This window comes from Schistocerca nitens, chromosome 2 (assembly GCF_023898315.1).
Source record: "Schistocerca nitens isolate TAMUIC-IGC-003100 chromosome 2, iqSchNite1.1, whole genome shotgun sequence".
Classification (NCBI taxonomy): domain Eukaryota; kingdom Metazoa; phylum Arthropoda; class Insecta; order Orthoptera; family Acrididae; genus Schistocerca; species Schistocerca nitens.
In genome coordinates this window covers 414975903-415264260 of record NC_064615.1, presented here as the reverse complement: position 1 = coordinate 415264260, position 288358 = coordinate 414975903, and the positions used below count along the sequence as shown (strand labels likewise).

At 39.6% G+C, this 288358-nt stretch overlaps 3 protein-coding genes across 7 annotated transcripts in view; 2 read left to right on the top strand and 1 right to left on the bottom strand.

Moving 5' to 3' along the window:
• Positions 1 to 85160, top strand: part of LOC126236286 (heparan sulfate glucosamine 3-O-sulfotransferase 3A1) — a 169273-nt gene extending 84113 nt beyond the window's left edge. The window contains exons 7-9 of one of the 2 annotated variants that reach the window (XR_007544889.1): positions 76495 to 76752; positions 76891 to 77000; positions 83672 to 85160. Coding sequence is in view for 1 of the 2 variants with exons in the window: in XM_049945471.1 (XP_049801428.1) it covers positions 83672 to 83683 (12 nt within the window). In the remaining variant the exon portion in view is untranslated. The remainder of the gene's footprint in view (positions 1 to 76494; positions 76753 to 76890; positions 77001 to 83671) is intronic. The other variant, XM_049945471.1, reaches the window with a different exon arrangement.
• Positions 85161 to 131482: 46322 nt separating this feature from the next.
• LOC126236280 (NADPH:adrenodoxin oxidoreductase, mitochondrial) lies at positions 131483 to 198787 on the bottom strand. 4 transcript variants are annotated; one of them, XM_049945441.1, is made up of 8 exons: positions 198480 to 198787; positions 197892 to 198033; positions 197586 to 197804; positions 181857 to 182072; positions 171337 to 171529; positions 155944 to 156288; positions 154805 to 154969; positions 131483 to 131801 (listed from the first exon to the last, which is right to left on the bottom strand). In XM_049945441.1, the coding sequence occupies exons 1-8, from the start codon at positions 198488 to 198490 to the stop codon at positions 131662 to 131664; spliced, it is 1431 nt and encodes a 476-aa protein (XP_049801398.1). In that variant the 5' UTR covers positions 198491 to 198787; the 3' UTR covers positions 131483 to 131661. The 4 variants fall into 4 exon arrangements, with proteins under 4 accessions (XP_049801398.1, XP_049801399.1, XP_049801397.1 ...); XM_049945442.1 differs by having other exon boundaries at positions 198541 to 198787; XM_049945440.1 differs by lacking the exon at positions 198480 to 198787 and adding an exon at positions 198141 to 198396.
• On the top strand, positions 198777 to 286077 carry LOC126236281 (origin recognition complex subunit 4). The gene is made up of 8 exons (XM_049945445.1): positions 198777 to 198901; positions 199050 to 199260; positions 204769 to 204943; positions 215147 to 215295; positions 215831 to 216148; positions 235332 to 235466; positions 271358 to 271510; positions 284320 to 286077. The coding sequence occupies exons 2-8, from the start codon at positions 199051 to 199053 to the stop codon at positions 284512 to 284514; spliced, it is 1335 nt and encodes a 444-aa protein (XP_049801402.1). The 5' UTR covers positions 198777 to 198901; position 199050; the 3' UTR covers positions 284515 to 286077.
• Positions 286078 to 288358: the final 2281 nt, after the last annotated feature.

Sequence of the window (288358 nt, the reverse complement as noted above, 5' to 3'; positions counted from 1 at the left end):
ATCAGTGTATATTCTTCAGTATTATCTTCAGCCAATGCTGCAAATAGTCTACATGACAAAACAACATAGATTGTATACACAGAGTGATTTTTTCAGTGGAAACATCATTTATGTTAAAACATTTTAAATTTTCTGCAATAAATTTGTAACAGCTCTCAGCTTTATTATATATCTTAAAAAATAAAAAATATCTGATTACATTTACATGTGCTTTCAATCCTATAAATTGTCACTAATAAATGACATGAGAACTCAGATTTCACATCAAAGTAGAACTTTTTACCTACATCGCTTCAGAAAAATGTGAAATTTCAAGGGACATTTTTTCTGGAATAAAGTTGCTACTCTGTTGTAACATGTTAACGAATACTCGATGCATTGAGAACCCAAAACTGCACATAAAAATTGGTGAATCAATCTGGAGAGGTACTTTGGACAAAAAGTTCCAGTCTTCATATCAGTAGCATGAACATAGAGAGATATTCTGTAGGGGACTGATGACCTCAGATGTTAAGTCCCATAGTGCTCAGAGCCAGATATTCCCTGTAAAGATAGATGGTGTGTTGAGAATGTTGTAGAGGAATTATACTCATGCTTATAAATTAAGGATAATGCTGATACATGGTGAAACAACGCTCTGGTGGGCAGTTTGCGGGTTTAAATCACCTCGGAGTATGACCATGCGGTGCATTTGACCTGCAGTCGTCGCACGGTGGCGCTGGCAGCAGTCCACATATGCAGAGGTGTGTTGGTGCATGTCAGAGTACGGTGCAGCGAGTAAGTGTGCAGACGTTTTCAGACGTGCTAATGGTGACTGTGAGATGAAAATGGCTCAAAAAACACATATTGATGACGTTATGATGGGTAGAATACTAGGGTGACTGGAGGCTGGTCAAACACAGCAGGTCGTAGCACAGGCCCTCTGTGTGCCACAAAGTGTGATCTCAAGATTATGGTAACGATTCCAGCAGACAGGATACGTGTCCAGGTGCTACAGTATGGGACATCCACAGTGTACAACACCACAAGAAGACCGATGTCTCACCATCAGTGCCTGCCAGATGGCCACGGAGTACTGCAGGTAGCCTTGTTCAAGACCTTACTGCAGCCACTGGAACAGTTGTCTCCAGTCACACAGTCTACAGATGACTGAACAGACATGGTTTATTCACCCGGAGACCTGCAAGATGCATTCCACTGACCCCTGGTTACGGGAGAGCCCGTAAAGCCTGGTGTCAAGAACACAGTAAAAGGTCATTGGAGCAGTGGTCCCAGGTTATGTTCACGGATGAGTCCAGGTATAGTCTGAACAGTGATTCTCGCCGGCTTTTCATTTGGTATGAACCAGGAACCAGATACCAACCCCTTAATGTCCTTGAAAGGGACCTGCATGGAGATGGTAGTTTGATGGTATGGGGTGGGATTATGATTGGTGCACGTACACTCCTGCATGTCCTTTGACAGAGGAACTGTAACAGGTCAGTTGCATTGGGACATCATTTTGCACCAGTATGTCTGCCTTTTCAGGGGTGCAGTGGATTCCACCTTCCTCCTGATGGGTGATAATGCACAGCCCCACCGAGCTGCACATTGTGGAGGAGTACCTTGAAACAGAAGATATCAGGAGAATGGAGTGCCCTGCCTGTTCTCCAGACCTGAACCACATCGATCACGTCTGGGATGCTCTCGGTTGACGTATCGCTGCATGTCTTCAAACCCCTACGACACTTCAGGAGCTCCGACAGGCACTGGTGCAAGAATGGCAGGCTTTACCCCAGCAGCTGCTCAGCCATCTGATCCAGAGTATGCCAACCTGTTGTGCGGCCTGTGTACGTGTGCATGGTGATCATATCCCATATGGATGTCGGGGTACATGCACAGGAAACAGTGGTGTTTTGTAGCACATGTGTTTCGGGACAGTTTTCTCAACTTATCACCAATACCGTGGACTTACAGATCTGTGTCATGTGTGTTTCCTATGTGCCTATGCTGTTAGCACCAGTTTTGTGTAGTACCACATTGTGTGGCACCACATTCTGCAATTATCCTTAATTTATGAGCATGAGTGTAGATGTTGCATATTGCCAAGTTGCAAGCCCATGTCACATGGCAAGGAGGAATAGAAAATTTTACCAATTTTCCTCTAGTTTGTTTAATTCCTCTAGTTTGTTTATTAATGATAGTCTTTTTTTATCAGAAACAAGGTTAGTGCTATTCAGGTTATAAGAAAAACAAGCTACAGTAGTTGGTGAAAAATGTAAAAATGTTTTATCAAACACCCGAAAAGAGCAGCAACAATCTGAAGGAAAAAATCAAAGCATTAGAAATTTTCAGTGATTAAGATCAGAAAAGGAAATTATTATTATTAGAGAACTTCATATAAGTGAGTGATACCTCATGAAGTTAGAGATACAGGATAACCAGGAGGGTGAACAGGTAGAGATGATGACTACAGATAAGGTACAGAAGGTGGCTGCACATATGGAAATTGGGAAATCACCAGGGCCTGGAAATACATAAAAAAGGAAGCAAGAAAGTCTGTAGCAATTACCACAGCATAACTGTCACAAGTGCAATTAGCAGGTTGTATGGGAGGATTTTAAAATAAAAAATGGAGAAGTTTGTAAACGAAGTGGAAGAACAAACTGGCTTTAGAAGAGTTAGGTCATGTGTAGATAACATCTTTACCCTTAGACACATCATGGAGAAGAGATTGCAAAGGAATCCAAGCATTCATTTGGTTTTCAAAGATCTTAAGAAAGCATGTGAAAAAGCCACAAAAGCTGTTGTTCGAGATGCTGTGGTCAGGGGAACTGGCAAAAATTATGAAAAAAGTATCATAAACTTCTACAAGTCAGCAGAATGTGTCATTGAAGTAGAGAAAGAAATTTCTAGAGAGGGCTTCGGAATAACTAAAGGACTGGAAGCAAGGATGCTGTCTGTCTCCCACTCTCTTTAAGATGTATGTGCAGAAGGCACTGAATCTGTCATGTGGAAAGTGCATGGGTGTGGTGATTCAAGTTGGGAACCAGTGTATGTACACTCTTTTCTGTGCTGATGATCAAGATGATGATGCAAATAATGAAGAAGATATATCTTACATGCTTAGGAAATTGTTAGGGGAGTATAAAAATGGGGTTTGAAAATTAATTTTCAGAACATGGAATATCTGTGTTGCAGAGAAGGGGGAAGTAACCTGGATATTGATGGACGTCTTATTAAAATGTGTAAACGGCTTAAGTACATGGGTAGTAGCCTATCATGTGATGGAAGATGTGACAGAGATAGCCAACAACGTATCAGGCAGGGAAGAGCAGCTATCCAGAAATTAAATCTTGTACTTTGGTCCTCAAAAATGAGTTTAAAGGTTTAAAATTCATTTAAACAAATCCATTGTTGAACCAGTAACAAACTAGGGGAGTGAGTGCTGGGAACTCACAGAAAGAAATAAAAAGGAACTTTGAGCTTTAGAAATGAGCCATTTGAGAAGAGCCTGTAGTATGTTGTGATTTGACCGTGTAATAAATGAGGAAGTAAGAGAAAGCACACAGAATCATTACAGTATTATGGATAAAATAGAAGAAAGACAGCTAGGATGGCTTTGGTGTGTCAAAGAAATGGCTCAAGAGAGTTCTTTCATGGCAACCACTTGGGAAGAATTAGAAGGGGAAGACCATGAGAAATGTGGCCAAGTGGTATCCAAGAAGCGATGGAGAGAAGAGGAATGAAAGAGGATGAGGAATAATGGCAAGACTGACGCATTTGGCAACAGATGCAGGATGTAGCAACAACTGTAGAACTGCCCCCCCCCCCCCAAACAAGGAAGGAAGACCCTCACATATGAAAGTAGAAAGAAAACAGGCCAATGATGCAACTGCATATTGTGTAACTCCATGGAAGCAGAAAAGTGGGAAACAATGACACAAAAACAGTTTGTATTAAAATACACTCCTGGAAATGGAAAAAAGAACACATTGACACCGGTGTGTCAGACCCACCATACTTGCTCCGGACACTGCGAGAGGGCTGTACAAGCAATGATCACACGCACGGCACAGCGGACACACCAGGAACCGCGGTGTTGGCCGTCGAATGGCGCTAGCTGCGCAGCATTTGTGCACCGCCGCCATCAGTGTCAGCCAGTTTGCCGTGGCATATGGAGCTCCATCACAGTCTTTAACACTGGTAGCATGCCGCGACAGCGTGGACGTGAACCATATGTGCAGTTGACGGACTTTGAGCGAGGGCGTATAGTGGGCATGCGGGAGGCCGGGTGGACGTACCGCCGAATTGCTCAACACGTGGGGCGTGAGGTCTCCACAGTACATCGATGTTGTCGCCAGTGGTCGGCGGAAGGTGCACGTGCCCGTCGACCTGGGACCGGACCACAGCGACGCACGGATGCACGCCAAGACCGTAGGATCCTACGCAGTGCCGTAGGGGACCGCACCGCCACTTCCCAGCAAATTAGGGACACTGTTGCTCCTGGGGTATCGGCGAGGACCATTCGCAACTGTCTCCATGAAGCTGGGCTACGGTCCCGCACACCGTTAGGCCTTCTTCCGCTCACGCCCCAACATCGTGCAGCCCGCCTCCAGTGGTGTCGCGACAGGCGTGAATGGAGGGACGAATGGAGACGTGTCGTCTTCAGCGATGAGAGTCGCTTCTGCCTTGGTGCCAATGATGGTCGTATGCGTGTTTGGCGCCGTGCAGGTGAGCGCCACAATCAGGACTGCATACGACCGAGGCACACAGGGCCAACACCCGGCATCATGGTGTGGGGAGCGATCTCCTACACTGGCCGTACACCACTGGTGATCGTCGAGGGTACACTGAATAGTGCATGGTACATCCAAACCGTCATCGAACCCATCGTTCTACCATTCCTAGACCGGCAAGGGAACTTGCTGTTCCAACAGGACAATGCACGTCCGCATGTATCCCGTGCCACCCAACGTGCTCTAGAAGGTGTAAGTCAACTACCCTGGCCAGCAAGATCTCCGGATCTGTCCCCCATTGAGCATGTTTGGGACTGGATGAAGCATTGTCTCACGCGGTATGCACATCCAGCACGAACGCTGGTCCAACTGAGGCGCCAGGTGGAAATGGCATGGCAAGCTGTTCCACAGGACTACATCCAGCATCTCTACGATCGTCTCCATGGGAGAATAGCAGCCTGCATTGCTGCGAAAGGTGGATATACACTGTACTAGTGCCGACATTGTGCATGCTCTGTTGCCTGTGTCTATGTGCCTGTGGTTCTGTCAGTGTGATCGTGTGATGTATCTGACCCCAGGAATGTGTCAATAAAGTTTCCCCTTCCTGGGACAATGAATTCACGGTGTTCTTATTTCAATTTCCAGGAGTGTAGTTAAGATTTATTTACTCCTGTACAGAGTTCTCCTAGAGTAATGTTTCTTTTATGCTGGATGGCACAAATAATAATAGATTTTGTGATTGAAATGACTCAGTTTTGCAGCTAATTCTTTATTCATGAGGGTAACACTTTCAGTATTTAACATTTTTCAGTTATTTAGACTGAATTAATTCAGCATAGTTTGCTTTCTGGTCACAATGAAATTTACTGGAACACAATGTTCAGCATAATCAAAATAGAAGCCTATAGCAGATTGTAAGCAACATTGTGAACTAGGGTCCAAAAGGGAAATCTCACTAGAGTGTGTTTATAATGCCAAGTGTATAGTATTCAGAAGAGTTGCAGAATGTAAGTGCAGTCCAGCCAGTTTAACGATCTAAGCAAGGTAAGGATCACAGTGACTAAGAGTTGCCTAGTGCTGGTGTATACCTCACTTGATATGAAGCACTCTGCTCTGGACATCAGGCACTCCAGAGGCCATGGTGGTGATATCACATAGATCATAGAAGAATCTTCAGCACCCCCAGCATTATGATGGTTCATGGCCCGAACTATGGTCATGTTTGTCAGGCAGCTGCAGGGCATTGTTGTGGCTGTTGTTGTTGACATCCTTGTCAGAGTCAAATCTTGTTGGAACTAATGGTTTGTTTACGTCTTCTTGATGTCAGCAGTTTGTCCAGCGGTGAGCACAAAAACCACTCCTGATTCTGTTCCCAGCCAGGATACAAAGAGTTTTTGTGTGTCCACAGTTTTGACACTGTCAAAATTTTATTTACTTAGGATGCTTTTGATTACTTCACAATATTATTATTATTATTATTTATTACTTGATCACAGAAAATATTTAAGAACTAAGTTAATTATAATTGTGTTTTCATTTCATGTAATGTACACAAAGTTTGATTTTCTCAAAATATAAGTTTCTGTTCATGATTACATAATTTGTAGAGCTGTAAATACTGTGAAATTGTATCTGTTCTTCTTTATTGACTTTGGTTAAGTTTTAACATGCCCTAAACAGTAAATTATATACTTAACTCAGATTTTATATTAAAACATTTTAAAAACTGTGCAATAAATTCATAACAATGTCTATAACTTATTCCTTGAGCAATTGAGGAATCAATTGCAGAGACAGCCCTTACCAAAAATATTTTTCAAGAGAGGAAAGAAAATAAATTTGTAATTATTTGAAACTGGATTATTTTCAATTACATTAATGTATGTTGCAACCTAGCAACAAGAAAAATTAACATAAAAATCAGTCTCAATGACAAACTTTTAATATTAAAATCAGCATGGAAATAGGATGAACTACATTAATAATTTCATTAATTGTACTTTATGGACCTAAAAGGTAAGCTTATATTGACAGAAAAAGAAATAAATTGCAGAAGTATTAGAGAATTGTACTAATCAAACCTTCATGTTTCCTCTCCACTACTTGGCCCCGGCATCTTAATTGTACAGAATGTGGTAATTGTAACCATGTTCCAGGAAAAGGCCATAACTTGTAACGGTAAACAACTTCTTAAGTTAGGGATCTTAATTGCACTATACAAAGAGTTTTTCCAAACTGAAATTTACATTTCTAACAATTTCAGTACATTTTTGTCTATTGATTCTATCCACAGTCATGTGACAAAAGGAGAACAGAATTAACTAGAAAGACAAAACTCAAAATAGAAAATACAATTGATGAATACAGTTATTTATAAACCTCTAAAACTGACTGATGTTATGTTTGATAATTCTTGAAGAATTCCGTACTCCTGTCATGAATTGTATTACATATTAAAAATTTAATAAATTAATAATAAATGCTCATTTAAAAAAAATACCTTCTATACTTAAAAATGTATATTCAGTATTTATAATGAATAATTCAAATTCTGAAGGTGGCAGGGGTAAAATACAGGGAGCGAAAGGCTATTTACAATTTGTACAGAAACCAGATGGCAGTTATAAGAGTCGAGGGGCATGAAAGGGAAGCAGTGGTTGGGAAAGGAGTGAGACAGGGTTGCAGCCTCTCCCCGATGCTATTCAATCTGTATATTGAGCAAGCAGTAAAGGAAACAAAAGAAAAATTCGGAGTAGGTATTAAAATCCATGGAGAAGAAATAAAAACTTTGAGGTTCGCCGATGACATTGTAATTCTGTCAGAAACAGCAAAGGACTTGGAAGAGCAGTTGAGCGGAATGGAGAGTGTCTCGAAAGGAGGATATAAGATGAACATCAATAAAAGCAAAACGAGGATAATGGAATGTAGTCAAATTAAGTCGGGTGATGCTGAGGGAATTAGATTAGGAATTGAGACACTTAAAGTAGTAAAGGAGTTTTGCTATTTGGGGAGAAAAATAACTGATGATGGTCGAAGTAGAGAGGATATAAAATGTAGACTGGCAATGGCAAGGAAATCGTTTCTGAAGAAGAGAAAATTGTTAGCATCGAGTATAGATTTAAGTGTCAGGAAGTCGTTTCTGAAAGTATTTGTATGGAGTGTAGCCATGTATGGAAGTGAAACATGGACGATAACAAGTTTGGACAAGAAGAGAATAGAAGGTTTCGAAATGTGGTGCTACAGAAGAATGCTGAAGATAAGGTGGGTAGATCACGTAACTAATGAGAAGGTATTGAATAGGATTGGGGGGAATAGAAGTTTGTGGCACAACTTGGCTAGAAGAAGGGATCGGTTGGTAGGACATGTTCTGAGGCATCAAGGGATCACCAGTTTAGTATTGGAGGGCAGCATGGAGGGTAAAAATCGTAGAGGGAGACCAAGAGATGAATACACTAAGCAGATTCAGAAGGATGTAGGTTGCAGTAGGTACTGGGAGATGAAGAAGCTTGCACAGGATAGAGTAGCATGGAGAGCTGCATCAAACCAGTCTCAGGACTGAAGACCACAACAACAACAACAATGAATAATTAATCTGTCTTCATTTCCGTAAGCTAATCATCTCATTCTCTGTGAAGAGCTGCTGATTCATCATTTCTGATAGATAACACAGAAAACGAAGAATTTTTTTAAAAACTTTTTTTTTACTTTGATATCTGATCTTTATAGACTTATATGAGCTGGATCCAAATCTAGCCTTAGTTTTTTTTGTATCACTCATAGTTTTCGAGCAATATGCTTTTTATTATGTAGTAAAAAAATCCTGTGCTATACAATAAAGAGGGAAATTAATGAAATGCTTTGTTACAACATAAGCATGGTTTGTATTTACAGTAAGCTACTTAAAACAATGATATGTGTTAATAGAGGTTTGACTTGTCAGCTGGAATTGGTTTGTATTTTCTTTTTCTTTTTTCCTTTGAAGCTTCTTGTGTAGTTTTTTCTATGATGAGTCACTTGCTGAACTTCTTGGTGAAGTGACCAACAGTAGTCCTCAATTATGTTGGTGTTCCAGCAGCCTTAGTAGTGTTTTTCCATCACTTTAATGTCCTGGTGAAAATGCTCTCCTTGCTCCTCACTAACATCTCCCATATTGTCCGGGAAGTAATCAAGGTGACTGTTCAAAAGAAGAACTTTCAGGCTTATTAAACATCCGCTGTACAGGGTAGTATCTTCCCAAGGTTCGCGTGGCTCCCCACGTCAGAGTTAGTTTAAGTTAGATTAAGCAGTATGGTCCCATAGGAACTTACCACAAATTTCCAATTAAACATCCTAAAGTTTTAAACTTCTTTAACAATGTAGCTATAATGGAAGCATATCCTGGCTCTTTTTCATGTCCTGAGAACTTTGTAATGACTTGCTTGAATGATACCCATGCTTCTCTCTCATTTAAGGTCATTGTGGATTCAAAGTTAACATCAGACATCAATTTTCTAATGTCAGGTCCGACAAAGATGCCTTCTTTTAGTTTGGCTTCTGAAGGGTGTGGGAACTTTAGGCAGAGATACTTAAAACATGGTCCATCTTTAGGCAAAGCCTTTACAAACTGTTTCATTAGGTCTAACTTTATATGTAGAGGTGGTATGCGTGTTTTTTCGATCTACAAGGTTTTTGCGTAGAATGTTGTTCTCACCAGTTTTAAAGACTCCCTCACAGGCCAGTTATTTCTGCACCAGTGTTGATCCCTAGCCCTACTGTCCCATTCACACAAGAAACGTGGAAATTTGGTAAAGCCACCTTGCTGACCAAGGAGCATGCATATCACATATCATCCAACCATGAGCAGAATAGCCTATTTTATTTAGCACTATTTGTAGGTTTTCATAGCTTTCTTTCATATTTACAGAATGTCCAACAGGTATAGATGCATACGTGTTAACATTGTCTAATAAAACAGCCTTTAAACTAGTTTTGGATGAATCAGTAAACAGCCTCCAGTCTTCCTTTTTGTATTCAATACCAAACTCATTCATCAGACCAGGGATGTCTGGGCAGTACAGTAAATCACCTTCTTCTTGAAAAAACGGAAAATTGTTGCTCTCTCTTTCTATACATGTATATGCTGGTTCCAACTGACAATAAGTTATTTTCTTTTAATCTAGAGCCAAGCAATTCACCTTTTTCTTTCATTAAGCCCAGATCCCTAACCAAATCATTAAGCTCAGTCTGAGTAAACAATTTGGGCTCTAGACTTTCTGTATTACAATGGAATTCATCATCATCTGGTTCATCTAAATCACATTGTACATCAGAAAATACTTCTGTTGGAATAGAATTTAAATCATCTGGTGGTTCAGGAACCGGCAAATCTACCCCATGCCCTGCTGGTCGAATGGCGGATGGAATGTTAGGATAGCTTATTCCTTTCTTCTTTTTCAAATTATGACCAGTAATATCAACACTGCAAAAGTAGCAATCATCGGAAAGATTTCTTGACTCCCTTCATATTATAGGAACAGCACATCTAAAGGTTTTTTTCTCCTTTTTGGACCATTTTCTCTGGTCTTCAACACACACATGACATACCCTATGGGTCACCCGAGATTTATCTTGATCACTACGTTTAGATCCAAAGTATCATAGATAAACCTTTTTCACAAAGTCTGTAATGCTTCTTTGGTGTTTTTTAAACACAGATTCACCCCAAATATAACAAACCTGTCAGCAGAGTTTTTACAACCACGATTAGATATTGTACTGAGCACATGTACAGGAAACGGGAAAGTTAGGTTAGGTTGACAGTAAACAAAACACCATCTGTTAACACAAAAATAGAATAGACCTTTTTTTGCCAGCAAATGTTTTTCAGCAGTGCTACCAATGTCATCTACATTCATTAACCTCCTTTTTAAATTCTTTTAACTATAAAAAACCGTTAAATTCTTTAAAAAATCATGTAATTTAATAAATTTAACTGTGAAATGTGAAGAAATGATGGGTGATACAGTTTTTTAAGTATCATATTTGGATTTCCCACCTTAAAAAACATAAGAATAAGGTATTTTCGGCAAAAAAGTTTTTCCATCTTTGGCCTGTGTAATGGGGAAGGATTGGAAGGCATCCTAAAATCATTACATTACTGACATTATATGAATTTAATTATTATTTGACTGTGCATGTGTATAGACTTGTGTATAGTTTCACATATACTGTAATTTTGTGTCGTACATCTTAGACTGTATTTTGATCAATCCTGTGCCATGTAACTGGTATAATGGATATCCAATAAAAAGCCTGAGATGGTTTTACTGTCACAATAGGAAAGTTTGAAATATAATCCTGAATTGCCTGACTCTTAAACCATGCCCTTCTGTTTGTTACATAAATACTGAATGGATGGAGTTGCATAATTCTGGTTAGAGGTAATAATGGTTCAGAGGTTGAAAATTTGTTGCATAGCATTACAGCACTTTTCTCCATGCAACTGTGCCTAATTACAAGCATTTGTACTGGTACTCAGAAGTAAAATATTGAGAAAATTTTTCACTTGTATTAAATTCACTTTCTGGAAGTTTTGCAGGTTTTCTGTAATGAAACTTTCATTATTGCAATGCAATCTGCTGCAGAGAGAGAAATTTTTCTTTCATTTGGTTGAATGCTTTACTATAAAATAATTGTTCTAGTCATAATTCTATTAGCCTTATCCATGAAAATGTTCCCAGCTCATTGTGTGCAAGGCAAACTTAATAAATACCCATGCAAAAGCCATATCTTCATTCCTTGCTCACGAAATCCACAATCACATTTTCCCTCTTAATGTCATTTTCCATTTATGGAAATGATTTTCACTCAAATGAAACATCACACAACACTCAGTATCATCATCGTCATCAGTAGATCATTGTGACAGCAAGTAGGGTTAGATTGTTACATAGGTATCTTCCGATATGTATTGACCAACTAACCTAACCTAACTTTATCTGCCAGTTTCTTTACACCGTATTTGACCAATATCTTTTCTATGTGTTCCCCATAGTAGCTTCCCCATAACTTCCAACCCATGCCTGGAAACAGTTGCTACCTGGCCCACATCTGGTCCAGACTCTGTTGTCACTTTCTTCCCCTCGTATTAGTATTGCAACAGGGTATGCTTTGTACCACCATCTTTGAAGGGAATGCAAATGGTTTTCTCTCATGGTATTAGACAAAGTACCGAGCGAGGTGGCGCAGTGGTTAGCACACTGGACTCGCATTCGGGAGGACGACGGTTCAATCCCGTCTCCGGCCATCCTGATTTAGGTTTTCCGTGATTTCCCTAAATCGTTTCAGGCAAATGCCGGGATGGTTCCTTTGAAAGGGCACGGCCGATTTCCTTCCCAATCCTTCCCTAAAACCGAGCTTGCGCTCCGTCTCTAATGACCTCGTTGTCGACGGGACGTTAAACACTAACCACCACCACCACCACTAGACAAAGTGCTTTTCATGGAACCTACTTCTGTTCCCTTTCAAATTCCTGTCTCCATGCTATTGTCCAGAAAAGAAAATTCTTTTTCCCTTAGGTGAAATTTCCTCCCATTGTATGGTTCTATTTTCTCTATGATAGATTTCAGTTTCCCAAAAGCTGAAACCCTTCTTTAGGTGCAAAATAAACTGCAGTTCAGATTGTTGGAGGGTGGTAAAGTTCAAGTACAGTGGCAGCTTCTTGATAATTATGATAATTACAATAGTTCTAAATGCCCTGGAAGAATCTGAATGATATGAATGCTGATGCGACTAGAGAAAGCTTCCGTGGTAGGCATAGCTGGATAGTAAAGAATGAAGTCATATTTTCAGGACAAAAATGAATTGGTACAAAGCATGAACAAGAATAACTGTAGCTGTCCACTAACTTCCCAAATTATTTCTGGAGTAATTTACAAGATCAAAATACATCCTTGTTAGCGTCAAGTGGCAAATGTTGTAGGAAACTGGTGTAGCAGTGTTTTCGTTTGGTGAACCTGGTCTTTGGGCTTACGGCTAATCATTGCCATCAGTGTTTTGTTATTGTGAGACTGGGATATGGTTCTGTGTCTGTGGCTCATGGAATTAGCTGTGAAGTCCAATTCATAACACAAGAACAAGCTACTTAAATTTGCAAATCCTTGTGTAAGGCTGCAAGAAAACCCACAATGAAGCCTTTGAAACAAATGAACACTATGTAGAGCCTGTCACTCAGTTATGACCAGATAAGGGATAAACATAGATAGTATATAACGTATCTTTACTTGGCCTACAACAGGTGGGGACAGTAGCTTGTGAAGTTATAAGGAAAGTAAGGTAATAGTCAAACTGTCAGCTCAGTAAACTCCAGCAACCTGTAAGGAAGGTACTGACTGAGGAGCACATTGTACTACTCCATTATCTGGGAGCACAGGATTCAAATATTTGTCTGACTATCCTGAAGCATCTAAGGTAAATGCTAGAATAGATTCTTCAAAAAACTCATGGCTGATTGTGTTGTTCTATCCCTGTGCTGTTGAATTAATGCTCCACCTCTAATCGTATGCATGGCAATGTGACACTAAGGTCTTTCTTTCTTTCAATGCAGATGGCAGTTATTTGAAGGTCCATGTTCTGTTAAAACTTAGCACGCGTCTGATGTAATGTATTACGGCTCTTGCAGGAAATGAGAATGTGCGGGGGACGTAATATTACGTCACACCATTTACGTTGATATTCCACAGCATAGAATATATCTTTATGGCTCCCACAAGTGTTTGTCAGTCTGCAGTCTCCGTAGCTTCCGCTATGATTGTGATGGTAGTAGCAGCAAAAATTAGTTGTTTTTTAAACGTTTGTTGTGTCTCATTTCATAGGCACTAGCTGATGTTTGAGTTTTCTTAGTTTCATGCATTTTGCATGCTTTTGTGTTGATTTTCTGTTGAAAATGTGCAGTGAAGAGGAGAAACATTTGAGAAAATAATTTACAAAGTGCTTGATGAATCTACAGATGATGAAAATAAAACATTTGATGATGGTTCAGAATACACATTATTTGTAAATAGTAGTAATTCTATGCTTTTTTGAAGATAAGTTGCTGCATATTTTTATCATATTATTTTCACAGACTGTTTTGTTATAACTGATTCTCCTGCAGGTAAATCAAGACATGAATCAGAGCAATGTCTCCAGTGAGTGTTGTGTCAATTCGTGTCACACAGTTTCCCATTATGAACATTAAATTTTGCTTTGATCTTGTGTTTTACGTGTTTCTTTAGATTTGAACTGGCTGTGAGAGAAATTTTAACCAAGCACTCAGTTGTTTCTTTATGTATTTGAATACTAGAGCTGTTTTTCAATTTTTCTGTGGTAACTACCATTAAATTGAAGTTTCATCTGTGTATTCAGATTTAACACTACCAGTTCCAAAATACATGTATATAAATCAGAAAATCCAGTAAACCTAAAAATATTTTGTAATTCCAGCCAAATACTTGTACACATGAGTTCTAACTTAAAAAAAACATATTTTAGCCAGTCTACAGCTAATGGCAGCTACCTATGTCACAAGAGAATCATTTAGTCACATTACTGCCCAAGCCATGCCTAGAAGCAACTGCTGACTAGTCCAGATGCTATTGTCACATTCGATACATATATCGGAATTGCAACAAATATGGTTGTTTTAGATTGTACTGCACATCTGAACCATTTCAGGCACCTGTGCAAACCAACTAAAATTCTTAATACTACTCCTTATGTATTGCTTTTAATTCCTGTTGCAATAAGGATCTGTTCCATTGTGTCTTACAGTTGGAGTAATGATAAGCTGCACATATTTACCTCCGTATTAGTGTTCCAAAGTCATAAGCTATCTTAAAAACTGCCTTCTGTTTCTCCATCTTCAAGACGATAATACTCGTATACCATGGGAGTCCAATACTAGCTTCCAGTGTTGAGTCCTTGATAGTCTCATTTTATCAGAGTAACATAGTGTCTTATTACTGACAAATTGACATTCATATCAACACACATTTCATAGACATTTTCATAGACCTCAATATGCTGTCGAACCTTCACAGAACTGTCTTTTTGGGTAGTGGTTAGCGACACTTAATTGACTGCTATTTGATGTGAATGCATTGGGTATGCCGTATAGTAATGATTAACATGAGCATGATTGTTACAGATGAATGAAAGAGGAACTTCATGTTGGAAGTGATTTTAACGTTGTAAATTGTTTTTGTTGTTGCCGCCATTGTTGTTGTGGTCCTCCATCTGAAAAGTGGTTTGGTCCAGCTGGCCACACTAGTCAATTCTGTACAAACTTCTTCATCTCCTATTGCAATCTACATCCACTTGCATCAATTTTTAATCCCCCCCACACACACACATACTCTGAGTTGCTCCTTTACCAAATTAACTATCCCTTGATGCCTCAGGATGTGTCCTATCAACCAGTACCTTCTTTTAGTAGCAACAAAATTTATTTATTTATTTTATTTCAGTGGCCCTTCATTAGTTACCTGATGTGTCGCTCTAATTATCAGCATCCAAACCAAAGCTTGAAAACTTCTATTCTCTTTTTGCGTGTACTGTTTATTATCCACATTTTGTTTGTGTATACAGTATAGAAAATACTTCCCTTGTATTAAATGTTAAAATATTCTTCTTTTTCAGAAATGCTTTTCTTTTTATTGACAGTCAATGTCAACCATCATCTGTCATTTTCATTGCACCATAAGGGGCCTCCCAGCCAATGACGCCAAACGCTCATTTCCATTTTGTTATTTTCATCCCCAAACTTGTCTCCTACTTTTAATGTCTCATTTCTGAATCTAATTTCCTCAATAATTTGAGATCTAATTCAAACACATTCCTTTACCATTGTTGTCCTTTTTTTGATTTTAATATTAATACCTACTTTCAGAAAACCCTCCATTTTGTCCAACTGGTCATCCCACGCCTTTGCAGTGTCTCACCCAATTTGACAAAATAACTGTCATTGAGAAACCTTAAAATTTTAACTCATTTTCCTGAACTCCAGTTCCATTGCCACATTTCTTTATGGTTTCCTTTGTTGCTTGCTCAGTGTGCAGATTAACTGACTTGTGGGATAGGCTACAAACCTTCCTGTCCCCTCTGCAACTACTGCCTCCCTTTTGTGTTTGGTTTCCGTTCAAATTGTATATAGACTTTTGCTGCCTGTGTACTATGCCTGCTACCTTCATAATTTAGAAGGGTGTATTCCAGTCAATATTCCCATAAACTTTGCCTTAAGCAAGAAACGTTAAAAGTGTAGGTTTGCCTTTCTTCAATCTATCTTCTAACATCTGTCATTGGTGCAGCATTGCCATACACAATCCTATAATTCTCCAGAACCAAAGCTGATCTTTGCTGAGGTCGGCTTCTACAAGTCTTCCCATTCTTTTGTAAATAATTTGTGTTGATATTTCGCAGGTGTTACTTTTACTGATGGTTCTGGAATACTGACACCTGTCAGCACTTGCTTTGTGTGGAATTGGAATTATTGCATTGTTCTTCAGTTGTAAACATAAATCTGTTGATTCGCATATCTTGCTTAGATTACTCAAATTTTATTGGTAATATTGATTGAAATTATAAATGTAGAAGTGTGGTTAGCCGTCTGATAGTACGCTTCCTGCCTCTTTTTCTGAGTAAGTGAAATGTTGGTGAATATGCTTTGGAGAACACTCCCTCATCTATTACAGCTCCATAATATAGTTAACAGGAAACAGTTCAGATTTTTACACTACTAAGTTGTAACAAACAAATTTTTTTACCTGTTTTGATATTGATCGAAATAAGTGAAGAATTCTGTTTCACTTGATAGCTGCCAGATATGAAACTCTGAAAGGGAGTTGGGAAATAAAACCATGAAACCTGTCAACATTAATGTAAATACCATTTATAATGAAGTTTAAACAAGCTGGTTTTTAAAAGAATAGGTAGTGAAATAGAAAGATAGTAGCCTGTTGTTGTTGTTGTGGTCTTCAGTCCTGAGACTGGTTTGATGCAGCTCTCCATGCTACTCTATCCTGTGCAAGCTTCTTCATCTCCCAGTACCTACTGCAACCTACATCCTTCTGAATCTGCTTAGTGTATTCATCTCTTGGTCTCCCTCTACGATTTTTACCCTCCACGCTGCCCTCCAATGCTAAATTTGTGATCCCTTGATGCCTCAAAACATGTCCTACCAACCGATCCCTTCTTCTAGTCAAGTTGTGCCACAAACTTCTCTTCTCTCCAATCCTATTCAATACCTCCTCATTAGTTACGTGATCTACCCACCTTATCTTCAGCATTCTTCTGTAGCACCACATTTCGAAAGCTTCTATTCTCTTCTTGTCCAAACTGGTTATCGTCCATGTTTCACTTCCATACATGGCTACACTCCATACAAATACTTTCAGAAACGACTTCTTGACACTTAAATCTATACTCGATGATAACAAATTTCTCTTCTTCAGAAACGATTTCCTTGCCATTGCCAGTCTACATTTTATATCCTCTCTACTTCGACCATCATCGGTTATTTTACTCCCTAAATAGCAAAACTCCTTTACTACTTTAAGTGTCTCATTTCCTAATCTAATCCCCTCAGCGTCACCCGATTTAATTTGACTACATTCCATTATCCTCGTTTTGCTTTTGTTGATGTTCATCTTATATCCTCCTTTCAAGACACTGTCCATTCCGTTCAACTGCTCTTCCAAGTCCTTTGCTGTCTCTGACAGAATTACAATGTCATCGGCGAACCTCAAAGTTTTTACTTCTTCTCCATGAATTTTAATACCTACTCCGAATTTTTCTTTTGTTTCCTTTACTGCTTGCTCAACATACAGATTGAATAACATCTGGGAGAGGCTACAACCCTGTCTCACTCCTTTCCCAACCACTGCTTCCCTTTCATGTCCCTCGACTCTTATAACTGCCATCTGGTTTCTGTACAAATTGTAAATAGCCTTTCGCTCCCTGTATTTTACCCCTGCCACCTTCAGAATTTGAAAGAGAGTATTCCAGTCAACACTGTCAAAAGCTTTCTCTAAGTCTACAAATGCTAGAAACGTAGGTTTGCCTTTTCTTAATCTTTCTTCTAAGATAAGTCGTAAGGTTAGTATTGCCTCACGTGTTCCAACATTTCTACGGAATCCAAACTGATCTTCCCCGAGGTCCTCTTCTACCAGTTTTTCCATTCGTGTGTAAAGAATTCGCGTTAGTATTTTGCAGCTGTTACTTATTAAACTGATAGTTCGGTAATTTTCACATCTGTCAACACCTGCTTTCTTTGGTATTGGAATTATTATATTCTTCTTGAAGTCTGTGGGTATTTCGCCTGTCTCATACATCTTGCTCACCAGATGGTAGAGTTTTGTCATGCCTGGCTCTCCCAAGGCCATCAGTAATTCTAATGGAATGTTGTCTAGTCCCGGGGCCTTGTTTCGACTCAGGTCTTTCAGTGCTCTGTCAAACTCTTCACGCAGTATCTTATCTCCCATTTCATCTTCATTTACATCCTCTTCCATTTCCATAATACTGTCCTCAAGTACATCGCACTTGTATAAACCCTCTATATACTCCTTCCACCTTTCTGCCTTCCCTTCTTTGCTTAGAACTGGGTTGCCATCTGAGCTCTTGATATTCATACAAGTGGTTCTCTTCTCTCCAAAGGTCTCTTTAATTTTCCTGTAGGCAGTATCTATCTTACCCCTAGTGAGACAAGCCTCTACATTTGTCCTCTAGCCATCCCTGCTTTGCCATTTTGCACTTTCTGTCGATCTCATTCTTGAGACGTTTGTATTCCCTTTTGCCTGCTTCATTTACTGCATTTTTATATTTTCTCCTTTCATCAATTAAATTCAATATTTCTTCTGTTACCCAAGGATTTCTATTAGCCCTCGTCTTTTTACCTACTTGATCCTCTGCTGCCTTCACTATTTCATCCCTCAGAGCTACCCATTCTTCTTCTACTGTATTTCTTTCCCCCATTCCTGTCAATTGTTCCCTTATGCTCTCCCTGAAACTCTCTACTACCTCTTGTTCTTTCAGTTTATCCAGGTCCCATCTCCTTAAATTCCCACCTTTTTGCAGTTTCTTCAGTTTCAATCTGCAGTTCATAACCAATAGATTGTGGTCAGAATCCACATCTGCCCCTGGAAATGTCTTACAATTTAAAACCTGGTTCCTAAATCTCTGTCTTACCATTATATAATCTATCTGATACCTATTAGTATCTCCAGGATTCTTCCAGGTATACAACCTTCTTTTATGATTCTTGAACCAAGTGTTAGCTATGATTAAGTTATGCTCTGTGCAAAATTCTACCAGATGGCTTCCTCTTTCATTTCTTCCCCCCAATCCATATTCACCTACTATGTTTCCTTCTCTCCCTTTTCCTACTGACGAATTCCAGTCACCCATGATTATTAAATTTTCGTCTCCCTTCACTACCTGAATAATTTCTTTTATCTCATCATACATTTCATCAATTTCTTCATCATCTGCAGAGCTAGTTGGCATATAAACTTGTACTACTGTAGTAGGCATGGGCTTTGTGTCTATCTTGGCCACAATAATGCGTTCACTATGCTGTTTGTAGTAGCTAACCCGCACTCCTATTTTTTTATTCATTATTAAACCTACTCCTGCATTACCCTTATTTGATTTTGTATTTATAACCCTGTAATCACCTGACCAAAAGTCTTGTTCCTCCTGCCACCGAACTTCACTAATTTCCACTATATCTAACTTTAACCTATCCATTTCCCTTTTTAAATTTTCTAACCTACCTGCCCGATTAAGGGATCTGACATTCCACGCTCCGATCCGTAGAATGCCAGTTTTCTTTCTCCTGATAATGATGTCCTCTTGAGTAGTCCCTGCCCGGAGATCCGAATGGGGGACTATTTTACCTCCGGAATATTTTACCCAAGAGGACGCCATCATCATTTAATCATACAGTAAAGCTGCATGTCCTCGGGAAAAATTACGGCTGTAGCTTCCCCTTGCTTTCAGCCGTTCGCAGTACCAGCACAGCAAGGCCATTATGGTTAATGTTACAAGGCCAGGTCAGTCAATCATCCAGACTGTTGCCCCTGCAACTACTGAAAAGGCTGCTGCCCCTCTTCAGGAACCACATGTTTGTCTGGCCTCTCAACAGATACCCCTCCGTTGTGGTTGCACCTACGGTACGGCCATCTGTATCGCTGAGGCACGCAAGCCTCCCCACCAACGGCAAGGTCCATGGTTCATGGGTGGCCTATGTGACTTTAAATAGCTACGTCAAAAACAAAAATAAGGAATAAATAAATATGGAAAGGTGAAATAGTCCATTGATATTACAAGAGCCTTAATAATCTGTGAGTTAGATATTGTGATTTAGCAAGTATAAATCATATTAAATTTTTCCAAACCAAAAATAGAATAGAAACAAAAATGGCTGTCACATTCTCTCCAGCCCTCATTTCCTCACTCTCTCAACCCATTCTCCCCCCCGCCTTCCTCCCTACCATTTCCATCAGTAAAGATTAAATTTCAAGAAGGAGGCACAGAAAAAAATATGTATGGCTCGTTTTAATCTTCCAACATATACAATTAACTAAGGTAACTTATTTAATAGCATGTGAGTTCAAACACATCCTGAGATAATACCAATCACTGCTCTTACAAAATGCTCACAATAAATATGCAAACACACACACACAACACAAATCATAAAACTAAAAGAAGGTGGCATTTTCCACTTTTGCTGTATTAATTTTATATGTTCACAACTAGTTTCAGCCTTTATACCATTTTCAAGTGATCTTGTGATTCTCTACAAAACACAATATACTGTATTACTTCCATGAATAGAAATGTAATGATGTGATTGTAAACATGTTTTAAATACATTTACCTGCAATAGAAAACTACACCTTACGTATTGAAATGACTGTATCGTTAAATTCATGTTGTTATATTCAATATAATAGAGGGAAACATTCCACGTGGGAAAAATATATCTAAAAACAAAGATGATGTGACTTACCGAACGAAAGCGCTGGCAGGTCGATAGACACACAAACAAACACAAACATACACACAAAATTCTAGCTTTTGCAACAAACGGTTGCTTCGTCAGGAAAGAGGGAAGGAGAGGGAAAGACGAAAGGAAGTGGGTTTTAAGGGAGAGGGTAAGGAGTCATTCCAATCCCGGGAGCGGAAAGACTTACCTTAGGGGGAAAAAAGGACGGGTATACACTCGCACACACACACATATCCATCCACACATATACAGACACAAGCAGACATATTTCATGGAATAGGTCTGAACATTAAATATACAATTAACAATAACTTTACAGTAAAGTTTTTACAATTTAATTCCACTTCTTTTAGGAATATTCTTATATACTAATGTCAGTGATTATTTCAAAATATTTTAGTACCTTATAAAATGGGTGTTTGAGTAACCAGTCATAAATCTTACGTTTGAAAATATTACTGGTCAGTGACCGAGCAGATGCTGGAAGTTTATTGAAGAGTTTTAAAGTCATTATTTTTTGTGAATTTGCAGTCTTTGTGAGTCTGTGTCTTGGTATGTCGACGTCCAGTTTGCCTCTGGTGTTGTGGGGATGTATGTTCTCTCTGGTCTCGAACTCATTTAAGTTGCTTTTGACATAAAGCAGTGCTGTGTAGATGTATAGATTCACAACAGTTAATATCATGTGCTTGGTAAAGAGGGGTCAGCACTGTTCCTTAGACTTAACTTTGCTCATTATTCTGATAACATTTTATAAAAATTTTCAGAATTTCATTGACAAAACAAGAATGTCCCCATAACAATGTGCCATAGGAAATGTGTCATTGAAACAGGCCAAAATATACCCACCTTTAGATACTCAACAGTGACTACATCTGTCAGTCTCCAGATGAGATAACACACTCTTGCTATTCTCTTGCAGATATGGCTAATATGTTCCTCCCAGTTTAATTTTGAATCAATGTGGAATCCTAACAATTTTACTGATTTGCTTTCAACAGCTGTAGTTAAACCCAGAATTAGTTCTTGTGTTTTATCAGGATTACATAGGAGTTCATTACACGAAAACCAATTCATTACTAATTCTAGTTTTTCCTGTGTTGCCTGATGCAGTTCTGTTGTGTCATGGTGTGCATTGAGCAGTGTTATGTCATCTGCATAACACACAATTGAATTTGCTCCTACATGGTAAGGTAAGTAATTAATTGCAATGATGAACAGAAAAGGACCTAGGACCGAGCCCTGAGGCACTCCAGTCTGAACTTCCTTCAGTGAGGAGCATCTATTTTTAATTGATATAAACTGTCTCCTGTTACATAAGTATGATTCGATTACATCTAAAGATGGCTTGTGTATGCCATAAAATTCCAGTTTTGCAAGTATGGTTGTAAATGGTATGCAGTCGAAGGCTTTGCTAAGATCAAAGAGTACAACTGATACTAGATCCTTATTTTTGAATGCAGTTAACACCTGGTCAACAACTTCAGTGACAGCAGTAGTGGTATTTTTACCATGTTGATATGCAAATTGTCTGTTGGAGAGGAGATCATGCTTTTCAAAATAGTTATTTAGCTGGCTGTACAGTAGATATTCAAAAACTTTAGAGAAAATTGGGACAATAGAAACTGTTCAATAGTTTTGGGGCAGATGCTTATCTCCCTTTTTAAAGACCGGTATCACTTTAGCAGTTTTGAGTGCATCTGGGAAATCTCCAGATTCTAAACACACATTAAAAATGAAAGAAAGAGGTTGATAGATAAAGTGTATTATTTTTTTTTTCATTAAATAGTTAGAGAACCAATAACAGTCCATACTTTTGTAGTTGGTGAACCTTGCCACAGCTTTTACAATATCCTCTGGGGTGACAACATTCCAGTGGAAAGTATACCTCCTATAGGGCACAGCACCAAGATGATCTAGTGCACAAGTGCCATTTTGCTTGATTTTGTTTTTCAGCTCACTCACTGAGGTTAGGCAGTAATTATTCGCTTCTTCTGGGACCAGCATTGCATCTTGTGTGTGGGTTTGTGAATTATATTGTTTGATGATATCCCAGACTGCTTTACATTTGTTGGGAGCACTTTCAATGTAATGTTCACATGCATGTTTTTTGGCCAAGGACAGTTTGTCTTTGTATGTTTTTTTACATTTTAGGTAAGCTCTATAAGAAGTATTATCTAGCTCAGGTCCTTGTTTACAAGAATTTTTATATATTCTGTACAGCCTGAGCATCTCCCTAGTGAGAGCTAGCTCATCTGTATACCATTTTAGCTGTTTGTTTTTCTGTTTATGCTTAGGGCTACTTTTGATTAATGGTGAGCAGGAGTATCATAACTCCGTGAGTATTTTCAAGAAGTTGTTAAACGCCATTTCACTAGCACCCTTCACAGGTTGTGTTGTATAGAAAGTCTCAGTTAACATAAGATAATCTGCCAATAAATAAATTAATATAGTCATCTTTCTGCCCTCTTATCCATGTGGCATTAGACTTGATTCTGACTGATGTGTCTGATTTAGGCAACTGATCACAGCAGAATGTTAAAATCAATGGTTCATGATCAGGTAGGACTCCACTGGCAAGTCTGATGTCATACATATCTTTAGAAAAATTTACTATAATATTATCTACGCACGCATTATCCCGTGTTAGTGTGTAATTTGTACATTGTAAATTTAGTGATCTTAAGATATTAAAAAATGTTCCAGTAATATGTTCATCACTGTTGGCCATTTCAGTGTTGAAATCGCCACAGAGTTTTGTTTTAGAGTTTAGTATTTTCCTCATAAGCAGCTCATGTTGACATCCCTCAGAAAACACCCCAAAGAACAGAAACCCTGGCATTCACCAGTCCAGCAGTTAGGTGATTTCCAAATTTACCATGTGGCAACCTCGTACCCAGTACAGAAAGAGATCCATGACATACAGGTAGGAGCCAACATTGATTCTGACCATTACCTAACATGCATCAAAGTCAAGTTCATCCACAAGAGAATTTTCTGTAAGAAAACTCCCCTGCTGAAATTTGACACAAAAAAGTTTGCTGAATCTGGAGTGAAAGAGGCTTGGGTAAAAGAACATGCAAATGACTGGCAAAATTTCCACAAAAGAATCACAGAAAAAGCACAAGCCTTCATTCCTCTAAATAAGAATACCAAGCACCCCCCGTGGGACACTGATTGTGAGAATGCACTCACCACCAGGAAATTGGCATACTAGAGATACAACAGTAAAAAGTCCCCAGAAAATTTACAGGTGTTCAATGAAGCACGAAAGACAACAGCAAAAATTATTAGACAATCCAAGAGGAAATACTTGAAGGAACAGCTAGACTCTATAGAGGACAACTTCTGCAACTACAATGCAAGTGACTTCAACTGGACGTTTGCAGGGCACATCTGAGGATACACACCACCGAACCTCTGCTTTAGAAATAGTGATTGAAAATTGGCACTGACAGATGAAGAGAACTGTAAGGTGCTGGCACAGTACTTCTCAGAACTTCTCAATTGCCCAGAACCCACAGAAAGATTCCCAGACAAAGAACCTACAGACAGACACACAGACTCACTACCCCCGACACAAGAGGAAGTCCACAGGCACATCCTCAGCCTCAAAAACGACAGGACATCTGGTGAAGATGGCATAGTGGCTGAACTACTGAAAAACCTTGGACCAAACTCACTCAGAGAACTCACACATATTATCACAGACATACGGACGTCAGAAAAGTTACCAGACGACTGTAAATGCGCACTGACCCACCCTCTGCACAAAAAGGGTGACCCCACAGATGTTAAAAATTACAGAGGCATCTCACTAATACAAGTCACACACAAGGTACTCTCAGCATGCCTACTCCAAAGAACATGGAACCAACTGGAACATAAGATCGGTGAGTACCAGGCGGGTTTCCGCCCTGGTCACTCCTGTGCAGAACAAATCTTCAATCTGAGGATTACCCTGAAAATCAAAGCCCTCAGGAACAGTCCTGTCATATGCACCTTCGTTAACTTCAAGAAGGCATATGACTCCATTGACCACCAGTCATTGTTTGACATTCTACATGAGCAAGGTTTGGACAGGAAGACACTGCGACTGATCAGACAGACACGACATCTAAGGTGAAGTTCAAGAGGGAAATATCCGAACCCTTTGAGATCAAGACAGGCTTTCGCCAAAGTGACAGACTCTCACCACTCCTCTTCAACCTAGTGCTGAATAAGGTCATCAAGGAATGGGAGAAAGAGCTGCAAATACAAGGCCATTGGAAGCCAGTGTGACTTGGATGACCCAAGGACAAGCTGGAGGTCGGATCTCTAGCCTTTGCAAATGATCTGACACTACTCACAGATAATGAAACTACAGCAATCGGACAGATGGAAGTACTCGAAGAGTGCATAGAAAAAGTAGGGCTACAGATTTCCTTTTAGAAAACTGAGTTATTTTGCATGAAATTAAACATTCCAAATTTGAACACAAAGTATGGAAAGATCAACAGGGTCACACAATTTAAGTACCTAAGTGAAGTGCTCAAGCCGACAGGAAAGGAGAAAATTGCCCAGAACACTAGGTTATTGAAAATGAAGAGAGCCCTATACAAAACACAGGTTATTTATAACAAGAAATGGCTGTCCACCTGCACCAAAATTCATCACAACAACACTGTAATCAAACCACGCCCATGAGACACTGATGTTACACACAAAGGCCAACCTTGAGAACATTCTCACACAGGAAAGAAAAACCATTAGGCAAATTATTGGGCCAAAACTCACGGATGATGGATATAGGCTTCACTCCACGGACACCACACAGAAGTTCTCCAACATTGCAGCAGATATTAAAAAGAGGTGACTAAAATTTTATGGACACATAAGCAGACTCCCACAGACCAGACTCACCAACAGAGTCCTCAGGTACATCCAGAGACTCAAGGCCACTACACCCTGGATGACACAAGTCAAAATTGATCCGGAAAGAACTCAGATAGATTCAGCGAATATCATGGACAAAGGCGTCTATAGACACAAGGTGTACAAGTGGGAAGTGATGTCAGAGAAAACAGCACCTAAAGCCCAAAGGCCAAAGTGGATGGAAGAAAGCCTTTAGTGAATGCATGAAGGAGTACTGGAAGAACAGGAAGAACAAGTAGTCATGAATGTTCTGCGTGGTCTGATAAAAGGCCTGTAATGTGTAATAATAATAATAATAACTACAGACAGTAAACAATACTAAAACTGTGATATATATTGATGGAAAGCATATAAATAATTGTGTTAAATACATGGTTATGAAATAGAGTTGAACAGAGACGTATTAATGGGAAGCTCTCAGAAGGATATCTTACAGCAGAAGAACTTTTGGATATGTATGAAGGTGGTCCCATAAGTACCTGGGCTAACAGAGAGATGGCAGTCATTGTTTAAAAATATCTCTGGATTAGAAAGTATACGATCTATGAAGCATATGTTTCAAGTTTGAAGACACCACGTAGTTTAGTATTTGTTTGGCAGCCATCAGTAGTGAACTTGTGAAAATGGAGAAAATTGGTCATCGTTATGTGATACAATTTTTTTTTTTTTTTTAAGGCCTCAACGCAACCGATATTAAAGCTGAGCTAGATTCTACTTTGGGAGAGTCTGCTTCTTCATTGACAAAAGTAAAATATTGGGTAGCTGAGTTTAAACGAGACCATATGAGATGTCAAGGTGATCATCGCAGGGTCAACCAAATGAGGTGACGATTCCAGAAATGGTGACGAAAATCCACAAAGTGGTACTGGATGATTGTCGACTGAAAGTACACGAGCTAGCAGACATAGTAGGCATTTCAAAACATGCAGTACATTGCGTATTATCTGAAAATCTGGACATGATAAAACTGTGTGCAAGGTTTGTGCCGCATTTCCTCACACTCAACCAAAAAACAGTGTCATGAAGATGTTTCAATTGAGTGTTTAGTGAAGTTTCACAGCAACAAAGCTGATTTCTTGTGCCATTTCATAACCATGGATGAAACATGGATCCACCACTTCACTCCTGAGACAAAAGAACAATAAAAACAATGGACACAAATTTGAGAACCGACTCCAAAGAAGGAGAAGACTGTTTCATCAACAGGCAAGATCATAGCATCAGTTTTTTGGGACGCATGTGAGATAATTGTCATTGACTACCTTCAAAAAGCAAAAACTATCAACAGCAAGTAGTATGGAAACTAATTGCAACATTTGGGCAAAGAAATCAAGCGAAAATGGGCGTTTCTTCAAGACAGTGCAACAGCTCACAAATCTGTTATTGCTATGGCCAAAATTAATGAATTAAAATTTGAATTGCTACCTCAAGTATCCTATTCACCAGATTTAGCCCCCTTGGATTGTTTTCTGTTCCCAAACTTGAAAAAATGGCTGTGGTTGAAGATTTTCAACAAATGAAGACTTGATGGCAACAGTTTTAATGGCTATTTTGAGGAGTTAGACAGTTCCCATTATAAAAAGGGTATAAAGACATGATGGCGACAGTTTTAATGGCTATTTTGAGGAGTTAGATAGTTCTCATTATAAAAAGGGTATCGGACTTCTTGAACATTGCTGGTAAAAGTGTATAGAACTGATAGGAGATAGCACTATTATTTATTATTGCTTTTATAGTTGTTCCATGTAGAAAAAATTCAGCCATGTGTGTGTCTGCCTGATACAAGGCAGTTTAATTGTTTTTGTTTTCCCCATCAGGAGTCAGTGTTCAGAAACTATTTATTGAAATTTAATCATGACATAAGAATTTATTATAATTTTAAGTCCAGACTGCTGATCATACATGATGTCGGGTAAGTATAAATGCTGAGAAAATACAATTTGAATTACGAAAAACAGTTCAAAACTGCAATACCAAACTGTGTGTGTGTGACATTCTGTTTTTACAACAAACACAAAATGAAATTCAAACAATATTTAATTGCATGATATACAGCCCCCTGATGACAGCAGTGCACAATCTTCGTCACTCTGCTGTGATCATTCTCAGATGTGATCTCAAATGGACCTACTGTACATAGTTAGTTAAGAATCAACAATCAACCATTACTTAATAAGTTTTTAAACACTAATTTTAATTTTCTTTTGTGTAATGCACTAATTGAGCTGCTATTTTGACATTTAAAATGGTATGCTATCAAGCACTACAGCTCTTGATGAGTATATGTGAAGTTTTTATGTTCTGTCCCCTCAGTACACCACCTCTAAAGATGAGCAAGCAAAAATTGTGTGAGGCATCCCATTTACAAGAAGTTTCCCTTAGCTTCATAACATATCATATAGAAACCTAAAATAAACACACACACACACACACACACACACAGAGAGAGAGAGAGAGAGAGAGAGAGAGAGAGAGAGAGAGAGGTCATAAACAGCCTGAAAAGGTCATAAGAGTGTTATAGGGTAGGCTAAGTTGAGAAATAATAGTTAAGAAAAAAATGTGATGCATTGTATCATTTCCAAGTTAATTAGTATTGAAGGCTTTTGTATGTGCAAATTGAAGTTACCCAAGCAGGCCTTTGTGCTTGTAAATTCAAGTGGCCTGCCATAGAAGTAGTCACCAAATGTGTTCTTAAGTTGGTTTCCTAAAACTGAACAAGAGAGCAATAGAAAAATTGGACATAGGATGGTAGTATGGAACTAACCTGAGCCAAAGGCTGAGCAGTCTCGTGCGCTGTCACCCACTATGAGAACAACTGACACTAATTGTATCTGGCGGACCACTTGAATTTGTGTGTGTAGCACCCTGATTAGGTAACTTCAATGCTAATTAGCTCATAAATGGTGCAACATATCAAATTGTTTTCTTAACAACTATTTTTCAGTATAACTTATGCAGCAACACCCTTACAAGCCTTTCAGATTGTTTGTGACCACCCTTTATATGTATATAAACTTGTTCCTATCAACCATGTACTGGGTTATGTTCTCCATTGTGTTTTCCATCTCCTGGACTTTATCATTTCCATTCCTGCACAAAACTTTAAAAAAAATGCACCATATAAATCTCTACAAAAGTGTGTTGACTTCAAGGTTAGCGGGGAATAATAAGCCGTTTGAAACTGAGTAGAAAAATAACGTAATTGTGAAATAGAAACTTGATAATAATCAATATAAAGACAGTTTATTCAAAAGAGCTCATCTGTGAGAACAAAGTCTGCTGGCAGGTAACAGTCAGTACTAAAATGCTCTACTCCATGCATTGTAACGTGCTTGAATCCTCCTTGGCATGTTACTCATAAGCTGTTGCTGCTTGAGCCTGTCCCACCCTTTGCCGGCAGTTCTCCTGATATCATACAGTGTGTGAGGAGGCTTGCTATGATCAGACACTGCAAGTTTCACCTGATCCCAACAATGCTCAGTCATCCTCATGTCAGCAGATACTGCAATCCTATTTCTTCAAGCTAATTCCTGTGTCCTGGAGGAAGGTGTTCAAAGGTAGGTGTGGTGTGCTTTTGCATGTAGATGAACCCATCTCCAAAATGTTGCTGTAAAATTCAACAATAAATTGGAGGGTCCTGTCCCAAGACTGCAAGACATCAAATTACCCTCAGGAGCAATGAAAGGCTTCTGGCATCCATACTTGACACCAGACCAAGATGACTGGTGCACCTCTCTGCTGTACCCATGGGTCTACATGCTAGGTATCAAATGAATCCAGCTCTCATCAGTGAAGAAAACTTGAAACCTTATGTCACTGATCCAGTTTAAGTTCTAAATATTCTCTTGTTCTTCTTCTTCTTCACAGACCATGGTGCTAGACAGAACTGATCTTGTGGAAATTGTCGCATGCTGTCAGCAGAGCTCTCCCAGTTTCATCTAAAAAGGCAACATGCAGTTCTGCTGCATTTGCCTCTGGGTACCTATGAGACATAGGTTTAGGTAGCAGTCATCAGTTGGTGTTGTTGACAACAGGCAACCACTTTAAAGCAAGTCTTCAGTGACTTGTATCTCACAGCAGTGGTTTGAATGTTCTGTTTCTCTCTCTGCTGCACATCAATTTGACAGACTGACACTCAGAAGGTGGTAATGTGACAGTGACAGTCCACAACAGTCCAAACTTAAAATGGTCCTTCAAGGTATACTGACACACTGAAAAGGACACAAGCTGTGTTGTCCTGTTAACAGTCGAAGACAAAGTGCACTTTACTTAACTGCACTGTGAATACAGGTTACCCTTCCCTTCATTATACAGGTGGCTGTACAGAGCAGTTTCCAGTGGTCAAAAGTCTGCAGGGATAAAATGTGAGTCATTAGGGAGGAAGTAATTTTTTTTTTACACTTCATAAGAACCTAAGATCACCAATTTATTTCAAATCAATCAATACATTTTAACTTATTCAAATACACCCTCTACACAACAACAGCCTGTTTGATTTAATGTACGTACATATTTACAATAATGCAACACACTCAAGGACAAGGCAATTTTATTGACAAGTGAAGCATCAGGTATTTCATTATTGTAGGAGTATATGGTACCAAATTCAGACCAAATGAAATGCTCATGTCACAGTAAAATGTGTCCAAACAGTCTTTGCAATACACAATGTAACTGTTTCTGGTACCACTGCAGGTATGTAGTCTAATGTGTAAATGATCGTAAAGGTGTCAAATGGCATCCTGTGATAGTTTGTCACAAGTACTTCGCACATTTTGTTGCAGTTCAACAATGGTTCTTGTAGGCTCTGGAGAACAAGTAAGTTCCCTCTTCACCTTGTTGTATACGTGTTCAACTGGCAAGAAAGCTGGTGATGTTGCTGGCCATGGCAGTTGTTCTACACTATGAAGGGCAGGTTGCATCGCAGTAGCTTGTATGTGATATGCATTGTCCTCCTGAAAAAGCACATTACCTTCCTGTTGAAGAAATGGCAGTAGTGTGTGGCTAACAACCTGTGCAATGTAGTTGTCGTTGGTTACTTTACTCTTTTGAAACATAGCAACTCTTGCCAAGAGTTTTCTGTTCCATGAAGTGATGCAGCCAGAAAATTCCTTCTTACCACAACTACATATGGTACTTCCCAGCTAATAACTTCCCATCATGTGTGATCTGCAATACCAAGTCCATGTGACACAGTTGTTGAGCTCCCATCCTACAGACATTTTTTTGCTTGTGTGAACTTATACATAAACCAACACCAAACCCATTAAAAATATCAAAGTAGTAGACCCAGGCACAATTGCATTATATAACGAAACTATGTATGAGTCCCTGTCATTATGACAATAATGTAATACCACGGTTGTATCTTAATAATGGTTTTATGCACTGCTTCTGCCCTTCCATAATCTGGGGATAAAGTGGAGTCATAGACCACACACCACTTTTCTGAATGGTGAAAATATCCATAGTTGAATCACGAGATTGGACAAGTTCTGTATTAAAGGCAGCATGACTGCATACCTTGTAAAATGATCCATCATTGAAAACGTGTATATATATATATATATATATATATATATATATATATATATATATATAACAGAGGGAAACATTCCACGTGGAAAAATATATCTAAAAAGAAAGATGATGAGACTTACCAAACAAAAGCGCTGGCAGGTCGATAGACACACAAACAAACACAAATATACACACAAAATTCAAGCTTTCGCAACAAACTGTTGCCTCATCAGGAAAGAGGGGAAGGAGAGGGAAAGACGAAAGGATGTGGGTTTTAAGGGAGAGGGTAAGGAGTCATTCCAATCCCGGGAGCGGAAAGACTTACCTTAGGGGGATAAAAGGACAGGTATACACTCGCACACACACCCATATCCATCCACACATACAGACACAAGCAGACATATTTAAATATGTCTGCTTGTGTCTGTATGTGTGGATGGATATGGGTGTGTGTGTGAGTGTATACCTGTCCTTTTTTCCCCCTAAGGTAAGTCTTTCCGCTCCCGGGATTGGAATGACTCCTTATCCTCTCCCTTAAAACCCACATCCTTTCGTCTTTCCCTCTCCTTCCCCTCTTTCCTGATGAGGCAACAGTTTGTTGCGAAAGCTTGAATTTTGTGTGTATATTTGTGTTTGTTTGTGCGTCTATCGACCTGCCAGCGCTTTTGTTTGGTAAGTCTCATCATCTCATATATATATATATAACTTTAAATATGTCTGCTTGTGTCTGTATATGTGTGGATGGATATGTGTGTGTGTGCGAGTGTATACCCGTCCTTTTTTCCCGCTAAGGTAAGTCTTTCCGCTCCCGGGATTGGAATGACTCCTTACCCTCTCCCTTAAAACCCACATCCTTTCGTCTTTCCCTCTCCTTCCCTCTTTCCTGATGAGGCAACAGTTTGTTGCGAAAGCTTGAATTTTGTGTGTATGTTTGTGTTTGTTTGTGTGTCTGTCGACCTGCCAGCACTTTCATTTGGTAAGTCACATCATCTTTATATATATTGCTATTTTGTACACAACAGAGTGTACTTTTCGTTATACAATATATTATGCTTCCTTCTTACGCCATTCACCGATGGAACATGAAGCAAATGATTGCTTACACAGTTGTGTATTAGCCGTATAGTCAACATTTATCTATATGATCACTGTGTTATTGATATGTAGAATGCTATAAAGTAGTCTCATCCTAAAATATGGCACTGTTGTTATTTGAATCTACTCTTGTTCTCCCAGTGGTCGAGTTTGGTAAATGTCACACACTGATAAACAATATTGAATAATTGGGTGAATAAGGTTTTGTATGAGCACTCCATTGTGGGTGAACTACATTGTCAATAAATCTGTATTGTTTTTTTACACTGATCTGCTCATTTCACTTTCTATGTCTACATCTATACTCTGCAAACCACTGTCAACTGTGTGGAAGAAGATAATTTGTATTGTTCCAGTTATTAGGACTTCTTCCCATTCCATTCACTTATGAAGCATTGGAAGAATTACTATTTAAAGGCTCTTTGTGCACTGTAATTAATCAGACTGTCCTCATGAGCGCTCCGGGAGCGATGTGTAGGGGATTATAACATATTGTATGCAGGGGGTTATAACATATTGCTAGAGTCGTCATTTAAAGCTGGTTCTTGAAACTTTGCTAGTAGACGTCTCAGGACAATTGGCATCTATCTTCACGTGTCTGTCAGTTCAGTTTCTTCAGCACATCTGTGACATTCTCCAGTGGGTCAAATAAACCTGTGACTTTTTGTGCTGCCTCTCTCTTTATACATTCAGTATCCCTGGTTGGTCCTATTTGTTACAGGTCCCACACATTTAAGCAATATTCTTGGATGGGTCCAATGAGTGATTTGCAAGCAGTCTCCTTTGTAGACTGATTGTATTTTTCCAGTTTTATATCAATAAACCAAAGACTGCTACCTACTTTACCTACAACTGAACCTTTGTGATTGTTCCATATCCATACAAAGTGTTACACCCCCTGGTATTTGTATGAGTTGACCAGTCCCATCTGTGACTCATTGACACCTTAGCCTTAGTATGCTACTGGTTTTTTTTTTTTAATGGTACATTTTTGAACATTTAATAAAAGTGTTCAGTCTTTTCACCACTTTGAAATCTTATCTAGATTTGACTGAATATTTTTTTTGCATATTTTTTTTTTCCATTTTATATTGTTGTAGGCCAGTACTTTCACCTACTGTATATCACTTTATCAGTACTTTGGTATGGACAGTGCTCTACCTATTGTATCATCTGTGCATGGACTATGGACTCCCTCAAAGTTCCAGTTGGCTGACTCAGAGCTCCAATTTGTTTTCCCTCTATATCTTCAGAGGCTATTCTACTATCGTGCTGGATGCAGATCTCAGAGAGAGATAATGTATAGCTGAGAGAGTGACTAACACATTTTAAGTGAAGTCCCTGTTTTTCAAGTCTTCAGTGGAATATATTGTGGGAATAATAACTGTAACAATTTAAAACTGTATGTCAGTTTGGCACTTTCTAAAAAATATTCATTTATGGACTATAGAGTCATTATTATACAATCGAAGAATGGTCATGTTTTTATAAAAGGAAGTCATTCAAAAGTAAATGTATGGGACGGTATGTAGTCATGAAATGAATGAAACAAATCAAATCAACTCCAGTTGGACAGTAGGAGCCAAATGCTTGATGGAAGTACATTTTGCAACTCCAGAGTTTGGGAATACTGATTATGGGATCAAGTGAAATGAAAGTGGCAATAAATATCCAAGTCCTTACTATTGTGTTTCAAAGTATGTTTAGCAACAAGATATTGAATATTTCCAGTAAAAACGATTTTTTATTGAGAGCTTTGTGATTGACACCCCTCCAAAGTGTGGTACTTGTGGTGTCCAGGTCACTGTGCGCCACGTTTTATTGGATTGCGTTTTATTTTCTGACCAGTGGGCTGCAGCTTACTTGCCCACGAACCTGCCATCTCTTTTAGCAAATACTCAAATGAATGTGGTTAAAGTTTTAAAGTTCTGTGACTTGTCCAATGTTTTTAGCAAGATTTTACAGAGAGATTTGCAAAAATTTGTTCACAGATGACTGGCTCACCCATATTTTATGTAAATGGCCAACCAGTGACAATTTCCTGTGGCATCCTTGATGCTCCTTTCTCATTTTCCATACATTCTATATTCTTATGAAGCATTTTGCAACTTTTCCCACTTTCTTTGCATGTATGCTTCCATTTTACTAAATTTGTCCACATTCGTTTCTTTTAATGTGTGTCAGGGCACTGAAGATCTCGATGTTGAGCACCCATTAGTCCCAAAAAAAAAACACACACACACACACACACACACACACACACACACACACACACACATAAAGAAAGAAAGTGATGAGACTTACCAAACAAAAGCGCCGGCAGGTCGACAGACACACAAACAAACACAAACATACACACAAAATTCAAGCTTTCGCAACAAACTGTTGCCTCATCAGGAAAGAGGGAAGGAGAGGGAAAGACGAAAGGATGTGGGTTTTAAGGGAGAGGGTAAGGAGTCATTCCAATCCCGGGAGCGGAAAGACTTACCTTAGGGGGAAAAAAGGACGGGTATACACTCGCACACACACACACATATCCATCCACACATATACAGATACAAGCAGACATATTTAAAGACAGAGAGTTTGGGCAGAGATGTCAGTCGAGGCAGAAGTGCAGAGGCAAAGATGTTGAATGACAGGTGAGGTATGAGTGGCAGCAACTTGAAATTAGCGGAGATTGAGGCCTGGTGGATAACGGGAAGAGAGGATATATTGAAGAGCAAGTTCCCATCTCCGGAGTTCGGATAGGTTGGTGTTAGTGGGAAGTATCCAGATAACCCGGACGGTGTAACACTGTGCCAAGATGTGCTGGCCATGCACCAAGGCATGTTTAGCCACAGGGTGATCCTCATTACCAACAAACACTGTCTGCCTGTGTCCATTCATGCGAATGGACAGTTTGTTGCTGGTCATTCCCACATAGAATGTATCACAGTGTAGGCAGGTCAGTTGGTAGATCACGTGGGTGCTTTCACACGTGGCTCTGCCTTTGATCGTGTACACCTTCCGGGTTACAGGACTGGAGTAGGTGGTGGTGGGAGGGTGCATGGGACAGGTTTTACACCGGGGGCGGTTACAAGGGTAGGAGCCAGAGGGTAGGGAAGGTGGTTTGGGGATTTCATAGGGATGAACTAAGAGGTTACGAAGGTTAGGTGGATGGTGGAAAGACACTCTTGGTGGAGTGGGGAGGATTTCATGAAGGATGGATCTCATTTCAGGGCAGGATTTGAGGAAGTCGTATCCCTGCTGGAGAGCCACATTCAGAATCTGATCCAGTCCCGGAAAGTATCCTGTCACAAGTGGGGCACTTTTGTGGTTCTTCTGTGGGAGGTTCTGGGTTTGAGAGGATGAGGAAGTGGCTCTGGTTATTTGCTTCTGTACCAGGTCGGGAGGGTAGTTGCGGGATGCGAAAGGTGTTGTCAGGTTGTTGGTGTAATGCTTCAGGGATTCCAGACTGGAGCAGATTCGTTTGCCACGAAAACCCAGGCTGTAGGGAAGGGACCGTTTGATGTGGAATGGGTGGCAGCTGTCGTAATGGAGGTACTGTTGCTTGTTGGTGGGTTTGATGTGGACGGCCGTGTGAAGCTGGCCATTGGACAGGTGGAGGTCAACATCAAGGAAAGTGGCATGGGATTTGGAGTAGGACCAGGTGAATCTGATGGAACCAAAGGAGTTGAGGTTGGAGAGGAAATTCTGGAGTTCTTCTTCACTGTGAGTCCAGATCATGAAGATGTCATCAATAAATCTGTACCAAACTTTGGGTTGGCAGGCCTGGGTAACCAAGAAGGCTTCCTCTAAGCGACCCATGAATAGGTTGGCGTACGAAGGGGCCATCCTGGTACCCATGGCTGTTCCTTTAATTGTTGGTATGTCTGGTCTTCAAAAGTGAAGAAGTTGTGGGTCAGGATGAAGCTGGCTAAGGTAATGAGGAAAGAGGTTTTAGGTAGGGTGGCAGGTGATCGGCGAGAAAGGAAGTGCTCCATCGCAGCGAGGCCCTGGACGTGCGGGATATTTGTGTATAGGGAAGTGGCATCAATGGTTTCGAGGATGGTTTCTGGGGGTAACGGATTGGGTAAGGATTCCAGGCGTTCGAGAAAGTGGTTGGTGTCTTTGATGAAGGATGGGAGACTGCATGTAATGGGTTGAAGGTGTTGATCTACGTAGGTAGAGATACGTTCTGTGGGGGCTTGGTAACCAACTACAATGGGGCGGCCGGGATGATTGGGTTTGTGAATTTTAGGTAGAAGGTAGGGGTGCGGGGTGTCGGTGGGGTCAGGAGGTTGATGGAGTCAGGTGAAGGGTTTTGTAGGGGGCCTAATGTTCTGAGGATTCCTTGAAGCTCCGCCTGGACATCAGGAATGGGATTACCTTGGCAAACTTTTTATGTGGTGTTGTCTGAAAGCTGACGCAGTCCCTCAGCCACATACTCCCGACGATCAAGTACCACGGTCGTGGAACCCTTGTCCGCCGGAAGAATGACGATGGACCGGTCAGCCTTCAGATCACGGATAGCCTGGGCTTCAGCAGTGGTGATGTTGGGAGTAGGATTAAGGTTTTTTAAGAAGGATTGAGAGGCAAGGCTGGAAGTCAGAAATTCCTGGAAGGTTTGGAGAGGGTGATTTTGAGGAAGAGGAGGTGGGTCCCGCTGTGACGGAGGACGGAACTGTTCCAGGCAGGGTTCAATTTGGATAGTGTCTTGGGGAGTTGGATCATTAGGGGTAGGATTAGGATCATTTTTCTTCGTGGCAAAGTGATACTTCCAGCAGAGAGTACGAGTGTAGGACAGTAAATCTTTGACCAGGGCTGTTTGGTTGAATCTGGGAGTGGGGCTGAAGGTGAGGCCTTTGGATAGGACAGAGGTTTCGGATTGGGAGAGAGGTTTGGAGGAAAGGTTAACTACTGAATTAGGGTGTTATGGTACCAGATTGTGTTGATTGGAATTTTGAGGTTTTGGAGGGAGTGGAGCTGGAAGTGGGAGATTGAGTAGATGGGAGAGACTGGGTTTGTGTGCAATGAGAGGTGGTTGAGGTTTGCTGGAAAGGTTGTGAAGGGTGAGTGAGTTGCCTTTCCGGAGGTGGGAAACCAGGAGATTGGATAGTTTTTTGAGGTGAAGGGTGGCATGCTGTTCTAATTGCGGTTGGCCTGTAGGAGGATGCTCTGAATAGCTGGTGTGGATGTGGGAGAGGAAAGATTGAGGACTTTTATTAAGGATAGGAGTTGACGGGTGTGTTCATTGGCTGAGTTGATGTGTAGGTGAAGGATTAGGTGGGTGAGGGCAATGGATTGTTCAGTTTGGAACTGGTATAGGGACTGATGGAAAGAAGGGTTGCAGCCAGAGATGGGAACTTTAAGTGTGAGGTCTTTGGGGGTTATGCCAAATGTCAGACAAGCCTGAGAAAATAAAATATGCGAGCGTAATCTGGCTAGGGTGAAGGCATGTTTGCGGAGGGAATGTAAATAAAACTTAATGGGGTCGTTGTGGGGGTGTTGTGAGGGTGACATGGTATTAGAAGGTGGAAAGTCTAACATGAGGTTGAAATGAAAATGAAAGATAAAAATAGGGAGAGATAAAGGTGAACTAGAAATCAACTGGAGATCTGGTATGGAAAAAGGCGAAAAAGTGTTGGTTAAGTTGATCCTGTGGTGAACTTGGGTTGGTAGACAGCGATGTGCATAAAGGTTAGGTGGTTGTGTTGCCGCTAAAACACGTTAAAGGACGGAGAAATTCGGGAAAATTTCGAAAAAACGTGTAAATGTATTAAAAGGAGTGGTGTTGTGGTGAAAGATTACGAAAATGGGGCTAACAATTGCCTGACGAAGAAATAATGACGTTAAAACCTGTGGGGAGCGGCTAAAAATGATCAGTGATGTGCGAAAAACGGAAGTGGAAATATAGTGAAAGTGATTAGAACTAGCCGAAATGGTTGTTTTATACGTGAAAGCAGCTGTTATAGAACTAGAAACGGTGGATTTTATAGCAGCGGTAGTGTTGAAAGCGGAAAATAAATTTTTTTGGTTATGGTTTGGAAGTGGGTTACGTATTATTGAGTATATATAGGCGGGATAAAATTGTATAGTAGATTACGGTAAAAAGGGGAAGGTGAATACAAAGTGAGACTACTGGTAAAAACAGAAAGAGAAAATAAGACGACAGGAAAGATTTCGAAATGCAACAGCGACAATAACAAACGTAATTGTTGGGTTCAAATTAATGATATGGTTATAATAGAGGGAAACATTCCACGTAGGAAAAATATATCTAAAAACAAAGATGATGTGACTTACCGAATGAAAGTGCTGGCAGGTCGACAGACACACAAACATACACACAAAATTCAAGCTTTCGCAACAAACTGTTGCCTCATCAGGAAAGATGGAAGGAGAGGGAAAGACGAAAGGATGTGGGTTTTAAGGGAGAGGGTAAGGAGTCATTCCAATCCCGGGAGCGGAAAGACTTACCTTAGGGGGAAAAAAGGACGAGTATACACTCGCACACACACACATATCCATCCACACATATACAGACACAAGCAGACATATTTAAAGACAGAGAGTTTGGGCAGAGATGTCAGTCGAGGCAGAAGTTGGTTGGTTGGTTGTTTGGGGGAAGAGACCAAACAGCGAGGTTATCGGTCTCATAGGGTTAGGGAAGGATGGGGAAGGAAGTCGGCCGTGCCCTTTCAAGGGAACCATCCCGGCATTTGCCTGGAGCGATTTAGGGAAATCACGGAAAACCTAAATCAGGATGGCCGGACGCGGGATTGAATTGTCGTCCTTCCGAATGCGAGGCAGAAGTGCAGAGGCAAAGATGTTGAATGACAGGTGAGGTATGAGTGGCGGCAACTTGAAATTAGCGGAGATTGAGGCCTGGTGGATAACGGGAAGAGAGGATATATTGAAGAGCAAGTTCCCATCTCCGGAGTTCGGATAGGTTGGTGTTAGTGGGAAGTATCCAGAAACCCAGACGGTGTAACACTGTGCCAAGATGTGCTGGCCATGCACCAAGGCATGTTTAGCCACAGGGTGATCCTCATTACCAACAAACACTGTCTGCCTGTGTCCATTCATGCGAATGGACAGTTTGTTGCTGGTCATTCCCACATAGAATGCGTCACAGTGTAGGCAGGTCAGTTGGTAGATCACGTGGGTGCTTTCACACGTGGCTCTGCCTTTGATCGTGTACACCTTCCAGGTTACAGGACTGGAGTAGGTGGTGGTGGGAGGGTGCATGGGACAGGTTTTACACCGGGGGCGGTTACAAGGGTAGGAGCCAGAGGGTAGGGAAGGTGGTTTGGGGATTTCATAGGGATGAACTAAGAGGTTACGAAGGTTAGGTGGACGGCGGAAAGGCACTCTTGGTGGAGTGGGGAGGATTTCATGAAGGATGGATCTCATTTCAGGGCAGGATTTGAGGAAGTCGTATCCCTGCTGGAGAGCCACATTCAGAATCTGATCCAGTCCCGGAAAGTATCCTGTCACAAGTGGGGCACTTTTGTGGTTCTTCTGTGGGAGGTTCTGGGTTTGAGAGGATGAGGAAGTGGCTCTGGTTATTTGCTTCTGTACCAGATCGGGAGGGTAGTTGCAGGATGCGAAAGCTGTTGTCAGGTTGTTGGTGTAATGCTTCAGGGATTCCGGACTGGAGCAGATTTGTTTGCCACGAAGACCTAGGCTGTGGGGAAGGGACCGTTTGATGTGGAATGGGTGGCAGCTGTCGTAATGGAGGTACTGTTGCTTGTTGGTGGGTTTGATGTGGACGGCCGTGTGAAGCTGGCCATTGGACAGGTGGAGGTCAACATCAAGGAAAGTGGCATGGGATTTGGAGTAGGACCAGGTGAATCTGATGGAACCAAAGGAGTTGAGGTTGGAGAGGAAATTCTGGAGTTCTTCTTCACTGTGAGTCCAGATCATGAAGATGTCATCAATAAATCTGTACCAAACTTTGGGTTGGCAGGCCTGGGTAACCAAGAAGGCTTCCTCTAAGCGACCCATGAATAGGTTGGCGTACGAAGGGGCCATCCTGGTACCCATGGCTGTTCCCTTTAATTGTTGGTATGTCTGGTCTTCAAAAGTGAAGAAGTTGTGGGTCAGGATGAAGCTGGCTAAGGTAATGAGGAAAGAGGTTTTAGGTAGGGTGGCAGGTGATCGGTGTGAAAGGGAGTGCTCCATCGCAGCGAGGCCCTGGACGTGCGGGATATTTGTGTATAGGGAAGTGGCATCAATGGTTACAAGGATGGTTTCTTGGGGTAACGGATTGGGTAAGGATTCCAGGCGTTCGAGAAAGTGGTTGGTGTCTTTGATGAAGGATGGGAGACTGCATGTAATGGGTTGAAAAAAACAAAGATGATGTGACTTACTGAACGAAAGCGCTGGCAGGTCGATAGACACACAAACAAACACAAACATACAGACGAAATTCAAGCCTTCGCAACAAACTGTTGCTTCATCGGGAAAGAGGAAAGGAGAGGGAAAGATGAAAGGATGTGGGTTTTAAGAGAGGGGGTAAGGAGTCATTCCAATCCCGGGAGCGGAAAGACTTACCTTGGGGGAAAAAAAGGACAGGTATACACTCGCGCACACACACACACACACACACATATCCATCCGCACATACACAGACACAAGCAGACAATTGTAAAGGCAAACTCTTTGTGTGTGTGTGTGTGTGTGTGTGTGTGTGTGTGTGTGTGTCTGTCTGTCGAATGATTATATAATTAGTATAGATGGGGCTCCCTTTTAATGGACTTAAACAGAGCAAAGAATAGGTTTACTTATGGCGATGTGGAAGCCTTTCAGATAGTATGAGTGACCATAGACAAACATCCTATATACTAGCCATTGAAAAGGAGAAAAAGGGAGGGGGGGGGGGGGGGGGGGGAAGCAAAGAAAGAAAGGAGCGAGTGGTAATGCTTTTGTTATGTTTAGGAAGTGTACTAATTAAACTCTAAATGAGAAAAGATGACAGATTTCTAACACCTCAGATCATCCAGCTACCTTTCTGAAATTATAATACAAGACTGCTTGTGTACTTACTGATAGTGTGTGCTTCTATATTTGTATTGTGTGTGGCAGAGAGTACTTCTAGTATCACCATTCTTGCTCCTTTACAGTTCCATTCGTGAATGTCACATTGGAACAATGACACTTGGTAAAGCCGCACAACATGTAATTTCACAAATTTTCACATGATCATTTCACAAGATATGTGGGAGAAATTATAGTATGTTGCCTGACGCTCCTAGGGATATATGCTATTCAAATTTCAACAGGAAATCTCTTCATGATGCACAATGCCTCTCTTGTAGTGTCTGTACTGGAATTTGTTGAGAATCTCCATAATGCTCTCACACCAAGTAAACAAGTGTTTTGGAAGCCACTACTTTTGTAGATCAACTACATAACCTTAAAATTCACTGAATGGCTCTCAATCTGGTACCTGTTTTATGTAATCGTTCCACTTTAGGTCAGCTCAGGTGGTTACACACAGGTATTTTGCAGTAGTTATTAGGTCCTGCAATTTTTTGCCAATAGTGTTATCCAACAGTAGTGGATTTCTTAGCCTATATATGATTAATATATTACATTTATATTTGTTCAGAGTCAACTGGCAGTCGCTATGCCAGTTGTCAATCCTCTGCAATTTTTCCTGAATTTCACGCAGTCTTCTGACATTTCAGCTATATCTTGTATCACAGTTGCACAATACAATTGGTACCAATAAAATCTGTGAGCTATGATGATCTCGAGTTGATGTCCATGCTGTACGGAGGTGCAAAAAGCAACTGCATCAGAAACATGCTCTTCTGAAGCCCAGATTATAATGTTGGTTCAGACCTATTACATGGACTCGGCTATTCTATTAGCTTTACTTCTTGTTTACTATTGGAACTCTGCATCTGGATTACAATCACATGTGTATAGTGGTCACTGCTGATACAGTATGTATGCAAAGCCAACGTTTACGTTCAGCGTGTTTGCAGCTCCACTGCTCATGCCCGTGAATCCAAACGTGCATTCTAGTGTGCTACTAAAGTGTAGACAGCAGAGCATATCATGTGGGAATAGATTCATGGAGCTTCCAACATTATTCACTAGATCATTAATATAAACTGTATATAGTAGTGAACCTATAACTCTTCTTTCTGGTACTGCTGAAATTATTGTTACATTTGTGGATTTTGTCCCATTAAGAATGATGTAATGAGTTTTATCTCCTTGGAAGTCCTGTATCCAATCATAAATATGATCTGAAAAGCTTGTATTTTTCTCATGAAATAACAGACTAGATTTACACTGAATGCCTTCCGGAAGTCAAGGAACATGCCATCAAGGTGAGTGCCTTTGTATATGGCACTCTGGATCCCATGGGTGAACAGAGTGATCTGAGTTTTACAAGATCTCTGTCTGCAAAATTCATGTTGATTTTTATAGAAGTGATTTTTGTTCTCCAAAAAGTTTAATACTTGAGCATAAAACGTTTTTCATAATTCAACAACAGGGTGACATCAGCATGTTTGGCTCTAATTATGAGCATTGTTTGATGACCTTTCTTGAAAACAGGAATGCCTGCACTTCTTCCTATTGCACCCTTTGTTGACCCAGTGACCTACAATATAAACTACTGCCAGAAGGGGAGGAAGTTATTTCAAAAAATCTCTGTAGAACCTCACAAGTCTCTCATATGGTCCAGTAGCCTTTCCACTGTCAAATAGTTTTAGTTGATTTTCTGTTCTGTTATTACTTATCACAATATCTGCCATTTTGGCATTTGTTTGATGATTGAAAGGAGGAACTGTATTATGATCTTTTGCAGTGAAACAATTTTGGAACACTCTTCAGTATTTCAGTCTTCTTTGTGTCATATTTCAGTCTTCTTTTTGTCACGTGTTTTGGTGCCAACATGATCATGGAGTGACTGGGTAGACGATTTTGATATGTTTATTGACTTTATGTAACATCAATTTGCCAATTCGATCATTTGGCAAAATTTTACTTTGATACTGATTAAATGCTTCTTATATCACTCTCATCACACTCATTTTGGCTTCATTGAGCTTCCGTTTGCCTACAGGGCTTAGACTCCTCTTATATTGTAGACCAAATGTTCTTTTTTTTGCAGCAACCTTGTAACACAGATACTGGACCACAGTTAGCCATTAACATCCCACATGATGATCATTGGCACATTCTTGTGGAAATCATATTATACAATACTTTTGAGTTTTACCATTTGTGCTTCACATCTTTGTCCTCCAAGTGATATATAGACTGCTTAGATACTCTGAAATTTGTATCCTGTCATTCTTGCTAACCAAAAATATTTTCGTACTTTTTTTAACATTCCTTTTAATACCAACTGCCGTTGATGCTGCCACAGCCTTGTGATCACCTGATTCCCTCCTGGTTTGGTAAGTTTGGATCTGTTAGTTACTAGGAGATCTTAGATATTGCTCTCATACTTAGGTTCTCTAACTATCTAATCGAAGTAATTTTCAACAGTATATTTGAACAGTCTTACATACATGGATCCTTTTATCTGGCAACTGTTTTAATTGCGTAACTATAGCTCCTAATACAGGTGATCTACAATAGATACCATGTTTGTCCCATCTTTGATGCTTGCCTGTACCCAGACTATTGTACATTCAGAATCTATAATTACCTCATTAAATAGCCATCACCACTGGTGCTTTCCCTAGTCATGCAGCATGTATTGTGATCTGAATTTAATATTTTGCTGCTGTTCATTTCCAGTTTCAGCTAACTTTCTGTCCCTAACACTATGTGAACAGTATTACTTTTAATAAGCAAGACTAATTTTGGACCTTCTCATGAGTGCTCCTGCACATCGCTAATAATATATTTAAATTTTATTTTTCCAATCTTTAAGGGTGAAAGTTCTGTAGTAATATGGCTTATCAGTCTTTGATTTTGACAGGTCTTTCCCCATAATGAGGAGTACCTCTAACTCAAAAAATCCCACTGTGGATGCCACATGTACTACCCGAGTACCTGGTTCCTTTATGTAAAGCACTCCCGACATATTAAGGCGGCCCTTGCCATTCTCCCCCGACAATGGAGGTCGAGAAATTTATGTCGTAGATCATGGGATACATATCTGAATGTCTGCCTCAGACTTTCAACGTGACTTCAAACCAGAGGACTGCAATCAACTCTGGATATGATGGTGAGCTGTGCTTGCATCCCATGTGTGATGCTAGCTGCCTTCACCATTACAGCCAATTGCCAAAGAGAACTGAGTATAGCCTCAGATCCCAGGCAAGAAGCATTGTTCATGTCAAAATGAGCCAATATCCACACACAGTTGCACCCAGTGTAATTAATAGTTTCCTGAATAACATCATTCATGTCTCTAATGATGCCACCCAATAAACATATTGAGTACACACTGGCCATCTTTCCTGACCTGCCTAGTATTTCCCTGAAGGGCTCCATTACCAGCCTACTTTTAGAGCCTCCTAATGACCAACAAATCCACCCTCTGTGACTGTCGAGACTTAGCAGGAGAATCAGCCCTATCTCAAAAGATGGGATGTCCTGAGCTGGCTCAGATGTGTTATCAACATTGGACAGCACTTCATACCTGTTGCTAAGGCATAAGAGGGCAGTCATGCACCCAGTCCCCACATTCGTTTCTGCCCAGAGATAAGCAAATCCACCAGCTTTTGCCACTCACTATTGAGTCAGATCAAAGTGTTCGGATGATGTGTTTTGAAGATGCAAGGGGATTCCAGTGGTATCAGAAGTAATGCAGCTTTTTAACATGGCAGCAGGCTGAAGCCTGTCAACCATGGTCAACGCAGCTTCTAGCTGTTTCCAGAGAGTGGGTAATCCTCCTTGTATCCACAAACAACAAACACAGTTCCTATCCACTTCGTATTGTGTAATAAAATCATGAGTAACTGGACTAACTTATCAGTCGAGGACTAAGAAAGAAGAAGCAGGCAACAAAGACTGCAGAAATCAAGTAAATAAAGTAACACTTGTGCTTACAGTGACAGAAAACTACACTACAAAGTTAACTCATTCTGCATAAACAATTGAAAATTACACTGAATCTTAAAACAAAATAAATAGACCACTAAGAGCAGATAAATAAACAGTTATTGTTCACCTCTAGTCAGAAGCACAAAAGAATGCTACTAAACTAAGCAATATATACATTCTGTGTACAAACTGGAGCTGCTGTCACCTAACTCCACCCTGCTGCAGGACTGTCACAAGAAAACCATCACTTGTAAACTCAAAGTCTGTAACATTGAGTGGAATGCGTAGGAACCGCCAGGAAGATAAATTACTGTTTGTTTGTGTGCTTAATGCTAGCAACAAAGTGAGATGCTTGTCAGTCATTAAAAGTATCAGAAAAAAGAATGTGACAACAGAAGCTGAGTTAAGCTATTTCCAAACATTGTGAAAGTTTGCAAGTTAAGGGGCAGTAATTTTTACCACGTTAGTGGTGTTTGATAGAGTTGCATAGAACAGGGATGTTTGTTTACTTGCCCAGATCACAAGCATGGCACAAAAACTATTAAACACCTGCAGTTATTCATGTGAGCCATTGAATAGTAAATACATCCAGTTAACGGTGGGAGTCCAGGAGGCCAGTCCTCCTGATCAGCCATCTTCAAATGTAAAAGCAACTAACGCTATGGAGCATACCCAGTGTGTTCAATGTTTTGACAGTCACTAAAGGGCAAAAGACATATTTGAGAACCTTGAAACCATAAAATCAGTTAGAATACTAAGTATTGGATCATTGGTAGTAGAAGCAGAAACACCATAACAAGCAACTACCTAATGAGATCTAACCAGTTGGTAGAGTACCAAATTCGAGCATCGAATATGGAAAGAATGACTCCATAAATACCTCTGGCTGTGCTGTAATTACTGTAATCTTGCCATTGTGGTCCCTACAGGAGCAATTTGTAGGAGCCTGTGGCAGTTCCTAATATTGCTCAGTTAATAGTGATTCTTGAAACTTCATAAGTGGACATTGGCAGGATAGCTGACATCTGTCTTTTAAGTGCCACGTCAGGATTTTCAGCATTTCCATGTTACTCTCCCACATGTCAAAACAGCCTATAACCATTTGTGCTGCCTTTCATGGTATGTTCAACACTGTGTCGTATTGTAGACTACCAACACAAACCAACAGATGATCATAAATAGTATCTTTGCAGATATATGATTGGTTCAATGAATGGTTGTCTATTGGAGCCCAGTATGTTATATTAGATGACAAATGTTTTTCAGAAATGGAAGTTAGGTCAGTTGTTCCCCAAGGTAATGCAGTAGAGCCATTAAAATTTTTGATTTATACAAATTATTTATCAGATTGTCCATTCATGTAGCTATTGTGTACAGGAAAGTACTGTCATTGGACAATCATAAGAAATTACAGAAAGTCTTGGTCAAAATTTCCACTTAGTGTAACGCATGGCAACTCTCTTTAAAAGTGGATAAATGCAATGCAATACTTGCAACTGAGAGAAAGACCATTGTAATATCCAATTACAAGATTAACAGTATAGGAAAAGAGAGATTGCTACTTACCATAAGAAGACACGTTAAGTTACAGACAGCCTCTATTACGAGACACTTACATAAAGCTTTGGACCACAGTCCTCATCAGAAAAAGAGAAATACACATCATTCATACACACAAGCAAGCACACATCATGCACACATGACCGCCAACACCAGCGTCTTGGGTCAAGATGTTGGAGTTGGCAGTCGTGTGCATGAGTTGTGCTTGCTTGTGTGTATGAAAGGTGTGCGTTTCTCTTTTTGTGATGAAGTCTGTGGCTTTATGTAATTGTCTTTTAATTGTGCCTGTCTGGTACTTAACAAGTCTTCTTTCTACATCTGCATCTATATCTGTACTCTTCAAACCATCATGAGTTGCATAGCAGAGGGTATGTCCCTTTGTACCAGTTTCTTCCCATTCCATTCATGCATGGAGTGCGGGAAGAGTGCTTCTGTGCATGCTGTATGGTAGGTAGCAATCTACCTTTTCCCACATTGTTGATATTCCCACCTGGAGTTTACATTGTTCAATTACAAGATTAGTGGTAAATGTTCTAAGTATATCATATTGTATAAGTGTTTAAAAATAATACTAAGAAATGATACAATGTGAAATGATCATATGAAATCAGTATTAGGGAAGGCAGAAGAAAGAGTTTGACTGTTGTAAGGACACTGAGAAAGTGCAGCACATCTGTAAAGGGAATCTCATACAAGGTGCCTGTGCAGCTAGATCTAGAGTATCATTCCAGTGTTTGGAGTCATCATCAGGCAAAAATGACAAAAGAAATTTCACAAATTCAAAGACACACTGCTCAGATCATAACGGGTAGTATAGCCCATACAAATGTGCAACTGAATGTTTGGGGAACTGCAATTGAGTACCTTGTAAGAAAGACAACCTAGTTCTCAAGAAACACTGGTGGGTAAATTCAAAGAAGACTGTTTGACAATATTATGCTGCCATCATCACATGTTTAGTGTAGGGATAATGGGAATAAGACAAGAGGTTGGGGCATGTTATAGAGGCATACAGACAGCCGTTACTCGCTCAGTAGGCAAGTAAAACAGAATGCAAAATTTTATGTACCATTCACTATGCACTGTACAGTGGCTTGCAGAGTGTATATGTAGGTATAAATACATTCAATATCCTCAGTTATTTCTGTTTGGTATGGATCCCACACACTCATGCCAAATTCTTATATGGATTGCACCAGGTTTTTATAAGAGACCTCTTTTGTAGACTGATTGCATTTTCCTAGTATCCTGCCAATGAAGCAAAGTCTGCTCCCTGCTTTACCTACAGCTCAGCCTACGTGTTTGTTCGACTTCATACACTTACAAATCATTTACATCCAGGTATTAATATGGGTTGACTGACTTCAGTTGTGTGTCTAATGTTGTAGTCCTAAGATTTAACATTTTTTTTATTTTTGTGAAGTGCACAATTGTACATTACTGAAAATTTAAAACAAGTTCTGATTTTTGTGTCACTTTGAAATCATATCACTTTCTGTCTGCATATTTGAACAGGTGATGATTCCTATTTTTTGTCTGTCAGCTCATTGGTATGCAACACGAACTACAAGGGTCCCAATACATTTCTCTGGGTCTTGACTGAAGTAACATCTACACCTGTTGATGACTCTCCATCCAAGAGAACATGTTGTATCATCTCTTCTAAGAAATCCTCAATCCAGTCTGCAAATTTCATTTGATACCCCCTGTGACTGTACTTTGGTTAATAAGAATTGATGCAATACTAAGTCAGATGCTTTCCAGCAGTCAAGGTACACTGTATCTACCTGATTGCCTAGTACATTGGCCTTTGGAATATCAGATGATAAAAGCATGGGTTGGGTTTTATACGTCTAATTTTTTCAGAATCCGTAATGACTGTCTTAGTGGAGACCATTATGTTTGAATTATCTTTTTTATATTTGAGCTCAGAATATGTTCTAAGATTCTACAGTAGTTAGATAGCAGTGATATTGGACAGAAGTTTGGTGAATCACTTCTCCTACCCTTCTTGTAGGTGGTGTGAACTGTGCTTTCATCCAACTACTGGGCACAGCTTGTTGTTCAAGTTTCTGTTATTATTATTATTTCTCTTTCCTGTCTTAGACGTGATCAAGTGTGACTTCCTTTTAACTGTACGGTATATGTTACATTGCATTTAGGAACTTTCGGGTAATTGAACATGTATCAATAATTACAGATTTCTGTAGTTGTATATATACGTTTGGATGTAGCTGTATTGCGTTGATGTACTGGTGTATATTGTGTGGTATGACTCCTGTAGCTGATAGTATAATTGGTATGATGTCAACTTTATCCTGATGCCACATGTCTTTGACTTCCTCAGCCAGTTGGATGTATTTTTCAATTTTTTCTCCTGTTTTCTTCTGTATATTTGTTGTATTGGGTATGGATATTTCGATTAGTTGTGTTAATTTCTTCTTTTTATTGGTGAGTATGATGTCAGGTTTGTTATGTGGTGTTGTTTTATCTGTTATAATGGTTCTGTTCCAGTATAATTTGGATTCATCATTCTCCAGTACATTTTGTGGTGCATACTTGTATGTGGGAACGTGTTGTTTTATTAGTTTATGTTGTATGGCAAGTTGTTGATGTATTATTTTTGCTACATTGTCATGTCTTCTAGGGTATTCTGTATTTGCTGGTATTGTACATCCACTTGTGATGTGATCTACTGTTTCTGTTTGTTGTTTGCAAAGTCTGCATTTATCTGTTGTGGTATTGGGATCTTTAATAATATGCTTGCTGTAATATCTGGTGTTTATTGTTTGATCCTGTATTGCAATCATGAATCCTTCCGTCTCACTGTATATATTGCCTTTTCTTAGCCATGTGTTGGATGCGTCTTGATCGATGTGTGGCTGTGTTAGATGATACGGGTGCTTACCATGTAGTGTTTTCTTTTTCCAATTTACTTTCTTCGTATCTGTTGATGTTATGTGATCTAAAGGGTTGTAGAAGTGGTTATAAAATTGCAAGGGTGTAGCCAATGTATTTATATAAGTGATTGCTTTGTGTATTTTGCTAGTTTCTGCTCGTTCTGGAAAGAATTTTCTTAAATTGTCTACCTGTCCATAATGTAGGTTTTTTATGTCGATAAATCCCCTTTCTCCTTCCTTTCTGCTTAATGTGAATCTTTCTGTTGCTGAATGTATGTGATGTATTCTATATTTGTGGCATTGTGATCATGTAAGTGTATTGGGTGCTTCTAGGTCTGTGTTACTCCATTTCACTTCTCCAAATGAGTAGGTCAATATTGGTATAGCGTAAGTATTTATAGCTTTTGTCTTGTTTCTTGCTGTCAGTTCTGTTTTCACTATTTTTGTTAGTCTTTGTCTATATTTTTCTTATAGTTCTTCTTTAATATTTGTATTATCTATTCCTATTTTTTGTCTGTATCCTAGATATTTATAGTCATCTGTTTTTTCCATCGCTTCTATGCAGTTGCTCTGGTTATCTAATATGTAATCATCTTGTTTAGTGTGTTTTCTCTTGACTATGCTATTTTTCTAACATTTGTCTGCTCCGGAAGCCATATTTATATCATTGCTAAATATTTCTGTTATCTTTAGTAATTGGTTGAGTTGTTGATTTGTTGCTGCCAGTAGTTTTAGATCATCCATGTATAGCAAATGTGTGATTTTGTGTTGGTATGTTTCAGTAATATTGTATCCATAATTTGTATTATTTAAGTGAGTTCAGAGCAAGGCAGATACAGAAAGGACTTAATGAGTCTCCTTGGTATATTCCACGCTTAATCTGTATTGGCTGTGATGTGATATTATTTGAATTTGTTTGGATATTAAGTGTGGTTTTCCAATTTTTCATTACCATGTTTAGAAACTGTATCAATTCAGGATTGACTTCGTATATTTCCAATATTTGTAGTAACCATGAGTGGGGTACACTATCAAAAGCTTTTTGGTAATCAATGTATGCGTAGTGTAGCGACCTTTGTTTAGTTTTAGCTTGATATGTCACCTCTGCATCTATTATCAGTTGCTCTTTACATCCTCGTGCTCCTTTGCAACAGCCTTTTTGTTCTTCATTTATAATTTTGTTCTGTGTTGTATGTGTCATTAATTTCTGTGTAATGACTGAAGTTAATATTTTGTATATTGTTGGTAGGCATGTTATGGGGCGATATTTTGCTGGGTTTGCTGTGTCTGCTTGATCTTTAGGTTTCAGATAAGTTATTCCATGTGTAAGTGTATCAGGGAATGTGTATGGGTCTGCAATGTAATTGTTAAATAATTTAGTTAGATGTGAATGTGTTGAGGTGAACTTCTTTAGCCAGAAATTTGCTATTTTATCTTTTCCAGGGGCTTTCCAATTGTGTGTAGAATTAATTGCTCGGGCGACTTCATGTTGCAAAATTATCACTTCAGGCATTTGTGGTATCATCTTGTATGTGTCTGTTTCTGCTTGTATACACCGTGCATGCCTGTTATGTTGTACCGGGTTTGACCATATGTTGCTCCAGAAGTGTTCCATGTCTGTTATGTTTGGTGGGTTGTCTATTTTAATGTGTGTGTTATCTATTGTCTGGTAAAATTTCTTTTGGTTTGTGTTGAATGTTTGGTTTTGTTTCCTTCTATTTTCACTTTTCTTGTATCTTCTAAGTCGTTTGGCCAATGCTTGTAATTTCTGCTTCTTTTCATCTAATTGCTTAATCGCTTCTTGTTGTGAGATTTTACCAAACCTTTTTGGTTTTTTGTCTGATATTTCATTTCTTATAAACTGTGTTAGCTGTCCGATGTCTTTTCTCAGTTTTTCTATTCTGATCTGTAGCCTGTGTTGCCATGCTGGTTTTGTGGGTTTCTTCTGTGTGTTCTTTTGTTCTGATCTCTGCCTAGTGTGTATATTTAGTGTAGTGAGTGCTCCTATATAAACCAGTAGTTGTAACTCTTCCATAGTTGTATTTTCATTTATTTTGTTGTGTATGATTGTGTTGATAGTTGTTTCGACTTGTGAGTTATTTGGTGGTCTATGCAAGAATGGTCTAATGTCTGTATTTGTGTCTTTGTATTCTGTATATGTTAGCTGAAATTTTTCTTCTATATCTAACATGTGTGTCACTTCATGTTCTATTTGTGCTTGTTCTGGTGGCTATCTTAAGATTTCGTTTTCCTCTGATTGTTTAATTGATGCGTGATGTTCTTTGTTTGTTTGCTCTGGGATGTTTGAGTCCATTACTGTATTTTCTTCTTCTTCTGATTGCACATTATTTTGTTCCAGTATTTGTTGTACTTGTTGTTTGATGTTTTCTAATTCTGACTGGGGTATCCTGTTATTTTTGATTATTACACGGATCTGATCAGCTAGTCGTTGTTCTGTTAAGAATTTTAATTCTGGGTATCTGGTAATAAATTTTGTGTATACTTGTGATCTATATACAGTTGTGTTGGTTCCTAAGTTTGTTGCTTGGTAATAACAGAACATGAGGTGTTGGTTAACTTCATCTGACCATCTCATCCTCTGTCTTTGTTTTCCTTCTAGAGTGGTTGCAGGAAGCATATCCTGCAAAACACCTCTATTTGGATTTTAATCATTTTCCATGTGGCTAGCAGTGTTGTTACCATAGTGGACGGGCATAGGGTTCAAGCGTCATCCTCGACCATGACAGCGCTTGTCTGAGGCTTCATTAGTTCTGTCCTGAACCAACTAATCCCACTAAAAGGGGAGTTAACCCTATTAGTGGTTTGTTCTTTTCGTCGCCTTTTACGACTGGCAGAACATACCAAAGGCCTATTCTTTTCCTGGGCCTCCACGGGGCTGTATAGAACATAATACATATCTGTAGCAGGGAATATGAAATTAAATTAAGGCTGTCGTAATACAGTACAATGGGTAGAAGAAAAATTACATTAAAAAAATGTGATCATGTCTCATATTGCATAATGCAGTACAATTACTGATGTTAATCAATTAATCATATGCTCACACAGACAACACGATATTTCCTCAGGAAATTGTAGTATCACAAATCTGGGATCACTGAAGGTGGCAGCAGTTTGAATCAGAGAACAGTCAACATGAAGTGTTCCGAACAGTGCAGACTTTAATGATGAGTACTTGGGGCCAGTGGGCAATTTGTTACAACCTTACTATAAGTAGTCAGTTGGGAGCTTATAACAAAGTAATTTTTGTAGGTTAGCAGTTAATAATAAGATTGGTACATATGTGGCCCAAGGTGCCACCCCAAAATGTCAGTATTGGCTGTTCACTAAAAATATTCGACAATCATTGAGCTATAGCAATCGGTGAAGCTGTAGTTGCAACACACGTAAGACATAAACACCAAAGAAAAAGTGCCCCCACCTAAAATAAGCCATTGTAAACAGGAAGCAAATAATTAAAAAAAAGCCTTCAATGAAAAATTGCTCCTATACTTTAGTGGAATGTGATTGGTTTCAGAACATTTGTGGTTGGAATTGCAATGATTAATTCGAGAAAGTCTCATGTGCTTGTGTGTACACAAGACACATTTAAAACTAGCTGGCATCCCTGTGCCTACTTGTTAATTCTTCCACTAAAGGGGTGATCCCTTGGGATAGGGCCACTGCCTGAGTGGACATCCATTTGAATGACACATACTGCTGTACACTTTTCCTGTGACAACAGTTCAAGTAAGTGTTGTAAAATTGCATGTTCTATGTAATGCTACTTTGTGTAACCTGTATCTTCCAATCAATAGAGTTCTGGATGGAGAGACCCTCTTTAACCTCATTTCACAACTCTGTCAACTTTTTAAGACCTGTAATCTGCTATAGAAATCTTCAGTAGGATGCCTCAGAGATAAAGTTACTGACAGCGCTTACTGTGGTAGCAAACACTTTAATGCAGATAGAGCAGATTCCAAAAAGAAGCAACCACAGTGGTTGCTCAGCAGAGCAAACTGGATGCTTTATAGCCAACTGGCTATTTTCATAAGACAATGTCCAGCACCCAGTTAATGATGTCATATTGGCACCAGATTTCATCTAAATTCTGCCCAACACTACTGTGAAAATGTCACATGACAGGAAGGCCATCATACCCCATTTCACCACTTCTCTTGATGCCTCTGTGATGGAGGTAGAATAATGACACCTAGCACTGAAATCGCACAGCTTTCCTATGGGTGGCTGAGGAAAAGATTTCAGACACAGCGCTGTTCAGAATCGACACGAAAAAGCTTTGTGGGGTGGCATGAAGGGCATCAGTGAAACCAACCCCTTCCTTGGGGCATTGACTCTTGTACATTTTGTGATCGAAAATGACAGTTTACAGTGTGATGAGCAACAGGGCAACGTTCTTCACAATCTTTGATGCTGCCAACTTCCGAGGATGTTTCAACTCTTTCTAAAGACATTGTATGACTGCATCTCCATTGAACATTGATCACACCACTTTAAAGTGCAGAGGTGTCAGCAATGTCAAAGGTTGTTGAGATTTGTCCAGCTGCTCATTGTACTGAGAACTGTCATTTTTACTACAAAATGTTTGGAATTCAACCCTCCAAGGAAAGGGTTGGTTTCGTTGATGCTCTTTATGCCACTCCCTGAGGCCTTTTCATATCGATTCTGAGTGGCACTGTATCTGACATCTTTTCCACGGTCACCCAAAAGAAAACCGATTTCAATGACGGGTATACAGTTCTAACCTCCATCACAGAGGCAACAAAAGAAGGGGGGTGAAATGAAGGTAAGAATAGTGTGTGATGATCTTCCCATTGTGTGACACATCCATGGTGACGGTGTGCAGAATTGTGATGGAACTTGGTGCCACTGTAGCATCACAAATCCACCTTACAAATCACAAGGATTTCAGAGCTCTGGCCTTTTTTTTCGCACTTGTCAACCAGTTGCTGTTTGAAGCATTGTCAACCCCAATAGCGACCTTGCAGGGTGCCATGCTTTTGCACCACTATAGGGGAAGGTTGTATGCAGCTTTTAGCCAAATTTCAAACTAGTATATCATAATGGAGACAAATATGGAGTTTTGAGAAGATAATCCTTTAACTACATTGCACAGTGTATTTCAAAGTCTCGCAGCATAATAAAGCTCCCTCATGAAATATATCTCCAATAACTGCTGTACTGAAACTATCTCCAAACTACATCTGGAGACAGTATTGGAGTACTTCACTTCAGTCACCACCACTGAAAATCATGATACAGGTTTCATCCACCATGAAGCATTAACAGAGAAGGCTGGTAAGAACTTCTGTTCCAACAACATAGAGGATTCAATTGCTTCTTTTCTATGTGGGAGTATATCCTCCTATATCAGCAGCTCGGGTGACTGCAACAAGCAATAACAAACTCTAGTGCAGTGTGTTACCCAACAATAAAAAACAAGCAGAGTAAATCTTTGTAAGTGTTTTTATTCAAATGTGGTTGTCCTGACTCATAGAGGATCACAGTCCCAATCTTGTCGCAAGCAAGGGAAGGATATATTGCCCTTCAGCTAGGTTTTGTAGCTTTGGCACCATCATCGATTTTAATGTTACTCTCATTAGTATCTGATCTGAGTCCTAGGATCCAGATAATTAATTGGTCACTATAAGTACGGGATCAGGAGTCATTGGTTGACTCTCATTGCGAAAATCTACAGCTCTACTTGAAAGTATAGCATCCTCAAATAGATCAAAGAATGGGTCTACTTGTTATAGATTTTTATCAGAGTACCGTAACTACACTAACAATTACAGAGATGGCTCTACAAGGGGTATTTGATTTTCAGCCTTACGGTATTCACCAAGTGAGTTCTCAGGTGATTGAGATTGCGAATGGGTGGTCTGCAGTGTCATATAAAACACTTAAAATATATTTTTTAAATTATTTGTTATTTTAAGTATTCTGTGTGATGGTACAGCTGTATACATAGAAAGTTTTTAATGAAATTGACACCATCCAAGCAAAGCAGCTGCCACTGAGCATTGTCTTGAACATAATCGTGAAATAAAATATTATGAGATTAATATTGTGGTGCAAATGCCAAGTTTCTGGGACACAGTAGTGAAAGAGTCTATCATGGTGAAGATGTCAGAAAATGTAATGAAGAGGCATGCTGCTTTCAATTAAAATAACCCCTAGAGCATTGTGCAAAAAGTATAGAAACAAAAAAGTTTTGTGTAGAGAAACATATAGAAGCATGTGCCTGTGAGCTTAAATTAAATAAAGGCACATTTATAATTGTAACTGTATATAGGTCCCCATCAGGAAATTTTCATCTATTTCTGAAAAATTTGGACTCCTTGTTGTGCTATCTGTCAGACAGGGGGAAGCAAATTATTATTTGTGGGGACTTCAATGTAGATTCTCTGAAAGAGGGTAATAGGAAAAATGACATTGAAGTATTACTCGGTTCTTTCAATTTGACACCCGTTATTGATTTTCCTACTCGGGTGGTAAAGGATAGCAGCTCACTGATAGATAACTTCTTTATAGACCAAGATAAGTTTAACCAGATAAATGCTCAGCCTGTTGAGAATAGTCTTTCTGATCATGGTGCACAGCTAGTTACAATATATGACATAGCTCCATTCAGCAATACTAAACAGTCCTCCAAAGTAGTACGTCCAGTCAATGATTTAACAATTGCAAATTTCAGGCAAAGCCTACAGCAGTTAGACTGGGATGAGGTGTACCGTGAACCTGATGCCAATTTAAAATATAATTTATTTCATGACATTTTTGTAAATGCATTTGAAAACTGCTTCCCCAAGAAAATAGTTAAATATACTCGTAAGAAACCTTGTAACAAACCATGGCTTACTAAGGGTATAAAAATATCTTGTAACTGGAAAAGGTAAATGTATCTGACAGCAAGAAAGAGTAGTGACCCAGAAACTATCAAAAATTATAAAAACTACTGTGTTATATTAAGAAAAGTTATTAAAAAATCCAGGAGTATGTGTATCATGTCTGAAATCAGCAACTCTGATAATAAAATTAAAACAATTTGGAATATTATTAAAAGAGAAACAGGTCAACCAAGAGCAGAGGAAGACAGTATTACCATCAAATTGAATGAAAACTTTACGAACAAAAAGTCAGAAGTTGAAAATATTTTTAATAATCATTTTCTAAATGTTGTGGATATAGTAGGATCCAGGTGTTCATTAGAAGATGCTAGGCTGTTAATGGAAGAGGCCATACCTATGCAATTTGATACAATTGAAATCTCACCCACTTCTCCCTCTGAAATTAGGAAAATAATAAACTTGCTTAACAGCAAAAACTCACATGGAATTGATGGCATTTCCAGCTTGTTCTCAACAGATAAGTAAGATTCTCAGCCACCTGTGTAATAGCTCTCTGGAACAGGGCATTTTCCCTGATAGACTGAAATATGCTATTGTTATACCTATGCATAAAAAGGGGGATAGATCTGATGTCAACAATTACCGTCCAATCTCCCTTCTAACAGCTTTATCCAAAATTTTTGAGAAAGTAATGTATTCAAGAGTAGCTTCACATATCTGTAAAAATGAAGTACTAACAAAATGTCAGTTTGGTTTCCAGGAAGGTTTTTCAACAGAAAATGCCATATATGCTTTCACCAGTCAAATTTTGAATGATCTGAATAACCGAACACCACCCTTTGGGATTTTTTGTGATCTCTCAAAGGCTTTTGATTGTGTAAATCATGAAATTCTGCTAGACAAGCTCAAGTATTGTGGCATGAGTGGGACAGTGCACAAATGGTTTAATTCGTACCTAACTGGAAGAGTGCAGAAAGTTGAAATAAGTAGTTCTCGTAACATGCAAAGATCAGCACATTCCTCAAACTGGGGAACTATCAAGAATGGGGTTCCACAAGGGTCAGTCTTGGGTCCTTTGTTGTTCTTATTATATATTAATGACTTGCCATTCTATATTCATGAAGAGGCAAAGTTAGTTCTCTTTGCTGATAATACAAGTATAGTAATCACACCTGACAAACAAGAATTAACTGATGAAATTGTCAATACTGTCTTTCAGAAAATTACTAAGTGGTTCCTTGTAAATGGACTCTCACTGAATTTTGATAAGACACAGTACATACAGTTCCGTACAGTGAATGGTATGACGCCATTAATAAATATAGACCTTAATCAGAAGCATATAGCTAAGGTAGAATATTGCAAATTTTTAGGTGTGTCCATTGATGAGAGATTAAATTGGAAGAAACACATTGATGATCTGCTGAAACGTTTGAGTTCAGCTACTTATGCAATAAGGGTCATTGCAAATTTTGGTGATAAACATCTTAGTAAATTAGCTTACTACGCCTATTTTCACTCATTGCTTTCATATGGCATCATATTTTGGGGTAATTCATCACTGAGGAATAAAGTATTTATTGCACAAAAGTGTGTAATCAGAATAATAGCTGGAGTCCACCCAAGATCATCCTGCAGACATTTATTTAAGGATCTAGGGATATTCACAGTAGCTTCTCAGTATATATACTCTCTTATGAAATTTGTTATTAACAACCAAACCCAATTCAAAAGTAATAGCAGTGTGCATAACTACAATACTAGGAGAAAGGATGATCTTCACTATTCAAGATTAAATCTAACTTTGGCACAGAAAGGGGTGAATTATACTGGCACTAAAGTCTTTGGTCACTTACCAAATAGTATCAAAAGTCTGACAAATAACCAACAAGTATTTAAGAAGAAATTAAAACAATTTCTGAATGACAACTCCTTCTACTCCATAGAGGAATTTTTAGATATAAATTAAGAAAAAAAAAAACAAAAAAAAAATATTTAAAAAAAATAAAAAAATAAAAATAAAAAATAAAGAAAAACAAAAAACACAATAAAATAAAGTTGTTATATTAACTTAAGTATGTTGTTAAATTAACCTAATTATGTCATGTATTGGAAAATTCGACTCGTTCCACATCATTACGAAATATCGTATTCATGATCCATGGAACTAGTATTAATCTAATCTAATCTAATCTAATCTGAGTATATTAAAATCTCACTGGCCATCACATCCACCAGAGTTAGAAAACACTGAAATAATTTGTGTTTCATGGAACATCAGTGCCAGCTACAAGGAAGAATAGAGCATCAGAGAATATAGTGGGTCTCAGGAAACAAATTCGTCTATAAATAGCTGCATGGGACCAACAATAGTTTACACTCTGGTTGGAGTCCAGGCAGCGAGTACACATAAAAACAAAATTCATGGTACTTGATGAAGATGGCTGCCTACACTAACCAGTTCCTACAAAATTTTCCAAACACAGTACAAACTTGTACCTGGAAAGAAGTAGAAGTACATGTACGACAGAGTAGTTCTTAACTAACTGTTATTAGGGCTACTTCTTGTTCCATTGACATGTGAAGAATGGAAAGAATGATTGCTTAAATGGCTCAGTGCACATTGTAACTAGTCTAATTTAGTCTTTGTGATACCGAGGGGAGTGAAACATAGGTGGTTGTAGTAAATTCCCTGATTCCTCACTTAAATCTGGTTCTAAGAAATTTGTAAGTAGTCCTTCATGAGCGTGTTTGTGTCTATTTTCAAGCACCTGCCAATTCATGTTTTCAACATCTCCATGTAACTACCTGATGACTAATCATGCTGTCCTTGTTTGTATAATTTCAGGATACTGTGGTAGTTGTGTACCACTCACTTGAGCAGTATTGTAGGATGTAGGTATTAGTGTGTTTTCCTCTGTTAGTCCTATTTGTTATCAGTCCCATACACCTGAGCAATATTCTAGGATGGGTTGCAGAGTCTTTAGTAGGCAGTCTCATTGTACTTTGACTGCATTTTCCTAGTGTCTTGCGAATGAACCGAATTCTGCCACACACTTTACTTACAACTGAGCCTATGTGATCATTCCATTTCATATCCTACAAATTGTTACACTCAGATATTTGTGTGAATTGTCCAATTCCCATTGTGACTCATTGCTATTGTATTCATATGATAGTAGGTTTTTCATTTTATTGAAGAGCACAATAAAGCTACTTCTATATTTTTCAATGATTCCCCATCCAAGATAACATGATATGTCTTCCCTGCCAAGAAATCCTCAATCCAGTCACAAATTTCTCTTGGCACCCCATAATAAGTGGTAGGTGTGGTATGAGTCGAATGCTTTTTGGAAGTGAAGAACTGCAGCTACCTGAGTGCCTTGAACCGTGGCATTCAATGTGTCATGTGAGAAAAGGTTAAGTTGCATTTGTCATTACTGATGTTTTAGGATCCACGCTGCTTGGTAAGGAGAAGCTCGTTCTGATCAAGATACCATATTATGTTCAAGCTCAGAATATTTTCTAATGTTTTGCACAGATGAATGCCTAGAATACTGGGCAATGGTTTTATAGATCACTACTTCTACCCCTCTTGTAAACTGGTGTGACCTGTGTTATCTTCCAACTACCAGACACAGCTCTTTGCTTGGGATCTCCTTGTATATTACAGTTAAAAGAGGGGCTAATTCAATCACAAATTCAGTGTAGAATCTGATAGGGCTTCCATCAGGCCCAGGGATCTTGCTCAGTTTTAGCAACTCAAGCTGTTTTTCAGCCCTACTGATGCTAATATCTATTTCACTCATCTTTGCAATGGTGTGAGAATGAAATTGAGACGATGTAGCCATATAAATATTTTCTTCATCTCGTGTGTGTGTGTGTGTGTGTGTGTGTGTGTGTGTGTGTGTGTGTGTATGCACCAACAGCCTTGCTGCAAAGTTAAGCACTGTCAAGTTGGGTTAATACTTGGATGGGTGACTGACCGGGTATGCCGAGCCCTGTTAGCTAACGGGGTGCACTCAGCCCTTGTGTGGGGAGCTACTTGATTGAGACATAGAGGCTCTGGGCACAAAAACTGACAATGGCAGGGAGAACGGTGTGCTGACCATACATCCCTCCGTATCTTCATCCAGTGATGCTTGTCAGCTGAAGATGACATGGCAGTGTATTTTCCAAAATAATTAAATAGAGCATACAACAGAAAATATGTCTGTGTTTGTGAAATAATAATAGCTTGGCTAAGTCTACAGTCAAACGTCATAAAGATGTTATTTTTTCCATGCAAACCACTTTTGAATTAAAATTACCTGCTGAAGCCACTCTGGTTGATCTGAGTAAAACATTTGATTGTATCAACCATAAAATATTAACAAATTGAATGCTGGCTTCTGTCTTGGGTTCTGTGGCTGATGTCAGTTTGATGTTTTCTGATGTTTCTCCACCACACATAGCTGGCATTGTGAAAGCATCACCCTCTGTGTCTGGTGGCAGATTGTAGTCGAGCTTGTGGTTGCAGATTATATGTACCTGATGCATCAACATAAAATATTTCTAGATAAAATATGATGTTATAGCAGTAGGGTCTTGAAACTCTCCCTTACTGAATCTTTTGTCAACAGTTGAAAAGAAACTGTAAAACACAACAATGAAAAGTCACAGTGCCTGAATATTACTCAAGGTGTTCTTCAAGGACCAGTTGTGCCTCTACTATATATAGGATCAGTTGTGCCGCTACTGTATATTTTATCTTCTAAAGGCCACACAACAATTTCACTTCCTTCTCATTTGCTTTTTTGTGTTCTTTGACTGTTCTTTTACCTTTTCGTAATTTCCCTGACTACCTCCATAGCCGGGTTGGGTGTCGCTGTCTTCGGTGCCAAAGAATCCAGGTTTGATTCCCTCAGATTTTTTTGAGACTCGTGAGGCCAAATGAGGATCTGCTTGTATAAAGGAGCAGTGGTACCACCAGGATTCGTACGCTGACAGTAGCTGCTGGAGGGATAGGTTACATGCTCATGTCATATTCCACCATCATAGACTGCTTCTTGTACTGCCCTGTAGTCAGCAGTTGACTAGTCATGACAGGCCTAAGGCCTAATCTGCGAGTAGTGTTTACAGTTAGCATTTCTCTTTCTTTCTGTCTCCAGACCACTACCTACCTGTTCGCTTACTTGGAATCCTTGTAAATTGAACATTTTCCTTCTGAAAATATCTCTTTCTGCTTTAATGTTGTGTATGTTAAATCTTTCTTCTTGGGTCCAGCTTGTTATTCATTTATTTTCCCAGTGGTGTTAATATCTGCTGTCATTTATTCTTTCTGTTATTTTTTTCTATATTTTGGTGTATTTTATCAATGTTTCCAGGCTATTTTGCTTCTAATTGGTCCTAAAATTTTCTTAGATTAGGTTAGATTAGATTCAGTTTTCATTCTGTAGATCAAAAAGTGAGATGATTCTCTTAGGTGTGGAACATGTTCAGAGAGCATAACAAAAGAAAAATTGAATATAAAAATAATTTCCCTCATCATTTGTCAGGAGATTGTCAAAATATTGAATACATTGCAGTACACTGGAACTTGTAATATCTACAGAATTAATACACTGTCAGAATGAAACATAGTTATGCACTTTTAATAAATTTATCACACACAAAATACATAGTATTGATTGTTGTGACCAACTGATCTCAAAACTGAAATCTAACAGAGATTTTTGCTTAAGCTGGTCTGACAGTCCCTAAGTGATCTTAGGTCTTTATGTAGATTGTTCTTATTCCTATTATTGACACTATGTATTGAGCTGTTGGTTGTAAATTGAGATGTATTATTTGGAACAAATTTTATTAAGGAAAAAATATACTGAGTAGCGGTGGTTAGAATACCCAATTCCTTGAACAGGTTTCTACATGATTTTCTTGAATTTACACCATAAACGAGTCTTCTTACACACTTTTGCAATCTAAAAACTTTTTCTCATTTTGACCAATTATGCCAAAATATGAACCCAGGTGACATAATAGAATGAAAATAAACAAACTATGCAAGGTTTTTTTAAAAATATTTGTATCTCCTACATTCATATTGCAAATGCAGGCTTATTTAGACACTTCAGCAATTCTGTGGTATGCCTTTACCAACTAAATTTATTACTGAGTTGTAATCCCAGAAATTTAACATTGTCAACCTGTTCTATATGCATGTCTTCATATGTTACACACATGCTCGAGGGAAATCTCTTACAGGTTCTGAACTGCATACAGTGAGTCTTTTTGAAGTTTAATGACAGTGAATTAGCTTTAAACTGTTTATTAATGTCAGCTAAAATTCAATTAGCAGCCATTTCTGAGTGTGTACTTAACTTGCTACTTATTGCAATGTTTGTATCATCTGCAAGCAAAACAAATTTAGCATCTGGCAATGTAACAGACAAGAGATCATTAATGTGCAAAAGATAAAGCAACAGATCCAAGATGGGGCCTGGAGGAACACCACATGTAATTAATTCCCAATGAGAAGAAGACTGAATGCTTACTGCACAGATATTTTGCAACAACACCCTTTGTTTCCTTTCAGTTAGGTTATATTCAAACCATTTTGCAAGACTGCCAGTGTCACCATAATATTCTAATTTACTTACAAGAATGCTGTGATTCACACAGTCAAAGGCTTTTGAGCACTCACAGAAAATGTCACTAACCTCTAATATGTTATCTAATAAATTAAGTACATTCTCACTGTACATGTAAATAGTCTTGTCTTTGTTGGAACTCTCAAGGAATCCAAACTGAGACTTGGACAATATATTATTTGCCGTCAGTTGCTTAAGAAGACACTTGAACACAGCCTTTTCAAATATTTTTGAAAAAGTCAGCAAAAGTGACATTGGCCAATAATTTGACAGTGTCTCTTTATCCCCTTTCTTGTAAACAGACTTAACTTCAGGGTAGGATGTTTTCGCCAGTCTGGAAGTGTTCCACTTATAAGAGATTGATTACACAAATAACTCAAGTGAACGCTGTTTGATTAACTTCATTGATATGTTAGCATAACCAGTAGAATACTTGGATTTAAGGATTTTTTTATGAATGCTACTTCTTTGGGAGAAGTGAGTGTCATTTCCATTTAGTGAAGTTATTCGCAATATTCCATTGCACTGCTTACTGAACATGATAACCCCAGAATGTCAGTAACAGAAACAAAGTATTTGTTAAGAATTTGCATCCTTCATGATTCTTCCCTCTACAATATCTAGTTTCACTAATTTATAATCTAGTGCTAGGCATTTGCTTGCATAGAGGCATTACTTTTGCATTTCTTGATATCCTTGTTTATTTTAAATTTTTTTGTTATTCCATATGCTTTTATATTTTGTGTGTTCTTCCACTTATGACAATTTTTCTGAGATATTGTCTCAAATTATTTCTCATAATTATTTGAAGTTTTTTACTCTTTTTGCTCATAAGTAAACAATCTTTGTGCATATTTTCACCAATGATCCATCTGGTTTTCTCTGCAGAGATTCTTAAACCAACTGTACTGGCTATCAGTTCCAAGAGATTGATTTGTATGTCTGGATCTGTTAGATTTTTCAGATATTACACCAAAATCAGCTTACTTCAATACGTTGTTTCTTTCTTTCAGTTATTGGTGATACTGGATCTGTGTTTTTAAAGCCCTCTTGATATTCATTTAGTTGTTTTTGTTCTGGTATACAATTTTTGAAGATACTTTATAGGCAATTGGTGGAAGAGATATGACTTTGTAGTCACTGGCACCTCTTTTGTCATCTATCTTATGAAGAGCATATATTAGGACAACTTCCCATTCTTCAGGGATCTTTTTGTTTCCCATATTACTTCAAACCATCTGTAGTCTTTTACACTCTTTTTAGACAATTTCAGAAGTTAAACAGTAATTGAATGTTTCCCATTGACTTTGTAATTTGTTACAGTTTTAATGGTATCTGTGATTTCCTCAATGGTTGGTAATATAAGACTTTGTTCTGGGCAATTTAACAGTTAATCAAAACATTTTGCACATTTTTCACAATTTGCAGTCTTATGTAAAGCAGTTATACCTCTGCCATTATTGAAGCAAATATTTGATGTTTGGTAGCCCTTTAATTAATTCTTGAAGCTCCAGTGAAAATCTATGGAATTCTTTTTGTAGCATTTTCCTCCTTTTGAAGTGGTTTTTTCAAATGATCTTTTGGTTCTCAGTAGAATCGTAGATATTTTATTTCTTTGTTGTTTAAATTGTTTCCAGAATATCTCCATTGTCTCTGTTCTTCTAACCTTGCTGTCACCACTATTTCACACTCCTTATTCCTTATGTCTTACTGCTTCATGTGTTATGGTAGGCCTATACATGTTGTAGTTTATTAATACCTGTGGCCTTTTTGTGTTTCTGCACGGTAAAAATTTCACTTTAATAGTAGAGGTCTAGTGAGCAGCATAAAATTCACTATTGCTGATATCTTTTAACATGCATAATGTCCTTTGTTTTTCATTTGGAAATGGCCACATTATTCATGTGTAATTCTCCTAACATGAGAATTGGGGACATCTTTGTTTTGTATTTTCTTGCTAGTTTTCTAAAAGAGGTTGACATTAATAGCTGTAAAAGCTTTCAATTTAATTTACTCAGTGTTATACTATTTTTGATAATTCTTTCACATGCCAAATAATCTCCTATTCTTATTTTTTCTTTGTCATCAATTAAATTATATAATTTTGTTCTGGGATTTTCTATATTTTGGTTTCCAGAAAATCTCAGAATACTTTCACTTTACCTGGATTATTTTCTTCATTTATTAGTACATGACAGTTAATGAGTGTGTATTTTTTGCTTTGAGTTTAACTGAGAGAAGAGAGATTATTTCAGAGCTAGATGTAAATACTGTTACATTGTCCATTATCTTTTTGTGAATGTAATTTTAATGACATTCGTTTCGTACATTCGATTGCTGGTTTACTCTTAAACATTCTGTAATGTTGTTTCTTTATTACATTTTTGTCTAGAAATCTGGTTTCCTTTACTGTCAAAATCAGGATAGTTTTATCCAAAAGTGTCTGTAATTCTTTCTCTTTGCCAGTCTCTAGTGAGAAGTTCTCATTTAAAATACTTAAAAATATTTCTTTTTAACTTAAATTTTGGAGAGATTGCCAGCATGCTGCAACTAACGATATCTTGATTGCAGGTGTTAGGACTCCCCAGAACCCTAGGTTTCAATGCAATGGTTGATGCAATGGTAGATTCCTCTTCTGTGTTATCACCTGGAGATTTGATTTGATTTTATTTGATTTGATTTATTTCATGTTCCATAGGTCCAACTGTGTTGGATACACAAGGACGTGGAATGAGTCAGTTTTTTACAAATACAGTCTGATAATCTTATAGCATATACAGAAATTTGAGTACATAATTATATAAAAATTTATACAGTAAATTCTTTGGGCAGCAATACAGAAAAAGAAAATACATATTTTCTTAGAATCATTAAAACACTACAGAAAACAGATACGGAGCACACACAGATACAGAGCTCAGGTTAAATAAAATTCTTAGTGGCATTATGTCAACTTGTATTATATAATATTAAAATATTACAATTTATTTAGTTAAAAACTCATCTAGACTGTAAAAAGCTTTTTCTAGCAGAAGTATTTTTAGTGCTTTCTTAAACTCACTCTTGTTATGAATCTTTGTCTTTATTTCGGGAGGAAGAGCATTGAAGAGTTTTGCTCCAGTGTAGTGTGGACACCCTTTTGTGCCAAGCTCAAATTTCTGAGTGCACTGTGTATGTCATTCTTCCTCTGTGTGTTATGCTCATGATAATTACTGTTTGGTTGAAATATATCTATATTTTTACAAACAAAACACATGAGAGAAAAAATATATTTGCATGTAGTTGTGTATATTTTAAGATTACGAAAACTATTTCTACAAGAGTCTCTTGGGCGCAATCCACATATAATTCTTAAAGCTCGCTTCTGTGCAATGAACACTTTCCTTGTTAATGGCTGGTTGCCCCAAAAAATAATTCCGTACTCAATGAGAGAATGAAAATAGCCATAATATGCCACTTTTGCAGTGTTAGGTTCAACACATGTAGTGACAACCCGTAAAGCATAGGTAGCAGAGCTAAGCCTCTTACAGAGATCAATAATATGTGAAGACCAGTTCATTTTCTTGTCAATGTGCACTCCAAGAAATTTTTTTGTTTCCATTCTAACTATTGGTTGATTACCCATGTCACACTTATCTCTCTCTCTTTTTATGTTTTTGTACAGAATTGAATAAAGCTGGTCTTACTGGAATTTAATGAGAGACCATTCACCTTGAACCAATTAACCATATCTGAGAGTATGTGATTAATGAGTTCCTCAAGATTGTTGTCTGTTCTACTGCTCATAAAAATTGTGGTATCATCAGCAAATAATGTAAATTTACACTGCAGGCTTGTACATGATGGTAGATCATTTATAAAAATCAGGAATAATAGTGGCCCAAGAATTGAGCCCTGGGGAACTCCACATGTACTGGAACTCCATTCAGAATCTGAGGAAGTGTCACATACTCCACCCGAGCTATTCAACACAACATTTTGTTTTCTGTCTTGGAGGTACGACTGTAGCCAATTGCCTGCAACACCACTTATTCCTACTAATTTTGCTTTTTGCAAGAGAATCTGGTGATGAACACAGTCAAACGCTTTGGATAAATCACTGAAGACACCCAAGTACTAGCATTTTTTTCATTAAGGGTTTCTAGGACTTCATTTGCAAGTGCGTAGACTGCGTCTTCCGTTGAACGGCCCTTTTGAAAGCCAAATTGGCTCTTGCTGAGAACTCCATTCTTCATGAGATGATCAGTAATTCTTATATGTATTAGCTTTTCTAGAATTTTGGAGAAAGCTGTCAGCAAAGAGATAGGTCGATAGTTAGTTAGTTCAGCTTTATCACCCTTTTTGTACAGGGGCTTCACAATGGCATACTTAAGTCTACTGGGAACAACACCTTTCTGAAGGGAAGCATTGAAAATATGACAGAGAATGTCCCTTATCCACACACAAGAATATTTCAATAAATTACTAGATATATTATCAACCCCTGCAGAATTTGTACTTTTTAGAGACATGACGATTTCTTGAATTTCTTCTACAGTGACAGGATTAAGGTGCATTTCTGAAATTGTGTTTGAATATATGGCTTGACAAAGAGTTACAGCTTCATCAGCATCGGGCTTGCAACCAATCTGTTGAGTTACTGACAGGAAGTGTTTATTAAAAATCTCATCCACCGTTTTGGGGTTATCTACTAGGATACCTTCATATCTGATATTATTTATATCTTCTTTACTTGTTGTATCTTTTCCTGTTTCTTTTTTTACAATGCTCCAAATTGCTTTTATTTTATTATTAGAATTATCTATTTTCTTCTCATAATAAAGGGCTTTTGATTTCTGTATTAGTTTCTTCAAAATTTTACAGTATATTCTATAGTGTTCCCATTTTTCTACATCTTTACAGAATCTTATTGCAGCATAAGTTTCCCTTTTGGTTTTACATGACTGTTTTATACCTTTTGTAATCCAAGGCTTGCTTACAGAATTGGAAGCACTGTTTCTGACCCATTTCTTGGGAAATATTTCTTCAAAAAGAGCACAGAATTCATTTATAAAACAGTTAAAATTTAGTATCAACATCATCATGGCTATATACTAAAGACCAATCCATTTGCTGCAACCTGTGGTTGAAAGTTCTTTTCGCCTCTTCATTAATTACTCTTATGCGTACTTTTAGCATACTTTCCATTCTGCAATGAAAGTTGTTGATTGTAGAGGTCGGGAATTAGGTTCTAGAATAAGACTGGACTGTTAAGTCCAAAATTGATTTTATGTTTGTAGTTTAATCCACTAGGTTCTTCCATTCTCTCCACCACTGGAAAATTAAATTCCTCTTCCACTGTTGAGCTTGTTGAAAAGTTTTCACCTGTAGTCGTAGTCAGGGGCCCCTATTGGATACTACCATCCAGAGCCACAGGAACCTAGGTTTTTTTATGTGAGGCTGATACTACTACTTCCCCTCCCCCCTCCTCCTCCTCCTCCTCCTCCTCCTCCTCCTCCTCCACTTCCTAGATTGCATCTCTGGCTTGGACAACAAGTTTATACATTCTGGAAAAGCTGTAAACACACTGAAACTACAAAACAAGGAGAACTGTAAGTTACTGAATACCTGATTTAATACTAATGAATTATCTATTAATTATGAAAAGACTATGAACATTATTTTAAGCTTTCCTAGTGTTGACATTGGGTGTAAAGCTGTTGAACTACTTGGGATGTTGTACCTTGCCTAGTCTAGTTATTTGCCTTTGGTTGCACTCTACACTGCAGTACATAGTTTTCAGTTGCTCCACAATACTGAAGCACAGTTTTAATTTTATGATGATAACATTGTAACAGTCAGGAGTCACTATATTGAAGTCAGATATGTGGGCTACACTCACTAACAATCAATCTTGCATTTCATTGGTGGCAGATTAGATCACATTGACATGGGTATGATGCATACAGATACTTCTTCCACATACTAGTTCATATATACCTAATGTCCCCATAACATTCTGTTCTCACAGGCTGATTGCATGTTGCTGTCAATGGGTTACTAGTACTGCACAATTTGACTATCAGCCATTGACTGTGTACATTGCAACTCCGTACTGATTGAATATTGTTCACATAATGAATGCTAACTTCCAAATTACCATGAATGACACAGAATTGTTTATCAAATAAACTATGGGCTCAAAGAAGTTCTCAAAGATATTGACATTTTGATAATCGACAGAGACAAATGGATGCTTGCAGTTTGGCTACCAGGCCTTAAGTGGCTGAAGCATTGTCCTGCACTACTATTTACAATTTATCACAAGAATAAAACTAGAATTGATTATTATGTTTCTTGGTATTAACTTAAAAGAGAGCAAAATAGTGGACATGAAATTATGGGATGCATTCAATTTATAACATTTCCAGATTTTGTTCTCACAAACTAATCATGTGAAAATCGTGAAACTTGTGTCACTTCTTGATGTAATCTCACTGCAGCTGTTCACTTTCTTCACAATGTCAGTACTTCTTTAGAAGTTTGGTTTGGGCACTGGAAAATTGCTGATGCAGAGTGGCATGGCTAGTGAATGTGTGACCACAGAGAGTGTCGTTCATCGTTGAAAGCAGCCAAAAGTTACTAGGAGTCAGGTCAGGTGGATTGGAAAATGGCATCCATGTCTTATCCATTGTCACAATTGATGAAAGAAAGTCCCATCCATTCTTTGATCACATCTCATCATTGACTGGTATCATGCCTTATGTACAGCCTTATCATCATCCATTAACATTTGTGGCAATCACCTGGAGGACACTTTTCTTGTTTTCAGGTCTTCTTGCAGGATTGTGTGCACATATCACAGGGGAATGTGTTCCACACTCATTCAGCAATGCTCCAAAATAACTTTCCCCACTCGCTCAATCATGTCATCAGACAGGCTGGTGCAAGGCTGAGATTGTTATGCTTTATTGTCACATGACATTCTGCCTTCTTTGAACTGCTGCTCACACATACACACCAATGACACTATCACCACGTCTTACTCAACTGGTGATGAATTTCAATCAGTGTCACACCATGCAAATGACATAAACGAATCATTACACACTGCTCTTCTAATGAAAAAATCACCATTTTAGATAGGAAAAACAGTCCTCACTTTCGCTGCTGCCACAGAGTTGTGTGTGCTAATCAGTGTTGCCATTTCTGTGATGCATTCACAATAAGTGCACCTGCATTTTGAAACAAATTAAGTGTCTCTATCTGTTTCCAGTCCAGAAAAAAAAATTGCATTTGTTATACATTGAGAAAAGGAGCAAGTCTGTTTAACAGTGGGTTGCATAGTGGGAAAATTAATAAAATTATAAGCACTACATTGTAAAAACTTGTTTGCTTCAGTGGGGCCTGCCAAAAATGGCTAAAAATTGAATATTTTTTAAATTTAATAATTAGTAAACTAACAAGTTTTCCTTGCAAAGGTGGGCACATTTGTAATCAGGGCTACAAAACTATGAGACTGAATTTTGAAAATATTTACCAATTAAGAGTGCAGAACGGCCATCTATTATGGATTGTGCGTAATTGTTATTACCTTTATTACAAAGTTACAGGAAGTTCCTAAAAAATTATGGAAATAGACATATAGTTTGATGTTTTTTTTTTAAAAAAAAAATCAGAAACAGTCATGTTTACATTTCATTAATCCTTTGCTATGAAAATGAAAATGTTTTATAGATTGTAATGATTTCCTTCTGAGTACATAGTAAACTTGTTTATGAGTGGCTGTCACCGTGGCTTACTGAAATATGTTGTGCTGAGTGACAATGAAAATTTTTTGTTCTGTGCATGTCAGTTTGAAGGACAGGAATAATAATGGTTTCGAACCAAGTGAAGTCACAAGGTTCAAGGAATTTGTCTGTAAACTGTTGCAGTTTTTCTAACTGGGTGATGTCATAAGATGTGAAGTTCACCTGTGTATCCATACTTGCTGATACACACTAAGCTGATGCCATTATAGTTTTGCCAGTATCCTTTAATTGTTTAGAAAAATTTTACCGAGAGTAAATTTTTATAGACCAATGAAAGTTTTGGTAATTTAGTGATATTATTTGTGCTCTGTGTTTTTATTTGTCTTTTTAGAATTCAAAAACACTGTTTATATAGTGTTAGCTGCTTAGGATTTTTTTACATTTGTTTTGCCAGAAATGCTAGGAATTAGTTCATTTTGTAACTGTTAACAGTTTCCATAAAGGCAAACCTGACACAAGTGGTAATCAATTGTCATTTTCTTATTTGCAGTTCTGTTATTTATCTTGCAGTTACAAATTGGATGTTCGTTGTTTAAGTTTTATTAAATAGTAACCCAAGAGGAAAAAGGTTCAACATTTGCAGTGTATTTTTCACTTCAGGCTTAATATTGAGGTGAAGACAACGAAAGCAGCTTGAAACATTTGTGTCAACTGTGGTGCAAGTGCAATTGGACAAATCACAATAGAAATGGATTTTCTCGTTTCAGCAAATATTGTGTGGCGTGAAAGATTTTCAATGTTCAGGAAGTCTCATGACCATATAATCTTTGGCTTTTGCATTCAATATTGCTAGGTTCAGAAGTCAGGTGTAAGAGTAATGCACACTCTACTACAAAGCAACAAAAATCAAAGGAGTGTCTATTACTGCATTTTTGTTTGAACGCCATTAGTTCACTCATTTAGACTCGGTATGACATTGTTACTGGTGATTATCTATGATGCCTTTGTATCTAGTTCATAAGAAGAAATTAATGGCCCTAACAAAAGACTTCTTGAGCAAAGGCTGGTGTGAACAGATAATATTTTGCATCTTGTGACACAAAAAGATCGTTGTAAACTAGAGACTTCTACCCAGGGGTGTGTCCATCACAGGTGGCATTTATGGCAACAACTTTTGGTCGCATGTAAGAAAATGACCAACAAAACTCCATCAAGTATTGCTACTACATGATAACACACTCTGCCGATTTCACAAACAAAACTATTCAAAGGTTTATTTGGGAAGTCATCCCTCAAGCACTTACTCTTGTAAACTTGTGCCCTCAAAATTTTACCTTTCACACTCCTTAGTGAACAACTGTCAAGGAAAGTCCTTTCCAGGTGAAAATACACTTCAAACCAGCCTGACAACATCTTTAACTCTGAACGAGTATGTTTCCACAAGCATAGAATCAACATACTACCTCAGCATTGTTAAGACTGTTTTAGATAATGTTACAGAATATAATGTTGATGATTAATTTCTCTCTTATGTTTAATGTTGTGTTCCGTAAACTAATGAAATGCCACTGTTGAAATATGCAGTGTACTAAGACAAACAAATCATAGCTCACAATGATAAACTTATGATGAAAGTTTATTTTAATAAACATAAAGTTTCTGTAGTATGAATGTGCCTAAATCGGCATGACTTAATAAGATATTACACTCTTTGGACTTTGAAATATTCTCTGTTTATGTGTTGTCATGTGCCATATTCAGTTAGTTTGGAAATAGGCATTTGGAGTGGAACCTTAAAAAAAACCAAATTAATAAATTATTCAGTGCCACTAAAATTGTGTATTCACAAAAACCAAAAATTACGTTGGCCAAAGCACGAAAAGGTATTATCAAGTTTGCAGTACAGCCCTTACACTATAGGATACCAGAAGTAGCGAGAAGATTTAAGAGGGAGAAGTTTTCTTAAGATTCCCTTAATGATTTTTGAGCTGGCTGCATGCAGCTCTGTCACAGAATAGGTAAAAAACTGGTCTCCATCAAGACTGGATCCAAGAGCCAACAAATCCTTGACTTTACAACCAAGTCTCATTACCTTAGAGCTAGTGAAGAACTGCAGCATCCTTCTCTCCCTTATTGCCCTAGTGGTGACTAGGAAAGATAAATCACAATGTAAAATATGACATTAGTTACAATTTCAGTGTGGAACAACCTCCCTGGACTCATAAACATAAACTGATAACCTAATGTCACACCTTACATGAAAATCATCCAGGTTATTCAATGGAAATGTCAAGTAACCTGATGTCACACCTTAAGTGAAAAATCACAAAATATCAAGTGAATTTTGTAGGGTAATTCTGTGCAGTCCAGCAAGTAATTCCATGGGCACAGAGTTGCCACCCATGGGCGCAGAGTTGCCAAATATATTCTGCATTGTTGCGAAGTTTCAGTTATACTACCAGCAAATGAAATGTGATTCCACAGCTGATGTGTTCCTCGAGGGGGCTGGATAGTGATACAGCTTGTGTCTCAAAGATGCGGCTGCCAATGGCTAGAATACCTAAAGTATAAGCTAAAGAATTTTATTCCGGTATCTGTAATTATGGAGTAGGGTAAAGTTGTAAATTTACTAATAATACCCAGATGTACCAACATAAAACTAAACATAAATCAAAACTGTCCCATTTTATTGTTATTATTATTATTATTATTATTAAGCATACTGAAAACAGAACCTCATTCAGATGCAATTCATATTTTTGAAGCATTTCCAAAGGTTTAATAAAGCAGCTGTTGATAACTTCTGCAAAAAAAAACTTCTATTTTATGTATATTAAGGAGATTATCACCATACCTTAATTCTGAAACTCTAAGGGCTGGTTTTCTTTTATTATTTTTTTTATTAATGTATCCATTTCTGTCTTGTGGAATAGTACTATGGCATGGGACTTCCTCCAGAAGAGAGCCTTGAGGATCATATCACAAGCGAATCCTGGAAAATGAAGTAAATGCTTATTTACTAATTTCAATATTCTCACATTTTATGCTGTATGTGTGTGTGTGTCATATAAAATCATAAAGCATTATGTTAGTGAATGAAGACACTAATGCCAGTAATTGGAACAGGCAAATTCATAACCATGGTACAAGTCATAAAACAGATTTCTGCGTGGTTAACAAGAGATTAATGTTAACAGCAACAAACCCTTATTTCAAAATAGCTGTTTTTCACAATTTGCTACTGCATGATCTTAATATGTTTACTAGAGATACTTGTAAAAAGTAACTGAAGCAGTGGCTTATCTATAAATGGCCACATAACTTGTAACATGAATAGTAATATAAGCAACAATTGAATCCAAGTAAAAAGTGCAGTACTAAATTACACATAAAATCAACTATTCACTATGGAGAGAATTAGTATCTTACTGAGTGAATGAAATAATTGTATACTAGTGCAAAAAAAATTTTGTGTACAAATTTGTTGTGCAATTCAAGACTTTTAATTGTTGCTGAAATGCTTTGCCATGACTCATAGTTCTACCTTAACAACCCATATACAGCATCACAATAGTGCATATATCTTAACTGATTTGTAGAATTTTATAAATTATCTTCCAATTTGTAATACATCCTGAAAATGGATAACACATTGATTACAATCAGTTAGCTATATTAAGTATGGCAAAATTCAGTTCTTATACTTTTATAAATTCTTTTCCCTGCAATATTGTACACTATGTCGGCAATGGAAAACTATTACAGCCTTTGTGAGAAATGCCTGTAAATCATATTTTGAAGTTCTCAAGAGTGACCAAGACTCAAAATGGGCTTGCATGTTGCTTTTCATAATGTTGTGAGAAAATACTTTGAATTGGAGAAAAGAAATTTCCAGATCCCATGGTTTGGCAAGAACACAAGAGCCATGCATGTTACTTATTTTTGCCTTGTCAGTACAAAAAATATTGGCAGCCTATCCAGCAATCCATCTCTTAGACCATTTGCAGTATGTCCTGTCCCACAGTCTGAATCACTCTTGGATGGAGTTTTGAATGATGATGCTTCTTCAAAGTATAGTGGGAGAGACTGTGAGAGCTGTGATAAGTTGATGGTTCGATGAACTCTGTGCCAGGCACTTAATTGTAAATTGTAGAATTATCATGTAGATTTAGACATAGAAGTTGTAAGGCACAATGGGAATGCTTTTGAAGACCTTTCATCTGATGGCAATCTCTCACTGACCATCACCTTTATTGAATGGTTTGTTAGTGTGTGATCTGAGTCTCTTCAAGAAAACCTTGAGTTGGCAAAAAAAAAATTTACTTCACAGCTCTTACTTTATTTCATATTTCTGGAAGTAAGAGAAGATTCAGTGTATTAAGATTTTTTTCATAAGAAAAGTACTTTGTTTATCTCCATGGCATTCAAGGTATTCTCAACAAACTAGGAGGTGGTATCCTCCAACAACAGTCCAGTAAATGGCAACGCTTTCCAGACAGCTGCAACTGCAGTCTTAAATGCATTCTTTTACATATGTTAGCAATAAAGGCTGTCAAACAGTATTTTGAAAAATTACCACTGTGGGAAAATCTTTTAAACTGTACTGTAAACAAATGACATCTTGCAAAGAAAAATGAATTTCATACCTGGAATCAGTACACCAGAACTAGTTCAGAATATCTGATGGTACACATGCAACAAAACTTTGGTCGACTAGTACAGCATATCATAAATCTATTCCCATAACTCACTCTCTCAGTTGAACTAAAAGAACTTATTTATGCATTGGTTTCCTCTTGTTATCAGACTTATGAGTCTGTTAATCTTCTCACTTAACTACTGCAACCACGTACCTCTTTCTTCTACCTCATTCCAGAAGTATACAAATGTGATCATGTTGGCTGTCTTATTGCTACTGACTGTACCTACAAGTTACCCACTGAATACATATCTACTCTGACAGATCAGTCCTACAAGATCTACCATCCTTTAGATAAAATGCCAACTGCTTCTTTGCCCAACCAAGTTCTTTCCCCTCTCTTCCAGTCCAGCATAATATTTACCATAGCTTTGACCAGTTTCATTTGTCCACACTATATTTACAAAGATGGACAGCTCTCTCCTTAGTACAGTTCTTTGTAAATCATCAAGTAATAATTTTCCTGTATTTCTGAGTGTGGATCTGTTTGACTTAGTCCACACAAGAACAAAGAACTGGCTGTGGCAAAGTTAATTCCTGTTACTTCTAAAGGGAACTGTTTAAGAACACTGGAAATATAAGCATATTTGCCCAACTTGAACTCTTATTAGTGTAATTCTGTCATCAGTAAATTCAATTAATAAACTAGTCCAAACAGAATAATTTATCCAGTTCACCTCATTAATAAAGCTGCATTTGCCAAGACACGCATTTGCTTTGATGTATTATGTTACTGTGAAAATATGTTGTCATTCTGTGAATAAATAATACTAAAAAGTTACTCAGCAGACAAATGTTTACTGATTAGATTATAACTACCTTTTTCAGGATTTCTTGTCTTTGAAGAGAGTAGTTACAGAGAAACATTTCTATTTCAATTCAACAAAAGGTTTTCCCTGCCTCATGAAATCTGAGGGTCATTCTACCCCACATTGTCTTGGTAAAACAAAGGGACGAAATCACCCTTATATTAATCCGGCTGCTATTCAACATCTTCGGGAGTTTTACCGACCATTCAATGCTCGTTTCTATCAGCTAACTGGCATTAACTTTGGATGGCCATGATGTAGTCTACTGTTTGCAGAAGTGAGTAAGAAATGTTTTCACATTGCTCTGGAATTTTAAGTAGTTCAAAAATTATTGATAAGCTATAAAAGAATTCATCTTTTCTTACCATATATTATTTTCTCTCAGACTGCACTGTTTGTATGCTTTATTCTGCAGGAAAACTCATTCTGAGATGATCGGGTAGCTTTAAAGCAGTGCAGCAGTTGTCTGCAAGTTCAGTAACAGTCATATCTGCAGCAGTGCAAAAGAGATTCCATCAAATGCAAGTATATATTCTTTCAAAAAGTTTTTAATGTTTTGGACACTGTGTTTATGGTAGAATTTAAATGATATTTTAAAGAATTTACCTTTTTATTTTCATCAAGCTTGGAGGTCATTTTAATGTAAAACTTTCTACGTTTTTTCTTCCTCTCTAAAATGTACTTCATGTCAACAAGTTTTTCACAACTCATGAAGTTTAGTAGTATGAAAGTCATGTCTTATCTTTTCTCATTCTGTTCATCTCATGGGCAAAAACCATTTGTTTCTGTAATCACTGACATTTAAATTGATAGTAGTAGTGTCAATTACATGTTAAATAGAACAGTATTGACTTTTATTTACCAAAGAACAAATTCTATGCAGTAGGTCAGTGAATAGAGAGCATAATACGATAAGAGTAAAATAAAAATAAAATGTAGCCAATAGAGAAGGAAAGACCAAAAGTGTTTGAAATAGTAGAGTGGATGTTGTTAAGTCAGAGACAGAGAAAGTAGTACTGGCATTACAAGTATAAATGCAACATGGAGAAGTCGGAGACAGAGAAAGTAGTACTGGCATTACAAGTATAAATGCGACATGGAGAGACAATAGCAGAGAAAGGGAGTACAAAAGAGAAAAGCACTGAAAGAAGGAACAGTAAAATAAACAAAAGACAATGACAGACAGAGAAATGTAAAAGAAAAATATATGACTGTGCTGGTGGAGAAAGAGAGGAGAAGGAGTGAAAAGTAAGAAGAAAGTTAACTTGAAAGCAGATTGGTTGTAGAAACCAAGAACAAGCCATAGAACAACTTCCCACAAATGGACTAGAAAATATAACTTGCTTGATTGATGGACAGGCATCACACTACAGCTTTGTTCATATAGACAACTTAATTTTTATCTCGCCATCACAGAAAGAGTTTTTTGGGTATGGGGCATTCATATGAAACCCAGTCACTAGTGTAAAGTAATGGTAATGATTTTATTAACACAAAATTTAGTTATAAACAGTACACATACTCAAAAATAGTCGCCAGAACTGTTGGCACATTTATCCCATTTTGACACTAGCTGGTCAATTCCATCCTTGAAGAATCTAGTAGGCTGCCGTCGAATCCAGGCCTGGACCCAGTCACACACTTTGTCATCCATTGTGAATTGATGTCCACAGCAACTGGTGGATCTCGTCCACAGAGATTCTGCAGTTGTCCAATACTAAAGCATTCACTTACACATGCGATGACATGATGAGCCTGTCCAGGACGAGCATCGTCTTCCAGTGACTCGTGCCCCTCAAGGAATAGTTCGCGCCATTTCACAACACTTGAATGACTCAGACTGTACTCACCATACACAGCCTTCATACATCAATACATTTCACAGCCTCCAACTCCCTACGCCGCCAAAAATCGAACCACTCTTCTTTTTTCCTGGTTACTCACCTGCATGTTCGGTAGTGGATGGTAATTTGTGTGACTACATTCTCTTCGGCCTGAAACCACACTGGCGCTATGCAACATCAAATGGTGCATATGCATCAGTCTCTTTACCAATATATGGCGCCACCATACCCACAGTTACATGGTGCCACCTTAAGTGTAAGGCAAAGATAGACGCACTGACCAGGTTTCATTTGAATGAACCTAATAAATCCAGCCAGCACCTTATTACATAAGTGGTTCATCTGATGAATGGAATTGTGAATGACATATAGAGCACATACCAGCTGATAATACATAACAACTCATCATTGTTACCAGCATGAAATTCAATTGATTTAAATTCTGAAGGAATAAAAGGTAAAGAGTAGTACAAGTACACTAAAAACATACAATGTAGCCAATAGAGAAGGGAAAATACACTAGTTTGTTCTGAAGTGATATTTCCACATAATATTCTGGTTATACTGGATGTCCATAAAGTGCTTCAAAATGGTAACAGACCATGAGAATGTGCAGTGCCTCTCCTGAAATGCAGAACCCAAATCTGTGACAGCAGTACTCCACAATTATTGATGCCAGTATGGGAGGGCACCTGCAACAAAAACAAGCAAAAAGTGATGGTTCAGAAACTTCAAAGAGACAGAAGTGTCAAAGATCTCCCTCGAAGCGTACCTCCACCCTGTACCTCAAGCACATGTTGATAGAGTGAAAGCTCCATTTCAACACAGCCCCCAGGAGTCAATTCATCCTGCATGATGTAAAGCATCAAGCAAGATCAACTGTCCATAAAGTATTAACGTACATGGTTATGTCTTTTTGCATACAAAATGTGTATTGATGGTCCAACTATTGCAGCCAAATGATCATCCTCTATAATATGAATTTATGTGTTCCATGCTGGCTGACAATGACTCTCTGAATAAATGCCTGTTTTCAGATGAAGCAATATTACAAATTTTTGGACACTGAATTGCCACAGCATTAGGATTTGGGCCCCTGAAAGCCCACACAACATACGAGAACATGTCCGTGATATCGCAAAGCTTAATATTTGACACACACACACACACACACACACACACACACACAGAAAATTTAATGAGAAGTGTTTACCTTGATATGCTTCAACAGTACCTGCTACCACAGGTCAACGAGCTGCTGCTTCTATCATCTTCCAGCATGAAAATTGGAACTGGAATACCTCCCTCATCTTCCAGCATGAAGATTGAAGCTGGAATGTGTCGGATGTGATGAATGACACATTTCTGAGATATGGGTGGGTCATGATGGTCCCTTCACATGGCCTTCATATTCTCCGGATGTCGTGCCATTAAATTTCTTTTTGTGGGATTTCCATCAATGAAGCAATCAGAAATGTTGATGCTGGAACGCTGACCCGTACAAGGGCACAACTCAAAAATTGCCCTAATGTTCTACAAGTCACAAGTGGAGCACACACTGAATTTATGACATTACAGTAAAAAACTTTGAGAGCTTCCAAATGTTTTACAACAAATTGTGCTGCTCTGTCTCTAATAGTCTTTTGCAATGTTAGTGGGGCTTTACGGACACCCTGTACATCAGTTTCCACAATGCAATGCTTATTGACTGAGATACTGAATCATTCTGTTGTTATCAGTGCAAGTCTTTGGTTGGGTCAAGGACGGGGTGATGTCCATGATATCTCATACTGTGGTGCTGGTTCCTACAGTGCACTCCAGTTGATTGACAGTCTAGTGGATTTCACCTAATTCTTCTTCTCCTGGTGAATTTTGAAGAGTTTCTGCCAATGACTATTGCTGTGGTGTAGATGGATTGGCAGAGAGCTGTAACCATAATTTGTAGTTTTCACAGTCCAAATAGATCCCACCAACTTGATAGAATACTGGCTGGGTGGGAAGACTAATTTAATGATGTTATATCATTAAAAATTTATGTATGATTACTGAAATGTCACTTGTTGAGGCACTGCTGTGACTCAAAGAAAACTATCTAGCAGACAGTGTCCACAAATGACATGTAGGATAAGTTTTGGCATGGGAGCAGAAACAAGAATATGAATTATATAGCAATAAAAGAGGCTCTAGTTTAAAATTGGTATGTGCTTTTAAAAATCATTTTATGTGACATATCTACATTGATAGTGCCTTTCAACCACCTGTCAGAGCACACATTGGATTTGAATGTTGTATTTTCTTCCTTATTTCAGTATAACCCCTTTTGGATACCTGAAGAATACATATATCGAAAGATGGGATGTATGCATAGCATAAGAACTGCCGCAGCACTGAATTTTTGGGGGACACCACAATTTGTGTGTTACAATTCTGAGTGTAATTTTACTCCTATAGTGCAGTTTGTCAATGAGCACACCTTGTTTGTGTTAAATAGTAATAGTCTGTATGGTGGTTAAAAGTAAATTTTGGCTACTTGAGTGAGTGTAAATAGAAGACTTTAGCATATGGATACTCAACTTTATAGGAAGGATGTTCAGACTGGGTGCTGCAGGATTTGCATTGTTAGTTGTGTTATTGTCATGACTTGCTATGAGGTGCCAGTATTAGTATGGCCGTGTAGGGTTGAAACACATGCGTCAGTGTCCATTACAGTTGCAAACAGTCAAAATGGGTGTGGACAAGGTGAGCAGGACTTTACTCATAAAGATGTTTTATCAAAACAACAGCAATAGTGCTGCTGCTCTTGATGAGAATCAACATGGGGGTTGAAGAACATGATTTGGAAGTTGGAATTAACTGGCAATTTGGGAATTGTTCCTAGTAGAGGCCGAAGGCCAGTTGTGTTGCAAGGTGCAGCCTTCAAGCAGTCACAAGTTGTGTTATGCCAGCTGAACATTCCAACACCCTCCATTGAAAAAGTGCTGCAAACAGCTGTGAAATGGAATCTGTAGGTCAGATCCATGCTGTTGTGGATGCAGATGGTCATCACACTGAGCAACATTTGTAACCTGGAATGTAAACATGGTATGCCATTAATAAATGTTACCCACTCTTGTGGAAATTAAACTGTGTTTCTTTCAGTGGTTGATTTGTCAGTTCTATCCTGAATGCTCTTACAAATATTTTCACAAAATTTCATTGTCCTATGATCATTCGTTTTTGATGGGGGCCCTCTCAAGTAGTGAAAATATAATTATAACCATCCTGTGCTACATGCATACATACTGAGAATAGGCAAAATAGTGTGTACAGTGGTAGTAATGGGATGATTGTGTTTGATGCTCAACAATGCAGGTAAAGAACGTGTCACGCTGGACTGTGCTTGTTCAGTATAGACGAGGCATCAGTGCAGGTTGTTTATGAGTAGTGCACCCTTCATATTTGCATTCAGACGCCAAGATCACCATGCAATGAAACACCTAATAGAGTTCCAAAGAGGGCAGATTGTGGGCACCCAATCAGCTGGAGCAACAGGAACCAAGGCAGCCAACTTATTGAATGTTTCAAGAATAACTCTTTCAACAGTCATGACAGCCTGCACAAACATGGACAGAAATTATCACGTAAATGTATGAGAAGGCACAAATCAAAACTAAATGACAGAGATCGTCTTATGTTACCAGGAATTGTGTCAGAACAAAGCAAAACTATGGCAGCTAAAGTGACTGCAGAGCTCAACAGCCATCTTCGAGACACCATATCTATCGACACTTTCCGCCGAGAATTCCATAAAGTGAATATTTATGGACGAGCTACTGTACCAAAACCAGTAGTGATGACAACCAATGCAAAGAAGTGTAAAGCATTGTGTCAGGAGCATAACTCCTGGATGGCTGCTCAGTGGAAACACATCATATGGTCTGATGACTCAATGTTTTTGTTATTTCCAACATTGGCCAGGGTTAACATCTGGAGAATGCCAGAAGAAGCCTACAATGATGACCGCTTGATTCCAATGGTTAACCATGGAGGTGGAAGTGTTATGGTGTGGGCAAATATCACGGTATTCTGCTGGTCCCATCAATACTTTCAAAGGTTGTGTTACAGCCAACGATTACGTGAACATTTTAGATGATCAGGTGCACCCCATGATTCAAATGTTGTTACCCAACAATGATGCCATATTTCAGGACTATAATGCACCCATTCACACAGCCAGGACAGAACATTCGTGGAATGAGAAGCATGCAACTGAACTGCAGCATCTTCCCTGGGCAGCACTGTCTCTGGGCTTGGTATTGGAGCGAAGACTCTGGAGCATATTCCCAACCCCCTCATCACTATAGGAATTAGAAGAGGTTCTGATCGATGAGAGGCATAGCATTCTACTGGAGACTATACAATCATTATATGCCAATATTCCAATAAGAACCACAGCTGTACTACAGGCAAATGGGGGTCCAGCACCTTATTAATAAACCATACCCAAGTAAGTACAGGTATTCACATTATTTTGCTTATCCCCTGTACATACCACCATGAACTGCATGGCAGAGGGTGGTTAGCATCGTCTATATATTAGAGTTTCTTTGCATCCCAGTGATATATGGAGTGCAGAAAGAACGATTGCTTGAATGCTTATATGCATAGTGCTATTAATCTAATTTTTACAGTTCCAATGGGAGTGATATGCAGAGGGCTTGAAGTATATTTTTAGATTCTTCACTTAACAGCCATCAATGTAGGAGTGATTCAATTAATTCTATAATATTTTACTTTCCCAACTACAATTTTGTGACCCTTGTATTCAGATGCTTCTGGTAATGCCAAACAACTTCCAAAAGGATAAATTTTCTTGTTTTGCTGTGACTGCACTTCCTTTTTAGATACCACACAGCTTCCTCTCTGGAAGATCCTGTATGGATAGCAAACTTACAAGTAAAGAGGGCAACTATTCTGTTTTGACTACTTTGTCAAAAATTTCTGAAAAGACCTTAAAGAGGAAAGTAATTTTATATTAATGTTCCTAATAAATTTTATGTCTTTAAGCAAATATGCATGTTGATGACTAATTATGAACATAGCTGAGGGGGTACCTATGGAAGTGGCACAAGATGAATTGGGCGTATCACCCTATCATAGCATTTTACAAGGATCAAAAGTAAATACTTCTTGGAAGTTTAGCTTCCACACTTATCGTAAGGATTATGTTAGGCTATAACCGCAGGTGTTTCCTTGTAGCATTACTGTGCCTTTGTCTATTTTAATTAAGAGGTGATAAGTCAGTTAAATCTACCATTTTACTAACAAATTACAATTTATTTTAAATAAAAGTGATTCTCCTTTCTGTTTCAGATGGAAATATGAATAGCAGTAGGACTTGTGAGTAGTATGTGACAATATTCGTCAGTGAGTAGATATGTTTTGTTAACAATGTTGTAATGAAAAAGATCGTTGCCAAGATAATGTAGCTGATTAGGACTGTTAAACTGAAAAGGAATGTGATATTCATTTTTATCATTTCTGACAGCAGGGTAAGTGAAAAGGTTGATTGCAGTCTGCTGAACTACATTACATCAAGTGTTTTTGTCAGGTTGCGAATTAAAAGGAATACCCAGAAAAATAAGGGCCTCCACACTTGTAGGGTAGTTACAAAAAGCTTTTGTTAGGACAGCATAGTAAGTATTAGCTTCCCATGGTCTTTCTCATTTCCATTATCTGTATACTGAATTTAGTTTTACACTGATGTGGCTTGTTAAAAGTGCAGTCATTTCTGAAGCACTATAAGACTCCCACTTACATTCCAAAAAGTTCTTGAAATGAAATGTTATAACAAATGTTCAGTCTGCATAAAATATTAGTACAGAACAAATCTGAGTTGGAGATTGTTTCATTGTGGTACATTTCTTGTAATCTCCAAAATTCTCACAAGTGAAAAAAATTGTAAGCTGATCCAATTGACAATCAGTGTACAGTATTTTCGTACAGCAAAAAGTGATAGTAAGTAGTGATGGATTGTGAGACACGCATTAGTTGAGTTCAACTAAAAATGTGCAATACAAGTAATAGAAAAACACAGTGAATTTAAAATTACCAGATTCTTGGTTTCTAGGGTTTTAGAAACTGCTACACTGATTGATAATGTCAAAACATTTCTTAAAGCTATAAACAGATTAAGAAATAACAATGACAGTAAGAAATTTTATGTAACCTATGTCTCCTTTTGGAAATCAAGTGAGAATGTTGTATTTTGAAGGGCGCAAGAGTATCAGCAGTCTTAATAATTGCATCTCCCTGTTTGATGGATGGGGGAGAATGTATTTTCTACTAGTGTCTTGAAATTCACCATGAATTTTAAAAGTATACTACATTCCCTTACAGTTTCAGTTCACTTCTAATTGAAATTTAATACTCAATCAACTTATGTTGGACATTTGTATTGTATGATATATTTCTTATTTGCACTTTAATTTTTTCACAAGCAATTGGTGAACTTAATTTGTCCTTAAATTTTTTCATAAGAAGTTGGTGAACTTTTGTTACATTCCGTACAGCAAGAATTCTGTTAATCCTGCGGTTGATGCATTAAACCATCATTAATTGCTAGTTATATTTCTAGATTTAACAAGTTTGTGTACTTCTTTAAGTTGTATTAAAACAAATGAAGCCATTCAGTGACAAATTTTGACACCATACATAACAAATGGACCAAATAAATCACGTAATGTAACAGACACTCAGCCATAGGTGTTGTTTATACATGTGTGGAGTGGCAATCAAATTTTTTCCTTGTGTGTAACAACTGAGCTAATAAATGTATACTTGATTCTCCAAACATGATCCTTATATCTTGTTATTAAGTCTCTCAGTGGCACTGTGTCACACACTTTAAAAAATTCTTGCTGGTCTCTCAAATATCCTAATTCAGTGAATTGTTTTTATTTAGATGCTTTCTTTTGGATTCATTGTGATTTGTGATTTTATGGCTCCTGTAAATCACATTTTATGCAACTATGTACGTAAAATATATGACAAGTCAATATGCTTATAATATTTATATATATTGTTGTAATTAGGTATAAGTACAACACAACCAGTAGATTGAACACAGTTTTATTCTACAGAAGCATTAAGAACTTCAACACAGTATTTAAGTAACATTCAGAAAGAACCAATTATGCACACAAAGAGCTATAGCAATACACATAGAGAACTAAGGCCGAGCGTAGCACAACTAGCCTTAAATAGATACGAGGTGTGACAGGCTCTGACGGTAATGGAGGCGAACACACATGCGTGCGCTCTCTCTCTCTCTCTCTCTCTCTCTCTCTCTCTCTCTCTCTCTCACACACACACACACACACACACACACACACACACACACACACACACACACACAGATATATTATGCCAGGGCTGTTTCCATATCGACCTCCGTCACTGGCTCTGAAGGACAGATTCTGTCGCCCATGTGGGGGTGGAGAACCAGCAGCAGAAGGTGATGTGACACCCGACGTCGACGTAGATGGGCTCAGAGGTGGTTCAAGGCACTACAAGCTGATCTAGGTGCCTCGAGCAGAGGCCATCCTCTTTCCAATGTCACAAAGGCATCTGGCATTGATAGCTGGAATCCATTTAGGGCAACATCCAAGACCACACATCCAGACTGTCACACCTGGCCGGAAGAGGTGTGGCAGATGTATGAGTCGATGTTCAAGTGGAGGACCCAGGAGATGCAGCAGTGTACCCAGCTCGCACCCATGGAGTAGCTCTGCCGGGCCTTTCTTGCCAAATGGCTGAAATAGTACGAGTAGAGAAACTGATCTAAGACAATGTTGAAGAGTTGGCAACATACTTTTTCATCTGAGTTTTGAATATTCAGACTAGGCATCCTTCCTCAGCATTAGACTGCAGGTGGAATGGTGAATTGAGGATGTGACGGATACCAAGGGAATCAAAAAATGCCACAAACTCTTGTGATGAAAATTGTAGACCATTATTGCACACTAATGTCATGGGCAAGCCTTCGAGTATAAAAATTTTGGTCAAGGCTGCAACAGTCGCAGTTGTGGATATGAAATTCAATGAATAACATGTGGAAATGAACAAGAGGCAACCAAGCAGGTAATGTCACCATCAAAGCTGGGCCAAAACACATGTCGGCGGACCAACGGTTTTATGCATGATACACCCCAATGATCTGCATATAATAAATAGAGAATTTCTGAATGAAGCACTAAGGGGATCACTACTCGAGAGGCCACGTGATACAAGTCTAAAAGGAGAACAGCATCTACAACAGAGAATTAATGTCAAAACATGTAATAATTACAGAGGGGGTCAGACGCACAAGAAGGTGATTAATCCGGCCAACCATGTTGTCTGAATAATACGACCTTCCGCAAAATGGGATCCAAAGCTACAGCCTTCACATTCCATGTGCTAGTCACACAAAAACCATCAACTGTTTGCTGCGCAGTGACATCAGTGTGGATACAAAGCAAATCCTGAGTCCAGACTGGTCAGAAGACAGGGAAAAGCGTCAGCATTTGCATGTTGATTCATATGGCGGAAATGAATCTCATAGTTGTAACACAAAAGGAAAAGAGCCCAATGTTGGATGTGATGTGCTGCTTTATCTGGTAAGGTTGCAAAAGTACTGAATAAGGAAACCAATAGTTTTCGATCAGTAGCAAGGTACAATTTGGTACCATAGAGAAAAACATGGATTTTTTTCACAGCGTATACTGGACAGTGGGGGCCATTACTGAATGGATGTAAAAAAAAAAAAAAAAAAGCTCCGTCTTTAGGCCACAAGTGGCCCTTCCGGGACCGTCCGGCCGCCGTGTCATCTTCCGAGGAGGAGGCGGATAAGGAGGGGCGTGTGGTCAGCACACCGCACTCCCGACCGTTAGGACGGTATTCTTTGACCGAAGCCGCTACTAATCGGTCGAGTAGCTCCTCAATTGGCATCACGAGGCTGAGTGCACCCCGAAAAACGGCAACAGCACATGGCGGCAGGATGGTGACCCATCCAAGCGCCGGCCACGCCCGACAGCGCTTAACTTCGGTGATCTCACGGGAACCGGTGTAGCCACTGCGGCAAGGCCGTTGCCACTGAATGGATGTAATATTATAAAAATTTAATTTTTTATATTTCAGTTTATGTTCGCCAGTGCCTTCTGCCTGCTGGCTAGTTTCAGCTTGTAAGTCACGTTTTGTTATACCAGACAGAACTACCTCGAAACTCATGTGTTGAAACATCAGCAGCTAAATTCACGTGTTGCTGACGAGGCAACGCTACCGAACCGCGCGTCTACAATTTGGTTGTCCAATAGGGAGATTTGGAGGTGGTCAGGTGGGGGTGGAGCTGCGGCCAGCCACGGGGAGCAGACATGCCATTCGTTCTCGTCTGCTGGCGGCTTTAAACCTGGTTAGATGCTCTCCTCTTCTGCTCTCTTGGGTAGCAGCCCATTCAGTTTCGGCAGCTTCTCTAGGCCTGCCTTCAACCACTTTTTACTGAAATAAACCTTCATGTCCATCATAAAATGTTTCAATTCATCACCTCAACAGGTGCCTGCTGCTTTCCCTTCCTCACCAATCCTGACACATTAACAATAAATTGGCCAAAGCTTACTTTTGTATCTGAGAGTACCCAGTTTGAGCAGGAGTGTGCATTTTTGAGGCATGAGTAACAGGCCGCTCGGAGGCATCGGGGTAACTGTGAACCAGTACCACTTCCAAACTGTACTGTGAAGCGTCCATCGCAAGGACCCAGTGGAAGCCTGGTTGGTATGTCACTAAACAGAGTGCATACAGCAACATGGTCTTAAGGGTTAAGAACACAGTTTCACAAGCTGGCGATCAGCGAAACTGAGGACCTTTGCACAGCAACACATGTAATGGCTGCATGATTTTGCATAAATATTCCTCAATGGAGGCACTAGAAACCACAATGTCATCCAAATACTTTGCACAATGCAGCACAGACACTGTACATTGTTCAAAAAAAAGTTGAAAAATAGCAGAAGTGCTGGTGATTCCAAAAGACAACTGTAAGTATTGGTACAGTCCACAACGGGTATTGATGGCTAATATACATTGTGACTCTGTATCTAAAGGGAGTTGTAAATAGGCATCCAAAAGGTCAGTTTCTGAGAAATTTTGATCACCTAATAACGTTGCAACGAATTCGTCCAGGCATGGGTCAGTTAAGCATCTGCTATAGGTTGTGCATTCACAGAAACTTTAAAATTGCCCCAGAGGTGTAACCAGCCCAGAAAAAACGAGGCCAAACAGAAGGTTTCATGGTAATGTGCACCTGAAAATTGTAGGCATACTCCAATCCAGAAGAGGAATAAAGGGAAAACTTAGAACATAATGCATCTAACTTTGTGCACAACACTTGTTCAGACACTAAATTCACTTCATCACAAATGGAAAAACCAAACAACTTAAAAGCATCTAACCCAAAAAGATTCTCCATATATGTGGTATCTACAACAAGAAAAGTAAGTGACTGGACTATGACTTGTAGTCACTGGGGCAGAGAATTGACCGACAATAGGAATTCTCTGTTTATTGTAATTTACTGACTTTCGTGACACAATGAGAAGTGGAATTTGTGAGTTAACAAGGTCACTGCAGCTCCTGTATCCATTTGCATGTGCAGAGCTTTATGGAAACCATAACATGAATGAAAAGCATGTTGGCACAACAGAAATAACTGATACAATGTTTACATCCCTATCTGCATCAGGATCAGTGCACTGAATTTTTGCAGGACAAACAGAAGCAATGTGACTTTTTTTTTTTTTTTGGTTGAAATTAATGACAGGTAGCCCAGTATTTTCGGCAGTCTGGGTGCACATGTTTAATGAAGCAATAAGGACAAGGCAGGAGTGTGGAATTCATACATTGCTGTTTACTGTCCTGTTTACTTTGATGGTGCGACTGCTGCTGGGAGTGAGGCCAGCCACCTTGACATTGTGATCGCGTGCGGACTGCCACAACCATGTCTACCCACTGTGAACTATATGAAGCTTGGTATGGAGGAGAGGGTTGGATGGTTGATACCTCAGACCATGACGGAATTTGGTTAGCCGCAGCTTGTGACACCTCTAACAACTGTGCAACGGCTAAAATGTCAGAGAGGGATGGATTTTCACACTGGAGGGCACATTCTCTCCCCTCACGATCCAGAGATAAAAGAATGATAGCGTCTCTCACCATCTGAGCAGCATATGGCTATTTATGCACATTGGACACAAAATGATGACAATGACAACCCATGGAGTTCAACCATCCATGCTTGATAGGATTGATGTGGTTACTTCCTACAGCGGTAAAACTCAATCCAGTATCTAATACCACGGGTGTGCTTACATTAATATTTTGAAACGAGGTCACACTATTGGTCAAACATTAAGAAGATGGATCCTGCAAAGGGGCTAGTTGATGTAGAACTTGATACATTCTTAGCAATATCCATGACAGAAATGAGGCATGACGTAATCAGTAATCCCAAAAGATTGAAAGTGTTGTTGCAGTTGTTTCTCGTATGCATCCCATTCCTCAACAGACTCCTCACATGTAGAAAATGGAGGCAGATAAACTATGGGAGCTGCGGAGGGAAAAACAGCAGGTGACACAGACTGAGAAGCATGCTGACTAGACAAAACGGAAGCCAACATTTGAAGTACCTGAGTTTGATTGTCTAGCTTCTGTGATTGGTGGTGCAGTGCTGTGGTGAAAGATTTTTGCCGTTCGACTAGCTGATGCAAAATGACCTCTGTAACACTGTCAGCCATCATGAATGTAAATAGAGGACGAACCAGAGTAAAAATTTTGGCAGAGAACGGAACCACATTTGTCACCAATCATGTTGTAATTAGGTATAAGTAGAACACGACCAGTTGACTGAACACAACTTTATTCCATGGGAGCATTAACAAGTTGAACACAGTATTTAAGTAACATTTAGCAGGAACCAATTACGTACATAGAGAGCTGACGCTGAGCGTAGTTTGGCTAGCCTTAAATACACAGTGGAAGTGGGGGGGGGGGGGGGGGGGGCAGGTTCTGATGGTAATTCTCTCTCTCTCTCTCTCTCTCTCTCTCTCTCTCTCTCTCTCACACACACACACACACACACACACAAAGTCTGGGGCGCCCTCTGCAGACGATGTAGCACTGCCACACGTGTGGCCTTTTGAAAGTTTGCACCCACATCACTGCATTTATAATAGCCTACATAGGGTTTACAACATTTGATGGAGCATAACACATAATGCTATGCATATGCAGTACATAATATATACAGGTAATGGGTGTCTGGTAACAACATAACTCTGTAATTAAAATTACTTCATGATTGAGTTGAGAGGTAGGGCCCAGGCCACAGCCAACTGCAGCTCTTTCTAGTGATCTGCATTGGCACCATGTTGCTTGATTTGTAGCTGTATGCAGAACCTTCTCATGTGAGGCAAGATACATTGGGTGGAGGATACAGAGCAAAACATGGAGTGGTTATATTGATCACATGAGCATGTGCTGCTTACTAGTTAACAAAGCCATGTTAGTCATCACTGGCATTTGTAAATCACAGATTTATTTTATCAACATTATGAAATAGATGGGCAATGGCCTTGCCGCAGTGATAACACCAGTTTCTGTCAGATCACCGAAGTTAAGCATTGTCAGGCTCAGATAGCACTTGGATGGATAACCCTCCAGTCTGCCAAGTGCTGTTGGCAAGTGGAGAGCACCCAGCCTTTGTGAGGCCAGTTGAGGAGCTACTTGACTAGGAAAACTGACAATGGTTGGGAGAGAGGTGTTCTGAATACATGCTGCCATATCAGCATTCAGTGACGCCTGTGGGCTGAGGATGATGTGGCGGTACTGTTAGACCTTCAAGGCCTGTACGGACGGAGTTTAGTTTAGTTTTATGAAAGAGTTAGTTGCTACTCACCATATAGCAGAAATTCTGAGTCGCAGATAGGCACAACAAAAATAAAACTGTCAAACAAAGCTTTCGGTGAAACAGACCTGCATCAGAATCAGACAGAACACACCTGGGCACATGCATGCGCCCCCCCCCCCTTCCCCCCCCCCCCCCCCCCACACACACGGGGGCACAAATGCAACTCACACACTGTGTGTGTGTGTGTGTGTGTGTGAGAGAGAGAGAGAGAGAGAGAGAGAGAGAGAGAGAGAGAGAGAGAAGGGGGTGGGGGGTGTCTAATTCTGATGAAAGCCTGTTTGACCGAAAGCTTTGTATGGCAGTCTTTTTGTTGTGCTTATCTACGACTCAGCATCTCTGCTGTATGGATGGTCAGCAGCAACTATCCTTTACATAATATTCTCATTGTTCCATCCTGGATTTTCCATTACAAATTTATTTTATTTGCACTATAATACAGGTTTTCTAAAAATACAATGTGAAGACATTTGTTATTATTCTTAATAGCGTATGAGTGCAATGACACAAAAGTTTGTGCTAGTACTAGTTCATTTTCACTTGATGTTATGCATAAAATCCATTAATCACAGGGTGAACATGTAACTTACAATTACTGTATTTCCATATGCTCCCCCTAGAGTACAGACTTTTTTCTGTTAGTTATTTTTCTTCAGTATTGCAGGGAAAGTCTTCTTAATCCTAGCCTTTGTAGATTTTTTTTGACATTACTTCTATAGCTTTGTAGCTTGTATGAAGGGAAGGTCACTTATTTATTAGTTATGTTATACAGATTAATTGTCCCATTGGTCTCCAGTTTTGAGGGATATTACAGTGCAGTCACAATAGTCTTGAATATATCGAAAACTTGAAATGTTAAGGTCCTTAAAACAATTTCTACGTGATTATTTTTGTCTCTTTTTCGTCATAATTGACTCTCTCTCTCTCTCTCTCTCTCTCTCTCTCTCTCTCTCTCTCTCTCTCCCCCCCCCCTCTCTCTCTCTCTTATGAAAATCTTTTTCATTCCTGTGATGGTGGTATTTTCATTTACCATGTAAACAAATCTATATTTGCTTATTCTAGTCGTAAATATAACCTGAACACAAGAGGTAAAAATAAGAAATATATTTGTTGAAAAATTACTATTACAACATTATTTACAACTAAATTCAGGAAGTGTATCACAATGGTGTTTTTCAGATGAATTTCTACTTTATTCCAAGGGGCTCCGTCCCCCCCTTTTGAATTTATGAAACAGTTGTAGAAAGAAATATGCATAATGTACAAACGTACAAGTACAGCTGCTTTGCTTGTCTGCAGTATGATTTTGTCAACTTCTGTACGGCAATGCCTCTTCATAGCTCTGTAGAGCCTATTGTTTTCACATACAGGCATTTGTGCTTTACAGTTGGAAGCTGTCAAAAGCACTGCCAGATGTCAGGGGTTTCCTTAAGTTTACCCAACTGTAGAAGCGTCTTAGTCATAAAGATAAAAGTATTAAAACTTCATTCATTTTTTTCACATCCTTCTGTGTTTATGATGTCATATCTCCTGAAGTATGTGTGTTACCCACAATATAACTGTGTAAGTGCATTTAGGGTAATATGTGAACTCTGTGTGCTTATGACATCACATCTCCTGAACTGTGACGGGTAGGTGGTTGTTACCCCATAGCAATTGTTACCGTACAGTAAGGGATACATGTACCAAGTTTGGTCCAGTGGTTTAGGAGGAGATGTCAAACATACACACTTACATACATTCATTTTATAACATGTATGGATTGTTACCTGTCGTGCAACTTTTCAAAGCCATACAGCTAACTTTTCTGTCCATAAATCCAATTATTAAGACAATTTGTAAGAAGAGATATGTTATTGATTTTCTTTTGAATTGGGGTTTCCGGTATCTTGTACCATCTGAGAGAGAAGCTTGATGAATATCTCTTTTTCTATCACAGTGGATAATTCCCTTCTTAACCATAGACAAGGAGGCAAATTATACGTGAAAGTTATTTTTGTGTCCCGTATAGTGATTGTGCAAATCTGCTGAAGCTGATTTTTGTCAGCAGTAGAAACTACTAAGGAGTAAACGTGTAGGGAAGTGAGTGTAACAATTCCAAGATGCTTAAAAAGGCTTCAGCAAGATGTATGGTTAAAACTGCCTTTTTCTTGCAAGTATTTTCTTTGTTTGACACGCATTTTGTCTTTACTTTAAGGCATCTTTAGTGGAATCTAGAGTGATATAGTTTTGTTTTGATAAATGATAATCAAACTTGTTACCCTGAACCAAACTTCTTGATTAGTTTTGTGTCAAATCCATTTTAACTTGTCATTGGACTGGACCCCAAGGAATTTTACACAGTGTGTTTCATTTATGGTACAACCATTAATGTCAGCGTCTGCTGATGAAGGTCATTACAGGTTGTTTGAAACTGCATAATGGGTGCTTTTGAGATTAAGAGTGAAATTGTTGGCTGTAAACCATTTGGAAGCTTGTTCAGCTGTCATATGAGCTATGTATGCTAAATATGAGTTTGGACCCTTGATTAGTATGCTTACGGAACAGCACACATTACAGTTTTTTAACTGCCCTTCACAGCCATTGGAAGATCACATATGTAATGTTATGAAAAGGATAGATTAGTACTCATCATATAGTGGAGGTGCTGAGTCGCACATAGGCACAACAAAGAGACTGCCAAACAAGTAAGCTTCTGGTCAAAAAGGCCTTCATCGGAATCAGGCAACATAAACGACACACTCACGCAAACACAACTCACACACACACACACACACACACACGACCAGTCTCAGGCTGCCAAGACCAGAGTTGAATATTGGCACATTGGGGGGGGGGGGGGGTCGACAATAATATCAACAGACCTTCAATATTCAATACAAATATTCAGCATTTAACTTTATGTACTTCCTTTTCTTGTTACCGGTGTTGTGCATAGAGCTTGCCTTGGTATGACAATAATAGTTCCAGATTGCCCCTCCTCTGCTCACGCAAATTCTTCTTGTCTGCTTCAGTCCTCTTGATGGAGGATTCTTGGTGCTGGTGAAATGGTGAACAGATGTTTTGTTAATAAACATCATCTCCCAAATAACGTTTATAACACTCCTTTAATGTCCGATTAGAAAACACATTTTTAAACAATATTAATGTGGTGGAACTCTTCATACATCCACTTGCTACCATTTATAGAGACAATCAGATTTTTTAACAACATTAACTCAGCGGAAATCATAATACGTCTGCCCACTATCACTTATAGAGACAAACAGATTTTTTAACAACATTAACTCAGCAGAGCTTGTAATACATCCACCTGCTATCACTTATAGAGACAAACAGATGAACACAAAGAAATTAAAAAATTGAAGAGCATATCACAACTTGTTTTGTTTCTATGCCATTGTTATATATGGTACAAAATTATGATTATTTTATATATGGATAAAAAGAAAAGAACAAGGGAGAAAAGAAAAGAAAAAACAAAAAATAATAGTAATATGATACATTACAGAGTCTAGCCTTGGCAGCCAGAGACTGTGGTTATGTGTGTGTGAGTTGCTTTTGCATGAGTGTGCATGGGATGTCATAGCATGGAATAACAGACCATCCAGCAAGTGTGCGAGCTAATGGAGATGCACAGCATCCATCACAGTTAATATACATACACAAACGATACAACTCCCAACAGTTTACTATTGTAAACAAATTAACTAATAACAAATACTTTCACTGAGGTGATCATCATTTGTCGACCAGATAGACGCTGGATAACACATCACTTTACCAAAAGTGATAACATTACACTTTTACATGAATGATGATGTTTGAATGCTATTACATAACTAAATAAGGAATATTCATAGTTCTGAACATGCTTTAACACTAAACATTTAAAATAATGACAATTTGTCCCTTTACTTTCTCCACTATACGGTATATGAACTGTAAGTCATTCAGGCACAGCCTTTGTACTGAGTTCTAATGGATATATAACCTCTGACAATAAAGTTCAGTGAATGAAGTCAGAACAGTCGATCGGGCAACATTGGCGACTCACAATGCTGCACCTGCATAGTGGCCAGTGTTGACAACCTGTTCAGTTGAGCATCGTGTGTGTTCCATTTTTTAGACCTGTTGGATGAAGTGCTTGTTTAGTGTGTTGGTTCTGAACTAAGAACAGAATAATGAACGAGCAAAGGATAAATTTACAGTTTTGTTTTAATCTTGGCAAGACACCAAAAGAAATGCATGCTATGCTGGTACGTGTTTATGGGGATCAAGCACTGTCCATGAAGTGCATGTACGAGTGGTTCACCCATTTTAGCGGAGGCTGGGAAAGTGTTTCTGACAATCCCTTTAGTGGACAATCTATGACTGCCATCAGTGACAAAAACATTGAGAAAGTGAGGATATTAATCATGAACGACCATTGGTTAACTGTGCGCATGATAGCAGATGAACTGCAGATCAACCGTGAATCCATGTGGCAAATCCTTACCCAGGAGTTAGGGAAGAGAAAAACGTGTTGTTGTCTTTTGCCACATCACTTGACACATTTAGAGGCTTCTCAAGATTTTGTTGAAATGGTAGATGCAACACCCAATTTCTTGAACTGTATTATCACTGAGGATGGAACCTGGTGTCTCCGGTATGACGCTGAAGCAGATGGCAAAGCATGTAATGGCGCTCTCTGACATCACCACATCGGAAAAAGGTCAGAGCCGAAAAATCATACATCAAAACAATGCTCATCACCTTTTTCAATCGTCAAGTCATTATCCACAAGGAATTTCTACTTGAGGGTACATTGAAATTTTGACCCATTTCATGCAACATCTATGACCCCAGTATGCACAACCTGGTTCCTGGTTTTTTGTTCATGACAATGCTTGCCCACATACAGTCAATATTGTCAAACAGTTCCTGGCAAAAACGGTGGTCGTGCGACGTGAACATCCACCATACTCGCCGGATCTCAATCCGCCAGACTTGTTCCTATTCCCTCAACTCAAACTCGATTTGAAAGGAAAGAGATTTGACAATATTCCTGACATCCAACAAAAAGGGATGCATCTTTTAAACACCATCCCAAAGGAAGACTTCGTGCAAAGTTTGCAGGACATGTATAGCAGAGCTCAGCTGCACATAGTTATGGGAGGTTACTATTTTGAAGGACAGTAAGGTAACTTAGTTCATAGTTCATGTATGTTAATGCAACAGGACAGGACTATTCACTGAACTTTATTGTCAGAGATTGTAATTCAGATTTTAAATTCTTGCAGTATGAAAGTTATAAAATGTTTGGACAATAAACTGTTGGTAAATCGTTTCCATTTTTCTATAAGTGTGGACTAACCACAAAGAGGGCAGTACATCAGTTGCACCTCTAGTTTATACTCCAGTTCCTTAACACATTTGCTGTGGGCTTAAGTACAGGCAGAAACATCTAAAGGGCATCCCTCATGAGTGCTAGGTCACTGTGATCACAGTGATCCATCGCATGGGCAACCAATCACTTCATAGATCACACGCATGTGGGCATACTGCAGTGATCAATCGCTCATATGTGGGACCATCAAGCATGCATTTACTATGAACCGAAATCTTACTCAAGTAAAATTTTGCAGTTTTTGTCCTGTACCTGAAATACTGACAGCTAATTTAACACATACAAGCATCAGTCATATTTGTATCGCGAGATAAACTTGTGAGTGTCATAAGTGTCATTTCAAATAATTTCAGTTGCTTCTCTGATTTATTAGAAATGAAAAGAAAAAATTCAAACAATCAGCAAATGTGCATCTCTGGCAACACACACCAAATTTGGCAATGACAACATCGAAACAGTGAGAAAACATCAAAACGTAAGATAATCTGACATTATTTAAATTAAAAAAAATAGCTCTCTCTGGGAATATTAACAGTATCCACTGCTAAACAAAATTCTCACTATTTCTATGTTATCGTACAGCAGTACAAACAGTATCCAGGATTGTCTGGGCAGTCTGTACACTTACATGGTGTGTCAGTACGCTTGCACCATCTGGCACACTTTTTACATTTCTTCCTTATGATTTGCGTTTTCCCTCTGGATGGTTCCCACCTTTGCAGTCTCTTTCTCACATGTCTTCGAATTTCCATTGGAGAAAGCAGTCCCTTCATTATTTTTATTCTGTAATCATATAGTTTCAGTTTACTCCCCAGATATTTGTTGTAAAAGTAATGCAAATTGAAAAGTAGCATGTCGAGGAAGAGTTCTTTTATACCAGTGAACGGTCAACCATTCACAAAAATAATATGACAACATCTGATCATAATTATCAGCCCCTGACATATTTGCATTGTATTCGAAAATTGGCAGTGATTTTGAGATTGTTTTTTGGTGTGAGTTCATCACTTGTATCATTGTGTTCTTAAATTCCATGGAAATGTGACTAGCATCTTCCCTATCCTTCCATTTTCCGATCATCATGTCATGCAAGTAGCGAGCAATTGTGTTTCCTTTACTCAGTTTTGGAGTGTTCCTCCTGTTTAACCTCAGTGTCTCAGTGCAACGCGTTTTCATCTTCAATAAAGTTTTCAAAAATGTGAAGCTATTGTACTAACTGTGCATGTAAATATGATGGCTAAGATGCAGCTTCTCCCCCAGCAAATACAAAACATCTTTTTCAGCATGAGACCTCCCGCCCATATCATCTAGCATCCCTATGAAAACAGTGCATTTATTTACAAAACCAACCGAATTGAATGCCAGTAACATTTTGAGGCCTTATTTATGCATTTTATTTCCTATATGTTGTCTAGTGGACAATGTCTTTCTCCAAAGAATCATGGATTCATCTAAAGGTAGGTCTCTACTTGGAAAATAAACTTGACACATTCTAATGTTAAAATAAATTAGTATGGGTTCATTTCATATAATCAATCATCTGGTTTGAGATGTCCTTGTTGTGGATTTTTAGCAAAATATAATGAGTGTAAAATGATCATATATCTGTCTCTTCTCATGCTCATCACTAGTTCTCTCTTTCGTAACAGAAAATCTTTCTTCCAATGATCCCGTAATTGAGCAGCACAACACCCATGTGTAATGAAACACCTAAAAAAAAAATTGCCCATACTAACAGGTTTTCAATTATGTATCCTAGACCTGTTCTTTGTATTACTGCTCAGAAATATACTCACTGCCATGTCATTCGTTTCATCAACTGTATGCTAGAGAATGTCTTCTGTAAGTAGTAGCATCAAGGAATCCATGTGTGTATTGCTAGTGGGATGAATTTGTAAACATTCCCATTTTGTAAAAAGGTGATATGACATGTTGTGTGGTTCATCATGCCATGTCTCATCTGATTTCATAACATCTGCCAGTGTGGGTTCTTCACCTGTATGATTTCGTCATCATCACCATCCATATCTTCTAATTCTTCAGTCTCATGAAGCATATTTGAAAGCTCTGGTTCCACACTATCATCACTAAGGGCATTTCTTTATTCTTAAGGTTCCAGCTATCCCTCTCTGATTCGTTATCTTTGAATTAAAAAACACTGTCTTCTAATACATCCACTACCTGGTTGGCAGAGAATTTTTTGTTCTTCCCACACTGTATTGCACTGAAGGTCCCAGTGCCTGTTGATTAGCTGCTGTCTTTAACAGTCTGTCTCACAGACAACTAAGCACATGAAAAAATTATTAATATAGGCACAAAATTGTTTCTGAAGACTTCATTGCTTGTACAAGTCTCAGTCTGGTTAAATGGGAAATTAAGAAAAGAGGAAGCACAACTTACTGGTATGTATGAGAATTGAATATACTTCCAAATCTGTTCCCCCATCCCTGTCCATTTCTTCCTCCCCCTTTCTTTGTCTATCTCCTCCTCCTTCCCTCTGTCTGTCCATCACCTCCTCCCCCTCTCCCTCCCCATCTACCCGGGCTCCCTCTCTCCATCCTTAACATCCTTTCTGCTTTCTACTCCTATGTCCCTCTCCAATCCCCCCCCTCTAATATTGAGCTTTGTTTATTGTTACTGCAGATTCATATTTTGTTGTAGTATTCTAATCATAAGTAGTTAAGCCATCAGCACAATTTTCCTTTATGGTACCGTCTCACTATTATATATTTTGTATATGGGGTTTCCCACCCACCTCTGCCATGTCATATATTTCTGAAAAGAAACAAAACATGAAAAATTGGCCAGGGATGCACCTGTCAGGGGCTCATACAATGTTCAGGAATGCATAATCTGTACAAGTCAATGAATACCACTTTCAACACATAGTTAGGTTTTTAAATGGCACATGTATCTTTTTCCTACAGAAATAGAAACTAGAGGTACAATTAGTGATGGCAGACTTAGTTTCATTGTTCTGAACCACATACATTCTGAAATATTAGACTTTAAAGGATGGCAATGGTGCCACAGTTTCTGCTGTAATGTGCAGGGCAATGGTTGCCTGAATTTTCCTGCAGCCTGCTGTAAATAGACCACTATCAGTACGCACATTCTACCTATGCTATTCAGTCTATTAGTCTCTCTTGCTCAGGCCTGCAGTACTGCTGTCAGCGTCAAACAGAAAAATACACTGTGACACATTACATATATGTTTCTGACAGTGCTATCCCTATTTTGGCATGTTTTGTGACATCTGTGGTTGTCTTGTCAAGATGACGGTCTTCAGTAATAGAAGAACTAAATATGATGTTAATTTACACCAGATGTCACAGAAATGCAACAACAGCTGTAGCAGTGTGTGCTGAATGGTACCCAGATTGACAGTGTCCTCTACATTGTTCCATTTCCAACATCTGCACAAGTCTCATGGAAACAGGCAGCTGGGCATCCAGAAAGCATCAACATACAAACACAGCAACCAAAAATGACAATAAAATTGCTATATTGCTGTTCTGGCTCTTGTAGAGCACAGTCCTAAGGTGAGTGTATGACAGAATGCAAGTGATTCTAGAATAAGCCAAAATGATGTGTAGAGGATTTTGCATAGGCATATGTTTCATCCATATGATATGTTACTCCTTTGTATGGTAATGACTTTCAAGCCTCTCTGAATTCTGCCATTTTGCACTTCAGCAGTTGCAAGGTCATCCTGACTTCCTAACTGATACACTGTCTACGACTGAAGGTACGTTCACAAATCATAGTCACGTGACTCTGCAGAACATGCACTACTGGTCTGTGCAAAATCCCCAGTGGTTTCAAACTTTTGCTCATCAATGACAGTAGATTGTCAATGTTTGGTGCAGAATCATTGGTACCCATACTGTAGATCCCTATTTTTATCCGGGAACATTAACCAGATGGTGATACGCATCATTTCAGCAAGGTGCTCTACCTATTTTCATGGAGGATATGGGATTTGAAATGTGTCTATCATTGTGGTTCCAGGATGATGGATGCCCTGCACATTATGCATGTTTTTCCAGGGAAGTTGTGAATGCAATGTGTCCAAGTACATGGATAGCATGGGAGTTCCTGTGAGCTGCCCAGCACACTCCCCTGACGCATTGCCATTAGACTTCTTTCTCTAGGGTGCAATGAAAGAGTGTGTATACCATGAAACCCATCAACATCAGATGAGATGCAGCAACGTATTACCCACTACATGTGGTGCAATATCTGCGGAAACACTACAATCTGTGCAACACGGAATTGTTCTCCGTCACCACAAGTGTATTTATACAAGCAGTGGGAACTTCTAACAGCTGTGCAGGTGACACAGTTTGATCGGATATGTCATTAAAGGTTATTTGTGAGTGCTTTTCTATGCTGGAAATCATGCACATACCTTAAGATTCTGTGGGTTATGTGCCGCTAATAAGGGCTATGTGCCACCAATAATTGTATTTAGGACACCAGAGCCACATATTTTCCACTAAATTGTACCTCTAGTTTTCATTTCTTTAGAAAAAGATACATGTGCCATTTAAATAAAGGTAACTTTGTGTTTGAAGTCATGCTTTTTTTGCTTTTATGTAGTGTGCATTCCTTCCCATTGTGTGAGCCCCTGCCAGCAGGCTGCAGGGCAGTGTTGGAAACCCTTGCCGTATGCATTACAGCAGAAACTTTGGTGCCGTTTGATATCCTTTAAAGTCTAGTATTTTAGAATGTATGAGGTTTAGAACTGTGAAAGCAGGTCTGCCAGCATAATTGTACCTTTAGTTTTCATTTCTTTAGGAAAAAAAATTACATGTGACATAAAACCTAACTTAATGTTGAATTTGGTGTTCAATGACCCTTATGGATTATGCATTCCTGTCCACTGTCTGAGCTGCCAACATAGATGCATTCCTGCCGAATTGCATTTTTCACATTTTGTTTCATTTGGAAAATATATACGATGGCAGTGTTGGGTGGAACACACTGTACATATGTATGTATTACATACATTAAAAAATAGTGCCTGTATGTGTCCATACATTTATTACAGTAAAGCATAAAAATTTTAAGTAACAATATTTCCCTTATATTACATATATATTTAAAAATATATAGCCTATGTCCGTCCGAATGTTTATCAGAGTAATGCATAAAAATTTGACGTAAATCATTCAAGAGCTTTTTGAAATATTTGATGATGACATTTCCCCTTTATATACTATATATTTATTTATTTATCATATATATTTTTAAAAAAATAGTTATAGGAAACAAGTGTATATTCGCATACAAGATTGTGTCAAAATTTTTAAGCAATTTGTGAGGAACTTTTGGGGATATACGATTCTGAACGAACAAACAAACATTTACGTTTTTATTTATATAGACTAGCTTTTCCCAGCCACATGTTCCTATCTAAGTCTGGCTAAATGGAAAAGAAAGAAAAGAGGAAGCACACATTTTTAATATGTATGGGAAGTAGATATATGACCTAATCTCTTTCTCCTTCCTGTCTCTGTCCATCTCCTCATCCTTCCCGCTCTCAGTGTCCCTTTCCTCCTCCTTCCCCTTCCTCTGTCCATAACCTTGGCACCCATTTCTCTATCCATCTTCTCCCTCCCCCCCCCCCCCCTCACTGTCCTTCTTATGCTCCCCCCATCTCGCTCCATCTCCTCCTCCTCCAACTCTCCCTCTCTCTCTGTCTATTACCGTCACTCCGCTCTCCCTCCATCTCCTCCTGCCTCCTCCCTCAATCCACATCATTCTTTCCATTTTCTATGTCCATTTCCTCTCACCCATCTGTGCATCTTATGTTGCCCACTCTCTCTGATGCTGAGCTTTGTTTATTGTTAATGCAAATTCATATTTTGTAGTAGTACTCTAATCATAAGCCGATAAGCCAGAAATATAATGTTCCTATTGCTAACAACATTTCATTATTATATATTTCACATATACACAGACAGAAAAAAATATCAGCACCAAGAAGGAATTGTGTAACAAAAATAGGTAGGTATGTTTCTGCGTCAGGAAGATGATATCTATTCAGATTTCGCACCAGTCACATAAGAGTGGCACTAGTAGTGCCACTATGAGAATGCAAATCAGGTCTGTTTAAATACACACTACAATGGTCGTGAGCATTAGTTACCTTTGAGATTGGATGTGGTCAGTTGATATTAGTCAATAATGCCTTTAAGGCGACAAAGATGCCATTATCAACATCTCACTGAGCTTGAATGAGGTTATGCAATAGGGCTAAAAGAAGCTGGATGTTCTTTCTGTGATATTGTAGAAAACTTGGCAGGAATGTAGCCACTGTACATGGTTGCTGTTGTCCTGAGAATATATGGTCGCAAGAAGACCAGGCTGCAGATAGTCACATGGCACTACCGAGAGGGAAGGCCAGTATACTCGGCATATGGCTCTGGTGTGTCATGCTGTATCTGCAGCAGCAATTTGAGCAGCAGTTGGCACCACAGTAAGATACTGAATTGTTACAAATCAGTTACTTGAAGGACAGCTCCGAGCCAAATGCCCTGTAGAGTGCCCCAAACCTCTGCCATTTCAAATTCATTGGTGACAACTGAGAGTTCACTGGAGAGCCAAGTGGAGATCTGTTGTGTTTTTTGATGAAAGCTGGTTCTAATTTGATGCCAGTGATGGCTGTGTGTTGGTTAGGAGGAGGCCAGTTGAGAGCCTGCAACCAACTTGTCTGCGGCCTAGCCACACTGGATCTTCAACTGGAGTTATCGTCCGGGATGAAATTTCGTATCCCACGTACCCTGACTGCAAATCTACATGTCAGTCTGGTGGTTCAACATGTTGCACTGCCATTCACAAACAGCTTTCCAGGGAGTGTTTTGTAACAAGATAATGCTCACCCACATATCACTGCTGTAACCCAACATGCTCTGCAGAGTGTCAACATGTTGCCTTTGCCTGCTCAATCACCAGATCTGTCTCCAGATGAGCACTTATGGAACATCATTGGACGACAACTCCAGTTTCGTCCAACAGCATTAACCATCCATTTATTGCCTGACCAAGTGCAACAAGCATGAACTCCACCCTGCAAACTGACATCCAGCACCTGTACAACGCAATGCATCAATGCACGCACATTTACATGCTTGCATTCAACATTCTGGTGGTTACACCAGTTATTAATGTATTGGCATATCTCTCTCTCTCTCTCTCTCTCTCTCTCTCTCTCTCTCTCTCCCTCTCCCTCTCTCTCTCTCTGCATGTGCATGTGTAGTAAAAACTACAGAGCTTACATGCGTCCATTACAGTAGGTAAAACTTTGAACTAAATCGACTGAGTACTATTTCAAATTTTTAGTAATACTGCTTCCATTTTATATATTAGATACATATTTACATATATTAGAAATATATAGTTATGTTCACCCAAATGGTCATCGGAGTATTGTGTAAAAATTTGAAGTGAACTGGTCAAGAATTTTTAAGAATTTTGATACTAACTTTTTCTATTATATATAACATTTTCATGTTCTGTATATTAAAAAATATTTATATGAAACCCATGTATTCACACGCAATGTTGTGTCAAAGCTTGATAGTAATTGGTGAAGAACTTTCGGCGATTTAAGATTTTGAACAAACGAACATCTGGTTGTTGCTAACAATGTATTCCTTTTGCTATTTTATATTCAGAACTGCTGAATCATTTTTGATGAAATCTGATATGCAGACAGCTCAGACACTGAGGAAGAACATAGGCTGCTTTAAAAAGTGTTTAGTGCAAGACATTTATTGATTTGAAAAATATAATACAATATATGAAACAATAATTACGGTTTCTACAGCTACATTTACACTCTGCAAGCCACCCAACGGTGTGTGGCGGAGGGCACTTTACATGCCACTGTCATTACCTCCCGTTCCTGTTCCAATCGCGTATGGTTCGTGGGAACAATGACTGCTGGAAAGCCCATGTGCACGCTCGAATCTCTCTACGCCTCTCTTGCAGAGTCTGCCAGTTGAGTTTGCTAAATATCTCCGTAACGCTATCACGCTTACCAAATAACCCTGAGACGAAACGCGCCACTCTTCTTCGGATCTTCTCTATCTCCTCTGCCAACCCGACCTGGTACGGATCCCACACTGATGAGCAATACTCAAGTATAGGTCAAACGAGTGTTTTGTAAGCCACCTCCTTTGTTGATGGACTACATTTTCTAAGGACTCTCCCAATGAATCTCAACCTGGCACCCGCCTTACCAACAATTAATTTTATATGATCATTCCACTTCAAATCGTTCTGCACGCATACTCCCAGATATTTTACACAAGTAACTGCTACCAGTGTTTGTTCTGCTATCATATAATCATACAATAAAGGATCCTTCTTTCTATGTATTCGCAATACATTACATTTGTCTATGTTAAGAGTCAGTTGCCACTCCCTGCACCAAGTGCCTATCCGCTGCAAATCTTCCTGCATTTCGCTGCAATTTTCTAATGCTGCAACTTCTCTGTATACTACAGCATCACCCGCGAAAAGCTGCATGGAACTTCCGACACTATCTACTAGGTCATTTATATATATTGTGAAAAGCAATGGTCCCATAACACTCCCCTGTGGCACGCCAGAGGTTACTTTAACGTCTGTAGATGTCTCTCCATTGAGAACAACATGCAGTGTTCTGTTTGCTAAAAACTCTTCAATCCAGCCACACAGCTGGTCTGATATTACGTAGGCTCTTACTTTGTTTATCAGGCGACAGTGTGGAACTGTACCGAACACCTTCCGAAACTCAAGGAAAATGGCATCTACCTGGGAGCCTGTATCTAATATTTTCTGGGTCTCGTGAACAAATAAAGTGAGTTGGGTCTCACACAATTGCTGTTTCTGAAATCTGTGTTGATTCCTACAGAGTAGGAGTAGGTGTGAAACCCAGCTCGTGCTATTCATCCATGAGACTCAGAGGGCCATAGACACGGGTTCCCAGGTAGATGCCGTGTTTCTTGACTTCCGCAAGGCATTCAATACAGTTCCCCACAGTCGTTTAATGAACAGAGTAAGAGCATATGGACTATCAGACCAGTTGTGTGATTGGATTGAAGAGTTCCTAGATAACAGAACGCAGCATGTCATTCTCAATGGAGAGAAGTCTTCCGAAGTAAGAGTGATTTCAGGTGTGCCACAGGGGAGGGTCGTAGGACCGTTGCTATTCACAATATACATAAATGACCTTGTGGATGACATCGGAAGTTCACTGAGGCTTTTTGCGGATGATGCTGTGGTATATCGCGAGGTTGTAACAATGGAAAATTGTACTGAAATGCAGGAAGATCTGCAGCGAATTGATGCATGGTGCAGGGAATGGCAGTTGAATCTCAATGTAGATAAGTGTAATGTGCTGTGAATACATAGAAATAAAGATCCCTTATCATTTAGCTACAATATAGCAAAGTGATTTAAAATGGAATGACCATATAAAGTTCATCGTCGGTAAAGCAGATGCCAGACTGAGATTCATTGGAAGAATCCTAAGGAAATGCAATCTGAAAACAAAGGAAGTAGGTTACAGTGCGCTTGGTCACCCACTGCTTGAATACTGCTCAGCAGTGTGGGATCCGTACCAGGTAGGGTTGATAGAAGAGATAGAGAAGATCCAACGGAGAGCAGTGCGCTTTGTTACAGGATCATTTAGTAATCACAAAAGCGTTACAGAGATGATAGATAAACTCCAGTGGAAGACTCTGCAGGAGAGACGCTCAGTAGCTCGGTATGGGCTTTTGCTGAAGTTTCGAGAACATACCTTCACCGAGGAGTCAAGCTGTATATTGCTCCCTCCTACGTATATCTCATGAAGAGACATGAGGATAAAATCATAGAGATTAGAGCACACACAGAGGCATACCGACAATCCTTCTTTCCATGAACAATATGAGAGTGGAATAGAAGGGAGAATCGATAGAGGTACTCAAGGTACCCTCCGCCACACACCGTCAGGTGGCTTGCGGAGTATGGATGTAGATGTAGATGTTAAAATGACATGATACGCGAGCAAAAAACATGTTCTAAAATTCTACAACAGATCGATGTCAGAGATATAGGTCTATAGTTTTGCGCATCTGCTCGAAGACTGGGACTACCTGTGCTCTTTTCCAATCATTTGGAACCTTCCATTCCTCTAGAGACTTGCGGTACACAGCTGTTAGAAGGGGGGCAAGTTCTTTCGCGTACTCTGTGTAGAATGGAATTGGTATCCCATCAGGTACAGTGGAATTTCCTCTGTTGTGTGATTTCAGTTGCTTTTCTATTCTTTGGACACTTATTTCGATGTCAGCCATTTTTTAGTTTGTGCGAGGATTTAGAGAAGGAACTGCAGTGCGGTCTTCCTCTGTGAAACAGCTTTGGAAAAAGGTGTTTAGTATTTCAGCTTTACGCGTGTCATCCTCTGTTTCAATCCCATCATCATCTCAGAGTGTCTGGATATGCTATTTCGAGCCACTTCCTGATTTAACGTAAGACCAGAACTTCCTAGGATTTTCTGTCAAGTCGGTACATAGAATTTTACTTTCGAATTCACTTAACGCTTCACGCATAGCCCTCCTTACACTAACTTTGACATCGTTTAGCTTCTGTTTGTCTGAGAGGTTTTGGCTGCATTTAAACTTGCAGTGAAGCCCCCTTTGCTTTCGCACTAGTTTCCTAACTTTGTTGTTGAACCACGGTGGGTTTTTCCGATCCCTCACAGTTTTACTCGGCACATACCTGTCTAAAACTCATTTTACGATTGCCTTGAACTTTTTCCATAAACACTCAACATTGTCAGTGTCGGAACAGAAATTTTCATTTTGATCTGTTAGGTAGTCTGACATCTGCCTTCTATTACTCTTGCTAAACAGATAAACCTTCCTCCCTTCTTTTTATATTCCTATTTACTTCCATATTCAGGGATGCTGCAACGGCCTTATGATCACTGATTCCCTGTTCTGCACTTACAGAGTCGAAAAGTTCGGGTCTGTTTGTTATCAGTAGGTCCAAGATGTTTTCTCCACGAATCGGTTCTCTGTTTAATTGCTCGAGGTAATTTTCGGATAGTGCTCTCAGCATTATGTCACTCGATGCTCTGTCCCTACCACCAATCCTAAACATCTCAGTTTCCCAGTCTATATCTGGTAAATTGAAATCTCCACCAAGACTATAACATGCTGAGGAATTTTATGTGAAATGTATTCCAGATTTTCTCTCAGTTGTTCTGCCACTAATGGCGCTGAGTCAGGAGGTCGGTAAAAAGAGCCAATTATTAACTTAGCTCGATTGTTGAGTGTAACCTCCACCCATAATAATTCACAGGAACTATCCACTTCTACTTCACTACAGGATAAACTACTACTAACAGCGACAAACACACCACCACCGGTTGCATGCAATCTATCCTTTCTAAACACCGTCTGTGCCTTTGTAAAAATTTCAGCAGAATTTATCTCTGGCTTCAGCCAGATTTCCGTACCTATAACGATTTCAGCTTTGGTGCTTTCTATCAGTGCTTGAAGTTCCGGTAGTTTACCAATGCAGCTTCGACAGTTTACAATTACAATACCGATTGCTGCTTGGTCCCCGCATGTCCTGACTTTGCCCCGCACCCTTTGAGACTGTTGCCCTTTCTGTAATTGCTCGAGGCCATCTAACCGAAAAAACTGCCCAGTCCACGCCACACAACCCCTGCTACCCGATGATTATGATTATGATGATATTAGTGTTTTAGGGCACACAACAGCGAGGTTATCAGCGCCCGTCCCGTGTAGCTGCCTGCTGTGTGTAGTGGACTCCTGACCTATCCAGCGGAACCCAAAACCCCACCACCCTATGTCGCAAGTCGAGGAATCTGCAGCCCACATGGTCGCAGAACCGTCTCAGCCTCTGATTCAGACCCTCCACTCGGCTCTGTACCAGAGGTCCGCAGTCAGTCCTGTCAACGATGCTCTGCTTTCATCCCGCTAGCAAGACTGGCAGTCTTCACCAAATCAGATAGCTGCCGGAAGCCATTTCCTCCGATCCACAGTGACACACATCATTGGTGCCGACATGAGCGACCACCTGCAGATGGGTGCACCCTGTACCCTTCATGGCATCCAGAAGGACCCTTTCCACATCTGGAATGACTCCCCCCGGTATGCACATGGAGTGCACATTGGTTTTCTTCCCGTCTCTTGCTGCCATATCCCTAAGGGGCTTCATTATGTGCCTGACGGAGCTCCCAACTACCAGTAAGCCCACCCTCTGTGACTGCCCGCATCTTGCAGACTGAGGGGCAACCTCTGGAACAGGACAAGCAGCCATGTCTGGCCGAAGATCAGTATCAGCCGGAGACAGAGCCTGAAACCGGTTTGTCAGACAAACTGGAGAGGCCTTCCGTTCAGCCCTCTGGAATGTCTTTTGCCCCCTGCCACACCTCGAGACGAACTCCCACTCTACCATGGGTGAGGGGTCAGCCTCAATGTGGGCAGTATCCTGGGCAGCCACAGCTGTAGTCTGATCGGGAGATGCGTGGGACAAGCTGGCCGTCCCCGACAAACCCCCATCCGGACCCCCACAGTGATTCCCATTGGCAACAGCCTCAAGCTGTGTGACCGAAGCCAACACTGCCTGAAGCTGGGAGCGAAGGGATGCCAACTCAGCCCACATCCGAACACAGCAGTTGCAGTCCTTATCCATGCTAAATACTGTTGTGCAAAGAATGTCTGAACTAATCTACAGAGAGCACAAACAATTCGACACAAAATTTAAACGGTTATTAAAATACAAGATTGCCTAGTAAATGCAATAATGCTGCTACTTGCGCACTGCTGACACACTGCTCGGCGGCAGAAGGATACTACGCGATTTTACACTATTCAGGTACTAAAACGCGATGCTACAACTCCCAAATACTATAATACACCTGAAATTTATGAATTAAACAATGCAAGTTCCCAAAAACATGCAAAGAAATTAAGAATTAAACTATGTAACAAATAAGTGAGCTAAGAGTATACGACTAGCTGCTGGCAGCTGCTTATCCAACGGCGGCAGGGAGCACACTGGCTGTGACCAACCGACACTGGCCGTTCAAAACAAAAACAACGCGAACTTACACTATTCAGGTACTAAAACACGATGCTTTAAAAAAGATATTTACTGTTGGTGTTTATATGTGTGAAAATGCTTCTATTGTGTGATTTGTTCTATATAATATGATGCAACATAATGAATACAATAATTATACCATCCTCTACATGTTTAATCCATACTTGCATACTGGTATCAGTCACAAGCTTGTCACATTTTAGCTGCTGAGCATCATGCGTCTCTTACAGCTCCTGAAATGTTTGAAGACTCACAACATTGACATCCATTAAATGCTGCATGAGAGAGCCATCATGCCTTTAAATGTAGGCTGCGGGAGGCTTTCAGTGAGGTTGCATTTGATTATGGTATGCAACTGCAACTGCAGGTTGAGGAAGAAACAAGAGGGCGGCTGATGTCATTACAGGTACAAATGTTATAAAACTTGTGTTGCATTGAACTACAAATGATTGATTTTCTTTATTCATTAGTTTAATGCTATTTGATATTTTTAGGAAGTCCACATTATATTTTAGTCCGTCACCATCATTCATCATAACAAAACTACTGATAAGCATCAACATCTCACGGTCTTTTGTTTACAACCCTCTGTGTGTGTGTGTGTGTGTGTGTGTGTGTGTGTGTGTGTGGCAGGGGGGTTCCTTATCATCATTTTATCATCATCGACACACGAGTCACCGAAGTGGCGTCAAATAAAAAGATTTGCACCATGTGGCTGAACTTCCCAAACGGTTTCCTGAGGCTAATAAAGCCATTCATGCACATGTCATTTCATTTTACTGATATGCTAGCAAAGCTGCAGGTAACAAACAGCTAGTATGTTTGTATACCACATGGTGTTCCTGTACATACATAAAAACATGCTATTTAAAAGCAATTGGTGATGAACTTTTGGAAATACATGACTTTTAACAAATGAATATTTACATTTTTATTTATATAGATAACCTACATCATGAACAGCACACACAACTCAGACTCTTATGTCACTGTTATTCATTTATTAAATCAGTATAGAAATTAGACCACTACATATCAGTTAAGTCCTCCACAAATTCTGAGTAAGCCTGAAAATGACAGCATTCTAAGCCTGTAGAAACTATTGGGTACACCTCCTTCATCAGAAGGCTGCCAGATTTTCACACCATTGCTCCCTTTAGGCATAGGTTATCCATTCTTTGGTACATCTACTCTATCCATTACACAATTACCCTCTTAATGTTATGCTCCACTCTTCCATCTACACCTGTATTTTGAGATAACTTACTCCTAATTTATCTAGAATCATTACTTGATTACTTAGCTTCCTCATCTGCTGTTTTGCAAGTATAGTCCTCTATTATTTTCATTCACTGCAAACACATTGTGTTGCTGTGTCTCTGAATGTCACTATGTATCATCTGGCTGTTACCTGGCTATTAGTACATCATTCAGCAACTTTGTATAAGAGTACTTTTACCCCTCTCTTGCCCTCTTCAGTGTGACATCATTAATTAATAGCCAGCATTAATATACACTACCATTTGTGAAAAGTGCAGCACCGAGAAGAAATTAGCAAATAGTGCCTACACTTTATGGAAGTGGCGATGGGTGTGCAAGCAATATGTGATACGTTTTGCAGCAAGATGGGGTACACTTAGGCTGAGCAGAGCCCTCTTGTGTTGGTCTGACAGGGTCGGTGTTGTTCCTAGTGTAGTCGGTGCAGAGCCGTCACATAAAATGGAAACAATACAGTGAGTGCCAGTATGCCTCATCAACATCAAAGGGAGCCGTATCGGCATGTGAGCAAGTTTGAAAGGGGCAGAGTGATTGGTTTCCGGGAAACGGGGTTGTTATACTGTGACATTTCAGCTCAAATAGGGCATGCTGTTACGACAGTGATGCGTGTGTGGAAGCAGTGGATAGAGGAAGGTCATTCAAAGCAATAAGCAGGAACTGGACCATGGAACATGACCCTTAGTACAGGATGACCGTAATCTTGTCCACATAGCCATTGCGGACCATACAGCATCAACCACAGTGTTGGCTCATCGCTGGAGCATTGCAATAGGTGTGAACTTGTCTGCATCGACAGTTGGTTGCCGTCTGCTGCAGGTTGGACTGGTTGCAAGCATGCCATTACATCGGCTTCCATTGACCGAAAACCACAAGCTCCTCTGAGTGCAATGGGCACGTGAACGCCGTCACTGGGGTGCTGAGTAGCAACATGTAATATTTTCGGATGAGCCCACTTCAATGTGTCCTACAGTGATGGCTGCATACGTGTCCAGCTGTACCGTGGTGAGCGCAACCTGGAGGGCTGCATTTTGGAGTGGCACAGTGGACAAACACCAGGTGTGATGGTTTGGGGCACCACTGGTTACAACAAGCGATCTCACCTCGTACATATTGCGGGCACTTTGAACAGCAACTGGTACCTAATGGAGGTTGTGGAGCCTGAGGTACTCCCTGTGCTTCAGGCATCTATGCAGGCCACATTTCAACAGGACAATGCCTGGTCACATATTGTGAGGAATGTACAGGCCTTCTTCGAAGAGCGATGAGTATGATTGCTTCCCTGGCCTTAACATTCGCCAGACATGTCGCCCATCGAACATGTCTGGGATATGGTTGGTCGGCACCTGGTGCGTCGTGGTCCTTCAGTAACTGGTGTCACAGATTTGTGGGCTTGGATACAAACTGCGTGGAGGGAAATCTCTCAGGACCTTATTGATTCAATGCCTTGGCATATAGCAGCTCTAATTGCAGGTCATGGTGGCCACACGACATACTGAATAGTAAGCTCAAAGGACACGTACAGATTTGAAAAGGTAATCATTTGTTACTTGTCATGTACCTAACCTGTGGTATTAAATTAACTGAATTCATGCTTTTCTGTCTTGGTGTTGCAATTTCCACAAACGATAGTGTATTTAGGTGTTTAGTGAACAGCGTTGTATTGGGTTGTATCATGAGTTCGCTCGTTTTGCTCATGCTTTCCATCTATAATGCCTGCAAACTTTGAACTTTGCACCCGCTGTGACTCCCCCCACCATCAGCGAGGTAACACAGTTGCCTAATCCCCGTACAATGTAGAAGTCGACAACCTGACATGCCATTTGATATGCCAGTGTATGTTTGTGCCTGGTGTAGGACAGAACAGTGTGAACAAGTGTTTACAGGCTATGGAAAGCAATAAGTAACATATCTGACATCTTATGCTATTTTACTATCACCTCAAAATGCCAGCAGAAGATTTTTGCTGTACACAAGGATGATGCAATAATGGCTCAAGGGTGTCAAAAGTGATTTAATTGATTTCAAACTGTGAATTTTGCCATAACGGCAAACCTCGTCAACAGTTGCAGATGTGGAACAGCTTAATGACATGATAGTCAACAAGCCACGAATGACAATGGGAGTGTTAGCATTGGAGCTCAGTGTTGTTCGCACTACTGTAGCTAGGAACTTGAAGAATCTGGGTTACGTAAATATTCGTGATGGGTTTCTCATGAACTGAGTGAAACAAATTTGTTTCAGCACTTGTTCATCTGTGACTCCTTATTGAAATGCAATCAAAATGCTCCTTTTCTGGAACAGCTGGCAACTGGAGATGAGAAGTGGATTGTGTACAACAATGCCTGGAGGAGTATATTGTGGTGCAAGACAGGACAGGGCCACTATCTGTCCCTAAACCAGGGCTGCATCCAAGAAAAGTTCTGCTATGCATGTGGTGATATTGCAGAGATGTCCTGAATTACATACTTCTTCCAAACGAGGCTATCAAATGGTTCAAATGGCTCTGAGCACTATGGGACTTAACTACTGAGGTCATCAGTCCCCTAGAACTTAGAAATACTTAAACCTAACTAACCTAAGGACATCACACACATCCATGCCCGAGGCAGGATTCGAACCTGCGACCGTAGCGGTCACGCGGTTCCAAACTGAAGCGCTTAGAACCGCACGGCCACACCGGCCGGCAACGAGACTATCACTTCCGAGAAATAATGTTCACAGTTGGATCATCTCAAGGCAGCCACTGATGAGAAATGGCCGGATTTGGGACACAGTATTGCCTTTCACCATGACAACGACAAGACCACACACCTCTATAGTGACCCATCAAAAGTTGTGTTCTATTGAGTGGGATGTGTTACACCAATTGTTATATTTGCCAGACATTTCCCCTTCCAACTTCCATCAATTCTGTTCCCTGCAGAATCTGCTCAATAGCAAACACCTCACCTCCGTGGAGGACTGCAGACTGAACCTCAAAGAGTTCATCAACCTGAAAACTCCCCACATTTTGGAAGAATGACATTATAAGCTTCCAGAGAAATGACAAAATATTCTCGACAATAATGATTTATACTGCTGGAAATAAACAGTTTGCTTACAAAATTGATCCATCTTATTTAGTTATATTGTGCATGACCTTGTGTGTGAAGTGTGTAATCAGACAGGTCAGCAACCATTCTGTCATAGCTCTGCTGTGTGGAGATGTGTTCCCAGCTGTTCTTTCTGACTGCACTGTAACAAAAAGCAGACGAACTTATGAGGCAACCCAATATCTTTTCCCTAATGTTTAGTAATTGCACTGTTCCAGGGGCCTACTACACAAACTCTTTCTTCACATATATAAAACAAACAAACAAACACACACACACACACACACACACACACACACACACACACGTTTACACTCATTATCCATTTGGATTCCCTGACAGAGACAAGGTAAAGGATGTGTTGCTATTGTATTATACAACTATTATAGATAAGAGGTATAAATCCCAGTTGTGCTCACATGTATGATACTATAAACGATTATTAGCTTAACCGTTCAGTATGAAGGTGAAGTTGTTAATGCTTCTTTGACCCAGTAAGCTTGAAATATAACCGGCATATCGGAAACACAAGTAAATAATTGCTTCCTTATATTTCTATTGAATAAAATCTCTACTGCTGAGAGACCAATGAGTCAACCCATTTAAAATAACTTGGAATTCTGGAATCATCCTAACACGTGTATCATATCTGTTTGAACAATATGTTCAGTAAAGTACATGCACCTGAGTGCTTCACCATTCTTACTGGTGGGTTGTAATGAGTATGGTATTCTGAAATGGTAATATGATGTATACCTACCTCCCCATGCTAAAAATTCTTCAAAATTATTACTTATAAGTCGATGAATCACTGAAGGGCAGAAGTGCTGTATTGTCGATAGCTACGCAAAAAAAGGTACAGAGCTTTGCTAACTTTCAGAATGAATTTCCTTTTTCAAGCTTTTAGGAAAAACATGCACACAAATGTGCATGCACACAAGCGAGCTAGCACATGCCCCCTTCCCCCCCCCCCCCCCCCACAGACACACACACATACACACACACACACACACACACACACACACACACACACACACCTGTCTCCCTACATTGTACTCGGTCAACTGCCAGCTCTTTCCTGGCCCAAAGTGAGTGTATTGAGGTGAGATGGGGTGCTGGGTAGGGTGATGTGAGGGAGAGAGGTGGGAGGTAAGGAGGGGGTTGGAGGGAAGCGTCTAATGGCTTGTGGGAGCCATCTGTGGACTAGCTAGAGGTGCAGGTAGAGGGCAGGTGATAGATGACTGGGCACATGATTTCACACACTAGGGAATGATATAGCACCACCATACAACTAGCTGACATGAATTGGGATAGGAGATAGTGTACACAAATGCATGCACAAGTGCGCTTTAGTTTTAGGCCAGGGAGTTACAGGTGTGAAGGATGTGCTGTAAGGATAGCTCCCATTTGCACAGCTCAGAAAAGCTGGTGGTGGTGGGGAGGATACAGATGGCATGGGTTGTGAAGCAGCCATTGAAATCTTGAATGTTGTGCTCTGCTGCATGTTGTGCCACTGGGTGGTCCACCTTGTTTTTGGAAAATGTTTGGCAGTGGCCATTTATTCAGGTTGACAGCTGGTTGGTTGTCATACCAATGTAAAATGCTGTGCAGTGGCTACAGCAGGGCTGGTATATAACATGGCTGCTTCCACAGGTGGCCTGGCCTCTGTTAGGTAGGACACCTTATCCTCGTTCCTCCACAATCTCAACAACTTCTCTTCCATCCCATTCACCCGGACCTCCTCCACCCATTGTGCCACCCACTTAAGTGTTGATCTCTCCTCTCAGATGTCTCCATCCACACCTCAGTCCAAACCCACCAATCACCAACAGTACCTGCACTTTTACAGCTGCCTCCCTTCCACAACAAAAAATTCCTCCCACAGAGCCTGGCCACCCATGGCAGAAGCATCTTCAATGATGAGAACTCCTTCACACAATATGCTGAAGGCTTCACAAAGGCCTTTACAGACAGGCAATACCCTCCAAACCTAATACGCAAACAGATCTCCCATGCCATATCCCCACACACACCTGTTCCTCACATCCATCCCAAGAACCGACCACAAAGAAGTGCCCCCCTGTCACCCAATACCAGCTGGGACTGGAGGGACTGAACCATGTCCTTCGTCAGAGGTTTGATTATCTGTCATCGCGCCCTGAAATGAGGGACGTATAATGCAAGATACTTCCATCCCCTCCCAAAGTGGTGTTCTGCAGCTCACATACCCTCCACAATATCCTAGTCCATCGCTGTGCCACTCCCATCCCCCAATCCCTTCCAACAGGGATCGTACCCCTGTGAAAGACCCAGACACAAGACCTGCCTAACCCACTGAGGCCAGGCCGCCTACGAAAGCTGCCATTTTATACACCAACTCTGCTGTAGCCACTGCACAGCATTTTACATTGGTATGACAACCATCCAGCTGTCAACTAGAAGAATGACCACCGCTAAACTGTTGCCAAAAACAGGGTAGACCACCCAGTGGCACAACATGCAGCAGAGCACAACATGTGAGATTTCAATGGCTACTGCACAACCCATGCCATCTGGATTTATTCCTAAATAATTTGTAGTTCTTAACCAGAACTTTCTGTACCTTATTACTTAAAAATTGTACACACATTATCTATAAGTAACAATCTAGGTTTATGCACATATGCTCTCATAAACACTTAAATACAGTGGCTGTATTTGCTTTTTCATAGGCTGTAATTCTACTTATTTTGATCAAGATTCAATTGCTATGAGGATGAAAGTCACTCAACCTCTGCCTTCTGGCAACAGTCCAAAGATATATGCTGCTGTTAAATCATGTAATGCCTTTGACCCTATTGGATACATTTTGAAGTTCAGGATGTTATTATTGTCTTTAGTCCTCTAACGTAGGTTACATATACATAAAATTGCCTGTATTTCTCTACTTAAATTTTTAAATAATAGAACTTGCTTAATGCACTTATGTATTCCTAAGAGGCCATATTCTTTGTTTACATATCACATAATGTCATTTACAGCTGTAGTCAGTATGCATATTTTCCACTGCCTTGATTATCTACCAATTCTCCAAAATAAAGTATCGTCATACAACAACCTCTTATGTGGTTAGTGACTCTTGGTTCAGAGTACATAAAAATGCAGGTGTCAACATCTGCAACACCTGAAAGAAGAACCAGTCAATAAGCATATCACACCAACTGACAATCCTTGGAAACAGATCTCAGTACTGAGGAATCAAGTTAATAAGAAACCTGAGTAAAGAACATGACTACTGTCTACTGGAAAAGGAATATCATAGTGTTAAGATTACCTGATTAATCAAATCTGTAAATATTTTTTTTGTAATCATTAGTGTTATAAAACTTAATTAAAATTATTGCAGGCAGAAAGGAGGTCAGCATCAGTCGTAATGTCATCTGTCATTTTTATTGCATTGCAGACTAGATTTCAACTGACAGTGCAGCTATCATCAGTGCATTGTAAGCAGTCATGTTGACTGAATCATTATTATAATGACACACATTCCAACCTAACTCAGGCATGTACAAGCATTAGTTGGACCATTGCAATGGAATAATAAAGACAGCTCACATTACCACTGATGCTGACCTCCTTTCTGTCCTGGATTACATCATGGTCATGGGGCACCATCATTCCCATGGAATCAAAAATGATAAAATTATTGCTCTTCAAGAAATATGTGATCCTGAATCCTCCTTCCAATTCACCTTTCTTCTGTTGTAGAGTGACAGAAGAGCACAAGAGCCACTGATAAAGACAGTCAGCACTTTTATCATATGTGACACTTTATGACATCATTAAATTTAAGTACACATGTTTTTACTGTGGTTTACCACAGTCAGGGCTCGAAGAGAATGAATAGCGATAGCAATATTTTCAGAAATGAAAGTTATGCCTGAAAACTTGTGCAGCTCACAGTCTGGAAATGAATTCTCCAAGTTTTCTTTTGAAATTTTTAGCTCCAGTTGTGAATGAGCATTGGGTCTCTCAGAGGTTCGTGAGCGATGCAAATTTTATGATCTATATACAGTGGCAAGATCACAGAAAATACAAACAGGGTAAAATTTCTTATTTAGTCCTGCCAGATCTGATTTTGGGAGATAATATACTTTCATACTTTCTCATTAGAGAAGGCCTTACAGAAATCAAACTAACCTGCTGTTTAAAGATTATTGTCAAAAAGGTGGTTTAATATTCTTCTGTGAGCTGCCTTCTCAAAATTTTTTGAGTACATAAGGAGGGGAAACAGCCACTGTTAGAGGACACATGCTTATCTCCATTTTAATAAAGTAAGTCAGTTTACAAGGGGCCAGTCAAAGTTTTAACTATCACTTCAAAAAATAAAGTTACATAATTAATTTTTTGTTTGATGTCTTGACGTGTCAGGTGTTCTGCTAGATATCAGTGTCATCTTTTTACAATATTTCAACAAATCACTCATTGTCTCCATGAGGTGATACCAGAGACTGCTAGTTAAGTGGAAGGGGTCCAATATTTCTATATATTGCGTTCCCCCTCCATGGTCAGTTTTAGACGCTCCTTCTGCTCTCCATTCCCAGTAGAGATGACCTGAGACATTTTGTCTTTGATCAGGTGCACCTCATTGCTAGCTGGGATTTGGTTTTCAGTCCAGAGCATCTAATTGCAATCCGGCATTCTGTCCTTGGTATGGTACACCTGGTACTCTGTCTAGGGTTTGTTTCCCACATCCCAGTTCTCAGCTCTTCTTACTGCTGAGTTTTGCTGCCACATCCGTTGTGTTTTGAGCAGCTCCCACACAGGATCCTAGGCTTTGCTGAGTTGGTTCCCACTAGTGTAAGGTTTTCTGCCATCTTTGTCTCTGCTGGCTCTCTTATAACACTGTCCTATTAAGTAGGCTTCTGAGTCGTAAACCTCGTTTTTACATAGTTCATGGTTAAGTTCCAGACAGTGCAAGTAATGGCTGAGTTCACTGCCTGTCTTAACCAGATGTGTCTCTGATGACTTGGTTCTAATGTTCACTGTCATAATTGTTTGGCCAATGTACAACTTGCACATTTCCCAGTAGTCCTCTTATTTTGGTAGGTAGACAGAACACACTCTTGATGTTGTGCTTCCTGAGAATCCTGCTGATTTTAGGAGAAACAGATCTCACATATGGTAGGTGTGTCACAGTTTTTGCTTCATTTTGCCCTTCTTCTTTATCATGTGGCATAGTGACTGGTTGAATAGCCTGCTCAGTCTGTTAGACCATGTATACACATTTGTAAGAAACCAAGAGTAGATCCTCTACTTCTGGTGTCAAACTAGCTTGGTCTGACAATGTGTGGGCTCTGTGAGCCAACATCTTTAGAATTCTGTTGTTGTGTGCTGAGTGATGACAACTGGTACCTTGCAAGTATAAAGCAGTTTGTGCTGGTCTGTGGTACACCTAGTGGCCAAACACACCATCTGCTCTCCTTTCAAGTAGTACATAACCAGGAAAGACAGCTGACCAACCTTTTCCAGTTCCATGGTGAATGTCATATTTGGATGGTCTGAGCTAAGATGTTCCAAAAACTCACTTAGCCTGCCCCTACCATGAAGCTGGATCACAAATGTATCATTCTACCTGAAAAAGCTTGTGGGTTCACATCTAGCCATCTGTAATCCTTCCTCCACAAATGTCTCCAAGAACAAATTGGCAACAACTGGAGATAGGGGGTTGCCCATGGCCACTCCTTCTGTTTGCTCATAATATTGCTACCCCCCCCCCCCCCCCCCCCCCGCCCGCGCCGTACAGAAAGTGTGTTGGAGTCAGTATATGCCTTAATAGGTCTAGCCAGGTTTAAGAATCATGACAGAAGGTTGTATACATGGAAAAGGCCTGGAGCCACTGGAGGTTTTCAGATAGATTATATAATGCTAAGACAGAGATTTAGCAACCAGGTTTTAAATTGTAAGACATTTCCATGAGCAGATGTGGACTCTAGCCACAATTTATTGGTTGTGAACTGTAGATTAAAACTGAAGAAACTGCAAAAAGACAGGAAATTAAGGAGGTGGTACCTGGATAAACTGAAAGAACCAGAGGTTGTACAAAGTTTCAGAAAGAGATTTAGGGGACAATTGACAAATACAGGGGAAATGAATACAGTAGAAGAAGAATGGGTAGCTTTGCAAGTTGAGATAGGGAAGGCAGCAGGGGGATCAAGTAGGTAAAAAGATGAGGTCTAGTAAAAATCCTTGAGTAACACAAGAGATATTTAATTTAATTGATGAAAGGAGAAAATATAAAAATGTACTCAATGAAGCAGGCGAAAAGGAATACCAATGTCTCAAAAATGAGACTGACAGGAAGTTCAAAATGGCTAAGCAGTGATGGTTAGAGGACAAATGTAAGGAAGTAGAAGCATGTCACTAGGGGTAAGATAGATACTGCCAACAGGGAAATTAAAGAGACCTTTGGAGAAAAGAGAGCCACCTGTATGAATATCAAGAGCTCAGATGGAAAACCAGTCCTAAGCAAAGAAGGGAAAGCAGAAAGGTGGAAGGAGTATATAGAGGGTTTTACAAGAGCAATGTAATTGAGGGCAATATTATGGAAATGGTACTCATAGATGAAGATGAAATGGGAGATATGATACTGCATGAGGAATTTGACAGAGCACTGAAAGACCTAAGTTGATACAAGGCTCCAGGACTAGACAACATTCTATTAGAACTACTGATAGTCTTCGGAGAGCCAGCCATGACAAAAGTCTACCATCTGGTGAGCAAGATGTATGAAATAGGCATAATATCCTCAGACTTCAAGAAGAATATAGTAATTCCAATTTCAAAGAAAGCAGGTGCTGATAGGTGGGAAAATTACTAAACCATTAGTTTAATAAGTTACGGTTGCTAAATACTAACACAAATTCTCTACAGACAAATGGAAAAACCGGCAGAAGTCGACCTCGGGGAAGGTCAGTTTGGATTCTGTAGAAATGTTGGAACATGTGTGGCAATACTGACCCGACGACTTATCTTAGAAGATAGATTAAGTAAAGGCAAACCTATGTACCTAGCATTTGTAGACAAAGAGAAAGCTTTTGACAATGTTGACTGGAATACTCTCTTTCAAATTCTGATGGTGGCCGGGGTAAAATACAGGGAGCGAAATGCTATTTACAATTTGAACAGAAACCACATGGCAGTAATAAGACTCAAGGGGGCATGTAAGGGAAGCAGTGGTCGGGAAGGTTGTGAGACAGGGTTGTAGCCTCTCTGTATATTGAGCAAACAGTAAAGGAAACAAAAGAAAAATAAAATCAATGGAGCAACAATAAAAACTTTGAGATGCCGATGACATTGTAATTGTGTCAAAGACAGCAAAGAAACTGGAAGAGCAGTTGAATGGAATGGACAGTTTCTTGAAAGGAGGATACAAGATGAACATCAACAAAACGAATTAAATTAGCACACTGGACTCGCATTCGGGAGGACGACGGTTCAATCCCGTCTCCGGCCATCCTGATTTAGGTTTTCCGTGATTTCCCTAAATCGTTTCAGGCAAATGCCGGGATGGTTCCTTTGAAAGGGCACGGCCGATTTCCTTCCCAATCCTTCCCTAACCCGAGCTTGCGCTCCGTCTCTAATGACCTCGTTGTCGACGGGATGTTAAACACTAACCACCACCACCACCACCACCGAATTAAATCAAGTGATGCTGAGGGAATTAGATTAGGAAATGAGACACTTAAAGTAATAGATGAGTTTTGCTATATGGGGAGCAAAATAACTGATAGTGGTCGAAGTAGAGAGGATATAAAATGTAGACTGGCTATGGCAAGGAAAGTGTTTCTCAAGAAGAGAAATTTGTTAACATCAAAAATAGATTTAAGTGTCAAAAAATCTGTTTTGAAAGTATTTGTATGGAGTGTAGCCATGTATGGAATTGAAACATGGATGATAAATAGTTTAGACAGGAGGAGAATAGAAGGTTTCGAAATGTGGTGCTACAGAAGAATGCTGAAGATAAGATGGGTAGATCATGTAACTAATGAGGAGGTACTGAATGGAATTGGGGAGAAGAGGGGTTTGTAGCACAACTTGACTAGAAGAAGGGATCGGTTGGCAGGACACGTTCTGACGCATCAAGGACTCACCAATTTAGTACTGGAGGGTAAAAATTGTCGAGGGAGACCAAGAGATGAATGTACTAAGCAGATTCAGAAGGATGTAGGTTGCAATAGTTACTCGAAGATGAAGTTTGCACAGTATAGAGTAGCATGGAGAGCTGTGTCAAACCACTCTCTATACTGAAGGCCAAAACAACAACAGGTCTAGCAGAGCATCATCAAATTTCTTTGTGATCTATTCCAGGGAATCTTCAGTGGTACCTTGTTAAACAGGGAGACCACGTCATATCTGACCATGATGTGTAGTTGCTTGATACATTGCAAGAAGTGGTTTAAGTTGTGGAGTTTCTTCAAATGCTTAGACACTAGGTACGCTGATGTGCCAATATTGTTGACAATTTGGTGTAGTGGCATACCTTCTTTGTGAACTTGCACCAGTCTATGCAATCTATATGGACTGGCACTCTAGATCGCAGTCATTTGATGACCTTGTTAGGCATGCCTGTTGCCTTCAAGAGAGTCCTGATATTGTTCACTCTGCCTATAGGGTCACATTCCAAAAGTCTGCATGCTTGGTCCTCCAGAAGGTGACAAACTTTCTCATCATAATCAGTATGCTGTACAACAACTGTGGAGTTCCTTTGTCTGCTGGCAAAATCATGATGCTGCTGTCTTCCCAGAGCTTCTTGAGTCCCAGCCTCTTATTACAGGAAATGTTTTATTTTGGAGGTTTCTTCCTGGTTGTCAACCTGCAGGTCTCCTGGCAGATTTCTTCTGCTTCATTTATGGGAGGTGCGTTGGCTACTTGCTCCACTGCATACACATACAGTCAGACTTTGCAGACTGGCACACTGAGGCATTCTTCTAGGGAACAAGAGGCAATGTCTAAACAGTTACAATCTTTATTTGTGAGGGAGGCTCTCATGAACAGGTTAAGGTGTAAGAGCTCCTTGGCCACCACATCTAGCCTGTGGCATCTCTCAGATCTTTTCCTCACAACTGCCATGCTTGGCTGACGTTTCATCTAGTTCACCTCCCTGGAGCTGCTGCGATGCTTGATCCTGATGAAAAATGGTATTATGCCTCCATATCGATATTTCAGCAGCCAGATGAAAGAACTCAGCATCCTCCCTTTCCTTTATTGAAGCTAGTCCAGCTTCTTGATGTTTGATACCTCTCCTCTCTGTAGAGTCTCTTGATGTAAAGTCTCCTGGTTTTCCTGGTGATCTGTTTACTTATTGTGTTGGGCCTTCTGCTGGATATCAGTGTCATCCATGCACAACATTATTTTTTTTTGTTTGCAGCTCTTGTACACACTGAAATCCCTATGCCACAGTACCGTAATGGACTCCAAGGGGAACTAAAACAAAATTGATAAAGCAGAACATCAGGCAGTAATTCATTTGCTGCATTTGAAGGAGAACAATACTGCAACAATCCATGCTGAGTTGCTGGAAGTGTACAGCAATGACATACGATAATATGATAGTGGTTGGATGATACATGCACTTCCAGTGAGGTCAAACAAGTCTGAGTAATGAAAAATGAAATTCTTTTTCAAGAACTGGGAACTGTGAGAGATGTGGGTGCCCTTTTACTGAAAGCCCAGAGTATAAAAACTGAAATGATAGTGGACAAAGTGAAAATCAGTCATGGATCAGTTTTCAAGATCTTGCACAACATTTTGAACATGACAAAGGTTGCCACCTGCTGGACACCATGGCTACTCACAGCCTTTTAAGAAGCTCACCGAACTGAGGCAGCAGCTGTAATGTTGCAGCTGTGTCAAGCCAATTTGGATGACTTCTTTAGCCACCTAATCACCATGGGTGAGTGCTGGGTGTTTCACTATGATGCCGAGACAGTGGAGCAAACTGAGCAGAGAAAATACACCTCGACTCATCGCCTGGTTATAAAAGTAGCTTAGGGTTCGGTGGGGAGGGGAGGTGGGGGGGCTACCGAGCCAGCACAGTATTTATGTTGAAATACCACAATACCAGGAAAGAGTTGTTGTTTTCAATGACCTAATGATTCTTGTGTTTTTTCTAATGGATGATTTGGTAAAAGTGATGCCAGCTGTTACTGACAGTAGTTTAATTTTGACAGCATATGTATCAAAATTCAAATCATTATTCAAAGTACAATTTCTAAATTAAAGTTGGAACAGAACAAATTTCCAAGAAAATTCTTACACAAAGCATACCCTGCAAGCAGAACGTGAGGTGTGGCACTATTGATGTAATACATTTTATTTCAAAAAAATAAATTTTTAGTTATTGCCACCCTCAATATACTCCCCTCCTCTACCCCTACAACACTCCATGCAAATTTTCCATTGATGGAAACAGTGCTGGAAGTCTTTCCCCCTATGAGCTTTATGATGACGAGCGCCACTTTTTCTTTTGCTGCTTCAGTGGAATAAAATCTTGTTTATTTTAAATAATGGAAAGTCCAGGATGGAAAAATGACAATGTTATAGTCATTGCTACTCACCATATAGCTGAGATGCTGTGTCACAAATACCATTTTTACGGACTATAAGATGCACTTTTTACTTTGAAAAATTGCCTCCAAAATTCAGGTGCATTTTATACTCAAGAATTAATATAAAAATGTCCAGTGTTGGATTTAATATTTGTGACAGTCTTAAAAAATGGCCATATATTCAATGCCATGGGAAACAACTGCAACAATAGATTCAACTGGCAGCAGCAGTGCACCAATTCGACGAACATGAGTTTCAGGGATTCAAAGGCTTGCTAACACTGTCTCCATCCTGCTCCACCATCGCAAACTTAGAACACTGCCTAGCCTATGGCCAGTGAACTTGAACTGAAAGTGATTTATGTTATTGGTAACAGTAAAATATTTTTGTTAGTAGCTACTTTCGTAATGGAAAAAAATAAAAGGTATTCATATGATGTGGGCTATAAATTGAAGGTAATAGCATACTCAAAAGAACATGGAAACAGAGCAGCTGAGTGGCATTTCGGCCCTCCACCAACAGAAAAACAATTTGCAATTGGCGGGCTAGTAAAGAAGAACTGAAAAAAATGAGAAAGACTAAATGTGCAGACAGAGGACTGAATGCCAAATGGCCAAAACTAGAGCACGACATATTGAAAAATGTCATTGGAATTAATATAAAAATGATTCAAATACACACTGTAAGCTAGCACTACAGTGGAACTTAACAGACTTTAAGGGTGGAGTTGGTTGGTGCTACAGGTTTATCGTGTCATGGACTTAGCACGCAAACCAAAACCAAAATATCTCACAAAATGCCACAAGAGTTTGAAGAGAAAATATTATCTTTCCATCAGTTTATTATTCAATATCGAAAGAGAATGCACGACATTGTTCTCCTTTCATGGTGTGCCGACGGTACTAAACTTAATCCAGTGATCACTTTCAAGTGCAAAATAATTCCAAAACCTTCTGAAAAACAGCAAGGTGTTGTTCACATACATGACAAAGGTTGGATGGACAAGACTGGTCAGAAATTAGGGATTTAAACGAGTGTGGGAGAGAAGGACAGGTGCTTTATTGAAGAAGATTTTTTTTCTTGTGCTAGATCAGTTTAGTAGTCATTTTAAAAATTCTGTGAAAGAGAAACTGAGACAGGGAAATACAGAGCTTGCTGTTATTCTGGGAGGACTTACTTAACAGCTGCAACCTCTTGACGTATTGATAAATACACATTTAAAGTGTATATGAGACAGGAATGGAACAGATGGATGTTGGATGCAAACCCAACACAAATTCACACTGAAAGGAGCTTTAAGAAGACCTGCAATCAAACAAGTGTGTCAGTGGGTAAAACAATCATGGTCTAGACTGAGAGAAGACATTATTGTTAAAACTTTCAAGAAGTGTGGCATAAGTAACACACTCGATGGCAGTGAAGACCATCTTATACAGGAAGAGGACAATGTTGACGACAAAGAGGAAGAAGAAGAAAAGGTTCAGATGACGATTTACAAGGATTTTAAAGGTCAGTACAGTTTTATGAACTAAGAACTTTTTTTAGTCTGGCTTTGCAGTCTAATGATAAAAGTGTTATTAAAAAAAAAATGCTTAGAAATTAAGGTGTGGCTTATAGTCTGTAGCATCTTATACATAAAATATGGTTGACATAACTCTAAAGCCTATCAAACAAAGCTCTCAGCCACACATGACGACAGCTCCTGGCTTGCCAAGGTCAGACTATGAGCAGCAGCGCACGATGAGACAAGCAAACTGGGTGGTAGGGTAATAAGGGGTTTGGGGTTGGGAGGGGGAGGGATAGCAAGGTGTGGGTGGGGGTTGGTAAACTGCTACTTGTGGGAGTATACAGAGACGAGGTTGGGAGACGATAGGGCAGCTAGGTGCAAGGTTAGCTGGTTGGCCGGACGACGAGAGGGGAAGGAGAGAAGGAAAAAGACCGTAGGTGCTTTGGTGGGACAGAGGGCTGTGTAATGCTGGAACGGGAACAGAAAAGGTGTAGGTGCGTAAAGGATAACGACTAACAAAGGTTGAGCCCAGGAGGGTTATGAAAACATAGTATATATTGTAGGGAGAGCTTCCACCTGCACAGTTCAGAAAAGTAGGTTTGGTAGGAAGAATCCAGATGGCACAGGCTGAGCCACCTGGATGTATAGTGTGTAGGACATTCCTCATTTCAGGACACAACGAAAGGTAGTCAAAACCATGATGGAGAATGTGATTCAGTTGCTCCAGTCTTGGTGAGTCACTAGGGAAATGCTCCTCTAGGGCAGGGAAACACTGGAACTTTGGAAGGTGACCAAAGACTGAAGAGATAAGGCTAGAAAGATCTGTTTTTGTACAAGGCTTGATGGGGCCAATTATGATCTGTTAAGGCCTCAGTGAGATCCTTGGTGTATTCTGAGAGGGCTGGTCATCACTACAAATGCAATGGCCATGGTTGGCTAGGCTGCAGGAAGGGACTTCTTGGTATGGAATGGTTGGTTGGTTTGGGGGAAGGGACCAAACAGCGAGGGCCTCAGCCCCATCAGATTAGGGAAGGATTGGGAAAGATATCGACAGTGCCCTTTCAAAGGAATCATCCTGGCACCAGTCTGAAGTAATTTAGGGAAATCACAGTATGGAATGTGTGGCAGCTGTCAAAGTGGAGGTATTGCTGGTGGTTGGTACGTTTGATACGAATGGAGATACTGATGTAGCCATCTTTGATGTGGAGGTCAACATCGAAAAAGGTGGCATGTTGAGTTGACGAGGACCAGGTGAAGCGAATGGGGGAGAAGGTGTTGAGATTCTGGAGAAATGATGATAGGGAGTCTACACTGTCGATCCAGATCACGAAGATGTCGTCAGTTCATCTGAACCAGGTGAGGGGTTTGGGATTCTGGGAGGTTGAAAACAATTCCTCTAGATGGCCCATGAACAGGCTGCCATAGGATGGTGTCAAGTGGATGCCCATAGCATTACTCGGGATTTGTTTGTAGATGATGCCACAAAAGAGAAGTGATTGAGGGTGAGGATATAGTTGATCATGGTGACTAGGAAGGAGGTTGTAGGTTTGGAATCATTGATGATGATGATGATGATGAAGTCCCATACTCCTTGCCAGAGTGTAGAGGACGATGTGAGAGACCCGCACCGCTGTACTAGGTGGTTGGCCATTGCCTTCCTCTGACCGTAATGGGGATGAATGGTGATGATGATGAAGACGACACAACACCCAGTCATCTCGAGGCAGGTGAAAATCCCTGACCCTGCCGGGAATCGAACCCGGGACCCCGTGCTCGGGAAGTGAGAAAGCTACCGCGAGACCATGAACTGTGGAATCATTAGGCATTGCTAAAGGTAGTGTTCATTAGCAGCAAGGCCATAGGCATTAGGGAAGTTAGTGTAAAAAGAGGTGGCATCAATAGTGACAAGCAGGGCACCATGTAGTAAAGGAACAAGAATGTGGAGAGTCGGTGGAGGAAATGGTTATTATCTTTTATATAGGGTGCGGGTAATAGGCTGAAGGTGTGGGTGTATGAGAGCACACATTCTCTTGGTGGGAGCACAGTAATGGGCCAAGTTAGGGAGTCCTGGGTGGTTGGGTTTGTGGAAGCAAGTAGAAGGGTGCACTGCAGGGAGTGGTAGCGGTGAGGAGAGAGGACTCCAGGGAAAGGTTCTGGGATGGGCCTGAGGATTAGAGGAGAGACCGGAGATCCTCCTGGATTTCTGGAATGGGGGCACTGTGGCAGGGTTTGTAGGTGGATGAATCTGACAGCAGGCGGAGTCCTCTCCCATGTAATCCTTGCAGTTCAAAACATCAGTGGTAGAGCCTTTGTCAGCAGGTAGGACTATAAAGTTGGGATCAGTTTTCAGGTGGTGGATTGCAGTTCTTTCTGTGGATGTAAGGGTAGCTTGCATGTTGAGGATTTGGGGAATGAGGGTGATGCAGGGTTCGAGGTTAAGAAATTCTGAAAAGTTGGGGGCAGTGGGTGTGGATCACATTGGATGGAGGAGTGAACTAAGTCAGGCCCAGAATCCCAAGCCCCTACACCTGGTTCAGATTCATTAATGATGTTTTCATGATCTGGACTGAGGGTGAGGACACCCTATCCACATTCCTCCAGAACCTCAACACCTTCTCCCACATTCGCTTCAACTAGTCCTCCTTAACCTGACAATCCACCTACCTCAATGTTGACCTCTGCCTCAAAGATGGCTACATTAGTACCTCCATTCATACCACACCTACCAACCAACAGCGTCACGTCCTTATGACAGTTACCACCCTATTCCATACCAAGAAGCCTTTCCATAAAGCCTAGCCACCCATAGCATCGCATGTGCAGTGGCAAGCAGTTCCTCTTGAAATATACCAAGGGTCTCACTGAGGCCTTCACAGACCGTAATTATACCCCCCCCCCCCCAACCTTGTACAAAAACAGATCACCTGTGCCTTATCTCTCCGTTCACCCATCCCCTCCCAAAGTCCCACTGTCTTGCCTCAGCTGAGCATTCCCTCATGAATGTCCTACCCACTGTCCATCCCACACCTCCACAGTGGTATTCCGCTGCCCACTAAACATACACAGTATCCCTGCTCCCAACCCGTTGCCTCAGGGCTCATATACCTGTAATAGAACTGAATGCATGACCTGGCCCATACATCCTCTCACCACCGCATCTTCGGTTCGGTCACAAGCATCACTTATCCCATCAAAGGCAGGGCTACCTACGAAACCAGTCATGTGATCTACAAGCTAAGCTGCAACCACTGTGCTGCATTCTATGTGAGCATGACAACTAACAAGCTGTCTGTCTGCATTGATGGCCACCGACAAACTATTGCCAAGAAACAGCTAGACCACCCAGTTGCTGAGCACACTGCCCAACAATACGTTCTTCATTTCGATGACTGCTTCATAGTCTGTGCCATCTAGATTCTTCCCACCAACATCAGCTTCTCTGAACTGCGTAGGTGGGAACTCCCCCTACAATACATGCTATGTTCCCCTAACCCTCCTGGCCTCAACCTTCATTAGTCATTGTCCTTTAGCCACCTATCACCTCCCTGTTCCATTCCAGCACTACACACCCTCCTAATCCACAATTGCACCTACATCTTTTTTTTTCATTTGTTTCCTCCTACCACCCCCCCCCTCCCTTTTCCCCTGCCCTCCAGCTAACCTCCTGACTGAACCTAGCTGCCCTACCTTCTCCTCACCTTGTCCCTACATATTCCCACAAGCAGCACTTCACTGCTGCCACCCCTATGCTGCTATCCATTCCCATCCCCACCCCAGCCTCCTCCTTACCTAGGCCACCCAGTTTTCTTCTCTCATCATGCACTGCTGCTCGTAGTCTGGTCTTGGCAGCTAGAGACTGTGGTCATTTGTGTGTGAGTTGCATTGGTGTGAGTGAGTGTATGTTGTCGAACTCTGATGAAGGCCTGTTTGGCCAAGAGCATCGATTGGCAGGCGTTTTGTTGTGTCTATCTGTGACACAGCACCTCCGCTTGTTTCTTTTAAAGTAGATTTGGGCCTGGGAATCAGATAAAAGTCAGTTGGTGCTAGGTCACTTGAATAAGTTGATTGGTCTAACACTGGGATTCTGTACTTAGCTAGAAAACTCTTACCAGACAATGCAGCATGAACTGATGTGTTGTCTTGATGCAGAATCCGTAACTTGTTCTTATTAGGGTATTTTCTTTCTTTTTTTCTCACGGAGGTGATCAGGCAGTAATGTTGATTAATAGTCTGAACTTCAGGAACCCAATAAGATACAAAGTTCCATGAACATCGAAAAAAATCAATCATCACCATCTTGAATCCTGATTTGCTCATTTGAGCTTTTTTCGCTCTCAGTGAAGCTGGGCCCTTCCAGTGCATGGATTGGCACTTAGTTTCTGGATCATGAGTGAATAACTAGTATTCAACACATTTTCATTCTTTCCAAGAAATTAGGATCATTTTGAATGGCATTCAAGGTGTCACTACAAAGATTTTCATGTGCTTCTTTTTGTTCGATTGTGAAATTTTCGGTACCACTTTGACACCCACTTTTCTGATGTTAAACTGGTTACATAAAATTTGTCTTACATATTCTTTGTCAATTCCCACAGTTTCAGCAATCAATCATATACTCAACCAGGTCAGATGAAATCAGATTACCTATTTTTTCAATATTTTCATCTGTTTTTGATGTTGAAGGTTGTCCTGAGGATGAGTCATCTTCAACATCATCTCGGCCATCTTGTAACTCATGTACACAATAAATTGTCTTCTCAATACACTTCTTTTAGTAAGAGATAGGTTTAAGTGACAGTTTTTCCAAGTTTCATGTGAAACTCCATGACAAATTGGTGCTCTAGTATTACACATTTCACTTTTGTGGGAAAACGAAAAAACCGGCTCTCAGACAAATGAAGGCCACGATCACACTGATTTGCCTGCAGACGCCAAAGATGTCACATCTGACACAAGGCTTCACGCCTCACAGCTACTGGTTGTTCGTCTTTGACGCATGCATACTTACTCTGTGACAGCATCAGTCCAGTTAATTTATAGCCATCACTTCATAAACAAAAACTAATTTGTTATATTTCTAAATTTGACAGCAGTTTTCAAGAAAGCACATCTTCTCTTCCTTTTACTGTTTGTCCCCTAACTGAAAGTGAAGTCATCAGAGGTAGGGCAGGACAGAAAATTTGGTGTTTTATGATGGACTTTATAAATTAAGTAATAAAGATGTAATATAAAATCTTTAATAGTACAAAACCATCATTCTGAAACAAGATACACTGTACATTGTCAGTTTTCTCTCAAGAGTTTATTTATGTAACAAATATAGGTTGATGATGAAACTTTAAAAGTTTAATGTTAGGGAAAACTGCAAAGGTTCATCATCCTCAACATAATATCACAGCATTAGGTGGTGTACTTTTCTGCAATTTCGAGCATTTCCCTCACACTTAATATTTTCTCTCTTGGCTTGCCATGCTTTGCTCCTCTTCGTTTTTCCTCTTTATCAATGGCTTCCCAACCAGCAAAACTTACAGTTTGTATTCCTAAAATAGAAAGAATAGTGCTGTGTACACAACAGAATGTGTAATACAAAACTGCCGAAAATCTTTACTCATAAAAAAATAGCATTCAAAAATAACAAATATGGTAGTTTTTTGCTTCATTTTCATAATAACAATTTTATAAGTAAGGTTTCTGCATATTAAGTATCACTATTACTTCTTTTATATTAAGTATCACTATTACTTCTTGTATACGTATTTCAGAACTAATATACCCTTTGTGCACACTTTCTAACATACACTGTAAAGCAGAACAACAGTAAGACCCTTGAATGTTCAGTCTAGTTATACTTGCACATTCCAAAAGGGCATATCACAAGTAATACTTTTCTACATTTTATGCTGATACACACTAAATGGGACACACATTTCAAAGGCTGGATGTTATTGCTAGTTCCACCAGAATTTGACAGGTATTATTAGCAAGACAGTTTAATAAAACTTCATCTGTCATGGGAGACATACAAGCTGTGTTACTGAATTTGTTTAGAAACTCACTTGTGCCCTTAGTAAAGATTAAAGGGGAAGATGCCGCAGTTACAAGTGCAGTGGGGCAGTAGGATGTGTGTTAGTGAACTATTAATACTGTGAGTCACAATTTCATTCAATGAATGATTTATTTATCCAAAAGAAGCCATTTCCAGACATCTACATCACTTGTGCACTTCATATATTCTTCTTCATGTTTTTTAAATGTGTGAAAGCAATTTCCTAATATGAAAAGATAAGTCTCAGGTTCGATGAACTTGACTTATTACATTAACCCAATGTTCGCAAGAGGATCCCACTGTATAAGGGGTGTTCAAAAAGAAACAAGCCAGAGGCATAATTACAGAAACCAGTAACTGTATGTTAGAAGTATTGACCCTGGCTGTTGAAACACTGGTCCCACTGTGGCACTTGGCAATGAATGGCTGTCTCATTAAGTTCCCGGGGCTGCGATGTTAACCAGATCTGCATGTACAGCTGGATGTCGTCATCGGAGGTGAATCATTTGCCCTCAGAACCTTTTTAAGAGGCCCAAAAATGGCTTAATAATAGGGAGAGAGGTCTGGATTATATGGAGGGTGGCTGAGAACCTCCCATTTGAATTTCTACAGGAGTGCTGTGACTGTGTTTGCTTTGTCGTGGAGCAGAATGACCCCACATGTGAGACTGCCTGGTTGTTTTGATTTGATCGCTTGGCGAAGGGTGGTCAATGTTTGTGAGTAACGCTGGGCATTCACTGTCGTTTTGTGGTGCAGGAAGTGAATCAGAAGGAGACTATCTTGGTTCCCTCAAAAAGGCTCTGAGGGGCAAACGATTCACCTTGGACGATGATGCCCTGCTGTACATGTGGAACTGGTTAACATCGCAGCCTCGGGAATTTTATTAGACAGCCATTCACCACCTTGTGTCACAGTGGGACAAGTGTCTCAACAGCCAGGGTCAATACTTCTAACATACAGGTATTGGTTTCTGTAATCATGCCTCCGGCTCATTTATTTTTGAATGCCCCTTATACTAATGCCTGAAATCTAGTTTACCTGTACTCAAGATCTCATGACACCGAAGTAACATGATTCACTTTACTCTGAACGTACTGTGGCAAACAAGTATCATTATCATTCTTTTACTTCATTTATGCATATAGCAGCATTCTACATTTCTCATCATTATGCATGGCAAACCAGCATTTGTTTCAAGCCATAATCATATTTTGGGACAGACGTGTTTTTAAATTAGTCGTAGTTTGCTACACAAAACTGCAAGTATTCTGCTATTGAAATCAACTGTGGTGTGGGGTTAGTACCTTTGATTAGTAATAAAAATGCCCTAGGTTTGAGATTTAATACCAACCATAACTTAAATTTTGGATAAAAGTCATTAGAGGTGTCAGTCAAAGACTTCCAGAATAAACAGCCACCCTCTTTTTGCCAACAGCCTTGTCAAAGGAGGCAGAGGAACGGACAGGGGTTCAGGGCACTTTCTTGCCCTAGAGATGAAAAACTGCTCTTAGCAGGCAAAAGAGTCAGCTGTGATCAATGGCATGAGTATGCAGAAGGCAACGGAAATCAATGCATTAAGGAGACACTCTACCCTAAAATTTCAATTTTTTTTTTCAAAAAAAATTTTATGGCTATTGTATATGTTTGGAGTGCTTACTTTTATACCCCAAAATAATTTGGCTTTAATCAAATCATAAATATGTCTAAGAAATATTTGAAGTATGGACTGTCCGAGGAGTAATGGTGCACTCGAGGGCATACAAGTAATTTCAGTATAGGATGTGCTGTTGATGTTCCGACTGACCTTGTCATGGATTCTGAAGTGATGCCAGAATAGTCATGGCTATGCTAGTGTTGAAATGGAATTGGGGAAAAGCTGCAGATACTACAACAACTGAGAAACATTAGTGTGTCAACCACGTAGGAAGTGTCTTCGGTCTTTGCAACATGGTGAAGGAATATATTGCAAAAGGAATAAATCTGGAAGGAAAGTAACATGCAATTGTCATAATGTCCCAGATGTAAACATCACAAAGTCGGCAGTGATGCTACACTATATCAGTGTATGAGCACAGACAAAAAACCAAAGCATAAAAAATGACCAAGAAGTGAAGTGTCATGTTGTTCTTACAATAGGAGCATTAGGTGAAGTACCAGGATCTCACAGAGATAATATTCACACTCCCCTTAGTACAGATGTCATGGTCAAGATAGCACCTTTCTGTCAAGTCTTGCATCTGATGCACTGTTGGCAAGATGCACTGATAGCAAGACACGAAGTGCAAATGACAGTTTGGGCAGTGTCATTTGGTTCAAGTGTCGCAGAGAAATTCTTGTGCGTAAAAAGAAGATACTTTTGCATCTTGTAGAAGCTGTTTCCAGTTAAATATGGAATGTTTGAAGACTGAAGAGAGCAGACGTCCCAGTACTCCTTTATCACCCTGTGAGAAGACAACTAGCTTATCTGGAGATCAACAATGGATCTAGCAGTTTACAAGATGCTGTATGGAGAAGGAAAACTTCAAGAAAAAAGTTATCCGGGCCATGAAGTTACAACAAGAAGTCTTACTCGATCAGGAAGGGAAAATGTATGGGGCTTGCGAATTTTTATGGGTATGTGCCTTACACTAGCATTCATTTTTTAATGTAATTTTAAAATCCATTTTAATAAGTTTGTGTTTTTAGATTTACTGCTGACTCCTTTTATCCTTAACATTGGCCAGTCTCAATGAAGTCTTTGCAGGAAGTAGTATTGAGATATCAAGTGGTTATAACTAAAATGATGGTGTTCTGATTGCTGGAGTCAGGCTGTATACATTGTAGAAAACTGAAACATTGTAGTTATGTTCATGGCATATGCTGGAAAAAAATGATAGTTCCACTTTCTGCCACCAGGTGAAAATGTGGTGCTGTAAGCACTCAGAATGATGTGTGGGTGTAGGAAAAGGGGAGAACAATCAAACACATGATAATGGTGGTTCTGACGTGTTAATTAGAATGTGGTCACTAGTTACAACATGTTTTCAGTATGGTCTCGCAACTCAGCAACATGTAGCATCCATAACATGGCATGGTCAACAGTTGCTCGCAGAATATGTGGTATAATCAGAGCAATAGGTCATCTTATGCTATCCTTCAGTTCAGGAAGAGTCCAGATACATCCCTGCCAGACATGATCTTTCAGATAGAAGTCACATGGATTTTGGTCAAAGGATCTAGGTCACACGTCTTGAATTTATCTAGAGATTATGTGGTTGTTACCGAAGGTATCACGAAGCAAATCTTTCACCTGGCAAACTATGTGTGGTGTTGCCCCTTCTGGCTTAAAAATAGTCATGTGGACACAGTTTCATTCTTGCAAAGCTGGAATCATGTGTTGCACAAGGGGGTCCTTATAACATGCAGGTGTCACTGTACACATAACAGGCCCACAGGGTGTCATTTCCTGGAATAAAAATGGACTTAGAATGAAGGAGCATGTGAAACCAAACGACACAGCCACATAAGCTGAGTGCAGTGGGTGTTCCTGCACAACATATGACTGAGTAGAACCCTATGTGCAACAATTCTGTGCATTCACAGCACCGTACAGAGTAAAATGTGCCTTGTCTATGGAAAGAATATTTCCCAGCCACATGTCATCCATTTCCATTCATGCCAAGAAACGAAGGGCAAAATCACACCATTTTAGCCTATCTTGGGATTTCATTTTGTGCACATCTTAATCTTGTAGGGATATCAGTGTAAAATATACCACAAAATATTTTTAAACTGTTGAGCAGGAGAGAGAGACAACTTCCATGACACAGCTTGAGCACTGACAGCAGAATCTGAGGCATGTGCTGCATGGTCGGCTATAGCTACAGCAACTTCATCAACAAGTGCCATGGGAATGGGCCTCCATCCACTCCCTGCTGTACCACCTAATTCGCTTTTTCTTCAAATATCTTGATTATATTCTATAGCCCATTTATTGACATGGTGCCTCTTCACAGCTGTTTCTGTCGGTGATATTCCCACAATGCATGGTCTTTCTCATCAATAGCCATTGCATTTCATATGGAAAAATTCAATCACCTGAACCCTTTACACCAAGAGTCACTTTACAAAAGAAATCAACACATTGCCAAGCAACAAAAAACATAGTGGCGTCAAAACAGGAAACATTTCAAATTCTGACAGCTTACAGCTGGTGGCAAAAAGCGGAATATTACTTTTGTCCACGTACTTCACAAGTGCAACAATTAACGAATGTACCTACAATGTTTCAACATACTGTGATGTATACAGCCCACACTGCAGCACTTCAAACACAGTCAGTTTGATTACAACCACCTGGTATTTGCATAGTTCTACACATTAATAGTATTGATAATATACTTTGATTTATTATCACATTTATGTACTGGTAATGAAAGAAAATTTAAGTTTGAAATTTAAGAAAACACACTGAAAATAAATTAATAACATTTCTCATAAAATGAATGCATAGAATGGTTGAACTATTTCTTGTGAATCTTCTTGAAAAAACAAGACTGTGAAAATTGAGATCTGGGTACCAAATATCAATTTTCAAAAATAATATTAAAAATCATATTAAAATTCAAAACTCAAACACCAACGGAGTTCTAGACTTCAAAACTAGGATGTAGCAATATATTTACATGATAGACAGGATTTTGAAATTTTAAAGACACTTATTGTGTATCCACAGGACAAGTGGCCTGTACCTGAAAAATTGTCATGACGCTCTATCCATTGGCAAAAAAGGCCAGATTAGTTATCCATTCCAGTCTTCAGGAGGAAACAGTCACAGAAGATATGACCATCAGAAAATATTGAAAAATCAATAAAAAGGTAACATTCTATGAGTCACAGCATGGAATGTCAGAAATCTAAATGTGGTAGGCAAACTAGGAAGCCTGAAAAGAGAAATGCAGAAGCTCAGTCTAGATATTATTGGGATTCGTGAAGTGAAATGGAAAGAAGAAGATAATTACTGGTCATATGAACATACCCCCATGAACCATGGACCTTGCCATTGGTGGGGAGGCTTGCGTGCCTCAGCGATACAGATGGCCGTACCGTAGGTGCAACCACAACGGAGGGGTATCTGTTGAGAGGCCAGACAAATGTGTGGTTCCTGAAGAGGGGCAGCAGCCTTTTCAGTAGTTGCAGGGGCAACAGTCTGGATGATTGACTGATCTGGCCTTGCAACACTAACCAAAACGCCCTTGCTGTGCTGGTACTGCGAACGGCTGAAAGCAAGGGGAAACTACAGCCGTAATTTTTCCCGAGGGCATGCAGCTTTACTGTATGGTTAAATGATGATGGCGTCCTCTTGGGTAAAATATTCTGGAGGTAAAATAGTCCCCCATTCGGATCTCCGGGTGGGGACTACTCAAGAGGACGTCGTTATCAGGAGAAAAAAAAACTGGCATTCTACGGATCGGAGCGTGGAATGTCAGATCCATTAATCAGGCAGGTATGTTAGAAAATTTAAAATGGGAAATGGATAGGTTGAAGTTAGATATAGCGGGAATTAGTGAAGATCGGTGGCAGGAGGAACAAGACTTTCGGTCAGGTGAATACAGGGTTATAAATACAAAATCAAATAGGGGTAATGCAGGAGTAGGATTAATAATAAATAAAAAAATAGGAGTGTGGGTAAGCTACTACAAACAGCATAGTGAATGCATTATTGTGGCCAAGATAGACATGAAGCCCATGCCTACTACAGTAGTACAAGTTTGTATGCCAACTAGCTCTGCAGATGATGAAGAAATTGATGAAATGTATGATGAGATAAAAGAAATTATTCAGGTAGTGAAGGGAGATGAAAATTTAATAGTCATGGGTGACTGGAATTCGAGAGTAGGAAAAGGGAGAGAAGGAAACATAGTGGGTGAATATGGATTGGGGGAGAGAAATGAAAGAGGAAGCCGTCTGGTAGAATTTTGCACAGAGCATAACTTAATCATAGCTAACACTTGGTTCAAGAATCATAAAAGACGGTTGTATACATGGAAGAATCCTGGAGATTCTAGAAGGTATCAGATAGATTATATAATGGTAAGACAGAGATTTAGGAACCGGTTTTAAATTGTAAGACATTTCCAGGGGCAGATGTGGACTCTGACCACAATCTATTGGTTATGAACTGTAGATTAAAACTGAAGAAACTGCAAAAAGGTGGGAATTTAAGGAGATGGGACCTGGATAAACTGACTAAACCAGAGGTTGTAGAGAGTTTCAGGGAGAACATAAGGGAACAATTGACAGGAATGGGGGAAAGAAAGACAGTAGAAGAAGAATGGGTAGCTCTGAGGGATGAAGTAGTGAAGGCAGCAGAGGATCAAGTAGGTAAAAAGATGAGGGCTTGTAGAAATCCTTGGGTAACAGAAGAAATATTGAATGTAATTGATGAAAGGAGAAGATATAAAAATGCAATAAATGAAGCAGGCAAAAATGAATACAAACGTCTCAAAAATGAGATCAACAGGAAGTGCAAAATGGCTAAGCAGGGATGGCTAGAGAACAAATGTAAGGATGTAGAGGCTTATCTCACTAGGGGTAAGATAGATACTGCCTACAGGAAAATTAAAGAGACCTTTGGAGAAAAGAGAGCCACTTGTATGAATATCAAGAGCTCAGATGGAAACCCAGTTCTAAGCAAAGAAGGGAAAGCAGAAAGGTGGAAGGAGTATGTAGAGTTTGTGGCACAACTTGACAAGAAGAAGGGACGGGTTGGTAGGACATGTTCTGAGGCATCAAGAGATCACAAATTCAGCATTGGAGGGCAGCGTGGAGGGTAAACATCATAGAGGGAGACCAAGAGATGAATACACTAAGCAGATTCAGAAGGATGTAGGTTGCAGTATGTACTGGGAGATGAAGAAGCTTGCACAGGATAGAGTAGCATGGAGAGCTGCATCAAACCAGTCTCAGGACTGAAGACGACGACAACAACAACAACAACAACAACAACATGAACGTAAGGTAATATCTACAGCAGCAGAAAATGGTATAACTGGAGTAAGATTAGTTATGAATAAGAATGTAGGGAAAAAAGCATGTTATTTTGAAGAATTCAGTGACAGGATCATTCTCATCAGAATCTGCAGCAAACCAACACCAATAACACTAGTTCAAGTATAAATGCCAATGTCACAAACAGAAGATAAAGGGATATTAAAAGTATATGAGGAGGATATTGAATGGATAATTCAGTACATGGGAGAATATGTGTTCAGTAGTACAGATGAGAGGGGAGAATGACTAATAGAGTTCTGCAGCAAATTTCAACTAGAAATAGTAAATAAACTGTTGTTGTGGTTCTTAAAGAAAATAAAAAATAAAAAAAGAACATCACAGGAGGAAAAGGCTTGGAACACTGGAAGATACGAGATGGATTACAACATAGTCAAACACAGATTCAAAAATCATATATTGGATTTTGAAGTGTACACAGGAGCAGATAGAGACTCAGATCACAATGTAGTAATGATGAAGAGTAGGCTGAAGTATAAGAGAATCATCAGGAAGGATCAACTTGGAAAGAAGCTGAATACTGAAGTACTGAGGAATGGTGATGCACATTCTTTAAGATGAAATACTATGACAATGTATACCACAGAAAGTAGCTCAGTTGAAAAGCAATGGATATCTCTAGAAAGGGAAATCACAGAAGTTGGACAACAAATATAGATGCAAGTAACATAACTGTGAAGAAACCTTGAGTAACAGAATAAATACTTCATCTGATTGATGCGAGAAAGAAACACAAAAATGCTCAGGCAGAAACAGGAGTGCAGCAATATTAAGTCACATAAGAATCAAATATGTAGTACGTGTAGGGATGTTAAGGTGAAATGGCTGTAGGAAAAATGTGAATAAATGGAAAGTGAAGTGTTTGTTGGAAGGGCAGGTCTAACATAGAGAACAGCCAAAATAGCTTTGGTGAGATTAAAAGCAAAGCAGTCAACATTAAAATTCCAAGATGAATTCCCCTGGTGGAGAAAAGAGCGGCTAGGATGAAAGAGTATCCTGAAGGCCTCTACAAGAGGGAGGAACTGTTTGATAATGTGATAGAAGAAGAACTGAAAATCAATATGGATGACATAGGTGATCCAGCATTACAGTCACAGGTTAAAAGGCTTTAGGAAACAATATCAAATAAGGCTGAAGGCACAGAAAATATTTGTTCAGAATTTCAAGAAACTTTGGTGGAAGTGGCAACCAAATAACTATACGAGTTGCTGTGTAGAATATATGGGAAAGGTGATATCTGTATTTCAGAAAAATTTCATCCACACAATCCTATAGATAGCAATGGCAGATAAGTGCAAAAACTGTTGTATAATCAGCTTAACAGTTCATGCGTCAAAGTTGCTGACAAGAATAATGTACAGAAGAATGAAAAGGAAAACTGAGTGTCTGTTAGATGACAATCACTTTGGCAGATCTGACACTGTGCTTGATAATGGAAGCAAGACTTAAGAAAAATCAAGGCACTTTCAAAGGATTTTCGATCTAGAAAAAGCATTTGACAATGGAAAATAGTGCTAGATGTTCAAAATTCTCACAAAAATAGGTGCAAGTATAGGAAAAAGACAGGTAATATACATTATGTGTAATAAGCAAGAAGGAACAGCAAGAATTGAAGTCCAGAAACAATGTGCTCAGATTAAAAAAGGGGTAAGGTAAGGGTGCAGTGTTTCTCTCCTACAGTTCAGCTTGTATACTAAAGAAGCAATTATTGAAATAAAAGTTTCAATAGTGAGATTAAAATTCAGTGATGACATTGCTATCCTCAATGGAAGTGAGAAAGAATTACAGGACACGTTAATCAAAATGATCAGTCTACTGAGCACAGCATATGAACTGAGAATAAACCCAGAAAACATGAAAGTGATGAGGAGTGGCAGAAATGACATAAGTGATAAAATTAACATCAAACGAGGTAGACAAAATGAAGGAATTTGCCTACCTTGGAAGCAAAATAGTGTATGAAAGATAAAGCAAAGATGAGATAAAAAGCAGATAAGAACAGTCAAAAAGGGCATTCCTGCCCAAAAGAAGTCTAATAGTATCAAACAATGGCCTTAATTTGCCAAAGAAATTTCTGAGAATGTATGTTTGAAGCACAGCATCTTATGGAAGTGAATCATGGACTATGGGGAAGTCAAGAAAAAGAAAAATGAAGCACCTGAGATGTGATTCTACACAAGGATGTTGAAAATTAGGTGGACTGATAGGATTAGGAATGACGAGGTTCTCCATAGAATAGGTGAGGATAGAAATATGTAGAAAATGTTAACAAAAAGAAGGGGCATGATAGTAGGACATGCGATAATTCTTCAGGGAATAACTTCCATGATAGTAGAGGGAGCTGGAGAGGGTAAAAATTGCACGGGAAGATCGAGACTGGAATACACTGAGGCCTCATAAAGCCATGGGATAGCGATATTTACATATACAGATGGTGGTAGACCACATACACAAGTTATAAAAGAGCAGTGCATTGATGGAGCTGTCATTTGTACTCAGTTGATTCATGTGAGTAAGTTACTAATGTTATTGTGGCCTTATGACAGGAACTAACAGACTTTTAACTGCAGAATGGTAGTTGGAGCTAGATGCATAGGACATTGCAATTCAGAAATCATTAGGGGATTTAGTATTCTGTGATCCATAGTGTCAACAGAGTGACTAAAATACCACACTTCACACATTATCTCTCACCACAGACAATGCAGTGGCCAACGGCCTTCACTTAACGCCTGAGAGCAGCAGCGTTTGAATAGAGTTGTCATGCCTAGACAGACCCTGCATGAAATAACTGCAGTAGTTAATGTGTATGTATCCTTTAGGACAGTGTGGTGAAATTTGGCAATAATGAACTGTGTCAGCAGAAGACTGACGTGAATGCCTCTGCTAACAACATGACATCACCTGCAGCACCTCTCCTGGGCTCATGACCATATTGGTTGGACCCCGACTGGAAAACCATGGCCTGGTCAGATGAGTCCCGATTTCAGTTGGGAACAGCTGATGGTAGGGTTTGAATGTGTTGCAAACCGCATAAAGCCATGGACACAGATTGTCAAAAAGGCACTGTGAAAGCTGGTGATGGCTCCATAATGGTGTGGGCTGTGATTACACGGAATGGATGGGGTCCTCTGGTCCAACTGAACTGATCATTGACTGGAAATGGTTATGTTCAGCTACTTGGCGATCATTTTTCAGCCCTTCATGGACTTCCATGTCCCCAAACAATGATGGAAATTTTATGGATGACAATGCGCCATGTTAACCACAATTGTTCACAATTGATTTGAAGAATATTCTGGACAATTTGAGTGTCTGACATGAATCCCACTGAACATTTATGGGACATAATCAACAGGTCAGTTCATGCACTAAATCCTGCACCAGCAACACTTTCACAATAGTGGACAGCTATAGAGGCAACATGGCTCAATATTCCTGCAGGGAACTTCCAAAGACTTGCATGACTCCAATGAGTCCACGCAACATCGAGCTGCTCCACTGCGCTGGGAAAAAGGAGGTACGTCACGGAATTAGGAGGTATCCCATGACTATATCAGGCAAGTAATTTAGGACTTTGGGTGTAAGTGCTACTCTCAGATGAAGATTTTTGCACAGGAGAAGAAATTGTGGTGGCCCACAAGAAGCTGTCAGGTGACTGATGAGCAGCTAATGTCACATAAGTAAAATAGGCCATAAACAAATTAATCTAGTTATTATACTTGACATTTAATTACTCAATATACTGAGTTACTTTCTCTGTTAAGAGACAATATATCCAGTGGGAACATTATTTGTTCATTTATTTGTCTCTCCCTCTCTCTTTTTATTTATTTTTTATTTTACTAGACAATAGGTACGTACAAATTACTTCAGAAACTAAAGGAAAACTGAATTTATCAAAACCAAAATAAGATAAATATCTTGTGGCTCATGATCTGATGATTCAGTTTGACACCATTTCAGCACCTTGTTTGCAAATTGTGCTGTATATTTAGAAAAGCAAAAACAACATGTATTCTTGTTGTTGTGGCTCCCAAAAATCTGTACTTACTACTGCAGAAAGGTTTATTCTGGAATAAATAGCATTAGAAATTAAATTATGTGCTATAATAATGCAGCAGAGAAAAAGAAAAGTAAGATAAAAACAGTCTGCCTGGCAATTCCAGGATGAAAATGAGAATTTCCAGTGAATTATGTACTAGGATGCTGAAAGTACAACAGCACACAGTGGGAATAAAGACCTTTGGTGAATAGAAATGAATTATAATCCTTGGATGGCAGAACTACAACTACCAACAGTGTAAAAGACAAATAACTTAAAAAAAGCTGCAAATGTTATTTTATAAACGTCTCTGCTGCATGTCATAAATTAAATACAACAAACTTCCTAACTCCTTTAAAATGTAATATCAACACAAGATATGGTAAAACAAAAGCTGGAACCTTATTGAGATGAAAGATTGTAATTTAGTCAAACATTCATTCCCTCATAACATACTGTAGATCTCATCCTGAAAATAGACTTCTAGGGATGTGGAATGAGTCTAATTCTACATTAACAAAGAGAAGCAGCTATTAAAATTGTGGAGCTGAGTCACTGACCATTACTTATCTCCATGAGCTGTAATATTTAATACTGCCCACAGACACACATAAAATTTGTTGCAGTAGTGGTCTTAAGTCCAAAGGCTAATTTGATGCAGCTCTTCATGATAATACATCCTGTGCAAGTCTGTTAATAGCTGCGTAACTACTGCAACCTACATCCATTTAAACCTGCTTACTCTATTCCAGCATTGATGTCCCTATACAATTTTTACATCCCACACGTCCCTCTGTTACCAAATTGTATCCTATCCTTTGTATCCACTTGTGCCAAAAATTTATTTTTTCTCCAGTTTGATTAAGTGCTTCATTAGTTACTTGATATACCCATCAAATCTTCAAAATTCATGTGACATAAATAAATCTTTGTCTCCCCTCATCTTCTTACAAGGAGGGTCCCATTCTGGAGTCTTAGTTACCTGCTCTACTTTATTATCTTTCCACTGCTAAACCTCTCTCCTCACTGATGAAAGAACTAATAGTTCAGAAAGATAGGATAGTGTCACGTATTATTTTATTTGTCTATTGGCAGTACTGAATAGTTAGCCAAAAAAAGTAAGAAGGTGCACTGGCTAGCAATTCTGTCTCATAACTTTTGAGTTTTCTCATGTGAATTTTCCTACTGATACCGTTAACTGCTTTTCTTCTTTTGTTTTGAAAGTGTACTTTCTGCAGTTCTTGTCTGTCACATTTTTCATCATTTGGTGATCTTTTTCATCTTCTGTAATATGACATGTTCAGATAACTTTCTTTCATGTGTAGCAATCCTTCATTTGTTTAGCAATTATTGTTGTTTGTTCCAACCTTTTGCCTGCGTCCAGCGATCTCCCGTTTGTACCTGGTGTTCTCTCTCTCTTTCTCTATCTCTCTCTCTCTCTCCATTATGCAATACTTCTTCCTCATTCATTGACCAGTTTTTATTGTTTTGCTTCCATTTTTGTGCTTTTAGCAATCTTCCTCCATTTCCTTGCAGTCTTTTTCGATCACACAGTGAAGGCTTTCACAACTGGCTGTCTTAGTTGCTGGTGAATCTTCCAGGTTGTGTGGTCATGGTCCACGAAACTATTTTGTTCCGAACATTTCATCCAGAGCTACGTAAAATACCTTTAGAGGATCCAGGAGCACAATTAAACTGTCCATGGCAGTTCAATTAAACTGTCCATGGCAGTTCTGGATGAAAATTTGGAACAAAAAAAGTCTCATGGACCATGACCACACAACCCGGGAGACTCACTAGCATCTAAGTCTTATTTCATTTCAATGACATTTGCAGTACATTAATGACTACCCCTTATTTCAGTTTTACTATTTTCTGAACATTCTTTTATCAACCAATTTGTCTTTGTACAGGAACTATTCACATTATTACATCACTTGGTGATCTTTACTATTTTTTTCATTTTCAGTGGCCTTTTCCAAACTTGGTAATCTTTTTTTAACAGTTCAGTGATCCTATTTCTTTGTTTGGTGAACTTTTTCTATATGCTGATGATTCTTATTACTTAGTTATCTCTTTTCATTCACTTTCACTGTTTGGCGAAGTTATCTCTCTGTTTGGAGACTGTTTTCCCTCCTTTATCGAAGGTTTTTTCCTTATTTGCCTGCTGCCTTTCTGTATTTAGTGAACATCTCCCAAATCCCAGCAGTCTCATTTACTTTTGAGCAATCTTTACAGCATATTTATTGATTATCACTTGTGTGTTATTTTATGCACATTCTTACAACATCCAGTTTGCCTATGGACAGAAACCCTTCACCTTGCCCTACTCTTTTCTCTTACCTTCCCCAATTTAGCCCTACTGCTCTCAGAGGAACAAACTAAAAGTTCGAAATCTAGGGTAGTATTGTGCATTTTTAAGTTTGTCCATGGGCAGTACTAGATACATCACTTCCTGGAGGTAAGTTCTAGCCAGCTATTCTTTCTCATAATTATATACTTTTCTCCATCACCTTTTTCTTTTAGTAACATTTGCTATTAATAATTAACAATCATTAAACTGCTGTAAACTATTTTTGCTAACTCAGACTCAGTACCACATAGTAGAATTAACAAAATGTGGTGATGGCAGTTGTCTTCAGGTAAAGACTGGTTTGATGCAGCTCCCTAGTACATACAGCCTTTATTTTCTCACCCCATTTTAATAGTACTGACGATGATGACCCGTCTTGGATTAACCTTCAGCAACTTTTCTCCCCATTCCATTCAGTACCTCCTCATTAGTTATATGATCTACCCATCTTATCTTCAGCATTCTTCTGTAGCACCACATTTCGAAAGCTTCTATTCTCTTCTTGTCTAAACTATTTATCATCCATGTTTCACTTCCATACATGGCTACACTCAACACAAATACTTTCAGAAAAGACTTCCTGACACTTAAATCTATACTCAATGTTAACAATTTTCTCTTCAGAAACACTTTCCTTGCCATTGCTAGTGTACATTTTGTATCCTTTCTACTCTGACCATCATCAGTTATTTTGCTCCCCAGATGTTGTTGTTGTTGTTGTGGTCTTCAGTCCAGAGACTGGTTTGATGCAGCTCTCCATGCTACTCTATCCTGTGCAAGCTTTATCATCTCCCAGTACTTACTGCAACCTACATCCTTCTGAATCTGCTTAGTGTATTCATCTCTTGGTCTCCCTCTATGATTTTTACCCTCCATGCTGCACTTCAATTCTAAATTTGTGATCCCCTGATGCCTCAGAACATGTCCCACCAACCGATCCCTTCTTCTTGTCAAGTGGTGCCACAAACTCCTCTTCTCCCCAATCCTATTCAATACCTCCTCATCAGTTATGTGATCTACCCATCTAGTCTTCAGCATTCTTCTGTAGCACCACATTTCGAAAGCTTCTATTCTCTTCGTGTCCAAACTATTTATTGTCCATGTTTCACTTCCATACATGGCTACACTCCATACAAATACTTTCAGAAACGACTTCCTGACACTTAAATCTATACTCGATGTTAACAAATTTTCCTTCTTCAGAAACACTTTCCTTGCCATTGCCAGTCTTCATTTTATATCCTCTCTACTTTGACCATCATCAGTTATTTTGCTCCCCAAATAGCAAAACTCCTTTACTACTTTAAGTGTCTCAATTCCTAATCTAATTCCCTCAGCATCACCCGACTTAATTTGACTACATTCCATTATCTTCATTTTGCTTTTATTGATGTTCATCGTATATCTTCCTTTCGAGACACTGTCCATTCCGTTCAACTGCTCTTCCAAGTCCTTTGCTGTCTCTGACAGAATTACAATGTCATCGGCGAACCTCAAAGTTTTTATTTCTTCTCCATGGATTTTAATACCTACTCCAAATTTTTCTTTTGTTTCCTTTACTGCTTGCTCAATATACAGATTGAATAACATCAGGGACAGGTTACAACCCTGTCTCACTCCCTTCCCAACAACTGCTTCCCTTTTATGCCCCTCGACTCGTATAACTGCCACCTGGTTTCTGTACAAATTGTAAATAGCCTTTCCCTCCCTGTATTTTACCCCTGCCACCTTTAGAATTTGAAAGACAGTATTCCAGTCAACATTGTCAAAAGCTTTCTCTAAGTCTACAAATGCCAGAAATGTAGGTTTGCCTTTCCTTAATCTATTTTCTAAAATAAGTCGTAAGGTCAGTATTGCCTGATGTGTTCCAACATTTCTGCGGAATCCAAACTGATCTTTGCCGAGGTCAGCTTCTACCAGTTTTTCCATTCATCTGTAAAGAATTCACATTAGTATTTTGCAGCTGTGACTTATTAAACTGATAGTTTGGTAATTTTCACATCTGTCAACACCTGCTTTCTTTGGGATTGGAATTATTATATTCTTCTTAAAGTCTGAGGGTATTTCACCTGTCTCATACATCTTGCTCACCAGATGGTGGAGTTTTGTCAGGAGTGGCTCTCCCAAGGCCGTCAGTAGTTCTAATGGAATGTTGTCTACTCCCGAGGCCTTGTTTTGACTCAGGTCTTTCAGTCAAACTCTTCACGCAGTATCGTATCTCCCACTTCATCTTCATCTACATCCTCTTTCATTTCCATAATATTGTCCTCAAGTACATCGCCATTGTATAGACACTCTACATACTCCTTCCACCTTTCTGCTTTCCCTTCTTTGCTTAGAACTGGTTTTCCATCTGAGCTCTTGATATTCATACAAGTGGCTCTCTTTTCTCCAAAGGTCTCTTTAATTTTCCTGTAGGCAGTATCTATCTTACCTCTAGTGAGATAAGCCTCCACGTCCTTACATTTGTCCTCTAGCCATCCCTGCTTAGCCATTTTGCACTTCCTGTCGATCTCATTTTTGAGACGTTTGTATACATTTTTGCCTGCTTCATTTATTGCATTTTTATATTTTCTCCTTTCATCAATTAAATTCAATATTTCTTCTGTTACCCAACGATTTCTACAAGCCCTCATCTTTTTACCTATTTGATCCTCTGCTGCCTTCACTACTTTATCCCTCAGAGCTACCCATTCTTCTTCTACTGTATTTCTTTCCCCCATTCCTGTCAATTGTTCCCTTATGCTCTTCCTGAAACTCTCTACAACCTCTGGTTTAGTCAGTTTATCCAGGTCCCATCTCCTTAAATTCCCACCTTTTTGCAGTTTCTTCAATTTTAATCTACAGTTCATAACCAATAGATTGTGGTCAGAGTCCACATCTGCCCTTGGAAATGTCTTACAATTTAAAACCTGGTTCCTAAATCTCTGTCTTACCATTATATAATCTATCTGATACCTTCTAGTATCTCCAGGATTATTCCATGTATACAACCTTCTTTTGTAATTCTTGAACCAAGTGTTAGCTATGATTAAGTTATGCTCTGTGCAAAATTCTACCAGACGGCTTCCTCTTTCATTTCTCTCCCCCAATCCATATTCACCTACTATGTTTCCTTCTCTCCCTTTTCCTACTCTCGAATTCCAGTCACCCATGACTATTAAATTTTCATCTCCCTTCACTACCTGAATAATTTCTTTTATCTCATCCTATATTTCATCGATTTCTTCATCATCTGCAGAGCTAGCTGGCATATAAACTTGCACTACTGTAGTAGGCATGGGCTTCATGTCTTATCTTGGCCACACTAATGTGTTCACTATGCTGTTTGTAGTAGCTTACCCGCACTCCTATTTTTTTATTCATTATTAAACCTCTTCCTGCATTACCCCAGATAGCAAAACTCATCTACTACTTTAAGTGTCTCATTTCCTAATCTAATTCCCTCAGCATCACCTGATTTAATTTGGCTACATTCCATTATCCTTGTTCTGCTTTTGTGATGTTCATCTTACATCCTCCTTTCAAGACACTGCCCATTCCGTTCAACTGCTCTTCCAGGTCCTTTTCCGTCTCTGACACAATTACAATGTCACCAGCAAATCTCAAAGTTTTTATTTCTTCTCCATAGATTTTAATTCCTACTCCAAATTTTTCTTTTGTTTCCTTTACTGCTTGCTCAATATTCAGATTGAATAGTGTCGGGGATAGGTTACAACCCTGTCTCACTCCCCATCCATTGCTTCTCTTTCATGCATTTTATACCAGCAACCTTCAGAATTTTGAAGTGTATATTCCATTCAACCTTGTCAAAAGCTTTCTCTGGGTCTAAAAATACTATCAAGGCAAGTTTGACTTTCTACAGTCCAACTTCCAACACAAGTCATAGGATCAGTATTGCTTCAGGTTCCAACACAAGTCATAGGATCAGTATTGCTTCAGGTTTTCGTACATTTCTCTGGAACCCAAACTGATCTTCCCTGCGGTTTTCTATGAATAATTATTGTCAGTAGTTTGCAACCATGGCTTCTTAAACTGATTTTCAGATAAGACTCATATTGCCCAGCACCTGCCTTCTTTGGTATTGGAAGTAAAACATCTGTCTTGAAGTCTGAGGGCGTTTTGCCTATCTAACATATCTTGTGTACTAGGTGGAATAGTTTTGTTATGGTATGTTCTCCCAAGGATTTCAATAATTATGGGAGTATGTTGACAACTAAAAGTGCCTTGTTTAATTTAGGCCTTTCAGAGCTCTGTCAAATTCTCCTCACAGTATCTTATCTTCCATCTCATGTTCATCTACTTCCTCTCTTCCCTTCCCATAATATTGTCTCCAAGTTTGTTTTCCTTGTACAGCCCTTCCGTATATTCTTCCGACTTTCTCGCTTTCCTTCTTTGCTTCATTCTGGCTTGCTATTTCAACACTTAATATTCACACAGGTACTTCTCTGTTCTCCAAAGGTTTCTTAATTTTCTTACAGGCAGCAGCTAGCTTTCCTCTAGTCATGATTGTTTCTACAACTATCTATTTCTCGTCTTAGCCATTCCTGTTTTAGCACTTGGCACTTTTTGCCAATATATTTTTTAGACATCAGTATTCTCTTTTGCCTCCTGCATTTACTGTGTTTATATAGTTTTCCTTTTGTCAATTAAATTCAGCATCCTTTGTGTAAGTCGGTCGATAGTTGCCTAGTGCTCCTTTTAAAACTTGCAACAACCTCTGTTTCTTCCAGCTTATCCAGATTCCATTTCCTACAGTTCTATAGTTTATTCAGTTTTAATCTGAAGTTCTACATCTATACTCTAAAAAAAAAAAAAAAAAAAAAAAGGCAGATCCCGAAGGAAATCAAGGGTGTGAAAACCAGGGCTGCAAATTGTAGCATATTTTCTTACAGAAAAGAAGGTACAATTGTTTCTTACGGTTTCTTACGTACTAAAAAATAAATATAACCAAAAAAAAATGTTTTATTGATCTCAAGTATGCAGTGTGACACTGAAATTGACGAAAACACGGGAGATAAAAGAAAACTTAGAAGGAGTAAAACTTTGCTTCCACTGTTTTTTCCCCAACATTTGAGGCTTTAATGAAAAAAACTGGTTACACATCTATCATTCAAAGTATTTTCCATCACTGGCCACTAGTTTCTCCCATCTTTCAGGCAGTGTACAAATCCCGCATAAAAAAAACTGTTCATCTTTTGAAGCGATCCACAAATCAATCCAATTTTTGACTTCTTCATGAGATCGGAAGTGCTGGTCAGCCAGGACATGCGCCATTGGTCTAAACAGGTGATAGTCAGAGGGAGCAATGTCTGGAGAATATGGCAGGTGGGATAGGACTTCCCATTTTAACGTTTCCAAGTACGTGTTGACCTGTTTTGCTATGTGGGGTTGAGCGTTGTCGTGTTGCAAAATCACTTTATCGTACCTCTCGCTGTATTGCGGCTGTTTGTCTTGTAATGCTCTGCTCAAATGCATTAATTACATTTGATAACAAGCACCTGTGATTGTTTCACTTGGTTTTAACACCTCATAGTACATGATGCTGAGCTGGTCCCACCAAATGCAGAGCACGATCTTGGAGCTGTGAATATTTGGTTTGTCCATCAACATGGAAGCATGGCCAGGATATCCCCATAATTTTTTGCATTTAGGGTTATCATAATGAACCCATTTTTTGTCCTTGGTGACAATGGGATGCAGAAATCCCTTCCGTTTTTGCCTCTGAAGCAACTGTTCACAAACACACAAACGCCATTCAGCTCACACGGGGCCCAAGTTCCTTCTTTCTGAATTATGCCCATAGCCTTGAGACATTTTGAAATGGCTTGCTGTGTCACTCCCACTAATCGTGCCAATTCTTCTTGAGTTTGACACGCGTCTTTACTCAGCAATGTCTCCAATTCTGCATCTTCGAAAACATTCTCTCTTCTACCACTATACCAGTCTACGATGTTAAAATCACCATTCTTGAAGTGTTGAAACCACTCACAACATGTTCTTTTGCTAACAGCGTCCTTACCATATGTACTTGAGAGCATTCAATGAGACTCAGCTGCTGTTTTCTTCATACTGAAACAAAACAGTAACACCTCCCGCAGATGACAAGAATTAGGCTCATAAACTGACATTTTCAATGAAGAACAACTTTATGAGGCAGACACAAATCGACTAATGTTTGAATGAAGTTATGTTGACCGAGGTCCAAGCTAACTGCCTGACATTTGTGATCTGTTTCTTTTGACTGCTACTTACTGATGTTGCCACCTATTGGCAAACGGTGGAAGCAAAGTTTTACACCTTGTATTATGATAACTTATTATAACACACACAAAATTGGAGTTGATATGGTTGACAAATTGTGCTCTGCCTACAACATTTAGAGGGGAACACGACGATGGCCCATGGTCGTATTTTATTTGATACTGAATGAAGCATTTCAGGTTTTGCTTTGCTACCCTCAGTTTCAGTTCTTGTCTAATTTCCTACAGACTGGACACTTAACTTTGGTGCCACTAACAGCGTTTACATAAAACGAGAATTTCTTTGGGTTTTGTGAAATATCATTTTACAGTATTTTGCTACTGATATATCACTGAAGGATCACACATTGCTCTCTTGACAGCCAAATGTGTATCATTCAGCATCTCTCTGTCTACAGCACTACACATTGTTTTACACATATTACACAGTAATCTCTGTTTCTTTAGAAGTTTCTTTACAGTCACTGTATATCAAGAAGAGCTTGCCAATTCAGGTTTTTCATCAGCTCTGTGATGCTCTCCCACGGGTCAAATAAGCTTGTGACTATGTATGCACTGCTCTTCTTTTGTATACATTCAATATCCCCTGATAGTCCTATGTGATATGGATCCCACTCAATTTAGCACCATTCTAAGATGGGTTTCCTGAGTAGTGTGTAAGTAATATCCTTTGAAGACTACCAGTATCTTACCCACAAATTCAAGAGTGCCACCTGCTTCACATATGACTGAGCCTATGCGACCATTATGTTTCATGCCCCTACGAACTGATAAGCTCAGATATTTGTATGAGCTGACTAATTCCAGGTGATTCATTGGCAGTTATAGGATATCACATTAAAAAAAAAAAATTGTGAAGTGCACAATTTCACATTTCTGAATATTTAAAGTGAGCTGCATTTCTTTGAAATCTTACTAAGATCTGCCTGAATATCTGAGCAGCTTTATTTATTAATTTTTCAGACACTGCTTCATTACAGACAACAGCATAATCTGTGAAAAGTCTAAGGTTACTATTCATATTGTCTGCAAGGCAATTAATGTCAACAAGGGTCCCAACACTTCTCTGGGGCACTTTGGAAGCTACTTCGATATCAGCTGATGATTCTTCACTCAAGTTAACTTGTGGCATCCTCCCTATGAAGAAGTTTTCAGTCCAGTCCAATTTTGTTTGATAGCCCATCTGACTGAACTTTCATTATTAAGCAATGGTGTGGTACCTGGACAAACGTTTTTTGAAGATCAAGCAATAGTAGATCTACCTCACTGCCTTGATTTATGACTTTCAGGATGTTATGTGAGGAAAGAGCAACTTGTGTTTCGTATAAATGTTGTTCCCAGGACTCACGCAGGTTGGTATGGAGGTCTCTCTTGAGATCCTTCATTATGTTTCAGGTTAGAATGTGTTCTAAGATTGTATAACAGATGGATGTCAAAGATATTGGATGGTGGTTTTGTGGATCACTTTTACTACCCTGTGCTATAACTAGCTCCTTGCCTGGCCGTGAAGCCCAAAGAGATGGCTACTGGCCGCCTTGTCATCCTTTGCCACACAGGTGTGGTATGGAGGCGCATATGGTCAGCACACTACTTTCCAGACCGTGGAGCAGCTACTCTGTGGTCAAGTAGCTCCTCAATTGGCATCATGAAGCTGAGTGCATCCCATACCACTCCTTTCACCAAGGAAAAATCCTTGGCAGTACCAGGAATCGAACCCGGGTTTTTTGCAAGATAGCCACCTATGCTGACTGCTTAGCTACACAGGCATAGCTGTAAGGGGATGATCAAGAAGTTTTCATTTTAGGGAGTTGCTGCAGCATATATGCACCACAGCATGACTCTAATGCAGGTATATAAGCACACGTTGGCAAGGAATTAGTGTGGCATTCGTGTCTTTCTGACATGTGTGCGATAAATATGGAAACATGAACTACAGCGATGTTATTACCAAATGCGTCCAAACAGAAACTTTTCATGGATGCCAAAGGGCAAATGCTGGTTGGAATACATCAGAGAATGAAGAATGTGTACAGGGTACCATGTCTGTCAAAAACCACTGTTGTGGAATGGTGCACAACAAGGGGTACCGCTGCTTCATGATAGCACACATCCCCCTACCGCAAATCTCGTGATGCAGAAGTTACGCCAACTCAAGTGGGAGACACTCAAGCACCCACCCTACAATCCTGATCTCTCCCAGTATGATTACCATGCCTTTTGTCCCTTAAAAAAGGCCTTGAAGGGTCAACAGTTTCATTCAGGAGAGCATGTGCATCAGGCAGTTAACAAACTTCTTCATGCAGCAGAACACAGTGGTTTACAAAACAGGTATCTTCAATCTGGTGCATTGGTGAGATGACTGCCTCAATGTTCATGACAATTTTGCCAGATTGGCATATTGATTATGGACTGCATGGCCTTCGAATGGAAACTTCTAGATCACCCCTTATATTTTCAAACTATTGAGTACAGTTTTTTACGTGCCACACAATGGAAAACTACACAGGTAAAGCATACTCAGAATGTGAAATTGAAAAATAAATAGCCAACTCTAGTGATTGTTTTGCATTACTGTCTGTATCTTGTGAATCTCATCTGAAATGGATTAGATTCCCCATAAAGCATTTTCTAACTTAAATTATTCACTAAGAAGCTACCTTCTGCAGCCATATTTTTCAATGTGAAAAGTATAATCTGCTTTTATTAATGTATCTACACATCCATCATGACTACTAAAATACATTAATGTTCTGTAACTTTGACCACGTTGCTAATATAATGACTACCTTTTTCTCTCATAATTTCTTGAACTGCAGTGAAACCTGGTTTTGTTTCATCTTTTGCCTGGGCCAAATCATCAGCAATTTTCTTTCCAACTGCAAATGCATTGTTCATTGTAGATAGAATAACACCTACAGGACCAGATCCCACCCAGCCAGCAGCATATAATCCTGAAATACAGTTCCACAAATAAAATTACTTTCTCATAGTCTTTAGTCCATCAGAATTAATTTTATCCACTCATTCATAATGTTCATGAAACCTTTCATAAAGAAGAGCCTTAAGGGATGTGGAACAAGTGAATTATACATTAAGATTCAAAACCATCTGTTGCAGACTACTTCTTTAAAGAATAATAAAAACAAATTATGACTTGCGCTAATACACTCACAATGACAAGTATGGAAATCACTTCTTGCGTACTTAATATGTGTATACATTAGAGGAGAAAAAGCTACTTTGTGTGTGTTTGGGGGGGGGGGGGGGGGGATGGTGGCAGACACTGCTCCTCTTCTTATGTTACTCATTTTCTATTTATATCCAGTACTTCAACCTATGCTTTTATGTAACTTTACACAGACCACTATAAGGTGTTTAAATACTGGCATGTGTTTGTATGAACTATCAGATTTATACATAATTTACAATTTACCAGTCCAAATGTTATGGTAAATTGTAGGAGCGGCTAAGGAGGTCATTATTTTACCTTTTTTTTAAAAATTTATATTATCAGAATAAGTACAATTTACATCATCCCACAGAAGAGATGCATAATCTTTTACAGAAATCATTTTGACTGTTAGCAACATGGATGTAAATTACACAGGTCATCTTAAATTTACACTTACTATTACTCACAAATACCAATGGGGAATTTAAATACTGGCAAAACTGTAGGTTCCTGAAGGGGCTTCTGCAAGATGTTCAGTTATCAACTTTACACAATATTCTTATTGTTACCTGATGCGATTCAAATTTCAGCAGCAATATGAATAAGTCAAATAATAACCATAACATTCTAAATTGAACTGTCTGAATCTACAGTATATGACAATAATAAAATGAGACACAATATCTCACATGAACACTAATTGTCAAGGTACACATTACCTATAATGACATACACAACTTGATTTCACCTCACCTGATTTAACAAAGCCAGATGTGTTTTGTACATGTCCACGTTTATCATCAAAAGGAATCCCAGAATCTGCAGATGTACTGTAGTAACCAACACTACGTAGTACAAGGCCACATTCAATGGTTTCAGTTTGTGAAGTAGGTTGTGCTTTATGTCCACCATCAATCAGTTCGTTTACTGCCAATTCAACACTCTTCACATGCCCACCAGTGTCACCTCCAGCAAAAGCCCGAGGGGATCGTAGGAACATTAACTCAAACACATGATCTGAATTACCCTGTTGCAACTGTATTTCCAGTGCAGATTTGCAAAGCAATTCGGTGAGTCTTCTTCGAGGTCGCTCTAGTCCTGCATGATAAAGCACACATGAAAATGTACACATGCATGCACTTGTACATGCCATACTGAAGCGAGATAAGTGTGTATAAAATTCACAACATATTAATTATAGACCTTGAGAAACACTTCACCATAGGGTTAATTGCGGTTCCATGACCTGAGCACAAGGGCAGGGTCTCTGTTGTAAATACAATGCCCTCAAGGTGGATGGACTTCAAGATATGTGGATAATATGGTCATTCAGGTTTATATATACAGACAGCACAAAAACAGTATGGTTTTGGCAAAAAGGTCTGCAGGGTAATAGCAAAGGCGACCTGTCTGTCTCTTCAGACCTGCCACATAAGACACTAGATACTGAAATCCTTAAGAGCTCTGAAGTGCCCACATATGGTTATGAGATGAGTTTCTCACTGAAGATGACATGACATCCATGAACTTTACTGACAATTGTCACCCTCTCCCCCTAACCTAATTACAATTCAACTTGATTAAAATATACCATACATGCAACTGTCAGTAACATGTCCGCAGGCTGAAATGAGAAAAAGCAAAACTGTCCACATGCAGGCTTCCTGTCAACACAACGTACTGTTAATAGCCACTCCAAAATGAGTAACACTTGGAACATTCCCTTTGAAGTCACTTTTCTCCAGAGAATACACTGCAATTCTGAACCTAAAATACCATTCGGAAAGGAAGAGAAACTGGAAGTGGTATTCACGGATGTTGAATTATCAGGTAGTACTGAAGGCTTATTAAAATTAAATAAACAGAGTGCTACGTATCACAGACAAATAGTGTGGGCCTACTCTTAGCCCTAATACCATGTAGATAATCCTTCCTGTGGAAAGAATAACTTTGTAACAAAGAGAACTGTATGAAATGCCTCTCTCATGTACGTTGGCAAAGGGCTTTCCTGCGTCAAGAATTTCAGTATTTCAACATAAATCCTGCATTCATCCACATTTAACAGCAGTTATGGAGCTTAATTACCAGTTCAGTTTATTCCTTCTCTTTTATTGGTGTCGTGACAATGATCTAAACACATGTAGAGGGAAGACTTGAAAATTAAGTCTGATTTCTTTGGCAGGAGTTTAACTTACATATGATTCACATTTTCCTGAAATATTTGAAGCTTTTGTTACCATATGCTACAGATAACTTCTCCTGGAGTTATGATATACTAGAATCATTTGCCCTCCATTCCTTTTCTACTATGGATGGTACAAGTAAAAAAAGGATTGCCCAAATTTCTCTTGTTTCAGCCTTGTGATCATTACGCATGACGTAAGTTGGAGGTATTAATATCTCTTGATTCATATGCATATGAGGGTTCTCAGACTGTACCCCTCTAACTGTAACAAAATTCCTTTAATTTTAGCCATTCTTCATTATGTGAGATGTAAGTAGAAGGAAGTAATATTTCTTGATTCATATTGGAATGTGAACGTTCAGGATTTTGAGAATAAGGAAAACAGTAATTAAGCTGTTCCTTGAGTCTCCTCTATCTTTCCTATTAATACAACTTGGTAACAGTGACAGACCAACGAACAACACTGAAGAATTGGTATAATGAGAATTTTCAGTGACCTCCTTTGAGGGTAATCACACTTTCTTACAATTTCTTTCATTAATCTCAGCTTGCATCTGCTGTTCCTACTGCCAAATTTTATGTTGTCATTCCTCTTTACAACATTCTAGACAGATACTCCTAGAGACTTGACAATGCTGACCAAGCATTGGATACAAGGGTAATCCCAAAAGTAATGGTTTACATCAGTTTACAGCTTGAACATTTAGCTATTTTTCGACATAATCACCATTTCTGTCAATGCATTTTTGTAGATGCTGTGGCAGTTTTTGTATGCCCATCTCGTACCAGCTTGCCGGTGTGTGTGTGTGTGTGTGTGTGTGTGTGTGTGTGTGTGTGTGTGTTCCACTGAAACTGTTGCAGGAGAGCAATGGTTTGCCGAGCGATCTGTGGGCGAGTGTTGTCATGGAGAATGTGTACACCCTTGCTCAACATTCCTCTTCTCCGGTTCTGAATTGCCCGTTTGAGTTTTATCAGAGTCTCACAGTACTTGTCAGCGATAATTGTGGCCTCAGTGATTCAGCTCCGACAACGAGGTGGAAGAAGAGGTTCATAACTTCCTGAACAGCATGGCAGCAAGCTGGTATGACATGGGCCTACAAAAACTGCCATAGCATCTACAAAAATGCAACAGAAATGGTGATTATGTCAAAAAATAGCTAAATGTTCAAGCTGTAAACTGATGTAAACCATTGTAGAAATAATAGGTCTATGTACTTATAAAAAAATAGGAGACCTTACTTTTGGGATTACCCTCGTATATTTGTACCTAGGAAAAAAAGTTGACACTCCATGATGTACGAGGTGCATTCAAGTTCTAAGGTCTCTGATTTTTTTTCTCCGGACTGGAAAGAGATAGAAACATGCGCATTGTTTTAAAATGAGGCCGCGTTCATTGTCAATACGTCCCAGAGATGGCAGCACCGTACGGCAGATGGAATTTTACCGCCAGCGGCGAGAATGAGAACTGTTTTAAATACTTAAAATGGCGACGTTTTCCTTACTTGAACAGCGTGCAATCATTCATTTTCTGAATTTGCGTGGTGTGAAACCAATTGAAATTCATCGACAGTTGAAGGAGACATGTGGTGATGGAGATATGGATGTGTCAAAAGTGCGTTCGTGGGTGCGACAGTTTAATGAAGGCAGAACATCGTGTGAGAACAAACCGAAACAACCTCGGGCTCGCACAAGCCGGTCTGACGACATGGTCGAGAAAGTGGAGAGAATTGTTTTGGGGGGATCGCCGAATGACTGTTGAAAGATTGCCTCCAGAGTTGGCATTTCTGTGGGTTCTGTGCACACAATCCTGCATGACGACCTGAAAATGCGAAAAGCGTCATCCAGGTGGGTGCCACGAATGCTGACTGACGACTACATGGCTGCCCGTGTGGCATGTTGCCAAGCAATGTTGACGTGCAACGACAGCATGAATGGGACTTTCTTTTCATCGGTTGTGACAATGGATGAGACGTGGATGCCATTTTTCAATCCAGAAACAAAGCGCCAGTCAGCTCAGTCAGATTCACTGCCACCAAAAAAATTTTGGGTAACCGCCAGTGCTGAAAAAATGATGGTGTCCATGTTCTGGGACAGCGAGGGCGTAATCCTTACCCATTGCGTTCCAAAGGGCACTATGGTAACAGGTGCATCCTACGAAAATGTTTTGAAGAACAAATTCCTTCCTGCACTGCAACAAAAACGTCCGGGAAGGGATGCGCGCGTGCTGTTTCACCAAGACAACGCACCTGCACATCGACCTAATGTTACGCAACAGTTTCTTCATGATAACAACTTTGAAGTGATTCCTCATGCTCCCTAATCACCTGACCTGGCTCCTAGTGACTTTTGGCTTTTTCCAACAATGAAAGACACTCTCCGTGGCCGCACATTCACCAGCCGTGCTGCTATTGCCTCAGCGATTTTCCAGTGGTCAAAACAGACTCCTAAAGAAGCCTTCGCCACTGCCATGGAATCATGGCGTCAGCGTTGTGAAAAATGTGTACGTCTGCAGGGCGATTACGTTGAGAAGTAACGCCAGTTTCATCGATTTTGGGTGAGTAGTTAATTAGAAAAAAAAATCGGAGGCCTTAGAACTTGAATGCACCTCGTACAGTTTCTGTGTACTGTGGCTAATGCATGATAGGTGAAAAGCAAAACATAGTGTAGTACTAAGTGAATTGTGCATTAGGCTGTCAAAAGGAAATGTGTGAAGCATCCACTGGTTATCACAGTAGCAGCTTATTAAAATGCCTCTTACAAAACCCAAAGAAATGCTGGTCATAGGTAACATGTATTAATTACATCAAAGTTAGTGTCCAGACACTCTTGGACGACACAGAAACTGAAGTTTAGGATAGCAAAGGAAAAGTGATAAACTACATTTCAAATGTTGCTTTATAAACGAAGACACAGGGGTACTGGCCAGTGGCGTCAAGAAACTGCTAAAATTGAACAAAGCCCTACAGCCTGACTGATTCCCTATAATACTGTATACAGAATTTATGACAGAGTTCCCCCCCCCCCCCCTCCCCTCTTCCTTTAACCATAATATACTGTAGGGCACCTGAACAAAAAGATCTGTGTCAGTAGTAGGTGGAAAAACAGGTCAAATATATCTACAAGCAGTGTAGCAGAAGAGAATGACAAACTGTTGTCCAGTATCAGTTATATTTGTTTATTTTAGGGTATTATAACGTATTCTGAGCTCAAACATAATGAGATATCTTTAGCAGAACGACCTTCATGGAAATCCAAAGAGATTCTAAAAACACTGATCATGCAAAACCCAACTAAACGAATGTACGATCATAAGGGGTATCAAAAGAAATGTGTGACTGGATTGAGGCTTTCATGATAGGATGGGCGCAGCATCTTATCTTTGATGAAGAGTCATTGACATATGTAGATTTCACTTCAGGAGTGTCCCAGGAAAGTATGTTTGTACCTTTGGTATTCAAGTTGTATATCAATGACCTGGATGTCAATATTAACAGCAACCTCAGAGTTTTTTCACGTGATCCAATTATCTATAATGATATACTATCCGAAAAAGCTGCACAAATATTAAAGCAGATCTTGATAAAATCGATAAAGGGGTGCAAATGTAAAATTGTGCATATCACAAAATGCAAAACAATAGTGTCCTCTGAGTACAAGATCAGTTAACCACTGTTGGAATCAGTCAATTGATGCAAATACCTGAGTGTAATAATTTGTGGAGACATGAAATGGAATGATCATGTATGCTCAGTTATAGGTAAATTAGGTGTAAAATTCAGTTTGTTGGGACAATACTTGGGCAATTCAGTCAAACCTGACCTGGCATGCACTTAAATGTAGACACCAGTTGCCTGCAACAGCCTTACTTACGGACTTTGAAGAACCTGTAGTGAGTGAGGAATCTAGGAATATACTACTGCTACCTATGCAAAGTTCTATAGGAACTATCCAAACAAGATTAAATTAATTACAGAATTAACAGATGGCATTAAAGCAGTCATTCTTCCCACTATCTATAAGCAAATCATACAACAAGGAACCCTAATTTGTGGTAATGTGGGAAGATGGTTGGTTTGGGAAGTAAAGGGACCAAACTACAGGGTCATCAGTCCCTTTTTCCTCTTCAAATAGGTCTTGAGTTGAAAACAGTCCCAAAAGGAGTTGGGAAAAGTAAAAGGCATAAAACTAATTTTGAATCGACTGAAAGAAAAAACAACAGAAGCTAACAGAAAGGAGTACATATCCTAAAAGGAAAAAGTAGTGGAAGGTATAAAAGAATACAGGAATGGACTGGACTGGCTGATTGCAAAAATAAAAAAGGATGAGACAGCTACCCTGCAACACACTAAAAACTCAAGTCTGAAAGGCAACGCTAGAGGAACACAGATAGGGAAAAGACGAATGCCATGGCAAACAAATAGCAAAGAAAGAGTGAGGAAGAGTTAAAATGGAGGGAGGGTGAAGGCCTGGGGAGAAGTCCCGACGCCCATCCTTAGATTCTGTGATTAAAAACCCCCTCTGAGCAAAAAGTAAAACAACATCAGCCATTGAGGCATTGTCTCCTAACACTGTTGGCAGTGTGGCAGGAAATTTAAAAGTCTGCCACAGAGCAGCTAAAATTGGGCAGTCCAACAAGATGTGGACAAAAGTCATGTGAAAGCCACAGCAGCATTGAAGTGGGTCCTCGCAACAGAGGAAGTGACCATGTGTTAGCCAAGTATGGCCAATGCGGAGGCGGCCAAGTACAATGTAGTCCCTGCAAGTGGCGCACGGATTACTGCCACACATTCGTTGTCTCCTTGATAATACACACTTTATTTGGTGTACTGAGGGTGCACCATTCAGTATCCCAGATAGCGAAAACTATACAAATGAAGACCACTCGGAGATCAGTCTCCGGCAGGCCAAACTCCAGAGTTGGTTTACCGGTAGCCTGTTTGGCCAACCTGTCAGCAAGTTCATTGCCCAGGATCCCAACATGTCCTGGGGTCCAAATGAAGGTCACTGAACGTCCACTGTTGCCTAGAGTATAAAGAGACTTCTGGATAGTTAGTACGAAAGGATGACAAGGGAAGCACTGGTTGAGAGCTTGTAGGCTGCTTAAGGAGTCATTACAGATAATGATGGACTCACCAGCGCAGGAGCAGATATGCTCAAGAGCACAATAGTTTGCTACCACCTCTGCAGTGAAAACCCTGCAGCCATCCGCCATGGATTGCTGTTCAGTATGGCCAATGTGAGCATAAGCGAAGCCAACAAGACCATTGACCATTGACCCATCCGTGTAGACTATTTCTGAGCCCTGGAACTTGCTGAGAATAGAGAAAAACTGCCGACATAGGGCCTCAGGTGGAACTGAGCCTTTTGGGCCTTGCAATAGGTCCAGACGAAGCTGTGGCTGAGGCATGGACTATGGAGATGAACATAAGTGGACCCACTGGTAACGTGGCAGAGGAAAAGTATGAAGCGACCGGACATGGACTGCAAATGGATCGCCCGTTCTGGGCTGCCATTGCGGAAGATGGATCACCATGTTAGGTAATTTGGATAGTGAGGTGAACTATGAATGTGGGCAGTAAAATTTGCAAGCAGTAGTTACTCCCTGAGCCACATGGAGGAACACCAGCTTCCATGAGGAAGCTGTTCACTGGGCTCATTTGGAAAGCTCCCATTGCAAGCTGAACTCCACAGTGGTGGATAGGGTCAATCAGCCGCAGCGTGGAGGGCGATGCTGAACCATACACCAGGCTCCCATAGTCAATACGAGACTGCATGAGAGCTTTGTACAGCTGCAGCGGTGTAGGGCGATCAGCACCCCAGTCGATGTGGCTCAAGTATCGAATGATATTAAGATGCCACCAACACTTTTCCTTAAGATGACGAAGATGATGAAGCCAAGTTAAGAGGGCATTGAAGACCAGTCTCAAAAAGGGATAAGTCTCCACTACAGAAAGCAGTTGGTCATTAAGGTAAAGTTCTGGATAGGGGTGCACAGTACAATGATGACAAAAGTGCACGATGAAAGTCTTGGCGGCCGAAAACTGAAAGCCGCGAGTGAGAGCCCATAACTGTGCCTTTTGTATGGCAGTTGGCATTCAGCCACACCAATACAGGGTGTATACGCAGACAAGAAAAAAAAAATCCCATATTTTCCCCGGATTTCCCAGTTAAAAATACACTTTCTCCCAGATGAAAATATACTTTTTCCATGTTAAGTGACCATATACTTTTCCTCGGAATGAAAACTTATCAGTCCTTTGAATGGTTATGGTTTTATACCCTGGCGTAGAATTTCCCGGCCCTTAAGAAATAAACTCAATAAAAATAATAAAACATGTTTCGGAAAGATCTTTGATGTGCAGTAACACGTACACTGCATATTTTCATGATGTACTCAGCCAATAGCAATATTGCTATTAAGTAGCACATACACACAAATAGGGGAAAGTTAATCGTTTAAATTAATATACATAGTTTTGCTACAAGAAAAACAAAGCTTTCACATATAATACTGGTCTCGAAGATTAATAAGCTGCAAGAGAAGCTAAGCTTTCACATATGATGTTGATATTTTATGGGCGCGTTACACTTTAAGATACATCACAGAAATGTGCCAGTTGTTGTTGTGGTCTTCAGTCCTGAGACTGGTTTGATGCAGCTCTCCATGTTACTGTATCCTGTGCAAGCTGCTGTATCTCCCAGTACCTACTGCAACCTACAGCCCTCTGAATCTGCTTAGTGTATTCATCTCTTGGTCTCCCTCTATGATTTTTACCTTCCACGCTGCCCTCCAATACTAAATTGGTGATCTTTTAGTCAAGTTGTGTTACAAACTTCTCTTCTCCCCAATTCTATTCAATACCTCCTCATTAGTTATGTGATCTACCCATCTAATCTTCTGCATTCTTCTGTAGCACCACATTTCAAAAGCTTCTATTCTCTTCTTGTCCAAACTATTTATCATCCATGTTTCACTTCCATACATGGCTACACCCCATACAAATACTTTCAGAAACGACTTCCTGACACTTAAATCTATACTCGATGTTAACAAATTTCTCTTCTTCAGAAACGCTTTCCTTGCCATTGCCAGTCTACATTTTATATCCTCTCTATTTCAACCATCATCAGTTATTTTGCTTCCCAAATAGCAAAACTCCCTTACTACTTTAAGTGTCTCATTTCCTAATCTAATTCCCTCAGCATCACCCGACTTAATTCGACTACATTCCATTATCCTAAAGCCAGTAAAATTTTTAATAACGACATAAATATCTGATCTTCTGGACTCGAAATGGTCGTCCTCAAAGAGTTGATTTTTAAATGAAAGTCAAACGCTCTGTGATTTAAGAAATTCATTGTACATTCTCACACACAGTTCATCTTGCGTTAAAGTAAATTTACTTTGAAAGTAACGCTTTTCAAACAACCATTTGCAATATTTTCCCGCGACCTGTTAGAAATAGGTTCATTTCAGCAGTTGCCAGAAAGCGCCACATATCAGGCGTCACCGCACTTGCGCAGTTACGATGTCACAGGAAGCCCATATGTTCGTACGTGTAAAACATTAAAAGATCTCACATTATGTCATAAAAGAAACAAGACATCAGAGGGTACTCCAAAAGCATCGGAATTTCATGAACCATACTAAAATGCATAATTCGGCTCAAAGTGTAGATTCAGATGTAAATTTTCTTGGAGTAGCAGTACTGTTTTCTCATGTTTGATTCTTTATCATGGCATAGTGCCATACGTGCTAGAAGATGAAAACGTGCACTTTTGAAATGCAGGGAACAGTTGAAACTAGCCATTAGTGTGGAATTAAACATTTCGGTTCATATAAATTGACTGCCTCAATGGAAATAATTAATAAAATCCAAATATCTTTAGAACACCGACAAAAATAACGTCATTGTTCTGCAAGGCGATTAATACTTCACTGTCAGAAAAGTGGAAATAAAATAAAATCTGAAACTAATAACATATTTTAGTCTACCGGAATTATGTGAATGTATTTTACTTCACTTGATGGCTCGCAGCCACAGAAATCTGTTTTGTTTTCACTTGACGTGAGAGCAATACCCAAACTGCAGCAATACTAGCAATACTAGATAGTGGTACCCCCCCCCCTTTCCATGAGCGTTTGAGGTAGGACACAGAAAATTTAACACATTGACTGCCACGTGAGTTAAATATAACTCACAGGAAGTGCTCTCTTCAGGCCATGTGAAGTAAATACAACTCACAGACATTTTTCCATTTAAAGCTCTGTGGTTCAGTTGTAACTCATAGGAGCGTGCTGTGACTCTGTCTTATAGTAGGTTATGGCCCCAGTAACAAATCATGTACATGGCCTACGGTTTTCAAGAGCTCAAGAGTAGTTATTGACATTTGAATTCGTGAGTTATATATAACTCACATGGGTCAGTCATATTGGACTTTTCTTCTTATTATTATTTATTTATTATTTCGTTTGACATATTACTTACACAGTAGATGCCAAATCACATACAGTTTTATTTACATTCTTCAACTCTAAGTGCAACAACAATAAACTGAAAAATTTGGGTCATTCCACTCTGTTTCTCTAACACTGTGCTTTATGAAAAAATACTTTACACAAAAATATGAGTCACAAGTCTTACATTGCCATGCAGTTTGTTCGCATTTCTTGACAGCTTGCTCTCGTCCAAAATCATTCTTCATTTTTTCGTAGCATATAGTACACCTACGTCTGGCTGCTCCCATGTACAAATTAGTTTGTTGAGTCACATATCCTAAAAGTTCACCAGTTACAAAATATTTGAAGAAATCATATGGTGTCTTGCCTTTGAGAGTTAGTGCAACAGAAGCATTCACACCAGAACTGGAATGAATAAATGTAAAGTTTTTCATATTTTTATATGTAACTGGCCCCCAGACAATCTCATTAGAATTCATTCTAAGTTTGTCAACTTCATCTTCAGAACTTTCTGGTATTACACTTACGTCAATTGAACCTGAACCAACTGCAGTAGTTATAGCACTAACATGGTTAGAGATGCTTTGTTGCCTGGTTTTTACAGCTGTGAAGTCTGGCTGTGTGGACATAAAACTCTTCTTCCTACCTTCACTGATGTGATTTCATCATCAGAATTTCTGGTTTCACTTCTGGTCTCCTCTGGTAAAAATTCATCTGAGCTATCACCAAATAAAGACACAGAATCTCCATCACTTATGTCCACAACTTCATCTAAAAGCTGCTGTACATGCCTTTGTTCATCTTCATAACTTCTACGTGACATAATCTTCTGCCACAATATCACTTTGTTATGAAGCAATTAGCACTGAATAAAGACTGTAGCAACAATTGCAGGGAAGCAATAATGGAACTGTACACAAATAATGCTGTGGAATGAAAAACTGACAGGAGTACAAACCTACAATTATTAGCGACACAGCAAATGACACACTTGGTACCTTTACTCTGGGGCCATGTGAATCATATGTAACTCACACAAAAAAGTTTCAAAAAGGTACTAAAATGCCATATTTTCACTTTATTTGCACTTAATAAGTTAACTTGGAGCAAACTAAAGCAGGATATTGAAAAAAAGTAAATGGCCCCAAGGGGTCACTAACCCAACTATACCATGGCAGTCAATGTGTTAAAAAATATCGATTTTTCAAAAATATGTTCATTTTGTAGCGCACATCTTTCTAAAGAGTCTGATATATGAAACATATATGTCAAGGAAATTTAAGACATGTTATTTGGTCTGTAGTTTAAAAATTTAGGTTTTCTGCAATACGAGTGTGGACATATCATTGAACATTGCAGCTGCCCATCTAGATGAAAAGCATACAGTATTCACCTGCATGCTGCATATGAATCTGGTATTGGAGACCTATGGATATAGCTCGACATATTACCATACATTTAAATCAGACTGGAAAAAAATTTGTGGAAAAAAAGGTATTTCCATATTGAATACAAATTTAAATGTTAGATAAAAAAAATCTACTCACCAAGCAGCAGCAGGGGAAAACACACACACACACACACACACACACACACACACACACACACACACACAGAAGGATTTAACTTTTACATGCTTTCAGTGCCAGTGGCTCCTTCTACTGGTGGAATAGTTGAAGGGGAAAGAAGAGGGGTGAAGGAAAAGGACTGGAGAGGTTTAGGGAAAGGGGTACAGTTTAGAAAACTGGGTAACTTTTCTAAACCACTCCAGGCCTTTTCCTTCACCCCTCTTCCTTCCCCTTCAACTCTTCCACCAGAAGAAGGAGCCACTGGCTCTAAAAGTTTGTGAAAGTTAAATCCTTTTGTGTGTGTTGTCCCCTGCCACCGCTTGGTGAGTAGATTTTTTTTTTTTTTTATCTGTCCATTTACATTATACTATCAATAATTGATTATTTTCATTGTTAAGTTTAGGTGTTAGGTTGTCTTTTACAAAAGTATTTATCTACAGCATAGCCTTTTATGGAAATGAAATGTCGGCAATAAACAGCATAGACAAGAAGAGAATAAACACTTTTGAAATGTGGTGCTACAGAATAACGCTTAAGGTTAAATGAGTAGATCAAACGATTAACAAAGAACTGCTGAATTGAACTGGGAAGAAAAGAGGGTTATTGCGCAACTTGACAAAAAGAAGGGATCAGTTGGTAGGAAAGATCCAGAGGCATAAAGTAATCATCAATTTAATTATTACAATCTAACACATACTTCACATAAAGTGGCTTAATAAAGTGTATGACCAATTTTTAAAGAATTTTGGCTTTGTAGGTGTCTAAGGATGGCAACATATACATCTCACTGCTCTATTAGTATTCAGGTAACTTCCACACAAATAACTACAATTGCAGGCAGGGTACACTTGGAAAAATGGGTACTTTTAGTAAATAAAATTGTTTGTTTCACATTTGTTTAACTACTGTGAATGCAATGACAGATTTATCTGTGAGATCAATCACGAATTCATCAAATCCTGAACAGTATGCTGCTGTTCTCAGTTAAAATTTCAAAAGCTTCTGATCATGATCAAAATGCTGCACAGATCTCCCTTCAACAAACTTGTATGACATACTGAACCTAGCCAGCATGGCCACCACCCCAGAATAGCCTTCCATCTGTCATTGCAAAGATCACAAAATTGCATTTACTGTACATCATACTGCAAAAACAGTACATATACAAGTTCTACATAATTCACTCTTATGCACCGATACCCTGGACATGCCGAACTATGCCAACACGATGGCTTTTTAAAGGTAAATCTTGCACAATATCTGTCATGGGTTATGAACAGACTTTTCAGTGAATAAAAAGATTATATTACATTTCTTACTACCACATTGTATTATACATCAAATATAATTAGAACTTCACCAGCTTTAGGTGGTGACATTGGTTTATTGTTGGAGTACTTAGTTTGTGAGTTATTTGCGTCTCATTATAATGACAGGGTAAAATTAGCATTTTCTCCATTAACTATTCAAACCAAAGGAAATTCGGAAATTTGTGGTAAGTTCCTATGGGACCAAACTGCTGAGGAGAATTATACGTCTACAGAAAGCTACTCTGATTTGTTACCCTATACTACCATTATACATATTGATTTTCAAATTAATATGCACTTAAATGCATTTTTAATCATCATAATTGACATTCCCACTCATTATCCATATTATATTGCTTTTATAAAACACTTAATATTGTCTTACAATACTGCTGTTAAGGCACGATAATGGACACTTTGTTTGCTATGACTGCTTAAGGTGATTTGAAGTTATAATTTTTTTAAGATAAAAGGTACATCTACATCTTCCATCATCTCCAGATAAGGTACTATTCCACACCTACAGTGTAGGTTTTTAAATGTGCCATCTCAATTCATTTTTCTCTTTCATGTGGTGCCATTGCCTATAATATGGCTTTTTCAGTACTCATGTGGTGGTTGTGTATTAATTTACAGCCTTTCAGTTTCAACAATGTCTGCTTCCTCTCACCACATATTGCCTTGCAATGTTGCCGCTAAAGGAAAGCATCCCGCAGTACCCATCAATTATCTGCTGTGGCTTACTTTGTGGTCAGTACATCCCGCCAGCTGTGAATACTCAGGTGTTGTCTGCTCTTGTGTGATGGCTCCAATACACTACCTGCCTGTGACTATATCTGCCTGTTTCCAGACTCACACTACACCACGCTGTCTCTCAAATGTGAGTGTGTTAGCTGTGACTTTTTGCAGTCTCACATTACTTTTGGACTATTGGACTGCACCAAAATTTTGTACAGTGTTTTATCATTTCTAACAACTTTTATGGTTTGTTACCTGATTTCTGACACAGACATTTATTTTTGGAAATACATTCTCTATTGATCTGCTTTGCCAGTTATATATATATATGCATCTGTAAAACACATGATGGATCGCCATATAATCACAAAACCAGGATTGCCAGTGCATGCAAAGTCACAGAGCTTAACAGCAGAGAAATTGAAAGCTACTAAACAAGCTTTGCATTAATGATAGAACAAGGGAAGAGTAGCCGGGCTTCACCACTACATGTGGTACCTAAAGACATCAACACAATATTGAGATTGTTGATAAATGAATGTGAGAACAGTACCAAATCACTACCCAGAGCCCCATATTGAAGATTTTTGCAGTGAATCCATGTTGTACAATAATACGTTACACACTCAATCTGGTCAGAGCTCATTATCAAATCCTAGTTGCAGCTGAAGGCATTGCTAAATCTACACATATGCCAATTGGCCTATATTACACAACAAATACTTTTCAGAGGTACATGGACAAAATAATACAAAGTTTAGGTTTTTGCTATTTCCATATCAAAGACATTCTGGTGATGTCAATGAGAGAAGAGAAACATCTCAAACATTTACAACAACTGATAATCAAACTGAAAGAACATGGACTAGAAATCAATTGTTTTTGGGGCTCTGAAGTTAGATTCCAGAGGCGTGGCATGAAACTGCAGGGCATCAGACCAGTAAATCAGCTAGTGGAATTCATTCAACTATTTCCACAATCCAGTACGGGAATTATGGGGATCTTTTGGTGAACTGATTCCTAATGATGTTTTGTGCAAACTATAAAAAAACTGCACTGATTCACAACTTATTGAAGGGTTCACCAAGACTGGAGGCTGCACTACACACATGATAACAGCTTTTAATGAAGTGAAAAGGTCTATATTGGGAGCTGCATTTTTGGCATACCCACAACTGCTGCCGCTAGTTACTATAAGGAATGCATCTGTGATCACCAAGAAAGCCATGTTGCATCAATGTATAGACCACTACTGGGAACCACCAGTTTTGCTTAGCCATAAATTAGCCAAAGAGGAGAAAAGGTGGTGCATGTATGATCACGAACTTGATGCCCTATTCCATTATGAATTGAAGCTTTGGCTGCTTTCTTGTTTCAGTCACGTCTGTTCCAAATTACACTTGTGTGTCAGTACCTGGAAGGATGCATATTTTGCTGTGTAATGCAACTGACTCTCTTAGCTCAATGGTGTACTAAATCTAATTACTTATTGGCCCTTCTCGGGAGGAAATTTGAATTAAGAAAACTGTTAAGCTACAAAGAGAGAGAATGGCTGGCTAGTACTGACCTTCAGGAGGCAAAATTGCAAATACTATTAGTAGAAAATGCTATTCCTAGCTCTGGTAATTTATATTTTCCTTCATCAAAGTGGAAAGAGGGATTGACAGGGGAAGATCAGAAAGGAGGGGCAGGTCACTCAGACTCCATGCTGAGAGGAACCCCTCTATTGCAAAGAATGAGGGGTGTTGTGTGGCCAGCTATTCCACCTCCTTGTAATTTTACAATTTCCTCAATTGTATTTTCCACACAGGGGCTTTCCTTTGCCTCTTGTTATCCATCAGTATCGACAGTAAAGTCACCACAATGCAATAAAATAGAACAGACCTGGAATCTTGTCAGGAATTCCTGTGAAACATGTAGGATCCATAATTGTCTTGCACCCTGGAAGATTGAGCATTTCACGAAATTCCTTAATTGTGAAGGCCACCTGCATAGGACCACGCCTGCCAATGACACGAACGTGACGCACTCTACTTGTTGACAATGCAGAAAGAGCATGTTCAGTGATATCTGTCAGCTGAAAGGTAGCAAAATAAAGTAAACAAATAATTAAACCATAGCATATTCATTTGGAGATGATATCTTTTTATATATAAGTGCCATTACATACACAAGGCTGATGTACTGTGACACCAGGTGTCTCAAGTGCTTGGCATTTAGTGTGACCAATTTTGCTCCCAAATGGTTCTAATACTTCCAGCATTTGTGATGTAATAGAATACAGGAAGCTGTCAGGCTGCTATTCTTACCACCTTAGCGAATACAGGTGAGAAGAGAAAATAATTAGATTTAATGCATGTAAAGGCAACTGATTTAAATTTATATACTTAATTTGTATATTATTAGAACTTTTACTGCATGAATGTTTGTTTTCTTTGCTTCATGTTGACATCAAGGGCAATGCACACACACACACACACACACACACACACACACACACACTATTCTATGATCCCTTTACTTGGTGTGTAGTTGCCTTGTCTCATACAATTAATTTGTGTTACATTCATGATTTACTACATCATATTAAATACCATGATTATCTGCATAAGATAAAATACAGTAGGTCCAAATTTTAATAAAAAAGAAGCTAAGCTGAATTGGTCATAGGCCTAAATACATATTTTCACCTTAGTCAGTGGGTAGACAATGTTAAGAATATATTAACAATCTTTTTATTCATCAGTATGTATCATCTTTACCACCATCATTATGAAAAACAATATTTCTTTCACTCCCCTACCTTTACCCCTGACCTTTCCATAACATTATTCTTGAAATTTCATGTACGCTATCTTTAATTTTCCAGCAATTTTTTCTTCTACAGTAGCATGTCAAATAAGGAAACAAAATAAATGAAACATTGATACATTGTTTTTTCTTTTCATTCAATCCCTCACTCACTGAGTTCTATATTCCATCAGAAAGGAGAGCTTCCACAGATCTGGAGTGAGTCACGGTATAAATAACAAATTAACATAAGACAATCCATCATATATGCCGCATTAACAATAAACTATCACTATAATGTTTAATACTTTTTAAACTTACACCTGCTAAATTTTGCATAGCAAATTAGATATAAAACTGCTACTCTGAATAAAGCTGTTTCTACAGTTTATCTCCTGTTAGTAGCTTAATATTTGCTTGAGTACACGCTTTTAAAATAGTTACATCATCTGAAAATACAGAAGTCTGTTTAAAATACACCATTACTTGTTATGAGCTCTACAATGAACACTTTGACTTGCTATGAAGCTAACAGAAATTTTCAATTCTTAAATAGAGATCATCAGATAATTTGTAGGAGTGGATAATGAGGTACATTTTTAATTTTCTTTTGAACTGACAGGTATTTTGAACTCCCCCCCCCCCCCCCCGCGCCTTTCATGTTAAACAGGAGCTTGTTGAACTTTTGAACCAGAGGACATAACTCCACTCTGAACCCTAGATAAGAAAGCAAAGTCTGCATGAAAACCTTTTCTGTAACTAGTTTAGGAGTGAAGGAGGCCACTCAACTGAAAACCAGAAGTGTACAGTTGTCTACAGACATACCCAAAAAGAATGAAAACTTTGCTAGCTTTCAGAAGAAAGAGAGAGAGAAAGAGAGAGAGAGAGAGAGAGGGAGGGAGTGCTTTAGCTTGTCAAAGGGTTTCTTCTGAAAGCTATAAAAAGTTTTCATTCTCTTTTATGTGTCTGTCAACAACTGTATGCTCCTGCTTTTCAGTGAGTGGTCTTCTTTATTCCTAAATTATTTACATTCTGCCAGAACTTTTCTTACTATATGTAAATCATTTTTGTGTCTTGTGTTGTGATTGTGCATATCAAAGTTCAGTTGAATTTGATTTTTTGTTATCAGCAGCTACAAAAATTAGGGAGTAAATGTACTGGGACATGAGTGTAAAGAATTTCAAGATCTTTAAAGAGACCTCTGCATAACATGTTGTTTTCTGATTTACACAATATTCTTTCAGACTATTTTGGTTGAACATATATTGTACCTAATTTACTTTGGACTCTTCCCCAGAAGGTAATTTCATAAGACAACAAGGACTGAAAATATACAGAAAAAGTCAAGATTCTTGTCTGTAAGTCAACACAATAATTCTAAGAGCCAAACATGCTGAACAGATCTCATTTTAATTTGTTCTTCATTAGTATTCGAAGGAATTTTATAGTGTGTTCCATTTAATTTAGGGCTGTTAATGCCTACTTCCTGTCCTAGCAGGTCTTTCTTGCTTGCCTGTAAGTACATAATTTGACTCCTTAAGAAACTGGGATTTAATTAGCTGTGAACTAGTTTTAGGGCCGTTCAGATGTAATGTGAACAATGTTAGGTAACGCTGAATTTGGACTCTTGATTGATACGCTACTGTCATTAGAAAATATTACAGTTTCAGAGCTACTCTTTAAAGTCACAGGAAGGTAATTTGTATACACAGAGCAGACACAATAGTGATACCTGTTGAACTCCACACATTATGTTTCCCCATTCTGAAGCTTTCGAAATGTGGTGCTACAGAAGAATGCTGAAGATTAGATGGGTAGATCACATAACTAATGAGGAAGTATTGAATAGGATTGGGGAGAAGAGAAGTTTGTGGCACAACTTGACTAGAAGAAGGGATCGGTTGGTAGGACATGTGTTGAGGCATCAAGGGATCACCAATTTAGTATTGGAGGGCAGCGTGGAGGGTAAAAATCGTAGAGGGAGACCAAGAGATGAATACACTAAGCAGATTCAGAAGGATGTAGGTTGCAGTAGGTACTGGGAGATGAAGAAGCTTGCACAGGATAGAGTAGCATGGAGAGCTGCATCAAACCAGTCTCAGGACTGAATACCACAAATACCACAACAACAACAACAACAACAACAACATTCTGAAGTTAGCTTCAAGTATGTTCCAGTCTATCAGCATGGTTCCAGTCTATCAGCATGACTCTGCTTTTGGTTATCAAGCTCCATCTCTGACTCCAAGGTCTGACATGGTAGCAGAATATAACAAGAGGATAATTTTTCTTGTTTATCTCTGTCAGGGCTTCATTTGCTAGGGCTTGAGCAGCTTTCCCTGAGGAGAACCCTTTATGAAAGCTAAACTGACAGGCACAAAAATAAGTTTTGTTCAGAAAAATGAGTCAGTATTCTATCATAGGCCACTTTCTCAAAAACCTTTGAAATGAGTGGAAGGAGTAAAATGGGTCTGTAATTAGGGGTGATTTTCTGATCTCCAATTTTACAGATGGATATTACTACAGAATATTTAAGTATCTCTGGAAATATGGCCTGCATCATTGCCTAATAAGAAAAATAGCTACAGGGTAGTCCTATAAAGTTAGAGGAGATGTCAATTCCAATTTTTTGCAAAAATGCAAGCCAAGTTTTAAATGCATCACAAAGATGTTGCTTCATAATTGCTGCACTGAAATTTGAATCCCATACTCCTGAAACAAACTAATGAATAAAAAACACAGTATTCAAGCAATGCAGCTGGTGGCAAGCTGAAAAGTTAACAGAAACATCAGGTAGAACATAAACTTAGAAAAAAAGGTTTTATGGGAAACAAAACAGTGCTGTTATCCTTTTCTGTTGGACTAATGAAAGTAACTGCTTCACGTTTACTACTGTATTAAAAATGTGGTGTCACCGCCAGACACCACACTTGCTAGGTGGTAGCTTAAATCGGCCGCGGTCCATTAGTACATGTCGGACCCGCGTGTCGCCACTGGCAGTGATCGCAGACCGAGCGCCACCACAAGGCAGGTCTCGAGAGACGTACGAGCACTCGGCCCCAGTTGTACGGACGACATTGCTAGCGACTACACGTACGAAGCCTTTCTCTCAATTGCCGAGAGACAGTTAGAATAGCCTTCAGCTAAGTTAATGGCTACGACCTAGCAAGGCGCCATTTGTACCATTGCATGTATCTCAAGATAGTCTCACTTGTATCATCAAGAATGCTGTATACCAAAGGACGATATAAAAGTTAAGTGTTCTAGTAGCTACGTTCTTTTCTTTATCACATTCATTACGAATCCTGTTCCAGACTTCGCGCCAGTCGGCGTGTGTGTACGTGTGCCCTTTCGGCTACTTCAGTGTGGCGTAGCTAGCTTGTTACGCCACAACAAAAAATATTCAAGTATTTGTTATGGTTGAATGCCCCTGTATTTTTTGCCAATGGAAATAGGGAAAAATTGTTCATTATTCGTAGTCTCTAAGCATTCAGGAAGGAGTACTGTAAAACATAACTTCATCTTAAACTAATACAGGTAAATCATCTAACCACTAGCCTGAAATGTGGCATCTAGAAGAGAAAGGAAAAAGTGGTGGTGGCGGGCAAAGGGGAAAGGGGGAGGGGGGGGGGCGGAAGAGGAGAGGGAGGGAGGACCTACAAACTTTTTCAAGACATAATGAGAAACTTAATCAAGACTCCGAGTCTAGAGAGATAGCAGAGGATAGGACAAAACAAGAATCACAATATTATACACCCTGTAGTGTTTTTCCATAGGTTCCATCTTTCCCTTATGTGTACCTGTAGCAGCAATTTGAAAAACTTTAGGCCATTCTGAACAAAATACAATGCAGCATTAACTTTTGTTATCCCAGAAAACAATTCTGTAACATGGTAACAATAATGACTTAGCCCCCCCCCCCCCAATCCCTATTGCTTCTACACTATACAAGCCACCTTATGGTGTGCAACTGACTGTAGTTCAGGTATAATTTCTCCTTTCTGTTCCATTTGTTCATTTGTGAATGAAGCACTCAGAGAACCATTATCAGTAAGGTTACACATGAGTTTAAATGTGATTATTCCACGCGCTGTACATGGAAGGACATTATATGTTGTCTGGGCCTTCTTGGCTTCTATCTCTCACGGTTTTAAAAGTAAGTGTCTTTGTGATGCATCATATCTTGTCTTGCTTGTAGTGTTTCTACTGTCGTTTGATGAGCAACTGTGGGGTGTTCTCACACTATTACTAAGTGAATCCCTGGCAAAACAAACACTTTTCTTTTCATCTTTTCTATCTCCTCTATTGAACTTGCCTGTTACGGACTAAACTGACAAGAAACACTTAAAAAATCATTGAAGGGGGTTACCTAAGCTACTTGTTCTGTGAATGAATTAGTTTCCTTAGAAGTCTTCCAACTGACTCTCAGTGTGGCATTCATTTTTGCTACAGTAGTTTTATGTGGTCATTCCACTTTAGATCACTCCAGAGGCACACTAATATTTTGTAGTTGTTACTGTTTCCAGTGACTGAACATCAATAGTGTAAATGAAAAATCTTTCCACCCATTTTGTACAGTACATTACACAGACATGGGAGCTTCCAAACCAAGATCCTCAAATCTCAATGATATACAATAACCAACAGCAACAACAACAACAACAACAACAACAATAGAGAGTATGCAACCATCTTGACAGCAGAATCAGTGGGGGACAACTCTTGCTGCTGACTGTTAAGAAATTAAGCTCAAGTACTTTTGCAATAAGTACACACATTGATGTTTAGTTTTTAACAAAGGCAGCTAACTTCACTTATTTAGCTCTATAATACCATATGCTCTCATTTTCATGGGTAACTCTACTTATTGACAAATGATCTTCATTTTACAAAACCAACTAATTGGAATTATAGGCAGAGTATGTCAATGAATCTCTTGCTGCAAACTGTCTGCACAGTTGGTAATACTTAGTGGTGCTTTTCAGTACCTATCCTCTTTTATGTGTTTCGTAACTACAGGCCTTAATCTCTACGAAAACAACTCTAAAAGTCATTCATCACGGTCCAGATGCAGGAACATTTTGAGGAAACAACTGTTGTTGGTGCAGATAGGTGCCACATATGGTAGCACCAAAATGTTCAGTTCACTTGCCACAGAGCTCAAAAGCCTCAGAAATTGCACTACCTTTGCAAATCTAAATTAAAACTGTTTTTGTTGTATCATTCTTTTTGTTCAGTTGATAATTTAGTAGATGTAAATTTACCAGATAATTTATCATCATAAGCGGCTCATGTTTCTTAAGTGTGATCAAACACTCTGCATACATATGATCATTATTATTTATGTCATTAGGCTATTTACTTCTAACAATTGTAATTTTATGTGGATGGATTATTATGAATTCATTGTATTATTACTGTATAAACATTTTTATTTTACAACTGTACTTATTGTTGGGCTTATAAGGTTACTGTAATCAAGTCAGTAGAGAGCAAAATAATCACTGTGTCAATCCATGGAATATGTATCCCTGGTGATAATAAACAAGCATAAATATTTCAATGACGTAATTCAGCTGGCAGTCTTTTCAGTAGTTGCAGGGGCAACAGTCTGGATGATTGACTGATCTGGCCTTGTAACACTAACCAAAACGCCCTTGCTGTGCTGGTACTGTGAACGGCTGAAAGCAAGGGGAAACTACAGCCGTAATTTTTCCCAAGGGCATGCAGCTTTACTGTATGGTTAAATGATGATGGCGTCCTCTTGGGTAAAATATTCTGGAGGTAAAATAGTCCCCCATTCGGATCTCCGGGCGGGGACTACTCAGGAGGAAGCATTTATCAGGACAAAGAAAACTGGCATTCTACGGATCGGAGTGTGGAATGTCAGATCCCTTAAACAGACAGGTATGTAAGAAAATTTAAAAAGGGAAATGGATAGGTTAAAGTTAGATATAGTGGGAATTAGTGAAGTTCAGTGGCAGGAGGAACAAGACTTCTGGTCAGGTGAATGCAGGGTTATAAATACAAAATCAAATAGGGGTAATGCAGGCGTAGGTTTAATAATGAATAGGAATATAGGAATGCGGGTAAACTACTAAAAACAGCATAGTGAATGCATTATTGTGGCCAATATAAATACGAAGCTCATGCCTACCAGAGTAGTACAAGTTTATATGCCAACTAGCTCTGGAGATGACGAAGAGATTGATGAAATGTATGATGAGATAAAAGAAATTATTCAGATAGTGAAGGGAGACGAAAATTTAATAGTCATGGGTGACTGGAACTTGATAGTAGGAAAAGGAAGAGGAGGAAATGTAGTAGGTGAATATGGAATGGGAGTAAGGAATGAAAGAGGAAGCCGCCTGGTAGAATTTTGCACAGAGCATAACTTAATCATAGCTAACACTTGGTTCAAGAATCATAAAAGACGGTTGTATACATGGAAGAAGCCTGGAGATACTGGAAGGTCTCAGATAGATTATATAATGGTAAGACAGAGATTCAGGAACCAGGTTTTAAATTGTAAGACATTTCCAGGTGTGGACTCTGACCAGAATCTATTGGTTATGAACTGTAGATTAAAACTGAAGAAACTGCAAAAAGGTGAAAATTTGAGGAGATGGGACCTGGATAAACTGAAAGAACCAGAGGTTGTAGAGAGCTTCAGGGAGAGCATTGGGGAATGATTGAAATGAATGGGGGAAAGAAATACAGTAGAAGACGAATGTGTAGCTTTGAGAGATAAAATAGTAAAGGTAGCAGAGGATCAAGTAGGTAAAAAGACGAGTGCTATTAGAAATCCTTGGGTAACAGAAGAGATATTGAATTTAATTGATGAAAGGAGAAAATATAAAAATGCAGTAAATGAAACAGCCAAAAAGGAATACAAACGTCTAAAAAACGAGATCGAGAGGAAGTGCAAAATGGCCAAGCAGGGATGGCTAGAGGACAAATGTAAGGATGTAGAGGCATATATCACTAGGGGTAAGAAAGATACTGCCTACAGGAAAATTAAAGAGACCTTTGAAGAAAAGAGAACTACTTGCATGAATATCAAAGAGTGCAGATGGAAACCCAGTTCTAAGCAAAGAAGGGAAAGCAGAAAGTTGGAAGGAGTATATAGAGGGTCTATACAGGGGCGATGTTCTTGAGGACAATATTATAGAAATGGAAGAGAATGTAGATGAAGATGAAATAGGAGATATGATACTGCATGAAGAGTTTGATAGAGCACTGAAAGACCTAAGTCGAAACAAGGACCGGGGAGAAGACAACATTCCATTAGAACTACTGACAGCCTTGGGAGAGCCAGGCCTAACAAAACTCTACCATCTACTGAGCAAGATGTATGAGACAGGCAAAATACCCTCAGACTTCAAGAAGAATATAATAATTCCAATTCCAAAGAAAGCAGGTGTTGACAGATATGAAAATTACCGAACTATCAGTTTAGTAAGCGACGGCTGCAAAACACTAACATGAATTCCAGAATGAGATTTTCACTCTGCAGTGGAGTGTGCACTGATATGAAACTTCCTGGCAGATTAAAACTGTGTGCCAGACCGAGACTCGTACTTAGGACCTTTGCGTTTCGCAGGCAAGTGCTCTGCCAACTGAGCTACCCAAGCACGACTCACGCCCCGTCCTCACAGCTTTACTACTTCCAGTACCTCGTCTCCTACCTTCCAGACTTTACAGAAGGTCTGTAAAGTTTGGAAGGTAGGAGACGAGGTACTGGAAGTAGTAAAGCTGTGAGGACGGGGCGTGAGTCGTGCTTGGGTAGCTCAGATGGCAGAGCACTTATCCGTGAAAGGCAAAGATCCCAAGTTCGAGTCTCGGTCTGGCACACAGTTTTAATCTGCCAGGAGGTTTCACTAACATGAATTCTTTACAGGCAAATGGAAAAACTGGTAGAAGCCGACCTCGGGGAAGATCAGTTTGGGTTCCGTAGAAATGTTGGAACACGTGAGGGAATACTGACCCTACGACTTATCTTAGAAAATAGATTAAGGAAAGGCAAACCTATGTTTCTAACATTTGTAGACTTAGAGAAAGCTTTTGACAATATTGACTGGAATACTCTCTTTCAAACTCTGGAGGTGGCAGAGGTCAAATACATGGAGCGAAAGGTTATTTACAATTTGTACAGAAACCAGATGGCAGTTATAAGAGTCGAGGGGCATGAAAGGGGAGCAGTGGTTGGGAAAGGAGTGAGACAGGGTTGTAGCATATCCCTGATGTTATTCAATAAGTATATTGAGCAAGCAGTAAAGGAAACAAAAGAAAAATTTGGAGTAGGAATTAAAATCCATGGAGAAAAATTAAAAACTTTGAGGTTCGCTGATGACATTGTAATTCTGTCAGAGGCAGCAAAGGACCTGGAAGAGCAGTTGAATGGAATGGACAGTGTCTTGAAAGGAGGATATAACATGAACATCAACAAAAGCAAAACGAGGATAATGGAATGTAGTTGAATTAAATCATGTGATGCTGCGGGAATTAGATTAGGAAATGAGGTGCTTAAAGTAGTAAATGAGTTTTGCTATTTGAGGAGCAAAATAACTGATGATGATCGAAGTAGAGAGGATATAAAATGTAGATTGGCAATGGCAAGGAAAGCGTTTCTGAAGAAGAGAAATTTGTTAACATTGAGTATAGATTTATAGATCGAATATAGGTTTGAGTGTCAGGAAGTCGTTTCTGAAAGTATTTGTATGGAGTGTAGCCATGTATGGAAGTGAAATGTGGCCAATAAATAGCTTAGACAAGAAGAGAATAGAAGCTTTCAAAATGTGGTGCTACAGAAGAATGCTGAAGATTAGATGGGTAGATCACATAACTAATGAGGAGGTACTGAATAGAAATGGAGAGAAGAGAAATTTGTGGCACAACTTGACTAGAAGGAAGGGATCGGTTGGTAGGGAATATTCTGAGGCATCAAGGGATCACCAATTTAGTATTGGAGGGCGGCGTGGAGGGTAAAAATTGTAGAGAGAGACCAAGAGATGAATACACTAAACAGATTCAGAAGGATGTAGGTTGCAGTAGGTACTGGGAGATGAAGAAGCTTGCACAGGATAGAGTAGAATGGAGAGTTGCATCAAACCAGTCTCTGGACTGAATACCACAAGAACACAACAACTATATTACATTGTGTTTAGTGTCACAATATAGAGTGAGGCTGGAAAGCTACTACATTTGGTACATTTTGAACACTAAGAGAGAAAAAAAACGTCCCTACCAAGGAACTAAGGAAGACCAAGTGTATGTAGAAAGTGGGACCAAAAATGCAGATAATAATTTGGAAAACTACGTCCAGGAATTGTTAATTGAGTTTCTGGGATCATTTGTTGCTGTCTTAATTTTTTAAAATGTTTCTCATGAATAGGCTCAAAGTGGTTTTGCCTTTATTTTATTGACTGTTCCATTTATAAAGCTTTTAGTTTATACTATAATGCTTATTTTCTCAAAATTAACAAGATTCTCCAATGACCAGTTTTCACAAGTATAAAATGTTTGTCTGTCATAGGTGTAAATTGTCTTTTGAAGATGAACTTGACTGTATCTACTATAATTCTCTTTAAGTAATATAAATTTGATTCTCTTACCTTCAATTTGTCTACAGGTGTCAACAAAATCCTAGCCACGTCAAGAGCGACATTCCCTTGCCCAACAACAACAGCTACCTCAGTATCAAGATTGACTGAGAGATCTTTGCACGATGGTAGCCCATTGTACCAACCAACAAATTCCCGAGCTGATAGCACATTTGATAAATTTTCACCAGGTATATCAAGCTTTCTGTCAGCATCTGCTCCATATGCCTGTCAAAGAGACAAAAAATTACTAATGTTTATAAAAATTCTATGAGATGTAAATGTCGTAACAAACTGTAATGCAGTGTGTGACTCATGATCTGCGTTATGGGCAATGATGTCAGAAGGAAAATAATTAATGTTTCCAATTTATCTTATAGAAGCTACACTTCACACAGGTTTGGCATTAATATCAATGCAAATGTCTAACGTGGTTCTACAAAATTAATGAGATGTGTCACAATTCAGTTCATGTATTTCTGATGTATATAAAAAAAAAAAAAACAATATAGCTTCTTACTTTAGATATCCTATTAGAGGTTGAGTACATAATCTAATCAGAATGAACAAGAATTTTGGTGGCACTTGAATATGTTTACCAAAAGTCTGATACTGTTAAACTCGCAAGCATTGTTGCAAGTACTGACAAAAGCAGTTGTCGGAGAGGACATATAATAAAATAATATAATAAAATGTGAATATATGAGACTGAAGGCCATAAATTCATTTTCATTACATTATTTTATTGAATATATAGTTGGATTTGCAGAACTCCTTGTTTACAGTCTGAAAACTTGTTTTAAAACAAATTTGAGTCAATACGAGTACAAAATATTAATCTTTACATCCAGCTTTGTTTTATTCATATTTTTGTACATAAAGATATTTGAGGGAAATCCAAATTGAATTGTGTGATACGTGAAAATATCAGTAGATAACACTGATGGCCTACCAAACAGTACTGATTCATTTTTTACAGCATGATTTGCCAGCTGCCTCTCAATTTGTCTTTTGTAAAAAAATCCTCTATAGAGAAAGCTATATATGTTCTTGCAACAAACATTATCCTGTTGACATAAATGTTTTGTTACTTTGTGAAGACCTGTGAATGGGGACAATGAAATTCTATGTGGGTAATTAAAATCTGATGGCATTAGTAGCATCCGTGTTGTATTGTATGGTGTCTTAGATGGGAAAAGAGAGTCACATGCATAAACTGCAACACAGGAATAAAATTCAACCCAGAACGGAAGCCCACAAAGTTCAGTTCAGAACCCAGTACTGTTCTTAACCTGCACCAATGATCTCCCATTACTTTAAAGGACTCTTCAGAACCTACAGTGTTCTCTGACAACACACACAAGTTACTAATCAAGCACTCAAATGCAACTGGCTCACACACAGTGTGGATGATCGCTGAACAGGCAGGCCTACGACTGTTGGTTCAGTGTCTTCTTTATGGAAGTAGCCTCTTAAGAAATGCAAATAAAGTGAAGAACTAACTCATTTAGATAACCAGTTTTAGCCAGTGTACAAAACAGCAAAAGTAACTATCAAGTAGTCTTTTTCTCCTTACGTAGAAACTAGTGGGGGGGGGGGGGGGGGGAGAAGGTTCGATATTCTAGTTCAATGGTGTTCAAAAAGCATCCATCATACACAGAGTAATAGATCTGTAATCCTATAAAATGAAAGGAAAATTAAAAACATATGTTACTGGCCTCTTCACGTACAAGTTATAAATTCAAGGATAAAACACTGCTGTCAGTTGCACAACTGTTGTTGCATAAAAATTAAAGATCACAATAATAGATAAACAGTGGCTTTTTAGTAGAATTGTGGCAGTAGCAGCTTTTACAAAAGACCCACCTGGATAGCTGCACCTGTTAGCATGCCGCTTCTGGGGTTTGGGGAGGTGTTAGCCCCAGATCGAATTTGCCTAGTTGATTAATAACAAGGGCCAGAGTGCCCAGACGAGTTTCCCACATCCATTCAGGTGAATATTGGGCTGGTACTCACACCCCACCTCAGGTGCCCAACTCACAAATATGTAGAGGACATCCACATATTCACATCCCACCTCAGTTGCCCAACTCACAAACATTTAGAAGACATCCACATACATTCATATGGATAACATTAGATGCAGAAAGTTGGAGGTACATAAATTCCTTACTAATGAAGAAAGGAATGCCCACATGAAGGGCATTTGGCCATCGTCTACCACTAACATTGCCAAATTCCACTAATAGACATTCTAACCCCATGAAGATACAGGATAAAATCCAGGAAAAAGAAAAAAGGAAAGCAGAGCAGCATTTAACAAAGTATCAGCTTCTCTGGTATTTTTATTACATTGAGAGAAGATTGATAATTTATTGTTAACACAGTGCAGTGAGCACCGAGTTTGTTCTTAAAAACTGTTTCTCTTTGTTAGTTATACCTTAATTTGTTGAAGGTAACTGGAGGTTCCTTTGACGGTGAGATAGAAGCGCACAAATAAATAATAGAACAGCAGAAGTCCTAAATTTTTCATGTAATCAAAATAAAACTGCATTGTATATTGAGAACTGCAAATCATAGTAGATGGCACAATAGAACTACTGATTCTCACTATGATACAAAATTAAAATTAGAGAGAATTGTATCTGCCAGCATCCTGTGTATGGACCTGTAGGGACTGAGTAGACAAGATAAGTCTAATTACATTGCACACAGACCACAAATTGAATGGGAAGAAGCCCTAACAAGTTGTACAAACGGAAGTACCCTCTGCAAAGCATTTCAGACTCATTTGCTGTTCTATCCATTGCCTCCTCCCCCCTCTCCCTATCCATCTGCTTCTCCCCCTCTCTCTGTCCCTCCCTCCTTCCCCCTCTCCCTATGAATGTCCTCCTGCCCCCTCTCTGTCCATCCCCTCCTGCCCCCTCTATCCCTATCCTTATCATTCTGCCCAATCTCTCCCTATCCATCCCCTTCTTTACTTCATCTTAACCATCTCGTATCCATGCCCATCTTTACATGAAGCCCCTACACAACAGGTCGATGAATCAGGCCAATACTGCTCCACAACAACATGATTATCATGCAGGGCAGACTAACAATGGGGGCTGTAAAACAATTTCCTACCCCTTATGTGTAGGCTGACTTGCACAGCACATCATTAAGGCAGGCGGATAATGTTCCCACAGGACACGTGCAGGACAACCTATAAATCAGGGGCCTAAAAAGTGCTTGCTGGATCTCCATTCTTACTGGAGCTAGGAAGTTATAAGCCCCATAGTGCTACTAACACCTGTGATGTTTGCTGTCCATGTACTAAATTTGGTTGAAACCAATCCAGAAGTTTGTGACGATATCTTGGACATACATACTTACAGTCTGATATTAGATTTTTCTGTGTGGCTTCACCTGTGTACATGCACGCCACATACAATGCACATAACTCTTGGTTCATCTCCTCTTCCCCCTCTCTGTCCATTACCTCCTTGCCTCCTTATCTGTCCATCTTCCCTTCTCACCTCTCGGCCTGTCTCCTCTTTCCTCCTTTCTTTCTGTCCATCTCCTACTTCCCTTTTCCTCTGTCCATCTCGTCTTCTCCTCTCTCTGACCATCTCCTCCACCTCCTCTCTCTCCATCCATTTTCTCCTCCCCCTCCATCTCAATACATCCCCTCCTGCCCCCACTCCGCCTATCCATCGCCTCCTGCCCTCCTCCTCCTCCTACATACACCTCTGCCCCCTCTCATCCTACCCATGCCCTCCTGCCCCCTTTCTCTCCATCTCCTCTATCCATTTCAACCTTCCCCCAGGCTCGCCCATCTGGCGTCACGATGTATTAATACTATACTGTCATGCTGCAAAGCGTACTATGTCATCCTAGCCAGACATGAAATGAACATAGCATTTATATGTATGTATAAAGGGGATGGAAACATGTAGGTATTTCACACTGGATGAATACAACGGTACAACCTGTGCTAAGAGCCTGGCTTATGTCTGGCAACCTCATGACATGACACATGCTCCAGCTGTGTAATAGCAATGCATGTAGTGCACACTTGCTATGATGTACTGATGGTCATCACTTGGAAATCACACACTGTTGTCTGCAGAAGGATGGGGACGATTGTGTGTACGCTGGGGGGAGGCAATACATCCATGTATTGTGGTTGCCTACCCAATTCTACATAAGGAGACTTGTGTAGGTTGCCCTGCAAAGAGATGGATACTATTCCCAGCAGGACAGCTGATAGGCCAGGGGCTTAAAAATGTTGCATGTCTCTATCTCTGTAAATATTAGAGCTAGAGCATTGTAGACCCCACTATGATGGTCCTCTTGGGGCAAGCAATCTGTGTGCCAAATTTCGTCCACTTTGGTCCAGGGGCCTGGCAGGATTTCCCAGTCATACACACACATTCTCAACTTTATTTATATTAATACTAGCCTTTTCCCTGAAGCCTCACCTGCATACATGTATGTCACATATAATGTGCACATCTCTTGGCCCATCTCCTCCTCTCCTCTCTCCCTGACCAACACCTCCTCACCTCCCTATCCATCCATTTCATTCTCCCATCTCTCTCAGCCCATCCCCTTCCCCTTCCTGTCCATCTTGTCCTCCACCCACTCTCTCTGTCCATCTTCTATTTCCCTTTCCTCTCTGTCTTTACATCTTTTTTTGCCCCTTCTCTACCTACCCATCCCCTCTTACCTCTCTCTCTCCCTCCATCTCATCCTCTGTTTATCTAAACCTTCCCCAGGCATGCCCATCTGCACATGAACCCCCTTCCAAAGAAGTCAATAAAGCAGGCTGATATTACGAGTTTGGTTTGAACAGTTCCAGAATCACCACGAGACGTCAGCACTAGCGCAACGACTTGTTCACATGATATTCATTGGACTGTTGCCTGTAAACACGTGCCACGTCAGGGCTCTTGGAAGCTGTGGTGGTGACGTACTCTGTCGTTGTTCCCACATAGTGATTTGTGAAGATGGAAAAAATCAAGATTCGAGCAGTAATTAAGTACTTTGTAAAGAAAGGTGTGAAAGCAAAGGACATTCATGCCGATTTCCAGAATACAGTGGCAGACTCTGCTCCTTCATTTCAGCTGTTGCCAAGTGGACAAACGAATTTAAATTTGGTTGGGAGAGCTTAGATGATGATCCATCCAGTGGTCAGCCAAGATGTGTCACTACTCCAGAAATCATTGCAAAAGTGGTCATGGAGGATCACCAATTGAATTTGCATGAAATTGCTCACACTTGCAAGATGTCATCTGAAAGGGTATATCACATTTTAACTGAAGAATTAGAAATGAAAAAATTATCTGCAAGATGGGTGCTGCGACTCTTGACACTGGATCAAAAGCGCATGAGAATGGACATATCAGAACAATGTTTTGCTCATTTTAGGAGAAACGAACAAAACTTTTTGCTTCAGTTTGTGACCACAGATGAAACTTGGGTGCACTACTACACCCCAAGACAAAACAACACCTTATTCACTTGATATGGCTCTGTCAGGCTTCCAACTTTTCCCAAAACTGAAAATTTTTCTTGGTGGGCAAAGATTCACTTCAAACAAAGAACTGGTAGCTGAAGTTGACAACTATTTTGCAGGCCTGGAAGAAACACACCATTGGACCAAGTGCATTAATCTAAAAAAAAGTTTCAATGATGTAAGTACTTTTTTTCTATTATGTTCCAAGAACTTTTCAAATCACCCTCATACTTCCACTACACATCTGTAATGTACACAGCCTATATGACAAGAGCTTGTTAACCCTCATTTTCCCCATCACATGTAGGCTGCCATGTGAAGCAGGCTGATACTACTCCAACACAACATGCCTGTTCTGCTGGGCAACCTACACATTTGGGGCTGAAAAACCATTCCTTGCCCCTGACATGGAGGCTGCCCTGCAAGCAGGTCAAAAAGACAGGTTGGTACCAATCATACAGAGAACAACTGTTGTGCAGGACAGCCTATACAGTAGGGGTCTGGTAAAGACCTTGCATGTCTGTATCTCTGTAAATATTAGTGCTGGAGTGTTATAAATCACCCTATGTTGGTCCTCTGGGGACAGGGGATTTGTGTACCAAATTTGGATGACTTCAATCAATGGGCCTGATACAAGTTATTATCTATACATATATACATATGATCACTTTTGTGACCAGTCTGTGTGATGGTGGATTATGTGTTGGGTCTGGTACTTTGGTGGAAATGATGTCATAAATACTGAATGGATGGATTATGTTTATTAACCACAGTAAGTTATGAGAGTATGGTAGTCCACATTTTTCCCATTCAGTTGTGTGCATCCAGTAGACCACTGGGCCACATATGGTGCCTGGAGATGGCAGTGTGAACCATAAGGTGGTATGCATAGAATACCACTGCAATCACTTGCTACAGCCTCGTCCCATCAGAAAAAGGGTTAGCTTGCAGGAAGCCAGAAAGGAGCTATCATTTCTGTGGGTGGGGTGGGGTGGGGGGTACAGCACACTGTCATATAATCAGTGCAATTCATGTGTGTGTGTGTAATCCTGCGCAGCATCAATGTAGAATGGTGTCCCAGACATTAGTGCCATCTATGTATATAACCACTGCAATCTCAGGCAACTTAGAAGAATTGCATTTGCATTGTCTATTTGCCTTGAGGATCTTCTCAGCTAGGAAACGCTGTTGTAGGTAATTGGGTGCATAGCCTTCAGGTGGCAACACAAACCTTACCCAGTGATATGGCAACACGGACCTTACCCAGTGATATATCTGCCTCTGCATCTTGAAAGTGGTGCCCATTGCAGTGTGCATTCATGATGCTATTGTACCAAATATGTCGTCATCTGGAATACTGCTTTACACTTTTATATGTGCAATAAGAAATGTCTCAACTGTTGTTTGTCCTGTTGTGTAAAAGTATGTAATTTGGCTGGTGGTGGACCACAGCATGGCAGTTTAGCCTGGCCATTCCTACAACATGTGCCACGTGGTTTGGCAGGAAACCATTTTAAACCACGATGTGAACATAATTCTGACATTTCACCCACACGAAAACCTGATACCACTGCATATATTTCACAAGGTATGTAATGAGAGCCAGCATGGAGGTGTGGATGTGCTGCTGCCTAATGATCCCTTATGTTTTCGAGGCACCTCAAGCCTTAGCGGAGTCCCATGTGCTTGTGTGTGGGAGACATACTCTCTTAGCTAGCGAAGCCTCGCAGTACTGTCATCAGCAGACTTGAATGTTCTGCGTACTGCTGCAGTTGATAGGTTGTGTGTGTTGCAGTAACAGAGTGCAAAGTGTGTTCAGGTCCGTGACAGGACATATCAATGCCGATCAGCCGCATGGCACAGTGTACTACACCTACATAATGAATGTAGCATTTTTACATAGGTATAATGAGGATGGAAACTTGTAGGTATTGCACATTGGATGAATACAGTGGTACACACCTGTGCTAAGAGCCTGGCATATGTCAAGCGACCTCACAAATGGGGCACACTCTGCGCGTGTAATCCCAAAGCAAGTAGTGCACTTGCTGTAATGTACTGATGGTCATCACTCAGAAATGACACATTATTGTCTGTGGAAGGATGGGGGAAGGCAGTACATCCAAATATGGTGGGTTGCATAGCCATTTAAACATAAGGGGCCAGACGTGCAAGCCCACATAACATACGTGTCATGCAAGGCAGCCTATATGCCAGAGGCTTAAAAATGTCACATGTCTGCAACTCCATAAATATTAGAGCTAGAGCATTATAAACCTCCCTATGTTGGTCCTCTAGGGGCAAGAAGTTTGTGTGCCATATTTGGTCCACTTCAGTCCAGAGGACTGCAGATCTTCCAGCATTTCATTAGACGTCTGACATTGCAACCTTCTGCAGACAACTACCTGGTCTCTGAAGAGCCTCATGGAGCTCCTAACATTATCTACAAGATTATTTATATACAGTCACTTGAAGAACCCCTGAAACTGCCCTTACATCTGCTAATTTTATTCCAATAAGAATGATGTGTTGAGTCCTATCTACTAGGAAATCTTGAGTCCAATTCCAAATCTGGTCTAACACTCGGTAAGCTCATACTTTGTTCACTCAACAACTGTGTGGAATGTATCAAATGCATTATGGAAGTCAAGGAACACATCAAGGTGGGCACTTCTGTCTGTGGTGCTACAGATTTCATTGACGAACAGAGCACACTTCCAGGATCAATGGTGATTTTTAAAGTGGAGGTTTTCGGTCTTCAAAAATGTCGTAATGCCATGAGCATAAAACACATTTCATAATTTTGCTATAGTTTGACGGAACCAATATGAGCCTATAATTGTGTGCATCTGTTCAAAAACCCATCTTGAAAACATAAATGATCTGCACTTTTTATAACTTCTTGATACCCTTCATTGCTCCAGCAACCTAAGTGAACTGCTGCTAGAAGGGAAGCAGATTCTTTCATACAATCTCTGTAGAAATCACAAGTACCTTATCTAATCCAGATGCCTTTCCACTCTTGGTGCTTTTAGTTGATTTTCTGTTTCATGATCATTATATAAATATCTACAATTTCGATGTTCGGACAATGGTTGAAGGATGGAAACATAGACAAAATTTCTCAAGACTGAATTCAGTATTTTGTTTCAGTGTCAGTATGGTCACTTATGACTAATTTGATTATTTTCATCCATTTACTGACTTTACATACAACCACAACATTTCAGGGTTTCTTTTTTCCCAGATTAGATGGCAAAATTTTACATTTGAATTTAACACTTTCTCACATTGCTCTCCTTGGGCTCATTGTGGCTTTCTTAAAGAGGTGGTACCTAGTTAGTTTACATCATTTAGCTGACAAGTGTTTACAAGAAGAAGTGAATTGTAATTGTTTATTTACATGATTTTTGAAGAACTATCAATTTTATTGTGAGAGTATACATATTTTCCAGTCACTAGTGTAGTATGAACTGACCTCTTTATGATTAAAGCACTATGTTATCTTACAGGATTGCTTGAGGATGTTCACCTTGAGCAACACTAGACTCACTTGGTACAGACATAACACAGGATTGGCACATTTTATCTCTACATTACATTTTATTGCTAATTAATGCAGTGGTATGGTCAGCGATGGATAGGCTAAGGCTAACCAGTATGTTGATATCAAAGGTCACCTAATCTTCACCTGTGACTAAATGTTCCACTCATAAGCTTCAGCAAATGTGGACACTGTGTTTGGAGTGACGAGGAGCCCTCACTCAGTGTGATGAGTGTCTCACTCAGGCATTTGCATGCTAAAACTTTCTGCTCTGCTTTGTCCAGAAACAGATCTCTCCAGCTTTATCCGCATGCACAGCTAACACTCCTTGCTCACTTGTTGAATAGCCACAAAGGGATGGCCCTTTGTCATCTTGGTTATCAGATCATCTTACAACTTTCCTGCAACTAATGGCTGTGAATTACACTCCTGGAAATGGAAAAAAGAACACATTGACACCGGTGTGTCAGACCCACCATACTTGCTCCGGACACTGCGAGAGGGCTGTACAAGCAATGATCACACGCACGGCACAGCGGACACACCAGGAACCGCGGTGTTGGCCGTCGAATGGCGCTAGCTGCGCAGCATTTGTGCACCGCCGCCGTCAGTGTCAGCCAGTTTGCCGTGGCATACGGAGCTCCATCGCAGTCTTTAACACTGGTAGCATGCCGCGACAGCGTGGACGTGAACCGTATGTGCAGTTGACGGACTTTGAGCGAGGGCGTATAGTGGGCATGCGGGAAGCCGGGTGGACATACTGCCGAATTGCTCAACACGTGGGGCGTGAGGTCTCCACAGTACATCGATGTTGTCGCCAGTGGTCGGCGGAAGGTGCACGTGCCCGTCGACCTGGGACCGGACCACAGCGACGCACGGATGCACGCCAAGACCGTAGGATCCTACGCAGTGCCGTAGGGGACCGCACCGCCACTTCCCAGCAAATTAGGGACATTGTTGCTCCTGGGGTATCGGCGAGGACCATTCGCAACCGTCTCCATGAAGCTGGGCTACGGTCCCGCACACCGTTAGGCCGTCTTCCGCTCACGCCCCAACATCGTGCAGCCCGCCTCCAGTGGTGTCGCGACAGGCGTGAATGGAGGGACGAATGGAGACGTGTCGTCTTCAGCGATGAGAGTCGCTTCTGCCTTGGTGCCAATGATGGTCGTATGTGTGTTTGGCGCCGTGCAGGTGAGCGCCACAATCAGGACTGCGTACGACCGAGGCACACAGGGCTAACACCCGGCATCATGGTGTGGGGAGCGATCTCCTACACTGGCCGTACACCACTGGTGATCGTCGAGGGGACACTGAATAGTGCACGGTACATCCAAACCGTCATCGAACCCATCGTTCTACCATTCCTAGACTGGCAAGGGAACTTGCTGTTCCAACAGGACAATGCACGTCCGCATGTATCCCGTGCCACCCAACGTGCTCTAGAAGGTGTAAGTCAACTACCCTGGCCAGCAAGATCTCCGGATCTGTCCCCCATTGAGCATGTTTGGGACTGGATGAAGCGTTGTCTCACGCGGTCTGCACGTCCAGCACGAACGCTGGTCCAACTGAGGCGCCAGGTGGAAATGGCATGGCAAGCCGTTCCACAGGACTACATCCAGCATCTCTACGATCGTCTCCATGGGAGAATAGCAGCCTGCATTGCTGCGAAAGGTGGATATACACTGTACTAGTGCCGACATTGTGCATGCTCTGTTGCCTGTGTCTATGTGCCTGTGGTTCTGTCAGTGTGATCATGTGATGTATCTGACCCCAGGAATGTGTCAATAAAGTTTCCGCTTCCTGGGACAATGAATTCACGGTGTTCTTATTTCAATTTCCAGGAGTGTAGCTATCCAGCCAGGTGGTCACTGCTAAACAGTGGTAAAAGGCCAACTGATTCTGATTTTGATGAAGTGCTTAAGAAGACCAAAGAGCTAATTTCATCAGTCTTCTATTCAACTCCCAGGACAGAAGCATCAGTGCACCCAATCTGTCTGTATATAGAGTAAATTCTGTTGGAAAATGTGAGAAAGCATTCTAAATGTTTGTGTAGCATGTATCCGAGGCAGAACAGGGGAACCAGTCCAGAATTAACCTGGTAGGATTTGGAAAACTGTCTAAACACCGTGTTGAGGCTGGCTGCCACACCAGTCTCTCACCATTAACCCACTGGGCAGATTCGATGTAGGACCAACATAATTCCACTCCTGGATTTTTTGCAAAAACAGACATAATGTCTCATGGGATAACAGCAATCAGTGATTTTATAATGTTACTTAAAATCCACTCCTGGAAGCATTTCAATTAACTCATGTGCCTACCCGGGTGGGCAATAGGCCAACTAAATCATATGGTTACGTAACATGCTGAGCAAAATAATGTGGTTAACCTGAACAGTTGCTTCACAATTCATGCACTTTAAATTCTTGCCCAAAATACCTGTTTTCTGAATTGGGCAAGTGGGAACTTCCCCTGCTGCATAGGCTTTGTTCTTGCAACCCCTCATGCCTTAATATCCACTTGTCTCTGTCCTCCACCTGCCTTCCACTATCTCTTCCTTTTGCCAACTCATTCCAACCTTCTGGGCCCAAGACCACCTCTTTCTCCCCCTCTTACTTTTCTATTCCACCCTAGCTCACTGCCTGAAATCTTTGCTTCCATCTTTTTTCTGCTCTGGCTCCTCTGTACCCCCTTGTTCACTACCTTTTTCTATACATGATCCCTCAGCAATCCTAGCCCTTTCACTGTATACACCACCATGTTCCAGAACCACAATCTTTCTTAACCCCCCTCCTAGCATTGTCACATTTCACCCCTCCTACTTGCCTTAAAGCCACCTGAGCCAAAATTGCTACTCCACCATTCAGAGAGTAGTGTCAGAAGCTCAGCAGTGCCCCTATTACATGAGTATTGATTTATCCTGATATGAAAATTATATTCTATCCTAAATTTTCTAACAATACAACATTAAATGTAAAATTCACAAAAAGAGAGATGGGCTGGTCAGTACCTACTCTCATCTGGTGCAATTCTTAGCATAGCTAACAGAACACTTAAAAAAATATACAAGCACACGTTCCTACTTCAGGCAGGAAAGTGAAATTCCTTGGAGGAAAATGGAGAAGGCACAAATGACCTGCTTCTCTTATCTGTCCCTCTCCCTCCATGAATTCCTCTCTCCTTCCTGGAGAATAAAACTGGTCAGAAATGCTAGTAGTTCTGTTATCTATATACAGGGTGTTTCAAAAATGACCGGTATATTTGAAACGGCAATAAAAACTAAACGAGCAGCGATAGAAATACACCGTTTGTTGCAATATGCTTGGGACAACAGTACATTTTCAGGCGGACAAACTTTCGAAATTACAGTAGTTACAATTTTCAACAACAGATGGCGCTGCAAGTGATGTGAAAGATATAGAAGACAACGCAGTCTGTGGGTGCGCCATTCTGTACGTCGTCTTTCTGCTGTAAGCGTGTGCTGTTCACAACGTGCAAGTGTGCTGTAGACAACATGGTTTATTCCTTAGAACAGAGGATTTTTCTGGTGTTGGAATTCCACTGCCTAGAACACAGTGTTGTTGCAACAAGACGAAGTTTTCAACGGAGGTTTAATGTAACCAAAGGACCGAAAAGCGATACAATAAAGGATCTGTTTGAAAAATTTCAACGGACTGGGAACGTGACGGATGAACGTGCTGGAAAGGTAGGGCGACCGCGTACGGCAACCACAGAGGGCAACGCGCAGCTAGTGCAGCAGGTGATCCAACAGCGGCCTCGGGTTTCCGTTCGCCGTGTTGCAGCTGCGGTCCAAATGACGCCAATGTCCACGTATCGTCTCATGCGCCAGAGTTTACACCTCTATCCATACAAAATTCAAACGCGGCAACCCCTCAGCGCCGCTACCATTGCTGCACGAGAGACATTCGCTAACGATATAGTGCACAGGATTGATGACGGCGATATGCATGTGGGCAGCATTTGGTTTACTGACGAAGCTTATTTTTACCTGGACGGCTTCGTCAATAAACAGAACTGGCGCATATAGGGAACCGAAAAGCCCCAGGTTGCAGTCCCATCGTCCCTGCATCCTCAAAAAGTACTGGTCTGGGCCGCCATGTCTTCCAAAGGAATCATTGGCCCATTTTTCAGATCCGAAACGATTACTGCATCACGCTATCTGGACATTCTTCGTGAATTTGTGGCGGTACAAACTGCCTTAGACGACACTGCGAACACCTCGTGGTTTATGCAAGATGGTGCCCGGCCACATCGCACGGCCGACGTCTTTAATTTCCTGAATGAATATTTCGATGATCATGTGATTGCTTTGGGCTATCCGAAACATACAGGAGGCGGCGTGGATTGGCCTCCCTATTCGCCAGACATGAACCCCTGTGACTTCTTTCTGTGGGGACACTTGAAAGACCAGGTGTACTGCCAGAATCCAGAAACAATTGAACAGCTCAAGCAGTAAATCTCATCTGCATGTGAAGCCATTCCGCCAGACACGTTGTCAAAGGTTTCGGGTAATTTCATTCAGAGACTACGCCATATTATTGCTACGCATGGTGGATATGTGGAAAATATCGTACTATAGAGTTTCCCAGACCGCAGCGCCATCTGTTGTTGAAAATTGTAACTACTGTAATTTCGAAAGTTTGTCTGCCTGAAAATGTGCTGTTGTCCCAAGCATATTGCAACAAACGGTGTATTTCTATTGCTGCTCGTCTAGTTTTTATTGCCGTTTCAAATATACCGGTCATTTTTGAAACACCCTGTATATTCTTGTGTGTTTATAGTAACTGTACTGGAAGCTAATGCTCCTAGAAGCAAGCACAGGTCAGTCCATCGGTTTCATCGATTGTTTAAATGTCAGCAGTCATGAAGATTTTATTTTGGTTGCTTCCTTCTTGGAATTCTAGCTACTCGCAACTTTCTCCTCTTGAGCAGAAAAAACATAATTTTACCATGGAACAGAGTATTTCTTTAATGGTGTGTGCTAGGGAGAGAGATAGGTAGTATTGGTGGATTATGTAATGCTGCTATTAAGGTTTGCAATGAAGAAAAATTAGGGATGAACACCCTGTCAGTGATGGGGTCATTAGACAGAAATCACAAACTCAAGTGGGGGATGGATACCAGCCACAGCCATTTCAAATCATCAGTCCCAGAAATTGAATTAGAAAAGCCACTGAAAATGTAAATCTGTATGATTGGATGTGGATTTTAACCATGTTACTCTCAAATGTAAGCATAATCTGCTTGCCATTGCACCACCTTGTTCTGTAACTTACATTTGTATGCAACAACATTTTCATTTGCACTTGGATCTTCATATGAATAATTGTAAAAACAAACAATAATAGACCTGATCAGTGATGAATTGAGGTAGTATGACTTATTTCTGACCTTTTCCAGAGTGCAGCAAAATAGTGTGACACTATATTACAAAATAATTTGTATTACTGGCTCTCCTCTAGTATAATGGTTATCTACCACTCATCTATGGTTGTACATGTGCTACTGTATTATACTACACTTCTCAGAAACTTACTTCATACTGTGGAATGATGATACATATGACACCTAAAACATTTTACTGCATCATACATATAAAGATATACATTAAGTATATATATTAAAAAAAATGTTTTATTGTATTCAAGTAAACAAATTGCAAGGCAGAATAATTGACCTTTTTAGTTTTACATTGTCTGTAGTTTTTGATAATCCATTCAGTAGTTTTTCTCTTATTGCTCTTCTAGAAGTTAAAAAAAGGCATTAATAAGCATTATGTTTTAGGAATGGATCCAAATATGTTTTAAACAGATGTTTGTTCTGGATCCCCCTGTCTGTTTTGACTGATTTGAAGCTTCCTGGCAGTTTCAAACTGTGCACTAGAGTGGACCTAAACCTGTGACCTTTGCTTTCATTGGCAAGTGCTACATCAAGTGAGCCATCAAAGCATGACTTACAATCTGCCTCCACAGCTTTACTTCAGCAGTACCTACCTGATAGTTCTGCAAGGTATGCAGGAGGACTTCTGTGAAGTTTGGTAAGAGTGCTAGGCTCACAATTAATGCAGCAGAACTTCTGTGAAGTTTGAAATGGAAGTTCTAGTCCTGCAAGGTAAGTGGGAGAACTTCTGTGGAGTTTGGAAGGTAGGCATTTGGTAGTGGCAGAAGTAAAGCTGCTAGGGTGGGTCACAAGTTGTGCTTAGACAGCTAAGTCAGTGGAGCACTTTCCCACGAAAGGCAAAGGTCCAGCACACAATTTTAATCTGCTAGAAAGTTCCAACTCTACACACTATATGTTAATAAGGACTGCAATACATATGTCTGATAAGTGCTGCATCCTGCCCTGTACTTCTTTCAACGCAATTTTTCATTTAACAAGAATTTGGAGCCAGGAGAGGGCGATGGTGGGAGGGGGAGGGAGAGGGGGGAAATAGAGATAGATAGAGAGAGAATTATTTAGTTTATTAGATGGTGGAAGAATATATAAGTACATACTTTGCAAACTTTATACAATTCAATTATGACCGGTGGTCATGTACTTCATTAACTGTATTTTAAGATGAGCATAATTGCAACCATGCGAAAGGAAGTACTGGTACCCACATAATGTTACCGAACTGCTCTTAAAATGAAACTGTAGACATAATTTTATTTGCTTTTAAAGATGATTTACTCACAAGTAAGACGGCATGGTAAAATTGCATCAGGTCTTCCAATGAGATATCTTTCCCCAGACATATATTACCAACAAATTTTACTTGTGGAGATTGTGCAGTTTTTGTGAATGTGTTGATCACATTTTTAACTTCTGGGTGATCTGGTGCTACACCATATCTCACTAGACCAAATGGAACTGGAAGGCGTTCCAAAATATCCACCTGCACAGCAGGAACTGCCTGAAAATTAATAACATTGTCACCTCATCCATGTTCAGTAGAGACTGAATTAAAATTTATGGTATTGGTATGCAATTGAAAGATTACTTTAATGATTTGTTGGGTTGCGTAAAAACCAGCTGGGCCACTGCCAACGACACACACTTTAGGAATTGCGTGTTGTGTTGATGAATAAGTAGCATTAGTTAAGTGTAAGCAGGTGGTAACTTTTGAATATAATGATTTCGAGCTGGAATGGGAAGGGAAACAAAATTAGCCCCCACAGAATACGATACATATGCTGCAGTATACAATATATATACGGTATGTAAACGGCAAAACATTATTTAGGCTTACTATACTGGAGTCGTATGCGACGAATTTGTACTAAAGTTGATCGGTTTAGCTTGATAGATTTTACTCAATAATATCGGTGTAGAAATTGTCATCAGTACAATGTGATTATGTGACCCAAGTTTTTTTTTTTTTCTTTTTTACGGCTGCATGCAGAACATTTAGCAATGATAATCGCAGACAAATATTAGCGCTTTAGACCTATGTACCAACGTATTTGAGCCCTAGGATGAAACTTGCTTTATAGTTCTCATTGCGCATTAATGTCAAATATTACGTTATGGTCTGCTTATAAGCCTACTCAAATAATGAATATATGTTGAATTTGAGAAAAATTCTTACAAAAATGACATTTCTGATGCTTCTTTCAGTTTGTCAAGAACTGGACGTTTCCAATTCTTACAAAAATGACATTTCTGATGCTTCTTTCAGTTTGTCAAGAACTGGACGTTTCCTCTTATTAAACACTATTTCTTATCTGTATCCTTTGTGTGCTCATTGAAACTACACCAACTGCAGTACTACAGGGCTAATCCGATGTAAAATATCGTATTGCTTTCCTAAAAAAACACTTTTGATTGGCATATAAGAAAACTCGCAGGTGCCTGCACACTGTCGGTACTGTACAGTGTACAGCAGATAAGCATTTCTTTCTCCCACCAATCGACTTCACTGTTGTGGTGTTGGGAGTGCTGCTTCTGTGCGCTATGGGCGGGAACGAGCAAGTCGTTCGAATAATACAGTGAATACCGCAAGCAATTGAAGTATGTTTTGGGCCATTAATTATAAAAATAATTCATTTTTCCATTGTTAATTTACATTTCTCCCCTTGTGTTCGACATGATATAATATTGTGCTACTTACACTAGGCCTAGTACTAGATATTTTAATATATAGGTTATGTGCTCGCAGCATGTCAGGTCAACGTAAAACAAAAAATGACGGAAGAAATTTCCACATTGCAAGAAATTTTATTAAGCAGAAAATACTGCATTCGTATGTCCCACACGAAAATTATGAAGCTGCTTACAAACAGGTAGCCGATTTGTTCAGGAGAACTGTGGAAACTGGTGACAGCGATTCACTGTTGTTGGTTGGGCCCAGAGGCAGCGGGAAATCAAATGTAAGCCCTGTTTATTTATTTATTTAGCAGCTTATTAGATTAGATTAATTATTCATTCCATAGACCCATAAAAATATGATGTACATCTATGGAGTAAGTCCAAGTACATATTTGCTTTGTCAGTTTTCCAATAAAATACATTACGTTTACTGATTCTAACTATAGTTTTGCTAAGATAACTAATAAATTTCAGCCACGACATTTCTGGAAATTAACATCATAGCTACAAAATTTTAAACACTGTAGACTGAACTGATTTTATGAGGCATACGTAATCTATATACCTAAATTAGAGAACATTTAATTGCAATAATTCTATGCTATGGTTCCATCATTTTATAAATATGGTATAATATAGTCACATAGCACATACATATTCTAGATCCCTTTTTGTTTACATTCATAAAAAATTTTACAGCAATAATACTGTATATAAACAAAATCTTTAGATAAAACAATGCCATTAAGAAGTTAACACATTTTACTTTTTCTCTATACCCGTATTACTATGCCTGTTTGCTTCAGTTATTTTCATTTGAAAGAAATTCTCTGATTGAATATAAAGGGGTTTCTAATAGCAGTTGTTTGATTGATTGTTTAAACTTATCCTTTGATTTGGCATTAGTGATGTGTGGTGGTAAAGAGTTGTACAACTTTACTGCCACGTAACCACTGCTTCTCTCATAATGAGTTGTGTTATGCTGCGGAATTGTTAATTTCTTGGTGTTTCTGATGTGGTGGTGGTGGTGTGCATCTTCATTTTTGTTGGATTTGTCTTTATGATCCCAAGCAAGGAGCAGAATTTTATATATGTACAAGCTGTAGAAGGTTAGAATATTATATTTTTTGAAAAGAGGCTTGCAACTATGTCTTGATCTTTTGTTTCCTATTACTCTAATTGCTCTCTTTTGTAATTTGAATATTTCAATTGCCTCAGTTGAGTGGCCCCAGATTTCTATACTATAGCTCATTGTAGCATTGAAGTATGAAAAATACACCATGCGCACATCATCTTCAGGTATTAGTGGCTTAATTTGGCTCGTTACGTATGCCTATTTTAAAGGATAGTGTTTACTTTTCTCTGCTAGCGTGCGTGCAACATTCGTACAACAGCTTAACATGTTAAAGGTAGTCTTTTTAACATTGGGGAAGTTTTATTTACTTGTATTTTAGTATGTTCTAGATGTTGCTTTTGTAGACTTTTCTCCATACAACTGCACAACAAACTTACAGAGATAAAGAAATACATTTTACATTCCACCGAAGCAAACATTTTGCCAGAGATTACAAAAATTCGTGATATATGTGTTACAGTAAAAATAAGAACTGTCAGTACACTAAGCCTTAGCAGTGCCAATCAGTATTTTACACCGTGACATTACCTAATTTATCAGGTTCCTTGGGATCATGTGAGCCAGTGCTGTTTGGTCATGGAATGGTTCTGTAAATAGTGTAACAAAAACTGATAAAATTCAAAACAAAATACATTAAAAATTCACAAAAATATTTACAATTATATATACAGTAAATAATACTACAATGTAAGGCCCCACACCAGTGGTTCCCATCTTTTCTTAGACCATTACCTCTGAGTGCAGTCAGTCATTAGTTAGTACCCCTCTCCCACACATTAACACCCAACTTAACTGTAGAATGGAAGACATTTCTTGGAACATTTTATTTTTAAAATTATCTAAAAGTGAATGGTATTTGTGCGTGTGTGTGTGTGTGGGGGGGGGGGGGGGGTGTTAGAATGAATTATGAAGGAATTTGTGGTGCACTGCAAGTCCAATCCATAACTCCTTCTCAAATAAGAAAGCTAACTATCCGTGGGGGTGGACACTTGTTACAAAACATACTACCCCCGCATTACTCCTCTCCATTCCGGCACTTGCTTGAACTGCTCACTGTAACCCCATTTAAAAACAAACCTGTTAAGATGTTCCTGCTGTACTTACTGTTTTAAATCAATTGATTGCTGCACTCCTTACTTCTGAACTGGCAGAAATTGAATGACTTTGGGCTGTTAATGCTGTGGGTCTAACCACTCTAATAATAATGTAGTTACTGCTGTGTTGTGCTGCCAGTTAATTCATTTACCTGCCTCAAAGTGATAATGAAGCAATTTCTGGACTATTGCAGTTACTATCCACAGCTTGGAATGAAGACATTTTCTTGAGATATGTAGTATACATTACATATATGTCTAACTTTTAGCATCAGTGAGGTACGGGACAAAGCACAACATATGTGTGTAGAGGGTGAGCTGTGTGAGGAACCTATAATCTCCACTGTATTAATGCTAGTAATTGAAAGAAACTAATTATTGATAACTTACATAATCAGCATTAGAGTTTTACAAAATTGTGATAACAGTAATCATCTTTTGAAAATAATTTAGTTTTGTGACTGAAACAGAATTGAATCATTTATTTTTTACCCCTCAGAAAAGTTCATTTTATCTCTCAGGGGGTAATAATTTCCCCAGCTTGGGAACCACTGCTCCACACTAAGCAAAATATTACGGTGCAAGCCACTAAATGACTGTGAAAAATTCCTGTATATAATGTGCCACAAGGAAACCTTTCAAATTATATTTGAAAATTCTAATTTTATCATTCAAATTTTTCAGTTCTGATGGGAGCTAATTGAAACTAAACCTTTTCAATAGTGTGCATTTTTCTGTGTTGGTTTATTTGTTGTGTATTGCATGGTTTCATAAGTATACAAACATATCTGCAATCAAATCGAAATGTCCAATTCAGCCTTGGCCAGATTTGGCATGGTACTTCGAATCTCTCGTCCTTCTTTGTTGGATCTTGAACCAAGTGAATGTTGTTGGGTGGATGTTCATTCCAGTGTTGTTACCATTTGGAGGTCACGTCAAAAGAACTGATACATTCCAAATCAACCCAGGGTGGTTTGCGTGATTTCAGATGAGTTCTTGGTGGGCTCTTGTGGGTTATCATAGAAGGGAGAGTTCTTATGATAAGTAATATCTTTGAGCAAGTTTATCTTAGCTGCTTTCCTCCTCAGATCGTGCAGAACAATATTAGCTAAGACAGTCAAACCACTGACTGGGAGTACATCTGACAGTACCAGTCATAACTCTCATGACTTCATTATGCTGCACATCAATCTTTGTTGTGTGGGCACTGTTTTCCCACACAGGAGCACAATATTCTACAGCAGAATACACAAGAGCAAGTGCAGCAGAATGTGGAGTGTTGGCGTCCGCACCCCAGTGGCTTCCATCAATTTTGTACCTAGTAGATTTAGTTTTGAGGAAAGTTTCTTACATAACTTGATGAACTGTTTGAATTCAAGGAAAAATCCAGTGTGATTCCTTGATATATTGGAATGTAATTATGTGGTACTTTGATTCCACTGAAAGGCACTTGTAGCTTCTTTTGGGCTTCTTTATTACTTAGGTGGAATGCAGTAACCTCAATTTTATTTGAGTTAGGCTGAAGCCTCTATTTATGGAAGAAATCTTTTAATTTCACCAGGTCAGCATACTCTCACAGTGCATCACCTCTTTATTCTGGAAGACTAATGCTGGGTACCAGATTTTCATTGAGTCTGTGTACGCAGGTTAAACAAGATGGGGGGGGGGGGGGTGAGAACTGATCCCTGAGGCAGGCCATTATTTATAATTCTCCATCTGCTAGCTTGTCTGTTTAGGAACACCTTAAAGCACCTGTCAGAAAGCATGTTGTTAATTAGAAGTGCCAGCTTTTGGCATTGGATGATTTCAGTGAACTTCAACATCAATCCCTCTCCGCACAGTGTCATAAGCTGCCATAAGATCCATGAAAACTACAGCTGATTTGAGATCTCCCTGAAATCCAGCTTCTAGTTAAGTTGTCAATGTTAAGACTTGGGTCGCAGAAGCTCTGATGTTTCCTAAATTCATCTTGTTTTGACAGGGGTGATTTGATCAATGACCTCTTGAATGCAATTTAGAAGAAGCCTTTCTCGTAGTTTGTACATCATGCTAAGCAGTGATACTGGTTGCTAGTGAGAAGCATTAGTTCTGCCTTTGCCTGGTTTAGGATGGCAATTATTTTAGCCTATTTGAAAAGCCTGTTTTCCAGCTCTCAGAATCTCGCTGAAAAATCCAGTGAGCCACAATTTTGTTGTAGGCCTGGTGGCTTTATGTCTAGTGGTCACAAAATGAAAGTGGCAGTTCCTCTTGAATGAGTCCATTTTATTTACCACAAAACCTATTAGAACATAGATTTACAGGGATGAAAGAACTATAATTTTATGATGCATGAACAGCAGTCTGCACAAAGTTCATGAAGTAATTTTACCATTTTTTTGTATGCTAGTATTGTTTATGAATACACAGAGTAGTCCCAAAATGAGGTGGCTTCTACAAAATATAATAGAGTGGAAATACGTGAAATAGTGGAATTTATTTGAAGATAGAAACATTCTGTTTTTGCACAAGATCCTGAATGTGATGCATCCAAGAGAGCTCATTGTCTGCCTTCAGTCCTATTTCACTGATTAGCAACTTGTGTCTAATATTATCAGGTCAGATTAATTGGCTGTATGCTCCTCCCTTTGTGTTAGAATTAACATCTCAGTACCCAGACAATGTTAAGCATAATAAAACATTTAGGTTAGAGTAAGTCAACATATTCAGATAAATCTTATGGGAGCATTATTTTTGTTTTTCATCTTTTTTTCCTCTTAGTTGATATAAACTGACACTGCATTATACTCTAATTTCCTGCATGGTTCAAGTGTTTCTGATTCTGGTGATATCTTCTCTGGGCCTAACTTCTTCCACGTGTTGTAGTTAAAACAGCCACCATCCATATGGAGTTCTTGTTTTGGCTTTTGTTGTCAAATACTTCTTCTGTATGTTCATTAATGATATTGTGAATATGGAGATACCCATTATATAATTTGTCTAACTAATGTACGTAACAGCCTGTTGAAATATCTCCTGACGATGCTGATAAAGGAAGTCATTGAAAGTTCTTCAGTGTTGACAACCTGATGTCGCAAGAACTCCATGAAGAATTTAATCAAGAAAAATTCCTTGAGAAACTCTGTTCTCTTTCTGGGACTGGTATTCACAGTATGTCAGTGAAATGGTACAATGGTGTAATCCGAATTGTCCATTGTTCAGATCTTTTTTCCTGGTTTACATGGATCTTCTGCTATACACTTTTTCTCATTTTCTTAATTTCTGTAATTCTCATTTATATTTGTCAGAAAGCCACCAATGTCTGACGTACAGTTATATTTCTCCAGAACTTGCATTTTTTCGATTTCATTCCCTTGCCTTGTTTTCATTATCACCTTAGGACTGTTATATGCCAATTTTGATTCCCACAGTGTTTTCACCTTTAGTCAACCATCCTTTCTGTCTTCACATTTTCTGTAAGAGAAATCTAATTCCAAAAATTCAGGAGTCAGTTAACATTCCAAATTGTGATACATTTTATCTTCGATGTTCTCACAAAATGTTCACCTCTTTTTTTTTTCCAGTTAGTGCATACCGTTATAAAGGAGCTCCTAGAAGAACCATCATTTACAGGAGCAGCATTGATGGTGGAACTCAATGGTTTTATTCACTCGGATGAACGACTTTCACTGAAGGATATTACCAGACAACTTCATGCGGAATCGTTGGTTGGAAATAGAGAATTTAGATCAGCTGCAGGTCAGTGTGTACGTTTTGTATATTGTAATGGGTTCATATATAATCATATCAAAAGGAACAGTCAGCCTAGAAAACTATTAAATTATGTCACAGAATTGCTGATCAATTAGGTGAGGTTAAAAAGGAAGGGCAAGTCACTCAGATCCTAGGAAGAGAGGGACCCACCTGTAGTGAGGACAGAGGTTGAGAAAGATAATGGGGTTTGCTTCATATAGACTAGGTAGTGAGATAGAGAGTACATTGGCAAGCACTGGGCCAGCTGCATTTAAGAGATGATAATAGAGTGGGAGGTAAATATGGATTAAGAGGAAGAGAAAGTGAATCAAATAGTGCAGTTCAGACACAGGGAGAAAAAGAGACGGATAGAAAATGATTTGATATAATTGGGGATGGGTGAGGGGAGAATGAGACAAAAGAGTAAAATGCAGTAAAGATGGTAACTGAGTCAGACATAAATATAAACCTTGTGATAAAAATATACAATAATAGTAAGAAAAGAGGGGAGGGACTGATTGCATTTTAACAGAGTCCATTGTAGGGATGCAAAGATGTGTTGGTGACCAAGTTCCCAATTCCAGAAAACTAGCATTAACGGTGGGGAAAGGGGGGGGGGGGGGAGGGGAGAGCCACATCCCTGTGTAATGTAATAGGCATTCAGGTTCCTGGAGTCATGCTGTAGAGCAGGCTGTTCTAGTTTGAGTATATACCTGTGGCCGTTGGTTGGCAATGGTGGATAAAAAGTTTGAATGTGAGCAGTTAGGCACCAAGGCCATAGCCTGTGAGATTATACTGCCTCAACCAAAGGGCTTACACATGTGTGAAACACTTGCAATGGGTCTGCTTGGTGGTAGCCTATACTATCAGCACTTGCCCCCTAGCAAGTTGAGGGGCACTTGGAGGTGACCTTGCCCCATGGCGCAGGTTTGGAACAGTCTTTTGTAGAGCATATTCAGTAAATGAGTACTGGGTGTCACAAAAACGGACATTTCTTCTATGCCCATTCAAGCACTTGGCCAGTTTAATTGTGATTACTATATAAAAATCTGTTTAGTGGACATAAGTTAGTTGATAAACAACATGTGTAATATCGCATGTTGCTCTGCCTTGTGTAGTGCACCGCCATATATGTTCAGAAATGCACAAAGTAGGAAGTAGATTGAAGCAGCAGCAGCCAAAGGTGAGTGTCGAGGCTATGCCTTAGAAAATATAACACAGCCTTCATAATCTAGTGAGGGGAACCTGTCTGGCAAGGCATGGGAACAGATGACACAGCAGTGCCTAAGCAGGAGAAAGTGGAAGCCTTTCCACACCGGCAGCTGTGGAAGTGTTTAGTAAGCAATCACAGCCTGCAAGTGTATAAATACTTAATCATTTTGTATTAAAGTCACTTGTGTTAGTATCACAGCTGTAGCAGCACAGGGGCTGTGACATTTGGGCCATCAACCAGAATGCTGTTCTGGGATCACAGTTTGAATCTGTCAGGGCAGCCTGCCCTGAGAGCGTCGAGTGCAGAACTAGAGCAACCACACCGGGTCCACTCAGCCTCTGGAAGCAGCGCACTGGCCGTCAGTGCAAGTCAGTGGCTCTTAGCCATTATGTCACCTGCCACTGCTGATGGCCAGCCTCATGCTGCACATTCAGTTACAGCCAGCCATAGCCGCTAGAACACAAGAGTTGTCACAAGTAGCAGCATTTGTGTAATGCGCCACTGCTCGGCATATACACCGTGCTCTGTCAGCAATGCTGGACAATACCCACACAGATGACCATGGAATACTGCAGCCACACATTCACTGCCTGTAATGAAACACAGTGGCAAGCTGCAACGAAGTAATAGGGGATTCCTGGCTTTTTGATGGATGCTGCATGCCCCCCCCCCCCCCCCCCACACACACACACAGACGCACGCATGCGCACACCATTTCCACCACCACCATCACCAAGATCTACTAGTGATAAATTGGAGTAGGTGGCATTTGGTGGGTGAATGGAGCAGATTTTACAGTGGTGACAATTACAAGGGATGGAATCTTGTGGTAGGGATAATGATTTGACTAGGTTGTTGTGGAAGCTAGGAAGATGATGGAAGGTGTATTGGTGTGGGAAGAATATAAGGGAGCAGGATCTCATTTCAGTGTTTGACTTGAGAACAGCAGCATAGCCATGGCAGAGTGATTTATTGAGGCGTTGAAATTCGGGGTAGTACTGGATGACAAGTGGTATACTTCTGAGCCATAATCAACCCAGGAGATGTCTTATTCAGAGGGTGAGGTGAGGATACAGCTCACGAGATTTGTTTGTGAATTAAGATATGTGGAGTAGTTGCGGGAGAGGAATGCCTTACTATAGAGAGTATTTGTGGGAGATTTGGTGGCGGAGCAAATTTCTATGTTGTAGGTGCCTAGCCCATAGGGACAGGAGCTTTTGATTTGAAAGGGATGGTGGCTGTTAAGGTGTGTTGCTTACTTTTATATAGATACAATTTGGATGGGAGCATCAGTGATGTACAAGTTAACATGAAGAAAGGTAGCTTTGAATTTGGAAAAGAACATGTGAAGTTGAGATAGAAAGAGTTCAGCTCTTGCAGGAGTTCTTTTTCACCATGAATCCAGAACACACAGATAAAAGAGATGGCATTATAGAATTGAGAGGCTGCATGTATGTGGGAAACTTGTGTGAAGCGAGATCGCATTGGTAGTGACAAGGAGGATTCCAGGTATGAGAGAGGTGGAAATGGATTGCAAACATGATATGGTTGATGTGGACTTTTGTGCAGAACAAGTACCACCCAGAATTTCAATGCTTCAATAAATCACTCTTCCAAGTCTATTCTGTTCTCAAGTCAAACCTTGAAATGAGATCCTGTCTCCCTTATATTCTGTGTGATTAGTTGAGGATTAGGGCATTCAGTTTGGGGGAAGGGGATGCCTAGTCAGCCAAGTCTATTCCGTTCTCAAGTCAAACCTTGAAATGAGATCCTGTCTCCCTTATATTCTGTGTGATTAGTTGAGGATTAGGGCATTCAGTTTGGGGGAAGGGATGCCTAGTCAGAGATCTCCTCATTCACCTGTAATCTCATCTGGAGATACCACTTAACCACCTAATGCCAACCAATAATCAGCAGACTGAATATCAAATCCTGCCGAGAACAGTTCCAACCCAAATCACAAAGCAGCCTTCCTCCTCTTCTCCAAAACCAACCCCTCCAGGCATTTAAGGAATTCCTCTCATCTCTCATACCGCAGTCTTTCTCAGTTCTTCCAGAAATATATCACAAAAACCCAAACATTACTGAAAATAAACTACTGTAGTACTTGACCATGAGGAACATGCGACACAGGTGCATCGTCAGCTCTCGGACACTTATACAAAACTGTTTCTAGTGTTCCTCACTCAATCTTGAGTAATTTTACTTACATATGTGTCTGTTGGCAGTATTTAATATTAGACCTTGTTAAGGTAAGGTCTGAAGATTAATTCAGTCTCATAATTCAAATATAATTTGACAGTAACATTTCATTCAAATTTTCTGTATTGTTCTTTCAGCTGTTATGCCGGAATAGAAGTCACAATTTTCCATCTAATCTTTGGCTTCTTAACTTTGTGTGAATGGATTGAGTGTTGGCAGGGAACAGATACACAACTGTAAATTCTTGTACTGTGAGTATGTAAACATTTACAAATATACTTCCAGGATCCACAGAGGAAAGAAATGCTGGTATTAAGTTTCCAAAAAAAATTGATTAGGGAAATAGACAGCAGGAACGTAGGATGGGAAGAGAGAGTTCTGTCAGGTTAAAGTGAGGTTTGCAGTGATTGGATACATTTACCTGCATACTCCTCAGTCCATTAAACGGGTATTGCACGACAGAGTCTGCAGCGAATGGTATTGGTCCAGTGCTACAGCCATCTAGTGGTAGAACGCGTGAAACTATGAAAACAGAATATAGAGCATATCTAAACTGCTGTGAGTCTGCGCATGCGCACTAGGTAGCGATGGCCCGCGCATGCAGAGAAGGGGGTACTGCAGTAATTTCTGCTTATTAATTGCTTATTGTTCAGTGGCTAGTAGCTAATTTCAGATTTTTGTTCTGAGGATTTTCCGCGTTATTTTCAGTAAGTAGGTTTTCATAAATGCAATTTTTTTCCCCAGTAGACTTTCTTTTATACTAACTGTTTGTGAAAACATTTTTTCTTTTGATTACTTCGTATTATAGAAATGAAATGGTGCAAAGATAAGTTAAGCATCTAAATTCAGGCATACAACTAGGAAAGATGTCCGTACACACCTGCTGTATCATAATACGATATGCTGGCAATTGTTTCTTTCTAAGCAATATGCATATAACACCACATAGTGATTTTCGATTCGCGTTGTAATGCCTTAGCTTACGAAAGTTCATGTTTGATTTGATTGCATCTCTTGCTTTATTTCAGCATGTCAGAAAAGTGAAACAGCCAGTGATGGTGAGAAGGTCTGTGCAGTTTCACCCAGTGCGACAGACAAGGACTGTGAAACTCTGAGTAGCACATTGCATTCAATTTTCCAAACTTAGAAAAATAAGACAAGTGCACTTTTAAGTATTGGTCCTTTAAAGTGTTGCAAACTGCAGTGCATACACCCACAACAACTTTTGAAGTGGTGGGCTGTGCTATTCTGTGGCTAAAAGCCAGACTCGAAAAGATTCCCCAGTTGCCGGGAAATGTAATGTTACGACCAGACTGCAACTTGACAGGGCATGTACTGGTATTTTATCAGTGATCTAGGCTGGTATGATCACATAACATATAAACATATGATTTAATTCTTACTTTCAAGAAGGTGAGACAGTCTCCCTCATGACTGTGTCACACTTACTAATTCCATCGTCTATCATAGACAGCAGCTTCTCGAAACAGGCCATGTCCATCCTCACGAAGTTCCAAAATTCTTGCAGATCTTTGGGCCTCACTTCTTTCATAAGCAATGTAATCTTCTGCCTTTGTTCCTTCTTTTCAGCCACGGTCGAACTCAACAACGTCCGGCTTTTTGTTTTCGTCGTCGTTCTGCTGTAATCCGAAGATTTACTGTCACTGCCAGGGCAATATCTCCAAAAACAAGTGGGTCCTCCATGTGCAAAATGTAAATTTTTGTATACATGTACTTGTGTAACCAAGTGTCATAATACAAAACTAACTGTAGAGTCTGTAATTCAGAACAGTGGTAACCTACATAATAGAATAACAATTACTTCATAAATAATGATAAAAATCAATTTCTTATTAAATAGAAACCTTGAGCTCACATAAATAATTTGAATGAATGTTATTCCAATGTGTCACACGGTCCCTCTTGTGTTTTGCGCCATAGAACAAACAACTTTACAAGAGAGCAGACCGTTCTATATGGGTTTCGCACGTTATTACTGCCTACTGCGCTTGTGCATCAGGTATATCCTGCGTGGATGGTGTAATAGGTGTATGCCAACCAGCATGTAGTTCCAAATACGCATGTTTGGGGTGCAGGTTCATAGGTGTATGGTTTACGCGCAGTGTGTAATAGGGGTTTTATAGTGCATGACAGAGGGTACGTGGAGCACTGTTGGCAGCTTTCCATTTTCCACTCAGGTGGTGCAAGGAAAAATAATTGTATGTCACTGTGAGAGCCCTGTTATTTCTTGTATTGTCTTGTCATTACAGAGTCATTATGCAAAATTAAAACTAGAGGTAGTAAAAGCATTCTGGAGACTGTCTAAATTGCTGGATATCTAGACATTGTCAATAGTTTTTCAAGAAAAAAAATCATTTATATTTACTGAGCCTTTGCATGGTACACTGATATTTATCACACTTGTAAGTAACACATCTAGCAGAACACTTGCCATAAAGGTTTCCTTTAAATCAACAATATGAGAAAAAGGGTAGATTGTTACTCACCGTAAACATAAACCATTGAAGTGCAAATAGGCACAGTGAGAAGACTGTTACACATTATAGTGTTCGGTCGAAGTTTCCTTCAGCAAATAAAACACACACACACACACACACACACACAGAGAGAGAGAGAGAGAGAGAGAGAGAGAGAGAGTGCATGAGCGATGGGACACAGCATCTCCGAGATAGCGATGAAGTGGCGATTTTCCCAATGACCCTTTCAAGAGTGTACCACGAAAATCAGGAGTCCAGTAAAACATCAAATCTCCAACATCACTGCAGCCGGAAAAAGATCCTGCAAGAATGGGACTGAAGGGACTCATTCAGTGTGACAGAAGTGCAACCTGTCTGTAAATTGCTGCAGATTTCAATGCTGGGCCATTAAGTGCCAGTGTGCAAACCTTTCAATGAAACATCATCAGTATGGGCTTTCGGAGCCAAAGGCCCACTCGTGTACCCTAGATGACTGCACGACACAAAGCTTTACACCTCGCCTGGGCCCATCAACACTGACACTGGACTGTTGATGACTGGAAACATGTTTCCTGGTTGGATGAGTCTTGTTTTTGAATATTATCGAGCGGATGGATGTGTACAGGTATGGAGACTACACCATGAATCCATGGACCTTGCATGTCAGCAGGGGACTGTTCAAGCTGGTGGAGGCTCTGTAATGATGTGGGACATGTGCAGTTAGAGTGACATGGGACCCCCAGTACATCCAGATACGACTCTGACAGGCGACACATACGTAAGCATCCTTTCTGATCACCTGCATTCATTCATGTCCATTGTGCTTTCTGATGGACTTGGAAAATTCCAGCAGGAGAGTGCAACACCCCACACGGCCAGAGTTGCTACAGAGTGGTTGCAGGAACACTCTTCTGAGTTTAAACACTTCCACTGGTCACAAAACTCCCCAGACATCAACATTATTGAGCATATCTGGGATACCTTGCAACTTGCTGTTCAGAAGAGATCTCCATCCCCTCATACTCTTACAGATTTATGGACAGCCCTGCAGGATTCATGGTGTAAGCTTCCTCCAGCACTACTTCAGACATTATTAGAGTCCATGCCAAGCTATTTTGCGGCACTTCTGCATGCTCTCAGGGGCCCTGCACGATACTAGGCAGGTGTACCAGTTTCTTTGGCTCTTCAGTGTAGATATAGTGGGAATTAGTGAAGTGTGGCAGTAGGAAGTACATGACTTACGGTCTGATGAATACAAGGTTATCAATATGAAATCAAATAGGGGTAATGCTGGAGTAATCTAATGTTGTTGTGGTCTTCAGTCCTGAGACTGGTTTGATGCAGCTCTCCATGCTACTCTATCCTGTGCAAGCTTCTTCATCTCCCAGTACCTACTGCAACCTACATCCTTCTGAATCTGCTTAGTGTATTCATCTCTTGGTCTCCCCCTATGATTTTTACCCTCCACGCTGCCCTCCAATACTAAATTGGTGATCCCTTGATGCCTCAGAACATGTCCTACCAACCGATCCCTTCTTCTGGTCAAGTTGTGCCACAAACTCCTCTTCTCCCCAATCCTATTCAGTACCTCCTCATTAGTTATGGGTAATCTAATAGGTAATAAGAAATTTATGTGCGATACTCTGACAGCATAGTGAACACTTCATATCCGAGATATGCTGCCTGACCAATAATAATAATAATACTGAAGCACCCAGAAGTGGAGGAGAAAACAAAATTTAACTTTAGTTTGAGGAAGTACGTGATCTTACTGTAGTCGTTACAAACTTGACATATAACTTGGCAGTGTGACCCCATTTACCAGTATGATATTGCACCCCCTCTCTCCTGGATGCCTGCACTGATTTGGTTGGGAAGGATTTCATAAATCTGATGTATCCTCTCCTGGGGCAAGCTGACTCGCAACTGTTGTAACTGGTACTTGATGCGATAGAGACTGGTAGTGGGAGGGAGTTGGTGTCCAAGCTGGCACCACACATGTTCTGGTGGAGACACATTTCAGGATTTTGCTGGACACAGAAGTATCTGAGCGCCACACAGGCAGTACATGGAGATGTATGCCATGTGTGGATGAACATTGTCCTATTTAAAAATGGCACCACAATACCGTCACATGAGAAGTAGTGCATGCAGTCAGATGTCTGTGACATACCGTTGTGCTCTCAAAGTTCCTTTAGTGACTACCAGCTGTGGCCTTAAGTCATACCCTATGACTTCCCACACTTGGACGTCAGAAGTAGCGCAGCTGTGCCTCTCCAAAACATTGGAAGAATAGGACCTTTTGCAGGTCGCTGATGGTGGTCATCTGAGGTAGTACAGGACTGTGATTTATCACTGAATACAGTGCAACACCATTCGTCAGTTGTCCATGCTTCCCAGTCATGGTACCACTCCAGTTGCAGCTGTTTGTTTTGTGGTGTTAATGGCAGCCTTACACATGGGACAGTAATTCCCTAGTCGGGCTGGTGCTAGTCTCCAACCAGTGGTGCAGGATGACACAGAATGTTGCAGGGAGTCAAGTACTTATTCTTGGATAGCAGTTGCCTTTCTGAAAGTATTTATATGAACTATATGCATATACGGAAGTGAAACATAGATGATAAACAGTTTAGAAGAAGAGAATGGGAGCTTCTGAAATGTGGTGCTACAGGAGAATGCTGAAGATTAGATGGGTACATCATGTAACTAATGAGGAGGTACTGAATAGAATTGGGGAGAAAAGAAATTTGTGACGCAACCTGACCAAAAGTAGGGATCGGTTGATAGGACACATTTTGAGACATCAAGGGATCACAATTTAGTACTGGAGGGTTAAAAATTGTAGGGGGAGACAAAGAGATGAATACAGTAAGCAGATTCAGAACATGTAGGTTGCAGTAGTTATTCAGAGATGAAGAGCGTTACACAGATAGAGTTGCATGGAGAGCTGCATCAAACCAGTATTGGGACCAAAGACTACAACAAGGGAAGAAAATATATTTAATCCATTGGCATAATGATGAGTGCGTGAACTTTCCAACAGATTTGCATAATATTCCCACTGTGGCCCCACCAGAAAAGCTTCTAATTAACATCACAGAAGTGGAATTCTTAACCAGAAAAGAAAGGCAAGTTCATACAGAAAATTGCGTTCATTTCAACTAAATTACTATTCATCTTTAAGAGGTTCCAATTCATGGTACGATTCGTGTACAGTTTGATTATCAATAAAGCACAATGGCAAACATTCCAATGCTGCTGAGTGAATTTAAAAGATTCATTTGTCTAGCATGGACAACTATACATGGTGTGTTCACATGTTGTGCAAGACCTAAAATTATTCCTGAAAGCATAACACAAAATGTAGTTTATAAGATCACTGAATAAGTTACATATTATACAAATGAGATGATCACTTCAACCTCTTCTTCTTCTTCTTCTTCTTCTTCTTGTTGTTCTTCTCTTTTTTTTTCTTTCTTTTTTCCCCAGGAAACAAACAAGGATAAAAGACAAAGCAAATCTGAATGAGAAACCTGCTGTGTAATCTTTCCTTACATACATTATGTTGAAGATGTTACTCCTATCTATCATGTGTTATTGCCCTAAAATGCTAAAAGTTTTTTCTGTCCAAGCCTACAGTAAATTTCAGGCGAATTTGACATTGTTGCTTGCTACTTTCATGGTGTTGCAGTTTTAAAAACCAGCAGTGAACATGCAGCCATGAGTGCCTTTCTCTGCCTCCCAAAGACTTTTGTGCTGGACACTTGAGCATTTCCAGGAGATTAATCTGTTTCTAAGTAACGGTAGTATTTAAAATCACTGTTGACCTGCTTGTACTCTGGCTTTGTACACTTCGAGCATTCAAGCATGACGGCCCTGTTTCTTGACCTTTCACATTGAAATTTTTTTGAGAGAAGGAGGGGGATTGGACAATAGCAGTAGGGTGTTCCATTCTTTTGGAGTGATTTTTATAATTCCCAAGGCATTTGAAAATATTTTTTGTGTATTTTTGATGCGCAAAGAAAGAGATTCATTTTTATATAACTTTTTTATAATGCAATGTCATTTTGGCAAAAGATTGTTTGCCGACTAATTTTGGACAAATTTCTAAGCAATCATTATTCATTTAAATGATTGTTGATATCCAAGAGCCTCCACTTTTTACAAATATTAAGACAAACTGTATTTTTTCGAGAGGAGGAATCCCCTGTACCTGAATGTGACTGCATGACATGAATGTTTTTGAGTGATGTAGTTCTGTGATCTTCATAAGATATTTGAAATTGTTAAATATTTTGTTTTGTTTTTGTTTTCTAGATAACCTCTCTTTCTTGCTGGAGAGTTTGAAGTCTGGGAATAAAAGATCAAAATCTGTCATATTTGTAATTGACGAGTTTGATTTGTTTTGCAATCGAGAAAATCAGTCATTAATATACAGCCTCTTTGATGTTGCACAGGCAGCACATGTAAGTACTGTCCTATATGTCCAAGATTACCTCATGGTTTGTGTTTTATCGTGTGCTAAATAGTGACTGCTTTCGCGGTTTACAAATGTGGCTGTTATTAGTTTGGTCTAATTTTTCAATGTTACATTTTATTTATTATTTTTAAGAGACAACAAAATTAAAAGTTTCGTAATGTTTAGATCAGAGGTGTGAACTGATAACTAAAATAAACAGAAATATTTACAAGGCAACATATGTGTTGTTTTAAATTGTAATTCTACATACTTGGTGCTTTTGCTCTTCACCTTCAGTCTGACAATTAGTGAGAGAACATTGGTAACAGGAATGTGCAACATAGTTGAGAATAATTTTAAAGTTCAGAATCAAGTATCTGGGGAAAGGAGGCTTAAATGAAAATAGAATTCATTTGTTTTCTATTGGCTCTTTCTGTAAGCATCCTGTGCAATCACAAGTGAATACGAAAGATTATTTAGTGTCATCCTTTGTCTCCATGCAGTATGTTTCAAATTTCTTGATTGTTTATTTATGTTTTCAGACTCCTCTTTGTCTCCTTGGTATTACATCTTATTATCATGTTTTGGATTTGCTGGAGGAACGAGTCAAATCTCGTTTCTCAAGACGACAACTATTACTTCATGGTGCAGGTGGTCCAGATGGTTTGAAATCGCGTTACAGGCATCTGCAGCAACTTCTGTATTTGCCACAACGTCTGTGTCTATTGGACATCCAATCATCTTTCCTAGAGCAGTGGAACTCGAATCTAGCAAAGATTTGTGAGGACAGAAGAGTACAGGACATTATTTTTCAACAGCATCAGACAGACACAAGCGATAGCTATTTCCGTAACTTTTTGGTAAGATAATTATACTTTGTAATGTAAGTAAAGCCATCAGCACATGGACCTTGCTGCCGAACGTCAAGAGCATGCAGGGTTCAGTGCACTGCTGAACACTCAGAAATGATTAGACTTGTGCGTACGGTATGTGGGCCCCATTGTGGTATGCATGATAGCGAGGCCCTCCAGCGGCAGTTGTCAGCTGTATCTGGCTCATAAATCACACTGTTAATGAAATGGATGGGCGTAAAATTCCCATATTAGCTCTATTAAAATGTAATTTTCTCCCTTGTCCATATGCTAGTCGTGTTGGTCTGCGTGCAGTATACATAAATAAAATCTTCAATATCTGTGAAAATGTTATAAGGCAAAAAGGAAACTACCAAGTCCAGTCAGCGAGGACATCGGCTTATGTTAGTTCCATTACAAATAGTGTGATACAAATTTAGAATAGTTCTCCAGATCAGATAAAAATTATTTGACCATTCTCACTTTTTAGTAAATCCTAAGGTCATTCTTATTTGATCACTGTTCCTTCTCAGTAGCAGAATCTCTACATGTTAATTACAAAACTTAAAGAAAAAAGGGCAATATATCTTTCTGCAAGTAGTGCAAGGTGCCCTGTAGATTAAGCCAATCGAACAAACTCACCCCTCAAAAAGAACTCCCTTATATTTACATTACATCAAATATTATAGTATGTACTTATGTTAAACTAATAAGGAAGTATCAGAACCTATTAAAAAAGCGAAAGTTAGGAGAAAAAATATTTGAGATCAGTGGGATGCAAACCACCAAATCTTCTAATTTATGAAATGAAACTATAATGCTACTCATTACATTACCATGACCTCACACGTTTAAGCACGACATTAGCTTGTTACCATGACCAGAAAGCTTTAACTGTAGCTACATTACTAATTGAAATTAATTATAACAAATTGTACCGAGAACAATTCATTTTTAATGGATCATCAGCATGCTGTTGATTTCAAATGGCCTACTCTCATAATACTCATAATATGCAAGTTACAATAATTCTTTTACAACGAATATGATGGTTCTTGTAATTTTATTAAACAAATCATACAATTATCGGAGGGTTTTCGAGAGCTTCCCAGTTTGCTGGTGCCTATAAATGATATATATACATATGGGCTTCAACCGGAAGCCACTATGGCGTTTTGCGACTCTGGAGAGATGGCATGCAAGTGACAGAGATGGCATTCTTCCATCTTATTGGTAAATGTTCAGCCAACATTCGGAATATTTGCCATGCTAGATACTGCTTTGCACATTCAGAAAGATTTCCCAACATACTATTCCATGCTATGACGTGAGAAACTCGCCACGCTCAACGCTCATTGTTCAGATGCACAGTCCGTGTGCTGACGGCTTTACTATGTATCTTTGGAATAAGATGTAAGAAAAAAATTCCAGTGAGCTTTGATTTTCAGTTTGTTTAGAATTTACTTTTCTAACTCGCTGATCACATTTTCATAAGAATTGTCACAGTTCAACTTTTTCTAGAAAATAGCACTGACTTTATATATGCAGAGTTGTGGAATTTCCAGTTGAACATTACTCATATATTCACATATGAATTATCTTCTTAAAGGCCTTTGAACTGGAAAGTACAATTTGTTTCCCATTTTTTCATCGCTTTTTTACATCTACATCTATACTCTGCCAACAACCATGAGGTGCACGGCAGAGGGTATGCCCCATTGTACCAGTTATTAGGCTTTCTTCCTGTGAACAATTGATTGAATACTGCTGTGCGTGCAGTAATTATTCTAATCTTATCCTCACAATCCCTTTGTGAACCATACTTAGGGGGTTGTAGTATATCTCTGCCGTAATAATTTAAAGCCGATTCTTGAAAACCTGTTAATAGACTTTCTCAGGATAGTTTATGTCTTGTTTCCAAGATTCTACCATTTCAGTTCCTTCAGAATCTCTGTGACACTCTCCCATTAATCAAACAAATGTGTGACAATTCGTGCTGCTCTTCTCTGTGTAGCCGGCCGCTGTTGCTGAGCGGTTCTAGGCACTTCAGTCCGGAACCGCGCTGCTGCTATGGTTGCAGTTTCGAATCCTGCCTCGGGCATGGATGTGTGTGATGTCCTTGGGTTAGTTAGGTTTAAGTAGTTCTTAGTCTAGGGGACTGATGACCTTAGATGTTAAGTCCCATAGTGCTTAGAGCCATTTCAACCATTTCTCTGTATACATTCAATATTCCCTGTTAGTCCTATCTGCTACGAGTCCCACACACTAGAGCAATATACAAGGATGCGCCACATGAGTGATTTGTAAGCAATCTCTTTAGTAGACCGATTACACTTCTCCAGTACTCTACCAATAAACTGAAGTTTACCACGTGATTTACCCACAACTGAACCTATGTGATCATTCCATTTCATATCCCTACAAAGTGTTACACCCAGGTATGTGTATGAGTTGGCCGATTCCAACAGTGATTCAATTTTTGAACATTTAGAGCAAGTTTCCAATCTGTGCACCATGTTGGAATCTTATCAAGATCTGACTGACTGTTATGCAGCTTCTTTCGAGATGGTACTACATTATAGATAACTTGTATCATATGCAAAAAGCCTGATTTTACTATTAATATTGTCTGTAAGGTCATTATTATACCACTTGAACACCAAGGTTTCCAGCACACACCTGAAATTATTTCTACATCTGACAATGACTCTCCATGCAAGATAACACGCTGTGTCCTCCCTAGCAAAAAGTCCACAATCCAGTCACAAATTTCACTTGATACCTCATATGATTGTACTTTTGACAATAAGCATAGGTGGGTTACTGAGTCAGATGTTTTTCAGAAATCAAGAAACACTGAGTCTAGCTGGTTGCATTGATCCAAAGCTTTCAGTATGTCGTATGAGATAAGTGCGAGTTATGTTTCACATGATCGATGTTTTCAAAAACCATGCTGGTTGGCATTGAGGAGGTCATTCTGTTCAAGATACCTCATTATGTTTGAGCTCATCTAAGATTCTACAACAAATTGATGTCAAGGATATTTTATGGTAGTTTTGTGGATCATTTCTACTACCCTTCTTGTAGACAAGTGTGACCTTTGCCTTTTTCAAAGAACTGGACACAGTTTTACAATAGATTATGGTTTACCAGGCCAATGTTCATTCTCGGGGCTTCAGTTTAGTGTAAGACCCTTCATTTGGATGTCAGCATGCCAGAAATGTGTATTTGCAGATGTTCATTTCTTTTGTATTTGACATCATGAAAAGTGAATTCCCACATGGAAGGATAAGCTGAGAGGTTAATGACTTTCTGAGGCTTCAGATGTTCTGCTCCCCAACCCCGCAGTGGTCGATCCTACGCACATGGGCGACGGATCACGCAGTCAGGTGGACCATGCCCTGGTAGCGAAGTAATCACACTCATCTTTTCAATTCGCTGCTTTCTCAGACCTGACTCCAACACTCTTTTAATGGAACTGTTATGGCTACTATTGCCAATTGCATGAATTGCATCATTTAGTGGCTTCTTACTCTGTAATTGGCATAGTGCTTCAGGAAACATGGTTTAAGGCAACACACCTCCCTGCTCTGAAAAACTACAAACTCTACTGTACCAGTTTCATTAATGTCGAGAGAGTGTTTGATGGGGTCTATATCCCCATACACTTGGATATTTTCAGTGAGCAGGTGCCTCTTACTGCTGCACTATAGGCCGTGGCCATTAGTGTCTACCTGTCAGTTCAGATGACAATATGTAATGTTTGTCTACCCCAGATGAACCTTTCCATTATCACGAGCCATTCAAGTTTGTGGCACAGCTCCCTGCCCCCTTCTTGTTATTGGGGGACTTCAATGTCCATAATCCTCTGTGGGGTGGTGACACTAAGTCTCACAGAGGCCAAGTACTAGAACATCTCCTTTCAGAATTGGACCTCTGTCTACTCCACACTGGAGCTGCAACCCACTTCAGTGTGGCCCATGGAACATTTTCAACTATTGATCTCACAGTTTGCAGCCCAAGTATCTTACCCATGAGTGTTGGGAGCAATATGTTTCATCTATGCAATGCCACAATCCGTTATCCCAAGTTTTGAATGCCAAAGGTTTGGACACATGTCCCCCTATTGTTCTAATGAGGCTAAACTCCACCACATTTGTGACTATCCACCACCCATGGTATCCTTTTCAATGGTAACATTTGCACTGACTCCATGTACTTCGCTGAAGTGTCTGCTTGCATGCTTGCACTAATTACCATCCTCATTTCCTGACCTGGAAACACCCACCTGAGTGCTGCCCACTATCTTTCCATTCACACGACTTTCTATCATATAATGTCCCTTTTAGTGAATAGGAGCTTCACAGCACTGTGGCAGAGTAACATGGTTCGTCTCCTGGACCCGACAAAATCCACAACCAAATGCTCAAATACTTCTGTGCCGACAGCATGCAACATATCGTCTGGTTTTTCAATCACATTTGGAGAGCTTCCCCCTCAATGGCGGGAAGATATTATTATTCCTGTTCTGAAACCAGGAAAGGACTCAGATATATTAACTAATTACTGGCTAGTCTCTCTGATGAAAGGGCTGTGTAAGCTATTTGAATGAATGGTCAACCGCTGTCTTTGTTGGTGCCTTGAAGCAGGAGGGTGTATATCATGATCCCACAGTGACTTTGGGCTTTCCGATCTACCATAGATCACCGGGTTCATTTGGAACCCGCAGTGCAGAATGCTTTTGCACATCGCCAACATCTGATTGCTGTGTTCTTTGACCTACAGAAGGCATACGATACCATCTGGTGACATCACATTCTACCTACATTGCACGAGTAGGCTTTCCAGGGCAGTTTACTCATTTTTACCCTTATGACTTTTTTGGGTCCGGATAGGTTCAACTGTTGGCAACCAATATGTAGAGGAAACTGGAGTCCCTCAGGGATCAATTCTGAGTGCAACACTGTTTGCTGTCATGATCAATGGTATCATAAATGCAGTGGACCCCATGGTCTCTGTGTCACTGTATGTGGATGATCTTTGCCTGTGCTATGCCTCTGTATCAGTGTGCACTGCTGAGTCCATGACTGAGCTCTGAATCATGACTATCAATTTTATCTTGCAAAATCATGAGTTATGCATTTTTGTTGACTCCAGACTGTACACGTTCACCCAGAAATTCATCTTGGTGACTAGGTACTTACTAACCTGGTTGCCGCATGTTCACTGGCTCAAGGCAGTTTGCATGAAGAATCTGAATGCCCTCTATGTTCTTAGTCACTCCTCGTGGGGCACAGACCGCACATTTCTTCTGAGATTTTACAAAGCACTTATTTTATCCTGCTTGGACTATGGATGTGTTGCCTTTGGGTCAGAAGCACTATCTGTACTGAGCTTGCTGGACCCTGTTCACCACATTCGCGTGCAGTTGTCATTGGGAGCCTTCCATATGAACCCTGTTGACAGCCTCCTGACAGAAGCCAGTGTCCCACCACTGTGTGTTAGATGACAACAGCTTCTGGCAAGTTACGCAGTGACAATCTGTCAGATGCCTACTCACCCTTGTCATTCAGTTATATTCCACAACCAACAGTTCAGACCGTTTGCGCATCACCCAAAACTGGGTAGACCAGCTATACATCTTTCCACCCCTCTTGGAAAGAGCCAATGTATTGTGCCGGATAAGCATGGATTCCTTCTGCATCACGAGGATCCTCTTCACTGCAGCTGCAGCAGTCTACTGACAATAGCACATGTTCCTGTTGAGGGTGCCTTGATGGCCAATTGGCGGGTGTCCCCCATCCGACCCCTGGTTACTTTCTTCACCCCTTACCTTGGTCTGCCTTTAGACCCTCTTGTGCAAGATGCTGCCTGGCTCATCTCTATTTTCTTTTAGCTCAAGACTTGAGTCGAAACAAGGCTCCGGGAGTAGACAACATTCCATTGGAACTACTGACAGCCTTGGGAGAGCCACTCCTGACAAAACTCTACCATCTGGTGAGCAAGATGTATGAGACAGGCGAAATACCCTCAGACTTCAAGAAGAATATAATAATTCCAATCCCAAAGAAAGCAGGTGTTGACAGGTGTGAAAATTACCGGACTATCAGTTTAATAAGTCACAGCTGCAAAATACTAACGCGAATTATTTACAGACGAATGGAAAAACTGGTAGAAGCCGACCTCTGGAAAGATCAGTTTGGATTCCATAGAAATGTTGGAACACGTTAGGCAATACTGACCTTACAACTTATCTTAGAAGAAAGATTAAGGAAAGGCAAACCTATGTTTCTAGCATTTGTAGACTTAGAGAAAGCTTTTGACAATGTTGACTGTAGTACTCTCTTTCAAATTCTAAAGGTGGCAGGGGTAAAATACAGGGAGCGAAAGGCTATTTACAATTTGTACAGAAACCAGATGGCAGTTATAAGAGTCGAAGGGCATGAAAGAGAAGCAGTGGTTGGGAAGGGAGTGAGACGGGGTTGTAGCCTATCCCCGATGTTATTTAATCTGTATATTGAGCAAGCAGTAAAGGAAACAAAAGAAAAATTTGGAGTAGATATTAAAATCCATGGAGAAGAAATAAAAATGTTGAGGTTCGCCGATGACATTGTAATTCTGTCAGAGACAGCAAAGGACTTGGAAGAGCAGTTGAATGGAATGGGCAGTGTCTTGAAAGGAGGATATAAGATGAACATCAACAAAAGCAAAACGAGGATAATGGAATGTAGTCAAATTAAATCGGGTGATGCTGAGGGGATTAGATTAGGAAATGAGACACTTAAAGTAGTAAAGGAGTTTTGCTATTTGGGGAGCAAACTAACTGATGATGGTCGAAGTAGAGAGGATAGAAAATGTAGACTGGCAATGGCAAGGAAATCGTTTCTGAAGAAGAGAAATTTGTTAACATGGAGTGTAGATTAAAGTGCCAGAAAGTCGTTTCTGAAAGTATTTGTATGGAGTGTAGGCATGTATGGAAGTGAAATATGGATGATAAATAGTTTGGACAAGAAGAGAATAGAAGATTTTGAAATGTGGTGCTACAGAAGATGGTGAAGATTAGATGGGTTGATCACATAACTAATGATGAAGTATTGAATAGGATTGGGGAGAAGAGGAGTTTGTGGCACAAGTTGACAAGAAGAAGGGATCGGTTGGTAGGACATGTTCGGAGGCATCAAGGGATCACAAATTTAGCATTGGAGGGCAGCGTGGAGGGTAAAAATAATAGAGGGAGACCAAGAAATGAATACACTAAGCAGATTCAGAAGGATGTAGGTTGCAGTAAGTACTGGGAGATGAAGCAGCTTGCACAGAAGAGAGTAGCATGGAGAGTTGCATCAAACCAGTCTCAGGACTGAAGACCACAACAACAACAACAACAACAACATGATGTTACAACTACTGTCACACCATTTTAAACTCTTTAACTTGCTTATATATTTGGAGCAGCCAACACCCCCATTCTTTTTTTCACTTTTTACGTTTGTTTCTTTCATAATAAGAAGGGACTGATGACCCAGCAGTTTAGTGTCTTTAAACACACAATCATCATCATCACATTTCAACTTTCAAAGCCCTTTGGAAGTAGAAAACAAACACACACACACACACACACACACAGTATGGCCATTGCTTCTAGGCACTAATGCCCAACTGAATCTGACATGTGCAGCAATCTAGCTGGGGTGGGTAGTGGGGGTAAGGAAGGAAGCTAGTGTAGTACCACATTTTTTTAATTGTTAAGTCAGAAAACAAATACAATGCATAGTAATTGTCGTTGTTGTTGTTGTTGTTGTTGTTGTGGTGGTGGTCTTCAGTCCTGAGACTGGTTTGATGCAGCTCTCCATGCTACCCTATCCTATGCAAGCTTCTTCATCCCCCAGTACTTACTGCAACCTACATCCTTCTGAATCTGCTTAGTGTATTCATCTCTTGGTCTCCCTCTACGATTTTTACCCTCCACGCTGCCCTCCAATGCTAAATTTGTGATCCCTTGATGCCTCAAAACATGTCCTACTAATGTAATGGTAATTACCATTACAAATAAATAAACTATTCTTCAACAAAATCTTGCAATTTCAGTTGCAGCCAGTGTCGCAAGCAGATCTCCTGTGCATGATGCAGGGCATGTTTGACAATCCACAAGGAGCTCCATGGTCTGTGGTTCTCCGCAGTCACCTTTGATGGTATCCACAGGGAAGTGCCATTTCTGGAGATTAGTCTTGGATCTTCCAGCTCCAAATTGAAGAAAGATCAGTGACCTCCACATGAGCTGATTCTGTTCATGTGCATGTCTGAAGATTTCTGAAGGGAGATTGAAGGCGGAGTTATTGTCATATTGAGAAATCCACAATCGTTTTCTAGCTGCAGTGGTCTTGAGGAAGCTTCGTCTGAATCTCAACCTTCTGACTGCTGGAATGCCCTTATGGATTGGATAGTTTTCCCAATGAGCCTGATTTGTTCTCTCCATGTTGATAGCTACTTTACAACATGTATCTGGTGGCTCCATGCGAGCGAGTTGGTAGAGTTTGACAAGTGGTACAGATTTAAGCAACATAAGAGGGCAGTTCAATAAGTAATGAAACACATTTTTTTTCTGAAACAGGGGTTGTTTTATTCACCATTGAAATACCCCAGGTTATTCCCCAATCTTTTAGCTACACAACACTATTTTTCAACGTAATCTCCATTCAATGCTACGGCCTTACGCCACCTTGAAATGAGGGCCTGTATGCCTGCACGGTACCATTCCACTGGTCGATGTCGAAGCCAACGTCGTACTGCATCAATAACTTCTTCATCATCCGCGTAGTGCCTCCACGGATTGCGTCCTTCATTGGGCCAAACAATGGAAATCCGACGGTGCGAGATCGTGGCTGTAGGGTGCATGAGGAAGAACAGTCCACTGAAGTTTTGTGAGCTCCTCTCGGGTGCGAAGACTTGTGTGAGGTCTTGCGTTGTCATGAAGAAGGAGAAGTTCGTTCAGATTTTTGTGCCTACGAACACGCTGAAGTCGTTTCTTCAATTTCTGAAGAGTAGCACAATACACTTCAGAGTTGATCGATTGACCATGGGGAAGGACATCGAACAGAATAACCCCTTCAGCATCCCAGAAGACTGTAACCATGACTTTACCGGCTGAGGGTATGGCTTTAAACTTTTTCTTGGTTGGGGAGTGGGTGTGGCGCCACTCCATTGATTGCCGTTTTGTTTCACGTTCGAAGTGATGAACCCATGTTTCATCGCCTGTAACAATCTTTGACAAGAAATTGTCACCCTCAGCCACATGACGAGCAAGCAATTCCGCACAGATGGTTCTCCTTTGCTCTTTATGGTGTTCGGTTAGACAACGAGGGACCCAGCGGGAACTAACCTTTGAAATTCCCAACTGGTGAACAATTGTGACAGCACTACCAACAGAGATGTCAAGTTGAGCACTGAGTTGTTTGATGGTGATCCGTCGATCATCTCGAACGAGTGTGTTCGCACGCTCCGCCATTGCAGGAGTCACAGCTGTGCACGGCCGGCCCGCAAGCGGGAGATCAGACAGTCTTGCTTGACCTTGCGGCGATGATGACACACGCTTTGCCCAACGACTCACCGTGCTTTTGTCCACAGCCAGATCACCGTAGACATTCTGCAAGCGCCTATGAATATCTGAGATGCCCTGGTTTTCCGCCAAAAGAAACTCGATCACTGCCCGTTGTTTGCAACGCACATCCGTTACAGACGCCATTTTAACAGCTCCGTGCAGCGCTGCCACCTGTCGGAAGTCAATGAAACTATACGAGACGAAGCGGGAATGTTTGAAAATATTCCACAAGAAATTTCCGGTTTTTTCAACCAAAATTGGCCGAGAAAAAAAATGTGTTGCATTACTTATTGAACTGCCCTCTTATAATAAACATACATATTTAATTTAGTGCCTTGTCGACTTGGATTTGTACCAGACTGGAAACACATGCACTGCAGCACTTTTAACATGTTGCTGGTGCTATTGTACAAGTACGAGAACGTAGGCGGAAGCTAGAAATATCCTTTGCAAGATCACGGGCAGCACATGATGTTCTTGACTGTTAACCCTGATGATGACGGTTCTGGTACTAGAGTGGGAGCAGGGGAGGGGACAGACAGGTGGAGGATGGGATTGAGGTCTGGGGGGTTAAAGGGAACAAAGTATACATTGCAGGGAGAATTGTTGCATCGAAGTCTATGCATCCCACACATCTACCACCTACTCCTGTCCAGTTACTTGAATCTCCTATCCCACTAAAAGTAGGGTCACATGTGAAAGCAGTCATGTGATCTACCAGTTTAGCTGCAACAACTGTACATGGAAAACTGTTTACTATATGGGTTCCCAACTTTTTAGGAATGATGTTTAGACTGTATACTGCAGGATTTGTATTGCTGATGGTGTTAGTCTCATGACTTGCTGTTAAGCACCAGTACTGGTATGGTGACATACGGTTTAAATACAAGCACCAGTGTGTATTACAGTTGTCCACAGTGAAGATGGGTCTGGAGAAAGTGAGCAGTGATTTAGTTGTAAAGCTGTTTTATCAAAACAGCAGTAGCGCTGCTGTTCTGTACAAGTATTGACTCATTACAGAAATACGAAGAGGTACTGTTTCTGCACCGGAGTTGAACAACGTAATTTGGAAGTTTGGGTTGCTCCTTGGAGAGGCAACGGCCAGTTTAGCCAGAAATAGTTGAAGAAGTTACTTTTGCCATGGCTGAAATTGCTGGATGCAGTGTGCAGTCTTCGAGCAGTGCATGAGCTGTGCCATGACAGCTGAACGTTCCGTAGTCCACCTTTCAAAAAATGCTGCGAACGGTTGTTAAATTGGATCTTTAGTGCAGCGCCAGACTGTTGTTGATGCAGATGATCGTCACATTGAGTGATGTTTTTAACCTGGAACGTAAACATGGTTCGCAGTTAATGTATGTTATCTTCTCATCTGAAAAGTAAAATGTTTTTCTTTCAATGGTTTATTCGTGGTATCTCTTCTTCATGTCTGCACAGATGTTTCCACAGGGTTTCATTATTCTACAATCACTCATTTTTTAAGGGGCCTCTCTCAAGTAGTGGAAGTTTAGTTGTAACCAACCTGTACATAAGCACAATTGATTAACAAGCAGTCTGTGTGCATGAATGACCTCGGTCAAGTGTGGCCAAGAAACGGCTGGACTGCCCAGTTGCTGAACATGCCACCCAAATGATAAGCTTCACTTTACTGACTTCTTCATAGCCTGTGCCTTCAGGATTGTACGGTTGGGAACACTTAATTCCTATGACTTCAACCTTCGCTGGTTCCTATACTCCAGGTGCCTGTCCCATTCCCTGCTCCCATTCCACTACTAAACATGTTTTCTATCCTGCTAACACCTCTATACAGTCACTTTTTCCTCTTCAGTCTCTCCTCTCCCTTTCACCCTCGTCCATCTCTCCTCTCCTTTTCGTCCTCCCCCTTCCTCTTCCCTTACCACTCCTCCCATGAGAACCTCCAGATGCTGCACCTAGCAGCCCTATCCTGCCCTTATAATGTCCTTGCACACTCCCAGTAGCAGCTCTCACATCTCCCACCCCTAACCTGCTATCTCTCCTGCTCTCTACCCCATGCCTCTTCCCTACCTCCACTACCCACCTTCACTAAATTTCTGCTAACGTCGGGCACAATTGCAGTCCATCTTTAGTGCCTATAGACAGGGGCTATTTATGTGAGTGCCCCCCTGCAGGTTTGGGGGTTAGAATAGGCCTGTGGTATTCCTGCCTGTCATAAGAGGCGACTAAAATGAGTCTCAAATGTTTCGGGCAATACAGGGTGTTACAAAAAGGTACGGCCAAACTTTCAGGAAACATTCCTCACACACAAATAAAGATAAGATGTTATGTGGACATGTGTCCGGAAACTCTTAATTTCCATGTTAGAGCTCATTTTAGTTTCATCAGTATGTACTGTACTTCCTCGATTCACCGCCAGTTGACCCAATTGAAGGAAGGTAATGTTGACTTCAGTGCTTGTGTTGACATGCGACTCACTGCTCTACAGTAGTAGCATAAAGCACATCAGTACGTAGCATCAACAGGTTAGTGTTCATCACGAACGTGGTTTTGCAGTCAGTGCAATGTTTACAAATGCGGAGTTGGCAGATGCCCATTTGATGTATGGATTAGCACGGGGCAATATCCATGGCGCGGTACGTTTGTATTGAAACAAGTTTCCAGAACGAAGGTGTCCCGACAGGAAGACGTTCGAAGCAATTGATCGGCGTCTTAGGGAGCACGGAACATTCCAGCCTATGACTCGTGACTGGGGAAGACGTATAATGATGAGGACACCTGCAATGGACGAGGCAATTCTTCGTGCAGTTGATGATAAACCTAATGTCAGCGTCAGAGAAGTTGCTGCTGTACAAGGTAACGTTGACCACGTCACTGTATGGAAAGTGCTAGGGGAGAACCAGATGTTTCCGTACCGTGTACAGCGTGTGCAGGCACTATCAGCAGCTGATTGGCCTCCACGGGTACACTTCTGCCAGTGGTTCATCCAACAATGTGTCAATCCTCATTTCAGTGCAAATGTTCTCTTTATGGATGAGGCTTCATTCTAACGTGATCAAATTGTAAATTTTCACAATCAACATGTGTGGGCTGACGAGAATCCGCACGCAATTGTGCAACCACGTCATCAACACAGATTTTCTGTGAACGTTTGGGCAGGCATTGTTGGTGATGTCTTGATTGGGCCCCATGTTCTTCTACCTATGCTCAATGGAGCACGTTATCATGATTTCATACGGGATACTCTACCTGTGCTGCTAGAACATGTGCCTTTACAAGTACGACACAACATGTGGTTCGTGCACGATGGAGCTCCTGCACATTTCAGTTGAAGTGTTCGTACGCTTCTCAGCAACAGATTCGGTGACCGATGGATTGGTAGAGGCGGACCAATTCCATGGCCTCCACGCTCTCCTGACCTCAACCCTCTCGACTTTCATTTATGGGGACATTTGAAAGCTCTTGTCTATGCAACCCCGGTACCAAATGTGGAGACTCTTCGTGCTCGTGTTGTGGACGGCTGTGATACAATACGCCATTCTCCAGGGCTGCATCAGCGACGGAGGGTGGGTGCATGTATCCTCACTAACGGAGGACATTTTAAACATTTCCTGTAACAAAGTGTTTGAAGTCACGCTGGTACATTCTGTTGGTGTGTGTTTCCATTCCATGATTAATGTGATTTGAAGAGAAGTAATAAAATGAGCTCTAACATGGAAAGTAAGCGTTTCCGGACACATGTCCACATAACATATTTTCTTTCTTTGTGTGTGAGGAATGTTTCCTGAAAGTTTGGCCGTACCTTTTTGTAACACCCTGTATATGATGGTCCCCTCTCGGGTTTGACCTCCGTATTTCCAAATTTTTCCGAAGGGAGAGCCAATTGGGGAAGGACGCCTTACATGGTGCATTGTGTCCATCGTGCATTGAGACATGTAGCCAGCTTCCTCGTCTTCGCATTGTCGTCCCGCTTGTTCTCCATCTCTTGGGCGAGGCTACATTCCTGGGTGCGATTTCCACCATGCACTGTGCAGTGTTGCTTTTTGCAGAGATGACGACCATGGACTTCCTTGCACCTAATATCCAGCAGATAGCCAGTCCGTTGTGGTGGGGCCGCCATGTACTCTGTTGGTTGTAGACCCCTGCCAGGTGGCCCTTGCTCAGGCTGGGTGGCGCCCGTGGGGAGGGCCCTTGGTTGGAGTGGGTGGCATCAGGGCGGATGACCTGCACTGAAGCATCCAACTTCTTTGGCTCCTCTTGCTCGCAAGGGGTCCCTTGGGTCCCTCCCTTCCCAGGTTTCCACAAGTGGGAAGGATGATTCCCGGAAGTGGCATAAGTGCCCACAAGCAGCTGGTTGTAGGGCTTCGCTATCCTCCTCCGTCACGGAGACTGAATCGGTGAAGCCCTCCCAGCCAATGAAACCCAAGGAGCAGCAAGAAAAGTCCAAGAACACCACCTCTAAGACGAAGGAACTTGCAGTGGCACCCACCCCATCGCAACCTACAAGCTCTGCGTCTGAGGGCGAGGTAGAGATTCTGGCGTCCACTGAGGACCTAGATCTTGCCGGTATCTCAGACACAATGGATGTTACTTGCCCAGGTACTCAATCGGTGGCAGCAGGTGACCCAGCAGTGTAATCTGCCTCCTCGGTCCCTTCACGCCTTTCTCGGTCATGGACAATGTCATCCTCCTGTGGAACTGCAGCGGTTTTTTCCACCATCTTGCTGAGCTCCGACAACTTCTCAGCCTTCACCCTTTCCTCTGCATTGTTCTTCAGGAAACTTGGTTTCCCGCGATGTGAACCCCCGCCCTCCGTGGCTATCAGGGTTATTATAGGAACCGGGCAGCTTATGAGAAGGTATCTGGTGGCGTCTGCATCGATGTCCTTCACTCCCTTTACAGCGAGTCTGTCTCTCTACAAACACCTTTAGAGACTGAATGAGATTTTCACTCTGCAGCGGAGTGTGCGCTGATATGAAACTTCCTGGCAGATTAAAACTGTGTGCAGGACCGAGACTCAAAATCGGGACCTTTGCTTTTCGCGGGCAAGTGCTCTACAAACTGAGCTACCCAAGCACGACTCACGCCCCGTCCTCACAGCTGTACTTCTGCCAGTATCTCGTCTCCTACCTAAGTTTGGAAGGTAGGAGACGAGATACTGGCAAAAGTAAAGCTGTGAGGACTGGGCGTGAGTTGTGCTTGGGTAGCTCAGTTGGTAGAGCACTTGCCTGCGAAAGGCAAAGGTCCCGAGTTCAAGTCTCGGTCCTGCACACAGTTTTAATCTGCCAGGAAGTTTCACCTTTAGAGGCTGTTGCTGTTCGGGTGTGGACGCCTCAGGCTGTTACTGTCTGCAGTCTCTATCTTCCACCGGTTGGTGATGTCCCACAGCATGTCCTGGCTGCGCTGATAGCCCAATTGCCGCCTCCTTTTCTGTTACTGGCCGACTTCTATGCCCATAACCCTCTATGGGGTGGATCAGTGGCTTTGGGGTGGATTAGTGGCAACAGGCCGAGGCAGCATCGTTGAGCAAGTATTGGCACAGCTCGACCTACCTTTCTCTTTTAAGTAATTGTGCTTTCACACATTTGAGTGTGGCGCATGGCACATACTCAGCCATCGACCTTTCGATCTGCAGCCCTAGCCTATTACCATCTGTCCAGTGGAGCGTGCATGACGACTTGTGCAGTAGTGACCACTTCCTGATCTTTCTGTCACTGCCACAGCGTCACTCTTCTGGGCGCCCCTGCAGATGGACTATGAATAAGGCTGACTGGGACTTGTTCACCTCCATTGCCACTATTGAGTCCCTTTCCAATGACGCCATTGATGCGGTGGTTCACTCGGTCACCACTGGCATCGTTACTGCTGCAGAATCTGCCATTACCTGTTCTTCTGGGTCCCCTCGGCGGAGAACTGTGCCTTGGTGGTCGCCTGAGATCGCTGAGGCGATTAAAGATCGCAGGCGGGCACTCCAGCATCACAAGCGGCATCCCTCATTGGAACACCTCATCGCCTTTAAACGGCTCCGTGCACGAGCCCGCCACCTCATTCGCCAACGCAAGCAGGAGTGCTGGGAAAGGTATGTCTCCATCATTGGCCTCCGTACCTCTCCATTGCAGGTTTGGGCCAAGATTAGGCAACTCTATGGCTATCAGACCCCAGTCAGCATACCTGCACTTTCACTGAATGGAGCAGTCTGTACTGACTCTGACACAATTGCAAACCACTTAGCGGAGCATTTTGCTCAGAGTTCTGCTTCTGCGAATTACCCACTGGCCTTCATCTCCCTGAAAGAGCGACTGGAATGTCGGGGCCTTTCATTTCACACACGCCACCCTGAATCATACAATGCTTCATTCATTGAGTTGGAATTCCAAAGTGCCCCAGCCGGTTGCCCTGATATGGCTCCCAGGCCAGATCGCATCCACTGTCAGATGCTCAAACACTTTCGGTGGACTGCCAGTAACGCCTCCTAGACCTTTTCAACCGTATCTGGGTTGAGAGTGAGTTCCCCTCGCAATGGCGGGAAAGCGTCGTAATCCCCGTGTTGAAACCTGGCAAGAACCCACTGGAAGTGGACAGCTACCGCCCCATTAGCCTCACCAACATTCTTTGTAAGTTACTTGAGCGCATGGTGAGCCGGAGGTTGAGTTGGCTACTTGAGTCTCGTGGCCTTGTGGCTCCGTCTCAGGGTGGGTTCCATAAGGGCCGCTCCATTGCAGTTCCGGCACCAACGATTACTGGCCGCTTATGCTACACACGTTTTTAGCTTGCCCGGGCATCCCAATTATCGTCTCCTGTTCCCTCAGTCAGTCGTCCGTATTCGGATCGGCGGCCCCAGTCAGGGTGTATGATCGCGGTTTGTGTCAGAGCTCTTCTCTCTGGGCTTGAGGTTTTCCGTCTTCCATCTCTTTTCCGGGCCCCTCTGCGTATACCCCTGTGGTGTGTGCCCCGCCCATGCCTTCGGCTCGATTTGGCACAGGGCCCGAAGAACTCATTCCCACCTGAGGCCCTCCACCGCCGCTGTCTTTCAATCCTTGCCACGTTTCAAGGCGCTGACATTGTCTATACTGACGGTTCGATGGTTACTGGTCATGTCGGTTATGCTCTTACTCTAGGGGATCTATGAACAACACTCATAGCCGGCTGGCTGCAGTGTTTTCACTGCCGAGCTGGTCGCCATCTCTCATGCCCTAGAGTATATCCGCTCCTGCTCAGGTGAGTCCTTTGTTATCTGTAGTGACTCCCTGAGTGGTTTACAAGCAATCGACCAATGTTTCCCTCGCTCTCCTCTGGTGATGGCTATCCAGGAGTCCCTCCATACTCTTGCCCTTTGCGGCTGCTCTGTAATCTTTGTGTGGACTCCGGGTCATGTAGGCATCCCGGGAAATGAACGTGTTGACATGCTGGCCAAACAGGCTTTGGTGCACCAGCCTTGGAGACTGGCCTTTCGGAGAGTGACCTCAGGTCAGTTTTGCGGCAGAAGGTACTTCACACCTGGGGTGAAGAATGGCGCACCTTTCCTTCAGCCAACAAACTTCGGGCCATCAAGGAGGCTACCGGTGCGTAGCGCTCCTCCTTGTGGGTATCTCGCAAGGACTCTGTTGTCCTCTGCCAGCTGCGCATTGGCCACGCCTGGATAGCGCACAGCTGTTTATTGCGCCGTGAGGCCCCACATCTATGTCGCTGCGGGTCAGCTTTGACTGTGGTCCACATCTTGTTGGACTGCCTGCTTTTAACTCCGCTCAGGCAGACTTTTGCGCTGCCTGATTCACTTCCTGCACTTTTATCAGATGACGTTGCGATGGCTGATTTAGTTTTGAGTTTTATTTGTGCAGGGGATTTTTATTGCTTGATCTAAGTGTTTGTCCTTTTTTTGTGTTGAGTCTGGCCTTTGGCCTAAGATTTTACACTGGGGTTTTTAGTGCCTTTCTTGGTGGTTGGCTTTACCACTGTCACACTCAGTGTGATTTTCATTCCTTTTATCTGGTCTCTGTCTGTGTCTTTCTTGTCCTGTGTTGTTTCTGGTCATCTCCATTGTTTACTTTTATTCCTTGTAGGGGTTTCAAGTTCATGGAAAAAGGGACCAATGGCCCTAGTAGTCTGGTCCCTTCAATCCCACAAACCGACCAACCTATTTATGTGGGTGTGGGTTGTTTCCGTGTGTGTGTGTGTGTGTGTGTGTGTGTGTGTGTGTGTGTGTGTGTTCTACTGTTGAAGAAGTCCAAAAGCTGAAATATTTCTAGCACCCTTTTTCATATTATCTGTCTGTGACTTGACACGTCCTCTGTAACTCTGGTAATCCAGTGAGGAGAATGGGAAAGCAGCCAGACATGAAGTTCTTGAATAACGACAACTAAAACCAACAGTTGTATTGGAATCCAACGTTGTTTATTCAATACATGCTACCAGTCTCGACGCCAAAAAGTGTCGTCCTCAGGCCTCAAGCATAACCTGTCATCAGTGTATGAACTGCAATGACAAAAACCATAGGAGTCTTTAAATGGAAACAGTTCTTAAGCATGTATGCCAACATGGGCTACCAACAAAGTCATGTGCAGTGGGGCCAAAATCAACTGAATTCAGTATCTTGTGTGCTGGGCTTGTTACTTCTATGAAGATACATAATCCAGTTAATTTTGGTCCGCTGGTTGCACATGCAGGCGTACATTCTTAATAACTGTTTCCATTTGAAGTTTCCATTGGTCTTTGTCATTGCAGTTTGTACGTTGATTGTAAGTTACCCTTGGGGTCTGAAGATGATGCTTTTTGGCATCGAAACTGATAGCATGTTTTGAATAAACGATGTTGGAATGCAATGCAGCTGTTGGTTTTAATTATTTTTCAAATCCTTCTCTGTGTGGTGAATATAATCTATTCTTTCCATATTTTTGTTACTGTATTCCATCCTGGATTTTTTCATTGTTTTTTTTTTTGTTTTTTTTTTTTTTGCCTAAGATAACTGAAGATATTTTTGGTTGGTTTTATTGAAATTTGGCTCTTAATAAAAGATATCCAAGACAATGATTAAATTCAAATTTCATTGACCTGTTGGTAGTAGAGTAACTAAGAAAATTTATTTATAATGATGCAATTGACATTGCTTTCCATCTGACATTTGCAGTGTTAAGAGTTTACAAGGAGGCATCGACTCTTTTTACTTTGAAGTGTACGTTGGTAACGTCAGTGTGACTAATCATGAGAAGTTAAATTAGCAGCTTATTCTGGATACCTAATGGTGTAAAAATATTGATATCCTAGAGGTGAAGGAAATATGAATATTTTCAGTTTGTTCACATTGTTCTCTTTACTTGTGGGAAATGAGAAGGGGCTGATGCAATTTGTATTTTCTTATGTATAGATTTCATTTGCTCACTGTGTGCTCCAAACTAGACTGCCATTGGTTGTTACTAACTTGTGAAGATGCACTGTCATCAGCTTGATGCAGCACGTGGGTGGCCTCATTATAACTTTACCTTTTTTTCTGTATTGTATCCTAGAATAATACAAGAAAATCTTTCATTCGTCCAAGGAAATTAGTAACATTGTTGTTGCCACCATATTAATAGTACTATATGTGTACCCTGTTCTAATCAGCATAAAATTTATTACTGTCATATACAGTTCCAGGTTATCTCCAGATTATCAGTTGAAAAGCCATTGCTTCAAGTATCAGATTTTGTGGAGATTTACGAAAAAAACATGGAAGATTCAAAGATGAACATGCTGAATGGGTTATCTGTCTTGGAACTATGTCTGGTAAGCTAAACAATTTTCTTTTTTACTTAAATACAGTTTTAAAACCAATATGATTTAGTTCTGCAATAATGTTTGGTTTTTAATATATAGTTGCAGGATTGTGGCAATATTCTGTACTCTCCTTGCTCTGATTTTTAACTCAATACTCTACCTCACTGCTTTCACATTGCCCCCCCCCTTTCTTCCCTCCTGATGAAATGAATTTCTTTTACAAGTTTAGAGTTCATAATTTAACATTACTAATTATTGCCATTTCGTGTTCAAATTAGAACTACTACTGTTTTTCAGTATCAATGGTTGTTAGGGAGTGATACTGCATCCATCTTAGCAGCTTCAGCAATCATCAGGTCAGTGTGCATATGTAACGGCGTGTTGGAAAGAGACATTCAGTAATATGTTCATGTGTATTGTGTGACTGATAAACAAGCATGATGACTATTAGCAATAAATGGTCACAGAATTTTTTATATGCTGTGCAGATTCACTATTACTGCAGGTAGTTGCATCTAAAGCCAACATGTCATTGAAAATGGATTGCACAAAGGTTTTCTCTAAGTATTGGTCTGTAACTATTTTATGTTGGTCTGTAATGTGTGTGCATGTGCAAACAAACAAATATTGTAACACTAAATTTCTCTCAATACCTGTATACTTCATGAAGTATGAGCTGGCTGTGTGGTCTACGCTAAATACCAATAAACTCAAATTTGTTTGAGCCTTAAAATGAAACTGGTAATGTAAATACATGATAGTATTATCTCAGTAAAGCTAGCACTTCTAAAGAATCCTACTTAAATATCATATCTGCCTACGCACCACAACTGCCAAAGAACAGATAAACATTTGCAAATGATGCCAAAAGCGGAGCAAAGACTATTATGTGGAGACCTAAGTGGTCTTGTGGGAAAATACAAACATGAATATAATGGTTTTCATTTTATTTGTAGAGGTCCGTCTTGATCACATAAATTCTACATTTCACAATTACCAGTTTTGGCCATTGCCATTTTCAGGTCTGTTCAAAATTGAAAAACAGTGATGTAACCAAGTAAGTGAAATTAGCTGAAGCAAAATCTACAGCAGGCTGAGGGATGCACAAGAAAAACAAAAATATTAACATGATTAACAGCCATCATATCATAAGATATTCGTCTGTGGATATCAACATCAGAATCTATATATCTACGTACATAGTAAGTGCTGGTGATGGCCCGGATGCTTCAGTATTATACAAATAACTGAGGCCAGTAGAGGGCACTAATACTCGGGAACAAGGGTAACCAGTATCATTAAATGAAACAACAAGTTTACTGTTACCAGTTCTGGCGGTTTCCGGTGATTAAGGGTGGCAGTGTGGTACTGGCATGCAAGACTCACACTCCCCCCTTGGCTGTTGAACTTACTTGGAGTTGCTTCGCCAATCTTCTTTCAGGATAGCCAGCTGCGATATTCTGCCCAGCTTCTTCTCCGAACAATAGATATTACTCTGTAGGAATTCTCTATACTTTTAAATAACTCGGTACACTCGAGAATACTTTGAACTCAATCTCACTGTATTTTCATAACACATAACAGTTTTCATACACTGAAACATTTCCTGTAAGCTTGACACCTTCCAGTCCGACAGAAGCTATTACAATCATCTTTCTACAAATACAGTCTGTAATCTCTCCAAGTTTAACAAGACAACTGCCCATACCTTAACACAGTAAGTGAGAGAATGAATGAATCAAAGTCCCTTCTTTTCTTTCAACAACCTTCAAATGTTCACACAATAATGTTTTACGTCATGCAGAGTACAACGTGTTTATTCCATGAGCGGGACGTGTAACTCCTTAGGTGGACTCGGCGACTACCTGCTTGCGCCGATCGTCCGTCTGATACACGTTTGTTGTGCACACATACAATTGTGGGGCAGTAGATGTAGTTCTACTTTACCACACTTATCTCTAAAATGTGTGTTCAAGGCGGTGGAAATATGATTGTCTCTAGAATTTGCCCAAAATTCTCATGGCACTACATATCCCAACACTCTAGAGGACAAAAATGTAGACAACTCCTCCTCTTCCTTTTGGAATTGGTCCAAAGAAATCTGCAGCGGTTAGATTGTGTAATGCTTTAGGAATAATTGGATACATCTTATATTTAACGTGAGAGTTATCCTCTTTTACTTTCTGACAAATCTCACAAGTCTTAATGACTAAACGCCACTTTATGTCCTAGCTTTTTAAAGTAATAGAACTTATTCGTATGTGCAGTGCATTTCATTATACCAAAATGTCCATAACTCTTATGAATTTACTACACTAACTCGTCTTCCATTAGACTTGATATACATAAAGGCCAATGTCGCGTTGTCTTACTGTCTCTTCAGAACAGATTATATCGCACAATCTTCCACCTTCCCTCTTGACTAGGCGGTAGCGATTTCCTGACACACATAGTAAAGATATCTGTAAAATAAGGTTCATGTTGGATTTTCTATGTAATTTTCTAAGCTAGCTCTTGCATTTTGTTGCTTGAATATTCTAATGTTAGAAAATTAATTGCAAAGATTACGCCAGGTGCTTCTGAACGCTTCAGTTCTTTCATGCCTACTGGTAGCCGAGACAAAGCGTCGGGTACAATGTTCTCCTAACCCTTTACATAATGGATCTTAATGTCATACTCTTGGAGAAACAACATCCACCGCATCAATCTACTATGTAGTAAGCAGCTATTCATTAGAAATGACAGAGCTTGGTGATCTGTATAGACATATATTTCAGACCCTCATATGAGTGTTTGGAATTTTTGTATACTCCATACTATGGCTAACAATTCCTTTTCTGTTTATGTATAATTTAATTCGTGTTTGTGTAGGGTCCAGTTGGCAAAAGATATTGATGGAACAGCTCTGCTGCTATATACCGAGCGAGGTGGCGCAGTGGTTAGCACACTGGACTCGCATTCGGAAGGACGACGGTTCAATCCCGCGTCCGGCCATCCTGATTTAGGTTTTCCGTGATTTCCCTATATCACTTCAGGCAAATGCCGGGATGGTTCCTTTGAAAGGGCACGGCTGATTTCCTTCCCCATCCTTCCCTAACCCGAGCTTGTGCTCCGTCTCTAATGACCTCGTTGTCGATGGGACGTTACACACTAATCTCCTCCTCCTCTGCTGCTATACCATAATCTGATGCATCGGTCGAAATCTTAAATGGTTCACCCATTACCGGATGGTTCAGTATCGGTGATTCTGATATAACTAGCTCGCTTTGCCTTTTCAAATGCTTCCTGTGCCTCTTGGTCCCAATGCCATGGTACTCCCTTTTCGTAATAAATGCAAAAGTCGAGGGTCGTTCAACTTTACTTCGTACATAACGTCTATAATACCCTGCCATTCCAAGAAATCCCTTCAATTGTCTTATATTTCTAGGTGGTGGACACTCCTTAATAGTTTTTATACATTCTGGATCAGGCTTAATTCCTTGTACACCTACTATATGTCCCAGAAATTTTCGTTCTTGCCTTGCAAAGTGTGACTTAGACAGTTTTATGTAATACCTTTTTCTTTAAATTTTTTCAGTGTTTTCTTCAAGGTTAGGCAACACTCATTCCAGGTGGGTGATATTATCAATATATCATCTACATATATAATTAAATCCTTTAATAACTCTTTACCTAATGGTTCGTCCAGCGTACGTATAACCACTGATACCAAGATACTTAACCCAAATGGTAACACATTAAAATGATACGATTCTCCATCAAAAAGGAATGCTGTATATTTCCTTGAATCTGGATGCGCGTGCCCAGTATGAGCCGCACACCGCCTGTAGCATTTTTCACAACTACCAAGGGATTATTTATAACGCTTGTACCGTGTTCTATTATTTTATTATCTACCATTTTATATATTTCCTCCTTAACCGCCTCTTTTAAACTCACCGGTATCGGGTACGGTTAACAGAAAAATGGCGTATCATCTTTGATCTTAAATTTACATACATAATCACTAATACGACCTGGACTATCTGATAATACCATCTCGTATTCTAATAGATTTTCAGCTAAATCTGCTTTCTGGTCATTGGTTAATATTGGGGATTCATTTACTTTATTCTATATCTCAGCTTGTTGTGATGCATGGCTTATGTTTTCCATCTCTGGTGACATTTGAGCTGTTGCGGGTAATCGTAAACTCTGGTGTTCAGTTGTTTATTTATCAACATAACTGTCTACTAGAAACTTAATACATTATTTGTCTACCCCGAGTCCGAAATAAAGGCAGCTGTCTTCAAAATTCAGTATAACGTTAAGCTCCGATGGCCAATCTAAGCCAAATAATACCTCTCTATTAATATTTTCTACTACCAGCAGTGTTTGCCGGAACGTAATCTCACCAATGTTACAGTTTACTTGTGTTTCGTGTTTAACAACCTTACTTTTAGTTCCAGTTATACCGAATATATGTACTCCTGTTACCGGTAATACAGGTAAGTTATTGTTAGTTCTTAATGTATTAAAAAATCCACTCGAAATAAGTGATACTTCACTACCAGAATCAGTAAATATGTCCACTTCAGAATCTTCTACTTTTCCAACTATAATTGGTTGTGGATTAGTTGTAGCTACACTAGGTTCTTCTAGTAGTAACCATTCTTTTGTTGATACTTAATGTGTAAAGGAAACATACTCATTATGAGGCAGGCCTCTTAATGTATTTCTATGACCTTGGCCCCCGCCCTGGTTACCAAACCTTGGTATGACGTTTCCATTTTGAACCCTATTATTGCCAAGTACAAATTCTTGTGTAGTTACTGGGCCTGTATTCGAAGGTGGATGTCCTTTCTGATAATTTCCATTACTCCTTTTCCGCTTAGATCGGTGTACTCTGGCCAAATTTGTCTCGTGTCTTTTGAAATTACTACAGCTATTATCATTACTCCTCCTGTAATTTTGATTCTCATTCTGATGCACATTCTAATTTCGGTCTTTATTTATCGCATCAAGTGTGTGTACAAAGAATAATAGCTCTTCTACTGTCTTGCACCGACTACATAATGTCTTTCCAAGCGTAAGTGGGTAATTGCTTTATCAAAATTTGTACCAACCCTTCTTCTTCCATTAGTTTATCTAAATATTTAGCTCTTGTTAAATGCCAGTCGAAATATTTTCTCATTGTACCCCACGTACTATTGTAATACTTTGGGTCCCATAAATCCGATATTAACTTCTCCTGGGCACTAGATGACCAATATTTCTCCTTAAACTTTCTCTGAAAGTCCGCCCAAGACAGGAAATTGTCTATATTCATTGTGCCCCATTCGGAAGCCTCTCCTAAATACGAAATGTGTTGGATGCACATTTCCATCTGGTTTAAATTTGGGCAATTGTCTGGTGAGTCGAGAATTTGCTCCCCATTGTAAATCTGTTACTACTTCATTAGTGAACACTACTTTCTTTGAAACTACCCCTTTTTCTACTTTATTCTGGATAAGTAAATGCCTTTCTTAGTATTGTCAAGTTCTGACGCTAAACGTGATGGAACATTATCTGTGTTTACCCTCTCTGCCACTTTCCGGTCAATTAATTCCTCTACTTGTTCCTCCGGATGACTTATATTTATGGTGTCTGAGGTTGTTAGCTTTCCCTTAAAATTTCTCTCTATCACATCTACACGAGTGTTGACACCTGCAATTTGTGATTCAACAATAGGGATCAGTTTGTCTTGTCTTTCAGTGGAATCATTTAAAGTATGTAACCTTTGTTTCACTGTGTCAAATGTAATGTTACACACATTTTGAAATGATCGTAATTTTTCATTAAACTCCGACTCTTCTTTAAATCTACTCGTAAATTTTCCACTTTATCATTTAACACCTCAAATTTAGAATTTAAAGCTTCACCCTGTTCTTATAGTTTTCCAAAAGCTTCACCCTGTGCTTCAAGTTTTTCATTTAACGAAGCATTCTGAGCATCAAATTTGGTGTTCAATTGTGTATTTACTGCATTTAATTGAATACTTTGAGCTTTGATTAAGTTTATTACTTCAGATAAATCTGGCATGTCTTCATTCACAGTCATGGTCATGGCTGGTCCTGCAGTTTCTGTAGGTTGTTGTTCCTTCTCCATGGGCCTAATCTTTTGCGATCTTGTGATCATTAAAAAAAAAAAAAAACAAAAAAAAAAAACCTCTGTAAATAATGACCACCCTAGTTCACATTCAATAGTTATTATCTTGAGCTCACCTGGCATAGGATTGTAGGCTGTGTCGGTGAGGTTTAGGAACGCCGCCGGCAGCGTCACCCGTTGCTCACAGCATCGGCGGGCGCGAAGTCGGCAACTCAAAGAGCAACCAGCAACGATGGCATGTTACGTCGGCGTTGGCTGGTTACTGCATGTTTGAGGATAGTTTTCTCCCCACAACCAAATCTTCTTGATCGAATGTTGCAGACCAATTTCTTTGTCTCGTTCTTATGTGTTGCTACGGCACATCTCAACTTTTTCTTATCTCAATCTTCTTTAAAAAAAATTCCTCCTTTTTGTGTCCTGCTCACCTTGGCCGCCACATTCTGGCAGTTTTGACATGACGATTTACTTTAGCAGTTAATCGATCAATTATGCAACAGCTATTGTACACTTCAAGTGGACAAAGCAATTATACACACTGAGATTCTCTCTATCCTTTGAAAATTAATATTGACGTTTAGTAAGTTCCCGTATGTCTACTTAATGTCGGAAACAATTTATTACTTTTTCAACAAATGCATTCAGAAATATCTCAAAGTTTAACAAGTCAATTCTCCATAACTGTTGAGAGTAAGAGAAGGGAATGAATGAATCAAAGTCCCTTCTTTTCTTTCAACAACCTTCAAATGTTCACACAATAATGTTTTACGTCACACAGAGTATGACGCGTTTATTCCATGAGCGGGACGTGTAACTTCTTAGGCGGGCTCGGCAACTACCTCTCGCGCCGATCCCTCCATCCGATACACGTCCGTCCTGCACACACATAATTGTGAGGCAGTAGACATAGTTCTACTTTACCACACTTATCTCTAAAATAAGGTGTGTTCGAGATGGTGGAAATACGAGTGTCTCTAGAATTTACCCCAAAATTCTTGAGGCACTACACAGTCAGTGTTTACTTATCTCCATGATGCATGTCAAAAGTTTAAACCTCCATCATCAGATGGATTTGCATTTGTTAGTATGGTGTGCGCGTGTGCGCCTGTTTCCTGTGTTGCATTTTATTTTTAAGGAACTTGTGACACTGTCTAGTGGAGACTATTTCAGAACATGCATTTGGGTTTCTTTTGACAAAAAACAAACTTATCTAATAGTAAAAATAAAATAAGTAAAGTACTGTACCTCCAGTGGTCACAGGTTCCTTTCACTTTTGTAACACATCACATGTATACTGTCATATTGTGTAAACAAATGTGGTGTCTGGATGTAAGGATCATATAGCAGAAGAGAAACATTATCACAAAGTACCAAGAATATACATCGTAACAACATTGTTACAGAATAAATTTTAAGGGATTTTGGAGATATTTGTTTTAGGCATTGAATACAATCGTTCGAATAAATATTTCAGTTGGTATATAAATCTTATTTAGTCAAGGATCATATAGCATTGATGTTGTGGGGTAACTGCCAATGTCTTCAAACGAAAAGGCATAAACATATCCTTTGCCACAGACAAGACTGGCCAAAAGTTACTGCACAATATCAGCACATGAACCCACTTCATCACACAGGTGCGTACAGCATTGAATGCTTGGGCTGTGAGTGCTTCTACATTAGCTAGACAGGCAGATTATTTGAGAGTAGATTAAAAGAACACATGGTAGCACTGAAAAACAAAAAAATCCACACATCAGCAGTATCCCCCCCACCAGCATGAAACAAAACACCACATTAACAACTCAAGTATCAACATCCTACACATCCAACCTAAAAGCAAAAAGTAGACATCCTTGAAACACTCCAAAGACAGAAATTTACTATGTATCATAAATATTTAGTTACATTACCATGGCATCCCTCAAATGTACAAGAGATTGACCTAATTTACAAATATATCATCACACAGGGTGTCTATGACCCGGGAGATCTGGAAATAACCCAGGAATTTTTTCATCCAGTAGAAAACCGGGAAAAACCCAGGAATTTTTTGTTGTTTAAGTTTTCAGTTAATTTTTTTGTAATTTTGACTGGTAAGAACCGATACTCTAACTAAAGGATATTACTGTATCCCGCTACTGCAGAATAATACTGCAGCATTAAAACATGAACGAGAGAAACAAATGAAAATAAAACTTAAATTGCAAAGGAAATGTGCCATATAAAATAACAAAGTGCCCGTACAAGCATCTGCCAACAACAGAATGTGTCAGAGGCTTTTTAGTATCTTCTCTCGCTTCTGGCTACAGAAATGTAGCTGTTGGCTGTGTAAGTAGCAGTAGCAGCAAAATTTTACTGGCGCACCCAAGCTGTCAGATTCATGCATGCGCAGCAGGCCCAGATCTAGTGGAGGCAGGGGGCAAACCTGAGTATCTGAACCGGGCAGCAATTTCGGGTGGAGAAGGTGTAAATTCATATTTTTGAGGAAAAAAACTATGTTTCACAAAGCACCTAGCATCCAGCGCACGTCGGTCTATAGATTATTCATATGATTTTGAAACGCACCCCTGCTGGTTTTTGAACACATTCTAAGTCGATTTCTGAATGAATTATAAGTTGCTTTTTGTATGCGGGCATATTGTACATGATGTCTCTGCCAGGGGAATCCTCATCACATCTAGAAACAAACTTTCCTGCAGACAAAACGGGAATGGGCTATACGAGCTGAGCGGAATAAAACCAAACCGGAGAATGCCAACTGCTGCTTGTTTATGTGGTTGATTCTGTTTGCGAATGTTCAGCGTTGTTATAATTACTAGCGAAATCCACAGATTCAGATTACCAGAGTGGAAAGAAACGACTGACAGGAATAACAGGTAAGAAAGATTATGTATTATCTTCTTGGTGTATCCAAGAAAGTGAAATTTTGACAGAAAATTTTTGCCAGATCGCTACACTAGACGGCCATTTGCAGTCCCCGGCTAGCAGTCACTTAAGTTGCATTCTAGAAGTATCGTGGGAAATGCATTGTACAAACTCGTAATAACGCCTAACTGGAGAATAATTGCTGGATAACTAAACCGGTGATTGTGGCAGGGTTAGTAAAGTTAGCTGGAGAATGAGTTTTGACAGTGGTAGGAATAGTTACAGAATTAGTGACGACAAGACTGTTTATTAGAACGAGGAAGTAGAAGAAACGGGGACATTACACAAATTATGGAAGAATATGACAATTCCAAATTTATTCAAAAATTTCATTCTACTACTATTCGGTCTCGTGCATGAGAAATTTGAGCGCATGAATGAAATGTGAAACTATTTCCTAACGTAAAGCTTTTTGCTTGTAGTAGGCCAAATAGGTATTTCGTATTGGTACTTCGTGAATTATATTGTCATATTATAAAAATGATCATTATTGCCAAAACAGTGTCACTTATTGGGTGTGTGTTACAATTGCTGCAATATTAGAAAGGCCTATTTTCTTTTATCCGGCACACAGTGACAAAATAGACGTAATCAGATCGAGAAACCACACCAGTTTTGGGTACTAATTGTATTAACAGCTTTTTCAGTATTAGACGACGACATTTCCATTTTTCATGTAGCAAAACGTTTGACGAACTTTGATAAGGTAATAGTTTTTTCGCAGAAAGGGATGAACACCATCTAAAGCTGTAGCAAGATCAGAGAGAAAAATTGCTAGGACCTGAGGACTGAATAAATGTGTACTGACTTGCCTGTCTCTTGTCTTTACTGGTTTTAGGTATCCTATATTTAATATTATGTTACATAGAAGAGCAAGTTATTAGCTAATAGGCAATAGAGAGTCCAGATTTTCTGAAGAGTTCTTGTTCTCCTGGTTACAAATAATCCTATCCAGTATTAATTGCGAGGGGTTGGGCAGAATGTCGAACTGGCCGACTGGAAGCAGGATAGGCGCTACAGGACATTTTAATTTCCACTGTCCTGAAATAGTTTGATGGCATCCATTACAAAATATACACGTTTGAGTTTGACAGAGCGAAATACAGTGATGTGCGCTATAAGAATGTTGTTTGAAGAGGCGTGGCACTGTACTGCACACTTAAGACCAAGTAACATGTCTTACATGTCCTTATATATATTTTATGTGTAGAGCAGTCTGAGTTATAGTGGGGGGGGGGGGGTTAGTAGTCTCCACGTGACCCCTGTTTACATTTTGTGATTTTTCTGTTTCCTCTTCGTTTACTGCTCTCACGTCAAATGAAAACAAGACTGATTTCTGTGGCTGGGAGCTATCAGGTGAATTAAAATATATTCACATAATTACAGAGGGCTAAAATATGTTACTAGTTTCAGATTTTATTTTATTTCCACCTGTCTGACAGTCAAGCATTAATCACCTTGCAGAACAATAAAGTTATTTTTGTCGGTTTGCTAAAGAAATTTGGCTTTTATCAGGGTTTCCTGCTGAGGCAGTGAATTTATTTGAAACAAAGTGTTTATTTCCACACTATTGGCTAGTTTCAATTGTTTGCTGCATTTCAAGTGCACGTTTTCATCTTCTAGCACGTATGGCATTACGCCATAACAAAGAACCTAACATGAGATGATACAGTACTGGTACTCGAAGAAAATTTACGTCCCAAAAACCACACTGAAAAGCATATTAGGTCGAGGCCTATGTCATTGGGCATCTGGACATACGAATGTGGACTGTAAGGCGAACTATGCATTGTAGTATGGTTCACGAAATTCCAACGCTCTTGGAGTATCCTCTGATGTTTTGTTTCTTTTATGACAAGATATTAGATCTTTTAATGTTTTACACATATGAACATACGGGCTTCCAACGTCACTATAGCTGCGCAAGCTCAGTGACGCCTCTTATCTGGCGCCGTCTGGCAACTGCTGAAATGAATCTGTTTCTAACAAGTCACGGCAATATTGCGAATTGTTGTTCAAAAAGCGTTATTTTCAAAGTAAATTTCCTTTACGCAAGATGAACTATGTGCGATGGATTTCCTAAATTACAGAGCGTTTGCTCTCTTTCAAAAATTAACTCTTTGATGACGAGCCATTTAGAAGAATTTCTAGCCTAGAAGATCATGTGTGATGTATCTTAAAGTGTAACATGCGCTAAACAAATCATTACATGTGAAAGCTTAGCGTCTCTTGTAGCTTATTAATCTTGGAGACAAATATTATATGCCAAAACTTTGCTTTTCTTGTAGCAACACTATGTATATTAATTTAAACCATTAAATTTTCCTGTTTGTGGAATTCAAACTTATACTTTCGTAATACGAAAATATGCAGCATACATGTTGGTGCACATCAAAGATCTTTCCAAAACGTGTTTTTTCGTCCTGAGTTTCGTTTTCTAAAGTGCTGGGAAATTCTACACTGCTGTATAAAACCATATCCATTCAAAGGATATGTTTTACAGTTCCGAGGGAAAGTATATTGTCACTTAACACGGAAAAAGTGTATTTTTACCCAGGAGAAAATGTAGTTTTAACCAGGAAATCCGGGAAAAATCCAGGAATTTTTTTCCTTGTTCGTGTATATACCCTGTCACACCAAGAGCTTGTACCCCCTGTCAGCTTCAGACATCTACATCAACTAATGGCACAAATTGTACATCCCTCTGCATATTTTAAAGCATTTAAACAATGTATTACCCCAACCTTTAGGCAGTTATTACATTTAACAGATATAATGTTAAGAACCCCCCTGCTTTAGAAAGCTTGCTCTCATCCAATCACTCCTGCCCCCTCTCTCTCCCTCTCGCTTTCTCTTTCTCTTCCTCCCCCTCTGCCTCCAGCCTTTCATTTCTGTCTGTGAATCCCAACCAAAACTGTTATTTGTGTATAATTTTACCACTGTATCCAACATAATTATTGTACTTAAAGTTTGCAACAAGTCCCCTAATTATAAAAATGAATATGAAGTTTAAGCTATATTAACTTCACAAAATCGGATTTATACACCACCTGAAATATTTGTTCCAACGCATGTATTCAACACCTAAAACAAAGATCTCCAAAGTCCCTTAAAATTTATTCTGTAATAATGTTGTTATGATGTATACCCTTGGTACTTTGTGATGATGTTTCTCTTCTGCTATATGATCCTTGCATCCAGACACCACATTTGTGTAAAAAATATGACAGTATACATGTGATGTATTACGAAAGTGAAAGGAACCTGTGACCACTGGAGGTACAGTACTTCACTTATTTTATTTTTACCATGAGATATAAGTATTTTTTGTGAAAAGAAACCCGAGTGTATGTTCTGAAATAGTGTTATGTTTTTCCACTAGACAGTGCCGCAAGTTCCTCAAAAAAAAAGTAAAATAAATAAATCGTCGCGCACACACACATCATACTAACAAATATAAATCCACCTGATGGAGGTCTAAACCTCTGAAACGTGTTGTGGAGATAAGTAAACAATGACTGGTAACAGTAAACTTGTTGCTTCATTTAATGTCAACAACAGTCACAGTAAAACCTGACCTAAAATGTTCACCTTTAAAGTAACTAGTATCATAAATACAATAGTTAAAATTCAGAATGTGGATTCATTAATTAAAATTACTTCGTATAACAAAATGAACTTCTAAGAATAGAAGATTGGCTGACCTAAAATATGTGGAAATAAAATCCAAACTTCAAATCCACATGACACATGTGTAATGAAATAATATAAAGCTACTAGCCTGGTGAAGTAAATAACACGAGTGTGTAAAAGCCAAATAAAAAGTTTAAAACTAACTTCACATCTATAAACCAAGATCTTTCAGTGTCACAAAACAATTAAAACATAACCGTAAGTGTAAGATAAAAGACGGTGACAATTAGTTAAAATCTTGATAGTTGATGACAGATTCAAAGTGGAATCTCAGTGGCACTATGTGTAGCTTTTCTGTATGAGGTTCTTGTTTTCTTGTGGTGGAACTTGCAGAAGAAGGCCCAGCCTCCTCACCGCTGTTGGCCGCCACATACAACAGCATGCCAATCTGCTGCAGTGCTCAGCACTGCTCAAACTAGTAGATTTCTGCATTCTTCAAAATAAACATTCAGGTTAAACTCATTCTGTTCAGTCAGCAGTAATTTCAGTTACTGTTTTCTATGTATATAAATTTCCGTTTCTTCCACAAGGTTTAGTAATTGTCATTTTGGTGCCTTGTGCAACATTTCCATGTTATCCTCTATTTCCTGCCACATGTTTTTCTTTATCCACGTGTGTACGAAATGCACTCTAATTCTAGCTATATGTGTGCTCTCTAAAAAAGAGTCTTGCAATTTCCTCCCATCTGACCAATTATAAATCTTGTCGCAGGCTTGGCAGTTGATTTTGTAGACACCAGATTCTAATTATCTGTTGCTGTTTCTGCCAACTTTGTGGCGCAGCCTAGAACCAACTTACCTTGCATTTTAAACCCAGTCTTTACTTGCGTTTTTCTGAAGACTTGCGCAGTTCTGTTGGAAATTGCAGCATTGTATGGCATAGCAACAACAAGCTTCTTGCCCTCTGGTTCTGTTGTTTCTTTCTTGCCACGTATTTTTGACTTTAGTGTGTTATAAAGGTTCATTACAGCACAGTCCCTGTATCTGTTTGCCCTCACTATTGCTTTAATCATACTTAATTCTTCCACTTCATCGTTTTAGGTGAGTGGTAGTTTTAGTATCCTATTGATCATGGTTCCAAGTTGCTGTGCCCTGAAGAGGACTGCAACAAGTTGTTCAAAACATCGGCACTTTAGTTGTTCTAGTGTTTTACAGTGACACAGCCCAATATCCAAAATTATTTTATTCAAAATGACACCTGCCGAGGAACCCTACGAACTTGTACTGAGAGTAGGTAACAGGTGATTACTAGACAGATAGAAGAGATTGCTGGCCACTCATATGTTAAATGTACTGAGGGAACTGCTAGTAATGATAGTGGAGATAAGAGATTGTAGGACCCACACTATTGGTTTGAAGGAGAAATTTGAGGAATCTGAAAGCAAGGTAGGATTAAGAGGGAGCACTGTGCCCTCATCCAGAATGATAGGTAATGTTAACAGATGGCAGCAAGTCATCAATCCAATAAGTTTCCATGTTTCAAGCCTTAAGCGGAAGTACCTCCTATAGGCCTTCTTACAAACATTTGAAGATGCTTTCCCACCAATGTGGAAGAATAAAAAGAAAATCAAATTTGTAACATAGTATCTGATGGTCAATGCTGGAGAATGGGGAGTTCTTAATGCAAAGGAATTCTGGGACTGGAAATACTTTGAGAGGCAGTTTAAAGAGGAATATTGGTCTTCGGGGAACAGCAGAAACTAATCCTAGAGTTACTGGACCCGAGACTAAACAACTGTAAATGAGGTAGGTTCAGTGGTTCCTAACAAGGCTAAAAAGATGAACCAATAAGTAATAACCATGAAATGAGGGCATAAATCAGCAGGATGCTCACCTATCCACAGGAGAAAAAGATTGGGAAGGAGTGATCAAGATTTAGCTCAATTTTAAGTCACTTGGAACAATTAGATTCCCTTAATAAACCTCATGACTAAGACTAGTAAAAGAATGGTCAGAATTCAAAAGAAGAGACTAAACACCACCAGGGACAGAATGTAAGCAAAACTAGTTAGTTCGGTAAAACTACAACAAAGCAATAAAAATACTGGAAAAAGATCTAATGAAGGGGAAGGATGTACAAGCAGAGTTGTTGAAACAAAAGATAAAAAAAAAACATTCCAGGTCCCAAGGAAGGGACTTTTTGATGGTGCTGGGATGTGTCAGAGTTAAGCTCAAAACATTAGGACTTGCAAGTTACGAGGAGGAACGAGAACTTAGAGATGAATTATTAGAAGAAGCGATACCAGAGAGGGTAGCACAGTGTAACAGTTATTAAAGGTAGTGAAGTAGTAAGTGTGGTAGTTGATTTGGATAGTGAAGTGTGTGTAGTAACAAAGAGTATAATTGACCAGAAGTGCCGGAAATGGTCATGTAGCATACTTCCAGCATCTGGAGTCAAAGCTATAGGGATTACTGGACAAACAGGTAAACCTATTAGGGTAGAAGTGCTCCGTAATTTTTCAAATGAGGAATGTGTTTAGAACATTTATTTTTGGTTGTAGCCAACTTGAATGTCAAAAATACTCTTGGGAACAGAGTAGTTGAACTAATGTAAGGCAGTGTTGAACTTTTGCCTGCTTCCCTTGATACTATATCATGGCAAGAAAGATGTGATAATTCCCTTTGTAGAAGAAGAAACCCCATTAAGTTTAGAAAATGAAGAGATGTGACTGTTTGCAAGTACACAGTTAGTACCCAAAATGGAACAGAACGAAGATTACCAGGAGGGCATGAACTTGACCCCATGTAAGGAAATTTTCATCTCTAAAGTAAACCAGGATGAGATTTTGAACTGAATAGAAACAGTAGCTCCGTGAACGGTTGCTACACTATTGAGGAGTGTTTTATGACAAACCAGGAACAATTAAAGGATTCGAATGTAAACTGAAAATAAAAAATGGAAAATCTTTTAATAAGAGCTTATCTCATTCCAGTAACTCTGGCTCGTCAGAGATGACAAAGGTGTTTGATCAAGGTGCTATCAAAAGATTACAAAATGCCCATAATAATGCCTTGTTAGTCACATGTAAACTACATGGTGGAGTACAGGTTGTGTCAGGTGCTCTGGTACTCAGCCAAGTAATAGAAAGGAAAGAGATCGTCCAGTAACAGCAGAAGAAATTTTACGTATGTTAAGGAAAACTAAGTACATCAGTAGAATCGATTGAACATTCGGATACTGGCAAGTGTCATTACACCCAGGACAGAGATGGTATACCGCTTTTAGCTTTGAAAAAAGATCTTATCATTTCATTACTGCTTTTGGCTTAAATATATCAGTCTCTGTATTTATGAGAGCTTTTGATATGAACATGGTAAAGACATGTAGTATGAGATAATTCTTTATATGAATGACCTACTAATAATTAATGAAAAGTGCTTATGTCAGAGAGTGCTAGAAAGGCACCAAGAAAAAGGCGTCACAGCGAAACTGTTGGAAGTCATCCTTCAAGAAGAGAAATAAATATTCTTGGACACATTACTGATGAGATGCACAACCTGGCCGAAAGAAGGATGAATCAATCATGAGATACCCATTGCTTCAAAGCAGAAAACAGTCAAAGTCCTTAATGGACCTAGTCAGATTTTATAGAAGTTTGATATTGGGTAGAACTATATCAAATGATTGTATACTAAATCTCTAGACTATGATTGTATACTAAATCTCCCACTGAGAGAATCTCTCCTCTCGTAGACCAACCCCTTCAACCTATTAACCGGAACCTATCCTCCTATATAAAAGACACCAACCATTTCCTCCACCGACTCTCCACAGTTCCTGTCCCTTTACCACACAGTGCCCTGCTTGTTACTGTTGATGCCACCTCCCTGTACACTAACATTCCTAATGCCCATGGCCTTACTGCTATTGAACATTACCTTTCCAGACACCCTATGGATTCCAAAGCAACAACCTCCTTCCTAGTCGCCATGACCAACTATATATCCTCACCCACAATTAATTCTCCTTTGAAGGCATTACCTACAAACAAATCCGGCGTACAGCTATGGGCACCCGCATGGCACCATTCTATGCCAACCTATTCATGGGCCATCTAGAGGAATCCTTCCTAAAAACCCACAATCCTAAACCCCTCACCCGGTTCAGATTCATTGATGACATCTTTGATATCTGGATTGAAGGTGAGGACACCCTATTGACACTTCTCCAGAACCTCAACAACTTCTCCCCCATTTGCTTCATCTGGTCCTACTCAGTCCAACAAACCACCTCGGAGATGTCTACATCAGTACCTCCGTCCATATCAAACCTACTAACCACCAGCAATACCTCCACTTCGACAGTTGCCACTCATTCCATACCAAGAAGTCCCTTCTGTACAGCCTAGACGCTCATGGTCACCGCATCTGCAGTGACGAGCAGTCCCTCTCAAAATATACCGAGGGTATCACTGAAGCCTTCACTGATTGTAATTATACTCCCAACCTTGTACAAAAACAAATCTCCTGTGCCTTATCTTTCCAGTCTCCCACCACCTCCCAAAGTCCCACAGTCCAGCCACAGAGCAGCATTCTCCATCGTAACTCAGTACCATCTGGGAGTGGAGCAACTGAATTACATTCCCTGTCAGGGTTTTGTTTACCTCTGGTCATGCCCAGAAATGAGAAATGTTGTGCCCACTATCTTTCTCACCCCTCCTACAGTGGTATTCCACCATCCACTGAACCTACACAATATACTTGTCCATCCTTACACAACCATTGCTCCCAATTTCTTACATCATGGCTCATACCCCTGTAATAGACCTGGATGCAAGACTTGTCCCATACATCCTCCTACCACCACCTACTCCAGTCCGATCACTAACATCACCTATCCCATCAAAGGCAGGGCTATCTGTGAAACTAGCAATTTCACTTACAAGCTAAGCCGCAACCACTGTGCTGCATTCTATGCAGGCACGACAACCAACAAGCTCTCTGCCCGCATGAATGGCCACCGACAAACTGTGGCCAAAAAACAAGTGGACCACCCTGTTGCTGAACACACTGCCAAACATGATATCCCTCATCTCAGTGACTGCTTCACAGCCTATGCCAATGGATCTTGCCCACCAACACCAGTTTTTCTGAATTGCGCAGGTGGGAACTTTCCCTGCCATACATCCTATGTTTCCGTAACCCTCCTGGCCTCAACCTTCATTAGTCACTGCCCTCACCCATCCAGCCCCCCTCCCTGTTCCGATTCCAGCTTTACACATCCGTCATTTCACCACCACACCCAATCTTTTTATATCTTTTTATTTCTCTCCTTTCCACTACTTACCCCCCCCCCCCCCCCCCCCAATCCCCACCGTCTCTCTTGCTCTCTGTCTAAACTGGAGCACTTCACTATCCACCACCCCCACCATACTATCCCTCCCCCTCCCTGCCCCAGCCTCCTCCTCACCCTCACCCAGTCGCCACTCCCATCGTGCACTGGTACTGCTGCTCACAGTGTGGTTTCAGTTGTCTGAGACTGCAGATGTGTGTGGAGGTTGCATTTGTGTGTGTCTGATTCTTCAGCAGAAATTTCAAATACTTCTTTGAAATTAGGGAGACTCTGGATTTTTGGTCTACTCATTTCCTCTTTGATATTATTAAAAGCCTCCCCCTCCTCTGGACCCCAGCACCATTTGGTCTTTTCCTTTTAGACATTTCAAACAATGGAAAATCCAGGATGGAATGTAACAGTATTAGAGAAGGAAAGTTGCCACTCACCATATAGCAGAGATGCTGAGTCATGAGAAATCTCTCAAAGGCAAAGACCAAACGGTGCTGGGGTCCAGAGGAGGGGGAGGCTTTTAATAATATCAAAGAGGAAATGAGTAGACCAAAAATCCTGAGCCTCCCTAATTTCAAAGAAGTATTTGAAATTTCTACTGAAGAATCAGATATTGGATTGGGCTGTGAGATGTTTTGGGGAGAGTTAAATAATGAAGACAAACATTCAGTATATGGTAATTGCAAATAGAGTCCTTAATGAACATGAATGTAAACACACAGTCATTGAAAAGCAGAATGGCTGTGGTATGGAGCTTCAAATGCTTCCAGTGTCTGTTAAGAGGACAAGCTCCATTACACTTGATACTGTTCATTTTTAAATAGTAATTCACTTTTTTTAAGTTGATTGTAAAGCTTATCAAAACAGTAAAAGTCTGCAGCATAATATAAACCGGCTACTGTTGTGTCTGCTGTGCAGGCTAAAAATTTGAGTCTGAGCTCCATGACACTGTAATATCCATGAGTCCTCATAAGTAGTGTTCTTTTTTAAATAGTTGGTTTCTGTTAATTATTTTTCAACATTGATTGGAAAGTTTGTCAAAAAGTAAGAAGTCTTGTAGATTAGCTCAGCTCAGCTAAATGTAATATAAATGCAAAAATATATGTCAGCAAAGATAACTGTACTGCTTTTTTCATCATAGTGACAAGAAAAAAATTGTAATTACATTTTTCTCCATGTTAACTGCCTTTTCGCAAGCTGAACATGATATGTGAAGAAGAAAAAATCACAAGAAAGAGAACTATTATACTCTCAGAATCTGATAATGTGCTGTTTCTATGAGGAGGCAAACAAGTTGCTGGCATGGTTTCTATTCAGAAAAAGCATGTTCATGGTCTCCCACTTTGACACCTCCAGATACAACCTACCTACAATAATGTCCACCTGTAACAGATCAAAATTACTTGAGGTTAATATATTCAGTTATTTAGACCAGCAATTATATACGATAGTGAGATATCGGCTGTGAAGAACACACGAGCAAAAATTGCTTTCTACAGAGAAGTGCATGTTATGACAGTCGTGTGAAGATATTCTTAAGGATAAAATCCATAATCAATTTATAACACGTTAAACAACTGTCATCATGTTGGAAGTTCTGTGACTGCATGAGATATGAGAGTAAAAGGATAATAAATTGTGATTTGGTTAGTAACTTTTTATTTTCGTATAACATAGGGATCTTAAAATGACATCCATTACAGGTAAGATTACAGACTCAATATAGTCACACCTTACGCAGTCTAGAAAGTCTTTCCATAAATGTGGGTAAGGGATGAAAGAATTAATTCTCTTGCCATCTGTCAAGGGGGAGTGAAGAAGATCTGACTTGCTAAACAAGACACAAACCAGCAAGGCATATAGCACCTCTGTATTACTGTTAGTCTGTTATAGACTGGTTAATGTAAGGAATTCATTTTATTCATCAAAAGCTCGACAGCAAACAACACTATTATGATATGCCATCATTTTAACAATAACAACATAAGAACTGTGCAAATTACTTCCTGTATTGCTAATTCCCATCTTTCCTAAGAATATTAATACATACGTAAAAGAAACAGTGGAAACATGAGGTAGGAACAATATAGGAAAATATCGATTGCTACTTACCGTGAAGTAGATAGACAGGCACAATGAAGACACTTACGAGGGTGAGTCAAATGAAAAGCTTAAATTTGTAATAAAAAATCGAAATTTCACGCCGTTATCCTGTAAGTTGGTAAGCGTGCTACAAACAGCATGCAGAATGGCCTGTAGGTGGCAGCATAGTGCAGATGCACACATACCGTCGCAGTATCAGTATAAAGATGGCGCCCCAATTGCTACTTGTGCCAGGGAAGAACAGCGTTCTGTTATTTGGTTTTTGCGTAGTGGAAGTGTGAAACCTATTGAAATTCATCGACGAATGAAGGTTCAGTACGGTGATGCATGTTTGTCACAGCAGCAAGTCTACAAATGGAGTAGGAATTCGCAAATGGTGAGACCTCCAGCTGTTTCTCAACTGAATTCAGTATTGTAAACAGTGGCTGATTACATACTATCCATCCTGGATCAGTTGGTAAATATAATTGTTCTATATCTATCATGCTTATACCTCTGAAATTCTCCTTATGTAGCTATCAAAATTCTTGATATGTAACACCAGATACTAATCGTCAGTGCCCACAATTATATGAAATGAAGTAGCCAATTGTTCCATAAATTTACAAATAATCCTATTGGAGAAACATCCGCAACTGAGCATTATACCAGAAGTTGAAGATACCGCTTCAGTTGTAAAGTTCTTTTATTATCACACAACTGGATTTGGTCTCTTATAACCTATCTTCAGGTGTCGTAACTTGGTGCTGTGGCCCCGATCACCGCAGTGGACTTGTACTAGGCGCGGTGTGCTGCCTATGAGCACAGAACTGTTCAACCTCTCAATAAATCTAGTTGTTGAATGGAATTAAGGGGCATAGCTCTTCCATAAATTACATTCACTGAGAAATTAAAGAACAAATTTGTAACAGGTTTTTGAGGTTTTGTTTGAATCATAAAAACTTTCCAGTGATTTATGTAAAAGTTCTGTACTATTATTATTGGCCTCTGTTTTGACAAATGTAAATTTCCTACTTCAAAATACTTTTTAGAAATGCATACTTTACATCAAACTGTTTTATGTGTCAATCACCTTACACTGCCACGCTAGAAAAAGTGCTCGTCATTATCAAATCTTGATATAGGACTAAATGTGTCAACATAATGTTGTCTAAATCATTGTGTATAGTCTTTTTCCTACAAATTTTGCCTTCTATTGAATCATTTCAGTATTTGTATTTCATTTTATATCAGAGCCCATTATCTTCAAACATCTTATTTGTTTTAGTTTCATTAACTAATTTCTATTCTTCATTCTTCTTCAGAGATTCATTTCTTCCTCCATAGCTTTCTTCCAGTTTTCGGATTCTTCTGATGAATCCTTTCTTTATAACTGCCGGTGCCTCATAATATAGTGTCATCCTTGATTGGTCAGCTGAGTGTTTTCTTTAATGTAACAGTTTCTCAAGTTTCCTTACCCAGATAAATTTTGGGTTCCTTTGTGTTCATTTTTGCTTCTGAATTGTTCACTATTTGTTCTGTAGTGGCATATAAATGCTTGTTACACTTTGATTAACACAGTCTCTTGTTTACCAAACACGGCTGATGGTTTCCAGTGTGGTTACCAACGTGGTCGAATTCTAAAGTGCTGGAGAATCCAACCAGTTTTTTGTCCTCTTCTGTTAAGTCTCAAAATATATATTCCTGGTGGCAGTTCTATCTAATGCACATATTGCAAAAATCATCAAAGTACACACCAAGTAGCTGTAGGAAAAATTGTCTTAAATATGGAACAAAAAGAAACTTGCAAATAATGCACGTTTCAAGTAAAAACCATTAGCTAAAAATGAACTCATATTCCCTTAAGTATTGACATGTTTCATGTACATATTTCATCTAATTAATTGCAAGACTCTCACTAATTGATGACTGTGTGTAACACATTACTTCCATACCACACCTGTTTGCTCATTATCTGTGGCTGTTGTGTACACCAGAGAAGGAGTTATTTGTTTGGTCTGAAGACTGTGAACCAGTCTGTCCCTAATGCTAAGTAGGTGGTGGTTGGAATGTACTAGGCTGATCTCAAGGACAAATGTTTTCTCATGACAACCAGTGTTTGTCAACAGCCATTACAGAAAAACTTGTCAAAATCTAGGCAGGAAGCTGCACCTTACAGAAGCACTAGGAGTGGGAGCAGGAAGTGGACAACAAAATATCTACTTTCTGCCTCTGATTCCGACTGGATGAAAAGGCTAAATGTCAAACAATCTCGTAGAGATTTGCAGCTCACAAAACTGAGGATTGCTGTTTCATTCCATTCAACAACTAAATTTGTTGAACAGTTGGCCAACTCATTTCACATTATTGGACACTGATAATTAGTACGTGGGGTTACATATCAAGAATTTTGATAACTAAATCAGTCTGTATATACATATATAAAGCAAATTTTAGAGGCATATAGCATGGTACATATAGAACTATTATCTTTACCAATGATGGAGAGTGTGTAATCAGTTACTTTTTACAACAGTGCACTCCACATACTGAAGGACAAGATTCATCATATGCTTTAGTGTTGCTTCAAGAGTTCAAGTTTTTGACTGAAACAAGCAAAGCAAACCATAGCAATGTCTTAATCTTTCTTCAACACAGACTACCTTTTAAAAGAAATTACAGTTATGAATGAGTCCCTAGTACCTATTTTGCAATTAAAAACTAAAAGTGCTGACAGATATATTAATGGATCATCATTTTATGAATGATACAAAAACACAGACATAATGAGAACAAAATTAGAGTTACTTATAACCAACTAGCAGAGAGGCAACAGAAATTCTTTCAAAAGGGTTACCATTTAGGAAGTTAAAAGTTGTGAATTTGTTGGCAAGTGTTTACTTCATGAAATAAAATATTGAGGGACTACAGGCAAGTACAAGTTTACCAATGTTATTATATATGCATTAATATTCTTTTGAAACTTGTCAGTTAGCAATACAGGAAGTACTTTGAATAGTTCTTACATTGTTGCTGTTGAAACATGACGATGTTATCTTAATAGTGATATTTACTGTGAAGCTTTTGATTAATAAAATGAATGTTTTTCATTACTTGGCCTGCAACAGACTAACAGCAATATAGAGTAATCATCTTGTGGTGTTGCAGTTCTTATTTCCATGCTTCCTAAGAAAATTGGATGAGGAATTCTGCTTTATGCTCGACACCTTTGAAATTTAGTTTTACCCAGACATGTTTAAGCACTTTATGTGCTATTTCAGTCAGTTACTGTATTTCCTTTCTGTAAAACTGCTGTTACATATTAACGTTATAGAGAAAACATTTGGTACAAAACATTTACATTTGTGAAAGAAGTGATTGTTGTCAAATATTATACATGGTTTGTTTACAGCTCACATTTGAGATATGTAATACTGGGCTGATGCCCATATTATTACAATATGTCTAAAGCTCTGGTTTTGTAGCCTAATGGGAAAATGGGTGGATGTATACATTAGTTTACGTACCATACACGAAGCTATTGAATGTTTATGTAGGTAGTGTGAGTCTGCTACACAATCTGCAACTTGTTGCCTGCAAGCAGCAAAACGTAATTTTTATTTTTATTTGTTATGGATTTCTGGGGGGGGGGGGGGGGGGAGAAGAGTATGAATGAGTATGTATCGCATTATTCTGCATGTTACTTATGGCTTCGATGTTGTGGTGTTTGTCTCCTTCGTTTGTGTTGTCATAACACAACTGATTTCTACCACTTTTGTTGTGTCAGAGGCATTTTCTGCAATTTTTCGAAGTTGCAAAGCATTTTCCCCGCCATTACTTGTTGTTGTGGCTATGTTGTATTCATTTGTTAGGGCATTTTCGTCTGGGTTAAACATGCAGATTTGAAGTGTTGTTGGTGGTTACGGTGTTTGGTTTTTGTGTGTGTGGGGGGGGGTGGTGGTGGTTAGTGTTTAACGTCCCGTTGACAACGAGGTCATTAGAGGCGGTGAGGGGGGGGGGAGGCTGCACGCAGGGCTGGAATGGGAGGGAGGTTACTGTAGAAAGGCGTCTAGAGTGTATTTTGTACAGTATGAGGGAGACAGAAATTTAGTTCTCGACACTGATAATGTGAAGATTTGGTGTGGGTGTTATTTATATTCTTCTTAATTCTGGCAAAGAGGGTTTTATTGCACAGTGGTGTGTGTTCATTTAGTACTTTCTTTCCTTGGCTATGATGAGATAGTTTCCTTCTATTGTTAATTTTTTATATAGGCTGTCACCAGTTTTTAGAATCTTTAAGTCAGTTTCAGTGTTTGTTTGGTGGTGATTCTGGGCTATCAGATGATCTTCAAATGCTGAGTGTGAGTTATTGCTTTTCAGTGCTCTGAGATGTTCTGCGTACCTGGTTCTGAAATTCCTGCATGTTTGACCCTCATATACAGATTGACAGCAGTTGTAACTTAGTTGATATACACAAAACTGGCTGTATTTGTCAGTGTTGGTAGCATTTCTTCTAAGTCTAAAGAAACAGAAGTCTAAAGAACCCAAGTGACTTAATAGAAAAAATAAGAAATGAAAACATACCAAAACAATGCAAGCTTAATTTCATTTGACATAATTTCCATGTGCGCACACACTCCAACAGAAGAAACCATCAGCATCAGAAAGTAACCTCCAGCTACAAGGAAACATTCCCACAACAAACATACCAGAAATATCGGCCATACTCTGGCACATCACAGAGCAAAACTACTTCACATTCAACAACAAATTTTACTCTCAACAAGATGAACTACCTGTGGGATCCCCAGTCAGTGTCCTATCTGACATTTTCCTCAATAAGATAGCAAAGCCAATATCCGACAATACAGCAATACCAAAACAGTATACAATAATATATTGGTACAGATATGTAGACAATATAATTTGCCTGATAGATGAATCACAGCCTCACATAAAAGAACTTCATGAGGACATAAAACACCATCCACCCACAAATACAGTCCACTATTGAAACACAAACAGATGAAAAACTAAATTTCCTAGCTCCCACCATACACAAGAGAAACAACAGATAGGAGTTCACAATTTACAGGAAACCCCCAGTCACCAGTACCATTATTGACATCCAATTCAATCACCCCATAACTCACAAAGAAGCCAGATTAAGACATTTACTACACAGACTGAACAAAACACCCTTGAACAAACATGATTACACACAAGTACTGAATACAATAAAGCAAATTGCACGGGAGAAGGGATATGATAGAAAGAGAGTGGATAAAGTGAACCACAAAATACAGAAATAGGCAACACATAATCATGAAAGATACACACAAACAAACACAACACAACCTACAACAAATCAGCAGACAGTGAGCAACAAAACAGACTTGGAAGAAATACCACCAACACTGACAAATACAGCCAGTCTTTTATATACCAAAAACTTGCAACTGCTGTCAATCTGTGTATGTGGGTCAAACATTCAGGAATTTCAGAACCAGGTTCGCAGAACATATCAGAGCACTGGAAAAAATAGCCCAGAATCACCACACAACAAACACTGAAACTGACGTAAAGATTCTTAAAACTAGTGACAGCCTATATAAAAAATTAACAATAGAAGAAAACTACCTCATCATAGCCATGGAAAGAAAGTACTATCTTTACCAGAATTAAGAAGTGTACAAATAACACCCACAACAAAACTTCACATTTCTCCCTCATACTTTGCAAAATTTACTCCAGATGCCTTTCTACAGTAACCTCTGCCACCCCCCACCTCTCTCTCTCTCTCTCTCTCTCTCCCCCCACCTCTCAGCCTTGCACACACACACACACACACACACACACACACACACACACACAAAAAAAAACCAAACACCTTAAACACCAACAACACTGCATGCCTCACCCAGACAAACGTGCAATGAATCAAATGAATGCTACACAGCCACGACAACACTTAATGGCAGGGAAAACACTTTGCAAGTTTGAAAAATCACAGAAAATGCCTGTGAAACAACAAATGTGGTAGAAATCAGCATGTTACCACATCACAAACGAAGGAGACAAACACATCATCAAAGCCATAACTTGCAAAATAACGTGCTATGTACTCATTTTCAATTAAGAAATACGTAAAAAAAAAAAAAAAATTATGTTTTGCTGTTTGCAGGTGACAAGTTGTAGACTGTGTAGCAGACTCACAGCACCAACATAAACATTCTATAGCTTCATGTAAGGCATGTAAAATAATGCATACATCCACCCTTCTCCAAATAAGCTACAAAACCAGAACTTTAGATACATTGTAATAAACAACGCACAATTCATCAGCCCAGTAATACATATCTCAGCTGTGAACTGTAAACAAACCCAGTATAATATTTGACAACAATCACTTCATTCACAAATGTAAATATTTTGTACCAAATATTTTCTCTAAACGTTAATAACAACAATTTTACAGAAAGGAAATAAAGTAACCCACTGAAGATAGTACAAAAGGCATTGAAACATGTCTGGGTAAAACTAAATTTCAAAGGTGACTTGCATAAGGCAGAATTACTCATCCACGTAATACAGAGGTTCTATTTGCTTTGTCAGTATGCGTCTCGTTCAGCCGTTAACATCTTCTTCGTGCCCTTTCGGCGGATGGCAAGAGGCTTGTCTCGTTTCATCTCTTACTTACAGTTATGAAAAGACCATTCTAGACTGCATCAGATGTGATTATATTGATTCTGTAAACTTAACTGTAATAGATGTTATTGTAAGACTTCGTGTTATATGAAAATAAAAAGTTATGGACCAGTTCACAATTTATTATTGTTTTACTCTCATATCAAGTGTGATCACTGAACTTCCACCATGTTGACAATTGTTTTACCTGTGAAATATTCATTACGGTAACTTCACATGACCATCAGAACTTGCATTTCTGTGCAGAATGCAGTTTTTGCCCCTGTGTGTTCTTCACAGCAGGTACTTCACTGCCATAAATAATTGCTGGTCTAATGTTTATAGTGTACACTTTGCCTGTGGTAGAAATAGGTATTTTCTCTTGTACAAGACTCAGATGGTATGGTTTGCTCCAAGATGTGGTTATCTGATGGGAATCACCTGTATTGTTGCTCAGTCCTCTCTTATTACTGATCCTAGATAACTGAACATGTTATCATAGGCAATTTTGTTCTGTTAAGGTGGACATTATTGTGGGGAGGCTGGATCTGGTAGTGTCAAAGTCGGAGACCAAGAATTCTGCTTTCGTCGTACTAGAACCCATGCGAGCACTCTCTAATGTCTTTTTCTACTGTTACAAGAGCTCTTGAATTTCTTATTTGTCGTCTGATACAATCAGCACATGATCAGATTCTAAGAGTGTAATGGTTCTCTTTTTTGTGACTTTCTCTCACATAGCAGGCTCAGTTCAAGAAGAGAAAGCTAACACAGAAAAAAAAATTGTAATTACGATTTTTTCCCCTTGGTGCAATGGAAAAAAAAAAGTCCGATTATGAGAAAGAGAATTTTTTAAAAAGTCAGAAAGTAGAATTCCAATTTATGCTGAATCTATAGTTACAAATAACATGAAGAGGTCTCCAGGGGAAGGACTGATTTTTGGCCAAGTTACACAGTAGTGTAGATCATTGTATTTTGACAGGTGCAGCCACAAGAAATTGAATAAAAATGATTTAGCAGTCATTTCTGTTACGGTGTAAAAAGAAATGAACATGGCACAGGACTTGTGCTGGCTGCCTTCAACACATCAGCCAGGTATCTTAACCATTACACTACATGGAGGGTTTCTGAATAATTCTCTCTATTATTTCAACTTCAGCCATCTACTGGATGACAAGAAATTCTTTTAAACACACACAAACAAAATGACTAGTTTATGGTAATTCAAAGAGGAAGGCAATTTCAAAACACTGTAGCACTTTTATACTGACAATTTGAACTGAAATTTATCCTTTTTGCCTGGAGTTTCTTATGGTTTTCCCAGGGTTATCTTTACAAAATCTGCTAATTCTTTTCACGGGGCTGAAGCTTTCCCCTTTGTATGTCACTGTTAGTCTTGTCGGCTGGGAGAGGGGGTGGAGCAACTTTCTCTCTCTCTCTCTCTCTCTCTCTCTCTCTCTGTCTCTACTGCTCTCAACATTCAGCAACATTATTATTTTCCTTGCTCCACTGTATAATGTACTATCCCAGGCCCTCATCTGATGAGTGGAAGGAGTATTTGGCTTTGCCCATAATGGGCCAGGAACTGCTTCATCACTCACCACTTTACTACAGATTGCAACACAGCACAGCAGTCACTTCACAGGGGCTAAATACTTACAGTTCTGTATTAGACTGCTTAGGTTGGGAGTGGCCAGATGCAAAATACGAGCGGGCCTAAGTCAACAGACTTCTGCCGGTTCAGAACTAGGGAGCCCTCGCTCTTCTCTTCACGAAAAAACTGTACCAAATGCTGTCTGTGGTTATTTTGCATAATATGTTACCAGTGTACATTGTCTTTCTAGGTTAATAACTGTCGGAGAACTCACAATAGCTTGCATAACATTAGACAGATGTTTGCAAATATAACTTCGGGCTACCAATGATAAAACTGGCACAGGATAGAGAAAATGAAAAGTGTACGAATATTGAAGGGAACCGTATATGAGAAATTATGTTTGTGTGTTGGGTGGGTGGGTGAGCGAGTGTGCATGGATGAATCTGGGTATGTGATGTGTCCTGTGCAGAAATAGAGACGTACTTTGAGACATAGCTAGATAGCTCTGTGTATATATAAATCATGTTCTTCAGCTGCTTTCTCCAGACAGCTGTGAGGACTTCTGTTGCGGAATCTCTCGTGAATAGTGTGTTTCCATTCTATTACCCATATCAATCCAAGGTTAACAAGACAGCCCGCACCATATGTGCACTAACAGAATAATGTGAATTAAATGTTCACTATGCACACCATAACTCATACGACTGATAGAAATTGTAAAATGACACTACAGACCACGTACTTCCTCATTCTCACCCAGCCCCATTACACCAGATACCAGTGTCATTATATAAGTACTACATTCATTCACTACCAAATTTGTAGCAAAGCTTGCTATGAGACTAGAATATTGAAGTTTTGTGGCAATAAAGTGCAACAATCATAAACACTTCCAACAATAGTTCAACATTTTATAGCTACATAATAGTTAATGATAATAGGTGAAAAGCAACAGCTTGAAAAGATGCCAGGTGAGGAAAATGGGACAAACTGATAGATGTTACAAAGGCTCTTTTAGAGTGCGAAGGAGTGTTTGATGTTGTCATTGGTAATTTAATGAAACCAGAAGAAAATACGCTGAATAATGATGACCAACTCGCTGTGTGGATATAGACTAACTCCAAGGCAAAGAAACATCTTTGTCATAAAAAAAACAAAGCCGCTGCTTCATGTTGGTGAATGCATAACTGCTCAATATCTTTGAAATAGATAACATAAAAACTATTATGTCCATTCAGTGGAAGACATTGATTTAGTTTGACAGGAGTATCGTGAGAAGCATCTGACAGTGTACGAGATCATGTAGTCAAATTTGATGAAATACAGACCTATTAAGACAGGTTGCTTCTCACCTATAGAGGAGGTATTGAATGGCAGACAGGCTCATTTAATACTGAACTGTCAGATTTTAGGTATCTGACAAAGTCATTCATTTGGCACACATGGCCTCCTTTGTCTCCAGGCACTACAAAGGTAGATACATAATGTGTATTATTATTTCAAAATGTGCTACTGCATTAAAATGAGCAATAGCTAATAATAAACTGGCATAGTAGAAGGTATGCTGTGGCATTAAAACACTTAGTTACTAATAAATTGTGTCCCAAAGGTCTTTCTGTGTAGGTCCAAGGAAAGTTTATAATCTGATGATGTAAAGTGTGTAATTTAATACGGTTTGAGATGTTCCATTGTACGTTGTATTATTTAATGCACTTTCTTCATAAACTTTTTATGTTTCTCAATCGTGACTTCTTGAAAATCTGTGCCAAACTTCTTCTATAACTGCAGTTTATTTGCTCTCAGTAAACTCAAAAGTACGGCTCCAATTTCTTTAAAAGAAAAGTCCATTCATTTTAATAAATCATTTATTGCTAATAAACATGTGCATGACTAAATGGATTACATCAATAGTCAGTCACAACCACCCAATATGAAATCTCAACTTAGAAGAGAAATGAACAGAACAGTTCATTTGTATCTTTACATCTCATGAGAAGCATTGTCAAAATTATTTATATATATCTTATTAGGACTCGTGCACCTTGTCAAAGTACGTAGGTTGGTGAGTCCCAAAACTTGTATATTTGCATCCAGGTAGGTATTTCCTCTTGTGAAGTTTTTGCAATTGCCACCACATCTTTAAAACAAGTGATGTCCATCAGTGTGACATGCCACATGCAAATAAAATAGCAAACCCACACATGTCTGTGTTCTCGCCTCTGATACCTTAAGTATACTAGCTTTCATTTACAAGAATCATTCATTGGTAAGAAACATAGGAATATATATCACTCCTTTGGATGGGTAACTATCACCACAGGTACTAAACAACTATATCGAAATGGTGAAAACAGTATAAAGTAGCAGTTCAATGTTTCTGACAGTACGTATTTGAAAAAGAAGACATGACTACTAAGAAGTTGCAGTATGTCCACTTTTTCATAACTAGTTTCAGTAATAGTCTTCTGGTCAAACTAGTAACACATCATCCTGATTTGAAAACTGTGCAAATTCTTCATAAGATACATACAGAAGCTTAATAGCAAAACTTAAGTAACTAAATGGTGCTGGTTTGTTAGAGTAAGCCATCACCATATACTGTGAAACGTGAAGCATTGTAAGAGGCTTTCAGACATGTATCTTCGTACAGAAAGAACTTAATAATTTGGTTGCTGAAAGACGTACCTGTATTAAACATGTCAAAAATACCTATAAATCATGTCACATGTACCTCTCTTACCTAGGTAATACATTGTTTTACTGTTTTCTGGAAATTGTCCTGCATGATTAATCACATCATTTTATGTTCCTAACATACTTTTTTCCTTCTTGAATTTCCGTATCCTTTTATCAAAACGGGAATGAAATTCAAGTAATTTGACAGGCCACTAAAACGCTTCATTCAAGTCATGTGATACCTGTGATGTCACTGGCTAGCTTGTTGCTCCTACTGTCATAATGCTATGTCTTGCTTTGGAATTTATCTTTCAGAAAATGGGTTACATATGGTGTGTAGTGTCATAGTGTATAAATACATCTATAAAATCTCCTGAAAAGTTGTTCTTGAGTGTTCTAAAGAATGAGAAGATGCATAAAATACGATTGCACTGTACTAGTAAATTGCAATGTTGATGCACAAGTTCACTAACAACGAAGGATGGCACCATTCAGCGAAATTAAACTCCTACTGAAAATTGCCTTTTTACCCAACTACACCTCAGTTATTCGGTATAGCTTAGTTGTTAAAAGCCGTAGACCATTGAATTGTATAAAATTATTTTAGTAACCACAACTAAAAGCGGGAACTCCTTGTTCTGCGGATCAGAGCCGCCAGGCGGGGAAACCGCCGGCGGTGGAGCATGCACCACCGGGTAAACACAGGACGAGTCGGATGACAGACCAACGACAACTGACAACAACCGACCACGACCGACTATGAGCGACACAACAAGGAAGAGACAAACAACGGAGGCTTGTGGAAACCACAACACCAAACACCAAACGTAAATCCACTCGGAACCAGAGCCGGGCAAATGTCAACAACGAACAACGACCAGAACGCAGTACTGCCGAGATAGAAACGAAATCCAGAGCGAGTACCAGACTGGCTGGACTAGGGCAGAGCGGGTCCCTATATACGAACCAGAGGGAGCGGCTATTGGCCGCTGTCTGCACGTGGCTTAGCGGTGGTGCCCTCGCTGCGCGAGAGCTGCTGCGCAGAATGGCCGCCATGGAGGCGGAGCTCTCTATGGGCTGACCACATCCATTTGTTCTGCCGCGTGTTCGACTTCCGCGGCGGAAGGTACTAGAATTATGTTCATAGATTACTGGTTTGAACCTAACACTAAAGAACACTTTAACTTATTTGTAAAATGACTCAACAGTCCTCTCATATGGAAACTAAATCACCATTACAAACCTGTACCACAGTGATCAGAAACAGAATATTATTGTATTTTCCTTGCTGTATACATGCGCTTTCATTTGCAATCGCTGTTCACATGTCACATTCAAAAAGATGTTTTCTAGTTAATGTTACAACACACTTTTTGCTTTATTAGAAACAATTTTTTTATCTTTGTATTGCCATGCTAGGATCCTTGTTATTTAAACTTTTGCAGCTTCGTCATCTTAAATAAAGGTCAAGTAAGTCTGCATCAGACATCATTATTTTACAATAACAAACATCACAGACCTTATGTTTGTGTCACCTGCAAGTTGTACCTCTGTATAATCTCATGATCGTACGCCTCACTGTACTGTAGGTGTATGATGATATCTTCACTACTAGCAGTTCTTTTCAGAAACATGAATTGTTTGTTTGCGAAATAAAAGTATTTATCCTCTGTTGTTCATTTCTCAGACCAAGACTAATATGAAGCTATATATAATACATCCTACAATCGAAAACAACTGCTACAATCAGTTCTTGTTAATGCTATTTTCGTATTTCATGTAAAACTTTGAAATATACATGATCCTTCCAGGATACCTCTTTTTCTGTAGTCGGATGCACCATCCATTACGCCACCAGAGGCCAGCTGGATGCAGTATCTCGGCTGAGTATCTTCTGTAGAGGACCTCAGCACAAAGTTTTGCAAAGGATGATTTTATTGTGCTTTGGGTTGTAGCTCATGACTGATAATTGACAATCTAGTTACAGTATATGTACCCTTTTCCAAAAGTTCTGCAATTCATTACTTTTGAGCAAGTTTAAAGATGTTGCAGGGAGAAGAGAAAAGACTGTCCGTCGTTCACATGTTGCTGCTGTAAATGGGTGAAGCATAAATGCATTAACTTTCGCAAGGCTTCCACTATCAGCATTCGCAAAATTTGTTTTTATTGTTACTTAAAAGATGTAATTGGTTTTCCATAATTAAATAGCTAATTTGTTTGCAGAAAAAGTACATAAACACCTTGTAACTTCTGCTAATGCTCCTATAACACAAATATAGCTTCATCTTACTCCTAGTCTGTGACATCACTAAAGCATCAGCCAGTAACAGAGCATTCTTGGATCACGTGGCCAGAATTTGATTATTTAATGATTTTTAAGCTTTAATTACCTAAAAGTAACAGATATTTTGTGAGAATAATGATCATAAGTGCTATTTAAATGTTGTTATCAATCAGAATATCAACAATGCAAAACATGTTTTTAACACAGGAAAATAGCCTATTGGCATACTTTGGTGATGCAATAAACTGGTGAAATTAACAATATGAATGAACTTCGTTCCTGGACAAGAATACATTTTAATGTCCCAGTGTACAATGCTTCATACAGTATGATGAAAGTGTTAAGTTTCTCTCTCTTTCAGTAGACATTGTTAGCTATATAGTATTTGCAGGCTTTTTCAATCAAGATGGTGTGTAATAGATCAACCAGAATATTGTTGTATTATTGAAAGTAATTATGAATAAATAAAGTTATAGTGAATATAACAGAGGGAAACATTCCACGTGGAAAAAATATATCTAAAAAGAAAGAAAGTGATGAGACTTACCAAACAAAAGCGCTGGCAGGTCGATAGACACACAAACAAACACAAACATACACACAAAATTCTAGCTTTCGCAACAAACGGTTGCTTCGTCAGGAAAGAGGGAAGGAGAGGGAAAGATGAAAGGAAGTGGGTTTTAAGGGAGAGGGTAAGGAGTCATTCCAATCCCGGGAGCGGAAAGACTTACCTTAGGGGGAAAAAAGGACGGGTATACACTCGCGCACACACACACACATATCCATCCGCATATACACAGACACAAGCAGACATTTATAAAGGCAAAGAGTTTGGGCAGAGATGTCCATTATTATAGTGAAGCATTTAGGCAGTCATATTCCTGTCCAGATAGCTGTGAATGCTGGCGTGACACTTCTGGAATTTGGAGAGGTGTACTGGCTCCCGCTTGAATTTGTTTGTAGGATTAACGAGGGCTGGTGTGCTGGTCACCCTAGATGTTGTTTTTATGTGGTTTCCCACATCGAACAAGGTGAATACTGGGCTGGCGCCCGTGTTCCATCTGAGTTACATGACTCACATATATTTAGAAAACGTTTGCACACTTTCACATGGGATAACACATCAAGATATAGGATAAGGACCAGGGAAAAGAAAGGGGGGGGGGACATTCCAGCTTCTTGACGATAATGTCTCATTTCTTTCAAGTAGCATAAAAGTGTAAGTAGGTATCGCCAATGAAGTAAATAAATGCTTTTTTTCCCACCCTTTGCAATTTATGTTCTCCATGGCCTTTGGTGTGTACATTTGGTTGTCTGTGTGGTTGTGTGTTTGAATGTGTGTAATTCTACTAGAAAAAAGATAAGAGATCGAAAGATAGAGTGGATACTATTTTCTGTTACACATTTCTCCACTCCACACATCAGTCCACTATAGGTAAGTGGTAGCTTTTCCCTTATGTTACATATTTTTTCAAGTTTATGTTACCTAGAAAATACTTTTTTTATTGCTATAATGTTATTGGTTTTGCTGCGGAATTTTGATTTATAAACTGTATATTTAAAATTTGATATTGTGTGCACTAAGAAAATTTGCTAGCATCTTGATCTACACTTATTTAAAGTACTAAGTTTTCTAATTATAGAAATGTTTGATTTTACCAAATAAGCGATAACTTCAAAGTTTTATTACTTTAATACATAGTATAAAGGAAAGGCAACTACTCACCTACAGCTGACTGACTTATGGTGCAATGATGCACATGACAGAAAAAAGTATTTATTCTATCTTTTGAGCTCCTGCTGTTTCTCTAGTTGAAATACATACATATGCAACCATGCACAAGCCTGTGTGGCCATGACTGTGTATATATTATTCCATCCAGGAATTGTCTTTATTATTATATTGTTTTAAAGATTTCATTGTTTATATAAAATGAATGAATGAATTAATATTTGAAAAGGTTTATTGCTTGCTGGGTGGTATAACAAAATGGCTGATACTTAAGTTTTTAAGTAAAATGACATTCCCTTAAATAGTATAAGAGTATTTTAAAGAGTGAAAGTATTGGCATGAAACTGACAATGAAATTGTTACTAATGGACATATACACAGCACAAAGATTAGATTACACAAGTTTCCTGATCAGTAATTATTTCTCACATAAATAGAAACAGAAAAGTTATTATATACTTCCACAGCTATGTAACAACTTACGTAGTCGTGTGGGGGAGGGAAGATAGTGCAAAGAGTTATATCCCATTCTAATTATAACATTTCAAGCTTTTTGTGAGATGTTGCACAGTTTACATCCAAATGGGGCCAATGATCCAATGAATAGTGTGAAGTAATTATTGTTCCAGTAGGTTATGTGATTTTTCTCTGTTATTAATGTGTCTTTTGGTAATTGCAAATTTTGGTGCTGTCAGTTTTATCTGGAAAGTTGTTTTGTTTTTGTATTAGAAAAATAATGCATTCGGCAGTTTATGTAGAAACATAACATGTCACACTGTATTGAACTTTATAGAATTACATTTTACTTTTTTTTTCAGGTGATTGCCATGAAACATTTCACAGAAATATATAATGGAGAACCTTTCAATTTTGAACTTATTCTACGATCCTATTTAAGATTTGTCCGTCAGAATTCATCCATTTTAGTCACACAGAGATCAGTTATTCTTAAAGCATTCCAGCATTTGAAGGTAAACATATTTACTGAAAACAACTTTCAGATCATTTTATCTTTACCAAAGCTCAAAAACTTCCTCTTTCAAGTCTACTTGTTTCTAATCAGACTAATATAGTGTGTCTAAGAATATATGTAAGACAGTCTTGTTGGCTCTCTGTTACTTGTTCATAGCTGCAAAGTTTCTTTTGTATTATGTAGACTTTGGCAACGTAATTACTACACACAGTATTGGGCAGTAGTAGTCATGAGAGATATGATGTAGCAGGTACAAAATGCCTTGGGGTATCCAGTGTTGTTACTTTCTGGAAAGAGATCTGTTAAAGAGAATGACAAAGCCATTTCTGAGTATTCAGTCAATAGATTGGACAGCAAGCTGAGTTACGATATTGAGGATATGCTAAGAATGCTTCTCTTGTGAAGATCATGTCATTTTTTAGTGGTGCAACATTGTAGAGCTTTGGAAACTGTAGGGAAGAAGGGTTGGGATAGGAGTGTTACTGATGGTTACTGACACACAGATCTTCACTGTCACTTTGAACATTATGTGGGAGCATCCGAATACTTACTAAAACAGATATAGTGTTTATACAATTACAATCTGTAGATGTAAGCTACACATTTAGTAGTGATGTTCGAACAAAAATGCTAGCTTATTTTATGTATGTTTTCTCTTCGTTGTCCTATAAAAACGTCTGGACTACCGCAGCTGAAGTCAGTAAACTATTTATTTTGCAAAATTAACTATAACTGTATTATAGTACTTAACTAGATACTTTCTATCTTTGGTACCTAGTCTAATAAAAGGTCAACTTCTTACAATGCTGTTTGTAGACTTTTAATTTTTGCTGTCTATGAATAATCCAATATGTGCCAGGCTCACCTTTGTGTCCTGTTCTTCTTTCATGTCTTTTTCATCCTCTTCTGATGTCATTCTTCATTCTAATTCTCTGCCTACATCTTCTCATTCCTTTCACTTTTTCCCTCACCTACACCTATACTTCATAAGCCTTCTTGCAGTGTGTGGCAGAGGGTACCTTGTGGAATATTGTCACTTTTTTTTTTTGTAAATGGTTCGCACAAAGGAAGATTGCTGATAAGCCTGTGTTTGGGCTTGAATCTCTCTGATTTTATCTTTATAGCCTTTTCATGAGATACACGCAGGAGGAAGCAGTATATTGGCTGAGTGTTCTAGGAATGTACACTATAATTCTTTGTTGCAGATGATTCCAATGCAGTATATGTCCCAGCCAAGATTTTTTCTTCTTTCTAATCACTTCCAGTAACTTTCTTTCATCTCCTACTTTCTTCATCACTTCAGCATTCTTAAATCTCAGTAAATCTCAAGTATTCTTCTCCATAGCCAATTTCAAAACTTTATAAATATCATTCTTTCTTTTTAACTGTTCAAGATTCACTGCTTTATAGCACTACATTCCAGAGATAACATTAAGCAAATCTTTTCCTCAGCTCAATTGAAATTCTTCTAAACCTAGTAACTACTTCACCTTTTCAAGTACTCTTATTCCCATAGGTACCCTACCCCTTATATCTTCTGTACAGGTTCCATTCCATGTCATTAAACTTCCCAAGTACAGAAAGGGCTGGCCAGTGTGGCTGAGCGGTTCTAGGCGCTTCAGTCTGGCCGCTACGGTCGCAGGTTCGAATCCTGCCTCAAGCATGGATGTGTGTGATGTCCTTAGGTTAGTTAAGTTTAAGTAGTTCTAAGTCCTAGGGGACTGATGACCTCAGATGTTAAGTCCCATAGTGCTCAGAGCCATTTGAACCATTAGTACATAAAGGATTTTGCTTGCTCTATCTTTTTTCTTCTGAATATGTTTACCTGATCTTCCTTCTTCCTTATTCTCATCACTCTTGTCTTTCATATATTTATCATAATTTCATACTCTTCATCTCTTTGTGCAACATACTCTGTACCTCCTCTTCTGGTTCCACCAGCACTGCTTGATCATTTGCATATTTTATAGCATTTATTCTTTCTCCTGCCATTACAGTGTGTCTTGCATCCTGTATGGCCCTACCTGAAAGTTCTTCTCCATGTATGTTAAATAGCTTCATTGACAGTGAACATCTTTTCCTTACACCCTTTCCAATGCTCATCTTTCCATTTCCAAATCTGTCACAGTTTGCTTTGAATGTATCTTCTTTATTAATACTCTGTCTCTCCAGTCTATACCACCTTCTTTGAAAATTATCAGCAGTATATTCCAGTTTTCTCTGTTGAATGCCTTCTCCAGTTGATTGTTCATTTCCGTCGTTCTTTCCCCAATCATCCTCAGACAGCCTGTAATGTTTCTAATTTCTTTCTTTTCTGAACCCATACTGGTCTTCACCAGTATTTTCCTCTGTTATCTTGCCAATTCTCCTGACTATGTTTCTCATCATAGCCATTCTGGCATGAGTTGCCAGAGTTGGTGGTCATTCGTGCATGAGGTGTGCTTGCTTGTGCGAATGAATATGGTGTGTGTGTGTGTGTGTGTGTGTGTGTGTGTGTGTGTGTGTGTTTCCAACAAAGGCTGAGTAAGTGTCTTTTAATTGTGCCTGTCTGCAACTTAGCATGTTATCTTTATGATAAGTAGCAATGTATCTTTTCCTGCATTGTTGATATCCCTACCTGGAGTTTCCATTGTTTTATTACAGCCTTTGTAACATGACATAAAACTAATGATTGTATAGACTTTGCATCCTTTTGTGTTGCACTTTCTAGTTAAAGATACTAGAATGGTCTGAAGTAGATCTTGAGTCCAAATTCCTGTGTCCTAAATTGTGTTTACTACCCCAGTCAGTCTGACTGTTGAATTTGGACCTAATACTTTCAGTGACTCAGATGTAACGTATCACAGCCCGATGCTTTTTTTTCTGGAGCTTTGAATTGCTTTCTCCAATTCCCACTTCAGTATCTTAAGACCTCAGTCGTCTTCATTCTGTTGCCCTTCATCTACCAAAACCAGTCTGGTGTTATCTACCTGTGCACCGTATAACCGTTACACATAATCTATCCAAACTTTCGTCTCTTTCTGTATACATACAATACTTTTCCCATGTTTATTTAACATTCCTTTTTTGTTTATTTTCCTTGCATCAATTCTTGTTAAGGATTTCACTATTCTGTAAATTTCTTCCACTTTTCCTTTCTTTTCCTTCTTCTGTTTCCTCACATTGTGTTCTCATACAATCCTCTCTTGCCTGGTCAGTTAACTTTCAGTTCATTGTTCAGTTTTGTGGACTGTATTCTGCCTTCTTCTAAATTGTTGTTTTTTCCCATTTCTGCTTTCATCAGTTTTATCCAACGTACTTCTTGTTACTCACTTTTTCTTATTTCTTGTTCTTTCGGCCTCTCCAGTGTCTTGAGTTACAGTCATCGAAATCCTATTCAACAGAGGCCATTCAAGAGACGTAGAATTTTTTTTTTCTCCATAGTAATACTGAAATTTTGGGGTGTTATTAAAAATCTTCTGATAGTTTACTGCAACGAATAAAATATTTTTGTAGTCCTTTTTGCGCTTGGTCTGAGTAGGTATTGACCAGCGTATTGTGTATTTAGTGCTACTGGTTAATTTTTATCCATTTATGTTTGTTTAGTGAATTCTGTAAAATAATGAAGACAGTATGACAACTTCTTAATTCTTCAGTGTTACACTCGGTAGAGTATTATTTTGGTAACACATTTTGTAGCATATCTGTTTGCTGTCTGACATTGACACAGCTACTACCTTTGTTATTAGTACATCACACACCTAGCTGCATGCATGATGTTTCAAAGAGTTACACATTCTTGTCCTCAGATTCCCTATGCACAACTGACAGTTGTATCCCCTTCCTGCAGCTGACACAAACATTGCAGACAATAAAGGGAAATGTTATTCGAACTTATTGAAAAATTAAGTGGCAAATCTATGTACTCAATTTGTTAGTCAGTGTTAATTTTGAACACGTCTTCATGTTCAACCCCTCATCTGAATATGGAAGTACCTTCAATGGGATGAAAATCCATTGTAAATGTGTGTCTATGGTACATAATTGTACATTCTAAATGAAGACCTGGGGAAAAATTATTTTGGAACATATAAGGAATTTTTAAATCTGTAATGCAGTTGTGAATGTAAATTATGATTTTTGGTTCATAACAGTTCTGAATGTGGAAAAACTATGTTATCTCCAAACTAAATTATTGTAGATTAGCTTCCTCATGTATGGGAAATTTGTGTCCAGATGAACCAAAGGAACCCATATTTAAACTAATAAAGAATAGTGACAATATTATGAAAAGGATAGATTGCTATTCACGACATAGAAGAAATGTTGAGTTGCAGACAGACACAACAAAAAGACTGCTATATATGTGAGCTTTCGGCCAAAAGGCCTACTTCTAATGTAGAAAACACACACACATATTCACACAAGCACAACTCACACACACATGACCACTGTCTGTGGTCACATAAAATAATGTCCAGAATGTATTGTCTACTAGCACTAGTCCTTGCAGTCACAAATAACTATGAACAGTTGCAAGTTTCTCCCAGAAATACTGATCACTTGTTATCCTGTTAATACTGATGGTGAGTAACACAAGTAAATGTTGAAGCAAAGCTCATTTATCTGTATATTTGTATGATAATAATGTATCTTGTCAACTGGACATATATGAGATATGAGGTCTGTTCAAAAAAATTCCAGAACATTTGTAATTTTGCACCAATGGTGTGCTGGAGTAAAATGTGGTTGATATCCCTGCACACACATGTTTTAATGTGTAACTGCCAGAAGTTTCATTGTTGTCCATGTGTTAATCATTGTTCAGTGCTGTATTGAGTAGAACATTATGTAGTGTAGTTTGCGAATTTTGTGATGGCGGAGTTAGAGGAGCAATGCGTCTACATTAAATTTTGCTTGAAACTTCAGAAAATGATGCAGGAAGGCTATGGTGAAGAGGGCTTCAGCCTTATTCGGTGTTACGAATGGCTGACAGTTTAAAAATGGCCAGACGGAAGTTAAAGATGACCGTTATGCAGGACGCCCTTCGACGTCTACCAATGACATTCATGTCAGGAACGACAACAAAATTGTGTGTGCCAATCGAAGACTGATTGTCAGAGAGATTGTAGAAAAATGTAACATTTCAGTTGGATCGTGTCATGAAATCCTGATACAGCATCTTGGAATGCATCATGTTGCCGCCCAGTTCATTGCACGGTTCATGAGTCAAGACCAGAAAGATCTTTGCCTTGCAATGTGGGAAGAGGTTTTGGATCATCCAAATCAGAACCAGATTTTCCTTAGGAGAATCATAACTGATGAGGAGATGTAATGATGTTGAGACCTAGGTTCAATCTTCACAGTGGATTGGGAAAAGTTCTGCAAAACCAAAAAAAAGCTTCTCAGGCCAGGTCAAATGTCAAACCCATGCCGATTGTTTTCTTTGACTTTGAAGGATTGGTTCATCATAAATTCGTGCCATAGGGACACACCGTTAATCAATGGTACTACTGGGACGTGTTGTGACACCTGTGAGAAAACGTGAGAAGGAAATGGCCTGAAAAGTGAAGACAGTTCATGTCTCTTGCATCACGATAGGGCACCCACACTTTCATCCCTATTGGTGTGTGCCTGTTGCACAAAAAATGAAACCACTGTGCTGCCTCATCCTGCATACTCTCCAGACATGGCCCCTGCGGATTTTTTTTTTTATTTTATTTTTTTATTTTATTTTATTTTATTTTTTTTTTTTTAATTTCCAAAGTTCAAAACCCCAGTGAAAGATGAAGATTTGCAAGGATAGATGAGATAAAAGAAAATTTGCAGACGGTGTGTCATGCGATCCAGCAGGAAACATATCAAGACTGCTTCCGGAAGTGAAAACAGTGTTGGAGCAGTGTATCAGTTGTGGAGGAGTGTCTTTCGAAGGAGACCATGCACAATAAGTAACATGTATGCGTAGAAAACATTTGTGGACAAAGTTCTGGAATTTTTTGAAAGACCTCGTACACGAAATTTCTTGCATACAGCTGTAAAACACTATTTCATCTCCTGATATTAACTTTCAACCATATAACTTTCAATGATCTTCTGGGTGAGCTGACAGGCCTTTTAAATCCACAGGACGTGCTGTTACACATGTGGCCACAGATACACAAGTTTCAATGACCGCAGTTACTGGCAAAGAGCTGTGCATAAACAGGATATGTGGTTAGCTGGTTGACAAGTCTTTAAATATTGATTTATGACTAACTGTGTAGTGATATCTTTGAGAGTTTATTAAAGTGAGCACTGTATTCTATGCTTTTCCCAAGCTGAAACCACTATCTCTGTTAATTAAATTTTCTGCTTGCTTCAGCACTGACTCCCAGAAAGATGAAATTGACATTAGAATTTCAACGTTGTCATACTGCATAGTGACCATTGTCAATTTAGTGCCCTGACACAGCTGATTTATTGGGCTGTAAGAGCCTGGTGTACCTCTGGTGCTCCGTGCATCTCCCTGATGTATGACAGGGCACACTTGCAGGGGATCTTGTAAACTTCAGCCTTGTGGAGTATTAAGTCATCTTTGATGTAACAAAAACGGTTCCTGTCTTCAGTGAAGGTCAGAAAACCACTTTCATTTTGTACTTTGTGAAGATATCACCTATTTTTGATGATGAGCTTCCCACTTACGGCACAAAAACTGTGGATTTGAATCTCTTGGTGTCATCTCCCTCACACATTGAGTCCACCTTCAGTTTTATCTGTAGAGGGTACTCATTTGCTTCAAACATTTTTTAAAGTGTCGAAGCTCGTCTGCAGACTGCTCTCATCAGTGATGCTGTGTGTTCCGTGAATTAAAGTACACCCATCATTCAGGAAGGACAGTGGCGCCTGTTTGCATGTAAATATAGATGCATATGAATCTGTTTCTGATAAACCGTGTGTCCAAAGATGCCATCATCTTTGCTCTGAACCAAAACCTCCAAGCAACTAATGGCATATAAATATCTCAGCATTGATTGACCAGCTAATTACAGATTCAGTTTATGCTTAGCTCTTTGCAACTGAACAACAACTGTAGCACTGCATGCACAGGGGCGCGTTGCATGGGTTTGAAAGGCCAAAGTGAGCACTGTAACTTCAGTCTGTCAGATTACTTGGAAGATGACCTATTGTTACACAACGAAAATATCATGTGATTAAATAGTGTCAGTGGTTGCACATCCAAAATTTAATAGATCATTCATTATCCCGCAACAACCTGAAGACACAATAAAATAGTAAATAACTTATCTCACTTTTTAGTCAACCATATCCACTCGATTAGAAACCAGCAGCATTTATACATTTTGTATAGTAAATGATAAAGATGTAATTTGATTTCAGCAGTGCCACCTCTACTTTTGATCAATCTTGGATTTTGGTGAAACATCAATTTTGTCTTGCAGCTGTTTTCTGTGCTCAGCCTAGTAATGATAGACACTGAACACCTCATAGCAGTGTAACTAAAGAAAGTATAGTCACAACAACTTCAACATGATGGTTCGGAGGTTTCAAAATTCATATTAAATCAATAAATGAACAGAATTTACTTTTTCACAAAAATGTATTGTTCCTCTATTTAAAATGCAATTAAAAACCCATTAATACTCATAGTAATGCTGATTCACATAGAAAGTATCATTACAAATGTTCCCATGCATTTTTTGAGGGAACAGAACTATAGATATCAGGTAGTCTGGAAACTTTAAATTCAGCTAACACTTTTCTACTGTTGCACAACAGGCAAATCTTCCACTGACTATGAAGAGATACATATACGAACAGTTATGTCATCTTCCATTAACATTGACACCTTGAGCTCTTTTCAATTGAATCTTGATGAGAGGTCAACTTTAATTTCAGATGTCCTTTAAACTTACATCACACCACCTTAAATGTCAGATCTCACATCTTGATGATTAGCGCATGACCATTATTATTATTATACCATTTCGTACCATGTTAGGGTCCTCATTGCAGTAATTTTTACTCCAAAGTCCTTAGTAATCAGTTACGCTAAAATGTATTGCCAACTTTTCCATGGGTGTTTTACCAATGCTTTTATGTAAAACAAAATATTCATAAAGTCCTGTCTCTCATGTAACAAATAAACTACACAAATTTTCTTGTAAATAACAAAATTTGCACAATTATATTTAATTTTACATAATGCAAAATGTATGTGCTTTAATGCACAATGACTGCCTCTGGTTGCAGTTATCTTAGATTACTTTCAGTCATGATATGTAAAACCCAAGTGATGGCAGGGCTAACCAACTAGATGAAATTAAGAGCTAGCCTGTTCGATACAGAGACGACACTTGGGTGTATATTAAGCCATATATTATCTTCATTAGCATATACCTGTTAAATCCTTGATTGCAGATGCACCTCCAAGCACAGCTGCATTGGCCACAGCTGTTGCGACGACAGTTCAAACCCGCATCTGGTCATCCTGATTTAGGTTTTCCGTGATTTCCCTAATTCACACGTAAGGCAAATGCCAGGATGGCTCCTTTGAAAGGGCACAGCTGCTTTCCTTCTCCATCCTTCCCGACTGTGAGCTTGTGCTCCATCTCTAATGACCTCATTGTCGAAGAGATAAACACTAATGTCGTCGTCGTCCTCCTTCTCCTCTTGCAGCTGTTTTGGGCACCTTTTCGCAGACACTTTGCACCAGTAACTCCACTCACAGACACAACATGATCCACTTTATGTTTCATTCTTGTAAAGATACCAAGATCTTCAAACTATTACAACCTGCACTTGAATGACAGGTTTATAAACTTGCAGCTGCTAACAGAATTAAACAGAGAGACAACTACAAACTGGGGAGAGAGGAGATGCACCACAGAATTGGACTTTGTAGGCTAAGATCTGTTGGCACTTCACGTGTGGATTTCTTTAGGATTATCAGCATTTTCTTGGATGTAGGTTGGTAGTGCTACTTGGGTGTTATGAAGGAGGCAGTATGCCAGAGCATGACAAATTAAAAAGTTTCACCGCTTAAGAGGTGGCTTATCACAAGAAGATAAACTACAAGACAAGCTTTATAAATGGACCATGTACATTCTTAAGGGAACACCTCTTCTCAACACAGTGGATTGGCATTGGAGAAGGGTATGAACTTCATTCTGTGGACATCATTAGCTCAATCGAATGGGGAATCTCAAAAATACTCAGGGTCACTGCCGAGAAGATCAGGCAGGATACCTTTCACACTCTGACGCAGGTGCAAACACACAAGAACAATATTTCATCTGCAGAAGTGTCAGCATTTTGATCACCAAGAGTGGATCCTAATATTAAGGAAACACAGCTGTTATCCTCTCAGACAAATGTACTTACGCAAGTTAAACCAGTTATTGGATGGCTGCATACTAAACCAGGATCCTACAGCCAACATATAGTGAAAAACTTTAGAGCTCCTTAAGACCAGCGCGATCTCTGATGATGTAGTAGCCAAGATATTACATGCACAGGCACCCTTCCTTCTCACGCTGTACATATTCCATAACATTCACATGGACTGTATGGTGCTGAGACCTGTTGTAAACAATGTTGGGGTGCTTGCAATATATCTGGCATCCTAGCATAGCCATTTAGTGAGAAAATGTGAGTAACTCATATGCAACTTGGAAGACTTCATTCATCAGCTCAAGAACTTAAGATACACATCATTTAATATATTTGTTAGTTTTGATGCGGTCTCTTTTCACTTGAGTGCCATTGCCAGAATTGCTGTTACTCATTGATCAGAAGCTGGAAGGGGATCTTGTAGATTTGTTCAAGGACATGTCCACTTCAACCTATTTTTTTATTCTGTGACTAATTCTTTGAACAAATTGACAGCATCACAGTGGGCAGTATACTGCCACCCATTGTGGCTTGTCTTTTGTATGAGAGTTTGCGGATAAATCACTCCGCTCAGTGGATTTCAAACCTACATACTTTTGGCAATACCTGGTGCAGTGTTATGTGGCTTTTATTTTATCAGTTGATTTGTTTTCACCACGTAAGGCCCGCTGTTTACGTCCTTCTTCGTTACTGAGCGATGTATCACTTTTCGTTCTGATGCCGCAACTCTTCCTTTCCTATATCTTTATTACTTTTTATCTATATAAATGGTGAACTATTGGTTTTGCTGATTAACAACTTTTTAATAACTGTGGAAGTATTACAGGCATCGGGTCCCATTAGCTCGTGGTCTCGCGTTAGCGTTCTCGCTTCCCGAGCACGGGTTCCCGGGTTCGATTCCCAGCGGGGTCAAGGATTTTTCCTGCCTCGAGATGACTGGGTGTTGTTGTGTCGTCCTCATCATCATCATCATTCATCCCCATTACGGTCGGAGGAAGGCAACAGCAAACCACCTCCGCTAGGACCTTGCCTAGTACGGCGATGCGGGTCTTCCGCATCATTCCCCTACGCTCCGTCACAGAGTATGGGACTTCATCATTATCATCATCAGCATCATCATCATCTATATAAATGATGAACTATTGGTTTTGCCGTTTAACAACTTTTTAATAACTGTGGAAGTATTACAGGCATCGGGTCCCACCTAATGTGTCACCCGCCTATACATTTTACATGAACCTTTCAAGACTCGATCGATCTGTTTACAAAGAGAAAGCAGAATATCTCTTCCTTTGATGTTGTCCAACAACGACCTAGGAAGCTCGACGCCTCGCAGCCCAGGCTCTTCCATGGCTCGCAGCGGTTTGCAGCATTCCTTTTATTCCTTGCCCACTTGCCGCTACGTCGAACTTTTGTGGTGATCGTTGGGCAACGTCTTCCACGTTATCTGCAACTTAAATAAACTTTCTTCCCACAGTATTTCTGAAAACCCAAAAACAAACTTGAAGAACATAATAATAATAACAACTGTTCTTACAATTATTCGTATAAGTCTTGGTCGATTTAATGAGGGGTGGGACAGGCCTAAACCTTGTGACACCACACTGGATGTCAACTTTGTAATCTTGCTTCGTGGCACTGCATTCCTGGCTGTACTTCTACATCATCTCAGTTCTCTTCATCCTAACATTACGTTTACAATGGATGTGGAGAAAAAAGGCAAACAACTCTTCCCGCTTGTGTAGATGTGGAGAAAAGAGGATGATGCCTTGGATCATGCTGTGTGTCATATACCAACACACATGGATTTATACCTGCAGTCCACCAACAAAGTAGCATGCTTAGGACGTGGGGCCATAGAGCATAAGTCATTTTTGATTCAGACAGCTTTTCTGATGAGCTGCACCATACCATATGCCTGAAAAATGGATGTTTCAGGCAGTGTGAGAAATTGGAGAATGGCCGTCTTCCCATATGTTGGTGCATCTTCAAAAATGGGAAGATAACTGACGAAAATGTGTAGTTAAATGCATCTTCCATCCAGCAAAAAAATTCAGTGCTCTACCGCTCTCTTTTAAACGAAAACCTTGATTTGACAAAGATGGGCACTTATAAGTGTCCCTATAACTGTGGTCATATTTTGGACAGACTTGCACCGTGGAAGACAAATGCATCAAACATTGACATTTTGTCTGGACCAACCAGGAATGTCTGTCATGGTTGACCATTAACTCAGTATGGGGCACAACATAGTCTACAAAAGGTTCTAAAATTTTCTCATTGTCGTTTCTTACTGGGACAGTGTAATTAAAAGAAAAGAAAAATAAAATAAAAAGAAAGGTTGAAATTCACAGTTCAACAAATCTCATGAACAGGGATTAACTGGTTTCAAAATTAGCACAGCATGGGTTTCTGTGCTGGTAATATGTAAGTCACAGCAACCGAAAGAGAGACTACTGGTCACTCACTTACCTAAGTAATCAGACGACAACAGAATGAAGTGGCCACCACACACGTGCAGAACACGTATTCTAGTTCATGGCTTCCAACAGTCTGCTGGAGTAGCCAGGCAGCAATGCCCAGGAGTTATGACAGGTGACATAGCAGTCCACCCCATAGTTGATCAGGAACATTTCGCTACTGCCCACCAAATTTGGTGTCTTTGTGCCTGCATGTTTCCCATTTAGACGGGTACAAATAGGAGGCTCCAGTCATAGCTCAGCATTGTGTTCATTGCACCTGAAGATAGTGAACAGTTGTGCTGATGAAATATCATGTGTATTTCACATTAATATCCAGCATTTCACCCAGGAAATGTTTCTACATGTAATCTGTGAACAAAGCATTAAGCTTCACCATATTTAATTTTATATATATGGTTTAGGCTAAACAAGATCATTCAGTTCATTCATATTTGGATTTCCTGTATTTTGGCCGTAATTTAGTCTCCTTAGGGTTCTATTGTGATAGCAGGCTTGGCTGTTTAATAAAGAAAAAAATAGTGCAGATATTTCTACGTCATTGATCTCCTGCATTGAAAGTTAAAAAGTTTGACAAAATTTTCTCTTTTCTCAGTATGATACTGGCAAGTAATGCCATGCAACTCTTATTGTGTTGTCATTGTTTGATTATTTATCATCTCTCTTTTTACATAGTGTCAGTTTTTGCTGTAGTTTCCTGTTGTGCGTGTCATATCTAATTTTTTGTCCTAGTCTGGGAATGAAATCATTAATTTCAAAGCCTTATTTCTAGTCTGTGTTCTTATGTTGATCATGCCAATGGCTGTTTGTTTTATACATATAAAGTACAGATTAGACACAGTAAGATAGTCAGCTCTGGTGAAGCAGTTTGAGAGTACACTGATGAAAGGGAATTAAAAATATATTTCGTGGTTATTGTTCATTGTAAAACAGATTATCTTACCCCCCATTTTTTCAGGTCATGGAATTTATCAAGCTTTTGGCAGGTGAAGATGAAGAAGAGTACAATGAACTTTCCATTGGGAGGCAAAAGCAAGACGAATTTAAAATGTACAGGTTAATGATAACAGACGATCAAATTGATGCTGCAGTCAGGGCCTACCCTAACCTACCAACTGAAGTGTCTCAGTGGGCCTGTAGTAGTTTACAGTAATGAAGAAGAAAATGTGAGACAGCAAATAGCAAATAAATAAACGTTGGTACCTCTTTTTAAAAATCATATAATGTTCTTAGTAACATGAGGATGTCTATACAATGTTACTGATATTCTTCTTTAATTCAGAGGAATGGTGTAAAATTTTAATCTCTGTTTGTATCAAACAAATATTTATAAGACAATAATAATAATGATTTATATAAGTTTTCATTTGTTAAATTTGTATTATTTATAGACTGTAAGTAGCTTGTCTGTTTCAAAAGCTTGGAAAAAAATATTTCATCGCAATACCCTTCACATACACAGTTGGGAAAATTAGGCAGATACAAAATGAAATAGCACAAAAATGTTTCTCAAATATGACATAAAATGAGAAAGCATCTAACAGCACTGTAGTTCACCTTTCACCAAAGAACAGTGTGATTTTCAGAAGCTATTGCATTTAGCACTACTACATCTACATCTACACTCCATAAGTCGATTTATAGTTCGTAGCAGAGTATACTGTGTATATCAGTCATTCCTCCATTCCTTTCCTGTTCCATTTGCACTAAGTACATAAACCCATAATGAAATGTAGAACTCTTTGTGGGATCTTTTCTATATTCTCTGTTAATCTGACCGTGAATTTATTCCAGATTGATGAGCAATATCTTAAGAACTGGTCGAATTAATATTGTGTAAGCTGCTTCTTTCATAGGGAAATTATGTATCCTTTGGATTTTTCTAAAGGATCTGTCTCGCATCTGTTCTTCCTACAACTAATTTTATGCGGTTCTTCCACTTTATGTTGATCTCGACTCATAGTCCTACATATTTTACAGATGTTACTGTTTACAATGATCAATTCCAAAATTTTTCATCGAGTAATACTGGCTCTTTCCACTCTTTTCTTTGCAATGTGTTACACTTGTTTCTTCCGAGGCTCAACTGCCATTCTTTAATGAAACATTGATGCCCTGTAGGATTTTGTACATTTTTCTACAGTTTTTTGATGTTTAACTTCCCTATATACAACAGTATCCTATGCAAGAAGCCTCATCAAAATTCAATAGTTACCCACTAGATTGCTGACAGTATTGATCCTATAGCACTCTCTTGGATTACGCCCAAAGCTACATTCACATTAGACATTTCCTTCCCATTAAGAACAACATACAATTCTGATGGAACCCTCAGGTGACACACAAAGCTGGTTGAGTATTTCGTAACTTGTATTTTATTGAGAAACCAACAATGTGTAACTCTAATGAAAAACCTTCAGACGTAAATTCCACATTAATGTTGTCTTTAGTAGAAAAAGAGGTCCACAATGCTGAACAAAAATTTTTGATCATGTACACAGTGACATAAAATTTCTGACAGACACCTAAGTAAAATTTGAAAACAAACTTAGAAAGTTTTTCCTGAGAACTACATCTATTCCATAGAAGAATTTTTATTACTGTAACGTGTAAAAGGTGGCGGGTAGTAATTACTAACTCGCATCTGTATGTATTTTTTCTTTTTGTAACAAAAAATAAAAACAAATAAAAAATCTTAGAAATGTTCAGAATGTAACCGTATGTACAAATTAATTTATGATGTGATTATATCATTACAATCTATAGTGCAAAATGATCCGTGGAACGTGTAACTAACTAACTAAGAGACATGGGATCAACCTGGGTGCTGTCGTTGTCCGCTACCTCTCAGATCTCGTGGTGAACAGAGCTAGCTCAATTTCTGAAGATATCTGTATGTCAAATTCATGTTCTTTCCCAAAGGGAAAATTTCCTGTCTACAAAAAGGTGTAATATGCAGGCATAAAATGTATTCCATGACAGACTAAAGTAAGTAATATAGACTTAAAGTTATGTGCACCTGTCGGAAGACTACTTGAAAATGAAAATACTGCTGAATGCTTCTGTGATCTGTGTAAACTGCTGCCAGAAGAGAAGCAAGTTGTTTTATTTGTTAAGTAATCATAGATTCCTACACAAATTGGGAAAAAATGCAGAAAGATTATCACTGAAGTAGAGGACACTCACCTCCTTGTCCATTAACTGTGTCTAAAATTTGTTATGCTGTTTTTACACAGAGAGATTAACATAAATAAGATTGTGGTTCTGCCAAAATAAGATTGTGGTTCTGCCAACAAAATTTTTGTCTACATATATACTGTTGTTGTTGTTGTGGTCTTCAGTCCTGAGACTGGTTTGATGCAGCTCTCCATGCTACTCTATCCTGTGCAAGCTTCTTCATCTCCCAGTACCTACTGCAACCTACATCCTTCTGAATCTGCTTAGTGTATTGATCTCTTGGTCTCCCTCTACGATTTTTACCCTCCAAGCTGCCCTCCAATGCTAAATTTGTGATCCCTTGATGCCTCAAAACATGCCCTACCAACCGATCCCTTCTTCTAGTCAAGTTGTGCCACAAACTTCTCTTCTCCCCAATCCTATTCAATACCTCCTCATTAGTTACGTGATCTACCCACCTTATCTTCAGCATTCTTCTGTAGCACCACATTTCGAAAGCTTCTATTCTCTTCTTGTCCAAACTAGTTATCGTCCATGTTTCACTTCCATACATGGCTACACTCCATACAAATAATTTCAGAAACGACTTCCTGACACTTAAATCTATACTTGATGTTAACAAATTTCTCTTCTTCAGAAACGCTTTCCTTGCCATTGCCAGTCTACATTTTATATCCTCTCTACTTCGACCATCATCAGTTATTTTACTCCCTAAATAGCAAAACTCCTTTACTACTTTAAGTCTCTCATTTCCTAATCTAATCCCCTCAGCATCACCCGATTTAATTTGACTACATTCCATTATCCTCGTTTTGCTTTTGTTGATGTTCATCTTATATCCTCCTTTCAAGACACTGTCCATTCCGTTCAACTGCTCTTCCAAGTCCTTTGCTGTCTCTGACAGTATTACAATGTCATCGGCGAACCTCAAAGTTTTTACTTCTTCTCCATGAATTTTAATACCTACTCCGAATTTTTCTTTTGTTTCCTTTACTGCTTGCTCAATATACAGATTGAATAACATTGGGGAGAGGCTACAACCCTGTCTCACTCCTTTCCCAACCACTGCTTCCCTTTCATGCCCCTCGACTCTTATAACTGCCATCTGGTTTCTGTACAAATTGTAAATAGCCTTTCGCTCCCTGTATTTTACCCCTGCCACCTTCAGAATTTGAAAGAGAGTATTCCAGTTAACGTTGTCAAAAGCTTTCTCTAAGTCTACAAATGCTAGAAACGTAGGTTTGCCTTTTCTTAATCTTTCTTCTAAGATAAGTCGTAAGGTTAGTATTGCCTCACGTGTTCCAACATTTCTACGGAATCCAAACTGATCTTCCCCGAGGTCCGCTTCTACCAGTTTTTCCATTCGTCTGTAAAGAATTCGCGTTAGTATTTTGCAGCTGTGACTTATTAAACTGATAGTTCGGTAATTTTCACATCTGTCAACACCTGCTTTCTTTGGTATTGGAATTATTATATTCTTCTTGAAGTCTGTGGTTATTTTGCCTGTCTCATACATCTTGCTCACCAGATGGTAGAGTTTTGTCATGACTGGCTCTCCCAAGGCCATCAGTAGTTCTAATGGAATGTTGTCTACTCTCGGGGCCTTGTTTCGACTCGGGTCTTTCAGTGCTCTGTCAAACTCTTCACACAGTATCTTATCTCCCACTTCATCTTCATCTACATTCTCTTCCATTTCTATAATATTGTCCTCAAGTACATCGCCCATGTATAGACCCTCTATATACTCCTTCCACCTTTCTGCCTTCCCATCTTTGCTTAGAACTGGGTTGCCATCTGAGCTCTTGATATTCATACAAGTG

What these genes read in the sequence shown, in the direction of transcription:
- LOC126236280 (XM_049945440.1), bottom strand. Translation starts at nt 198,232, where the DNA reads ATGACAATTTCTACACCGATATTATTGAGTAAAATCTATCAAGCTAAA. An exon ending in CAACCCAACAAATCATTAAA is followed by an intron (nt 197,805 to 197,891) that starts GTAATCTTTCAA and finishes ATTAATTTTCAG; the next exon opens with GCAGTTCCTGCTGTGCAGGT. An exon ending in TTTACCATGCCGTCTTACTT is followed by an intron (nt 182,073 to 197,585) that starts GTGAGTAAATCA and finishes TCTCTTTGACAG; the next exon opens with GCATATGGAGCAGATGCTGA.
- LOC126236281 (XM_049945445.1), top strand. Translation starts at nt 199,051, where the DNA reads ATGTCAGGTCAACGTAAAACAAAAAATGACGGAAGAAATTTCCACATT. An exon ending in GCTATTTCCGTAACTTTTTG is followed by an intron (nt 216,149 to 235,331) that starts GTAAGATAATTA and finishes TGTCATATACAG; the next exon opens with TTCCAGGTTATCTCCAGATT. An exon ending in AAGCATTCCAGCATTTGAAG is followed by an intron (nt 271,511 to 284,319) that starts GTAAACATATTT and finishes CCATTTTTTCAG; the next exon opens with GTCATGGAATTTATCAAGCT.